This window comes from Tetrao urogallus (assembly GCF_951394365.1).
Source record: "Tetrao urogallus genome assembly, chromosome: 3".
NCBI classification, from domain to species: domain Eukaryota; kingdom Metazoa; phylum Chordata; class Aves; order Galliformes; family Phasianidae; genus Tetrao; species Tetrao urogallus.
The window spans coordinates 17,795,064-18,083,421 of NC_136815.1; the positions used below are offsets into that span (position 1 = coordinate 17,795,064).

General features: G+C 38.7%; 2 protein-coding genes across 2 annotated transcripts; one reads left to right on the plus strand and one right to left on the minus strand.

Moving 5' to 3' along the window:
* Positions 1-65,042: 65,042 nt before the first annotated feature.
* On the plus strand, positions 65,043-70,202 carry ABRA (actin binding Rho activating protein; the record flags this gene model as incomplete). Its single annotated transcript, XM_079533201.1, has 2 exons — positions 65,043-65,749; positions 69,725-70,202. The coding sequence occupies 2 exons, from the start codon at positions 65,043-65,045 to the stop codon at positions 70,200-70,202; spliced, it is 1,185 nt and encodes a 394-aa protein (XP_079389327.1).
* A 4,605-nt stretch (positions 70,203-74,807) lies between these two features.
* Positions 74,808-197,948, minus strand: OXR1 (oxidation resistance 1; the record flags this gene model as incomplete). Its single annotated transcript, XM_079533990.1, has 16 exons — positions 74,808-75,064; positions 75,754-75,827; positions 76,411-76,506; positions 79,926-80,078; positions 80,790-80,915; positions 84,083-84,163; positions 101,625-101,787; positions 104,689-104,857; positions 107,985-108,772; positions 112,479-112,663; positions 117,820-117,972; positions 121,587-121,706; positions 123,221-123,328; positions 128,999-129,081; positions 193,059-193,252; positions 197,890-197,948. 16 exons carry the CDS (start codon positions 197,946-197,948, stop codon positions 74,929-74,931), a joined length of 2,688 nt encoding a protein of 895 aa, XP_079390116.1. The 3' UTR covers positions 74,808-74,928.
* Between the last annotated feature and the right edge of the window lie 90,410 nt (positions 197,949-288,358).

The window sequence follows — 288,358 nt, forward strand, 5'->3', positions numbered from 1 at the left end:
CTTGTAATAGAAATGTTTTTTCTTTTTACAGTGATAAGTGAAAGGCAAAAGAGAAGATTTTAATCTAGTCTATAATAGCAGTGTGCTCACACTTGGGTCACTGTTTTTTCTCTAATGAAGACAAGAAGTCAGATGTAGCCAGCTGGCTAACCTTTCAGGCTACAATTCCACTGTGAGCAGTAATTTCTGTATAAACAGCGTGCACATTTTAGAGGGGCATGGGAGAAGATTTCCTTCCAAGACAGAAAGATATGAAAGGCATTTTAATTTCAATTAAGTAATAAGTTACACAGTTGTGATGACACAATTTATGTTTCAAATACCTGTAAAATAATCACAGTAATTAAAATGTAATAGTCATCATATAGGATCCAATTTACTAAAAAATGTATAGTAGTGCATTATTGCAGTCTGGTGTCCACCTGTCTCAGACTGTTATTTACCAGGAACCTTGCTGTGATTTCCTTAAAATGTAATTAAATGTTATTAGCACAGGGAATTCTGGACAGATGTCAAACTGGCCCCAGACTCCTCTGCTAAAGTGTTTCCTGTGGTAGGTTACATGAAGACTGGAACTAGGGTGAGATACAGATTTCCAAGCCCAAATTTAAATAATTCACTACCACATACCTTCATTGCTGACGTGCTGGGGAGCACTTGCATTACATGATAAAGTTGCTTCCAACAGAGCTCCCATATATCCAAATATCTATCAAGTATCTGGATCCCCAGGAATCCCAGTGAGATGGGGCTTTGTGCTGAGAAGCAAAATAATGAGGTTTGAGTGTGGTGTGTTCTTCCAGGCTTTTGAGGCTGTTTTGCAAAATGGAATGCTACAGTGTCCATCACATTTCATGAAGAACATCTCTGAGTCCTTCTGTTTGAAGCTGCTTTTGTAGCACAGAAAAGTAGCTCATGAGGTGAAAGTGATTGTATGGGTTACTGCATTCTCGTGGACATAAGCCATTCTGTTCCACTGAATTTGGCTATCTCACTGTCAGGAACTGGATGATTAATGTAATCACTGCTATGATCAGTAAAGTGCTCCATTAATAAAAACTCATATTTGGGTGCTGGGAGAATGGCAGCCATCTCAGAGCTATCTCACTCATCTTCTGGAAATTTAAGGGACTTCTTAAAAGCAGTTCAGAGAGAGAGAAATAAATGTGAATTAAGTCTAATTTTTTTTTTTTTTTTTTTTTTTTTTTTTTTTTTTTGGGAGGGCACAATTTTTTTGTAATGCTTGCAGATTTTCCAGTCCAAGCGTAACATGCAGTGGGCTGTCCTTAAATCTACTGACGCACACACTGTTATTTTATACAACTTTAAAGTGATGCATGACTGACAACTCATTTTGAACCAGATTCTTTTAGAGATCTCTGAAAATTTTATTAAAAGCAGTGAAACCTCACAGTCTTTCCATCTGACATCCCTGTCGCTCATATATCCATTCCCCACTCATTATAGTGTTTGATGAAGAGAAAGATCTTCTTGACAAAAGATTGAGTATATGTCTTTTTAATTCAATTAGTACCCAGTTAATCAATTTAGATCTCAGAATGCCACAGCTGTCTTCCATCTGAGACATTGTTTTTTCCTAAAAATTTGGCCCAGGCATTTCTGTTAGCAAGTAGGAATAGTTAGAAACTGCTTAGAGGCTTCTCCAGAATTTAGCACCAAGCCAATTCTAAATTTGAGTGTAGTTTTTGTTGTTTTTGATGTTTTATCTCTTTACTCAATAAAAGCCTCATAAACCCTTCTCCTGAGCATTTGGTCATAAAGAAGGAACTTTTTAAATGATGAGTGACAGTTAGTGGGTGTTACAATAACTGAATACTGTCCTCTAATACAACAACAATCTTTTGAAAATTCCCAAGAATAATCTAGTTCAGAGTGACTGACTGGAAAAACAATTTTTAATATTTTTGGAACTATGAACCTTAATTTTGAGAATTCCTAGATGTTTACATATAGTAACCTGGTTCTGCAGGAATAGTGTTGATCCTATATGGGGTCTGGGATTGGGTTGTGCAAGCTACTTCACAGACTGCTAGAATGTGACAGTCTCAAGCTTGGTAAGGGTGGGGGTTATTTTTTACTTTGTTTTGCTTTCAAATCCAAAGCAGACGCAAAAAGATAAAACCAATCAAACAAACAGAAAATGAACCAAATTAATATGAGTTATTTGAAGCAAGAAAGCAGATCTGTGGCAGTATCAGGACAAGAAAGAAATATCTATTGCCTGTCCCAAGAAATGCTTGTCCAGTTTTTATGGATATTTGAAAAAAATATCAAGCGTGCCCTACATTTACCCCACCCAACTGAAAGGCCCACACTGGAAGCCTATATTTTCTCAGTTGTCTTAAAATTTTCAAGGAATAAATGCCTGAACATTTTGAAGGAATTTGAAATACCACTGTCATCATTTTATGATTTTTGGTTATTGGTATTCCACATCACAGCATCATGTAGTGCACTGGGAATTAAAGAGTTAATGCTCCAGGACCAGGTACCTGTCCTGGAAGAGAAGAACTACTGCATTCCCCAGAAGACTTTTTGCTGTTCTGTTTATCATTTCTGCTCAGGAGGAATACAAGGAGGATTTAAATCCTTGGTAGGTCACCTGACATCCCTCTTTTTGATCATCTCCTCACTGCAGCTTGACCCGACTGCACATCTCACCTCAGCATTATGGTAAGGCCTTCAGTTTTTGGACACTCTCTCTCATTGTATTTGATTCATTAGCTTTAATTTTAATTATATTATGTTATTGTGCATTCCAATATCTTATTTAGTAAATTAGTTTGTTTCTCCTCAGATCGTTGCCACTGTTTTTAACAGGGTCCCCTGTTAAAAACCCCTTTCCGGAGGTGCAGATTCACAAATCCCTCTGCCTCACTAGTCACAGAATCTGGCTGAACCTGCCCATAAACCATTGAAAACCACATACAAACAGAAGTAGGCAGAAACATTTTGTGCAAGTGGCATCTTCTTTTTGGTTTCACACTGTATTCACAGATTAATTTTAGATTTCAGTTCTATCTGAACAGGCTGCAGCAGAATTATTCTAGGCAGATCAAAATAAGTAAATGATTCAAAGCATTCTTACAAGAGGATACAAAAAAGTGACTGATTTGGGAAGGTTATGGAAACAAGACATGAAAGCTATAAATCTATTGTAAATGAAAAATCATTGAAATATTTATAGCTAAGGCCAGAGTCAAAGAAACCAATACAAATATTATCATTTTATCCTACCATGGACACCCATAGGTGCTCTTCTGAGAAATCAGGAAATGCATGGCAGTCTAAGATTTACACTGTCTTAATCTATACAAATTATGCTATTGAAACAAGTCTTTAATTTACTTTTTTTTCCATTCTATTTCTGTTGCTGGGTACACTGTTTTTCTAGTGAAACTTAGCCACATAGTACAAATATTAGTAAGCAGAATATGAAATATAATGAAAATATTATTTGGTTACTGTTGGCTCCAGTAGGCTAAAGAATATCAAGTACCATCAACAGAGATTTTCCTTTTATGGTGGAATGTGATACAGTTGTAAAAAAAGGCATGGAAGGAAGAGTTTGAGCTTATGCTAAATTGGCTACAGCGGTCTAATTAGGGATTTGAACGTAAAATATTTTTTAAGTCCATGCCTATTTTTAATAACTTAATTAGCCTTTAAATTTCTGTAATGCACAGAAGTTTAACAAACACACGTCTTATTTAGTAAAGCATGCTTACTGTTCAAACATAATATATTTACTGCCAAATAATGCTCCCTAGCAGTTTTAAATGCCAATAAGTAACAGATATGCTTTTACTGAAGTTTATCATCACTGTTTGGGCTGCTGAAAATTTCATAAGGTGAATAGAGGTCTTCAAAAGTCCTCAGCTCATAGGAGTGAGAATCCAGATTTTTTTCATTCATCAAGCCTAACTCGAGTTGAATGTAGGAGTTCATATGAAGATCACATTTGAGACTGTATCTTTTACTTTGGAAGTTAGGGATTCCTTGGTTTAGACAGCAGTGTTAAATCACCATCACCTTCAGCTATCCTAACCAATCCTTTGCTGAAAATCACCATGCAGATGACAGTAGGTATGTCTGAAAATTCAGTTTGCCCCATCCTCAGCTGCTACAGATCACAGTTATATTAAATCACAAAAGGCATCTTCAGAAAATGTTCTTGTAGAGTACCATAGTGACATCAAATATCTTTTGTCACCCTTGCTATAGTGACAGTAATTTGGAGCAGAAGACCAGGGAAGAGGTCAGTAGCTTCCCACCAACACTACTGTCATCATTAAGAGTGTGTGTAAAACTCTTATATTTTATTTTGGTAGTGTTGTCTTATTGTAACATCACTGGGCAAAATGAATATTACATTTTCCCTCTTCTTTTAACATTCTTTGTTTAAAGAGACAAAGCTGCAGGCTTAGTATATTCTAGGGTCACAAAGCTTTGGAGACTGCAGGAACATTTTGGAATGACTGGATCACTGAGAATATCACTGTATTTTTTCTCTTTTACAAAATTGCTTCTGATACATCTGGTTTTGGCTCTAATAAAGGATAGGAAGTTGGTGGAGGAGGAGTCAGTGGCCTGTTTGGTCTCGGCACATCAATCTCTCCTCTGTGCTTAGCAATTAGGAATTGTGGAAAATAATGAAAAAAAGGCCAGTTCCAGCAAAGAGCATAGAAAACAAAGGGAACAAAAAACATATGGCAAAAATGTATTTCTCAGTCACATATCATAACCACATGGAAGGTATGACCTACACATGTAAATGCAAGTTAAAGTCTGAATGAATGAAGTGAGATGGGACTTGACTTTTTCCTGACTCCAAAATTAATCATTTTTGTAGTTGGAATGAGGGTCTGTATAATCTTGTAAGGGATTTTAATGTAACTATTCACTCTGTCACAGACTTCTGATAAATAATGGCAACAACAGAAACAGTACTGAGATTTGGAAAAGCCAATTAGGAAACAAAATACTGTTAAAACAGTATTTTCAGGACAGTTTTATATGAGAAACCAAAGATGAAGCAACGCTGAAAAAAGCATTTGTGAGCTATCACAATACCAGATTTTAAAAAATACCAGAATTTAAAAAAATTAAAAAAAAAAAAAAAGACTAGTAGTCTTCTAACTGTACTGATGAATATGCACTCACTACAGATTTCCTAGATGCATGAGCTGCTATAATTTTAACTTCAGTCATACCAAGTACAGCCAAAGATTACAGTCCTCCTTGGTATGAATGATCAAGGTCCCAGCCTAGCAAGTTGCATAAGGTGGATGAATTCCCAGAATCATATGAAGACATTTTTACGACTACTGTACATCAGCCACAGGAGTGGACAGAAGCTGGAAGCAGACCATGGCTACATCTACCTTGGAAACGCTTTCTTCAAAATGCAAAGGAAGGCAAAGTATATTCCCTCTCTTCAAGAGAGTCCTAGGTAATTATCTACTAACTGAGATACTTCAGTCAAATGTAAGCAATTATGTGGCATGATTCCAGGTCAAATTGTTTTAGAGAAGTAAACAATGCACAGCAATAATGATGGTATCACTGATGGAAAACAAGAATCAGTATCATCACGCAAGGGTGAAATTGAACAAGCCAATAACTGTGCAGTCAGCAACTCATACTCTGACCTTATATAAATGCTGTCCAAGAATTAAGCATGCTGGGGATGTCCATAGTCTAATGTGACCTAACAGATGTTCTTTATTAAGTAGTTAATATCTTTGAAATGAAATCAGAATTAATTATATTTGCCAGTTTCAGTGTCTATTATAAAGGAAGCAGCCTTAACACTCCGTAGCTTTTATTTAGCTTTTACTTAACTATTATTTATCTTTTAATCCAATTTGAAGTCACGGTACTATCAGATCTCACAAGCTATAGCTGCTTTTGTTTTCACAACAGCTGTCTTTCACTGTATGAAAGTGCAAAATGATGTCCTAATTAAGGTATACATCTTCCACACTGTCTGACACCTTTCTGGAACTACCATTTCCCATCTTTACATATCTGAGTTGTTGCAACGGAGCAAAGTTTCTTTCTCAGTCCAACATTTTCTCATCCCATTTTCAAGGGAAATCGTGTTTCAAACAGGAAGCTAAAGGCTGCACATTCTTTCCACTTATATGCACCATTAACTGCGCCTCATTCACAGAAAGGATCACCAATTGCTTGATAATCCATTCTATCTTAATGGAGATTTCCAAATACTTTTCTTTCAACACCACTATCTCCTGCATCATGAAGTGCAACCTTTAAATCCCTGCTTCTGCAATATCATGGCAGTTAATCATATCCCAAAATGGGTGACATCATCTGAGTCTTGACATCCCAAAATCTTAAAATCCTGGGAATAGAAACAAAACACTCTTAATTCACAGACATTATAAAGATGAAAGAAAAGCATCAAAGTAGCAAGAGAAGAGAAAGAGTTTTAAGGATTTAGAGTGCAAGAGACACACTTTATGTCCAGTTGTTCTTTTTTTTTTTTTTTTTTTTTGTATATTTAAAGTGAAGGTGAAAATAGACTGCAGTATAACTGAGATTAAATATTTTTATGCATTCTGCTTGTTTATGTGAAAATACCTCATGAGAAAATGGAATGAAATGAGGTGCTTCCTCTCCCTCCAGACTTCCTTTGTACCAGCAGTAAAAATGGTCAGAAATATATTTGATTCTACTGATTTTTTTTTGCAGGAAAGAAAAAAATAATAGATCAAATTAAGTTACTTTTGTGTTATCATGTGTTACAATTATGTTACTTAGGTTTTTCCAATGAACAGAAAAAACATGCAATCAAATTGTGAAAAGCAATCAACTTCAATGGAACTAATTTCCAAATCTCAAACTAAAACTAACTTATTGCATTGTAATGCTTATTATAGTCAGTTTTATAGCTATCTTTGCCAGATATACATTGTGAAAAGCCATTGTGTATGATAACATACCATAAATCAGTCAAATACAATTTGGTCAAGGAAATCCAAAAGAATGTGTGATGTCTGTACTGAGTTTATGTCTTTTATGCACAGGGAGCTCTTCTGATTTTGATTTTTATGAACCTGAAATTTGATTCTGAACACATAAAAGTAGCCAGCTTTTAGAAAATGCTTTATCTTGGCCATACTCCCTATGTAGAGATTGCCTTGGGATGCAAGTTTTAGCCATGTTCAGTTTGGATTAAGAGGTTGCCCTCCATAAAGAGAATTGAGATATTTCTTCCATCATTTATACTCACCCCACTTCATTACAGTTCAAGGTACTGTCATGTGAGAAAATAAAGTTTAACTTTTTTGTGCCTTGTAATCTTTTCCAGAAAGTGCGAGGTCTTCAGCAATGCTATTGTGGTGCAGGGATGGAGAAGGGTATGTTGCCTGTAAAGCAGTTGTTTCTCTAGCACTTTGAGAACTGGCAAGTACACAGAAAACACATTCAGTGGTCACATTTACATTTATGAACTCAAACAAAATAATTCACCCAATCCACTTGGAGTAAATAGCATTTTGTACACTCACTTCTGCATTCCTACAGACGCATTTCACATTACAGAAAATATCTACTATTTCACAAATATAAACAAAATTAACTTATTTAATGTATTATACAAAGAAATTGAGACACTTTAAGTAAAACTGGACTGCAGGATTAGACGTGAACTTATGTCTTATGAAGTCCAGCAACCACATTTTATACAAAATATATAAAATTCAGCTATATCAAGCATTGTTAGAACATTAGACCTGAGCTGCTAGCCTCGTATCAGAGATAAGGACTGTGCAGTGTAGCAGAGACAGAGCTGAATGAAGGAGAAAAGAATTAAAGAATTTTCTGGTGACTCAGATGAAGCTAAATCTCAGAAGTAACTTAGGCTGTCCCTCTCCCCTACTCTCCTGGCAATATAACTGCTGCTGAAGTGTCACAGTAGTAGTTTTGCCAAATGCCTTCTCTTAGGCACATATTGCAATCCAGAGAGTATTTTAAATCTTCCAAATGCAGGAGTTTCATCAAGAAAATAGAATAAGTGTAAAACATTTTACATGTGCTCCCTGATCTTTTCCATGTTAGGCCCATGAGCATTATAAAGGTGAGCAATAAAAGCTGGTACAGTTGAATATCCATATCCTGTCAGCACTCTTTGAAGAGAGGTAAACCTTATTCTGTAACAGAAAACCAAAACAATTCAATCTTCACTCAGAGTATTTTTTAAAATCATTTTATTCATTCAATTGCAATGTTTCATTGCATAACAGTAGAAAGTAACAGCAACAAAATATAATTTTAAATTGTTTTCCTGTTGATTCTTACAATTTTGTCACCATACACTTGTTGATCACATCAAGAATATATTTCTGTTGCACATCTCCATCATCCAGCTTGCAGCACTTTCTGGGGGGCCAGGTGTATCCAATTTGGAAGAAATTATTAAAATCTGTTCAGCTGGTTCTGCATCAAAGAACTCTGTAATTGCTTGGTTCTGGGGCTTACTGCCATCTGACACTGAAATGGTAACCATCTGTTAAGAATTCCTCCACTGAGTAAATTTATTCATACACTGTAGAACAATAGAAAGGAAAAATCTTTCAAAACAAACAAAAAAACAAATAAACAAAAAAAAACCAAAACCCACCCAAAACTTCTTAGTCATAACTGGTTTTTGGATGAAGTTCTAATGCACGCAATTCACATTGGTTATTGTGAGATTTCAGTGCTATCTGATTATACAGCAGAAAGAACAATTTACTTACCATGAAATATTATTTTTTCACGCTAATAAAAACTCTCCGGAAAAAGAAGCATTGTTTTTCTGTTATTCATTCATCAATATCATGTCTACAAGGTGCTGAAAACTCCACAGATCAAATTAAAAAGTATTCTTGGCATAGAGAATACAGGAGCTGAGAGCATAAGTCAGTTTATGTAAAATATATATTCACATTGTACTATCAATTCATGTTGTAACCTTAGTAACAAGGTTTATTTCAAACAACTTGAGACATCTCAAAGCTAGGTATATAATCAAAGGTTATCCTTCAGCTTACTTCTGTAGTCAGTACAGAGGCAATACCTTAGGGCTCATGATCAAGCTGGCAAATCAATTTCTGGAAGTACGCTGTCAAACCTTCTGTTTGCCTATGGAAGATCAAGCCTTACAGGAAGAACACACCATGAATTCTTAAAACTAAGATATAACATATAGGAATATAGGGGGAAAAAACCCACACCTTAATATTACTTACTATTATTTTATGAGATTGGAATCGTATCTTGGGTTTCAAATGCATCTTATAGTCAAAGCTGATAATATAATTGTAATAATTTCACCTTTCTTTCAACAATCTAAAGAAACCAATCGATGTGATTTTAGACTTAAACTTGACAAACAGAAGAAATAAGAGAAAATTTGAAGGGATGATGGATTCTTGCAGAAAGTATTTGCTAAATTATTGTTGGGGGTCTTCCTACCGCCCGGCAGATTGACACTTTCTCCCAAATTGGTGTCATCTGCAAACTCACTGAGGGTGCATTCAATCCCCTCATCCAGATCATCAGCAATGATATTAAACAGAATAGACTCCATTACTGACCCTTGGGGAACACCACTCCTGACCAGTCGCCAGCTGGATTTAACACTGCTTCATTCCCAGCTCCTCTACCTCAAGCAGTGCAGGCAGGTGAGGCATGGGTAGTCTGTAAGAGTTCCCCTCCTCCTCACACTTCCCCTGTGCTCTAGCATGGGTCGTTCTAGATTCAGCAGTTCTTCAAGATAAACCCGCTCCAGCATGGGCTCCCTTTTTTTCATCTCACTCCTCACTACTCGACCAGTATTTTTGCCCTGTATTAAATGTGTTCTCCAAAGGCACCAACCACTGTGGCTGATGGTTCAGATGTGTCTTGTAGTGAGTCCACTGTGACTGGCTGTGTCCAGGATAGGGCAGTCTCAGGTATCTTCAACACCTTCATCAATGACATCGATGACAGGCTCAAGTGCACCCTCAGCAAGTTTGCAGATGACACCAAGCTGAGTGGTGCAGTTGACACATTAAAAAGAAGGGAAGCAACCCAGAAGGACCTCAACGAACTCAAAAGGTGGGCCTTTGTGAACCTAATGATGTTCAACATAGTAAAGTGCAAGATTTTGCACTTGCATCCGTATAATCCCAGATACGTATACAAGCTGGGAGAAGAACTTCTTGAGAGTAGCCCTGCAGAGAAGGACCTAGGAGTCCCAGTGAATGAAAAACTGAACGTGAACTGAACTCATGCGGCTCAGAATGTCAATGGTATCCTGAACTCATCAGAAGAGGGGTGGTCAGCCAGGAAAGGGAGGTGACTGTCCCTCTCTACTCTTTGCCTTTGTGAGGCCCCATCTGGAGCACTGAATCCAGGTCTGGGGCCCCCTAGTACAGGAAAGTTATGGAGCTGTTGCAGAGGGTCCAGAGGAATGCCACAGATATGATCAGAAGGCTGGAACACCTCTCCTACAAAGGAGAAGAGAAGGCTGCAAGTAGACTTCATTGCAACTTCCAGTATTTAAAAAAGGATTATAATAAGGAGGGGAATTAACCTTTTACTCAGGGTGATAGTGAAAGGACAAGGAGAAATGGTTTTAAGCTTAAGAAGGGAAGATTTAGATTGGACATCAGAGGGAAGTTTTTCACAGAGAGTGGTGGGGTGCTGGAACAGGCTGCCTAGAGAGGCTGTGGGTGCTCTGTCCCTGGAAGTGTTAAGGCCAGTTGGATGGGTACCTGGGCAGCCTGGTCTAGAACCAGATCTGGCCCTGCCCTCTGGCAGGGGGGTTGGATCTTAATTATCCTTGGGGTCTCTTCCAACCCTGTGATTCTTCTCTCAAAGCATCCAACCCTGCAGCCCAACCTACTGCCAATACCTGGATATGAATATTCAATTTCATTTTCTTGGGTTGAAATGATAATGAAGCATAATTTGATTAGCTGATGAACTCTTCTACAGCTGTCATGTGGAAAAAGCTGTTTTGATCACATACAAACAAGAGAATAAAGTCCATCCAGATTCATAGAACGAGCAAGGAGAAGGTCCCAACATGAAGTAGAACAAAACAATACTGGAAGTTCTGCTGTCCAAAAAATGCAAAATGAAAATACTAGATTAGCTTCCTAGTCAAAAAAAGTGTTTTGCTATTACTGATCCCATAGGAAGACCAGCTTTATACTTACATGGGTCTTCTCTTATGCCCATCAATATAGCAGTTCATAGAAGTCATTTAAAATCTGACATTTCTTACAGCACCTTCCTTTCATCAAATTGTACCAAATTCTTTCTGTTCTACTTGAGAAGACAAGCTTAAAAAGGAATTTTCTGCTGTATCAGTCTCTACACTACCATTAATTTCAACCAGTGCCTTGGCCAAGACATTCTCACTTTTCTTTCTACTGCAAGCAACAGGAGATTCAAAGTGCCAGAGTACCCAAGAGCTAGGAGGCAGCTAAGAGAGTTCAGAATGGATAACATTGTGTGATCGGTAAGATGATAATCATCTCACAGATGAATAATAAATTGCTGAACTCTCACAAAGAGCAACATTCATCTATCACTAGAGGGACAGAAAGACAGCCACAAGAATGTGTTTTCAGTTCATGTGTTTTATAGCCTTTGGATAGTGTATTTAACTGGGGGCTGGGAAGCTTCTTTATCCCAAGCCCTCCTTCTTGAAAGAGCTCTTCTTACCTGCAAACTGTAGCCTGACGTTCCTACCCACAGCCATTTTAACAAAGAATCTTTTCTGACCTGCTGCTGCTTCGGGATTCCCAGCCCCTGACAGCCTGAGTCAGTGCCCAACTGAAGTAGACCACTCTCAGACAGCTCACTGAGCTGTGGTTAACCCCAGGACTGGATACTTATGGATAATGCCTTCAGCCACCCCACCTCTGGCAAAGCATCCTCTGGGGACTGTAAACTAAGCCATATACATCTTTATTAATTCATTAATATATTTTACTGGTTCTCAGATCGTTGTGGTAACGGAATTACTGTGACCAAGAATGCTGTTTTATGACAAAAAATAAAACTGGAGTTTAACTGAGTGTGACAGTGACTATAGAGAAGAATAACATTGCTAATGGAGCTCTTGCTCTGCTCAGATTCCACAGACAACACTGGGATTGTAAAACAAGGCTCAGTTTGATTTTATACATAGCAACAAAGTCAAACTGACAGAAAAAAGGGCTGTGAGATAGAAACATAGCAAAACCATGCTCATGTCAGAAGAGTTCTGGCTAACAAACTGAAGACAAGAAGTCTGAAGCAATATATTCAGTGCTAAGGTTTGTAGCAGCACTGTAACAGCCAAATACCCTTTTCTCAGCTCTGTGTTGTTCCTTGTGAGGGAGTTGCCTTGTACCTTTGCTGTTGGTAAACTCAGAGTTAATATCAAAAGACACTTCCGTATGGAATGGTATCACAGAAAGCAAAATGCTGAATGGTTGACAGCACATTATCATTAGCCCTGCCATTTCCAGAGCAGGCCATAGGGGAAAGCAGAGCCCAGCGCATGAGGAGCCATCATGAGCAGGTGGCAGCCTAACTTGCAGCAAAATTGCTGGCAAAGAGCCACAAAGCTGTCAGAACTGTTTGCATTTAGTTCACAGAAGTTATGCCAGTATCTTGGTTTGACTGAAGCCTGTTGCAATACAAAGATCTCTGTTAAGGAAATTTGAAACAGCAATTGTAACACACATGTTCAATATGAAGACTTAATGTACCGGAGGATGGAAATGAGAGAAGCAAGATCTGAGGTCTACTCCAAAGCATAACGTGCCACGCAAATGCTCTCTCCATTTAATCACCTTTAAGAATTCAGAGAATGCTGTAAACTTGCAATAACAATTACCAAGATAATAACCAGGCAGCAGTTTAAATTGGAACACAGAATAAATTTTCTTATCCTTCAAAGATTTAACCAGAAAAAGATACATCCAGCTGACCAAAACTGTCAACATTCAAACAGGTAGATAAAAAAAAAAAAAAGAAACTAAAATATTATTTTTCAATTCTTAATATTAAGCTGTCAGTATTACCATAAAAATGATAAATTCCAACTTTTATAGCATCCAGTCATCCATTAACTCTGTTGGCATTGGTGGTGGCTTTTTGGGAAGAGAAGTAATCTCAAAGATTCAGACTTGGAAGTGTTTGCAAATTCTGCTAGCAAAAATAGTATTTTAGAGCCTGAAATCCAAAGGAAAAAAAAAGAGAGGGAGAGAAAGAAGTAAAATCAGTAATCATAGTTATGCACGCATACGCCTATGTAGAAACTAACTCAGAACACTTGCACACTTCTATAGATTGTTCAGCTCACATAAAAACTTTCCCAAGGGAAATTACCAACCCTTAAAATCATCCACAGCCTTCAGAAGAATTCCTCTCACAGTACAGTCAGATTCGAGGAGAAACATTGTAAAAATAATGCGAAATATACTGATGTAGTTCATCATGAATGTACAGTCTTTGGGAACAAGTGGCAGCATAAGTAAAGCTGCTGTATAATTGGGATTTCCTGGAGGGTTCTTTTTTTGCTTGCTTGCGTGCTTACTTTTCTTTCAAACTGTGAAAAGAGTAAATTGGAGGGAAGTGAGGAGAATTCTGGAAAATTCCATTCTAGGGGAGCTAAACGTTTGTTGTTGTTTTTTTATTTTATTTTATTTTTTTTAATTTAATATATTTTCTGTGTACTGAGAGTTTTTTCTTCCCTCTCTAGCTGAACTGGCTGCTGTTCTTGGGACCTGTATCTCCACGGTGTCATGATGGCTGCTGTCCTAGGCTGCCTCCCTTCTTAAGAAGGCGGCACAGCTTGGTGGCCTGAAAGCTACCTCCTGAGAGATGAGAGCAGAGGGCACCCAGTTTTGGGTGGCAGGGTGATACATTCCCATGGTCATCAGCAGCCAGTGGCCCTCCACATCTAACTAGAAGTAGGTATGATACTGACACAGCAGAAGGCCATCTACCTTGGAAACATTTGTGCCAAAATTTTTCTAAGAAGTACATCAGGAACCTGTCCTACATCTGTAAAAACCATGAGAAGGATTCTTTTGAGTATGCTTCCCCCAGTGCCTGTAAAGGCATTTCACTTTCTAGTGGAGCATTAGGCCAGCAACTACTGCCTGATTGCTCCAAAACAGTGCATATCCCTTTACACTGGTCTGTTACAGACTAACATTTCACTTTGGAAGTCTCCTAGTGTTAGAAGGCAACTGCAGGATCAAAACCACAGAAAACAAGTTCATCTAAGGGCAAATTTTAGTCCTTAAAATTGCATTACATGAAGGAAGTGCCATTGGGAACAATTAAGAAATCAACATCTGCCAAAAAATACACAGAGTTATTTTCTGTTGGAAGTGTAGGGAGGGAGTGATATATTAGGAACCATTTTGCAATGACAACCACTCTACCAACGTGAAAGTTTTAAAACACTCAAGAGGTCTTTCACAAACCAAATCTGATGCCCCTTGTGTCATCAGAACAAATATATGGCACACAGAGGAAAAGCCAGAACACATCAGAAACAGTGTCATTAGAGTAATCATGCTTAGATCACAGTTGCTGGGTGCAGTCGCATGAACATGAATAAAGCAAGACTACACAATGTACAATTTTAGTTTCAGGAGTTATCTTGTGTTTATCATTAAAATTATTGTGCAGATAAAAACAGCAAGTTTTTCTCCAAGAAAAGTTGTGGTTAAAGTTTCAAATCATACTAGCACGTATTTTAACAGTAGCAGCAGCAGGTAATTAAGAGACGTGTTCAATCTAGAGTTCTGTGTTACCACCAAAGTGCCCCATAGTTTTATTAGTATCAATAACTTTCTTTCAGAAAGTATTTTTCTCATGAAAGATGAGTTCTTTTCTGATTTGGTTAGATTGACCACTGCGTTGTTTTCACCGTGTCATAGATGAAAAGGAAAGTATGTAGGCCACCATGATTATGAAGAATGACCTACTACTTAATCTTGACCATGTGATTTCATCATGTGTATCGTAGATGGAACTTGCTGACAAAGAAGTGTTATTTAAAATGACTAGAGAGATATTTCATAGGCTTTGAGAATCTCTCATTATTGTTCAACTGTTCTGCTTCATATCCATCTATGATATTACTTTTGTATATCAAATGACAATATAATATTGCTCTTAAATAAATGGGATTCACATTATTTTCGTGTCACTCATAAGTATCAACATTTTATCTTAGAATGAATTTGCCTACTTTCTATCTGGAGAATATAAATCATATAACAGTATATTTTTCTGTTATACTACCGACATTCTTTAGTGAAAAAAAAGCTTTTCATATACAATACTTTTAAAAAATGGTCAGTCACCACAACATTTTCTTCCTGATAAATAAACTGACATCTTTCAGTCTCACTCTGTAAGCCATATCCTTACAAAGAATTGATTGCTCTCTGGATTGTTTTTGGAGCCTCATGCACTATTTTTCTTGAATTGTGTTTCACTGATATGAACACCTATGAAGAGTGCAGAAGCATGAAATGGTAAGTTCCTCTGAGTACACATTTCTTCTTTGGCCATGAATTAGAGTTGCATAACATAGGTTAGTTCTTTGCAGATCCAGATCACTCCAGTTATCTGCTTTATTTGTCACCTAAGCCTGGAATAATATGTGAGTAAAATCAGTGATGATTTCATGCTTACTGCAAATCATTTATGAAAGCTTTAAAAAGCTCAGGACTAAGAACCATTACAACAAAATGCACTTTAATAAATGCTACCCTTATCCCAATTTATTTAATAAATCCTAAAATATACCTACATTTAATCAGGGTTTAATTCATTTAGGATATAATACTTTTGAAATTTTTCCTAAACAAAATCACAATTGTGACAAACATTTAATAACATTTTAAATATACTTTATCATTAATATTATATCTATTGACCAAATGATTATATAGTATTAATATGATTAGATCTAATTTCACAAGCCAATCTTAACTATGATTTTTTTTTTCTCACTATCACTAACACCTCTAATTCTTTAACAATTGACTATCATACAATCATAGTTATAATGACAGATCTATGGATTATTCAAGTTTTTCCATATCCCAATTTTGGCTTGATATGAGTTTACTTTGCTCAGTGTTCCCTAGTTTACTGAAAATACATAAGACAGTTCATAACTTTCAAATTTTTTGGACTGAATGTATTTGAGTTACTTATTTTAAAAATACCCTACATTCATTAATTACTTTATAACAAGTGGAAAATGAAGTACATACATGCCATTAAACAATCCCATCCTTTTATGGTAAAGATAAAATAAATAAAAATGGAACTAACACTTAAAAGTTATCTGTATTGTTATTCAGTTAGGTATTTTAATTCTACTTTTCCTGGTTTCTGACATATTGTATGAAAAAATGCTTTAAATTCTACTTTACTTTGTTGGAAAAATTCCTTTCCTTCCCATTTTTTTTTCTTTGCTTGTTTGTTTCAATAATATACTTTATTTTTCATTCCAAGTATATACTCCATCACAAAAAAAAAAAAAAAAAAAAAAAAAAAAGGAGCAATTTTCTCCCTATCCTGACTCTTCGCTTTTAACTACTTTTAACTATTGCTTTCAAACTCAACTTAGGTAACTGAATTTTTTCTCTGTACCAGGTCATTATACATATGTATTTTTTTTTTTTTTAAATCAACTTAGTCTATTTTTTTCCCTGTTGTGGTTTTTGAGGACTTTTTTTTTTTATAGCATTTTCAGTTATGAATCATAGTATTCTGTTTAAATTTTCTTTTGGATGATTTAACTCATAATTAATTTCAGCTTTGTGAAATTAAAGACCCTTAAGACATTACATATTTATTAGTATGAGGTCATTTGCTTCAATACTTACAATATTTACAATCTGTGTATCTACTAGATTTTAATTTTGGTACTGATACTTTCCTGACAATATGGGAAATCCTAGAATTTCCCATAAAATCTGCAAATTTTTCATTTTAAAAAAGAAAGCCGTTTATCGTTTCCAGAAATTGTGAAGTTCTAGTATAGCCAACAAGACAACATATGTATCTACTCAAGTTGAATTCCAGCATGGTAATGTACATAGGCATTCCATTTAGTATGTAGCTGTGTCTTCACACGTACTTTGCCAAATAGCACAATCTGCCACCTAAATGACCATGTTCTGTGCTATCTGTTGAAATGCTCATCCTTAGCAGTCAGTGAAATGGAAGAAGTAGACAGTATGTCTCTCATTGTCCCCTAATAGATTGTGGTTTTTAATAGTTTTGTCACACAAGGCTTCTCATGAAATCTGATTACAACTGCAAGACAAATTTCACCCTCCCATTCTGCTGTCAGCATAATGCTTTTCTGTCTGATGTATCAGCTTGTTCCCTCTGGAAAAGGAGATCTTGTTTCTGTTGAGCTGTGAATGAATTCAGACCACATAAATTTTCTTGCAACTCAAACTGAGGTTGAATTCAGACATAAGTTTCCTGATTCAGATCATCTGTTCTCAAGGACCTAAAATTATGAAGTAATGACTTTTGGGGCCATATCATAGAGTATCTTAAAGGGAATCATGAAGTGCTTTGCACTAGGGAGCATGTCTAACTGCTGGTGAAAGATGGTTGAATCTTATCTGAATTCCCACTGAATAACAATCCAATAAGTACGCTGAAAATCCTAGCTCTCTTGGACAGACAAAGTCCAATGCAAAGATCACTCACTTAGATGATGGAATGGCACACAGAGGAACGTAAAGAGAGACATTTACCTAGGAGCAGTGACATCCTCATGAGAGCATCTGCTCAGAAAATTGGAAAATAGGATTTTATATTCTCCTTAAGTGTACATAGTTTGAATCCACTTTAACAAAGAGCAAGGTGGAAATTAACAGGCTAGAAATATTCAAAATTCAATAAAGCTAGGACAGTACCATTTAAAACCATAAATATGATAAGCGAGAAGCCAAGGAAAGACTTAAACAAGAAGAGCTTAACTCTAGATGGATCAGGAATAAAGGGTAATTTTTTCCTCTTATCGGTGGAGTAAGATCAATACAGAAGAGCATGCAAGATCATTCCTGCGTGCCTCAGTTCATTTGGAAGAGAATGTGAAACGTGTGATGAATGTGATGTAATTTCATTGTAGGTTATGAATATCAGTGGTTGGTTACTAATTCCATTGCACTGCAGTTAAACTCTTTTTTTTTATAGCTGCTGTATCACATTGTTGCCCACTTGACTGTGGCTTGTAGCCTGGGGCTAGAACCCCCAGTGGGGGTCTGAGAAGAAGAAGCCAAAAAGTTATCAATTGAAGAGTTCATTTAAAGACATTAAAGAGACCAAAATTATACAGACGTGGCTGGCCATCAAGGCCTCAGACTTCTCACTGTGGAAGGTAGTGTGACACTGCCAAAGCATGATCCCCATGGAAAAACGACACTTCAAGACAAGCTTGAAACATGGAGGCATTCCTCCAGCCAAGGACTCCCACCAAGTTCCCCATTTGCAACCGTCACAGACATGCCTTATGACCACAAACAGGACTGTGATACACATCTCCTTCTGCCTCCCTCTAAGACACAGAGGAATGACATAATTGAGTGTTAAAACCCCCAGCACAGCTGGGAAAGCATTCTTTCAGACCAGGGAAGACAATATCGCACATACTCCAAGGATTCAGTCCAAAGCTCTGCAATAATTAAAGTGTGTGTTATGTTTTCCTGGACCCCAAGTGACTCTTAAATTTAAACACTTAAAGAAATGACAGCACAAACACCTCTGGGGCAAACAAACACTCATATAAATGAATACTTAAAATTTCACTTTCCCCAAATATACTTTTGGATGGAATCTGAGATAAGAACTTCCAAAGGAGATGGTGATCAATGTAAAAAAAAATCTACTTTTCTTTAAACAAGCATTAAAAAATCTTTGATATTCATGCTCAGCTTGTGACACTTAGAATGTTAAGACCACAGCTGTCACTGGAAAGTAAACCACTAGAGGAAACTTGTCTTAGCAAAGGAATGGTCTACATGCAATGACAGAAGAAAGAAATGTATAAAAAATAAGAATATAGAAAACAGTTGCATGACCCGGATATAGCAGAGCTACAAATGCATTAACAAAGAGAGAGCACTCTTTGGTAATAAAATAACAAGACTAATACTTACCTGGCAAAAAAGGCTTTGAGAATGAGAGAAACCCACATCACAGAACCTATGTCACTATATGGCATTTTTATTTATAACTTCTAACACAAGGAATTCTGTGACAATTTTTTGTGCCCACTAAAATGAGATCCCACTGTTTACTATCTAGAGCTATTCTCTTTCAATTCAGCCTGAGAAATGCAGATACTAGTGCATATGTGGTAATTAAGTACAGATGTGATTATTTGACAAATAATCATAACAAATAATTGTCACTTCCTTGTTTAGAAACCACTAATTTAAAACATGTGTGTGCTGACCTAACCTCTCTAGCGTAGCCTCTTCTAATGTGGAAAGAGAAGAGGGAGAGAGATTCAAGCTGTTATCTTTCCTACAGGAAAACTAACCTTTCGTTCTCTGGTTCTAACTTTCAGTTTCACAGTTACTCTTCTCGGAAGCATGTTTCACACTGGCTTCTGTTTTGCAACACTTGTCATAAAAAGCCACTTTAGGAGAGCTGAGTGGGAGGACAGAGACTCAAGACACAACATGATGTGATACTGCTTCTTCAGATATAACAGTGACAGTCATTTACATTACAAGAGTGCTGCACTCCTCCAGACACGAGGAACATACAGATATCTTTTCAGTCAGAATAACATTAAGGCATAACTAAATGGACAGTTATTTTGTAAGGAAAAATGTGGATACATCATTTCAGGCTTTGTTCTAAATTCCAGCAAAAAAAAAGCAGATATTAAATGGGTGTAGGTTGACCAGGACAAAATGAGCACTCCTTTAAGTGTTTTTGAAGAATTATTGCCTTGAGACTATAACATGATTGTAGAAAGCAATCAGTCACAGAAACCTACAGGTACAAGAAAAATATAGCAACACACACAAGAAGAAATTAAACATATCAGCGAGTGAGTTTCACCTTCTCCTTTAGCACATAAAACAGCCCCAGGTCTTTGCTTTGTTCATCATCCACGTGAACCTAATATTGGACAGTTAATAATACCTCCTATCCTCATAACAGGCATGGGAAACTTAGTTATTTAAATATTACAAATTAAAAATCTGAATTTATCCATTCATATTAGTTAAATCAAAGGTAATCTCACTTCAATTTCACTAATGATGTTGTGCCAAGAATAGATAAATAAAATCAGATGTAACAATTAAAATGGTATATTCCTAAGGTTGCAGATGTCATATGAAAGTGCTTACTTTGAAGTACACTGTTTATCTGTACCAAAAAATTTAAACCCAGTCTTCTAACAATTTAATTTAGGTTCTCAGTCAAGTGTTGGTATAGAGTCTTCATGAAAAAGGAGCAAGACTTGCTGAGTGTTTATGTAAAATAACGCTGTTTACATTTCAACTTCCCCTCAGAATCTGTAGTGTTATGTTTATTGTAAGTGGCCAACAAAGTTGTATAATTTCTTTATCATGAACAAAAGCATTTTAATTAATTACTAAAACTTTCTGTCATATCATCATTATGAAAACTGGGGAAAAAAGAGCACTTGTGTAATCACAAGTAGTCGCTTTTTATTCTTTCAGTTTCTGTCCTATATTTTTGTAGATATTTCATGCAATACAATAGGAATCCCAGGTTTTATGAATAATCAAGTTTAAAAACAATGTATATTGCATTTATGACAGCTAAGATCTTGCTTTAAAAATTGCATTGAAGGAAGTCTACTTTCTAGGTCTTATTAGCCCTACTCTTGCTAAAGGATGCCGTAGGACATAATACAATTTCATAGGAAGAATTCTTTTTGGTCAAAAGAAAGGTATCCAGATAGGAGAGAGTGTTCGCTGTGGTAGTAGTGAGAAAAGTGCTCCAGGGCTGCACACAGTCTCCTGTGAGGACATGTGATGCTTTGCTCTGCCACTTTTGCATTGCACAGGCAGCTGATTTCCCTGCAGACACTGCCAAGGTCTTCCCTTGCTGGTGATATCAGTGCTGTTTCCGTGTAGAGAAGAGGTCTCACAGAGATATTCTGGCTATGGTGGTGATACAGGTTGAGTGCATACAACACCCAAGCCCAAATTCCTGTCAGTCCATATCTCCAGATCCTTCAAAAGAAAACTAAAGTACATAGGTAGATAATAACCACAGCATTTTCTTCTTGGCAGAAGATAACTGCACCAATTTCTTCTTGGCCTTCATTATGAGCACAGGAGATTCTGGTAACAAGTCAAGTGGAACAGTTGTCTGAGGCTGATAAAGAATGTCTCAAATCAACAGGAGGCAGTCAACATATTACAGAATCACAGAATCACAGAATCACCCGGGTTGGAAGGGACCTCAAGGATCATGTAGTTCCAACCCCCCTGCCTAGCAGGGCCACCAAACATACACATTTAGATCAGGTTGCCCAGGACCCCGTCCAACCTGGCCTTGAACACGTCCAAGGACGGGGCATCCACAACCTCCCTGGGCAGCCCGTTCCAGGGCCTAACCACTCTCCTCGTAAAGAACTTCCCCCTAACATCCAACCTAAATCTTCCCTCCTTCAACTTGGATCCATTTCCCCTAGTCCTGCTATTGTCAGCCCTTATGAAGAGTTTACTCCCCTCCTGGGTGTAGGTTCCCTTCAGGTATTGATAGGCTGCAATGAGGTCGCCCCGCAGCCTTCTCTTCTCCAGGCTGAACAAGCCCAACTCCCTCAGCCTGTCCTCATAGGGGAGGTGCTCTAGCCCCCTGATCATCTTAGTCGCCCTCCTCTGGACCCTTTCCAAAATCTCCATGTCTTTCTTGTACTGAGGGCTCCACACCTGGACACAGTACTCCAGATGGGGCCTCACAAGAGCCGAGTAGAGAGGGACAATCACTTCCCTGTTCCTGCTGACCACCCCTCTCCTGATGGAGCCCAGGATCCCATTTGCCTTTCGAGCTGCCAGAGCGCACTGCTGGCTCATGTTGAGTCTCTCGTCCATCAGGACCCCCAGGTCCTTCTCTGCCGAGCTGCTCTCAAGGACCACTCCTCCCAGCTTGTACGGGTGCCTGGGGTTCTTCCGGCCCAAATGCAAAACCTTGCACTTTGCCGTGTTGAACCTCATTAGGTTCACCCGAGCCCAGCTTTCCAGCCTGTCGAGGTCCCTCTGAATGGCATCCCTTCCTTCCACCGTATCAACCGCACCACTCAGCTTGGTGTCGTCAGCAAACTTGCTGAGGGTGCACTCAATTCCCTCATCGATGTCATTGATAAAGATGTTAAAGAGCACCGGTCCCAAGACAGACCCTTGGGGGACACCACTTGTTACCGGCCTCCACCTGGACATAGAGCCATTGACCATCACCCTCTGTCTGCGGCCTTTCAACCAATTGCTTATCCATCGGGTCGTCCACCCATCAAATCCACTTCCCTCCAATTTGGAGATGAGGATGTGGTGGGGGACCATGTCAAAGGCCTTGCTCAGGTCCAGGAAAATGACATCGGTCGCCTTCCCTTCGTCCACCAATGCCGTCACTCCATCATAGAAGGCCACAAGATTAGTTAGGCATGACCTTCCTTTGGTGAAGCCGTGCTGGCTGTCTCGGATCACATGCTCATTCTTTATGTGATCGAGCATGTTGTCCAGGAGGATCTGTTCCATGATTTTCCCAGGCACGGAGGTGAGACTCACCGGCCTGTAGTTCCCCGGGTCCTCCCTGCTCCCCTTCTTGTATATGGGAGTGACGTGACCCTTCCTCCAGTCGTCCGGGACCTCACCTGACAGCCACGACTTCTCAAATATGATGGAGAGCGGCTCGGCAACCACCTCAGCCAGCTCCTTCAGGACCCTGGGATGCACGCCATCCGGCCCCATAGACTTATATTCATTCAGTCTAAGGAGGCACTGTCGGACTTGCTCTGCCCTTACAGTGGGGAGGGATTTACCTCCTTGGTCCCCACATAGAGGTTTGGGGATGCAGGGCTCAGGGACGTGAAAAAGACTAGAATCCTGGCCACCAGTGAAGACCGAGGTGAAGAATTCATTCAGCACCTCAGCTTTTTCTTCATCTGTTGAAGCCAGTTCTCCTTTTAAATTTACCAAAGTAGGTACACCCGTTTTGGCCTGTCTCTTCTGGCCAATGTACCTGTAGAAGGTTTTCTTATTGTTTTTCACATCCCTTGCCAAGTTCAGTTCTGCCTGCGCCTTGGCTTCCCTGATCCCACGTCTGCAAGTCCGGACAGCATCCCTGTACTCTTCCCAGGTGACATATTCTGTGGTACATTTGGAAGATGTGAACAAAGGAGGTCCTGCTGAGATCCCAAAGCCAGAAGCTGTCACTCCAAAAGAGTAAGCTTGACCGCTTTGGGCTATAAGAGTTTGTACTGTCAGTTAGTCATCAACTGACAAACACAACCTTGGATGATCTGCCACTACAGAGAATCAGCACCTGACTCCAAGACATCACTAGATTGAGGAGTGGTGAACAGCTTTGCTGGGTTTGTGTATCTTCCTGCATGTCATTCTTTCTCCATTTTTTTCTCTCTATGTTCTTCTATTCTTTTACTTTTTATAGTAGCCATTGCTAAATATTGTCTTGTTAATTGTAATTAGCAAACTAGCCAATTTTTCCTCCAAACAGAATATTAGTTGTTGTTAAGAAAGCTTTCAATAATATGTGAATTTCTTGTATATGTGCTGTACAACCAGAGAATTAATTCTGATGTCATAATAACCAGATCAAATTCATTAAATTGGTAAGGAAAAGAACAGAGAACAGGCCTGTACTGAGACTAAGTCAGAAGAAGGAAAGCGATATGGATACAGCATTTATCCCCAGCTCCCTTGGTGTCTTGCCTCAGAACACTGAAACTCCAGTGGTTTGTATTTGTGGTGGAGTCAGTGAAAGAAGTGACCTTCTGCATTCTGATGCAACTGGAGAGGAAAAATTCCAGTGCTGAGATCAACTTCCCCTCACCCTGAAAAACACAAGAACAAGTGGAAGCAGTGAGTAGCTGACTGATTGATAGTGTGAATTCCACCTGCTTAGGAGAAAGAAATGTGTGAACTCCATAGTGGCAACAGATGAAGTGGATTTGTTTAATTTATGGACATATCCTTGACTGTGCTGCTGAGAAAAGCTAGTCTAAGAGCGTTTTGCCAAAGGTCGCCAGACAGGAGCACAAAATACAGCAAAAAGCTGAAACTCAGGAAAATTTCCCAGCTTTTCTTACTGCACCTCAGCCAACTAAGCTGACTTGCTTGGGTATATCAACCTGAAGTGAAACTTCTTTTCAGTGCTCTGGGTTAACTGCGTAGAATCAATCCTTATCAAATACAATTCTCACACACCTGCTCTGACTTTGAGAGAAACATTTGACAGGGTAGCAGTCCAGAAATAAATGTTAGCACTTATCTCTAATTTTCACTGACTAATCAGAGTGGACTACTCAGCCAAACCAGATTCTTGCCTTCCTCAATCTCCCAAGTAGATTTGGGAGGGCAGATGAAAAATGAGATGTCCCTTTCACCCTCAGACTCACTGAAGCAGTCAGCAGTTCAAGCTGTCTCTTTTTTCCTGCCTCCTGCAATCCAGTGACAGGTTAGTCTCAGAAAACAAAGCAACACACAATACATCACCACTGCTAAAAAAAAGAGATAAACACCAAAAAAGCCCACCAAAAACACAATCAATCATACTGAAGGGTCCACGTATGTAGTTACCTTGTTATAAAAGTCTTAGCACCTTACATTTCAACAGCTCTTTTAGGGTAAGTCCCCTGTGTGTAACTTGTTTCTTGAAAGCTAGATGCAATTTTTTACATTCCTTCAGAGTGGGGTTCAATCTGCAAGGCTCACTTACACTTCCTCTCACAGGTCAGAAACAATAGGCCCGCAGAAATTTATACATCTTAGTTTATCCTCAGATTGAGAAAAACTTATAGAAGAACCTGTATAACAAATCACTGGCATGCAATATGGCAATGCTGTATGATACACATTTCTTTCTGTGGAGGTTTTTTTTTTTAACAAATTCCTCTATAAATTACAAGAACTTAATTTTATAGAAGTATTAAAGTGGTGCCTTTCACACACACATGCAAACACACAAAGTAAATAGAATAACTTACTATAGTTGATCTATGAAAATACAGTTCTGGAAATGCATAAGTAAACAACACTTTTAATGACTTTTGAGTGTTTTCAGAATTTAATTATGTTTCACTGTTAGTTTATGATTTGATCAGAATGTGATCTCAGTTTATGTACTGTGTTAGTTACATCAAAATGCTTTATGTGTGATTTTGGGAAAGTCATTCTGATTCATAACAGATGAGTAACTTGAGTAACAGACAGCAAGAACTCCTCACTAATAATGCTCCTAAAATCCTACTAAAATAAAGGTATCTTAATGCCTATTCATATTTTGTACCTGTTAAGCTATTTTCCACCTCTACAAAGGAGGGTCACATTGATTCAACAGAGATCAAGTAAGAGATATTTGCAGAAAACTACTTTCAGTATAATGAAAAACATACCAAAATACCAAGTATAGGTGATTATGATTTATCATCAAAATATTTCAGTATAGGCAGCAGTAATGAGGAAAACAAAATTAAAATATCAGTTCTGCAGAAGCATCTATGGATGTTATGGGAAAGCTGAATATGACAAGATAATATGATGTTGTTCCCTCCAGAAAAATGCAAACAGCTGGGGAGATTTCAGAGAAAAGTGACAGAGTCTTGCAAAAATTTTTACTGAGGGAAAGCTGAAAGAAACAGGATTGCTCAGCCTAAGAGAACGGAGGAAAGGACGAAACATCTCTGGCTTCCAGTATACTGGTCTTCATCAAAACCCACCTGGACACTTTCCTGTGCAATCTACTGTAGGGAACCTGCTTTAGCAGGAGATTGGACTTGATGATCTGCAGAGGTCACTGCCAACCTCTGCAATTCTGTGATCATTAGAAGAGAAACAATTATTTTATTGAGTTTTGTCATCAGTTTGGGCCACAGTGGACCAGAAAGTACAATGAAGGAAAGAAGATCAAAGAAATTTAGTTTTTTTCTAAAGCTAACAGTATGAAATATCATCATACTCTGCCTGGAGAGAGGCCAGGGAGACCCCACTACTGTAGGATTTAAGGACTACTTATTATTATTCACCCGTCAGCAGTGACATGGGTAGACCTGAATCTGTCATGATCACGGGGTTTGCTCCAGACTTTGTGGTACTATACTCCTCACCTGTAAAATTAGTTCTGCAGCCCACTTTCTATTTACCATGTTGTAATTTGTGATTGAAGAGCAGTAGGGTAGCACATAAATGCTCTGAAGTATTAAGTTGTATAAAGAATTAGAAGTTTTTATCTCAAGGTCACTCATTACCATATTCTTTGAGCCATCATTAGCTTATTATAAAGCTTACTCTGTATTCTTCCAAGTCCTCAGTGGATAGTTTTGAAAGCAGAAGAAAAATGATCAAGCTGACAAATAACAGAGCAAATAGTATATTGTGACCAGTGGATATTCTTTCACTTTGACCAATGCGCTTGTTTGCATATGAATGTGTGTACTGATATAAATAAAAGTCATTTATCAAATTTTACATGAAAAGGCAACAGACTGTTTATAGGAAAAGAATAGATTGCAAAATAGGTGAAGTAAATAACTATTTTGGATTCCACTCATGCTTCTGAATTATATTCAGGATTCAACCATCTCTGCCAAAAGATATGCAGGCAATTCACCGCTGGTACTGACACTGATCAGAACTGAATTATATTAGCAAAACACAGGTAAAGGTCAGTATACAATATACATAATCTTATTAGGATGATTAAGGGCTGAGATATATTTTCTCCCACTAACCTTTTGGTTTTGTCAGAGAAGCTATGTACTCACAAACTTGTCAGTTTATGGAAGTGCAGCATACTTTTCATCACGTATTACAGTGCTAAGGTCAATTCTGGTTCACTAAGCCAAAGGAAAATCTATCATTTCTATATCTACGAGCCACAATGAAGTGTGTCATTTTTTGGCTCCCTTATTCTGTTGTCTTCAACCTTCTGTATAACTCTTATTTCTGTTTCTCTTATCAGCTCTTGTTTAGCTCATGTTTCTCTTGGTCTGAGATGCTCTTCACTCTGTCATTACCTTCACTGTCTTCCCACAGAATGGCCATTCCTGGGCAGCTTTTCATCTCTTTGTCTCTTCCACTTCAGCTGTTGGTAATTTATAAATGTGATAGCTGCTTTCAACAGCACTGAACTACTGGATGTAGCACAACATGTGTCGGGAGACATCTGCAGGCTGATTCCTGCCACAGAAATTAATGGAAATGAACTGGTAGGCAAGTCAAGAACATCTCAGTCACACCTAAATTATCTTCCTTTTTTCTCTTTCATGGTCAATCTCAAAAAAATCATATCCTCACTCCAAAAATAAATACAAAAAAGCATTGATTCTGCATGCCTTATATGCTTATGCTTAACTTCTTATTACCATTAAAATAGATGCAATTTTGATAATCATTTGATCTCAGAGCACTAAATATTTTTCATATAATGTTGTGATATAACAGCATGACTGTTTATCTCTAGATACTTGATGGCATTCTAAAGACTAGTAACCATTATAAAAACCAGTGTTGCATTTATAAAAACCAGCAGATCTCTTATTCTCCCTTTCGGCATCTCACACCCAGATTTCAGCAGAATATCAGTCACATGGGTGCCAAATGACTATCATAAGCAAGGTTTGTGTGCTTTCAATGGATATTCATAATGATGTTCCTAGTGCTTACACAGTAGAGTTATTGCCAGAACACCATTACACATTTTCCATCTTAGATAATATTTTCCAGATCATTTAATAATTTTTCTTCAAATGTCCTTCACATTCAGGTGTCTCCATACAGGTGACATAATTTCTCTACATCAGGCTGAAGGATTTGGGTTTTAAGATAGAAGCCCTTTGTGAGATACAGACATCTTCTTTCTATGAAGGCATTTGTTTAATTTTTGTCTAATGGCGAGGTTGTTTCCTTATATCCCATCATTACAAAGACTGAACTCTGCTAAAAAGTGGTCAAATTGAACTGAGAAGGGAAGAAGACTGGGGGAGAAAAAAAAGAAAAAAAGAAAAAAAAAAAAACCCTGAAGAAAAAAAATATATATTTTAAAAACTTTGTGGCACTCTGTTAAGATTTCTGCAACAGAAGGTTGTTAAACAGTTACAATTTATACAAGCCATATTCCTATCTGAATCTATACTAGGCCTGGAAAAAAAAAATACTAAGAAATACAAGTTAAATTTCAGTATGTAGTTAATGACTCTGGCCAACTAGAAAAAAGACATTGTATTTAGCACTTTTCTCAGAAGTACTTTAGAACATTTTTTCAGAAGACAAAGTTGTTCTGATAGTTGCTGCAACACTCATCATAGAGGTTTCCAACCATGACTTAGTTACTTGTTCACTTTCTTCTCATAATTATTCACATTCCTCTCTGGATTACTTAGACTTTCAATTTGTTTTCCTAACAGTAGTTGTTGAAATTCAACAAATCTATTTTAAAGACAAAATGATCAAAGAATTTTTTTATTGTGTTCAGTTTGATAAATGGTTTTAGTGGTGAGTTCTTTGGTTTTCCAAAAATATAATTCACAGTCTCACACCAAACTTCAGAAAGTTGCTTTAATAATGAAATTCAACCTGTACATGCAATTCTTTCTTCCCTGACAACAACTTGTAGAAGCAAATTATAATAACATTACTAAAGCGTGGTCAGTATTTTGTATAACAGCAATGTCTTTGTTAAAACTATTTATCTGTGTTAAAGACTTAGGTTACAACCACAAACATAATAAAGTTATTCCTCAGTCTCAAGGTTTTCAGCCAGCACACAGTTCTTCTGAAGTTACTGAAAAATAGCTGACTTTTATAGATGTAAAGATCTCAATTGGTAAATGAAGTCATATTCATTTGGCTAAGAGTCTAGAAAGTGACAACTTGAACAGTCCTACAAAAAAATACATAAGAGGACAAAGCAGGAAGACAGCCAGTACAAGAACTATAACCCTGTTTCTGAACAGCTGGATTTCCTGGATTTTGATGACAGTGTCAGAACTGCTCGCAAGCTGGTAGACGCTCTACCTTAATATTCAAATATTATAATTTAAAAGGTAGATATTTTTTCTCTACATTTTCCCTTGTGGGGTTTAGGAGAGAGTGTCTGTAAATAATTTAATACCTTGAGCACATCATAAATCATGGTGCAATATGTTGTGGTTCATAAAATCAGGATAGGGAATTATTATATATTACATTTCAGTGTTAACATTTCAGCAGCCAGTAATTACAGTGCCTGCTAATAGCACAAAAACTGAACTTCTCAGAGGATCACTTGTCTTCTGAACATCATGATGTTAAACTATCTGAGAGATCAGGTTGCCAAAATGTTCTGTCAAATGACAATATGCCACTAGGGAAAGGACAAGTGAAAGGAAGTCTATGTCAAGCTGAAGGACATCATTGTAGACTTGGTCAAATTCTAGCCAAAGTCAACTCTGCTTCTGTTAGCTCTGCTTCTCAGAAGAAATATACTTTTGAGCAACAAGAGACCTCAATGTTGCTCTGTCCTCTACTGCAATAGAGGTGAAATACACTATGGAATGAATGCCACGATGATAATCGCATTCCAGAAACTGTTAACCTGAAGCTTTCTAGATGCTAGGATTAGTTATGTCTGATTACCTTGGATTTTTTTCACAGAATACTGAAAATGTATGGGTTGAGATAAAGGCAGTTTAATAGCTAAATCAGAAGCTGCACATATAAGCAAAGCAAAATGACATTCATTCTCTACTTTCCATCAGCAGGCAGATGTTCAGCCATTTCCAGGAAAGCAATGCTTCATATTTTATAATGATTTATTTGAAAGACAAATGCCATTGTGTCAATCACACACACCCTCCTTTTTCTTTTCCACAGCTTTTATTGGTGAGTACAATGTCATGTGGAATGGGATATCCCCTCAATCCACCTGGGTCTGCTGTCCTGGTTGTGTCCCCTGCCAGTTTCTTGAGCACCCTGGCCTCCCCATTGGTAGGGAAATGTCAGAAACAGGAAAGTGCTCAGTGCTATACAAGCAGTGCTCAGAAATAACTAAAACAGTGGAGTATTTTCCAACACTGTTTTCACCACAAATACAAAACATAGTACCACATGCACTACTATGAAGAAAATTAGCATGAACTAGCACAATTCCTCTTCACAGCAGTGAAAGTTGCCAGCTTTTACTTTTTTCCAAGAGAAATATTTTTATGTCAACACAAGACACAATCAAACAGATGCCCCTATTTCTCCTCCTCCTCCAGCACTCCAAAAGTTGAACCTCCAACAGATATATTTCTGAGGTGAGGTAATGTTTTCATCTACAAATGAGACCTCTTATTCAGAAAGTCTTCTTTTGCCAGCTGTTGAATTTTGATATGGGTTATGAGGCTATAACAGAAGTGGATAAAAGACCATCCTATGCAATCTGGTGCAACCTGATAACACAGCCTGCACCTCTTACCAAATCCCAGGGTTACCCTCCTGCAGAAGCACTTGTCATTGGCACCCTGATGATCCAGCAGCTCTGTGTGTTACCTCAAGTGCTTTTCTGATTGTCTTTTTCTGTTAATGTTACAAATAGTGTCCAACCACTAGACTTTCTGTTACTTCATGACTTCCTACATCCTTTCCTCGGATGGATACCTCACTCCACATCCTCCTCCAAAAAATTCCCTACCTTTTGCAACCTTTTACCATGTTTTCTTCCCTTGACTAGGGAAAGCAACCCTCATTTCCCAAAATCTGTGATCTTTCAATTCTGCATTATCACTGCCCTGTACCCCTGAGGGAAATATGAATCATAGGACTAGGAGAGGGATCCCCAAAGCAGGCACTGTGAGCTGAATAGATCACAGCAGCAAGTATCAAGAGACAAGTGAACAGCACTGAGTAGCACCATGCTTGTCTGCATCATTCTGTAGTACAGAACATCCTAGCTTTGGGAGAGAGACCCGAATGTAGGAGGAAGCCACAGACCAGACTATGTAGAAAGCTGCAAGAGAAAAACTTACTCCTTAAATAAGAAGTCCCAAGTACACGAAGATGATAAAATAATTTCACAAAGTTCATGCACAAAGAAAGTCTGCAAGAGGGGGAGTGGATGAACTTGCAGGGATTGGATCTGTATGGATCAAAATGAACTTGGTTGCAACAGCGAATGTTCCCAGGCCTGGGGACTCAGTTACCTTACGTGTAAAATTATTAGAATAGTTCTTGGTTCTATTTCAGCCTCCCAGAGAATATGCTTTTCGGACTCCCATTCACAGCCTGGGAACCCACTTGGGCCATGGGTCAACTGCAAAAGACAGCTGTCCTGCAAGCAGTCACCTTGTTTGGGGAGTAGAGAGTGTAATAATGAGGACAAGAGCTGTTCCTTTCCAAGAATTTACAGCACCAGAAAATGGACATGGACACATTTACTTTGCTTGTGCTGATTTAGTTAAGAGTGTCTGAGAAACCCATGGACTGTAACTATGGCACAAGCCGGGGGAAGTAAGTCAGGAAATCTGTCCCAGGCAGAAAGCCCAGCTGAGCAATGGGAGGCAGGGACACATCCCACTGCATCCAGCACTCTCAGCTGTTCTCACTTTTCTCTAACACTGAACACCCTCAATTAGTTACAGGCCTCTCTCCCTTTGTAGCAGCCTCAGCAAGCCTATCCCAAATGATCTCCTGAAAATAGTATTTCCTGTGCACTGAAGATTTGCCCCAGAATGTAACTCTCTGCATTCACTTTAAAGGGGTTCATGCATCACCAGTATACCATAGCGTGGGAACTCTACTTCATGTATCATTAATCCGCCTTGGAATAGGAAAATAGAGAAGGTGACCTTCTGAGATCTCTCATAGTCCTTTCTTCTATGACAAATACAGATTCAGGACACAACATTTTCATTTTCTTCTTCTTCCTTTTTTCCTTTTTTTTTTTTTTTTAAAAAAAAAAAAAAAACAAAAAAACAAACTCATTCCACAATTTTTTGTACTTCACCAAAAAGATAGAAAACATTTAAGGAAATAATCCTAGCTGTGTTCACTTAATGCCTGAGAAAATACATGGATCTGCCAAACTTTGAGACCAATCAAAGAAGCCAATTTTAAACACTATGGACCTCCCATGAGAACACTCTGCTAATATTTATTTCTTTGCTCTGATTTGGGCGATTGCCCAACCTCCTCAGCTGAACTCATCCTCTAACCCCGTGTCAGGAGAAAAGATACAGTTGCTTCTCCCCATGGAAGTTGCACCGCAGGGCATTCAGTCTATTTCCAGGACCCAAGCAGTAGCCACCAAGTCTAAAGGATGTGTACGTTTAACTGTTCTTTTGGGTCAGGAGACTTGTATTGTGCGGATGTTTGTTAAGTGAGACTTCCATTGATTCCCTCAGTAGCGTAACAATTTAATTATGCCTTCATATCTAAATGCTGAGGCATAATCACTGATTATACAAACACAGATGCTTCCCTTAAGGCCTTCTTCCTGGGTAACACGATCAGGGTGCACTTTCTCAGCCAGGGTATGGTGCATCTATCATTAGAACATAGTTGCTTCTACTACTACTTCCTCAGCTGTTCATCTAGGAATTTCTATTATGAAAACACAGCAGACAAATCACAATATAGGAAGAAGAATCTGCTGTAAGACACATTTCTGGATTCATCATTAAGTTTCAGCCTGGTCTGTCTGCATTGTACAGATATGGATTATAAAAAACTTTTAAACTTGCAAAGAAAAAAGATAAAATATAAATTATTTACAGTTATCAGTGACACAAAAGAGCTTATCAGCATGGGCTTTGTTAAAAATTATATGTAAAAATCAAAGCATCAATAGTCATGGCCAGTGAGAAACATCTCTGAACATCAGAAATCCAACAAAATATATTTCTGCTATGGGAATATTAATCAAAGCCAACTCAAAGAGAAGAAGGATCAAGTTACTTACCTGAGAGTAGTATTCTAGTCCTTCTATATCCATCTTTTCAAGACAGATTTGCTTTTGAAAGCCAAACTATTTGTATTTTCTCTTGCTCAGCTTTAAGGAGTAGACTGCTGATTTTGGCAATTCCCTCAGCTTTTCCAGAGAGTTTCATTTTTAGTACACCATGTTGCTTAAAAGCACATTCTTCCTTTTCAACTGTGTTGTAATGAGCAAAAGAGCAGTCAAAGGTCCATCATGAAAAATGAAAGTACATTCTTTATAAATCAAAGGCTGCATAGATAAATGGAAGGAAGTTACTTCTCTGTGTTCACATATAAGAAAACCTAAAATTGCAGAAAGATTGTTTCCACACCTGAACTGCTGACTTCTTTTTAACTTCAAAATTAACACAGAATTTCCTAATCTAAGATATTTGTAGAAAAAAAAATTAAGAAGAAATAATAGTTCTAACATAACCTACTTTCATGAAAACCTTCCATACAAGTCAAGTAATTTTTTTCCTAGCATAAGCACCACAATACTGCTACAATCTTTAACAGTAGCATAACTGAAACTGTAAATATGTTGCAGATTTGGTCCAAATCTATCATGGATTTCTGGTGAGAAAATGCAAATTTCATAATTCACTGTTAAGAGACTGATGGATTCCCATCTTTCACTTGAGACAGATATCCACTCATGCCTGCAAATTTGCTATTTTTCAGTCCTGGGTCACAATTTCATCCATATACGATAGCCATTCCTGATAGCCTTGCTTAAGACTTGGTATATTCTGTTAAAACTCTCACAGCAAAAAAACTACACTTTAAAAAAAAAAAAAAAAAAAGAAATCCTTACATTTTTTAAAAACAGACATCACTACTCTGCAAATTATTCCGTAGTTGCAAACGTTTTTTTTTTTTTACAGAAGAGTGAAAAATATTGTTGTCTTTTAAAAGATTGATCTGGACTTCAGTTTGCAGAATGTGAACCCATATGTACTGCACTTAATCCTTTGATTGCTTCCCCTTAAGGAAAATACTCTTTTCTAGCAAAGAGGTCTCGTTCATTTATGAACGGATAGACATTATGTGTGACAGCCTTAAGTATCTAAAGTCAAATCAAAAAGTTACTCATGCCAAATTCTTACTTAGGCAATGACAGAGAAGCATTATCTCTAAGCATTTTTTTTTTTTTTTTCCTCTAGTGCTTCAGGTCAAAAGTCCTAAAGAAATCTTCAAATTCTTAGCATCAAATTTATTCAGGTCTACTTCTGAGACAGGAATCTCGGTGTTTTAAGGGATTTCAGGGAAAAAAAAAAAAAAAAAAAAAAATCAGTTTGAATTTTTTCAAAAAAGAAAATTTTGTTAAAAACATCCTTAGAGGGAACTCTTAAAAGAAACATCTCAAAAGACGCTTTCAAAAAATATGAAACTTTCTTCTCTCAACATTAGTTCTCCATTATGTTGCAGTCCAATATCCTGCTGGACAACACTGTTCTACTGCAGATTGTTGGACAAACTCACTGGTTTCACTTCCCTTTAACAGAGAAGATAGAAAAGTGTGCAGTACTATTTTAAGTATTGTTCACAGAGGGAGGAACTGTCTCTGCTACATCAGCTACCTTCTTTTGGTATCATCTGTAAAACAATCTTTCCAGAAAATGACTGCATTTCTGAAGAGGTTCAAGTGGAACCACCTTGCTTCTTAGGCTACGTACCCAATGCAATAGCTCTTGCAGCCAGATTTAATCATTCCAGTCTCCAAAACATCTCCTAGTGCTCATTCCTGCTATTCCACTTCTATAATGCCAGAAGAATCTACCATTTTTTGAAGATCATTTTAATGATCCAGACTGGTAGAATTAGTCATGTTTTTAATAGCAGGCTCAACAGGAGGAGCAAGAAGCTCAGGCAGGTACAGAACTAATCCCTGAGGATGAAAATAACATAGATTAGGTATTTTCCTTTAATGTATTAGCTTGTGCAAACTGCCTGTGAGTGCTTTTGGCAGTGGAAAAGCCAATGGGGAAATTTTAAAAGGCATCCTAATATAGAGGTCATGTTCACAAATTGTTCAAAAGCAATTTCTACAATACAGCTGATGGAAGAGCATGCTGTGATGCAGAATGGGAATTAGAGTCTGAGGAGGGGAGCAAGGAGACAGAAGGAAGAGATTTCCTAAGTCAGCGTCTCACCAAACTTCATCCTGTGCAGCAATTCTCCAGCCTGGTTCCTCCCTATCCAACACTAGGTGCACAGGAAGGAGGTAGGGCTGTACCTGGGGCTGAGCTGACAGCGCTGGCTGACCCCAACCCCTTCAGAACGAGGCCTGCTTGCAGCCCCCTGGGAGCACAGCCCTAGCCCCAGAGCTGTCCTTTGAGGACACAGCAGAGCATTCAGCTGGTCATGACTGCAACCTGCCAAGCATCCTTGTGAGCTCTTTGGAGATTATGGCAAGTTCAGAACTCAGCCCCCGGCAGCATTTATAATTTCATACAGGCAGATCACATTGTGTCACAGAATATTTATGTACAGATGCCTGCCCCTCCCTTCAGGTTGGTTCCTACGCATGTACAGCTCTCCTACACTTGATGAGAAATACTTAGTTGTAACAGGGCTTCCTATCCTTCCAGTGCCACCAGCTTACTGCACTCCCACCAGTGCCTTCATGGTCAGGAGAGAAGACAGCCTGATTGTCTCTGCAAACACACTGAAATTGCTAGCAGATTAGAAAGAATAGTTTAATCCTGAAAGAGGTGTGATTTCACAGTAATTCAAAAGTTATTGAAAGCTGTTTGGAAACAAAATAAGACAAAACACAGAAAGCAGAGGCATTTTGCAGCATAGAAAAGAAAGATTTTGAAGATTGGAGCAGAGGAAAAATGACTGAAGGAATTCTAGAAATATAGATTAGGGTTGGAAGGGACCTCAAAGTTATCAGGCTCCAAACTCCTAGATACAGGCAGGGACATTTCCCACCAGACCACATTGCTCAGAGCCCAATCTATCCTGGCCTTGAGAGCTTCCAGGAATGGAGCATCCACTTCTCTGGGCCACCTGTGCCAATGCCTCAGAAAGGAAAAAAAAATGTTCATATCTGTATTATTCTGCATTGCCAATTGCTCCAAACTAACCTGTCAGTGTTGCCATTACTCTCCAGTTACGTTATAATCCACATTACTTTACATGACACAGGATATATGCAGATAACAGCCCAGGAAATGCACTATATTCAGCAGCAATACAAGGTTCCTCTCCCTTGCAGGTGGTCTGGATTTGTACTGAGAGAGCTACAAGAGGCCTTGATAGTCATAGGCTGGGCAGGAAATGCAAGCCCATTGAAACCCATCTTAATCCCCCAAATTGAGATAGTACTACAAAGTACTCTGCTTAACAAGGAGCTGGCCTTTTTACTTCTCTAATCCACATAAGGCAGTGGTTTATAAACTTCTCAGCATTAGTGCCAATGATCATTATGTCAAAATGTCAGGAATACTATGTAAAATCTTTCTGCTCTTACCATCCCCCCCTCCTTGTTTTTATATTCTTACATTCTTGTGAAATTGAGTGGGAACCTAAAAATCATTTCCAGTTCACCTCCTCCGTGACAGATTTCACTTTTCCCATAATAACTCATCAGAATGCCATGATCTGCCTGTTAGGATGTTTACTATAGGCCTAGGCAACATTAACTCAATAGCAGAACTGGAAGAAAATGAAAGCAAAAATAGTGAAAAAGGCAATAGTCAGATAATAGGTTCATAGCCAAAATGTCAAACTGGTGCATTTAATGTCAGTACTTTTGTTTATGCTTTCTGAGTGTTTTTGAACTTGTTCATATGGCTCAGCCAAGCAATGGAAATAAAAGTCTTTGGTTAGCTATAAAGATGCAGTGTAAGCAACAGAAATGACTGCAACAAACTGGCATATGGCCCACAGAAGTGAAAAGCTCCAATCAGTGGATATTCATGTTCTCATTTATAATTTTAGATTTAAAAACATACTTTGTCATTTTATGTTGTGTCAAGAGTAAAAAGCTCTTTATTTGAAGTAGCTTCTCACATTCCCAAAGCAATAAATGCCTTTACAGAAGCAAGAGTAACCTGGCTAGTCTTCTGGATGAACATACTCAAATGCAAAAGTACCATAGCCTTCCTCTAGTGTAAGGGTAGGAGAGCTATGAGCTTTCTTTCAACCTGGAGGGCAAAGGCATCTCTCCTCAAGGGCACACTTGGAAAAACTGGATAGACAAGTATATGTCACCAATACCTAGCTTAAAAAGTCCTATCTCATATGTAATTTTAGAAAGAAGTAAGGAAGAGTTCCTTTTCAAATTCTACTTTTAGCACATCATTTCTTCAAAATACACTTACACGTCTATGTAAATAATCTCAGTGGCCTCAGGTTCTAAGAAACAAAAGTTGCCTTTTCCAGAAGCTCTCATATCTGCCAACCCGCAAATAACCTAGAGAAGCTCAGCCAAATCCAACTCTCTTATACCTCTGGCACTCCCAGAGAAGTCTTTTGGCAATCTAGAGTCCTATTCAACGTCTTTTTTTTTTTTCTTTTAATAACCTATGCATCTGAAATGGTAGATCTCTTGAAAGATAATCCTTTTGTCCCAAACTGTTTCCCCATGAAAATTATGCAATTATCATACATTTGTTATTTTTTGAGCAAGGAGCAGCACTGAGCTCCTTGTATTATCCTACCTTTTCTTGTTGTGGGAAAGAATGAAAAATACCCAAATGCAGTTCTTGCATACAAAATAACCATTCCACTTCAATTTTTCTGCCAGCAAACAAAGCTTCGGCCCACATGGATAATTTTAAACACTTCTCATTGCTCTGCAGTCCTCATGAGTTGTACCCAAGAACACTTTCTAATCTTTTCATACTATCATTAAAGAGACAAATTATGCTAGAGATGCCTTTTTATTGAATAAGACAGAGAGAGATGGAGATAGAGTAAAAGTGAAAATCAGAGATAACTAAGCTTATGAGAAAACCTGGAAAAAACATACATCACATTGTAGAACTTTCTAGACAGTCAAGCCCGCTGACAGTAGCAGTTGACATTGGGGTCTGAATTTAAAGCAGGATGAAGTCTAGAATGAGGAGAATGGAACATGTCCTGCTATCCTGTAGGTGTGATTCTTGAAATAAAACAGTTTTCACTCAACTTCCAGTAGTGTATCTTCACTGCCCACCCATAAATAAAAAGGCTATTGTATGAAACTCCTACAGACAACCATAGGGAAGTCTCTGAAAAGTGCAATGAAATACTCTGTAGCCAAGAAGAATAATACAGCAATTCAGAAAGTGGGGAAGTGCTTTGCACTGAGCATTTTGCAAGCATTTCATAATGAACTGGAAGAACTAGAAATATTCTAGCTCCAGCTATATCACAATTAAGTAAGACTAGTTTAGCAAATAGTTCAAGAACTTAGGATACTAAATGAATGAATGTTTCTGGTTAGGAAATTACTGGAGCTGGCCAGAGCAGGATAGATACATTCATTACCAGCAAAGTGCAAGAAACTTAAAAAAAAATAAAGATGAAAGAAGCCAAAACAAACAAACAAAAAAAACAGTTTTCTAAAATCAAGCCAAATACGTGCAGGCAAAAAATAAAGATGCATACTGTAAACACCTAGATGGATGCGGCCACAGAATACATTGCAGTTAAAAGGGCTATAAGAAATTGATAACTCTCTACTGCAGCTGTGGTTGGAATCTAAACAGGCTGACCCCACTCTCTCTAGCACCCAGCTTCAGTCTGCAATGCAGCCTCAACTTTAAACGAAAATATTACTTATTCTCCTTGTTACATAGTATGACATCTGCTTTTCTCACAAATGAAATAAATGCTATTCTTAAGGTAGCATTTATCTCCAAACAAGTCTGAGGTGTGCACAGAGCTCTGCACGTGGTGGCAGTGCTGGTTACCCTCATAAGACAGGAGGAACAGTCGCTACATTTGCTGTCAAGATAGAAACAATAACTAAGAAAATACAAATAATATTTTTTTTTGCTGCCAGCTGAGTACAAGTAGTAGTAACACCATGCGTGATAATTAATGAAAGTTATTCCTCCAGATTACTAGAGAGGCTCTACTGATTTCAATCTTCAAAGTGCTGATGGATGTCAATTTGAATACATAAGGAAGAATTTATATGTTTAATCACTGAATGCAATAAATTAGGATTGCATGCTATTTTAATCCTACGGGAAACATGGTCCAGTGCATTCACATTTTCAAAACTATGCTCACAGAGAGCCAGTTTTACAGTCTAAGAGGAGAAGTATTTGCTGACAAACAAGGATACACATCCAAATCCCAGGCTTGGTAGGAGTTTGATAACATGGTCCAGGTGTAGGATGAGTTATCTTAACTCATGCCACAGAAATGTCAGGAGTTGATGAAGGTGGCATTAGTCATTTTGAAGAAAGTGTGGTAAGCCTTTACAGAGATCCCTGAACTAATCTAATCTGTGTATAAAAGCAGTACTGAAATAAGCAGAAATATGCTAGGAACCTCCATCTTCCCAATTTATCCCACCACCAACTTACAGTTTGAACATCACTACCTCTACCCAAAAATGTGAAGTTCACACTTACTCTTCCCTAGAGTAAGTGATCACACAGCAATTTGCCCCATTGTAGTAGAGCATGTTAGAGAATAAATGAGAAAGGAGACTCAAAGTACTGAGTAACTACCCACTGAGCTCCATGAAAATAAGACCTTCATGATTTAGTGGCTTTAATATTTGTTGAAAAACCCATATATTTCATTTAGAATTATACTTCAGAGCAGAATTCTGAATGTCACCATGAGGAAATTTTACCTCATAATTATTATCATTAAGTTTCCTCTATGTGAGGAATATCCTAATACACAGCAAGATAAAGTAGAATTAACACTACCATATTTAAGAAAACATAAAGTGAAGTACAAAAGATTCATTTTCCCAGTGAGGTAAATCCTAAGTCACTATTTAATATGGATACAATGATTTATTTTAGGGAAGAGAACTACATGAGGTGCTGTTCCTTTAATGCTGAGAACTCAGGTAATTTCTAATGGTGGTAGAGTTGTCCTGCTGGGCCACCTGCCACTTTTCTCAACTCATGCTTTATGCAAGTGCTTTTTAAAGCACACTGAGGTCTTAGCTCTGGGAGGAGAAGAATAAAAATTGTGAGGGAGGAGTGGAAACTGTAATCTTTCTGTTATCAGGAAGAGAGGAAATTGCAAGGTCATCACTATTTTGAAAGACCTATTCAAAAATCACAATCCCAGCTAATAGTATTCTGCAGGAATCTGGCGGACATTGCCTGATCTTTCCATATTTTCACATTTTTTCGTAATATTTTTTACTTTGCTTATTACAGTAGATTTAATTCATTCATTTTTGAAATGATTTTACATTTACGTGTGTTTCCATTCATATTGTTTTCTTCAGATAAGAAAGCTTTAGGGTTTTTTTTTGTTTGTTTTTCTTTCTATCCTATAATCTCTCTTTTTTCAAATAGAAGACAGATAATGTGAAAACAGAGCACCTGAAAACTTATCACAGATCACAGCAATGTGAAGCTCTAGCTAGAGTTTATAAAAATAGGCTGCTCCTCCTGGCTAAAGTTCTCTGATCCATGGTAGGAACTTCACAAAAGGACTTCTGTATAATCAATGAATATTAAGACGCTATAATTATGAAATAAGCAAGTTAGGCAAAGCAGATTGCGATAATGAAAAGAGAATAGATAGAAAGCTCACCCATATCCTGGGCTCACTTACAAAACTACAGCAAAGTGGATCTCCAGAAGAGATCCTTCCCTACTTGTAGCCTGCTCTTAAATAGGTCTAGGAGGGGTGGAGCCATGTTTCACCTGTGTCTTCACCTGTGCTCCTCTGGCTGATTCATTGCTCACCTCAGATGATCAATCAAAGGTTCAGGCTGTGACTCAGCAGTTCCCACACAACTTCACAAAATTAGGTGAATCGAAATAAAAAGTCCTTAATTCTCTTCCAGACATTTAACTGAACTTATCTCAACTGGTTAACAAAATTCCGTGAACTCAGATAGACTGGCCATATCTGCTTCTAGAGCTGAATTTAAACAGCTTAAGCCTAATTACAAAAACTGTACATTTAAAAGCATAGAAATTTCTGGAATGGAGTTAAGATTGCAAAAAGAACATTTCTTGATTCATGAGTGTAAGAATTAGTATATGAGAAATTGGGATAACGTGCACACATAGAGCAGATTTGTGTTTGCACGTTAAGATCTTCTCTATGGTTTCAAGAACAGGCCAGACTGAGCAGACTTTCATGATGAAGAAAGTTTCTTAATGCCACAGCAGACATTACTTTTAGTTCCAATCTGAATATTTAATGCCCACACTAAGGATGACATTGTCTCCTATGCTGAAATTCAGAAATAGAGATGTTGGTTTCAGTCTCACAACACTGAAGAAATGGAAACATGGAATCAGAATCAGACAAGAATTCTTGATATGTTTTAACATTATTAATATATCTTATTACCTAAATTTGATACAGAAAAGAAAATCTTACTCGTGTTGGAAAAAAAAAAAAGAAAGCAACACAAAGGTCTCATTTTATCATCCACAAAAGTATTCATGTCTGAATGTATTCCCTTATCACCCTAAAATTTGAAGGAATAAATAATGAAAGAAACAAAGGGGTTAACACATATGAGTTCATCAAGGACAGATAGTACCACACTGAACATATATCTTTCTTTGCTGAATTTCTTGGCAAAGAAAATGCAAAGACCTGATCTACCAGGACTTCAGTGAATGCGATATAGTATTACCTGAGACATTAAAAGACAATTGATAAAAAATGGAAACTAATAAAAGAGATGAGAAAGACTGAAAACAGCTGTGGGTAGTGTTGAAAGGGGAAGTATCAGTATGGAGAAGGAAAAGGGCTCAAATGCAGCTCTGCACAGCTTGGTTCCGGGAGAAGTTTTATAAAGGATTTTGGCACAAAAAAGAGGCATGCTCGTAAGATTTGTTTGTGTCATTGTGATACATAGTTGGAAAACAACATCGTGCAACATGGAAATCAAAATATCATATAAGAACAGGCAATCACTATCACTGTAAGGTTGTAAGGAACAGGACTACAAGCAGGAGGAAATTCCAAGTGCATGCTCACGTGCATAAAGTCTAGTAAGAATTTGTGGGTATAAACTAATTTCAAAGTGTGGAATGAAATGCAGTGAGACAGTCAGGCAACAACAAAATGAATATGTATTCTCAAATATTATACTCCAAATGTGAACTCACAATACAGATTGTAGACAACTATTTCCAACAGAGGGTGCATTAATACCATCTCACAAGGTAGCAATAAGATGTGAAGGGATTGCTCAGGGCAGCTGTATCTGACAGGAGGTTTGAGTACCTTCAACCCCTGGGGCTGAATAGAGCCTCTTTGTAAGGCACAAAGAAGCTGGGTCCTTTTCAATGAACCATTGTCTGTTTAGGAAAAGAAAAAAATAATAATAATTTCTAAGAAGTTATCACATCAGGTTATAATCTACATGGCAGAAGTGCCTGATGTCCACAGTTCTCATTCACGCATGTAAGGTTTTCTGGAGATATTTGTTCATTGTGAAATGATGGTGCGACTTCAGAGAATTACAGGAAAAGGCAGAGGTAGGAAGTTTAATTCTCTCTTCTGCTTATCATTTACTAGAAAGGAAAGAGGGAATAGCTGAACTGTCACTGACGAAAGTAAGACTATACGAGCAGTGTCAGTGGTTCTTCCTTGGTCTTAGGAGTCTAAAAAGAAAAGTTGTGAGTTGAAATGTTGAATAAGTTCTAGGTTGACACTAATTATTCAGGGCAAGGCTTTCAGAAAGATCAGTTTTAACAAGAAATAAGAGATGCCTAGTCCCTTATTCCCTAGAAGTCCCTAGCTCAGCAGGGTTTCCTTCCCAGTGCCAGTTTAGCAGCAGACAGTTGAAATTGTCTCCACAAACCCAAGAATTGGGAGCAATACTGTTTATTTAGTTGCATTAACAAAAAGTGTTAACTTGACACAGACAACTGAATAAAGGCAAAGACCACCATAAGTATTGTTCTTAAACTTCAACCTAGAAAAAGCAGTGAGATTCCACAAGAGGTAGCTGATTTAGAAGTCCAACTTACTGTTCGGGTTTAGCCAGCAGCAAAGTAAGAAGACCTCTCCAGAGTCCAGATCCTACAAAGAACCTACAATGAATCCTGAAGGAAAGGCTCTTTCTGCCATCAGCGTAATGCAGCAGATCATAACTTTGTTTTTGCACATCATATTTTTATATAAAAGTTGCCTGCAGATATTTTCTGTGTGCAGGACTGTTGTTGTGGGTGCAAGAAATCCTGCTCCTGCTCAGCCAGTCCAGCTACAAAGAATGGGTCACAGCTGCCACTGCCTTGACATCCTCTCAACAATCTTGCATCACAGCCAAAACCAGGAAAACAGATCTTGTGAAAAAAGTGACTAGTGTATTGGTTAAAAAAAGATGCCATATATAAGAAAAAAATGATGAAATTAGTTACTACAAAGGAAATTCTTTTCACCAAAGAGTTTCTGAAAATATAATACTTGAACTTCATATCGTCTTTTTTTTTTTTAGTGCAGTCTCAATTTTCTACACAAGATGGCAGCTCTTCTTTCTTCCTGCTTATATATGTTCCTTAGCTCACAGAAAGCGTTTCTCTTTTACCTTGATACCACTGATGCTGCAGCAACACAAATACAGCCAAACTGGGACCAGGACTGTGATTCCAGATGTAGGTCACTCCCAAAACAGCATTTCAAAAACGGCATTTCAGACTCTACAGGGCAGTTTGTCACAAACTGCAATGTTCAGCTTCATTTCTTTTCTGGTTCCAACAAGTTTGTAACTGGTTTTTACTGCATTTCAGAGGTTTGAACCCGCCATGTAAAAGGAAGAACACAAATACTCCTGTTTCATTTCAGTTTACAGGATATTCACATGCACATAAGGACACATTGCAATGAAACCATTGGACTACATCTCCTTCCACCCTGGCTGAACTGTCATTTAGAGAAGTGCAATGTTATTTGCATACTGTATTTATTTTAGCATGCTAAATAAAAGAACATATTTCAGGCAAAGCATCAGAGAATTTGGCCTCTGCACAACTCAGGCTTGACGGAGAACAAATACTGAATTTTATCAAGCTTAACATCTTCCTGATTCCAGCCCTGCACTGAGTGCTTCTACATAGTCAGAAATTATCAAGTGGGTCCAACAACAGTTACCTGCCACTAATGATGGCAAATTGTCAGTACTGGTAATAGCTTCATATCAAAAGAAAGTGATGAACCAATTTAAATTGCCCAGCTTCTGCACTGCTGATGTTCTTGGCACACAGACTGTGGGATATATCAACCTGCAGCAACCAGTGCTATCCACAGAGTCCAAGATCACTGCTTCTCTTCACCAGCACAGCTTAGCCCTCTCTATGAATCCCAAAGGAATACTGAAGCACCCAAGAACCATACTTACAGTTGCTCAAGGGTACTGAGATGGGACAGCCTCTACTTTGCACATTGTAAACTTGACCCAAGCAATATTTGTTCAAAGTTACTCATTTCCTCTAGAGGTTCAATAACACAGAGGCCAGAAAGCAGCAGTGAAATAACAACAGGGATAAAGCACTCAAGTTTCTCTCAACATCCTGAGTTCTGTGAGAGCAGAAGGCCAGCAGGTGTCAGCAAGCACTTGAGAATAGAACCCTCAAAACCAGGAGGCAAAACCCACTTGCAGGTGGTTAAAGACTATTTAAGTAGGAAGTTAAAAGGCTTAATGAGTCCTTTCCTTCATCTGGCTTCAGAAAAAAAGTTGAGCAAGGGGTGAAATCAACCCTGTGTTTCTACTCAGATCTGCTCCTGGCATAGAGGTGTCTGAAAGGCCCTTCTATTTTCCCTTGCTTCACAAGGCCAGGCGGGTTGATCTGGGTGGCGTTGTGCTGGTTTTGGCAGAGCAATTGAGTGCTGTAGGTCAGTGGATCACCTGTAGGCATACTTTGAACCCAGGACCGGATCCAGTCCCAGCATAAGTGAAGAGGTGCTGAGAAAGGAAAAGGCAGCAGAGGGACAAGCTTGTACTATTCTGCCTAACTTCTCTCTTTACCTCTGTAGTCAGTTTATGCCTTATGGTAAATATGAGCCAATTAACTGAAAGTGTCTTACTTCTCAGTAAGGTGAGGTGGAAATTAACTTATTTTTCATTTTCTGAAGAGTGCTTGAGAGATGAAAAAAGCACAGTTTCAATAGAGTACCTAATTTGTGGCAACATGTCCTTTGCTAACTTCTCTGGGTATCCAAGTCTTTATTTGTATTTCCACCTTCCAAAAGGAAGCTCTGACAAGATTGGCTTGGAAAACTCAGCAGTTACCGCACTTCTACCTTTGCTGTCGGTCATCAGTCCTCTACACTGGTTTCACTTCTGTAAGCAACAGAACAAAGAACACTTCAAAACAATACCAACACTGAAGTTAATTAATTCTTGCAACAGGATAATAAACAGAAAGGACTCAGTTTCAGATATTTTCAGGAAAATCATGCAGTCCAAACATCCACAGAATGTTCTACGTAATCTGACTTTCAAAAACAGAAACCAATAAGTAACAAAAAGGGTCACGTCTGTTCTAAACTAAGGAAAGGTTTTGTGGATACCTCAGTACTACAAAGCACTGATGCTGCCCACCTGCAACTACAGAGTATTAGCTGACCATAAAGTGAAAGTCTATTTCCAAAATACTTCTTCTAAATGAAATCGACATTTTTGATCATGAATTAATTTTGATTTATTTTACTTTTGTTGTTGTTTCTTCTACTTAGAAAAAGAGCAAGGCAGCAATATGATCACTTCAAATAATAATAAAAAGGCTTGCTATTAAGTTGTATGTCAATCACTCAAAACACTTGTCAGTGTAAGCATGCAAACAGATCTAAAATTACATCTTGAGAAAAAGGTGGGAAAAACAAAAGAATGACAAAATAATTTCACCAACAAAAATTGTGAACAAAAAAATAAAAATGTTTTTACTGAATTGTTCTGAGCTGACATTTTTGGATCAAATTTTCATATTAGGAAAGTGTAGGTATAATGAGATTTTCCAGCACCTCTTTTGGAAAACAGTGGGGGTAGAGTGCAAGTGGTGTCACATCACTTCTCATGAGGATTCCCAGGATGCTGGTGGGTCAGTCTGACTCAGTGGGTTTCCTGCAGCCAAGGCTTGGGAAACATTGTACCACAACTTGTGAGATTGCATTGGAAAAGTGTTTGCTTATATCAACTATCTTAACTAAATCATAAGTTACTGACAGTCTATGCATATATTTATTACTTTTATTTTCAGTTTTACAGAAGTATTTTTTCATTACTAAACATTAAAAATACAATCCCTACAAAATTTAGTAATCCCACTAGTAAGATGAAGTTCTGAGGGCATAATGGTTTTCAATAACAAACAGTAGTAAGTGAAAAAAAATATGCTTGTGGATTTAACATAAATAAAGTATAAGATGCTTCTTGTAAAAACAGTGCAGGCTCTTTTAATTTAAAGGTCTGTGTTGGGATACTTTCCCTGGGATGGCTATAGGAAGTTTAAGATAATATTGATATTATTACTATTATTTGTTTTAATGCTAGAGCTGAAGATTCTGTAGATAGCAACGTAGCACATTGGAAACATGACCTGCTGCTTTTGGAGCAAGGCTATGCAGTCACTATGGGATTGTGCAGGCACTCAACCAGAAGGTGAAAATACCCCCTGAGCTTATGAGAGTTGCCCATTCTCTAAGAGAGCCTGAGATGCTGCACAGGATACTGCTCACCTCAGCAACACCTCATCATGCTCACACCTCTGTTTCAATCTTGCATCTGCTGCATTTGATCCCGGATACCAAGATTATGTGGCCCTGCTACCCAGCTTTTCTTTCCCTTGGAAAGAGGCCCCAGGCAAAGAAAAAATATACATTCTTCTGTTCTGTGTGTGGCAGGATGGCATGTGAGAGGTATTTTGTAAGGATTTTCAATCATCTTGGAGTGCCCGATTCCAGTTTCTGGGTCTCTGGGAGTTCTGCTTCCAGCAAAGCTCTCTCTGTAATTGTCTTCACCACTCTGAGGCTTTTCTCTCCATCTGCTTATAAATATGGAAGTGAGCCGAATGTGAACAAGCACACAAGATCTGCTGCTAGCCGTCCAGGAACCTTCCCTGGTCTCTCTACCAGCCTTTACAGAAAGCTATCAAAGAAACAAGCTGCATAGCAGAAGTCTTCCACACCAGGCTGAGATACTGTGTAGACAAATGAGAGGACTCCAAGCTGTCCATGCAGCACATCGCCCATTGGACATTCCTGGCATGGTGTAAGCAGAGACTGATGGCTGTCCTCACTTCCACACTCACTTCTGCTGACCACAGAAAGGAAGACACCACTGAAAGGGACATCTGCATCTTCATCTGCTAACCCAAACACGAGAGGACACTGTCCCTCCTCACTCCAAGCCTCTATCACCAGTGTGATTCATCCCTGGAAAATTTCACATTGGTTGCACTAGAGTGGTTGCTACAGATGGCTGTAAGAGTTAGTTTAACATTTAAAAGATTTTTTTTCTCTCTTTCCTCAGAAAGAGCTGAATCAGGCTTTCTGGGACTTTCCAAATGAGGCACCTAAATATCATACTGAATGGGGGTTGCCACTGGGAGTGTTGAGTATTCACACAAAAGAGTGCTACTAACACTACCTACAAAAATATGTAATCATCTTTGATCCAAATTTATAGAAATACTTCAAAAAAAAATTGCTCCTTCATTTACATGACAAGCCAGGTTCTAAATCCTGTTTCCCTGGCAACAGCTGAGGACATTAAATTGTGCTATGTGCCCAGGAAAGAAAATAAATGGGAATGGAAAATTACTCCAGAAAGTTAGTTAGGAGGTTTTGCAAAGAGAAGGAAAAATCAGAACAGGCAAACAGTTACACATCAGTAACCTTAAAGATCAAATATCCCATCGTTCTAAGTTATGCAGGAAACCAAAAGCTGAAGTGGATACTCACTGCTGTTACTTTTATCATCCAGGTGATTTGTTTGCTGCATTTAGTGATATGTTCCAAAAACTGTTTTGGCTGCTTCCAAGAGACAAAAGAGACTGAAGACTCCATGCTTCCTTGTTACACCCTGCTAACCGAGGCAGCACTGTAGAGCTGTGCCAGGCAGCCATCCTCAGAAGTGCCCACCGGTGACTGTCACTGTGCACTGAAAACACACAATATACTTGCAACACCTAATCTGCCTGAAGCACCTCAGGCAGCCACTCATGGGACACCAAAATGAGTGAGCAGAGAACACAGTGAGGGGCTTCCAGCTCCCACCACGTCTCAGCGCATCCTCCTGATACACACGCAGGGCAGGGAGGTGAATTATGTTCTCTGCCCGGCAGTGTGACTGCCATCCATGCCACCAGTACATGCCCTGGCCCTAACCAGCAGCTGTCCTTGCTGCAGCACAACACTTCACAAGCAATGTCCCAGCAAAGCCATTGCTGGGCACTGCACAGCAGGAGGAATAGCTTGGCAGCACAACTTGTGCAGAGAGGCACTGCTAGCAGATTTCATTCCTTATAAATTTAGCCCCATGTTTATTGGCATTCCCCTTCAACCAGAATTCTTCTTGTAGGACTAGCACAGTTTGCTAGCTGAAATATTTCAGAAAGTCACAGAACATCAATTGATTAAGAGCTTTCCAAAATTATTGTGTATTTTCCCAGAGCAAACAACTTCAGTAGGAAATGGGGAGGACCCAGCCTGCTCCCAGCTTGGGTGACAGGAGGGTGTTCTTTTGACAGAGAAAGTTGTTTCTTATTAAGCAAGTCGTGAGATTTTCCTCTCCCATCTGAGCTGTATCAAAACTGAGTAGAGTGTCCAGGTCCTCAGTACTGGAAGGATGTGGAGCTGTTAGAGCAGGTACAGAGGAGGCCACGACAATGATCAGAAGACTGGAGCACCTCTCCTATGAAGAAAAGCTGAAGGAATTGGGCTTGTTCACCTTGGAGAAGAGAAAACTCTAGGAGGACCACATTATGTCTTTCCAGTACTTAAAGGGAGCTTATAAGCAGGAAGAGGGCCAACATTTTGCATGGTCTGATAGTGATAAGACAATGGGTAATGGCTTTAAAATAAAGGAGAGGAGATTTAGGTTAGATATTAGAAAGAAATTCTTTACTCAAAGGGTGGTGAGGCATTGGCACAGATTGCCCAGAGAGCTGTGGGTGCCCCATCGCTGGAGGGATTCAGGGCCAGGTTGGATGGGGCCCTGGGCAGCCTGAGCTGGTGGGTGGCAGCCCTGCCCACAATAGGGGTTTGGAACCAGTGATCTTTAAGATCCCCTCCAATCAAAATTGATTAATTTTATGATTCTTTGAAACGCATAATATTATTGCAGAGCAGTGGTAAAACACCTCAAATCCCACCTCTGCCTATAATTATTGTCTGGGAAGACAGTGCTGATAGAACGGGACTTGAAGAGTCAGGGACATCTCACTTGAGAGATGATTTGTGTCCATCAGCCCCAGTGCCCAGCTCCTCCAGCCAAATAAAACACAAAAGAAGAATCTAAATTTATGACCAAGTATCAAGTATTTATTGAGACATTTAGTGTGATTGTAGCCTACTTGTCTCCACTGCTTTAGAAGTTCCATTTCATATTTTATAAATTAAACAACTTTTCTAGCCTTACTTCACATAAAGAGTGATTTTAAGGTGATGTGGCATATTACTGCCCCTTCCCTTGGAGCTTACTGTCAGCTGGATCATGTCAGCACCAGCTCAATCAGCTGCAGGGACTCCCTCCATCTGCAGGACATCCCCAGCCACCATGCTGACAAGAGAGTTGACAACATCAGTGGTCTCCTCCAGAGCTGGTAGCCACTAGATAAAAAGCAGGAAAGCAACAACAGCCATAGCAAGGAAGAAGAGGCCTATGTATTTTCACATCAGTAGTCCAGTGCTATTAACTATGTTGGAGCAGGTGCAGCTAATACCTCCTCTGCAACTGTCTACAGCTGTGACACTTTTTTAAGCTCTTTTGAGTTATGTTCGGTGGTGGCCAGTACAAAGAAATCAGCACTGCACAATCTGTGGGATCCTCACTGATCAGTTTGAAGCTTCTTTCAAGAGAAGTTCTTGTCGCTCACAGCACATGCCCATCCTCTGTAGAAATTAGACAAAGGAGATCAAATCTGATGCCTGAAAAGAAATATCAGAGCCCTTGCTATGGAAGAAAAAGAAAAAGAAAAAGAAACTAGTAAAAAATGGTCTTCAAAAGTTTGAAAAGAGCAGTCCTAAGGATCAGTCTGCAGCTGAGGGAGCCACTCAGACAGGTGACACCAGCTGAGGGTTTGACCTTGCTGTTGATGTCAAACTGCCTCAGTCCTCAATTATTCAGACTTAATATGATTTCAGGATATTAGAAGTAGAAAGAATAGGCTGCAGCTGGTGCTCTCAAAGCTGAGTTATGTGCTACTGGTAGAGAAGCAGCAGCAGCTGGTTCCAGCCACAAACTTCAGCTGCTGACAACAGCAAGAAGTATCACAAGGCAGCATGGCCATGGCCACAGCTGCCCAAGGAGCTGAATTTCACAGTCATCAGAGGAGCTGAAGTCATCCTGTGCCAGCAGCAAAACAACCACTGGTGCCATCTCCTAGGAAGAAGATGGAACAGTTTTCTTTTAACAGCTCTGGGTAATGGTTAGTTGGCCAATTCTGCCCTTAACTGTTGCTGAGACAGTTCCACCCAACCAATCGTGTTTTCACAACTTGTGCTTTTTAAACTTTGAAGGCTGCACTGGGTTGCTTAGTGAAGCAGTTTAGGTGAGCAGGAGCTGTATATGGGACAGCAATACATGAAATAATTTGGGAGGAAGGTGACAAGGTTTATCCTTTGCCCTTTCACAGCCTTCAGCTGCCAACATCCAGCCACAGCCCTCATCTATTCCCCTCACAGAGTCAAACAGATTGTGATAGGCTTTGGGAGAAAAAAAAAAAAAAAGACTCAGAATATGGCAGTAGGAAGAAGGCAGGGTAATGGCAGACATTCCTTTCTTAACCTTTTGGGGACCTCCAAGAAGAATCTATCAGATTTTAGTACACATCTCAAGGTCTTACTGTTTTTCAGCCATTTGCAAAATGGCTGAAAATTTGCAAAAAAATAAAAAACAAGGATCAATTCCTGCCCAGCATCTATTACCAGCAGGGGACCATCCATCACTAACTCTAAAATCATTTCCATTCCTTGTCATGGCTGGAAACCATGTTGTGACTGATCTAAAGTGTTACCTTCAATAAGAGAAGTAAACTTGTAAATGATTTTAGCGTTTTCTCTGTGATTGTTGGGGAATGGAGGATTTGGGACTCCACTGCACTGCTATGCTACATAGCGCTTCTACAGTCTTGGCCCTGTTATAATGTATAAGTAACAGGAACAGGAGAGTGCTCCCTGAATGGTGTCAGGATCATTTTAATGAAGTGTGACAGCAGTTCTCCATGGTTCTTACATTAGCTGAAAGACCACGGAACAGAAAATTGGGTCAAGGTACCACTAAAATTGCCTTTAATCACATTACATACAGTGTTTGCTTTTTAAAAATGCTTTGCACATTCAGAAGACTTGTCCACTTTTACCTCCATCAGAAAACCTATCCTCATTCAATACACAGGGCACAAAGAGCATAGAAACAAGCCACTACACTATATTTGTGTTATCTGTTTCATTATGACATACTGTCCTGAGAACATCATAATTGAAATTCATGGCAGCTATCTACCCACATGAGTCAGTCCCTATAAAACCTTCAGCAGTATTAGGTTCATGATTTCCATTCTTCAGACATGAGCTATTGATTCTAAAAACTTTTTAATTTGCAATGTAATATGTGGCATTTTACGTAGTTTAAATAGAGCTGATTGACTGCCTGGTGGATAGTTAGATTTCCCCAACATCTTTTGCCACATCTCTGATAATCTTTTTAAATGGACTCAGACCCTCCACATTTGAAAAAGGAGGACCTCTGTTAGAGAGTCTTTCTCTTTAACAAACATGTTTACAACCAACAGGAGGGAGGTGGTCTAAGAGATTTAACATGCAGAGGAATATATTCTTCTGATGGCATCACACAGCAAAATGATGGCTCACTGAAGGTGGTTTCAGGTTTCTGAACAAGTAGTAGCAATACCATTCCAGACCCAGTCAGGATCAGAGCGGAGTCTTTCATGTTATAGAAAACCCAGAGTAGATCTTGGTGGTGTGAGTTCATTAACCTTGTGACTCTTGATATCACAATTAAATCCAGCTCTCTGCTCACAGAATAATATGGGACAAGCCTGACTTCAGCAGTAATTTATATATTCCCATAAATGATCTATTTACTCAGACTTGGAGGTCAGAATTTTTTTTTAAAGACGATCACACTTAATAGGGAGATTTTCTTTTGAGGCACTGCAATGGTCTAAAACATAGTTAAGATATAGTAAAGACAGTGTTACACAAGGCACTTTAACCTTTGAATTAATTTGTGCAAGAAATCAGAAAAGGGTTAAAAGTGTTAAAAGTAACAATTACATGCAGTTCTATGAGCTAGTCCTGACTAATCCATGAAAACCCTTTTGTTCAAGAAGGCAGGTGAAATTTAGAGAAGAGCTAAGCTGTATTGGGAACATACCGAGCCCAAGAATGAGCAGGCAATAATATATCAATGTGGAAAAAGGGTGAAGATAGTTCAGTGCCTGGACAGATGTTACCTCTACTGATAATGCATGGCTGGACATTTCTACCTGGTTTTGTACAGCTCTGGATTTGCCTTCTACAAACTTATGTGATGGTTTACAAAAAGCATGCACAAGAAACTCCTGCTTCTTTTATCCTAGAGTCAAAGAAGATACAATTCCAAAGTGAAATCAGGACATGTTTGGCAAAGAAGTATGCTGGCTATTGTTTCAAATCCTCACATGCTTCTTACAAATGTTGTCCAAATGAAGCTACTGCATTTGCTTCATTTTAAGTGAAGACTGAATTCCCCCTAGAGTTAGGCAAGTATTTAGCTGTGCTATGGCAAATGCTTGGGGTAGTGTGTAGATTACTCATGGCAGTAAAGACTGATGGATTCAGTTTTGGTGAAAACGGAGTGGGCAGAGCAGGCAAGAGCTAACTCTCATAACCTCCAACCTCCAAAGATATCTTAAAAAATAACTCACGATACATGAATGTTCCTCTAATTTTCTGTGCCAAAAAGGTATCATTATTCTTAAACATTTTTAAGATAGCAGTTTCTACATGAACTCAAAGAGTACTTTCCTAAAACTGAGATAGTAAGGTCTGTTACAGAGAAAATTTGGAACCAAATAGTTATCATATACTCAGATTTGAATTGTTTGTTCCTCCATTTGTTTGCATGTGGTATGTGCAACCTTTACTTAGCTCTGCACCTCTAGACTGTTCTGGGCCAAACCTTTCAGAGTGATGAGTTCCATCCCACGCCCATTATCCTGTGTGCCTTGTCTGTCCATTTCTGGTAGTCCCAATAGTGTGGACTGGTATGTAGTTGTCTCTACTGTCTACACCATTATCACCGTTTTGTTCAACTAAAATAAAAAACATGTTTTTTCTTTTTTCTTCTAGAGGACCACCACTCTTCATTGTATCATACTGTAATTACTTTTCTTGCCAGTATGCTCAGTGTTAACATCAGAAAATAAGACATCTGAGGTTGTTTGCATGTAGACAAAGGTATAATGTTGAGAGCTACCGCATTTTGAATTGTGCCTAACACTGACATTTCCTAAAAGCAGTACTTCACAGCTGGACCACGAAAATCATCTCAATCTAGAAGCAATAACCCAAAATAGGAGGTGCAATGCCTCAAAATCATCATTGACTAAAGAACAGATAAAATAATGTTTAGAAATCTTTAGCAAATACCAGATCTGCTTACAAAATTCACATCCAAACATGCAGAACTAAACAATAAACTTTCAAAATTGCTTCAGTTATTACTTTTCAAATGAATAGTAGATGCCCCCTAAGGAAAATAGGCTATTACCAAAAAACAGCAGAAAGGATGCTGTTACTAGCATTTGTATTCCTTAATACAGGTTTAGTTTTTCCATAATAGAAAATGGAACAGAGAGTTGTTAATAGATTATATTTTGCCAGTGTGGCAGCATTCTCTCAAAATTCTGGTTAGCACTTTCCAGCTTTGGTTGTGCCTGTTCAAGCTGATGGAAAGCAAAGCAAGCTCTCAAATACAAAATTTTAGTTTGGACACTACATTGATGAGTTCTTTGATAAAACGTACAAGTGATATTGGACATGAAGTGAAAACCCAGAATTGCTTACCCTAGTTAAGTGTTCTCACATGGGTTTTGAGGTTATTTTTTGCTTTCTCCCTCTTGAATGCTGGGTGGTTTGGGCTAGAGCTCTGCCAGGAGTTGAGAGATGTGAAAATTAATTCCCTACTTCTAGCCTTTGGATGACTTTGCTCTCTCCTGGCAAGCCATAAATGTTTGTTTGAACTTCATCTTGAAGAGTGCATCAAAATGCTGAAAAAGTCAATGGGAAATCTAATTCAGCATTACTAAGTTAGTGAGGAGCACCTTTGATACTGATCTGCTGGAACAGGACCAATATTGAACACAGCTCATGCTCTCTGACTGCAGATGTGTTTTAAAGACTGGAGGTGGATGGGCAGGGTGGAGAACCACTGGCACAATCCAACAAGAAACAAGGAATGCAGCAGCTGCACTGGCAAAATGGGGATACCCAAGTAACTGTCTTCCTCAGCTTCTTCTTCCTCTAAGTTGTTAACTAACAAAGGCAGGCTTCCTAAAGGAGAGGAGACAACTCTTATACAAAAGAGAGAGAGGAAAAACAGATGGTTTCCAAGATCCTGGGAACAAATGAATACTTGAAGAAAAAGCAAAGCTTCTCACTTATTTACCAGGCACTCTGTGGAAACAACAGAACAGAATATGAAGACATTAATAACAAATATTTAAAGCTCATAGGAGCTTGAGGACATAGGAGAACAGAAGAGACAGACTAAGAACCATTAGTATGCCTTTATTTCACAAGGGGAAAATGTAAGAGTAACAAGTAATTATGAAATCTTGCACAGAACTACAGGACAACCCAGACCAATCTTTCGGCATAAGACAGTTGGCATTGGTAGTTTTAATAGATAATATGACCAAATAAATTCAGGTATAGAAGTCAAATCTTCCCTTAGAGGTGTATTCCTCCTTAACAATTAAGTATTATCCCTAGTAATAGGAACAAGAATAGCTTAGAATCCAAATTTGTCATTAATAACCAACAGAAGGTCTTCCTCCCTTTTATCTCTTTGGGCGACTGGTTGACGTGTTTCTGTGAATGTCTGCATCCCATGGCACTCTTAAAAGACCTTCAGTGCTAAGAAGAACAAACAGCGGTGGTGGAGAAACAGAGTCTGCACTGAGCATTTGTTATTGCACATAACCTCCCCTGATGTCTTTTCACTGTGACTCTCACAAATGCTAGCAGATTAAATTCATGAGAACATACCCTCAAAGGCTCATAATCAACATGTCCAAAACAATGACAATGAGAAATTTTGTTTCTACGTTCAACTATTTTTATTGTGCTTTTAATGTACACAGTGGACCTATTTCATGTGAATTTTTCCTAAGCTGTCAAATGTGTGGAATATTGTAGCCCTGGGGCTCAACTCAACTTTGCCTTTGTGATTATTCAACTCCAAAAATAGAAGAGCCCTTAAAAGTGAGCCTGAGAGTGGAGATGCTGGGTCAATTTTTTTTTTTTTTTCCTGTGCCAAACTTTGCCTATGAATTGCAGTCACTGAAATGCTTCTTATGTGATTCCCAGAGGTTTTCAAAATATATGTCAAGTCTTTTATCATTATTACTTCTCTCCTACCATTCAATATCTTCCAGTCACTTTCTTTTTCTTTCCTGAGTAAATTTCAAACTTTATAAATCACATGTGAAGAGAAATACCAGGAGAAAAATAAAGGCTAATATTAATATAGTGCAGCAACTTCAGCAAAAAAAAAATAAATATATATATATATTTATTGGCATCATCTGCCTAAGAAAGAGCAAAAACAGATCAGTTCTGAATAAAGTTTCAGCTATTGTTATTGTATTTGAAAACCTGTCAAGCCCTTAGGGACAGATTCAATGGCTTCTGCCACAAACCTGAACGTTCTCCACAGAGAAAAAAAAAGGTGAATGCAGTAGCTCCAAAATTACCGTATCCAGTCAAATGATATGAGAAATATAACACTCTTCAAACATAAACATGAGCTACTCCTTTCTCTTTATTTTCTCTTTATGTAAAAATCTCATTGTGGTTCTTCATTATTTTAAGAAGAGTTAGAAACACTGAGACAGTATTCTGGGGCTGTTAAAAAATGCTAAGTTTGTTGTTGCTCAGTTTAATACCATTACACATTCATCTTCTAATCATCTCCTGAGGTATACAACACTGGACTAAGTCAGCAATGAGTAGTGATGCCAGGAAGGAGGTAGAAAGATTCAGCCCAGTGAGAGCTGTGAAGAGTTTACCTCTCCAAGAAGCAAAACACCTCAAGCCAACCAGTCATACACCTACTTCAAGCAACTCCTGAAAATTCACCATCTTCTCAAATCTTCTATTATGCTAAGCAGGCCTAAGCCATTTGTGAAGGAAGTGCATAAAATACTGATTCAGTCAAGAAAAAGGACTGGAGTGCCAATTTTTCCTTCTCTCGATATGTATTAATACACTGATCTATATTTAAAATCACTAAATCAAACACAAGATTAATCAGTATACTTGTGTGCAAGCTGAAGAGAAAATTTAGTTGAAATACTTATGATCTTCTCATAGAACTGTTCATCCCAGCTTGTATGCTGTTATCAGCAATTACCTATCTTTAAATTCAAGAGGAAAGCAGAAGTTGCTTCCTTTATGTAGTCAAATGATGGACAGTTTTAAACAACATCCATGAGGGACAGTCAAGATCACATTCCTTCCTTTCTTGCAAAGAGTTATGTGACTAAAGCATGGTCCTCTAATTACTCATACGTAATATAACAAATAAGACAGACTCCTGAAGAGGATGTAGTCATGTAACTTAATATAACTCGTTCTTGATCTTTTTGATCAAAACCAAACCCAGAGAGCCTTGGGAATATCTGTTCTAACTTCCCTGGCAGCTGAAGACCAGTCGCAAGCCATGGAAATACCCAGGCAGCAGTGCAAATACCAGCTGGCCTCCTGGGAATTCCAATCACTCACTTCTTGATACCAAATGTCAGCTGGGCTCACGCAAGAAGCTTCCTGGGCCAGCACTCCTGTCACATACTGGCCACAGGACTTTTGCCTAGCTGAAGGCATGTAAAGTTAGGGGTCCACCTCTACTAACAATAACACAGCTGCATGCTGTTAAAGCAGTTGGTGGTTAAGTAAGAAATAATAAATAATAGCGTGTCCTGCCTGGTGCAGTGGAATGTGATAGTGGGGGAGAGGACACAGCCAAAAGCGCTCAAGAGATTATGTTTTTGTTACCAAAGGTCAGGGACTGCATCCTCTGCTTAAAGCTCGAGTGTGCTGGCATTGCTTTGTAAATGAGATCCCCCGTGCTATTGGAATCGTCGTCATGTACTTGTCAAAAGGATTTCTGCTTTCTACCACCGATATCTCCAGATCTGGGGGAACGATATCTCAAGTCACCGGGCTGGGTGAAAGGGCAATGACTTTTCCCTCCTAGGCTGAACGGATTTTGGCCATATGCAGAGAATGGCTTTTGCCTGAATTCTGGTGCCTTCCTTAACAAGAGTCATATTGCTGTGTACACAGATTTGGGCCTGAAAATACCCAAACAAAAACATTCCTAGAATTCTCTTTTCACAAGGAAGAGACGCTTTGTTTCAATACTTCTCAGGATATGAAATCAAAAGAACAGTTTAATTCTGATGGAAGCACTGGAAATACGCTAATTGCTTTATTTAATTGCTAGAATAAAACAGAAATGCCTTTTTTTTTTTTTTTTTTTTTTTGTCTAATACAAGGCATTTCCTTCAGTGATTATTAAAAAAACAAAAAAGAAACAAGATTAAAAAAACACACAAAAAAGTCCTGATAATTAACATTGAGATGGCCTATTTCTTTACTTATGAGTCTGGTTCTGAATTCAAACGTTTTAAAGAAAATTGTGAAGTACTGGATATATTTTATATATATATATATATATTTTATATATATATATATATAAAATATATATATATATAAGCATATAAAATATGTTTCTGCGACCTTTATTTGCTGCTCTGCGTAAGCTTTTCTGCATTTTAGGAGCTCAGAACATCTCCCAACTCTTTCAGTTTGTTTTCTTCAAACACAATTTCAAAACTAAGTTCTCAAAAAAAAAAAATTAAAAAATGATAACATATAATAATAATAATATGTCATATAAAGGCAATAATTAAACAAATGGAAACCTTTAGGTTAAATTAGAGTTTCAAGAATTCTTCAGAAACCTGTTCTTGACTATACGAGTCACTGGATGTAACACGGAAAAGGCACATTTATTTCGTTTTTGTGTTCATTTTATACTCTGTATTATCAGTTATTGAACACAGCTGATATACTATAAAGATAATAAGGAAAACAAACTGATTCATATCTAGCAATAACTGGAAATAAGTGCTCTTTTAAATGATGACAAAAGTAAAGGAAAATATTAATTTAGTCCTGCTCTAAAGCAAACTGCCCTGAACAAAAGACTGAAGGGAAACTTTCTGAAAAACTGAAAACTCCTTTTTTCATTGACATTTGTCACCTTGATACCTGTGAAACATCAACAAACAGAAAAAATCTGCAGTTAATTTCAACAGAAAAAAACCTTACAAATCATAATGTATGGGAATACTGACTTAGTAATAGTTGGCAGATTAAATCTCATCTCCAGAATTGTAACACCTTTTGTCTTTAGAGAACAGCAGTATTACATATTTTTTAACTTGTTATTTCTTTCTTGCAGATGTTTAAAATACATTTATTATCCAGCATATTACATCTAGGTGTTTGTTTTCAAGTTCTATTCTGGTATGGCCCCCATCCATCTCATATTGCTAATTTATGTGAAGACTTTAAATTCCTCATATCTAATGTTGTGTTCAGGGACATGTTTCAGTAGCAGCCAATAATTTCATACTCTCAAAGCCATAAAAGTATTACTTGGTAAATGGTAAGCTAAGGTACGTCAGCAAGTTGGAACTACAAAATTAAATTGCTCATAATATAATATTAAACAATTTTCTTATTGAAAAAAAAAAAAAAAAAAAAAAAGGTATCCTATAAAGACTTTTCTGCTTTCACAATTTTTAGGAAGTCTTTCAAACTGCAACAGTTTGAAATGCCTAATGCAAATGCCTTCCTGCAAATATTTATTTCCACTTTTAAATGAGTTTTCTTCATTACTGTTTGCTTCTTTTTTTTTCTGTTCACTCCCTTCAGATATTCAGACAAAAATGTGTTTGTGCTTGAAGGCACAATGATATTAGAAGAATCGGAGTTTACAGCCTGTTTCCTTTTCCTGTATTGATTTGATTAAGTCGTGGATACGTGGACCTGCAATTCCCGTGGAAAGCAAAGGGCACTATCTGCCAAAGTAGGAAGAGTATCAAATTGCTTTACAGCATTATTTTTCCTTCTCTGTAAACTGAAGGCAACTTTAGAGGAAGAATATATTAAAGACCTCAGAGACTTATCACCTCAGTAGGAGGACACATATGGAAGCTTGAAGATATATGGAAACAGCTCTGTGTCCTGAGTTGGGTTTCTCTCACTGTAACACCCAGGTCTCTCTACCAGACTACAGCAAAAAAAAAATAAAAAAAAAAATCATGCTGAATGCTCATCTTTAGTCAGGTCACGTTACACAAGGCTGCCTTCTGTCATTCATCTTACTCTCACTTAGGTCTGTCTCACCAGAATGACATAAGTTTTGGGGCTGTACTCTACAATTCATTAACTTTAGTCGCACAATTGGATGGAGGCTTTTTCCTTTCACTCCCAGCCCCTTCTTCCACAATGAAGTCCTACAGGTCTGGTTCTGGACAGGGTTTTCTTGGTACTTTGCTGGGTGCGTTTTCTTCACAAAGGAGGGCTGTCATGATAGATCATGGATTAACTCTAGTCTCTCATACATTTGAATCCTGAAATTACACATAATCAAATGCAGATTCAAGAATCCCTGTTAATTAGAGGGAGAGATGACTCAGTACAGCAGAATCTCAGAAAAAAAAAAAAAAAAAAAAAAAAAAGAGGTTAAACACAAACATGAAAAGGATGTCAGTGTAAAATACTGCACCAAAAAATGTGTAGACTGTTTTCATTAAAAAACAAAAACAAAAGAAAGAGCGGATTCAGTTCAAAGACTTAAGAATGGTCCATTTCTTAGAGCTCAGACACCAGCACTATAGAGAAGACCCCACGCTGAAGGAAGCACAGTTGCTCATTACTATTGTTAGAAGTGATACATTCAACTCAAGCTCTAAAAACAAATCCAGAACTCTGTTACCCAGGTTTTCTGTAATCACTGACAATGTATGATGTTGTGACACAGCATGCTCTATCAGTGTCATGAGGAAAAGAAAGTTGTTTTGAAATTCCTTATTGATAGTGGCAGTTGGTTATATTTAATCATGAAACGCAGATTGATCTTGTTCTTCACCACTAACTCTGGGGAGAAAGAGAACATCATTCATATATTATTTACAACTGTTTGAAAATGAAATTTCTTGTTTTGACATAGAATGTCATAACAATAGAATAACTTATGTACAATGTCTGATAAGGTAAAGTGATGAATGAAGGATATTGTCTTTTTTTCTAAAATTAAGTATCCTTGAAAAAAAAAAAAAAAAAAAAAGAACAAACCAGCCCTTCAGAGACTGTTAATATTCTACACTACTCTAATTATAATATTCTTCATTACAGCTTTGAAAAACATGTAACTGCAGACAACAACTAATGTACAGGGGGAAAAAAAAAAGCTTTGTAACAAATAAAAACCCTCAATTTCTATTACTAACAGTGGCAAGCTCTCAGCTGGTCCTTCATGAGTACAGATTCAGGAAATCAGATTGCAGTGCAGAAATTCAAAAGGAGCACTGAGGACCTAAGAACTTGAGAGGACATGTCTCAAGATGTCAGAGATCGAATTCCAAAACGGGATGTCAAGTCTACTCGTTTATTTACCTGCTCCAGACATGATTCCTCCCATACACCTTCTGTAATAAATTGTGCTTCAAGTCCATAATGTAGTCACCACGTCTTGCTGCACATTAGAACATGAGGCATACCCTAGTAGCTGGCTTTTAGAAGAGCCAGTAGGGGTGTTAGGCACAGACATTCAGATGTGCAATTGGCCACTAAAAAAATTGTATGTATATATATGTTCAAAAAAATGTACTGTTAGTGCAGTGAAACATAAGCAATCAACCCACAAAGTATAAATCTGACTGGATGACTCAAACTTAGACTTCTCACGATTGACTTCTCACTGGAGATGTCATACATAAAAAAGGTACCATTAAATACTTTCAAGACATGATTATACACTCTAAAATTAAATATAATAAATTTAGTTGTCATGGAATAATTAGTTCAAAGTTTCACTGGCCTAAGCTGATGTTAAAACTTCAGCTTAAAATAGTGACAAATTTAAACTAACCATAAAACTAACATTAAACTAACCATATGTTTAACATACTATCATGCAACATGGATTTAACAGTAGTTTGCAACTGTAATCTGGGTGTTCAATTTCAATAGTCCATGACTTTTTGCTGCCATTTATCTAAACTTCGTAAGCTTTAAGTCTGTGAGACAATGATTAGTACATCAAAGCCCATTAGAAAAACAAATTCTCTTTATTCATAAATTCTTAGAAATTCTTATAATTTCCAAACTCTCCTAAGGAGTGGAATGCTTTTTTATTACTATGAATAGAATTTCAAGACAACGATGTGCAGAGATGGCATGAGAGTAAAGAAGTTTAAGAACCTCAACTACAGTAATAAATCTAGCAGAGCCCTTCAGCAAGGAGATGTACAAACAATTTTGACTTGAAAAACCACATTAAACAGATTTTAATTCTTTTTTATAGCAAAACACAGCCATCTTTTATGGATGAGCAAGTGCAGCAAATGCAACATTGGTTTTCTTTTTTGTCACATCTGCAAAATTCACTGGAATAGTACAAAAATTAACTGGAAAACCACATGAAAACAAATAACAATAACTCTCCAACAAACTGGATGTGCTCACTGATTTCTTTAAACTTACCTGTTATTTTTGCTCATTTCCAAAAATGAAACAAACAATACGTTTATGAATTACAGGGGTTAGAACTAGATGACTGTTATGGTCCCTTCCAACCCAAACCATTCTATGACCCTGTGACTAAAGTTGCAAGAACACTGGAACGGTCAATAAAAATCAGATTGATCATGCCAGATATAAAACAAACAGAACAAAACAGAATGCAATTTTGTAACAATGCATTCTTAAAGTCCTGGCCACTTCTATCCTCAAAGAATCATAGGAAATGACATAAAGAGCTTGTGTTCTTTATATCCTACACACATTATACTCTTCTTTCAACTTCATCTTCTGTAGCAATTAAGGAACATGCATCACCCTGTACTTGTGCATGTATGCACCAGTGTGCTTTTAAACACAAGAAGCTCCAATTCCTAACTAGCCTTTAGAAATAATAAACATTCAATAACACACTTCTTAATCAGGTTGTCCCAGTACACCTCACAATGCCATATCAGAATTATGATGCAGCTGGTAATAGCTAAGATTGTACAGTATACTGAGGTCATACATTTCTTTCTAAAAAAAAGTATGAGTAAATATCAAATAGCAACACTAACCTACATTATGTCATCAGTTTTGAAGAGGAAATGACCTGAGAGATTAATGAGGAATTCTGCCTGGAAGTCAAAGGTATGATTAAGCCTTTTATTATTAAACAGAAACTAAATATGATCTAACCTATTTCCAACAGTGCAGCCTTTAATAGAGAAAAGAGAAAGAAGCAGAGCAGTAGGAGTCCATATTTATCCCTGGTACGCCATCGGTGAAGCCAACGGAATTCCTTCAAGTTCAGTTTGCCTGACTGTCTGACATGGCAAGTCAGTCACTGTGTTGCAAGGTATGATGAATGGAAAAAGCAATGCCATTTTCGTTTCCCATTTAGGAAACATTATAGTCTTACAGTATCTTATTTCCTACTATAACTCCGAAATTGTTTATTATTATGTAACAGTTGATGTATCAATTCACCGAATAAACAAATAATTTTATAAATCCAAATATGACTGCTCTCCAGAAAGTCCTCTAGAATGAAAAAGAAACAATTTCTTTTTTCCTGTATTGTAAGTACTTAAGAATAATTTTGGTGTGAATAACACACAACTAAATATTATTTTTTTTATAATTTTTGTACACAACATCCTTGAAAAAAAAAGCCAGAAATGAAATAGGTTTCACATCATTTTTTTTTTTTTTCAAAGCCTGAAATAAAAATTAGGTCATTCATCCATCCAATAAGTCAGACTTCTTATATTCACCTTCGGACTAGAAACAGCAATTCACTAACTCTTAGCACTGACATCAAACACGACAGTGTTCCTAGACCCCCTAGAGATACATTGTAAATCACAGAATCATAAAATACCCCAAGTCGGAAGGGATACATAAGGATCACTGAGTTCAACTCCTGGCTCCACACAGGACCACCCAAAAATCAGACCATATGTCTAAGAGCAGCGTCCAGATGCTTCTTGAGCTTCGGCAGCCCGTTCCGTGCCCGCCGCCCTCCGCTGCAGCCCCTGTCCCTGACCGCCACCCGCCCCTCCCCTGACGCAGCTCCATGCCGTTCCCTCGGGCCCTGTCGCTGTCACACGGAGCAGAGCTCAGCGCTGCCCCTCCGATCCCCGTGAGGAGCTGCAGCCGCCATCGGGCCTCCCCTCAGCTCCGGGCCGAAAGCGAGAGACCTCAGCGCCCCTCTCATTTTCCCCTGTGGAGGCTTTTATCATCTTTGCAGCCCTTCTAGGCAGACATAAGTAGATAAGAAAAGAAATAGAGCATGTAGATATCTCGTAGAAAAAAAAAAAAAAAAACAAAAAACAACTTATTTTTCTTGGATATATGCGCAATAAAATGAAATTACCTAGTATCATTTTAGAAAATGCATCTAAAAATGTCTCATTCATAGGCTGCTGACACTGTAAGGGAACCTTGCACTTATGATGCTGAGCAGTCTCTCCTCTGGCCAAAGTTGTCAGCAACTGACAGCATTTAACATGAGCCATTTCAGACACCTTGTTCAATATCTTTAACCCGAGTTATGCACTTCCAGAAGACCAAGTCACTCACCAACAAACTGGGAATTGAACAGTCCCAGGGAAGAAAGCCCAAAGAAGCTGTGAATTTCTCATTGTTCTTGAGCAGGCCTATGTCACCCTGTCCACACCATGCATCATTCATCTGCTGTGATGAAACGTGAACCCATTTTAAAAAAAGAACTCCGTCACGGTGAGGATACTGTATCTTTGTGACAAGTGTTTCACATATTTTCCATGGGCACAAACTGCTCCCACTTCTATTTAAACCTCTGCTGCTTCTTCGCTGGATGTTACTTGCTTCAGAAAGTTCCTTCAGGAGGCACTTAGCAGAAAGCTAAACAGCAGAATGGCAGCAGACAGCAACACGGCCCCTGAAGAGAAGCCGAGCATGACTCCTGTGAAAAGAGCTGTCCGCAAGATCCGAACTGCCAGCCTTGTCTTCAGCTTGGCCCGAGGATGGCAGCAGTGGGTAAGTGACCGCAATGTAAAGCGAGCCCAAGAACCCCCTGGGTGGGTCCCCACTGCAGGAGATGCATCAGCTCAGTCAGTGCAAGAAAGACACTCTGAAAAATGGCCAGTTCCATCTACCAAGAGGGACGATGAAAAATCCTCAGCAAATGAACTGGCGGCAACAAATGCTGAAAAAAGGTCAAGAGAATCTGATGAAGCCCTTAAAAAGTTCAACATTAAAAGCAAAGAGGTGCTGAAAACTGTTGTAAGTAAAGCCTATGAACGAGCAAGCGATGTTAGCCTCCTCAGTGGCAGATATGAGAACAACCACGGCGGCTCAGAGACGACCAAGTTCATAGAAGAATCAAATGATATTGACAAAATTCTTAACGGGAAATTATCTCCCACTATAAGGAGAAAATGTTCAAACAGAGTATCAGACGCCATTGAGGGCTTTAAAGAGAAGGACAAATTAGGAACTAGGGAAGAACTGCTGTTGAAGTGCCACGATGACAGCATGGATGCAGAAGACAGTGGCTATGGGGAAGCAGAAGACAGACTTGAGCCAGAGGTGATCCCTGTGAAGGTCAAACAACCATCTCTGTAAGTAAAACACCTTTGTTACAGTACCAGGAATAGTCAGATCAGCAGGCCATGATGCAGGACCAAAATTCCTTGAGAGAGTAGGGAAATGAAATCAGGACAAAAAAAAAAAAAAAAAAAAAAAAAAAAAAAAATCACAGGACATGGTCAAAGAGAAAGCATTCTCTTGAATGCAAAAGAGAGTGAAAATAACCAACAACCAAAAACAACCTATCCAGAAAACCATTCACATATCTACGTTTAAGTGGCTTAATCCTTGGTAACATCTGACTATAGACTCGGGTTTCAAGGACTACACACATTAGAGAAGGGGGAAGTTATATTTAGGAAATGTCGCTAAATTTGACACTAGATTTATCTGTCCATCTAAGCCACTACTTATTTCTTAATGTTTTAGTCCATATTCCAGATTAACATTTTGTTCCACATCAAGAACCCACAGCTATTCATTTATTTCTGCAAATACCAAGTCTGAAGAAATGCTCTTAAGCAAATAATATTTCCAAATACTTATTTTGCTTTGTACAAACTGCAAACATTCTTAGGCATAATTTGCACAGAATGTCCAAAAAGAGATACAGCTGGAATTACTTCTAAGTAAATCTCAACCAAAGCTGGGTTCACTACTTCTCCTTGGAAGTTTTGGAAATTGGAATTCACCAGCTCAAAGAATGGGACCCCAAATACATATTAGAAAGCATCCAGCCTGCCTCTTACTACTTGATTTGAAGTTTGATTTGAGTCATGCTGTGTTATAAATAATTTATAAATCATGTTATAAAACACTTGACAAAAAGAATTTTTAAATCATTGATAAATTCTTCAAATTCAAAGCCTCTCTACAGTATCAATAGAAAAAAAAAATTTACATCAAACATGGAAGTTTCTGACATACAAACTTTCTGACTGGTGCGAGTAAAAAGCAATAAGCAGAATCTATTACTTACAGAAGTAGATTTTACTAGTTCCACTAAGAATTTTGAATTAAGTAGCAATCAAAATCATAGCAACAGATAGTTTTGGGAAGAACTTCTTTCAATAAGAGGACTGTGCTTGAAGATTACTACATAACAGCAGCTTCGTTTGGAACCAGGTAATGAACAAGTAAGGTTCAGCTGCAGCCTGAGGAGTGTCCCAAGACAGCCAAGGAACAGCAGAAGCTGGTAGAAATTCTTGTTTCCCTGAGAGCTCTGGCAGAACAACCTTTCCAGAAGACAGCTACAAACAGCTGTGCTGGAGCCAGACTTGCCAGAGGGTAGCTGCCAAACTCATTCATCACGCTCTTCTCAGCAAAAGATGAAAAGGTCTGCATGCCTCACGAGGGGAAGCTGTAGGCAGCCATTAGATATGGCACAATTTGCCCCACTGCACTGCTTCACAAACACTGTGATGTCGCAGAGCATAGACAGAAGGCATGAACGAATGATCAAGCCTGAACTGTTTTGGTGTACAACCTCATATCTAACTTTAAACGTGTGAATAAGGAGGGCACAGCCTCTGAGGGCAGGGTGTGCTAAGTCTTTGCTGAGGCTTAACTGCAGCTGGGCCAGGGCCTGTCCTCATGAGTCTGCAAGAAGGTCAGGGGTTGGCACCAAGACACCGCTTCCTGATGCTTTGCTATGTAACAGACCGGTCATCTCTCAGAAGGAACAAATCATTACGGGTCTAACTGGAATAGCTCTCCAGTAACCCGGAGCTTTAAAGTCTGTGGTCCCTACCGCTGGGAGACCAGTGCAGTCCTTATACAGAAATGAGCTCAAGAACGAAGCATTAAAACAAAGGTTTCACATAGATAGTGGGGGGGAAGGGGATAAGTTTGCAGCATATTACCTGTAAATAACACCAAAGAAAACAAATTGCTTGCTAAAAACGTTACAGTATGGGAAATCAGCTATCTTTCTTTTAAAACTTACATGTTTTCTCCATATGCCTGTTACCTGTGGGAAAATAGAAGAGCACTGAAGTGAAAATGACAGAAATAATATCCTATCACACTCATCGCACTGCTATCCCTTCCACTGAAATCTGCAGGAATCATTTTCTTCATTTAATGTGCCAGCAGCAGGACTGGTTTTTTTTTTTTTTTAAACTACTATTTTTTTTTTTTTTTTTTTCTCCCCTTTAATAGCCTCAGAATACATTATTTCAGTCTGTTACTTTTAAGAACCTCTCGGTTGGATTAAATCTTCAAAAACTCCAAAAGTATACGATTGTTAAAGCACATCTCCTGTTTTCCATACTATATCCCAGGAAAAAAAAAGAAAAAAAAAAAAAAATAAATCGGTGTGAACTGCATTTTCATGGCTTCCAGCTTCAATGTTTACTGCAATCAGGCTGTTTTCCTTCATTGAATGAATGTTAACTTCCACAGGCTTAGTAAGTACTACTTCTTTCATTTTAGGAGTCAAAGGGACTCCTAAAGAAGAGAAGAAATTCAAAACTAAAAAGTTTTGCTCCTCTCCTGCAAACAGAATAGTAGAGAATGCAGGACATGGATGCTGTCCTCCTGCAAGTTCAGGATGCAATCAGTGTTATTGCTTAGCGTAACAGTAGCCTGTTAATGCAGGATACTCGTTACTCATAGTTGACTTACTACAGTACATTAAAGCTCACAATCTTCAATTTGGATCCCCAATCCATTGTAATGTGCTGCACAGACATGAAAAAAGTGATTCCAGGTCTATGATAGTTTACTACATTAACTCATCAACAACTTAAGCAATCAGGAAAATTGCACTTTAGCAATTATAGCTAGCAAATACATTAAAAGATTAACAATATTGATCTTCCAAACCCACACAGAGCATGATAAAAGCAAAGTGATCGATATGGGGGTGTTTTTCTCAGCCACTGAGGAGGCCTGAAAAGAGAAATAAAGGCTTCAGTAGGAAAAGGTGAGAAAACTCACTAGACAATTCAAATAAAATGACATTAAAAAGCTTTTATAGAGCTTAGCCATCTCGCTTACTGCCAGATTCTCCTCTCTACATGGGGAACTGCAGATTCAGGATTTTCTCAGAGGGCCCTGGAAAGATGGAGCAGCCTGATTCTTCTTGTGCTTTTTATCATATTGACTATGAAGTATTTTTGGAGCTTTCCAGTACAATTTCTCAATACAGCTAAGCCAAGCGAATGGAACTCCAGAGCTGAAAAGAATGTTCAATCTCCTACACCATCTTCTATGCTAGGCATGAGGGGTTTGCACTTGAACCAGCACTACCCAGTACTGCCAACCTTCTGGTGCACAGACCTGAACAGGGGACATCTGCGCCATACTTTCTCATCTCTTTCAACAAGCTTAGCAGAAAACAAAACACGCAGCAAGCTTGCAGTGTTCTGATAACTGTAGTTTTGTTATTAAAAATAATCAGGTATTACTGGGGTGGTTTCAGTGCAGCCTTCTGGGGACTAAAAATATTACAAAAAGTATTACTTTGGTATAGCCACAACACAATATACTCTCTAGGCAACACAGTGACAGGATGCAGACAGCACAAAGACTAGCTCAGACTCTCTCTCACAACATGACACTGGCCACAAGAGGAAAGAACATCAACAGCCAGCCTGCCTGCAGCCATTCATTCAGTGATATCGCCACACACACACACACACACACACACACACACACACACACACACACAAATAAAAAATCAGTTAAGATCTCTGAAGATTAGTAGCCTCCAGTTTATTCCAGGCTTGCACCCTTACCAGTGAGAACATGAACTCTGGACTCAAATCTAGACTTGAAGGCAGTACTAAAGATGAAATCAAGCTGTCGGTGAATTTGCTTTTCAGGGCCAACTGAAATCTTGACTAAAGATTCCTAAAGAATCAGTTTAGAACTGAGAAAAATATGCCACCTGGTGGTTACCATCTGCTCTAGAAAACGATACACATGTATACATTGAAAAAGATCAGCAGCAGAATCGTAATTGAATTATGAAATGCAAAGCTGAAATGCCTTGTCTCTTTCAGCATGAACAAGTGCAACGAAGAAAGAAGCATCAAAGCTCATAGGCAGTACAGTCCCGTTAGCAGCCTGAAGAACAGATGGCAGGAATGGGCAGACCAGCACATCATAACTCAGAAGCTGAATCCCTTCAGTGAAGATTTTGACCACGAACTGGCCATGTCCACACGCCTGCACAAAGGAGATGAAGGCTACGGCCGGCCCAAGGAAGGCACCAAAACCGCTGAAAGGGCCAAGAGAGCAGAGGCTCACATTCACAGGGAGATTAGAGACCTGTGTTTCATCATTAAAACCATGGCTGAGCCACGGAGTGACGGCAAGATCCAAGTCACTTTTGGAGAACTCTTTGAGAGATATGTTCGTATTTCAGATAAGGTTGTTGGGATTCTCATGAGAGCCAGGAAACATGGGCTGGTGGACTTTGAGGGAGAAATGTTATGGCAAGGAAGGGATGACAACGTCATAATTACTTTATTAAAATAAGCATGCTCTAAGAGCAACATGCCTTGGAAAACCTCATCTTTCCTCTGCTATTAGCTTTCGCACATTTGGAATATAAGATTTTCTCCAGTCCCTGGACAGAAAATTCATTGAGCATTTTTCTAAATACAAGCTTTATAACTGTTGCATAATAAATATAAACATCCAAATGAAATTTTTTTTTTCCTATACCAGGAAAGCTTGCCAGGACACTTCAGTTAATTACTATACACAAAGCAAATAAGAAAAAAAGAAAAAACATAAGCAGATTAATATAGAAACTTGTAAGAACACAAATGGCTATAAATGAATTCCATTTTTTTTTTTAAACTTATTTTAACTTATTCTTACATTCAAGTTCCTCTCAACTATATTTAAACAGGGAATATAAACCACACCAGATCAGAAGCAGAATGATGAACTAAACTCAGACCAAATTTTTGATCTTATGTGCATATTTTCTAACTAATCTATTTCAGTGCATGTAAAAAAGGTTTATTTGTACACAACCAAGGATGACAAATTTATTTCTTTTACAAATAATATAAGCAAATACTACTACAGTGACAGCTACCGCCAACTTTCTCTTAGATATCACAGAAACTAAGACAAATCTTTTATAAGCAAGACTTTTTTATTTAATAATTTATATAATTTATTAAATGTTTTTTAGTTATAGCCTATTTTGTGCCTTCTGGTCATCAGCCATGAAGCACAAAGTGTTTAGAACAGATGTACAAAACATGAAAAGGGAATAACTATGGAAATATCTTGTAAATATGGGGGGAAACAACACCTAATGTAAAAGGAACAGTCATGTAATTGTATTGATGTTTACAGTGAACAAGTGATTACACCTTCTACTGAAATGTACTCCTATGAGAAAAGATACAGAAGCAGTGTTCTCCAGACCTGATAACAACTGACTTCAAGGGAAGTGGTGTTGTGCAGTATCCAAAAACACCAGCCTAATTCTACAGTATTTGTTGTTTTAATTATTCTGACATTGCTGAAATCGTGTATTTGAGTAGGGGATGCTGAAGAGAAATGTATCCCGATGAACGAATAGTCTAGTGTCTAAAAACTGTGTTTTGCCTATTACCCAAATCTGAGAACTCTATAAGGCTTATACAGCTTATTGGATTAGATGGATCACAGTGCCACCGGCGTAATGTGGAAAAACCAAAAAGAGCAAACAAACAAACCCTATGCTGTTAAGAACACTTTCTCTGCAAAGCATTTCTTACACAACAAGAGATCTGGATAAGTAATTTGCATAATGAGAAAAGTTTTCTCCCCCCTCAGAAGACTCTGAACATTCAAGCTGAAAGAGCAAATATTTTCTTACAGAAGGCTGAATGAACATCCTGACTGTCATAAAACTAATGCTGCTAACATATCATGAGACTACAGGTATTCCAGTTTGAACATCCAATGAACATATGAATTATATATTTTAACAGCAAGTGATGCAAGAACTGGTTACTAAGTGTTTAATGTAAGTTGGCATAAAACATTATTTGAGGCATAGTAACTTGTTGTGAATGTAAGGAAGAAAAAACATTCTACTAGAAGAATTCAATAGCATTTCTTTAGCATTTATATTGAGATCTCTCAGACTACTCAAATAGATCTGCACAACTGACTTCAAAATGTAATAATTAGATATTGGCATATTTTTACCTTATCCTTACAGTTGTTTTGAGAAAGTCTGCTTGTCAAAGGAATATATGAATTATAAATAAAATATTCATTTCTTTGGTTCCCTCTCCCAAACACTAGAAAAGAAATACACGTTCATCTTCTCAGAATTAGAACAGTAATAGGTTATTTTGAAGTATGACTACCATGACTACCTTCTCCTGTTCACAGGCTGTTAAAGTATTCTCCTACGGAGCTTTCTGTCAGAAGCATCAGAAGATGATTTCAAGGAACATGAAAATGAAACAGTTGGAATATTAGATACCTGTACAAAGAATACACCACCAAGGAAGAACAGGCTGCCCTGATGCTGAGGGGTCTCCTCCTTGGAGACCTTCAGAAGTGATGCGCGCATGGGTCTGGGCCCCCGTCAACCTCACCTGTGCTATAATTCTGTGAAATGTTAATTGAATCACATCGGATTTCTGCTCACAAGAAATCCCATCCTATTATAAAGCAACACAACAGAGATTAGGCTCATCATAGTTTTCTTGAAAATGGCTGACAAGTGTATTTTAATCTCACCACCTCCCATTGGGCTTTCAAAAATGAACACTGAGGGGAGACAACCTTGAAAGTCTCTCTCTTTTTCCCTAATATTTCAGATGTATTCTGTGCAATCTTACGCATGCAGCAGATGAGCAAGCAGCGGTTCAGGCATGGAAAGAGGGGACCTGCCTCAACCAATACTGCTTTATGAATCAATATTGCCTCCCAGGGCATTACAGAAATGTAGACTGAAACTGTTGACAATATTATTTAGCTGAGTTAATTGCAAAGTTAAGAACTCCAGGGGCCCCTTCTGACTCACACAATTCTATCTGATACTTCTAGTAGCCATTTATCTTTTGATATTACTAGAAAGAAAGAGGACATTAACAAAGGCACAGATTCTTGAGAAAACAAAACCAGCTGCACTTATATTTTTGCTCCCCCTCTTTAACACTCTTGAAGATTTTGGCCAGACATTTTCTAAATACTTATTGCACATCAAAAGAGTAAGAAATGATCGTTAGTGCTTAAGGGTGAGCAACTGAATTCTATATATTCTGTCAAGTTATGAAATTAACAATAACCTGCATTTGTGCTCCTAAGTGAGCTCCAACTTCTAAATAAACCCCAACTCAAGTTTATTTTTACATAGATTTAGATTTATTTGCTATACATCACTGTGACCTTAGAGTATTTAAAATCCATTACAGGATTCTCTTTTTGCAATAATCAGTCTTAACTCCACAAAGACAATAATACTGCTGTGGAAGACCAAAGGGAGAAAAGCCATTTTAGTTTATTTACACTTTCTTATTTTGTAAACATTTAGTCTACACATTGTACTAAGTTCTAATAAGGATAAAGAGCTATACACAGAGACAGGAAACAAAGCCCTGTATTTCTATTCATATAGAGCATTAGCATATTATAAGATGAACCATCTGCCCTTTCTCATTACCATAGCAGTAAACTGTCTTCAAATAAATTTTTAAAACTTTCCAATATCTAAATATTTTGAAATATACAACTACGTCTACTTAAGCCAATTCATTTGGCCTTTATTCCATTTCTAGAATAATTTAAAGTGCTATAAGCAACCCGTCAATCAACACTTTTCTATAATAACAAAACTACTTTAAACATTAATTTACAAGATAATATACAATGTTTATCTGAAATAGCTGAAATTTCAGCACAAAGTCAGTCACTGTCACACTTAACAGCAATTTTTTTCTTTTTTTTTTTCTTTTTTTGCAGAACATAGATTAAAAGCTTTGAAACAAACAATTTTGTTGAGCTGTTATTGCCACAATGGCTTATCAACTTTCCTACAAAAGTGGACAAGAGCTACTGGAACTGTGTACTAGTCTGTCATTTTTTGAGGTCACATGACAGTAAGTTTGCATATTCCACAAGTCTACTGAATTACAATATTGTCTACCTATAGTACATTGTCTCATTTTAATCAGAGCTGGTGCTAACTGTAAATTTACAACATAGACCCACTCAAAAAAACATCACAATTATTTTTTCTTTGGACAGGAATAAGCTATATTCTTGGAGTTGATGTGCTACACGGCTACAAGAGTATAACAGTATATATCTGACACTATGTTGAAAGATGCATTTGTTTCATAGTCTTTGTACTTTTAATGCCCTACTATAGCTACAAATTGTCTTGAGTTTCACTTGCCTTAGCCTTTTAGTTTCCTGGAACTATTACATTCTTACATTCCTTTATTATTATTATTATTATTATTATTATTTATTTTTTTAAGTCTTTGCCATGTAGCTCAATATTGTCAGTTATTGTCCCAAACCTGCAGATCATTAACACCATGTGCAAAACACTAATACAGCCATCATGCAAGCTAGAACACATTGTTTAACTCACTTTCTTAACGTGAAAAAAAAAAAAAAAATTAAGACAAATGGCACTGTTGACTTTGGATGTCTTTTAACTCAACCAGAAGTGTACCAGTATGTGTCAAAGAAGGAATGCAAGGCTTCTCCTCTGTGGCACCATAACAGTATTATCCGTTGTTGGTCCAGACCAATCACTGCAGTACTGCTTCCAAGTACCTACACGCAGCTTTCTACTTACATACATCATAGAGGGCAACTTCATTCTCAGATAAAATTTAAATACAAAAATAATAACCTATATTCAATGAAGCAGCCCCCAGTAGGATTTACAGAAAGATGTGCGTGGGAAACCTGGGAGGCAACTGTAAAAAGACAATGAAGTTTTATAGACTGCAAGGATAGAAGTAACTGATGTTCTTTTTTTTAGTCCACAGTCTGCATTATTTTTTTTTTTTGTTTCTACAGCTTAGAAAAAGACAGTATATTGCAGACAAAGAAGCATGAAAAAAGTCCACTATTGCAAAATAACTAAATGGCCACGCTGAAAACTACAAAAAAAAAAAAAAAAAAAAGTAAACTGGTGCATTATATTGCTCATAGGGATTTCAAGCTGCATTGATTAATTTCAGGTTTGGGACAATACCCTGTAGAAATAGTTCTCATTTACAACTCATTCAAAAGCCCAAATTTCTATGTCTTGAATAATGAAGTCTTCTCTCTTAGAAAGTGTGTGATTCCCAAATGTTTTGCATGAATGACTTCTTCCATGGTAGAGATCCCCATCGAGCCAAAGAGCAAATTCCCCACTGCAAGACATACAATATATTAAAGCAAAAGATTGAGGGAGTTAACAAACTTTTAAATGCATTTTTTTCATTCATAATTTAGAAACAAAAAAATCATAGAATAGAAATCAACACAGGTACTTCCTAGCTGTTAATAAACTTAAAGCTGCAAAGATTTTTCTTCCTTATTTTAAGAATACTTTTTTCTGAATATACAGAATAAAAAGTTAACCAGAATAATGCAGCTTTCATCCCCTTCATTTTGTATTAAGAAACTGGCATAATAGCAGTGAGAAGAATGCTGCAAAAAGGGATGAGACATCAATTTCTGAAGATGCTGACATGTCTTGGGATAGTAAAATTTAAATTCAAGCCCCTTCTTCTGTATGTTGTAGATATTTCTCACATTCACATGCATCAGAAACTTAAGTAACTTGTGTCCATCTGGAATATACCAGGACACATGCAGTTACAGCACTTAAGGTATGATAGCCTTGTATGGTTGAAACGATGTCAACTACACTGATGACAGAAGTCCTTCCTAAGTCTACTAAACATTAGAAGTTAAGCATAAGACATAGTAGATCATTCTCAAATGGTAACTTCTGAGCAATGAGATACTAAACTGAAAAAAATTCTGAATTCTTTTTAAAGGTGCAAAGATGCACACAGACAGTTGAGATTCTTCCTAATGACAAATGATAACCCACCCTCCTCCACCAAAAGCAAGGGAATCCATGTCGCCTTTAATGAAGAACATGTTGTCTCCTGTCCATTTGAAAACCTAATGAAAAAAAAACAAACAAAAACCCACAATATTGTAATATGAAAAACTTGTCGTTTAGGCATAAAGACAACCAAACACCCATAAAGATGTTAACTGGTAATTTAATGAAGTTATAAAATGTATACAGAGAAGTTCTGTATAGAAACAGGTATACGCACACATAGAAGTAGTACTACATTTTCCCTACGTTTTATACTATTTAAAATGACACCACTTTAAAGTAACTCTTCCTGGAACACTAATTCTTCTGCATAGTGAAAAATTTAAAAAAAAAAAAAAAAAATACACTGAAGATAAAACCTTTAAAATGAAGTCCTTTTCAACTTATCAGACAGAGATCTGGCATAATTTTAAATGCTATAAAAATATCCAGAATAACCGAGTCAGTTTCACTAGGCACACACTACATTTACTGAACACTGATTCTGTGAAAAAGCTCATATGATGGTATTTCCTATGCCAACTCCTAGAATTTTTCCGATTACTTGCTCAAACTTATTCAGATAGTACTTTAAGAGAGAATGCATATCAGATGTTGGGAAGGAGGAAGGTCAATGCATAGCAAGTTGTAGGTTCTTACCTCAAAATCTGGAGAAAACGTGAACAGAAAGGTCTCCCCAGTGCCATAAAATCCATCACTCACTTTAAATGGTTCAGATGCTAGTGCACCAAAAATCTGTACGAAAACATAAAAGAAAGAACTTAAAGACTACAGAGTATCTGAGAATCTGTAATGATTGATAATAACAGATAAACAGATCAGTCAGATTGTAAATGTTACCAGACCTTTAATTTAATACAGGAATATAAACCTTATGTGTTATCGTGCTTCTGAGTGCATTGATTTACATTGTGATACATAGCAGCACAAATGGAAGATAAGAGGACTTCCACTCACTAAGAAGTGAACATAAAAATCAAAGAGATAAAAACTGAATTTGGAAATTCTAAGAAAGAATGTACATATTTTAAAACTTAGATGTTCTATTACTTCTTATGTACTTCACTCTTTCACTTCAGCTATGATACTTTCAGCAACTTCATAGCGGTAACTGACTTGTTATTCTTTGTGTAACTTACTCCTTCTAAACCAAATAAGAAATAAGCAACAGTTACCCTGTCTTACAGCGTTAACTGACTTAAACTAAAGCCCTTTTAGATAGAGAAAAAAAAAAAAAAAAAAAAGGATAATATTTAGCAATAAGAACATTCCAACAGTAGTCAAAAGAATGTCTGAGGACTGACTACTGGATTTTAAAATTTAATTTAAATGCTATTGATTTCTCAGGAATAATTGCAAAAGCACCTGACATAATTAGGCAAAAATCAAGTGCACTTCACAAAGCACCAAATTAGTATTTCTGTTGCTAGCAGGAAACTTGTTTCAACATCTATAAGAGCAAATAGAAGTGAACACCAATGCAGTCCAATAGCACTCGTGTTTATTTTTTCGTTTCCTGTTACACAAAGTTTCTGTGTTTTTTATTCACATTACATAGTGAGCCTTAGAGAAGCAAAGCACTGATGAGAGTGAGAGAGTGAGGCACTGAAGCTCATGTCCTGAACATATCTTACGTTCAGGATGTAGAACAAACTGTTTTCTTCTGCCCATCCTAAGAAGCTGCACAGTCACAGACAGGTTTTCCAAGCATTCCATTCCATACTGAGCTCTATAGAAGTCATTAACAGATATGAAACAATATGAGCAGGAACTCAAGGCTTACATATGGCTAACAAGCATCTAATTAAGACTGTGTCCAAGTTGGCTTGATTTTATATTATCAGGTCAGAGCAACTGCTGTTACAAACTTCATTTATTTCTCAGCAATTTTGCATTGTCCAGAAAAATTCTGTTCAGAATCTTCGTAATTCCAGTTGAAATAAATAATAGAAAGCCTAAAGCAATAATTGTGTTCATTAAGAAACAAAACATCCTCCTCCACTCAATACAGTCTTCCAATGGCCAATATTTCCTATTCTTTAGAAGACTATCAGAGATTCAGAGATAGCTTTCTTTGAAAGGTCCTGCTAATGCACATCAGACTGTGCCTTAAGTCTGACTGAGAGCAATCATGACATTTCTGAATCCTTTTTGTTGAATTCATCCACTAATCTCCTGCAATCAATATAGACATCCCACTATTATGGAGCAGAAGAGAGAATATTTATATATTGAACTTCCTTAATGCAACAGAACCTAAAGAAGCCTTCTTATTATTTTTTATTTTCAAGAATGTTGCTACCTTTAATGGATTCCTTACCTTGGAGAATACTTGCGAACAATACTTACATGCTAAAAATAAGATTCTTTGTAGGAATATGCAAACAATTTTAAACTTAGTTGACAAACAGATGAAATAAAGTATTAGCCAGCTAAGTGTACTCACTTTTCAAAGGCATATATCAGTTTCAAATGCATTGTTAAACTCAGCCAGAAACCCTGAAGTTCCATGGAAAGAAGTACAAATTTCTGCACCACTGAAGTGTTTTGGTTTTTTTTTTTTTTTTTTTTTTTTTTTTTTTTTTTTTCAGTGCAAGAACATGGAAGATGTTTCAAAGCAAATTCATAGAAGGATTAGCTCGGTATTTCTTTGATACAGATATATATTTCACTGTTATCAAGTGCATGGAATGGTAGATTGGAGCTTCAAAAAATCTGAGCGTAATTTCTCTGCCAAAGATTTTATGACCTCAGGTTGTATTTACTGCACGCAGGTAATTAAACTCAATATATCTTTTGCAGTAAAGATCCATACTCAATTTGAATGAAGAAAGGCAGATTCATGAAGAGAACAAAAATTGGTTACTGAAATAAAGGCAAGTCCATATCTGAATAACTGGTACATGAAAATTTTTCCAGCAGCTCTGCAGTAACGGGAAGAGATTGAACCATGCCAGTTATTTCATATTTTATATGCAGCTTCAAACTATCACAGTCTCTGCATCTTAACATCTTCAACGTCAAGTACAGATATTCATACATGGAAGGTCATCTGAATAGTTTCAATAATAGGGGCAATACATTCTGGTGACATGGCATTTATCAGGAAAAGGACACTTTCTGGGCCAAATAAATGAGTACTTGGAATTAGATAGCTTGCAGAATTCACAAATTAATCTTGAGAAGCTAACAAGGGAACAAGAAGAAAAGTAATCAAAAAAGAAGTGCTTACAAGTCTGTTGAGATACTTAAGACTTCTACTGAACAGTCTTTTACCTTCAATATTAAAAGTAGTAAGAAATACCCTTTTAAAGAACTTGAGCTGAAAAAAATTTGACATTAGCAGAGATTTAGAATTTTAATTTTTCTTTTATTTTTGTAAAGTATGGGATCCCTGAAGCAGGAAATGGATGGGGAAAAAAAAAAGTGAGTGGGGACTCAGATTAGAAAACATATCCTTTATTTACAGTTTTCAGCCCCCCTGAATGATATGAGGTGCTATGAGCCCATGCTTCCTGAAAAATAAAAACAGTGGTTACCAAAGCAGGACAGATAAGTAAAGGAAACGTTAGATTTTAGAGTGGTTCTGTCACTTCCATAAGAGAGCAGCAGACATTCAGAGAGAGAGTCAAAGTCTCATTCAGGCTGCCTATAATGTTCATATTTTCATAGAATGTCTGCTACTCAAACAGTGAGATGTAATCCACTTTCTCAAATTTACACCACAGCCAGAGAATCAAGGAATATAACATTATGCAAAGATCCTGCAGCCCTTATAAAGGAGAGAGATTCTGCAGACACAGAATGTACCAGGCAGTACTAGCAGTAGCTGGCAAAGACATTCCTACTCAACTTCTGGCATCAGAAGTTTTTGGAGACTATTTCTAATGCTTTAAGTATGTTAAAAAAAAAAAATTTCGAGAGTAAAGTCAGTAACACTGTAAGACTCCTACAGTTTGATAGTGAACTAGTAGTGTTATAGTTTCTTCCTATAAAATAAGTATGTCAAAAAACTTGTTTCTTAGCAAGTCATTTTAAAAAGCCTCATATTAACTACTAGGAAGGAAGCCATCTTGCACACATTTCTTCCTCCTTTCCTTTACACTCCCCAGTTTTCTGCACAGGTCCCAGCTTCCATGCAAACATTTTCCTACCTGTCCATCACTGTCCTTGATAACCAACAACACAGGTGTATCTAATCCCAGCATAGTTCGATACAGAGTCTTCAAACTCATGCCATGCTTTGCAGTACTGTAGGCAAGAGTCCATGGATATCCAATGGTCCGTGGTGGAAGAGACTTTGTGAGCTGTTAACAAGACATTAACAATCCTTTTACTCATTTTTACCATTTGTAAGAACATGCAATACGTAAATGAATGCTGATTACATTCTTCTGAGCTACTGCAAGCAGCCTTTACAGTTAGTTTAAAATGTCAGATAAACCCTAAAATTTCACATGTGCATTTTCTACCTCTAGTCTCAAGCAGGCTTCTTTCTCTACCTGCACCAGTAATCCACAAGTGAAGAATGATTAACCAAACAAAGAACATGCTTGGTAAGGTCTCAAAGTTATCTAAAGACAGTAAAGAACTGTTCTTGCATAATAATACACATTAGCACTGAGCTACTAGATCACTGAAGTCAACAGGTAGCAGATGCAGAATAGAGGATGCTTGCTCTCCTTTTCTCATACCTCTGAACACAGTAAGCCCTAATCTAAACATTCAATAAATATATCCAACAGGATGATCTTGAACTGGATAGTGAGAATTGCAGTTATCACGAAGCTGGTGTCAAGGCACAGCGAAATAAAAGGAAAGACGCAGACTAGTGCTGGCATGATGTTGGCAAAGGTTTATCCATGAACTGCATTGTTCTTAGTCATTTGTATCACAAATCCCTAAATTACTTTGTGTGTTTCACACCATGTCATAGCATTTCTGATAGTATATACAATACTTAAAACAAGCCAAAAAACCCCAAGCCTACGTATATATCTACGTATCTAAGTAAATACCTTTTCTATTTGCTCAGGCTGAAGTAATTCACTGGGATCACTAAGATTTGGCCGGAATGCCTCAGGCTCCAGGTCTGTTTTAATGTTTGTTGCCTGTTTTGAGTTGATATCTTCTCTTGTTGTTATCTAAAAAAAACCAAAACAAACAAACAAAACAAACACAGGAAAGTAAGTATTTGCAATTCCACTAGAGGGAGGATACACCCAGCAGGTTTAAAAATCATGCAGCTACCAATTCACAGCCATGTAAATCCTCTGGAAGTTATGAAATCCCTTACTTTGGCCTGATCAAGACTTTTGCTGCTTTCAGTAGCAAGTCAGTATTCAGTATATTAACATTAAATTACAGACACTAAGATGAAAGCCATGGTTTCATGCTAAAAAAACCCAAACTCAGACAGTCCAAGGAGTTCAGATGCCTTTCTAAAGACACACACGCTTGCATTTTAATTTCATCATATCATCCACTTCAAGTATAATATAAAATACTCAGACAGAAAAGGAACTGAAACTTCAATCTAATTTCTCATTAAGTTCTGCATCAATACTTCCAGCATACCTGTGAAAGTTTCCACATTTTTACCACATATCTAAAAGACTGCTGTTGGTTAACTTGAGTAAAACATCCAAATAGAATCCTATGAAGATTGCTGCTATATGAGGTGATCTGCTGGAGTACTTATGGGAAAAAGAAGGAAAACTCAGTAGAGAGGAGCGATGAGAAGAAAGTAGCAGGAATACTTATGCTGCATAATGATCTTCAGAGATCTGGCACAGACATTATCGAATGTTCCTGCAGCAGTTTAAAATAGCTGTCCTGTATATCTACCCTTTTGATCTGTTGATTACCACTGACTGGAAGTGGCAGAAGGTCACAAAACTCACCAGATCACTGCAGCTTCTTACCTCAGCTCTCATTCATTAACACTCTGAAGCTAAAATGTCATGCATCAAGAAATAGACCAACTAAGAATCAAAGTTTTCCTTTTATAAGTGTTGCTACAGAGATGGTTAAAACTTACTGTGGAGACAGTCTGACAAAAGGATAGGGCAGGAAGGTAAGGAAGTTAGCAACTTAAGTCACTGCAGCAAGACTTACTGATAAGTCTCTCAAAGTCATAAAAAAAAAAAAGCCTTAACAAGAATTATAATATATGAACCAAGTTTCACTGAAGGCCAGACTAAATTATTTGAAGCCTGAATTTCAAGGAAATACTTGCAAGTTCCAAAACAATAACCAGTGGTGGCCATATAGCTCATATAAGAAACATACAGGACAGCAACGTTATTTCACATATTCGTGGTTTTACATTTTTTGGTATTCCACATCATAACATCATGTAGTGCACTGGGAGATAAAGTGTTAATGCTCCAATTCCAGGTACCTGCCCCTGTACATCGTGGGAGTCAGACACATGCAGAAGAGGGTGAAAAAATCACAGGAAAAAAAAAAAGTCCAACCAAAATTACCATTTTTCTTTCCCTCAAGCACCACAAAAAAGTTCCTACTACACTCCTGTTACTTAAAAATACGTATGTACAAAGTATATCCATACAACAACTTGGTTACAGTATTATTCTTAAGTCAAGAAATGGTGCACTTAAAGCAAGAATCAATCAAGCTAAAAATTCAAAACATTCCAACTTTCCACAGGAAGTTGAGTATTTCTAGGTAAACTATCCACACTAATTTCTGTCTCATCAGAAAAAGCATCTGCATTTACACACATTACACATTAAATACAAAGAGATGATCTAGATACAGCTTTGGAGTGTTACCTATAGAACACATTATTTGAAAGCCCAATTATTTTCTACCTTACATGCCACTCATACACCACTGCTTCAACTCTAAATCTCAACACTGTTCAGGAATACAGGAGAAAGCTTACTCCCAATGTTATTCTTTAATACTGATGAAGGTACACCAAGCAAAACATGCGCACAGAAGTGCACACAGAACTGTATCTGTTGGAAAGGATCTGTGACAAAACAAAGTGCAGCTCTGAAACGTGTGGAGCTTATTTTTCCTCCTCAACTTCCACTATGCAGACTGAGCTACAATGCCATTCCAGGAGCAGCTGTGGTTACTGTCAGGCAGCCTATACCACATAAAGACTCAAACAGCTTCAGAGCAGATTGCTTGAAGCATGCATAGCTTGCTGAAGGCCACTGCCTCAGATTCTGTGTCAGTTTACATCTTGAGTTGGAGTCCCCCAGGTAAAAGTTATTCAAAAAGAACTGTTGGATTGCCCACCAACATTCGCCAGAAACAACCGTTCCCCCCAGCCACCCACAGTGGGAATTAAACATTCTCTGCAGAATTTTTATTTTCCTTTAGAAACAACTTCTGGAACTGTGCTAACTATCAATTTATAGAACATTGCAGCTTACAAATGACTTAACTAATTACTAACTGCAATTAAACAAAAGGGCTAAGATTTTCTTACATATAACTGCATAATGGGTAAAAAAAAAAAAAAACAAGATAAAAGACAAACAGAAGCAGGAAACTTTCTATACTTTGAGCAGCCAATTATTACAAACCAAAATATTTCATACTTCTAAGGAGCTGTAAGTTATGTTTTCCATCAGTAAGTTACATGTGATGTACGAATCAATTCAGAATTGTTACTATCAAAGAAATAAAGGATCACCTAAAGAGAATGCAAAAATCAGTTTAAGTCCATTCCAGTAAGCCTCCAAAAGTATGAACTAAGACACTGTTACTGGAAGTTCTGTTGCAAGCACCATTTGTACAGCCTTTGATACTTTGAGCAGCTTTCAGTTACCTCTTGTATAATGGAAAAAAGATACTTACCTATTCCAGAGAAGTTGTGAAGCTTCGTACTTGTCAAGCACTGTGAGACTCTTGATGAATAATTGCTATATTAAATTAAACACCCACGCAACCAGGTAATACACTTTTGGATTCTTCACCTGTTTTGCATTCTTTTTAGGAAAACTATCTAACACAACACACCAGTACAAAGTGGAAGTTAGAAGACATCATCACACCAAGTCAAGTAGTACTAAGAGCAAGTTTTTTGAATTCTGACAGAAAATTCCTGTTTGAGAGAGTCAAAAGTAATAATTTCACCATAAAATTACTGAATTACTGCATTCCATCATATCATTACACAGTTAAATACATCCAAAACAGAGGAATTTTCTGCTGGATCCGTGTAGTGTTGTTTGTAGACAAGACAAACCCACCTTAGAGTGGGACTTGCCCTGATCAAAGACACTACAAAATTATCTGGAGATGGGTTTTAAACTACTGAAGAGGGCACCTGGAGACGTCTGCAGAGTGTGCGCAGTTCTTCACTATTTAGAGCATCGATCCTGCGGTGATACTCAGCCACTGATACTACCTAAATATGGAGACAGGAAGACAATAATTCCACTGACATTGGAAGAAAAGTAAAAAAACGTAAGAAAAAAATGGAGAAAAGTAATGAAAGAAAAGTGAGCTTTGATAAAAACAGACAAGAAGTGCTAAAAGATGTTTGTTTCTGCAAGGACAGTGGACATGGAAATGATTTTAGACTTGTGAGAAGACACAGCAAAGTAACAAACACTGATGGTACCAGCAGTCTGATGATCTCACTGCTTTATTATGAATGTATAGCTGATAAAGCAGCACATGAAGTTTCTAGTATCAGGATGCTAAACTATGTAGGTTGCTTCAAAAGTAATGCCTCACATTTACTTCTATAGGAAGTACAGAAGAAACAAAGAACACAATAACAGTATTTGATAGAGAAAATTCTCAACTGCAAAACATTATTTTTCAACGTAGTCACCATCACCACCATTAGGTGTGCATTTCTGTCAGCCACGAACAAAAGCCTGCTTGCCATGCTTGTAAAAAATAGGCGATCTACTAACACCAGTGCCAAAATGCACCACCTATCACCTCACTGTGCTCACATTCACTGTTTGATCTCCATAAACATTCAGCAACCATCAATGAATGTCAATGAGTATAATTTTTTTCCATATGGAGACATTCAATGACTAACCTTTGTTTCATACATACTTCCATATCAGAAACCATGTCAGACTGTCCTCTGTTACCATTTGTCACATGACAATAACATGTAATAGGATGCTGGTGGGAAGGTTCAACCTCTACTACCATACCATCAACATCTACCTCTGATGTTGTGGGTTGGCATCACAAAATCGGAGGTACCCCTTTTGGAGTAGCCCTCATATTAGTCAGAGTTGCATGCCTTAACCCAAACTCTTTATCCCAACACCCTCTCAAACCTTCTTTACACACAGATTTATTGAATCCTTTGAATCCAGTTCACTCTCAAAAGAACCAAAAGCAAACCTAGGGCTTCTTAGTAGGTTCTGACTCCTCTAACAGTTCAGATAGCAGGACCAAAGTTTATTAACTCCTCAATACCATCTCCACAGTATCACTGTCACATACATTCCATTCACCTCCAAGCCTTCACGAGCTGCTCATCCTTCAATACATTCACTCCAAACACCACCTGTTTTGGCAGGATGCATACAGCCGGGAAGCCTTTAGTCAGAAAGCTCTACAATATGTTGCTTTGAGTACAAAAAGCTGGCTAAAGGATTACAACAGTCATTTTATGCAACTGCAGGAGACTGTGATTTTGAGAAAGACTCAAAATCATCATTTGTATGAAAGCATCTTAAAACAGGTGATTAACAGATTAAATGGATGCCCCATGTAGTCAGTTTACTAAAAGCTTCCAGAGATCATATTATGGTGCAAAGGAAGATAACAAGTCCAGCAGCTCTCCATCTGCCTGCCCCTACTACAAGGAGTTCCACCAGATATTCGCCACTGTCCTGAGAACAGTCTAGTCACACATGACTGGCTCTTGAGCACTGATGGTTCACTCTACCCTTGCAACTGCAAGGCAAGGCAAAAGGAGTGTATGCGACATCCAGACTTATTACTGAATCTAAACTACTAGCACTCATTTTAGTTCAACATTTTCTGTTCTCTTAAGAAAAAAAACATACTGTAGATTGTATTGGTTTGTGCATTTTCAGAATCAAGTAGTTAAATGCAAAGCTTTAATAGCATTCCTGTCTAGCATACAAGTGATAGCATAGTTTGATCACTTATTTTCCACTGTACTTCATTATGTATACACATCATTCCTCCCATCAACTTGTGAACTCCTTGCTTTTCAGAATGACAGTAACAGCCCATTAAGACTTACTGCTTCTGTCGCATAAGTGGTGTAACTTAAAATGGGTCATAGCTATTTGATGACTTCAGCAGACTCTTCCCCTCCACCCCTCCTTCCAAAAAAACCAAACCGAAACAACAAAAAAAACACAACTCAATTCCTACACCATTGTACAGTTGCTGTTCCAAATACTTGAATGCTGGCAATTTTACAGGCAACGTTGTCTTGCCTGTAGCCTGCCAAATGCACGCTCTATCACCAAACTGCACCTGTAAACTTCTCAGATCACTAAGAAACAGAACCAGTAAGCCTGGCATGTCACATGACATGGGAAAGTTTGGGCTTTTAAAACAATGTGAACAAGTTATGCTCAAAAAATTCTGACCTGGAAGAAACAAGGATACTTATTCAAGTATCCAGTAATATTGCTATGACATCCTGAACCTGCTTCACACAGTCACATCATTTACTAGGACTTCCCACATCTGCCCTGTGGAAAAATCCAGCATGCCAACAGTACACAACTACATAAATACAAGCATCACAAAAGCATGCCATAGAACGTCAAGCTACATAGAGGAAAATTAAAGACTGAAAATAAAACAATCCATCTCTCTCAAATCTAGTATATATTTTAAGTATAGAACCCATGCTAGCATTCTGAGTAAACCATGTAAGAGTAAACCAGAAGACGAAATAGTTTGAAGGTTATGTACTCATAAATACATCTTTTCATAGAAAGAAATCCTTGAATATGCATCAAGGTAGTTCACAGTTCAACAGCAGGGAATAGTGCGTGGCCTCTTACAAAACAATTAGAGTTCAGGTCAGCACTACTCATTTCTGCTTTACAGTGAACAAAATTACTACTTCATTCAAACCAATCAAGCTATACCTTGAAAACAGCTACCATTTTGTCCCTACAAGGTTTGAGATGGCTATTTGAAATGGTATTAACTTCATTAACTAGAAGGTCCCTCTGCTTCTACGAAATGGTTTTATTCATATTCAGCTTATATCTTATTCCATTAAGGTTCCTTCTTTGTAACCAAATTAATCCTCCATTCTATTTTACAAAGTTCAATAAATCTGTGATTTTCTTCTGTTCTCTACACTGTCTATTATCCTGATCAATTCCAGAAGATGCTTTTTGTAGCATTCCATTTTGAGCTTACATTCTTCTTCACCATACTTCATTAGTATTTCATATGCTATTTATTATAAATATGCCAAAAGGTCTTTCATATATGAAACTGCACGTTCATAGCCATCATACTGGATGGATTTCTAAAATAAACCTGTAGTAGGTTTTGAGTCAAATCAGTTATGAGTTTAATATGCGAAGAACAAGGCTGAAAAACTGCCTGGACTACTGGGTTCAAAGGGTTGATGATACTGATTCAAGTTTAACCAGGGATAATCCCCAGCAGTCACTATTAGATTCTGTACTGCTTAATCTACTAATTAGTACCCTGAATGGTGACACAGAATACACCATCAGCAAGCCTAGTGAAGAGACCAAAACCTAGAGAAAGCAGTCCATACACTGAAGGCTGAAGGCTGCTAATCAATGACACATCAAGAAGCTGGAGAGATGAAATAACAGATCCAAGTGGGATGGAGCAGTCCCATGTGGCAGTGCAGGCTGAGGTTTAGTTGGCTAGAGAGCAGCTTTGCAGAAAAGGACTAAGGGTCAGAAAGAGGCTGGATCTAGTGTCCTGACAGACATGTTTAACAGAGTCTACTTGTGACAAAGAAGGTTAATCGCATTCCAGGTGACAGATGAAAGAGCAATGCTAAATAGCAAAGGAAAATTCATATTCCTTTACCAGGAGAAGTTGAGAAGCTCTATGTGTAGTGTTGTGTCCACTTTGTGCTTCCACTGAAGCTGTGTCAGCTTCAGAACAAGAGAGGCTTCAGAATCTCTGTTCTTGGTAAACACCAAGCAGGATCCACCAACAAGTTGGACAAATTCTCCTGTATTCAAGTCCTTATGATACAAGATACGGTCATCAAAATTCCAATGCAGACCATATCCCTACACAGAAGTTTCTGGAATACTTGAACAGTAGTGATCTAGGTATTCTGCCCAGGATTAAAATAGGCATACCTATGTTAGTTTGCAGTACACTTTATTTACTGCACCCTCATTGTATCACTGGATACTGAAAGTAACTACTTTGTGTAGTGAGAAAGCATTCTTGAAGAACTCTCTGCTGTCCCTTTAGTTAAATCCTGGTTCAAGAAGAATACAGCTGGAGACAAAAATAACTAAAGCCCTTACAGTTAAACTGGGCACTGGCTGGTAGAGACGAAAGCAAAGAATATGCAGTGCCATATGCAGAGATTAGCATTTCAGCACAAAAATGATTCTGCTTAGGGACTTGAAACAGTCTACCAGACTAAAATTCCAACAGCTATCAAGTTTGAAATACCATGGAATAAGAGATATAATACTATTCTAAACCAATACAGCTGAGAAAATATTCAGTAAGTCGCATGACTGTGTGAATACTTTTCAGCTTGATTTTGCACCAGTTATATTTGACTATTTAGAACGAAAGACTTTTAATTTTTAATGCAATTAAGTCAAACAGGATTTACATATTAATTGTTTAACTTAAGATTTCCTTTTACAGAAACTTGTTTTTCTGCAAACAGGTTAAAAGTCCTCCTCCTCTTGCAAGATATGTTAGCATACCCAATAAACAATAACACAAATCAGTTATATATGGAACTTGTCCATTAACAATACACATGAAAATGCACTTACAGTTGTTTGAATATCCACAAAGGAGAGCTTGCCACACACAGAACTTCAACCCTTTTAACCACTGGTTATATCACTCTGCTATACACTGCTGTAAACTCTGCTCACGTCAGTAAGGAATACCTCTGCCAGTTTAATTAAGTAAAAAAATGATCAACACGTGTACCTAATACACAGTTGCATGAGTAAACATGCTGTACTTAGTTTGAAGGCAGCAGTTGCTATATTTTCAGAGTTAAACTGCTGAATAAGTCCCTTGAGAGAGGAGTATCTTATCAGAACTGAACAGTGCTTCTGAAAGATAAGAATGGAGAATGAGCAACAGTTCTCTTCAGCATCAGTTATCTACACTCTCATGCTTAGCTGACTACAAAACAGAAGAAATATAAAATGAGGAAAACGCCAAACCGTTCTGTTCACTCTTAATATACCTGCGCAAAACCAGGTGAACTGAAAGCTCCTTTGTGAGCACTATTTCTAAACTCCCAAGTTCTACATCTTGTTCTATGTTATTTCATTTAATAAAACAATCAGCTGGGTAATTTTATTAGGTCATTTACAAGTTACTTTAAGCCATCAATCTATTGCTATATTATCAGTAACTGAGAAAGGGCAAGAAAGTATAAAAACTTCTCTAAGGGCTGTAAATAGATTCCAGTGAATACTCATGAACTGAATATGGTTATGAAATACTTTGAAATTGCTTTTTATTTATTTACTTAAAGGCAAATGTAGCATCTCAAAATTTAGACTCAACAACCCCAAGAAACAAACCCCAACCAAACCCAGAGAGGAAGACTCTTAATGTTTTACAGTCAAAGAAATGAGCAAAATACAAATGGATAAATGAGCAACCGGGTAGCACTTTAAGCAAGCCAAAATACTAACTGAAAGGGTAAGATTACAATGCAGCTTAGCAGGACCATGGTCCTTCTTTAGTTCTGGACCCCACCTGTTGCCAGGAATGGAGTTTATGCAAGTCAGCTCAGACAGCAGTGTGGCAGTAGAGCTAAGCAATTTAGTCCTGTGTAGCACTCAGCCAAAGTAGCTTCCTATCATGCTACTGGTGACTAGGAAGGGAAGGTACAAGAGTTAGCCATTATAGGCAAAGGAGAGGGACCTGAGCCCACTAAGCTGGCAGGCATTACTGTTCTTTTTTAAATCTGGTAGTCTCAGAACTGCTCTGCACACCAAGATACTTTCCAGAGTGGTGACAGAAGAGCTCAGTATGTCACAAGACAACAGTGTTCTCCCTGTGATCAGGGGTCTCCACAGCACTGCAGAAGAACTGTTAATTACCCACCTTGAAGCGCTGAGTCTACAACAACCATAAAATTGAGAAGTTATAATTAATATATGTTGAGGAAAAATTAAAAGTTCTGCAATAACCACAATTAATAAATGAGCTTTAAAAGAGCAGTCAAAGTCTTAAGCATACAAAACATTTACACGAAGTCTGGAAGCCTTTATAACAAACTATTTTTTCAAGGTATTAGAAATCATTAATATGAGAGAATGCCAACAAGTTTATTTAACAGAAACAAATATTAAGCAAACCTCATGATGCCTGTGCAAAGAGCTAACAATCAGAATTACGAAAATCCTTTCTTAAAGAGATGTCAATTTGGTTTCTTTGTCAATGAACTTATCTTATGGAATAACGTAAGGCAGTTTCAGCACTAGCAGATAAACTACAAGTCGAATTGCCTCAATCAAAGCACTCAGTGCCTGACCTCAAGCTGCCACTTGAAGACAGATTGATCAAAGTAAAATACCAAATCTGATCATGCTGTGCAAATATCCCCTCAGGTGTGACAAAGTGCTGTGCCATACAGATGCCACATATGCTTACAAGCAGGCAATTGAATCCCATGCCAGTTGCAGACAATCTGATCGCACAAACCACTAAAAACGCACTGAAAATGAGCCTCTGCTACTTGCTAGTTTTCTTTCAGGCTTATAACTAATTTTTTCAAATATTAATCTACTACTGCATAGTATTTCTTGTGAGGCCTAAGATTTCACAATTATTAATAATCCAGTATTTAATAACCTGGACATGGCAAACATCTGTCATTAGTACAAGGTTGTAGACTTAATAATCACTACAGAAAGCACTCTACTGCACCCTGCATCATTACTGTTGTTTTTGTTCGTTTGGTTGTGGTGGTGGTGTTGTTTTACTCAAAAAAATACTCAGATCAGTTCACTACTGCAACTCTAACAAAACTCAGCATGGAGAAGCTGACTTCAGAAAGTTTTTGCTAGCAGCCTTACATTTCTAGCATCCACAGCTAGTGAAGCATTACATTTTCATCTTTCACAAGGAAAATTCTATTTCAAGAACCTCCAAGTTTATGTAAGCCTCAAGAAATGGAAACCATTAAAACCAACACCATTTTAATGCTGTTTGCATAATATCTTCAGAATATAAAAGCCTAAGATAAGGTTTTACTGGCTTTTTCCCCTCTGGCTAACAACCCCTATAGAAGCTATGCGAAGCATTCCAGTCACAACAAGCACTTGGAAAGGCAGCATTCCACCTTTTGTTCTCATTATCCTTTCCTCTGAAAGTGCTTTGACAGAAAGAACAATTGCCAGCATTTTGGACATTCTAGAGACTTACTGGCATCCCTTCTTTTACAGAACAAAGAGAATCGATATGAAATAAGTTTATGAAGAAAACCAGACAAGCTAGGAAGCAAACTTATCGTTGGCATTTTGACGCGGGAGCAAAATGCCTTGGACAGCCACTGAGATTTTGATCGCTTTTGGATTTCTGTGAGAAAGCATCAAGAAGCATTTACTCTACCACCTATAGCAAAGGTGTCCTGGGTAAACATACCAGAGCGATTTATGCCTAATAAAAGTGTATTTACTTGACGCATGTAATTCCATTTGGTCCAGCAACTATGTTAATTTCACGTCAGCTGAGCTTTCATCTGAGCTTCAAAAGAACACTGATGAAACATTTCGACAAAGCTTCATATTTTTGCCAGTTTAATATGCTTTCCACTGTCTTGCATAACACAAGCAATGGCTGCAATTCTTCTCGCTTTTTTTAAGGTTACACTGACATATTAGCATCATGACCTTTCACCAGAGGAAAATAACAACAAAAATAAAAAAATACAGCATCTCTTGTCAACATAGTAGCATTAGAATATTCTTCCCCCTAGTTATTTCTACATCCTTTTTTTCTTACCAACTTTGTTTTATATAAGAGAAAATTGCTCTCTACAACTCTCCCAGCAGAGATCCTCAAAATTGAGCATTCCTATAGGTCAGGCTCTCACATTGATCAAACTCTCTGGAGGAGTTGATTATCACTTTTGCATGAATGTGCTATGCTTTCGTTAGCATATGTGGACTTTGGCTAACACAAAAGGGGTATACTACTTCTATATTAAAAGAAAAAAAAGATGCATCTGTTTCTCTATATTTAGAAGATACACACACCAGAAATGTGCATCTCCAACTCTTACGAAGATAGCAAAAAAATCTCTCAGTCTGAATTAAATAATTAGAAAAATAATATTCTTCCAGGTCTGCCAGCTCATAAAGCACAAGTAAATTATCAAGATTGCTTCCTCCCTTTCCCCAAGACATTACTGTTCTGCAAGTCTGACAATTATTTTTTTTAAATTCTACTGCAAATTTAAGCCTTCCTGGACAAAACAATACAGAAAAATATATGGTTACTATCATAAATCTAATGAAGTATCAGAACAGTGTTCTGCCTTTCCCCCCTCCCTTTGTTACAGATGCAAGTACAGCCAGCACACAATACCATGAAGCCAGAAGCATTAGCAGAAACACAGCTGAATAACTCCTAAGAAACTATACAGCAACAGCAGCTTGGATTTACACTTCTACTCTTAAATACTAATGCAAATTACAAATAAATGTATTTAACTACAAACCAAGATTTTGTTGATATAGGATGTATTAGTCCAGAAGTGAGGAAAACACCAAAACCTACCAGCATTAAAACTGCTATAGTCCCCTAACTTTCAAAGTAATTGCTCATCTAGTGTCAGTGGAATATCAGCAATTAAACTATACACCTGATAAATTATGCACTCAAAAACAGTGAATATCTGACTTCATATCCTGTTTACACATTCTAAATTTAAACTTTCAGAAACTGTCTATGCACCAGCACAATATGAGAATGAAATAACAAATGCACTACACTAAAAATTACCAGACCATATTTACGATTAACTAGCTTATGCTTTCTTCCCTTTTTTACATGCCAGAGATGAGCCATTTCCCTTCTAAAAGGAGACAAAAGAATGATTAGAACATGTTTGAAAGCATTCTCTCTACCTGCAGTCAGTTCCAGGCACGGACAGAGCCCCACAATGGTGACAGGACAGGCTGCTAGATGCAGGTTTGACTGACATGGCAGGGAACAAATGAGCAAGTGTACAGTAGGGGAGTCGCATCCCAAATGATGACGGTACAGAAAAAGAAAGGTTTCCTGTATTCAAGGGTGGTTGCAGAGAACGAGTTTGTTAAAGGCTAAAATATTTAAAGATACAGAACTTAGTTTTTTTTGTACACAATACTCAGAAATGCTAAATTAGCAGCTGCTTATGAAATTGTGACACTACCACTCATTATTAACAAATTCTACCAGCAACAAATTCACATTCCGTATTAAAACAAGTTTGTCTTACTATTGTTCACAAGTACATACAAACGGTCAGTTTTCTCTTGGTGTTCCAACACTGGTTAAAGTTTAATAAGTAGTAAATTTCTGAAGGTTTTAAAGTACTCTAGATGCTAAATTCTCATTTTCACTGGAATTGTGTTTTAATTTATTTTCCTTTAAGGATGTTTAAATAGGTGTGTTCAGCTGTAATACTTAAAGCATTCCTTTGAGAGTTTCCTTGCAGGAGCATTTGCAGGCTTTATTCCCCCTTCTCTACGTCAGCTCTCCTAGTCCTAGGAAAAAATAGTGAACAAGCAAAGGCAGCAGCAGACAGCAGCAGACAGCAGCACAGCATTAACACATCGATCACTTGTGCAGCTGCTCTGATCTAAAAGCCAAGAACGCTAAGCTGAGGAAAACAATAGCAGAACTCACACTTAACTATACAGCAAAGCACACACTGAAATACCTCATTACATGGAGTTCCCTGTTAACACAATTCAGATGGATGTTTCTCTTTCTTAAATAAATAAATAAATAAATAAACGTTTCCTAGGAGCTGGTAACTCTAACTCTTTAGAGACTTTGTTCCAACTTACGAAAACTACTAGGAAGAGCGTTATTTTATTATTATTATTTTTTAAATTACTGGCACATTCAAACCTGCCATTACAGAAGAACTCCTACGGTATTTGGGTGTGTAAGATTCAAATAAAACCTAATTTATTGTTTTTTTAAATCACTAAGAGAGCTAATGCCTAAGGATAAAGCAACAAACACACTGAACACACTGAATTAAAATTGTTTCATGTTAAAAAAAACTGCAATACATGTAAGAAAATCTGCAAGAAATAAATCCACTAGGCCAAGCTTAGATTTTCTGCATACTGTCTATTTCTTTCTTTCAAAATGCCTGATGAAATGTATCTGAGGCAAAAGAGAAAGCTAATCACAGAAGTAACTCCCCCTCAGCTTTGTTTCCCTTACGAAAATAACATAATAAATTCCTCCCAAACCCTAGCTAACACATTGCTTCTCCAAAACCAGAGGAAGAGCCTATAAATGCAGGCCATCACATAGTTTTGATTTTAGAACTTTCCTACTTTTCTTTTTCTAAATCTTAAATAATTAAAATAACTTAAATGTTCTATGTTTGAATGTTTCTAGTTCCTCCTGAAATGAGAGTAGCTCCAACCAAGAGCTTCTCAAAAGGATTTTTACATCTTGCTCAAAAGAAAAATAAGAGCAATGAACTTGCTTGGTGAGATCTGAAAGCTTACTTTCTCACCTAAGTAGAATTACAAAGTTCAACAGGAGTAAATGCACCAGAGACTTTTCCAAATCAGTCTGCCTGCTGACCTTGTTTTGATGTTCAGCCTTCCAGCAGCTCTGGCCATCAGCTGGTAGCTGCTCTACAGCTGGGAGTACACTGGAAGGGGAAGGCACGTACAAAGCAGGTAACAAGAGTCTGGGCATCACTGTGAAGCAGTGCAGTCACAGAAGTGACAAAATGCTTTGTCTTGTGAATGACCTTCATTCTGCTCCTTCTTCCCCTCCCCCTCCCCACCCCCCCATGACTAGAAGATAAATTTCTATTAGAGGAAAAGAGCTCATCTAAGAATCTCAACCCCAGGAGCATTCTCTAATTAAAGACAAAATAAACTGTTCTTTTATCTTTTGGTGCATTTCTGGGTTTTACTGCTAATCTGTTAAATTGAACCAGAACCTTGCATCTTTTTGCTAGTTGATACATGCCTTGCCAGAGAAGTTCATAATTAAAGAGAATCCACAGATAAGGAAAAGCAGCTCAGACCCAATGTATCTGCAGCACACATTTAGGAGCATCAACCTATTTACTACCCAGACAACAGAACACAACAAAATGCATCTACTTGTATCAAATGATAGACTTGTTAGTGCCATTACTAGTTCGTAGCTAAGCAAAATCTCTACACAATTAACATTCAAGGCAGAAACACACAAGGCTTTTTTAACAACAGGTATACATTTTCTTTCTCTTTTAAAGACAGATTAATTTATTAGAAAAATAAAGTACAAACCAACACAATTTATGAGATGTTTTATTTTCCCTCAAATGAGTTTATACATTGGCCATGCAACATTCAAAGTTATCAGCTTACAAAACCTCAAGCAAAAAACAGGATGAGCAGCACACTGAGAAAAACAGGATGTAGGGTGTGAAATACCTTTGCAATTTGGTTAGACGGCATTATTCTGTTTCATTTTGTAACTAACAACATCCTGATACCAAAGAGATAGAAATTGAATTCTACAATCCTTATATGTAATATGCATACACTTTTGAATGGTATCACATTAGTAACTAAGTATTTCTCCTGCTCTTTTCCTCTTACAGGAGGGAAGTCAGTCCAGAGATGCCCAAATGTGCTTTTGGGAGAAATTACTCTGTTTTAAAACTTCTTGTATATGCAGCTTTGTAGGTACTCAAGTTCTATGACAAAAAGCTACAAATGTCTCTCCTAGGAAAACTGAGGCACTATGCAAAATGAGACTGTTTCTAAAATTTAATCCTCTAATTTCAGAAGCAATCCTAAAAGGTGAGGAAAACAAATCACAGGAACCACACTGTATTGCTTAAGTGTCTTCACTGCAATTTACTGGCCGTCTGCATTTTTGCCAGATGAGAAGAAAGGTTGTTTTTACACTGCTGTATTGTCTTTTCTGGGAACAAACATGAATAATAAACACTGACATTGGTTTCATGTTCAGTGATGTATGTACTTATTTGAATTCATTCTTAAAGAGATGAGGTTGCTACTTATTAAATCTAACAGACATGTTTCCCAGACTGTAATAACTTCTATCATGAAAGAGTCCAAAAGAAAAAAGTAAAGACTGAAAGCTCACTCAAGCAGCAGTTAAAATAGCAAAGCTTCCATATACACTGCTATAATCTAACTGAAAGCAACACTAGAATTATCAATACTGCTGTGTTTTTTTTTTTTTTGGCTTAGGAAGACAAATCTGATGAGAGATGTATATCCTGCATATTAAATCTGCAAACACACAAGTTGTCAAGATCTACAAAATTGGGAGCACACTTCTTTCACCTCTCTGCTGCAGAGATTCTGAAAAAGATATCAGACCTCTCAATAAGAAGTAGACCAACTATTTTGTATGAAAAGCCTTTCGCATAAATTTGGAAAATGTGTCAAGTTTAGAAATAATGATGTCTCAGCCTATAAACAACATTTCAGGTATTAGCTCCTAAGCAAAACAACAACTCTGTCTTCCAGAGCAACTGGATGTTTGAACACCTTTGTTGCAAAAACTTCTGCTGGTACATAGACTAAGAAGCTGAAGACTGAAGTGAGACTGTGATTAACTCTGGTCTGCCTGCAAGAAGCACTCAGCAGTACCATAGCCAGCTTCTAGGGTACACTGTACAGCACTGACTGGCACAGCGCCTTGCTGGCTGATAACACTTCCTTAAGAAAGGAAATCTAATTTAAGTTACCCTTTCTTTCAACAGTTTGTAAAAAAAGTAAAGGCATTTTCTTATCCACGAAAGCTTCCTCTGCATTTCCAGAGGCACTTTGAAATCCATTAGGAGTCTCTATACTACAATTAAGATTCTTAATCGTATGATTCAGCTTCAATTCCTATCACAAGGACTATCTCAGTTCAAATGCATGAAATAACCATCAGTTACAATTCCATGTTCAGGATTCCAGCTGCAGGAGAATAGCTCCATGTAGTGAATACGCATTCAAAAATAGTTTCAGAGCAGATTAAGTAGAGAAAACAACTTGAGCAAAGCAAGAAATATCCTAACCACAAAAGTTCAGATTTCTACATTATCTGCGTTAAATACAGAAGAAAGAACAAGTGACCAGTTTCTATGAGAGGCACTGCATTATGTTAACTGCTGCCAGTTTCTCTTCAATCACAGAAATTCCTAAGAATTTCACTGCCCAGACCAAGAGCAAAACCCATTAATTGTTTCTTAATGATAGAGATCTAATGATTTCAAAATAGCACATAATATAAAAAAGTCAGTATGGCATGTATTTTTTAGTTGATTAAGAGACAACATTTCTAATATCAACAACTCTACACCTTCTAGACTTCCTGCTGATCTGCATCATCTCCTCTGACATACATCTTAAAATGTGGTGTGGTCATTGTGCTGTAAGACATGGCAAGCGGGTGCTTTATTTAGAAACAGAGAATGGAAATAAATTCATAAAAAACATACTATTAAGTATAAGTAAGCCCTAAGTTTTTGTAAGGAGAGACAGCAATGTTCACTGATAGGCCCATTTTACTACAGTAGTGTCACAGGCTACCATCCAGATCAAGTAAAGAACTTCACATCTATATCCAATATCCTAATCCTGAAAATCCTTCTGCTTTTACTTCACTTGGAGACTTTATCGTGTGACATTCATTTTTCCATAAAAACAAACTGAATTTCTGAAAACTCTTTTGTTAATGATTCAGGAAACTGGGAAAATTGGCTGCAAACATCTATCAGCTTTGCTTCACTTGGGAAGCAGACTTCAAGTCAGCTTCAAAACACTCTGGCTTTCTGTGTTACCAAACAACAGATACACTAATGGATACCATCGTAACAGTTCAGCTTTACTTTAAGACTAGCTTGCAGGTCCTAAGACAATGAGCTTCCTGTTCTCAGCATTCTGTTCATTGATCATTATTTAATGATAATGATTGTTATTTATTTGATTATTTAATTGTTAATTTTTAATTTGTTAATTTAATTGTTGATTGATTGATTATTTAATGATAATGATTCACTGATCATTATTTAAGATTCATGCAGACCTGAAGTATGACTCAATCATGGAAAACTGCAGTAAGATTTGATGACAAGGGGAAGTGCAAAGGGAAAGGAGGAATCAGTACTTCATACAATTAACTGTTCCAAGACAGAATAATTCTTGTTTACTTCTATTAAAATACTTAATAAAAAACATATTTCTTTAACTGATGTCATCAAAACTGCTTAGAACCTCTTGGATGTCTCAGAAATATTTAGCTCTGTCCATACTGAATAATTCCATTTTTCATGTCAGCATTCTAATTGATGACCAGATATAGGATTTATGCTGAAAAATCGTATTTCCAACATTGCATGACACTTAATTTAGTGTTACCTCACCTAATAAAGGCACTTAATTGTGGTATCTCACCTCAGTAGAGTTTTGATTTATTCTACAATCAAATCTAAAATTCTCTGAAGAGATCAATTAGTACTTCAATAGGACAAACAGGACATACAAAAAATTTATATTAAAAAAAACATAGGAAAGCACAAATTACGTCATTTCTCCATTATGCATTCTTACACAGTAATTTCCATTGTCTCCTCTCCAACACCTTTCCCTTGCTTTAAGCTCTTGGAAGACAGCAACTTCCTCTGAGTACAGATCTAGATACACTACTCTGAATATTCTTTGCAGTTGACCATTCTCCCCATATAGGACCCACTGACTCTCAAAAGGTTTGAACAGGGCCCTATTTATGCTCAACTTTTGTAGAAAAACATTCATTAGCAGGTTTTGCAAGATGCATCTTTATGAGCGCACAGGTTCAGTAGAACATAAACAACTCTGTATTACACTCTTAATGTGTTAAAAAAACCTCTGCGTACACACTTGTTTTCCATTTTTTCCTTCGTCTAGTTAATCTCAAAATACTGCCATTTCATGTAGGAATGTCTTACAACCCCAACCAACTCAGTACAGACTGCAGCAAGACTCACCAGAACAACCAAACATTCTCTTCCCTGATGAATGCTACAAATTCACTTGAATGCAAAAGAAGATGAGGACAATACCCCAAAGAACCAAAGACTTAAGAGCACAGGCTTTTTTTCTGAAATACTTTTAACTTCTCAATATTTCATATTTGATGAAAGTAGTGTTTATCTGATGGCAGGAGTCTTGATCCTCTTGCCAGTACATCAGCAGAAGTTGTACCTGCTAACTTACTCCATGGCAACCAAACCATACAGACTGCAGAAGAAAGCACACATTTCCACATGCTGTTTATGTTAAGGTCTTTGCTTTCCTTTTTCCATTAATTCTTTTTCTACTGAACAAACAAAAATCACAGTAATTCCTTAAAGTCTCTCACTAAAAAAGTTGCACCTGGATGTGTCAATACAAGACTATCAGACAATCATGACTCTCTCAAAGCACAACTACAAACATCTAGGTTAACCATTAATCCTCTTCACTGTCTCTACTTTTGGAGTACCACATGACAACAGCAGAGATATTACCTTCAGAAAACTACTTCACTAGCTTCCTCTTTCAGAAAAAAGATCAATAGTGCTTTGTCATATATTTGTACATAAAGCTTTTACTTTCCATTTTCTTTCTACTCCAAGCTTTCCTAGCATGTACTCTAAAGAAGGCAATTATTTTTCAAGTCAATGTCCATAAAAAAAGAACAACCCAGCTCTACTGAAGTGTCAATGATATTGTTCTCCTGTTACCTTGGATGAAATCAGGATCAAGAGCTGGGAGAAAAAGTTTGGTAGGTTATAGAAAGGAAATGCATTAAAGAAAAAAAAAAAACTAAACAGAACAAACCAGTAGTGGAAACAATGGGCATAACAGCAGCCACAATTCTGTCTGCTGACTATTATTCTGTCTGCTGGTACTTTGTAGCACACATTTTAAAAGCACTGCAATTCATTTGTAAATAACAGGTTGAATCACCCGGTAGTGTCAAACATTTCAATATTGTTTTTCCCAATTGTTTCCTGGATTAGATTATGTGAACCAGATTTCAGATAATCTCCACACGCCACAAATAGGAATAATAGCATTTTTAAGTACTGTCTACAATTGTTTCCAGAGGAGATCTAAATAAAAGCTGAAGGGACGACTTCATTTTATGGTGACTAACACACTTAAGGAGAAGACTGCCTCTAGCAGCTTCACAGATAAATCTTAACACATTGCAAGCTTAATCCTGAAGAAAAACTTGCCCTGCTTTCTCTGGAAATGGTTCTGTACTTCTATTAACATCCTGTTATCAAAAAGTTCATTGAGAGATTTTGCCTTAATAAGATTGGTCAGTTGCCAGTCCAATCCATGTCCCAAAAAGCAAGGCTTTAAAGCATCAAAAGGGCTTTGAGCTAGAGTTAATATCAAAAAATGTATTAGTAGTAACAGTACTTGAGCAAGACAAAACCTGAAAATCTCAAGATTCAATCAGATATCCATGCAATGTATTTATATCAGTATCTCAGCAAAATCCTCCACGTAGTCCATCAGCTGTAACACCAGCCTAATACTTCAGCTAAGTGACACATTTGAATTAAGAATTCTACTAATGTTCTAACTGCTGAGGCTAAGAAAACTATTACCTATAAAGAGGCCATGGCCATTTGTAAAGCTTCTTCACATTACATAAAACACAAGAATGGAGATGTTCAGTTTCAGTAGCCTCCAACAGGAAAATTAAAAAAAAAAAAAATCCAGCTTACAGTCAGATACTGCAATTGCTGTCCTGAGACTCAAAGCAATCACTGCTGATTGGATACTTAAACAATTTGATAAGAACCACAATTTCTGACCGACACTTGAACGCACAAGACTACATATGTTTTTACTGCATGTACACTAAGAAACAACTACAGACATGTAAAGATGTGTCCATAGAAACACAGTGGACACAGATTTGCACAGGATGTGTTCATTGAAAATAGCTTCAGTTACAGTATATTACTAAAATCCATGCAACTTATTTATGTATTGAAAGGTTACAATAGTTGAGAAGTTCTTTACTGGGTTATTGGAAAAGCATTTCATTAATAGATTAATTTTCCTCACTAAGTTTTGAGGCTTACCAATATTTTTAGACAAATGCATAATAAAGAAATACATATCATCAGAACGTCAGTTAGACTGAAAATTAAGTCTGCTTCATCAATGTTAAACCTTCTCTGCTGTAATCACATTGTAGTGTGAGATTTTTATTTTTATTCACTTAATTTGCCTCAGACAAAATGGACTTTAACTGTGAAATGTTGCCTGACCTCATGTTAGAGCAAAGCATCAGGATGATACAAATTAAGCAATAATGATTACAGTAAGCAGACAGAAGTACATCACTTTGTACTTCTTATTACGAAAATGTTTATTTTCATAAGAATATTATTAAAATATTGTTTTTGTGTTTTTGACACTGTTCTTTCTTACCTCCCACTCTTTAGCAGCATCTTCAGTAGTAGATTCTTCAGTAGTTTCAGGTTCTTCCTTCTTTTTTACAACTATAAATCCAGGCTCTCGAAGAGATTCCCCAGTATCTTCTGCATATAGCTCTGGACTCCACTGGATAAAGAAGACATACAGGTGATCTGTCCTAGAGAAATCAAGTAATGACACAAAAGAAAAAAAACAGGTAAACTTCTGGGCTACGCAATTATAAAACCCTATTTTTATTTTAACATGAGGTACTTTGTTTTACTAAATTTTACTAGATTACATTTGTAAAAAACTAACCATTATACTATTGTAGGTTATTGTTATTTGCTTGCATTTAATTTTATGAAATTGGAGGAAAAAAGAAGCAAGTTGGCAATGACTAGCTGTGTTCTCATACACAAGCACAGTCCTTCAACCATTGGAATGTTCTGTTTCCAACTGAAACAACTTTCAAAACCAAAACGGAGCATTACATTTTAAATTTTAATTTGTAAGTACATGGACAGTTAAGTACATAGGACTGCAAAAATTTTTACAACATGCCTGTTTTCCCTGCCCCTGAGAAATAGCTCAGCACTCCCAAGTCAGGTATCAAAGTATACAGACCATGAAAATCACTACATATGTGAGGCAATAAGCCTAAAAAATGTGCAAGCACATAACTAGACAATAGGCTGGTTTTCAGTATATCTGTAGCACTGCAGTAAGTACTCTACACTTAAATTACCATCTTTTAAGTTATCTGCCACAAATGGTACCGTTTTCCAGTTTGGAAAAAAAAACAAAATGCCCAAATTTTCATAAGTAGTTTACAACCCCTAACAGGGGTCAGTCTATGCTGTTTAATTATTTCCTGTATGTGAACAGAAAAGGATGCACAATGAACCCAGTAGTATCTCTTCATCATGGAATGACAGCTTCGAAAGGTAGAATTGTATAGCATAAGTAATTTATAGAATTTGCATGTTCCTACATCTCTCACTAAACAGTCAATCTGCACATTAGCATGAAGAACAACACTTGCATTTCCCCCCCACACCTTACTTAATCTTTGTAAAACAGAATGCTCAAAAAACAGCCAAAGATACAGTGCAGCAAAGTTTTACACAACTGCAACTATTGTTTGCCTGTGCATTTGTTTAGAAGGTTTAGGATGAGGATCAGTTATTCAAAGTCAGCACTCTTTAAAACTAAGGTCTCAAGATAACAATGATAAAGGAAAATAATGAAAAAGTAAACTAACAGAAAGAACAAATCATTTCAGATGCATAAGGCTTGGTAACTTCTAAGACAGAAAAAGAAGCTTCAAGTACCTCACACATAGAGCTATCAATTTAATTTTCCAGGTTCTTGTAGGTTTTTAAAAGATCAAAAGTCAGATTTATTTCAAAAGAGCTTTAAAACCAACTGTTACAGCAGCTAAAAAAGCAAATAAAAATTATATTTATTAATTTTATGGTATTTCTTTCCTGATAAGCTTATTTTCTTTCTTATCACTAGGTGAAAGAAAATTGAGTTGATGCTAATTATTTTGATCCATCCAGTGCAGTGCTCAGCAAGTTGGTTTAACATTATATTACGAAAACAAACCCCACTACAACAAGACCTGTAAAGCCAGAGGACATTTAAGGTAAATAACCAGATGGGTAATGTGCCAAGAAGTTAGAGAGAGATCATTTATCTGATCTCCCTGGTAATGACTATAAACTATAAGCTAAGAACTACTACTTTTGAAATACGCTGTAAGTTTTGCTTTATGCTGAAGGTAAGTATTTGCACTGCTATACTAAAAAAATCAACTTCAGAGAATAATTGTCTTTATCAGTTGATCATTGTTATAAAAAGACTGCCTTTAAATGAAGTGTAATATGAATAGAACAAGAAAAATAAAGTTGGATGTAACTGTAAGAGGCCATGTGTCCCAGACAAGAATAGCTATACCAGAACTGTTAGGACAGACATTTGTGTGAAGAAATTGTACTATCTCTGCTGAAGGGTTGCAAGATGAACCCTTAAAACCAGGATTTGCATAGACTCAGTTCTTACTGGTGGAAAATGCATTTTTTTTTTTTTTTTTTAAATGGCATTTTAGTCTGTTATATTCCTCCATTCACAGAGGACTATTGCCTTTCCTGTTGCAGCCAACTTATGTATGAAATGAGTTTCATGTTTGTAATCAAATCTTTTCTCCTTTAGATTAAAGAACCCCACTTACTTCTAATTTTCCTTATATGTTACACTTTCTAATTAGTCTTGCTGCTTTCCTCTGGACTCTCTCCAATTGCTCCATATCTGTCCTCAACTGCAGTGCCCCAACTGGACATTCTATGCCATTCAGCTCAAAAGAAAAGATGGAAAAGTGACTTGATCATTCTGTGTAGGTATTTATACAAGACTATATCTGATAGATTTTTTTTTGTTTGTTTGTTTGGGTTGTATTTTAGTTTTTAAGCTCCTTGTTTAAAAGTAATTACAATATCTTAGGGGGGAAGAAAAAAACACACATTTTCATGTTGAAAATAAGTTAGTTTACTACCAAAAGATCATTCAAAAAATCCAACACTATCAGCGAGGGAACATGGACATTTCATTTAAACATATTTCTAGTGGATGTGTTTAAGCTGCTTCTTGAGGGGGCAGGGAGGAAGGGAACAAAACAAAAACACCCTGTGCTGCACTTTGTACAGAAGAACTAGATGGAATACTTGTTTTTTAATTCAGAGCTCAAGACAACTATTTTTTCCAAGCAGTATGAAGCGCAGACAACGACGAAGCATTCCCTGCAAAACTCACTTCTTACACAAGATCTCACTTAATTTAATCTTTCTTTCATTATTTACTTGTTACAGGGAGTACTGACCCAACCTGCAAGTAACTACGCAAAGCTTTGATATGGTAACGAGGTATTCAGTACAAACCAATAATCAGTATTACAGAATCACAGAACATCCTGAACTGTTGGGACTTTTGTGTTTCTTTATGCACAGTCAGTAAAGACTTTAGAACAGAGCAGGGGGAGGAGAGATGTGGAAGACCTACAAGTCCACCTCCTTCTTACCTTTCTTGAGGAACAGCAAACCAATATTCATGTTTTTTATCCCTCTGAGCATATTGTTGCATTGATGCACTTGCTTGTGAGACGAATGTTTTTCTCATAGGTTTTCCAACCTTGAGACACAAAAACTTGTGAGATCGATGTCTTCGTTTTTCTTTCGTAAGGGAGGAACCTATTAGTAAAGAAAAATTAAGCTACCTACAACATACAATATTGCTTAACAGAATGACTAGCTAATTTCCTATACATAGTAAGTACATAGAATGAGTAAGCATAGGTAATAAGAGATGAGGTAATATAAGGGCAGGTAAATACTGCAATCTTTTTTGTTGTTAAGATGTATCATTAGCAGAACTAACTTCACAGCACAGCATATCTGGACATTAGAAATAATTCTGCTTCTGACCTCAGTTCACATTAAGTTGATCATTCAACCATGCTTAAAAGTATTTCAGAAGATACTCTCAATGCATATCCCTCAGCACTGATTCAGGAATAGCTCACACTTGAAGACATACCATACTCATGCCAAAGATGACAATGTTAAATAAGTACATATGCAGACATATCTGCTATTTGCTTCTCCTACAAGGAAGAGAAATTCTAGCAATGCTGTTGAACAACAAAGATGAATTTATTTTGTTAGCCATTTCAAATGTTTCAGATGTATGACCATCACTTCACGATAAAGCATACCAGAATTTGCAGCATGGGATTCTTTCTGCTATTGCTATGAGGTTCGTTCAATTAGAAATAACTGTTCTCAAGGTTGGGATTGTCAAGTCAGCATAGGGTTAAGGAAGAAACCTTCTCAAAATTATTTCTTTGAGAGATCAGTCACCCAAATCCTATGACACATGTTCCATCCATAAGAAAAAGCTTTTTAAAGGAGGGAAGAAAAAATGGAAGTTTTCAGAGTTCTGATAATCAGCTATAAGCACAAATGATGTAGCATAACATTGGTGTTACATGTGCATATGTGTTTCAGTTCTCTAAAAGACTCACCTGCTATTTACAGTTGCAATCTACCTTCAATGACCATGCAGAATACTCATACAGCAAACATCACCTTTTGATCTACAAACATCTCAACAGTATGCTTTCTCAGTCTGATTTTCACCATAAAGTTTATAAAACTGCACCGTTACTTAACATGTACTTAATTTTCAGTAATATTTTAGAATTATTTTTGCACAAAAACCAAAAGATAATCGTATGATTTAAATACACACAAGACCCAGCTGTTCCACTGAATGTGAGTGTGAACTTTGTCACTGTGTAAGGAACTCTGACCATTATAATTTTTTAAGGCACCACCTACAACTAGTTTCCAGTTGTTAATTTTAGAGCATCACAAAGAAACAAGGAAGAATACATGAGTTACAAAAATTCGGAGGCCTTTTTAGCTACTACAAAGTGTTAGTTATTATGTATCACTTGTTCAACATTCAGAACAACTAACACATCGTTAATTTCTAACCGAAAAACATTTAATTTTAGCAAACAACAAATGACAGTTTGCAAATCCTAGGTGCTCAAAAATCCCACAGAAGAGAAGAAATTAAGAGCAGAAATTTAAGTCCTTGCTACGTTCAGAAACAAGGCAGCTACTTAGGTGACAATGATAAAAAAACTCTTATAGGACTAATTCAGAATTTGAGATCAATAGATTGGACATATTTATGGTGAAAATCTTTTAATGAGATAATGTACTGCTAACAGAGGTGTCTGAAATTTAGTGTTTGCTGGCTTACAAGTTAAGGAACAGATCCATCCTCTTACTCTGATTTTTATCTAAAATTGCTTACAGATGAAACTAGTACAAATTGCATGAAATTTCTATCTAGACTATGAAATAGAAATTAATGAATGCAAATAAAACAGTAAATTTGGTAAGGCAATATATGCAAGCCAACAGGAAATGCACAATGGCCACCATAAGGCCAACTTCTATACCTACGTTTCTGAGACATTTTTCCCCCCGCAAGCACTGTGACTGCACAGTTCATTCTGTATGAAAAGCTTACAGTATCACCAAATGAGAATCTTCAGGAGAAAAAAAGCCACGACAAAAGTATTCAATATTGCTGAACCACAGGTAAATATTCAGTTGTAAGAAAAGCAGCTACAGTGGCAGAGTATATTTGTGTTCACTTTTTTTTTTTTTTTTTTTTTTTTTTAAAGTCATAACCAGCAACTAGTTACCTAACATTTTGGCTAGACAGCTTCCTTAATTATTTAAGATACAAAACCAAACCTATTACATAATGATGCTACTGTAAATCTGCTCCAAATTCAGCATACAGTTACTTTCTTAACTGGGGGAGAAAAAGAAAGAAGTCTGAATCACTCAACACAATCTCCGATTACAGTTATGAAAGAAAACAAGTTGACCTCCATAATCTCTTCAACCATACTCTCTTAGCATGTGACATATTAAGTTTTCTTTAGAGGTCTGAAAATACTGCACAATTCAAATGATTAGTTTTGTTAGTAAGATGATAGAGTATCAGAAAGTAACAAAGAATTTTGTAAAAAGAGATAATACATGAAGAATCACCTCTGAACTATTACTTTTTAAAATAAATAGAAATTAAATCTCTTAAGCTTTAAGCTAACTTTTGATTAACAATCCTAGGGATTCATCTTCACAGAAGAGTAAGGCCACTCCTGTAAACCTAATGATCCTAGTTTCACACATTATTTTTACCACCTTGCTCCTATTTACTTTGAGAAGTGTTTTTCCTGTGTTCAGCCTTGATCTTGTCAGCATGAATGTAATACAGAATATTAGTGAATCTTCTAAGACCAATTTAAGCCTCTGTGCTGCGTTAAACCTCCAGTGTTTGCTGCTCAAAACATAAAACTTAACAAGGTATACAAGACACAAGTGAGTTTAAAGTCACTCCTTGAAATTCACTCATACACAAATACACCAAGTCTAAAACTAAACTCTAAGCAACAGTTAGGTCACTACTAATGAACATTTTTGATTCTGAGCTCTATAGTGACCTAATCATCATGGATCTAATTGCATATGTTTGTTGAAATTTCCCCTACAAAATGATACCAATTTAAATAAAAATAACCTTGGTAAGGAAAAGGGTCAGTAAAGGTACCCACATTATCAGTTTCCTAAGCAATATCTTTCCACTGGTTTATGTAAGAATGGGTAGATAAATTTGCACACTGGTGAAAAATAAGCTATATATGGGGATGTGTTCCACGGAGTGGAAAGTAAAGCCAATTCTCAAGAGCACACATGAAGGCTAACACCATATCCATAAATACTGGCTCACCTTCTGATTGCCCATCTCCTGAAGTCACAGTTTTCTGACTAATATCTTTTTGTGAATCCTGCTGCATATTTTCTCTTTGTTGTTTGGTTTGTTGCATAGTATGGGACTTCCAGAGTTTGCGAAGTTCCTCAACTTCTGCCTCAGAGTCTTGAGCTTGCTCTTTCTCTGTGTTTCCCTTCCTAGTTGGCTCTAACTTTTTAGAGTCTGTGGTACCTTCACAATGCGGACATTCCTCTCTCATCTTACTCTCTGACTCTTTTCCTAGCGTGGAGTCTCGATCTTTGCTCACTGGTGTCTCTTTGTCACATTCTTCACTAACATGCGATCCTTGCAAAGACTGCTGAAAGCTGTTCTCCATGCTTTCACTAGATTCTTGTCTACTCTTTACAGACATCTCTGCACCTCCTGAACCCACGCTGTGGGTATCTAACTGTTTAACATTCACAACCATTTCAACACTAGATTTTAAGTCACTGCCAGCTTCTTTCAAGTCCAAAATGGTTGTTAAACATTCTGCACTAGTTTGGTTTACTGTTTGGACAGATTCTGATGATGCCCCCGAAGATTTGTCTTGTCGAAGCTCATCTGAAGAAACAAGTTCCTCACGTATTGGAGAGAGTTCTGATTCTGTGAACACATCTTCTGAAAGAGACTCCTCTGTACTCCTCGGAGCAGTGCTAGCGCTGTCATTGCCTGTATCCCCAATCCTGGAATTCATTTCTTCTGTATTGCTCTTTGCGGCTTTCTTGGAATGGCAAAGTTCCCTCACAGACAGCTGTTCTACATCTCTGTTGAGCAAGCAAGGACATTACGATAGCAGGTGACTTTTATGTCAAGCTTTTTTTCTTTAGTTTTACTAAATACCAAAAAAATACATATTTTAGTATAAAAAAAATTTCCAGCAAACATCAGCAGTAAGAAATATGTGTAAGTATGCTTGCATAATATTTAATAGTAATCTTATGGCAGACCTTTCGACAGTATGACATAGATGCAACTCCCAAATTTCACATTACTTCTGCAAAGAGAAGATCTTTTGAAACCAGAGAATTCGTGTGAGATTCTTAAAGTGTAAAACAAAAGAAATGAAGGGTGGCAGAAGGGGCTGACAAACCCCACACAACCCTCATCTCTAGAAGTAGATATCCTCCACAATCTTTAAAGGTTTAACTATCAAAAAATGTATCTCTGAACATCTGTTACACTTAGCATCAACTTTACACCCAGCTCCCTGGTAAGACAATGCAGAAGTCATTTAGTCTAACCTTGCCTCAACTAGTCAACATAAAACAACAGGAACCATCATGGTGTGTTTTATCAAGATCTTACCATTCTGCCTCTAGAAAATAAACAGTGATTAATATGCTCATAGAATTGCCTGGGTTGAAAAGGGCCACAATGATCACAGAGTTTCAACTCTTCTGCTGTGCGCAGGGTCGCCAATCACCAGACCAGGCTGCCCAGAGCCACATCCAGCCTGGCCTTGAATGCCTCCAGGAATGGGGCATCCACAACCTCCTTGGGCAACCTGTTCCATTGTGTCACCACCCTCTGTGTGAAAAACTTCCTCCTAATATGCAACCTAAATCTCCCCTGTCTCAGTTTAAGAGCATTCGCCCTTGTCCTATCACTATCCACCCTCATAAACAGCCGTTCCCCCTCCTGTTTACATGCTCCCTTCAAAGTACTGGAAGGCCACCAAGCTAAAATCAGGTATCTAACTCAGATTATCACTGTTAAGCAAAATAAATCCTGAACTAGTTGCTGCAACTCAACATTCTGAATAACAGACATCAGGTGTTGACAAGGAGAAAGACAAAAGCACACGTGTAAGAATTTATTTCCCATGCGAGAAATTATCCTATTCAAAATTGCCTTCAGAAGTAAGTCAACTAGAAATCTCCAGGTTTTAGAAAATGAGAAGTACTAGTAGGCTGTGAACTTGCTCAACTTTATCTACATCAGAATTCATATAAAAAAACCTGTCGAAGTTTTAGCAGTACACAACCTTCATAAATAATCTGTCATCTTTAAGCATATTTTTGACTTGAGTTCTAAAATGCAGATCCCTTGCTACAAAGCACATTAGATCTCCCATTAGTCTCAAACACTTAAGAATCACAGAATGATTGGGTGGACCTCAAGGATCATCAAGCTCCAACCCCCCCACCACAGGCAGGGCCACCAACCTCCCCATCCTGAAAAAGGATAGCTCCATTTCACATCTCAACAGAACTTTTAATTTGAGTTACTGATTTCACTGAGACATCATTGAAATATAGGATGTTCACAAAACATCCACATTCTCTTACTCAACATTCAATGTGAGGCTGATGTTAAGACTGTGCTAGCTCAGATACTGACATTAAAGGTCTTGTCAGAATTAGCTATAGCTATAAATCAGAAATTTGAATTTCATTTTCCCAAAACTTTACAGATATGCCTCAGATTTTCATGGATGTAAGGTATAGAAGAGCTGGAATTGAAAAAATGCTATATTAGCTTCCTATTTAATAATTTATAAAATTGATAGAATGATAAGCATATAAGATTGCAAATGAAATATGACTTATCAAGTATGTTTTCTCATTTCACATGCATTTATATTAGAGGCAAAACAAAACAGAAAACACATGTACTATAGAAGTAAAAAACCTGCAATGTATATAAGGTAAAGTCATGAATCAAATTTAAGTCATTAAGAAACCAAATAGGCTGGGGAAAAAAAGACTTGTTTCGCAACTGCAATCTTCTTATCCAAATAGTTAGACTAAAAAAGTTCATTGTATCTTAACTTCATTACCTGCACTATATGTTAATGAAACTAGGCACTAAGATGAACCATTTTTAAGTGCAATCTGGAAAATAAAACTCCCATAAATGAGCAAACGAAGCCATGTTGAAACACCAGCCTATTAGTATGTCTCTGCTGAGGCCATGCTTTGGAAAAAAAATATACCAGTTATTTCTTCTAGATGTCAGAGCACTTCTGATCATCAAGAAATGTGCTTAACCTGTTACCTCCAAATGGAGAACTCCTCCATTTGAAAAGTCATTTTTCAAAATTGAGTAGCTTTATACCTTAGATCTCAGTATCTTTAAGCCTCAGTATTGTTAAGCTACCATCCCTTTATTGAAGATGGTTACGTTTTTAATAGCTACGTCAAGCAAACAGCTTTATTCTCTCATACATATATTGATACAATTTTGTACACTTGCCTGTAGTTAGATGGTTAAGTAGCCTGCACAGTTGTGCTTTACAGGCATGTAAATGTGCCATGATTTTTTTATTTCATCATTTTTTACAGATGTTTTAATATTCAATTTGTACTATTTCTGAGGAAAATGTAAATAATAGGTATCTAAAAACTAGGTAAAAAAATGAATAAAGATTTTTTTATACTGCTGTTCAAAGAGAGCTTTGAATGCCTACAACAAACACCTGCAATGAAGGCTCATCAATCAAAATTCATCTTGTTCACTTCAAACAATTCTAGATCACAGAGTTTTTTGTCTAGCCAAAAAGGGAAAAAATATGTCATAAAAACACTAGCCTTAGAAAACTGATCTTCTAGATACTTAACAGAGTGAGAAGTCATGAATGTTACTTGGAAAAGTAGAAAGTGCTACCCAAAGATTTACATCTAAAGCTAAAGGTTGAGCTTTTCTACTCTTTGCATGGTACCTTTCTGCTTTCTACTCTTTCTGTGGTACCTCTTGCCATTGTTCCCACCATCAGAGAAAGTTAAAACCCATCTATGTGGAAGAGATTCTATACACATAGGTTGCTCCAAAAGTAATGCCTCCTATTTCCATGCAAAGTACAGATACAAAGAACACAACAGCACTATCTGATAGAGAAAACTTTTAGCTACATAACTTTATCTTTCAGTACAGTCACAATCACTAGCTATGCATTTTCACCAGTGATGAGTAAGCAGCCTAAATACCACACTTGCAAAATTCAACACCAGCAGGTGACCCAATGTTGCCACAGTTGAAGCACATCACGCACCATCTCAGAGTACTCACATCCACTCTCCGGCTTTCTCAGCATTTATGTAAATATTACTGAATGTCTATGAGTGCATTTTTTTCCATGAGGAATTCAATGGGAAACTTTTATTCTATTCACACTTCCACATCAGACACCACTGACAAGACTGCCCCTCTGCGGCCATCTGTCACACAGCAACAGCATGCAGTGGGATATTCAAGGGAAGATTCAACCTCTACTGCCATTCCATGAACATCTGCTTCTGACATTGCTACGTAACATAATAAAATAGAAGACATTACTTTCAGAGCAGCCCTGACAGTATAGCAAGCGTGAGAAATGAGGACAAATCAAAATTTCTCCAAGACCTGTTCAAGCCAATCTTCAATGTTCTTAAGGAAAACAAAAAATGTGTTTGTGTGCTAGCTTTGTATGGTCAGCCATTAGGACACAGTTCATTTTACTCAAAGCTCATTTACTATACTATTCTATCTTACATGCTTAATGAATCCTTAATTTTGCTGTCCATAATTTCCTTATACAAAGCAGCTGACATCACTTCTTCCATGGGACACATGATGCCATACTCTTCACAGCCATTCTCTTGGACAAGAGGGTCCATTTTATGAGGATCAAACATTATATTATTTGGCGTCACCAGCAGCACACCATTGACTGTACCCTAAAACGAGAAGGAAAAGTAGTGGTAAATTTTATCCTTCATATTTCAGCTTATTTATTTTTTTTCCCCCCAGAAGTGTTTTCTTTTTTTATAAACTCTTTAAATAAAAATATGAAGTGCTTATAAAGTTTTCTTGCATTATCTGGAAATAGTTATTTCTCTGGGTATACAAATTAATGACTTCTGAAAAAAGTCAACAAACTTTGCTCTTATTTGTTCTTAAGAATTGTTCAATAGTGCTGAAATTGCTTGCAACTTAATTAATATGCTAGGCAGCTCATCCAAGATAAATACACATTTCTTAGAAAGCTACAGGGCTTCTTGCTTTTTTTTTTTTTTTTTTACTTAAGAAGCTACAAGCATTTTTCATCCCTGAAAAAAAATCTGAATCTTAACTTTTTTTTTTCTTTTTTAAATATTTTGAACAAAGTCTCATAAGCAGTCATTTCTCTGTTTTCTCACTCAAAGATGACAGCAGTATCTGATACAACTCAGTCCAACTTAACTGACCTGTAGATTGATTGGACAGATAGATATAATATTTTCAAATCTAGTTCCATTCTACAATGTTTTTGTTGTTGTTGTTGCTTATAAGATACAGTTGCATTAAGATGCAGTTTTGGATGAATTTATCACAATCATATTAAAACCTACTTATATTCGTGTCCTGCATTATCTTACAGTTAATACTCAAACTATGAGAAGTACATTCCTCACAGAATGTAAACATGAAGCTAATTTACACAACAGCTGAACTCCCAGCACAAGTTAGAAATACCCACTAACACCACATTGCTCACTAAGGAAGCTCATAAAGCCATCAGAATAGTGAAGTTTTATCTTTAACTGTGAACCAAAGGAAATGGAACCATTAGCAGGATAATAACAATTCTTTAAAGAACTTGGATCATAAGAACTTCACAAATTCATTTTTTTTTTTTGCACGAGAATCACAGGAGACTTGCTTCAGATACAATTTTGAGACCTATCAAGAATTAAGTAAATATCTTGTTCACTGATAAATCATCCACAATGGCCACAAACAGTGCATATGAGATTGCTGGTTTGCAGTTTTGTTTTAAAAACACATATCAGCACAGCTTAAGGTAGAACTACATTTATTTCTATTCACATAAACTGATTTCCAGCACTGAGATGGCTGATGATCTTCACAACAGAAAAATTAAGATGTTACGTAGTAAGCAGAAAATTATAGACCGCTAAAAAGTCAGCCAAAATAAGTATTAAATCCAACAACATTGACCAACGATATCATTTATGGGGAAAAAATGAAAGAGATTCAAAAGCAGCTCAAGCATCTACCCAGAAGTCTTTTGAAACATTATTCAACGCCTGGTCAGGTTTTACACGTGTGACTTTGTTCAAGCACAAAGCATATGCTAAGGACTAAGTCAGCAAAACACATTTGCATAATTTCAAGATTTTAAGACTCTGAAATTGTCACTATTATTTCTTCCCAAGCTTTCCAAACACAGTATATTCTAGAAATATAATTTCAAGGTGCATGAAGGAACTCCCAAAAGGATAATTGTCAAGTAAAGGTTTTAATTTGTTATATCCACTGTGGCCTGAAGAAAAAAAAGTTACCATGACTGCAAAAACCACTGCGTTTACTCAGAAGAGCAACTGCTTTTTTAAACAAATCTGGTCTCCATAAATTATGCAAACAAAGCAAAAAGCAACATCGCTTCCAGTTCACTTGTGGTATTTAATGAAATAATATAAAATCTTTTATTGTTTAAATAATCTTTTTTTTTTTTTTTTTTAATAATCCCTTAAAATAAGGTCTGATCTACATCTGTGCCATCACATGACCTGTTTTTGATGTATTGGCAATCCCAGTGTTTTGAGACACTATGGAGACCATCCAACCTTCATTCGAACAGATCGAAGCAGAAAGAAACTACTGGGCACAAATTTTGAACAGGTATCAAATGCTATTTTTAGAGCTGTTACTGCTTCAGAGGAATACCTTTGTTTGAACCATTTAAGTATTTGAAAGCCTGAGCACAGAAACAGAATTAGTTTCATTGACAGTTCTAAAAGTAGTCTGAAGAAAGACAAAGTAAACTAGAAGTCTCCACTACAGCTGAGCATAGGAATCAGCATACTGTGACGGATGAACTGGTGTAGTGTTGTTTTGTTTTTTTAATATGCTGCGTATTTCTAATTTAATAAATAACTTATCAAACAGATTGATTATAACATTAAAGGTCTTTCCTCACCCTTAGTAAAAGCAAAGAGTTACCCATTCAAGATTAACTCCATGATCTGAACAAGATTATGTAAGCATTTCTTAATAGCAATTTCAGCCAAGAGGATGAGAGGATCCAAAAGCCTAAGCAAACAGTGAGAACTATCAGCATTATTAAAGGCAAAAACTATTCATGATTTTCACTGCCCATGTGCAGATTTTCAAAATGTGTGGAAAAACAAAACAAAACAAAAACAATTAGGCTGTATGACTGTTCTAGCTTAACATCAACATTCAATACCAGTTTCTAAAGATCTATATTAGTAAGAGAAATCAGTAACTAAATTCACGAGAAGACTCTTCATTCCTCTAAGAGTTTGTCTTTGCTTATTCTCTCTATTTTGTGTGTTAGGACACACTGGTTTTCAAAGTATCAAAGCATGTGACACTGTACAGAACTTTGGAAAATGAAGAGAGAACGTTCTTGTAACAAGGAGTAAAGTCTCACAGTCAACAAGTCATCAGTGTCAAATTCCCTGACTTTATTAAAAAAAAAGAATGAAATCCAATGCTTTATCTGTGCTCTCAGAAGCAAATTAAAGGAGTGTTTCAGCTGACAGTCTCAAATATTTTCTTACAAAACTAGTAAAAAAAAATTAAGTGAATTTTAAATTGATCATCTGAACATTAGATATGAAAGGATGTGTACGGAACTGATCACTCATGTCTTCTCCTAATTTCCTTTAACTTGCTGTCAAGTTAAGAAAACCTCTCTCACCCTCCCCAGCTACCACTGGTATGGTTTGTTTGCATCTTAAAAATACAAAAGACATCCAGAATTTAAAAATGCATGTACACACTCCTATCTCCGGGACTAACCTGAACATGTCTAAACACCACAAGGTACTATTCATTTTCTTCATACCAATCAGACACAGAGGAACAGCAGACACCTTGTCTTCTACATGCAAATAAGTGTAACAACTACAGTAGGAAAACAAGTTTAGAAGACCTTGTAAGAGAAAGCTTCCTAGCACACTCAGACCTAGGACACCAGGCAGTTGTCCTTAACATGGAACATTCCAAGAGCCTGCCTCTGAACCACTTTTCACTTTTCAGTTTTAATTAAGCAGACTGCTTAAGACATCTTTTTCCTTTTCAATGAGCAGCACAAAAAACCAAAAACCACAGAAGAGTACTTTTCTTCAACACGGATACTGAAGAAACCTCAGTGTCAGTCTTGTGGAAGAAGCAAGCAGAGTGGCCACTATAATGGGCGTGCCTATCTACATCAAACAGTAAGCTGAAGTGCAACCCTGCAGTGCATTGGTTACCCTCCACAGATGTACTGTCTGACTATGATGTGGCATATTCATACCACCCAATTTCTAGATGCATCCAATACCCTTTATCTAGCAGTGGCCATAACTAGATTTCAATTGTTAGGACAATTGTAGTAGGGCAAATATTTCCTGGTTCAATTGTGATACCCCAAGGAATTCTTGTGTCCATATCCAGAGAGTCACAAGTGTGACTAATTACATGAGACACAGAACAGTCCTTGCAAGAGAGAAATAAGACAGCTTTGTCTTAACACGAACACTCATATATGTGAAATAAACAGAGAGCCTTTTACTAGATTTTAGTTTAAAGAACATCAGTCTGACTGATGACAACACCTCACATCTGTGTTTTATGAAATATTATTAACAACGATGGTCAAAATCATTTAGAGTGGGCAGCAGAGGATTAATTTTGAGTTTTCTCCAAAAAACCATCTCTAGATTTGTCATCCTGCATAGTCAGTAAATACATGGAGGAGAAGGGACAAGACACATGAAAATGTTCTAGCTGTGTAACAAATGCTAAGTTGCATGCAGAATTTCTGAAATCTAGAACTCAAACTTCCAACAGCTTAGCATTCATTCCCCATTCTCCAATCCACATAGGCTAAAGAAGTCACCTGGGGAAGAACACAGAGTAAAGCTAAGTAACTGTAGAACAACAACAAAAAAGTAGTAGAATAATAAAGCGCTTTTCCAGTGCTTATTTCTAATACAGAGTTTTTGCTAGAACACATGTACTGTCAAAAGGCCTCACATCTAGACATAAAAACACTTTCCGTCAGCAAAAATGAAGCTTTAGGAGCTTCTCCTTAGATCTTTTGTACTAGCGTTACTCATTTGCAAATCTATTTCCAAGGAAGAGAAGTAGGTAGGTATATTTGTAGAACCAACCTTTGTGGGAATGAGAAAGTAATTCAAGTACCCTGCATTAATTCAGCTTGATTGAAAGCATGTTTTTCTCAGGATTAAAATGGCTAGCAAGTCTTTTTTACTGAGGAGTGAGAAAGCCCCACTCTCAAAAGCATTCCAGGCCTTCTGACTGTTGGCAATCTCGATTCCTAGAAGCTTGCACCTATGAGCTACGTGGAAGTTAAATGTCAATAATTTTAAGAGATTTCTGTAAGAACAAAACACAAAAACAAATTAAAAAAAATACGTATTTCTACCATAATATATGTGCTATGGAAGTGCTCACAGAATCAGAGATTCATTCTGCTCTCATTGGTCTGTTTCAGAAAACAGAAGTGAAGCTACTTAACTACATATTTTCTGACAGTTGAAGGCATATTCTTCTCCATCATGAAGAAAAACTATTACTTGAAAGAGATACTAACACAGGGAACAAGTAGCTTTCCTGTCCCTCAGCGCAAAAAAGATACTCAAGAGTATGACTACGGGAAGTTTGTCAGGTCAACTACATCATAACTGCATTTAAGAAATAAGTGGTCTGGGAATACGAAGAAAACAGTAAGAAGAATGTACATATACATAAGCTGATATATCTATCAAAGACAGCCTTACCCTACATTTATATTTGAAGAGTAATTTTTTTATTACATTCCATACAGTAAGTATAAAACATGAATGTTAAGTACCTTGCCATTGGTGATGTACTTGCAGTTAATTTTCAGGAACTTTTCTGTAAACGCTTCTTCCTCTTCAGAGGTAGATGACACCACTCTTGCAGTCCGAACACACGGATGTACTGGTGAAACAACTGACTCTTTCCGTTGGACTCCATCTGGATCCTAAAAAGGAAAGCAAAAGGAGAACTTTGCAGCCTGCCTTTTCATTACTAGGGGATCTTTTGTTGCGTTTATTGCTCTTCATTGACATTAATATAAAGGTAAAAATAGAATTCCAAAACCACGGTAGTTCATAGGAATACCTTTATCAGAGTATTAATAAAGCATAATAAAGTATAGCTTAACTAGCCCATGGGAAGAAATGCCAGTACACAGTGGTATTCAGAATCAACCTAGGAAAAAATAAAATATGAACTCGTGTAAGGAAATCACTTAATACACTTCCACACGCAAAACCATGAGTGACAGGTAGTTAGCAGAAAGTACTATTTTCCAGTTTTAAACAGAAGCCCTATTAAGTGTCTTCTGGTATCCCTTATCACATCATATACTGTTTTATGTTTAAAGGTCTCTCAAGGTCAGCTACTGCAAACTCCGGTTGACATTAAGCCTAAGTCTACACTAGATCAAGTTGCTTATGACTTTTCTAGTTGAGTTCAAGTCTTCAAGGTTGGCCTTTCCTAGAAATCTGTTCTAAAACAACCAATCTCACTGCAAAAAAAAAAAATAATTTCCCATTATTTAACCAGAACCTCTTGTGCAACGTTCTATACATGTTGCTGCCCATCCTTACATTATGAACCTCTGAAGATACCACGTTGTTTTCCTCCCTGTAGCCTCTCTGTATTTGGTAATACAACACAGTAATCAGGTTACCCAACAGCATTTTCTTCCCCATGCTTAAACAGAAAAACAAAAAAAGAAACGAACAGCTTCCGCAGTTGATTCTTAAGCATGGTATTACATCATGAAATGCATGTTCTGACAATCCTCCACTGTGTTCTCTCCAGCATATCAATCTGTCTTGTACTGAAAGTGAAAGTGAACACAGCACTGCAACAGCAAATTCAGAAGCTTTTCTGACAGGACATAATCCTTTTCCACAACTATTTGGCATTACTCTCATCTTTTACCTGGAATGTTATTAGTCTTCATTGCCACAAGAGGACATTATTGAACGCCTTCTCTACCAAGACACTAAGTCCCACCTCTCCTGCTCAGGAATAACAACATCAAGAGCCAGTCACTAGTGGGGTTCTGCAAGGCTCCATTTTAGGGCCAGTTTTCCTTAATGCTTTCAATGACTTGGATACAGGACTCAAAAATATACTAAGTAACTTTGTGTATATCATTACACTGGGAGAAGCTCTTGACTCCTCAGACAGTAGTGAGGGTCTGCAGAGAGATCTCGACAAACTAGAGCACTGGGTAATCACCAACTACATGACTTTAAAAAAAATGGCACGTGCTGGATTCTGCAACTGGGGCTGGGCAACCTTGAATAAATGTACTGGGGGAGGATAGGCTGGAGAGCAGCTCTGCAGAAAGGGATCTGGGGGAATCTGTTTGATGGCAAGTTGAATATTAAGAGGATCCAATACACTTTTTAATTTGTGCATCAGATTGCCAAGTGAAGCCCTTCAGAAGAAAACCAGAAAAACAAACCAACAAAACAAAAATAGCATAAGAAAGACTTAGCCTAAGCCAAGTTACTACACAAAGACTAATGTTAAGCTTACTGAAATGCATACTGAAGTCTTAGCTTAAATGCAGCTTTGTAAGAAAAAACAGGGTTTGCTGGTTTGTATTCATTCATACAATACTGCAAAACTATTGTTTGATGAAATAGAAACTGAAGCAAAAAGCTCAATCCTATTGTAACCAACTTCTGAACCTCTGCTTTGGAAAAAACATTTGTCTCATTCAATTTCTAGTAATCCATGATCACAGTAAATAAAGAACTCATTACATTACATAGGCAGAACTGCTTACCATTTTTAAGTTTAATCACTTTTCAAGTTGATTTGCAAGTTTTGAGTCAGAGCGAGGGGAGAGTCAATAATGACAGGCATTGCTACAGAGCACAAAAGGATGTATGCTAACGTTGCTCTACCTGGGATACTAACCAGTAGAGGGGAAAAAGCATGGAAAACAAGTGCTATTAAAGAACCAAATCCTTTAGCTTTATCTTCAAGTTAAAAGCAACCATCATTTACACTGCTGATAGAAAGTCACCAACAAAAAAGCCACACACATAATCCACACTGAAAAAGTACAAGTGATTTCTGTCCTTCACTTGTGTTTGACAGAAGTCATCTAGACACTTTCACTTCCCTTAAACAGCTTTTGAGAAACATTAGCAACAGTGCTGTTCATAAACAATTATTACCATATCATTTGATTTTTCCTGAAGCATTTAAAGGGATGTTTGTCTGATACGTAAGGATACATACAAGGGTTCATGTAACTGAAGAATGTATCAAGTGAAAGTGAACTCTAAAGATGTTGCCAACATTCAACTGTCTGCATTATGCAAAATAACCCACTGCCTAAATGGATTTAAGCTTCAAGACTTTTTTAATCCATTTTGTTTCTTCTGTCATTTCAAGCTTTTACCTGTTTTTACTGATTATATGCACAAGGCAGTTGGGAAAAACAATAGAGCTACTAATATTACACTACTTTGTCCCCATACCTATTATATGCAAGCAAGCATATACAAACTACTTCACAAGACCATAAAATATTTTTTCTGACACGGCATATCTACTACATTGTAGAAAGAGCTTGAATTTCTCTAAGTGTGACAATTTTTTTCCTTTGAGTAAATTCTCAATATATATATATTCTACATAGGTAGGCCTATACTAGCATCTTAAGTCATTCTGAGACACGATACAGAAGAAAATAGACTAATCTAGTCTATTTACTGAGCTACAACACCTCCAGTTTGCTTTTGACAGCTTGACTACACACTACCAACATATTTTGTTATTTGAAATAAAAGATAATAACTGCGAAGAGATTAGTACTGACATGTTAGGAAACAGCTGAATAAGGTCAGAATTGCATATATTACAGTATCAGAGTCATATCTTCTCTGCATATTTCTGGTTTGAGTTCTCCCTAGGAGATTATTTTAATAGCAAACTAGAGATCCTAGAAACACATACTTTTACAAAGCTAGCTCAAAGAGAAAAACTATATTTAAGCTTAATTATAGAGCAGCTTTCAAAGTTACACAGTTTTAAGTACAGGAAAGTCTATAAATGCAGACAACACTACTAAGTGAAAGCTGGCTATAATCAACACTTAATCAGCCTTTTACTGAAAACAGACATTCTCCTTAATGAAGCCAAAGGAAAACTCTTCAACCGCTACTAAGGCCGGAGTGATGGCTACGATGGCGAGAGTAGAACCCTTACAATGACAAGAATATTTATGTACTTAAAATGTCTAAATATTGATACATTCTGTAGCAATAAAAGTTACATAAAAATATCTAGTTCTCAAAGGTAACACACAAATGCAATAGGAATCAACACTTAAGATATCAATCTGCAAAGATAGTAATGTATTACTAATGACTTGAATACAAGCCATTTTTCACATAGAAAACTCATTTAAGATAATCAAATCTTGCATCTACTATTTTGCTTTCGACTCCGGGTGTTATAAAGTACTTTCTCCCCAAAATGATCTTTAAGAAGAAAGCATAACATTTATAACATTCGGCTTGTAAGGGAAAAGTTACTTTCAGTCATGTGTATACCTACATTTACTGTAGCCTTGTCAAACTCTGCTTCTGAAGATGTAGGTGATAGGGGACTTATAGGGCTTAGAGAGGGGGAGCTGTCCACACTAGATATGTAGTCTGGGTCAGGAACATACAAAATCTATAAAGAAGATATAATGCAGTTAGATGTTATGCTTTCAAGTTTACTTTAGATTTCCCACTAGTTCAGCTAAATGTCATGCTTTCTCAAAATAATCTATGTGAAGTTATTTTTCCTCCAGTTCATTTTAACAGGAGTTATGAGTTGAGGGAATAAACAATACAACAAAATACTTCTTGATTTTAACTTTGAATACTATTAAATATTGCTTTAGGATATGATAGATAATGCAATCATAATTTAGTAAAGGTTCAAATAGAAAGAATTAGAAGAACTATATAGCTTGTCAGAAACACTGAGAGTACATAAAGATGACCCACTGAATTATTTCCCTTGTTGATTATTTTAGTAACCAAGAGGCAGGTTAGCAGAAGCATTTACAGACATGCCATTAGCACCAAACGTAGAAGAAAAGGAAAAAGTCTCTAATGTTATTCACCCGTTAAACAGACTGCTTGGGTGATGGTAAGCATTCAAACTTAGACTAGGTTTTGTAGCAATAAGAAATAAACATAGAATTTTAGAATGGTTTGGGTTGGAAGGGACCTTGAAGATCATCCAATTCCAACCCCCCTGCTATAGGCAGGGACACCTCCCTCTAGACCAGGTTGCTCAAAGCCCATCCAGCCTAGCCTTGAATGCTTCCAGAGAGGGGGCATTCACAGTCTCGCTGGACAACCTGTTCCAGTATCTCATCACTCTCACAGCAAATAATTTAGACTAGATATTAAGAAATCTACCCTCTTCCAGTTTAAAGCCATTTCCGCTCATCCTGCTACCTGCTCTTATGAGAAGTTCCTCCCCAGCTTTCCTGTAGGCTCCCTTCAGGTACTGGAAGGCTGCTGTAAGGTGCCCCATAAGCCTTTTCTTTTCCAGGCTGAAGAGCCCCAACTCTCTCAGCCCACCATCATATGATTATTTCAAATAAAAGGCTAATACTAAATGGCCTCACCAGCTACCCTATCACTTCTTTCCAGGCCTAGCTTTAAAGGAAATGAAAAAGGCAGGTAGAAGAGGGGGAAAAAAAAAGGTGTAAGCAATACTGATCTAAAAGAAATAATAACAGCAGTTCACATAGCCTTGCTAAAATGACAGCAAGCTTTAAGGTTGGAATGGAAACATTAGATTTACTGAAGCAGAATTGCAAGCAGTAGCATGCAGTCAGACTCAATGTTTGTAAGCTGTACTATGAATTTATTTTAGATAGCTTTATATATATTCACAAATATATATTTAGCCTGTGTCAAGTGTCATTATGTCATTAAGTACATGTAATTTAAAAACCAAAGTTGCTTGACTTTAGAGAGAGATAGTTACATTAATTGCCTTTTTTTTTTTTTTTTTTTTTTTAAGTTATTTAAAAGGCATGAGGAACTCACAGATTAGAATAAAACTGAAAAAGCCTTTTTACAGAGATGTTAGGGATTTAACACTTGATCTGATAGGAGATGAAAAATATGGGGGGAAAAAAAAAAGTCTTTGCTGAGTAAGTAACACACGTAGTATAATAGTACCTGTCCAGGAACGACTGCTCTGGAGAAAAGCTTATTTAATTGAACCAGTTCATTGGGTGTTGTATCAAATTTCAAGGCAATACTGTTTAGAGTATCTCTCGATTCCACCTGTATTAAATTGAGGGAAAGAAAAGAAAAACAAAATCAAATCTGTAAGCAGTTAGTTCAAATGCTACCTTATAACTTTTAATCTTACGTAGATTTTCTGAGATTTCTTCATAAACTTTTAGTCTACATATCTTGGACTGCTCCAAAATGTTAACTACCTCCTGGTTATTAGTCTAATTTAAGCCTGTATGATAACACCTGCCTTCCCATTCAGATTTCAGGAAACAAAGTGTGTCAGTCACACACACTGGGCTGCAGGTTGGATATAGCACCAAAGCTCTTGCTGTGTAAGTTCAATGCTGGGGACTCCTGGACACACACATTATGTTCTGAGAAATCAGACACTCATATCCTCCCTATCTTTATCTTCTCATATCCCATTCTTCAATTACCTAAAAATTTAGACAGCCCCCATAAGTGCTAATACACAAGCTGCCTACTGAAATAAGCTTGTTAATCTGATTTTCCAGTAAAAATCACCGACATCAGCAAGATCAGCAAAACAGATCAGCTAGTATTAAAAGACTGAATACAAGCATATTAGAGTCAGTGATTTCTGAGTGAAGTAGTATTTTTTTCTCCATCTTAATCTCACCTCTGCTGCCTCTCTCCATTTCCCAAAACATATCCAATATTAATCAATAGAAGAAAGCAAAGAGAGCAGTTTATTTCTAAATCCCATCTACAAAAAAGTACATAGGAAGTATTTAAGGATAATGATAATCATATGATAAACAAGGATGCAACTAGAAGCTTATCACAATAGTACATGGCTTCATAAACACTGTACCGAGGAGAGAAAAAAAAAAGGGGGAAACATTCTATCAGCTAAGAAAATATGAAGCACTATAAGCACAAGTATATTTTTGAGTCTAAATACAGATAACAGCGATAAAAAAAAAATCCCATTAATTCCAGTCTTAAATGTCTTCTAATCTGTCCCTCAGCTTACACCTGCATGATATATACCTCTTCTAATACTTACCAATTGTACTGAATAAATTTATTTTTCACAGGTTTAGTTTTCCTTTTATTCACTCAAGTTTAAGTTTACTTGACAGATACAGAAAAGAATCCTTTCTGTGCTAAGTGCTTCTCCTTTTTTAAAAAACATAATTTTCAAGGGATAAGGAACAGAAAGGGGAAAAAAACAACTACACCACATTTTCTTCCTTCTGTGTTCTACACACCTGTTTTCAGGACAGCAAGTGGATATCACTAGTTGACTGCATACCCCCTGTGATATGCATCTTCTGCTCTTTATGCTCTTCCTTACAGACATAGGAATCCCATGTCTGTGGGCCCTGTCAACTGTTAACAAACTTACAAGGTAAAAATACTTCCCTTCTGCTTGAATGAATTAGCAGGCAGAACAAAAAGGGAATGGGCTGAGGTGAAGGAAGGACGGGTCATGAAGTACACATACAATACAACACACAAGCAATAGCTTTTGGTCTGACAGCAGGCCCACCTTATACCCAACCACACAGGAAAATGCAGTGATTAGAACCCAAAGACTAAAATGCTCTACTTGTGTAGCATAGAGGTATGTCCTCGGCTAGCCTGCTCCCAGTCACAGTCTACTTTGGACAGTTTCAGATGAACTAACATTCTACAGAGCATAACTTAATGCTTACTGTTAGCAGCAGAATGTAACAAGACATTCATTCTTGACAGAAGCAGTAAGGATTATACCAGAATGTAAGTACATATAACGTAGTTAAAATTGAATGATGAAATATTTAACACTAATACATTTTACTGACATTGTGAGAATACTGGTAAATACACCTCACATCTGCTGCCAAGCCCAAGTAGAATATACAACATTAAATAATTGTTCCTCAAAACACATTCCCACTTGACTGCTCCAAAACTCAAAACTGACCTAAAAGAACTTAGGAAAATGAATACTTAATTAACATTTTCAAAGTTACATCACATCCTAATGGGTCCCTTCCAACTCAGAATGTTCTATGGTCCTACTCTTCTGAACACATTACAGGAATTTCAAGAACGCCTAACTGATAAAGGAGCAAAGTTTTTTAAATACAGAGTAAAGTTGCCCTGTAACAAGTGCTACAAGCACCATGTACTTCACAGACTATTATACTTCGACTGAAAACAGTAGTTTGGGATACCAAATACCAATACATTACTCCTTGCATTATTACTTATTAAAAGCAATGTTTTTATATATTATAGTATCCTAAAGTCATATCAAGATTTGAAAGCAGGAGTTGAATAATTTCCTTCCATACAGAATTTGTTATCTTTTTGTCAAGGTGCATTTGTCAGCCTGAATTCATTAAACATAGCTACTGCCAAAGAAATGGCAAGTTGCTTTTTTAGAGTTATTCCTGCATTATGGTAGCTCTTCGTACTGGAAGCTGCCATGAAGGTACACAAAGCAGCTAAAACCTCTTCTGGTATTTCAGGTGCAAATGGCTTCTGCACTACACAGTACTACATGATCGCAGATATGCATAAATCACAGCATTCTCATATCCTCCTTTTAGTTGGTACCAAAGCAGATAGCAAAAAAAAACCCAACTAGACCAGATATTTACAACTTACTCCATACACTACAACAAAACTGACAGCCAAATCACAAAGGATAGTAGTGTAGCTTTGCTACAGTGGGGAGCAAGACCTTCTAGCCAACTGTGTTGTGTAACTATATAAACAAGTCCCTATCCTTAGCTTCTACCTTCTGTAGTCATTTACATATGTATAAAAATAAGCATGAAATTCTAAGCCAGAAAAGCAGATGTTATGCATATGACTAGCTAGAGCAATAGATACTTAAGGTCCACATAGCCTGTTTTACTCTTCTATCACTATCCAGATCAAACACCCTTCAAATCCCCTTGTCCCATTTAACCATAGGTAACTCTCATTAGCCTTTATTTCATATGATGACTGTTATTTCTATCCACATTTGTCACAAACCAGTACACAAATACCTTCTTTTCTGACAGATTAACAGTTGGCAAATTTATTTTAGAACTTTATTTAAGGGATGCCATCCGAAGGGATTTGGGCGAGCTTGCAATGATAGCCCACATTAATCTAATCAGATTCAACAAGACCAAGTACAACACAATGCAAGTGGGTTGGGGCAATCCCAGATATGCCTACAGACTGGGAGAAGAACACATTGAGAGCAACTCTGCTAAGAAGCACTTCGAGGCCCTGGTGGATTAAAAGCTAGACATGAGTCAACACTACACACTTGTAGAAGTCCAACAGTATCCTGGGCTATGTCAAAATAGAGGTGGCCAGCAGGGAGAGGGAGTTGACTGTCACCATCTGCTCTGACCTCATGGGGCTCTCCCTGGAGTACTGCATTCATGTCTGGTGCCTCTAACACAAGAAAGATGTGCAACTGTTGGAGCAGATCCAAGAGGAGGACTACAAAGATGATCAGAGGGCTGGAGCACTTCTATGAAGGCTGAGGGAGCTGGGCTTTTTCAGCCTGGAGAAGAGAAGGCTCCAGGGAGACACCATTATGGCCTTCCATCTTATAAAACAGGAGAGAAACCAACTATTTTACAGTCTGACAGAAGGTTTTTTTGTTTTGTTTGTTTTCTTTTAAACTCAGAGACTAATGAGGCACTGGAATAGGTCTAACAGAGAAACTGTGGATGACCCATCCCTGGATGTGGACCAGGTTAGATGGGGCCCTGGCCAACTGATCCACTGGGTGGCAACCCTCCTGACAGCAGAGCTGTTTAGAGAAGAAAGCACCACTGCCAAATGCTTCAGCCCAATACCAGCCAATATCAGATTGTGATACTTATCTACTAATTTTTAAAAGGCATAGTTTCTCTAACATGTAATTTCAAGAAAGACAAAGTCTTCAAATACCATAAGTACACCACCAAAACCAATTTTAAAGAGCTAACAATAGGATAAACAAAGTAACATACTGTTACTGTGATGCACACTTTCTAAACAACTCAAAAACAAAAAATTATGACAGCAGCAGCTCAGGAAGTCAGACAAGAACATAGCCCTGGCTTTGGAATGAAGCATCAAGGAAAAAAAAAAAGTATGTAGTTTATAGGAGTCCAATCACTCTAGAAAGGCACACATCACTTCTCTACTTTCAAAAAGTGCGTTCAGCCAATCATTACAATTCCAAATAGTCATCTGAGTTTGAAATCTAGCAAACTTTGACCTGTTTGATGATCACTATAAAAGCACTTGCTACCTGAACTCCCTGAGATAAGAATGGAAATTACTCCTAATTCTACCTTGAGTAGCTGCATTCATGAGCCACTGTAGTTCTGTTCTCAGCACCCAGACTAACTTGCTTTTAACTAACACAAACAAACTAGTAAAGAATATCTAGAAGCTGGACTTAGCACCAAAAAACTACAAAAAAGATGAACTGAAAAGAGTGACAGTTCAGTGGTAATAACTCTGGCTTAAGACTGTTTTAAGATTCTGCTCTACTATACACTTGTGTTTTCTTTAATTGATAGCAGACCCTTCTCATGACTATGTTTCACATACACTATGTTTCAGAAGCTTATTCACTATTTCAGGAGAAAAGCACAGCCTTTATTCCCCAGAGTTGAACAAAACCAACAGAAGTCACATTTACCTTTCCTCAGTAGCTAGAATTCAAAAAGCTGAAATTTGTTTTGAATTTCAACTTCAATTCTAGCCCATACTAAAGGCTTTCTTAAGCTCCCAATTGGAATCAAGCTAATGGAATGCATCTTGCTTTAATACACATTCTCTGACTCTCTCCTAATTACTGACACAGACTTCATAGTCATTAAACCATATCATTTCAGTTTACTGTAGCACTAAGAGTTAAGTCTTCCTTATCTCTTATTCTTATAATAAGAATGGCAAAGAAATCAAATAAAGCTATTCATAAATTCTCATTTTTATTTTACCCTGACCAGCTCCAAAAGCATTTAAAATAACCATCATAGGCTTCTCCCACTTTAACGTTAACTCTACAAAAATTATTTATAGGTTTATTTCCAGTGTATAACACAAGACAGATAACTCTCACTTCAGTTTCCCTTAGTAACCACAAACGTGAAAAGCTGACTGCAGTACAGTTTGAGGGTCATTTCAAGAACAGAACAGGCAGAGAAAGGCTCCATTTTCAGATACTGCTGGAGGATGAGATCCGTACTGCAAAAGGTATGGATCTATGAAATTATTAGAAGGCAGCTGTAAGGTCAGTACCAAAATACAGCCAACCTTTCCCTACCCTGAAAAAAAAAAAAAAAAAAAAAAAAAACCTTCATTCTATTTTTTCCCCTCCTGATTCCCACAGTTCATTAGCAGTGCTGAAAGCAGGCAACATGCACGTGATTTTAACTAATATTATTTACTGTTTCTAACTGGCTAAATGGTTCAGCTTTACATAACATGCTGATTAGTCTGGTGTTGGCAGCTTATTTTTTTTCTTATGAAAAAAAGCAGAAAACTTATGAAGAAGGGATTTAAAAAAGCATTACTCAAGTACTACTGGCTATCTAATTGCTCATTTAATTTAAAAAAAAAAAAAAAAAAAAAACATTGACTACACAGATTCTAAGATTAAAGGCAATGCATATCACCAGTTTGCCTATATTATGTAAAGAAACTAAATCTGCACTTGGTTTGCAATGACATTTTAATAATCAAGCAGCAACTTACAGAATATTCAATCGTCCCTTTAGGCTTTTGAAAAGACATTCGTCGCCCATCTTTCTTGTCTGCCGTCTTCTTCTGGCCAGTGTCTGAAAGAAATTGAGGCAATGCGCGTGTTAAATTCATTTTCCTCTCAGCACTGTCACAGGCTGCTGACTACAGCCCCGTGGGCAGACATCTAATTCACTGGTTACACAGCTTGCTCCCAGTGATTCTGTCTAACAGAGAGCCAGCTGCTAGGATAACGACTTCATTCCCTTGCAATGCTTTAAGCATTTGACCAATATAAACCACCGATAACTAGGAATCAATCAACAGGCTAAGTACTTGCTAGCATCCAGGAAGCTATTAAAGAAGACACACTAAAGAGGCAATCTACCCCATTAGACTTCTGGAAGTACTGGTTTAATCGGTTTTCTATTACAGCCAGTCTGCTCTTGTCTAGGGGGCAGGTGGTCTGGAATTCTGGGGTGTTTGAACTTATCAGCTTTTTTAAGCTGCATGCTGTTTGGTAAGGACAGAGTATTTAAAGCTTTTGTGTGAAATGAAGTGCATTCATATTTAAATTCAGAATTATCTTGTTTGTAGCAAACACACCCTATATGAATATGAATAAACAGTAAGATACTAAATAAATAACACAAGAATACTCCTTTTATTGCTGCTTCTTATCTAGATGACCTCAATTTCATGAACCAATCAATGTGCACTACAAGAATATTCTAGTTTTTGACTGATCAGCTTGATATCACCATGATTAAGACAACAGAAAAGTGTATTTACATGACTCAACAGAAATTATTTAATACTATATCTTTAGAAAAGTTTATTTTTAATATATCCATCTACGGGCAAGTGTGGTTTTTTTTTTTTTTTTTTTTTTTTTTAGATGATTCTATTAAGTTGTACCTCTGCTACAGGGCTTCCATCTTCAACGGTAGTATATCTGCTACATAGGATCCCAAAATATTTAATGAATGAGATGTCATGTTTCCATGCTGCACTGATGTTAATTACAGTATTTTTCAAAACATTCAAATTTCTATTGCCATACCTGAATATGTTCAGTTGAACATTTCAAAACACCTTGAAAACAAGAAACAAACCTTACAAAACATGTTCTTCTGCACTACCTTACCACAGATACATTGAGGGCAGAAAGAATGCTTTGCATTTACTTAAGCTAATACGTAAGCTTGATGCAGATTTGCAGTGACTCCTACACATCACTGTTTTTAATTGGTATCCTGACACCAGCACTGGAAAAGAGATTGAAGAATGCTTGTAGGAATCCTCTTATCCCAACTCCCCCAAATTCATACACAGGTAGTTAGTTGAAGCTATCAAGATACAAGAGAAAAAGGAATGCAGCACAAATTGCTTAGGAAGTTCTGCAGTGACAAAAAATAAAAAGCAATCTAAAACTTCACCAAGTTTTTTTTTTTACAACTGTAACAGTACTAAAGTTGTAGAGGACCATAGTAAAAGCAACTTCCAGCAGACAATGTTAAGTACTTTACAAGGGAGTTGTCATTAAGCTAATTCCACATTTTGTATGTACACAGGTCGCTTCTAAAGCAACGCCTCCTATTTATTTCCATGTAAACTTATCAGACACAAACAGCACAATAGCACTGACGAAGCAAATTCTCAGCTACAAACAGTATGTTTCAACACAGTCACCACCACTAGCTATGCATTATAGCCAGCCATGAACAAAACCCAGCATGCTGCATTCAAATATGCACCAGCTGAGGTGACACACTGTTTCACAGCTGCTATGACAGTGTCATTTCTTAGGGAAATTTTTCCCATGCAATCCATCTTTTATCAGCCCAAACCAAAAGGAGCCACAAGGCTCTGAATCTAGTTTATGTGGTAGGTAGGACAGTCCAGGCAAGGGCATAGGAAGGTTCAACCTCCACTGTTTTATCAACAACACTCACCCCAACATTGTGAATCAACATAATAAGGTAAAAGGCATTAATTTCAGAGCAGTCCTCATATTAAAAACTAAGTGAGCAAGAACGCTCCCATACTCACAAGATAAACTTTTGATATACAGACTAATTATGGTAACTTTTAATAGCTATGATCAATAATGAAGATGTTAAACCTACTTTCAAACACACTCTAGGAATTCTGAGTCTGAAAAACTGTAGCTTGGCATCCTGGCATCTTCATTCAACACATTAAAATGTACGTCTTCCATAAATTACTATTTGTATCTTAAAAAGAAAAAAAAAAAAAAAAAAAGCAAATATCTAAAAGAAATGTTCTCTTCTTCCAGATCAAGCATTTTCTTGCCACAGCTCCTACCTGACCTTGCAGAACAGGCACACCCTTGGCAAGGTGTGGAACACTGCTAACAGCCACCAGACCTGTAGCTGTTCCAAGTTTTCCAATCTTATTAGAACTTCACCAGCAGCCTCATTTTCTGTCCACAGCAGTTCAGCTCAAATACTCATACACAAAAGTCAAAAGATGCAGTGAGACAAAATGAATTCATTCAGGACCCCATAGATACCTTAAAAATTTATACATTGAGTTGGTCTCTATTAGAAGAAGCATCTTTACATGCCACCATTAGCTAGAAATATATAAATCCTGTATATACAAAGCGCTATATATACATATATATACACACACACACACACACACACTCATTTGCATATATGTCTTTTTTCCTCCCTAATCCATACCTGCTTTTCAAAGCAGATGGACTCACTGTGCATCACAGACTTCAGTGCACTCGTGTCACTTAAGAAAAACAACAGCAACCAGGGCAGGGAAAAAGCCTGCTGTGAGCACATGTAAGGAAAGCAAATCCCACGAGATCTCACAGCACAAGGTTCCCAAAAGTATATATACTTCTTTAATTTCCTTTTTAAATGTACATTCCTTTTCATGCCTAAGGCAGTAATTCTGACCCCTACTTCAGTGCCCATTTCAATTCTTTCCCTCTGTGATAGCACTATTTCCTGCTCCCCATTTGGATACAGGATGCTTCACTCCTGACTCTGACGTAACTCTCCTGAGGGTAGAGGAGATGGATGCAAGTAGCACTAAGCTATGTTTGTGCCAACTACCTGGCTGGCAAAGCATAGGACACTGCTATTTAGACTCCAAATCTCCATCAGTAACAAATGCTTAAGCTATCTATCTGTACATGTCACCAAAAGTGTCATGAACTTAAACTAAGTGGTATTTCAACTACAGAAATGAGCCAGAATAGCAAAGACAGGCATTCTATATCCCTGATGGCATATTGTAAAGCATCCAAAACTCTCATGCTGAATGAGTGGGCTATTTATTTTTCAGAGGAAAGTCAAATAACTCTTCAGCCATCCTTATAATTCCTAGTGCTCTAGGAGGCAAGGGAAAGCTGAAACATCTGTCAGAGCAGGACGCAGAGGTCTGAGAAGACCCCAGTACCAACGTGAATCAGTCCTATCTTTTAATTTACTTCTCTGGTGAAAACACTGTTCCACATGGGCTCATCTTAGTAAGCTGCACACAACCAGCCAACAGTAAGCCTGCTGGGCTACAAGAGACTGTTGTTCTCAGAGCTCAAGTGTAAGAAAGAACTGATCCCATTAATCACACTGTGTCATGCAGGACCTCAGGAGACAGTGTATTCAGGAAGTGCACTTGTTAAATGTTATTAGATCTGCAGCAATAGTGCTTCATACAAACAAAACTCTCAGAACTGTTTTCTCATGACTGTTTATACGCTTCTAAAGAGCAGGAGTCAAGTTAATGGGGTGGATTCTTTTTGGTGATGAGTAAAAAGAGAGCATGGGGCAAAGGGCAGGAACTAACACAGGAAGTACCATACTAACACAAGGAAGAACATCACTGTCAGAGCGACTGAGCACTGGAACAGGCTGCTCAGAGATTGAGAAGTTTCCTTCTCTGAAAATACTCAAAGTCTGCCTGGATGCCGACCTGTGAGATCAGGGAACTGCTGTAGCAGGGGGTTGGACTCTATCTCTGGAGGTCCCTTCCAACTCCTACAATTCTGTGATTCTGTGAAAAGGAGACATTTTGTAACATCTGAGTTGATGCTTTAATTCTAAAATGCTCTTCAGTAGGACTGTCTCTTTACCACACCTTGAAGTCTTGAAGCAGAAGAGTAGGTGTCACATCCACAAATAAGAAAGTATTTGAACTGTGTAGGACTTGCAAGACTAGCACTAGAAAGATACAGAGGAGAGTCTGCAAAATGACACCAGACCAACACACAGTGTGAATGCTGGATACAAGTATACAGAAACAGAAAATGAGATGAGCAGAGCAAGAGAACTGGGAACACAATCATCAACAGATGTAGAGAGCAGGACTCTCATTATTCCTATGCATTAGTTTATGCAAAGTAGGAAGAAGAATTTTAGAAACATTATCTAAAACTCTTTGTTCCTCAAACATAATGGAACTTTGACCTTAAAATAATCAGCTGAATAGTTAATAACAGTTAACAAAACTTTAAGACCACTTTCCAGGTGAAAAAATTAATAAGCTAAACAAGCATCCTTGGAAATAAAGCAAGCTGAACAAGTCATTAATTAATTGAAATTATTTGCAATTAGTAGCTGAGCTTATTAGGATCGAGAAGATGGAAGTAAAACTTTTTTATTATTACTGCAAACAAGAACTGTACATTATACATTAGATTTGCATGAGTTTAAAAAGAGAGGCAGAGGCAGCAGACTCGTTAAATGCCTGTCAAGGGCAATCTTCTGCAGGATCTTAAAAACCACCAAAAAACAGACACAGAACATATGGGGTAAAGATTAAGAAGTGAATCACATAAGGAAGTAAAAAAAGTAATCTTGCTTTGGAAGATGCTCTAATATGCTGTTCTTTAGCACCATGTGAAACAATTTTCTAATTGATAGAGGAAGAATTGATAGTAATAGTTTATTAGTTTTGTTCCACTCGGTAGCAATTAGATCTTTAAAATCTTCTTGGTTCTTTATGAAAAACAGTTTAAGAAATCTTTATAATCTGTAAGGCTTGGAGACATGTTCCCCTGCCCCCTCGAATTTTAAACAGCAGGGGCAGCATCTCAGCAGAGCTTTGCTTCCACAGTTAGAAAGTGACTACTATTTTCAGTTATCTCTCAATGTCTTAAGGGAGCTGGGGAGGGGAAAAGGGAAAGAGACCCAAAAGTAGGCTACAAGATGCTATGAGTTACAAGCTTGCTAGATGAAGTTTCAGCAGCCCAGACCAAGGCAGCCTCATAAACAATGCCCTCTTCAGTCCTCTTGCTTATGCTAAGCAGCTGCTTCTCACACTGTGATTCAGTCTTTCCTAGCCAGTCACATTCTCAAAAACCTTGATTTTTATCACTGCTCTCATGATTCTTTTTTTCATTTCTCCTTAATGAAGAGTCCCAAACTAACTGCATGTAAGACCTTGTTAATGCTGCATCAGCACTTCAAGCATTTCATAACAGCTCTTTCTTTCAACACAAACTCAACACCAATTCATCTGGTGATCCCTGTGGTAACAGTGTCCTCCTTCTGCTATCCAGTTGGGAGTACAGCACTTCAGCAAAAATAATAAACCACACGACTTGAGGATTAAAAAAAAAAAAAAAAAAAAAAAAAAAAACCAAAAAAAACCACAAAACCAACAAACCACATTCAGCAGAATCAGATTTAAGGCATCCTGTATTAGCAGGGCACTTCTCCAAACTGTAGGAAGACCTACAGCCAGCTCCACACACAACCCTTCTGTCACTTATACCACACTGACTTTCTTCTGAAAGAATGTTTCACAGTCAGGGTAAACAGAAATGCTTCAAGTTTTCAGATTATGCCACAGGATGTGTTAGTAAGCTTCCTTCCCTGTTCTCCCAAAGTCCACATATATAGTTTAACACATCAGTCTACACAGCAGCACGCTCCACCTACTGTAGAACCTTCCCGCAGATCAAACCTATGTGACAACGAAACATGTAAGTCAAAAAAGTTGAACACTCTACTAAGATGGAAAACAAAGTCAGAAATGCTTGGAAACGAACAAATTAATTGCCCTTCACTTTCAGATATTTGTACATTGCACACCAAATCAACACAATTGCACATATGCAATTTGGATAGCAAGCAGCAAAATAAATAAATAAATAAAAATCAAGCAATCTTTAGGCCAGATTTTTATGACTTTACACTTGGCCTTTTCATATTTAAGATGAAGGCATTTCTATGCTGTGTGTGTCCCTGCCCCCCAAGAGCACAAAATCAGGTAGCTCATCCTATTGATGTTGCAGACTTGTGCTCCAAAACTGCTCTGCAAATATGTAAATAGATCTGCTATGCATGTGAAATTATAATCAGTGCTTCAATAGACACCTCACTGTACACATGAACTGAGGGGAGCAGTCAACATACTCGAGGGCAGGATTGCCACTCAGAAGGATGGAGACAGATTGAAAGAAGGGACTAAAGGAAACCTTATGAAGTTCAAAAGGACAACAGTGCTCTACGTGGGAAAGAGTTCCATGTGCTATGCAGGTCACCTTTTCATGTCTGACCCCAACAGAATATCAGCTTTAAAACTACTTTAACGTTAGAAACTGCATTTTTATCTTTTTCCAGTTAATTCTTGCACAGCACATTAAAACAAGAAGCACAATACAGTCAAAGGTTATGTTACTAGAATGAATTGTACCTAGATTATAAACTAACCCATAAATGACCAGAACACAACACTTCAGTAAAACAACTCATATCAGAACCCTATTGTGTGGTAAACACTGGATTAAAAATTGTCAACTATGCCAAAGACTAGCTAAAGGGAAAAGAGAAACAAATTAACAGAATAGAGGGATATACTAATGAGTTCCCAATGGACTAGTCTTAAAAGCAATTTAATCACACATTACAGAACAGACTTGGAAGCCGATAGCACATCAATAGCAGAGGAAGATTACAGCAACATGAGGAATTCTGCAGCCAAAAAGCCTGGAGAAAGCAAATAAGGTGAAATGTAACAGTACAAAGCACAAAGTGAAGCAAAAGATCATTTAATATCACATGTGCAGGGAACACAATTTCTGATACAAAACAGTGGCGCACAAGTTGAAAAGACTGTGCATATATTAACATATCACAAGATGACTGAGTCATCAGCCTGATATGTTCCAAGATTACATTTTCTTCTTATGCCTCTATCAAGCGAAGTATTTTCAGACGTGAGAGAGAAGCACTGATGTCTTACTAAAAGGTGCTGGTACATTTTACATATACATGCTGATCTAGATGAAGTACAAGAAAGCCTGGAGAATTGTTGCTCCTCAATTCAAAGCTTCTACCATGTTCTATCACAGACCTGTTAAATTTAAGTTCCTAGAAGTTAAGTATGTGAGAAAATAACCGACCTCTTCTTTTTTAAAAGACGCTGAATGTTATTTTATTACTGCTTTATCCCAAATCTTACAGTAAGACTTGACAAATATGCTATAACTTTGCCCTTTTTATTTCTACTGCTCTGCTGCTACTCCACTGGAGTACAGAGCAGGTACAGGACACATGGCTTACTGGATATACTGTGCATTGTTATCAGTCGAGAGCTGATATGACAGAAGTGTCAATAAATCCACAGGCCACTTGGCTGAAATCTGAACAAACAATTGAGCCCGGGGAGAAGACAACACAAAGTCTTCAAAAAAAAAAAAGACAGCAAGAACAATTCCCCTTACAGACTGAGCAAGAGGATACTCTGAACTAGGAGTTCTGAATGACCGATCCTCATTTCTTCAACTTCCGTACTTAAAGATATACTGCAGGAAGTCAATACTGCTTCTGATTGTTGGCTCCTCCCTTCACAAATGGGCCGCAGACATAAGTGAGGGGAGAACACCTAGGAGGGGCTATGAGTAATAGACCACTGTTACCTGGAAGAAAATTCCTCAGTGCAGCTACTCCATACTCTGCTTTAAAGCGGAGGTGCTGTCAACATCAAATCGCATCAGCTGGGGATTGGTTGAGTCAAGGAAGTAAGACTTAAACTGATGGAAATTAGCCTGTCATCTGTACCAGTCATGTTCTACCCTCCTAATGAAATTCTCTCTACCGTCTAGTTTAAACTTCATAAGCCAGAACTTGCTGCCCCCTCTTTTATCATCTGTTACTACTGAGAACAATCACACCCCCTTAAATCCCCCTTAATTGTACCTGAATCCTGCTTCCCTCTGGGCAAGGCTGAAGGCCTTCTCTCAGTCCCTCATAAGTCATATACCTTAAACTCCTAAACAGACTGGCATTCCTCTGCTAGACCCTCTACAAAAATCTCAGCAGCCTTCTTGAACTGTGCTGCACAAAGCAGGACACAGTAATGCATATGTGGTCTCACAAGAGCCAGACAAAAGAAGCAAAATAATGTCCGTTACAGTGCCAGCCACGCTCTCTTCTGTAGCAGATTAAACAAATGGCATATTAAGTTATAAAACATGCTGCTAGCTCATTTCAGTAAGTTCTGTATGAATTACACTCAAACCAAACTGAAAGTTCAAGTTAATAATTCTGCAGTGAAGATAATCCTTAATCACACATTCCCTAAAGCCTCAAGTCACATACTAAAGTAAATAAAAACGCACATAACTTCACTATATGAACACCTATGACACACAGCAACAGACAAAAGCTACACAGCTACCAAGGTGCGTGGTGCAGTCAACACACTGGAGGGAAAGGATGCCCTTGGGACCCGGCTTGAGAGGCGAACCCATAGGAATCTCATGAAGTTCACCAAGGCCACGCACAAAGTCCTGAACTTGGGTCAGGGCAATCTCAAGCACCAAGACAGAGAATGGACTGAAAGAGACTGAGGAGAAGGTTTTGTAGGGGTGTTGATGAGAAACTAAACATGTGCTGGCAACATGCACTTCCAGCTGAGAAGGCCAATGGTATCCTGGACTGCATTAAAAGAGAGGTGATCAACAGGGCAAAGGAGGAGATTTCCCTCACCTACTCTGCCCTTGTGAGACCCCTTTGTAGTCTCTGGAGTGTGTGTACTGGGAACATCAGAGCAGAGCAAAACAGACATAGAACTGTTAGAGCAGGTCCAGAGGAGGCCACAAGGATGCTCACAGGATTGGAACACCTCTCCTGTGAAAAAAGGCTGAGTGAGCTGGAGTTGTTTAATCTGGAGAAGGCTCTGAGGATACTCTACTTTCAGTACCTAAGGGGGCCCACAAAAAAGCTGGGCAGGGACTCTTTACTAGGGAGCATAATGACAGGACATGGAATAATGGCTTTAAACTAAAAGAAGACAGGTTAAGATTAGATACAAGGAGGAAATTCTTAACTTGGAGCAGGGTGAGGCACTGGTGCAGGCTGCCCAGAGAAGCTCTTGATGCCCCATCCCCAGACATGTTCAAGGCCAGGCAGGGTGGAGCCCCGGCCAACATGATCCAGTGGAAGGTGTCCCTTCCCATGGTAGAGAGTTGGAATGAGATAACCTTTAAGGTTTCTTCCAGCCCAAATCATTCTGTGATTCTAAAATTCTGTTCTAAACTTTCCTCTCTAAATCCAAGCCACATATACATACCAGCTCCTTGTAGAAGTTACCAATAGACTATCTTTAGGAGTGCTACTGTAAAACTTACGTGGCTTTTCCCCCACCCTCAAAAATGAACTAGACGCTGAAATTACTGGTAGCATTGGTCTTGAAGTTGGATACTTCCTCTAGAATTTGTTTCTCTTTGCCTTTTTTTTTAAATCTTCTACCACACTCATTAGCAGACAGAATGTATTTTTAAAGTTACTTCACATGCATGGTTGCATGACACAAACAACATGAACTGGTCCAACAGGTTTACAGCCTCTTAGGGCACTATTCAGTCTCTCAACCTCACCTTTCTCCCTTCCAGGAAGGGACAAAATCTGTTCAGCACATACCTGAAGGAGGATATAAGCTCACAACAGCTATTACAATACAGCATTTAACCAGAAAAAAAATGCAGGAGCGGAAGGGCTGGATCCAAAACACTGCATATAGACAGAACACTTGGAACAGTTAGTATCTGCCATTAAGGTTTAGGTTAGCTTCACAGTACCCACCTTTGACTTGAAATCCAACCTCTCCTTTAAGTATTGTAATTGCTGCTACAGCTTTCACAGCACATCACCACGGCACAGGCAGATTCCAAAGCCCAGCAAAACACTTGCTACATGAAAAATTCTAAATTTGATGAGAATTTGCTTCTGCCTCTAAGTGACCTAAATCATGTGAAGAAGAGAGCATGGAGAGCAAAGATCTAACTGCCTCACACAGCACAGGTTAGGACAACTCAAGGGATGTTTCTGTCAAAAAGGAATGTCCGATTCTGTGCACACAGAAATCCATTTTGTATTTCAGAACAGCAATGATCCTTCACTAATGCTGACATTAAATATTACACCATACCAATATTTTGGGAAATACACTCCATGCTCAAAGCCAGAGGGGAAAAAAAAAATATTAAGCTACAGTCCAAACTAATCCTTTGCCCCTGAGTAGGAGGGGAAAAAAAAACCACAGGAGCTTCTTCCTCCAAGTCATCACATATTACAGGAGATACCACAGACTTTTCAACAGCTGAACACCTGACCTTAAAACTGACTTGAAGACACCTGAAGAGTTTTACTGTCATTCTGCATCCACAAAAGAATATGAGCAGTCTCTTCTAACAAGCCTTCAACAGTTTGTGGAGGACGAAAAAGTATTTTAATCTCATTGCTGAAATACCTTGCTGTCTTCTTGTCATCCTGTTATGCCTTTAGATGGGGGAGAAATAAGGCAGAAAGTGTAGCAGTGTAAACATAGCTGGTCTCCTATGATCCTTTCTGTACAGGTATGACCCAAGACAACAAGAATAGCATCATCTACATCTCACTCTGCACAGGCACTTAACTATTGCATTAAGATCTTGTTTCTTACCATTAAAAAAAAAAAAGTCCTACTTACAGTGTGATCATCCATTTAACACTGAGCTGCTTGACACCGAAAAACTGAAAACACTACTTATTGTTAACTACCCTGCAGACTTCTGAAAGACATTTTCACAAACAGCTTTATACAGCTTCTTTCCAAGCAGTCCCCAGCCACACTGCTTTTACCAGTTAAGGCACAGGTTGTTTCTTCAGCCCAGCCTGTAGCATTACTTCGCCGGAGCCTCACTGCCCACACACCCGCGTGCACACACGTTGCCCACACCTCTGTTCCTCGCCGCACATCTTGCTGATCTGGATGCAATACCCTTACAGACAGCACGATGCAGAAAGGGGGGAGATTTGAGCAAAGAATAATACAGAAGTCACTTGCTGTTTTCTCACCGATCCGGCGGGCCACCGAAAGGCAGATGTACTACTTCTGATCTTCCTAAAGTACTCCTGCAAGTTCCCCAGAAACACGTGGAAAACAGGAACTGCCCTGCGCAGGAGAGAGCGCACAACCGAGCGAGCCCGTGCTGCGGCCGCTTCTGCCCCAATCAGCAGCATCGCAGGCAGGCGCGTGGGAGGCGTGAGCGAAAGCGAACACCGCAGCGCTGCCACCGCCACGAGGACCCGCGGGAACGCAGCGCCGGGCAGCCCCGCCGGGGCAGGTGCCGAGGCGGCCGCCGCGCGGTGTGACAGCGCCAGGCCGCGGCCTCCCTTGGCCGCCCTCTCGCCACTCCCCAGCCCGGGGCCGCTTTCCAGCCGGCCCGCGCCGCGGCTCCGCCACCCGTCCGGCGAAGCTCCGAGCGAGGCGGCGGCAACGCGCGGCCCGCCCCTCCTCCCTCCCGTGTTCCCGAGTCGGTGCCGGGACGGACCCCCGCCCCGCTCCGGACAGGCCGCGCTCCGGGCCGGCCCCGCCGCCGGGCGGCAGCAGGGAGGCGGCGCGGCCTGGCGGGGCGCACGGCTCTGTCCCTCGGCCGGCCCGGCCGCTCCCGGCCCCGTCCCCGCCGGTACCTGGCGCGGGCTCGGCGGGCTGCGGGACCGCACGGCTCACGCCGTCCTGGAAGCGGACCTGGCGGAGGCCGCCGGGCACGGCCGCCCAGAGGCGGCTGGCGGTGCCGCGGAGCAGACGGCCGCCCTTGCCAGTGAAAGCGGTGAGGTAGTCCATGGCGGAGGGGCTCTCGACGACCACGGGGACCACCGGCAACCCACACGCTCAGCTCCGTACGGCCGCCGGCCCCGCTTCACAACTTGGGGAAACTTCGGGGCTCGGCCCCGCCTCCATTTAAAGGAGCCGCGGCGCCGCCGGAGCTGGGCGCGGGCGGGCCCGGGCCGCCAGCGCGGGGCTGGGAGGTGCGGCCCCGCGGGAGCTCCGCGCCGTGAGGGAGCGGCTGCCGCCTCAGCCGGAGGACGCGGGATGCCGCCCCTCAGGGCGCCTCCCAAAGTGACTTCACATCCCGGTGCCTCGGAGTTTCTTCGTTTTTCCACAGATGCGCTCCGGGCAGATCTCGGAGTGCCCATCTGCTCCCAGCCCGGCTGGTTTCTGCCCGCCCCAGAGCTGACTGCTGGCAGCCACAAGCAGGAGCAATGGATGCCTGGATCTCTGCTACCCTTTGTAACCAGAACACTTGGGACACTAATTCCCTTTAACGTCAAGGTACATGCACCTGTGAACTTATCTGCAGTTCAGAGGGTTTGGTTACACTGTGCAACCTCCTTGCTGTACAGTGATGTGCTGGTTAGCTTTCTGCTGACTTTAAACTTTCACTAAAGAGGATGAAAATGATCCCTGAGATCACAGAATCACAGAATGGCTTGGGTCGGAAGAGACACTAAAGCCCACCCGGTTCCCATCCCGTGGTGTGAGCTGCGTGCCACCAAGCAGATCAGGCTGCTCAGGGCCCCATCCAACCTGGCCTTTAATGCCTCCAGGGATAGGGCATCTCTCCGGGCAGTCCTCTAACAGCTATAGTTGTCAGGATACTTCACCACTGCAAAAGCAAGACCAGATGCTACACTACATGCTTTTGCCTTAGATCAGCTGTATTTCTGACACTTTCCTGCCACATGGGAAACCACCACTGTGCTGGTCCAGCCAGGTCCTCCCTGCATTCATATCAGTACTGGTGAACTATGAGGCCTCACTCAGCCTTTCAACTCATGGAGCCACTTCGGACTTGCAGTAGAACTTAACAAAGTGTATGTACAAATATTTCTTTATTTTTGAAAATATCATTTGATTTGTGGTGTTCATTTGAATACTTGCATTCTTGGTGCACACACTTCTTGGAACTTTCAAGGTTTAAAGAAGTCAAACCAATTAGAGCATATTCCAGCTTTTTTTTTTTTTTTTTTTTTTTTTTTTTTTTTTTTTTTTATAGAGAAAAGTATCTCCTGCATTCAGTTTCACGAGTGACATCTGCCTTAAGATGTGTGTTCTACAGATGGGGAGGCCAGAAGTAAGATTACTATATTTACTACCTGTGCCATAGACATTACGAACACAGAACAGTAAATTAATGTTCTTATATTCCAGTCAGAGCATGATACAATTATATGCTACATCTAGCTGCAAATGAAAGCATTGTTTAATAAAAAATACTCTTGTTGAGCCAAGTCTATTGTGTGTAGGCAGAACAGAGGAACAAAGTGCTGAGCTATCTCAACTCCTATTCACTCGTAGCAGCTGCTCAATTAAATCAGAGTTTAACGTCAGCATTTTGGAGTGCTGATTTCTGAGGGTTACTTGATGTAAACAGTATACTCAAATCAACTCCTCTACTACTAAAATCAGTTCCTGCTCAGGAGATAACGACGTTCCATTTTCATTTTCTCCCAAATAAAACATTTCACTGAACTAAAATGAATTTTCAGCAGAATTAGCTCCTCCTCTCCCTCACCCCTTGCCCTCCTCTAAAAAGCCTGCCAGTAGAAATGAATGTGTGATCTGTCAGTTCTAGAATTAATGAATAAATCAGGAACTGCAGAGTCATGCACTACGTGGTCCAAGTACCACTAGATGTTTGGTATATAAACTATCCTGCCTACCAGATTTCTCCTGCCCTAAACACTGTAATTAGTTTTCATTATATTTCAGTGTTTCTACTGTTGGCAGTGAAAAAACTACAGTCAGTCTTTTGCTCTGCTTATTTTATTTTAGAGAAAATATACCTATGTTTTTGCACCAGAAATATGCTTAAAACTGATGATCAGGTGCCTTGAAACTTTGAGCTGGCTTGTCCACCAGTATTATAGTCACATATGCATCTCTGTTATTATATTTCCTTCTATTGACCTATTCAGTGAGCAACATATGTCCTTTTTGTCATAAAACTAAACCAAATGTAAGTATTTTTGTTAATATTTATGATAATTTTTACATTTGGATTGATTTTGAACATCTTTACAGATCGACGTTCCTTCATCATACTGCCTTTATGTCCTCAGTGTCTAGAAACAACAGTTTTTGTGAATATACAAAGTTCTAATAAGAATTTCTACAAGAACTTCCTATCTGATCTCTGAATGTGCAACATGACATATCCTTACGATTATTTTTTAGCCTGTGGTATTAGTGCCAAAAATGTATCTCTGTTAACTCTACAATCACTTAAACCTTGCTATCCAAAACAATGAGCTGCTTCTACCTTCCCTCTATTGTTTGTGCCTGTTACACGCTACCACAGAATCACAGAATGGCCTGAGTTGAAAGGGACCTCAAGTACCTGAATCTCCAATCCCCCTGCCACCATTAGTGTGAGCACCAGTATCCATTTGGCTGGTGAGTTAATTGTACAGTAAAAATGATCCACTTAAAAGTATTTTTTAGTTTAGTGGAAAGTAACTAAGCATATCTATGTTTATATATTTTTTTTTTCCTCAGGGTTAATATTATCAGCAGCTAGATCTCCAAATCTGCTTCATGCTGCAGCTATATGTAAACACTCACAGAAGCAGATATTATAAAGCAGACAGCTGCTTGAGCTGCATCTTAAGAGAACTGACAGTGTAAGGATGAGAGAACATGGATCAGTTTTGATCAAATAAAAACACAACAAGGAAAAAAATATTTTTAATGTCTGAAGGTAGAATTGTATATAGAAGTACTTTAAAGGAGAAAAAAAAATAATGATGTCATAGCAAGTGTTACTGACGTATAATTTCTCTGGGGACAGATACTGGGGACAGTTGCTTGTGAAATTCATTTGTAATACTTTGTTAATTGCAGTAACTAATTCCAGGCAAAATGCCAGTAAATGCTGTGCAGTTTCCTTAGGTCTCAGCCACTCACATGCTTGATGTACAGGATATGGGCCTCTTGCTTTCCGTCTTGCCAAAGTTTTAGCACTACTAAGCAGCAGACAAAAGGACAGAAGCACTAACACAAAGCCTCTATTTTATCTTGTGAGAAGCAAGATTTGTGCATGCTTTCTGAGATGAGAAATCATGGTTTTGATAATTTGACAATCAGTCAGAACCAGTGTTCGTATATTATCTGATGTAAGTAACACCTATATGCAACTATGTAATTTTGACACCATAACCAAATGCCTCAGCACCCATTCTGGAGGCACCTATTCTCATTCGATGCTATGATGAGGCTGTTTGCCTCTAAATTACCATGTCTGGTCAAGATCCCATCCATTTACATGGTTGCAAAGCCTATAATGAGTGACTAAATTAGGGATTTGAATTAGAACATGAATAAAAGCATAACTTCTCTTACTAAAAACAGATTTCATTAAAAACTAATGTAAAGCAAGAATCATTTTTTTCTAGTGCAAAAGATAAACTCTTAAGAGAGAAATTCATGGGCTGCAGTTTGTTTCCAATGCTATTTTAGTGAAAAATAAAGCAATGCAGAATGAATATGTATTCGCTGAAGGAGGAGCTAGAACTGAGGCATGCAGAACTTCCACATTCTCAGGTATATTTCCCTATTAAACCCTTTAATTTGAATGAAGAAGTATGGAAGTACGTAGTTCTAGAAGTAAAAATGGTTACACAAATTGATTTTTGTAAAGGTCCAAATAGTTCCAAAGTTCAGTGTTACTATGAACTTGGGAGAAGGTGAAAAGAGATAACCAGTCGGTGGCACCGAGTAAAGGAGTCTATTGAAAGTGGGTTATTTCCTGAGAACCATCAGCTAGGGGTGTCTGTCCATATAGGTTTCACAAAACTACATTCTCCTCTCAGATGAGATGCTGAGCAAGAAGGCAGCTCTCATTATCTACATAATAGTTTCAGAAATGATAAACCTGGCATCTCACACTTTAGAAATAGGGCTATACTTCCATTTTTTATAACAAGCTCCCTATGACATTAGAGTGAAATGGGAGATCAGTGTGATCATTGCTGATCATTGTTCCACAGGAAATGGAACACTGAAAGAACAAGACAGAATAAGCAGGGGGAACAAGGGAATTTGCAGTCCTTTGTTGTAGGCTGCTGCACTTCAAGTATAGCTTATATATCTGCTTATTCCTGAAATAGCAATGAAAAAGACAGGACTTCACCACAGCCTCTCTTTTAGAATAGTCACTTTCTCAGTAGAAAACTAAGTCTAATTCCAACTTTATTAGTAATTCAAATCAGTTTCAGTAAGGCTTTCATTTCTTTTTGTAGAAGCTATATAATGAAGGTACCACAAGGAGACGTGAGGTTTCTCCAGGCTGAGGAAAACATCTGGATAGCACCTCAGCCTCACCCTACAATGCACTTCAGCACCAAAGCCCTCAGTCTTAAGCACTGCTCCTTACATTTCATTTCATGATATTTAAGTATCATAACACTCCTTGTGTTTAGTTTTTTGTCTTATCAAATGTAAGAAGTTTTTAAAAGTCCAGCTACACCATCTGACCTACTTGACCTTTGTCTGTATTGTGGCTACAAAAACTGGGCATGTCTTTGCTTGTTAGGTTGGTATCTAATGTTATTCATGTCAGACTATTTATACTCAGGGCAGCCCAACAAGTCCTTTTGCATTCTTACAAGAACCTCTGAGGGGAGAGCAACTTTTGCTTTTCTAGTCATATTTGAATACTCTATACTGGCATACATATCATAGTGATGAAAATTTATATTAAGAATATGAAAATCAATAGAAATAAACATAAAATGAATGAGTGTATTTTACTCCATAATATATGCTTAGCTTCATTTTTCAAAATAGTTTGAGCAGATTTCAGAAGTATTCCACAATTTTTGATGCTTCTGGGATCATCGAATTTCAGCTGTACGTGGACTGAATTTTCACATATTTAGGTAAATAACAACCTCTGTTTCCTTCAGTTAATTACATTCCCTGAAAAATTATATCCCATAGTCACTATCCAACTCCAATTTAAGTGGCAATTAGCACTACGAGAATGTGTATTCTAAAACTAAATCTATACTTTCCTTATTTTCCCAAAGAATATTATGTATGCTCGGATGTAGAAATGGTCTGTTCTACAGTAACATATGTCAGCATGTGTTAGAATATCAAAGATACAAACATGGAAGTTCTCAAATTTGTCTCTGAGGACAAGTGCAGATCTTGTTGGGACTTTTCCAAGTTTATGGCAGAACTTCAGTTTCAAGTGCAATTACACAGCTGTGTATATAGGCTACCATATCAAATAAACAGAAAATGACCTCCAGATCTTCAGTTCATGCTTACTTGGTCTATAATAGCTTATTATGAAGGGTACATTCTGTACTGTTCAGGGAATTTTATAAAAATTAACGTGGACCCTAAGAAATATGCATGCACACGCATGCATATGCAGGCGTCCATGCAGTTTAAGGAAGCTCACCAGGTAGAACACTAGCTGAACAAAGTTAATTTTCTGTAGACACAGATGTCTCCCCATCTTCATGTTATCATCTTATTTTTATCTTATTTTTATCATCTTATTTACTATCTTATTTTCTTCTTTCATCATATGTTTTGAAACTGGATGAGGAAAAAACTCACAATGTAATTGATGACTCCATCATATTTACTAGTTAATCTCATCTTCCATAGACACATGAACTATTCAAATGATAAATGTTGTTTATGAAAGCAGATCAGAAAACTGATTATCCCCCAGATAGTGAATCTTAGGCAGAAAGGCTCAACATTCTTTTGCTTTTTGCAGAGCAACTCTAACTGTTCTATCCTTAACAGTCATTAAATGCTTATCATGTTGTTAATGGACTCTGTCCCCGTAAGGAGGTTGCTGATACTTGCTCAGAAATGACAGAACCAGATTCCAACTGTCCACAGGCCTCTTTTCACTATTAGATTGGTTCATAATAACCTAAAATGTCCCATTGGTAGGATACTTACTGTTGTCGAAGCTCGGTTCCATAGCACGCCATTTCTGAAGGCTATGCAATCTCAATGAAACCAAGATTTCAAATCAAATCATGGATTCATAAAAAATGTTTTAAAATCAGTGTCTTGTTACCTCATGACCAGCTGTATTTTATGTATTCATAGCAAGATCCACATATTTCAGAAAGCCATACTCCTGCCTTGAGGGGAAAAAACCTCACGTCAATAGCTGAAGTAATGAAAAGGTTCTCTGTCTGAAGATATAACTGACTGCTCGTCACATACTCACATTATATTCATTTGGCACTAGCTCAGTTTCCAATGCAGAAGAGATTCTGCTTTTAGTTCTAGATTCTGAGTTTTAATTGCAACCTAAGATACAAGGAGATAAAGGGATCCTTTCCATGGATCTGAACAAAATGTTTCTGCTCAGAAACCTGGAAAAAGCAGAGTTAAGAACAGCTGATTAACCACTTCACAATGCCAGTTCTAAGTGGGAATGCCATCTGAAGTAGAATGATATTCTTGAGATAAATGGGCCAAAAATATCATCAGATATTATCAGGAGCCTGAATAAGGCTAATGGCAACAGCTGAGCCTTCTGGCTGCAATTTTATTCCAGTAATAAGAGCTACTGATTCTCTTTTTTACTTGCTCCTGCTTTGGCAGTACATTCTAAGATTAAGTATTAGTTGAAAAAGAGTGAATTCTGTTCTGTTCTTTGTCACCTGGTATTTTTGTTGTTTTTTTGTTGATCTTTTCCTTAAGTAAAGTAAGTACATGAAAGTCTCCTGTACATACCTTTTCCTGAGCCATATAAATCCATGCAGGACATTCCTGAAATATTCTTTTGAATGAAACACAAGAAGGAGTATGTTGATCTCAGTAGGAGGAAGTTCTGCTTCTTCTTCCTTGTTAAATCTTCCCTCTTAAGCAACATCTGCTCTCTCTCCCTCCCTCCCCCACTAGCACTATATCACAAGCATATGCCTGATTCATTTGCTCCAATAATATCATGTATAAAACCTGCAGAGCTTACTCACTCTGTCCTTTTGGAGTTAATGGCTACAATTTATCCTGAAAAATCAGGTACTTTGCTTTTAGCTAGCTAAATCATTTGGATGCTGTCCATTACTGTATTATCACTGAATTAAGAAACTATTTTACACGCATTACTTGTTGCACCCAGCATTTCACAGCTTTACATTACCCTCTTATCTCCCTCACTCCTTAATATCTTGTCCTTGATTACTGCTAGTTTCCCCCAGAGATGATTTGCACTGTTTTCTCTCTTTCATTCAGTCACATTTCGCTGCAATGCTGTATACAACATTAAGAACCTGTGCACATACACAGCTTAACAGATCCTGTTTGCCTCTGTACTGGCTGTGTCTCAGAACAGTGGCTCACTGAAGAAAGATGCAGTATACCAGCAGTGTCCTAACCGTACTACAGAGTAACTATAGAGTACTACAGAGTCAGTAGAGTACAGCTGTCTCATTTTTGTTCCAGAAATTGGAATGGTTAGCCCAGCTAACCACTGCACTGTTACTGGCACGGTGCACTGCTGCAGAAATGAGGTACTAAGAACAAGTGCTAGGATGATGATCTATTGCAGATCTATGCAGGGCCATAAAAGTCAGTTACACTCTGCATAAAATGCAATTGTTTAATTTTTAATAGTAACCCTACACATCACCATCTGATTATAAAAGCTCAGTTCTTAAATATGGAGTACTAAATATGCCACTAAGTTCTTTTTTATTTGTCTCCATCAAGCGCTAAAATTACAGCTGTTTTTGAAGTTCAGTAGTGCTGATGTACTCTTTACTGCTGTAATTAAGTATCATCTTTATTAGGAGCCTGAACAAATAGAACTAAAACTAAGATTTTAGACTTGCTTTAGAGCAGCACTAATTTTCCTTTCTTTGCAGAGAAAGCTTTGGTGGACTTGGTAGTAGTGAAAAGCCTCTGGGGCTACTCAAGATTTCATGAAGAAATTAAATTGTAATACAGTGATTAGACATCTGGATCAGTGCAATAGCAAAGTATCAACAGAAGTTTTAAGTCTTGGTTTATGAAGTCACTGCTTTTCTTTGAAGTATAGAAAGAATAAGTGGATATGAATAATCAGTTGATAATAGCATATTCATTTTCCTAGACAGCTTTCCAAAGTCTCTCACCAAGGAGACAACGATGTTGTAGGATGAGAGGGCTCATGTTTTAATATCCTCTAAAGTTCAGTTAGCAAGAGGTTAGATTTCCCAGCAAAGGAAGAAAAATTATCATGGTAGCCCAACAGAGATCCATGCTTTCCAACTCGTTAATTATTAGGCAAAGAGGGAAGAACAAGAAAGCGATGGAATTTGTTGATGACATACAGTTATGCAGTAAAGTCAAATCTCCTGAAAAAAATAGAAAAACATTTCATCATACAGTTCATAAATAAAATGGTGGTTGAAAATAGCTATTGATAAATTTAAAGATGTTTTTCTTCTGAGTGCATGACTATGTTTACATACACATGAGAACAAGTTTTAAAATGAAATATTATCAAAATAAATGTATTAAAATGTCAGCAGAAATCTCAAAATCAAATATACTATTAGAAAAATATACTGTTACGTGACTATAAGTTCTTTTCATGAATATAGATTGATAACTGTCTCAAAGAAGATACAATGTACTTAGAAACTGTGCAGAAAAGTGCAAGACGTGTCAAGATGCTACCTTGGAAAGTGGAGAAAAATACGAAGTAGGTAAGTAGAAAATTTTTGTACCCTTTCTCTCTCACAGTAAGAACTAGGGGCACCCAGTTAAATTAAATGACATAAGATTTAAAGAAAAGGAAATATTTTGTCATACAAAATAACTGAATCACAGAATTCATTTACCACAGGACACTGTATGCCAAAAGTATGAATGATTCAGAAAGTAGTTATAAAAATTCATAGAAAGTCCTTCAGGAACCATTAAGTACAAAAATAACAATACAGACTCTGGCTTTTGGAAGTCCCTACACCACAGACTCCCTAAAGTTTGGAGGAAATACTGGTAAAGTGTCATTCCATTTTTGTTCTCTCGTGTATTCTTTCCCTAATTATCTGCTAGCAGGCACTGTGGGAAACAAGACATTGAGCTGGACGTGAGTAAAGCATTATTTGATCTCATCCTGCTCAGCCATTCTGATGCCATGACACTGCTCTGGAACCAGGGAAAGTCCTCCACAAGTTCTTTTCTTTGGTCATTCGCAGTGTGGGGGGAATGACCTATGCAAATCAAGGAAACTCAGAACAATCAGTCTGGGGACTGAGTGAGGGACAAGACACCTCAACTGTTGCAGATGTTGAAGCACAAAGAGAAAAACTATCACTCGGCTTTCATGTGTTGTGAAGTGTACAGAAGTTGGTGTGGCTTCTTGGTTACCTTACACAGTTAACTGGAAATGTCACTCATCCACTGCCAATGTTGGTAACTCATTAACAAAGTCAGGAACTTCTATGGAAAAGAACCCAAATACAAGACATTTTTAAACGTCTGTGCATGAAGGGCTCAGAAGTTGTACTTCTACACAGTGAAGCAAATTTGGAAAAAAGAATTGACAGGCAATGACCAGATTTTGCCAACATTCTAGGTATTTTACAGTGGCCATAGACAGCCTGAGAATAAGTCTGCAACTCTGAAAGGGCAGAGAATGAATCCTAGAGCAGCTTCAGATTTAACCTAACAAATATCCATCTGTGCTGGGGCAGCTGCCCTGCCCTGCTTGCTGGCAGCCAGGGAGAGGAGCACGTCCACACTTTGACTCCACAGATGTTGCTTCGCAGTCCATAATACAAATAGGTGGCACAGGACAGCCACAGCATTTTTCATCCACATGCACATACACAGGAGGTAATTTTTTGGTTTTGAAAAAAATAAAGTGAATCTATGGAATTTGAGCCTTTTAGAAAGAACAATCTTATTTTAATTTTTTATTTTAGTTTAGCAATCCAAAATAACATCTACTGTCATGGAAAGTTATTGTGAGGAATGGGAGAACTGTGACTGAGGGATTAAGTGCATTGCAGACAAGACTATTACTGAGAAAAGACCATAACAAGCAGGAACAAAAATTAACCTGGACACAGACTGTCATCAAGTGTAACAGTCTAACATCTCATACCGGACTTAGTACAAGATGATGCTTCACCAAAAGGCAGCAGAAGCAAAACCAAAGATTTGCATGCTGAAGACTTACATCTTTGTTATTCAGTCCTTTAGTAAGACATACATTTCCTAATTGTACAAGACTGATCTAAAATATTTTTCAAATACCATCAGAGGAAAAGAATAACTTTGTTGTTGATGGACAACACGAAACATCAGGAACCATTAGTATTCCTTGGCCAAACACAGACAAGTGTATGCACAGTAGCCACTTATTTCCAAATATTTTAACTTTTTATGATCTTCCATGCTTCCCTTGTCTTCTAGATTAAGAATATTTTACTTTTTTTTCTTTCTATTCTACATGTCCTTTCTTATTTGACTGACTGGCTTTTTAATAGAATTGTATTTCTTTGTGTATATAAAAATTGAACTGCCAGAAGCTTGAATACGTGTATCCATATATATTTTTTTTAATGTAAGCATACCACTTGTTCTCATATGATGCACATTTTCAATTTACATGTAATGAACAATTTTTAAATCAAGGTGTGTTCCTCTTACAGATCTTTATCCTCAATACCAGGAAGTTTCCAGGCTTTTTACTACACAATTTATATTCAGCACTGTCTACATAAGGACTCCTCTCTAGGCATTTCACTTTTATTTCAAACCATTATACTTTTATTATCTAATGTCCTTGGTCTCACGAGTCACAGAAAAACAGTATTCATTCAAAAAGATATGTAGCAATTTTGTTATTGTATACTATCAGCCTTTGTTTCATTTCTATGAGGATTACTAGTTTTGCTATTACATACAGAAGCCAGCAGATAGAAAATGAGGTAGCAGAAAGTCTCAATGTATAAAGTGTGCTGTATACGCTCTTCATTCATGCAAGTTTACTTACGTGAACATAAAGATTGAGGTCAATTATAACCTGTGGACAGCGCATTAAAAATCACAATTTCTCAACAGACTAAACATTTAATATTACTTTTAATAGGAGTGGTGACATCAGGGAGCAAAAGCCATAGCATTCTGTTTCCAAGGTTACTCACAGTGGATGCCACAAGGATTTGCTGGCACTATAAACATTCCCACCCTTCCTACACAGACTGCACGTAAGCCTGCAAAACAAGCTTGAAGTGCTGCAGGGCACTGGATGACTGGTTTGGCAGATGCACAGAAAATGCTTTTGCTGAATGGATTAACAGAGAGCAAGACTTCAGTGATGACATTACAGAAATTTCAGGACCAAAGTAGTGCTCTGTGTTCACTGTAGCTAAATGCTACCCTTGACAAAGTACAACGAAAATGGTCTGGATGTGGAAGCTGTTTTCCTGTTTTGTAAACCAGTCTGACTCAGGGCAATGGTGTTTCAGTAAACAAACCAGCCCTGCTCAGTGGTTGGCTATTCTGTGCTTTGAAACACAATTGATGACGCATTTGCAATCCGCAGCAGTGTTTTGACTGTTTTAATGCTTTTCCACTTGTTTGGATAGCAAAATATTTCTTCACTTATCACTATTATCACCTTAATGAAAAAGAATTAGGAATAGAAATTGTGTGAAGCTTTCAGAGTCACACCGGTCTTTTGAAATAAGTAATTAGATCTTAGAGGGCAGAATGAAGTGGCATACTGCAGATAGCAAAATCTTGCTCAATTTTGTGGTCTGCTATGCCTCTTGCATTTTACCAAGGCATTTTGCATCATTTGAGGTTAAAAAAAATCTTAGAAATATTAAAAGGAAAAGTTGTTACTACTTTGTTCTATTGCGCAGCAGGACTGTCCTTTCATCTTCCAAAATTCATTTTTCCATTTTGTTAATATGTCTGGAGATGCTAGTATCACCACATTCTCTCACTCCTCTTTAAATTAAATGCTCCTCCAAAATTATTATTTTTTAACTTATGAATTAGAATCTTGAAGAAGATCTGAGACACAGACTGGCCATGTTAGCCAATCTGCCCTGCTGTCAAAAGGCAACCAGAAAATCTTTTGTTCATCTGGATGTCAGAAAGCTGGGTTTCTTTAATTTCTTTTCTTCTTCAGACTAGTTAGTAGTGCTCAAAAGTGCTTGCTTGTAAGATCTTTGCTTTTTGTTTTCCAAAAGAACTCACACTTCAACAAAAGAATCCAAATAGTGACTTAGACTAACTCCCAATTTCAGGTTATTTTCTTCCTTTGTTCTTTCTTACCAACAGGCAGCCACCACACCTACATTTATTTCAGATACTGCTCTTTACATTTACTCACTGTTATGGATAGTGATAATGTTTTAGGAGAGGAAAATAGAAGTGAATTTCAGCATTCAGCTCTTAGTAAGTGAAATAAATTCTCCTTCCACTAGTTAGAAGCTGGATGATCCCGTGAAACATTTCACTGCTTGCAACCAAGTAGTATGCAATTGAATTTATTATACTTCAGTAATTTCCACTCTCCTGAGGTGTTTGTTCTCTTTCATGACTTCACTTACTTAAAAGATTTGAAAGATTCAAACTAATGCCACTGTACTTATTTAAGTATCTATGTTCAGTGAGCTGGTTCTGTAATGAAAATGTGGTGGACTCAGCGAAAAGAGGGCATCTCATAAGTAGAACCTGAGTTCTTGCTGTGCTGAAGAGAGAACATTTAATTTCTAGAGAAACTGATCAAACTATCACAGCAAGAATTCAGCAGAGAGCAGTGAGTGACAATTTCCATGTATGACAATAAACAAATTGTGAACTGCCTGCTTGGGAATCTTATTCTTTATGTAATCCCTTGAAAATACCACTGTCAGTTAAAAGAGCTTTACCATTTTTCCTTTCTTATCTTTGATATCCATATTGATGAGAACAGTCTCTTTTCACATGTAACCACTCTGAACTACTACTAATAGCTTTGCACAGCTGATGATACAGATATGCATAAAGTGCCTGAAGCTGCACTGAGGAGACACTTAAGAAAGTGCATATTAGCTTAGTATCAAATAGCATCTCTAATGGCTGCTTTTCTTAAATACTTGTTCCCTTTCAGTAGGAAGAACTGTGTACACTGCGTACTGACTAGTTCAGTGGGGACAGCAATTGAAAGAATCTAAGAACTGTTCTACTCACAAGCTTCTTTGGAAAGAAAAGGAGTTCTGTGGCCTTCTTTTACTATCAAGAAGGTTTGGCAAAGAGAAGGAAGATTTAAGGTTGTATCTGCCATTATAATCCATGGCTATTTTTCTGCAGGACAACATTTATAAGGGAAGCCATTTTTTTACCCTCTCTGACACAATTTTCCACAGAAAGTACACAGTATCGTGATTCACACACTCCAGAATTCCTTATATGTACAGGAAAAAATCTTGCTGACCTCTCTCTTGCGCTGCTGACACTGTTGAGCGTTAGCTTTACGAATCATATCCTTGCAATTCCTGCGAAGGGCAGCATCACACCATTAGAGTCATCCAGTACAGAAATACTTGATCAGAGAAGGCACTGCTATAATGGCTTAACTCCAAGGCACGTTAATCTAATAACGGGCATGGTCAAAAATGAAATAGATGCTTAGTCCAGTTTCTTCTGGCTTCTTGTGTCACAATCCCAACTCAGCTTTGCATTTGAGGGAGGCTGTCTGAAGAGCAGAGTGGAGTGTATGAATCACAGAATCACAGGATATCGTGAGTTGTAAGGGACCCACAGAGATCACTGAGTCTGACCCCTGGCCCAACACAGAACCACACACAATTCAACTGCACTGGAAAGCGCAAAGCTGGGAGAAGAAATGTGACAGCAGAATCCCACCAGCGCTACTTTCAAGTCCCACATTTGCTTTTCTTATTCCACTGCAGAATTTTATTTCCAAAGATTAATATACTGGCTAGTAAAGGGTTAATAAAGAAAAAAAAAGAAAGGGGAACATTCCCTTCTTGTTAACTGCTTTCAGAGCAAACCCAGCACGCGGAAGAATTAAACTACAGCATTTGATCAAGATTTGTTAATGCCAGACACACCTTTTCTTGCCTCCTTATGATAGAAATGGTGTTTCCCTGAGGACATTCTGCAGAGGTTTGAGATGTATGGTTTTGACAGTGGAAAAGTACAAGTCTAAATATAGTACATTTTGTCAAACTTTGTTTAAAAGAATGTTCCAGTAGTAATCTATTCAAAATTTTGTCTTGTTACTGGTTCCTATGCAAATTTCTTACTAGCAGGAATTTTGCAAGTAAATAATGCTAGTATGAGGCTATTAGAATGGACTGACTGCTTTGCAAGCAGCCATACAGTGGACTTTAAAGTTCACATTTATCTCTGTAATAGCTTGGAGTGCAAGAGGTCTTACATTTTTGTTCCTTCATTTTTGTTTCTGCTTCCTCTTTTTTTGGTGCACAGATCTGTGTCCAGAGGCACTAAAACTCCAGTTGGCTGCTACTTTATTTCCAGCATCTCCATGGTGGATTCTAATCAACAGCTCACAAACTTCTGTTTATACTTAAGTAGGAAAATCTAGTACTGGGCGGACAAAAAGGAGGAGAAAGTAACAAGTCTTTAAGGCGTGGAAATTCACTGACTGAAAATCCACAGCACTGAAATCACGAATATTAGAAATGGAGACTTTTAAGAATAAAGTGACAGACTATTAAAAAGACCTCCTTCTCAATCAGTTTGTGGTTCCCTCATTATAAACAAAACGTCACAAACCATGAAATCCTGTAGGGGAGTAGCGGAGGTATTGGCACAGTTACGATAGAGCAGAGAGGAAAGGAAGTATGTCTATGCAGTTTTTATTACACATTTGGAAGGCTCGTCTTAGTGCAAATGAGGGGTTTGCTCACAGCAGTTCATATTTTCTCCCCCATTCTGTTTTTAATGGCACTACTGGAGCAGGGGAAGGAAACAACGCGCAGGGAGGCACCAGTGGGTCAAGCTCTTCCCACAAACAACATCTCCTACTGCGGGGAGCCTAACAGCGATTCTTCATACTTTACTGAGCTCTCAGCTCAACCTTTGATGCTTTCTTTGCAACCACAGGCACGTATCTGCCTCACCTCAGCACCAAAAAACATTTTCTTTTTCCCTTCTCTTTTTTCTGGTTTACTTAAAAAGCTATGTATTACTTGAAGCAAGTTTTTGTTCACATGATATAACCAGCTCTTCAGGCATTGCTGTGCTACTGTACATGCCCAATGGAATAAGAATGAAGAAATGATAAGAAAACAAAAATGATAGAGATAAGGACAAATAAAGAAGAAATCTCAGCATGTGATGTAAAATAAAACAGCATATTTTCATGGCATCTTACATTTTAAGATGAGATTTTAGATTTTGAAATACTTAGGAGCAGAATTAATCACAGAATTGCAGGGATCAGAAGGGACCTCAAGAGATCATCGTGTCCAGCCACCCAGTGATGTCTCTCATTATTACAGCAGTTATTTCTACTATCTTTCTTTGCAGTAACCAATCTATGCTGGATGACACAACCGTAGTTGCAGCAGATGAATGATGAAAGTATGTATCCACAGCCACAGAGAGGCCCCTTCCTCCTGACTTCCATCCATACTTCTTAATAGAAGGGGAACTGAAAAGCAGGCACAGAGAAACTGAGCTGAAAGTTTCCTTCAGCCAATATCACAAGAAATGCTTAGGAAAAATCCCGATCTGACCCTTGGCACTAAACTGTCATTCCCATAGACTTCTGAAGATGGAACAATACTCCCAATTCCTCATTGGGAAATCCTGTGTCTCGCAAAGACCTGAGCTTTATGGAGGGAGTAAGAGCCTCCACCATCACCAGAAACAAATATGTCATAGATGGAAACAACAGTGAAACCTGAAAAGAATGCTTGTACATCACTTAACCTAGTACTTAATATAGGAAAGCTGTAAGTAAGTCATACCATGACTTGCTCTTCTCAGCATCAACTATGAAAACTCAGTGGTAGATAGCCAAGGACCACAATCCTTTTTTTTTCTATTTTTTTGTCGTTAAACTTAGACTGCCATGCCTTCTCTTGGGTAACTCTTCAACCTACAGGCAGTATGGTTTGCTCCCACCCTCTTGGAGGGTGTGAAGGGATTGTGAAAGATTGCTTGGATAAATAAATGAGTAAATCTATTCCATATCCATAAAAATGTATTATCACTTCTATGAAGGAAGAACTGAAAAAGTGAAAAGGATTTTGGACATTCTATAAAGTTTTCCTCCAGGTCATTTCCACATTTGAGAATTGAAAGCCACATAGGAGACAAACCAAATCTTGTTGTCAACATGAAATGAGGAACTCCTTGGCAATAACCATCCAGAAATGTATATTTCCAACCAGGTCATACTCTCAATTTGCAACAAATCTTGCAGAGGATTTAAAACAGAAAATTTTAAAAAAGAAATTAAAAAAATGTAAATGATTATTTCTTTATTGGATGTAAAGTTTTTTTTCTTCAAAAATGCTGAGCAATTATTTTACACTTCAGAAGAGATATTCTTTTATCCCCTTAGAAAGGGACAGGCAAAGAGAAAAGCCCCCAAGATGGTAGACCTAAGGAAAAATGTGGCCAAGCTAAGATGTGTTTTGAGAACTCTGCTATCATGCGAAGTCCCAACATGCAGCTGAGGTTCCCACTTAGCTGTGAAGCGACCTAGCTAGAAGATTCTTTTTGTCACTGATACGAAGGAATTTCTTGGAAATCCCTATGTCACAGCATGCAAGTCAATGGCCTCTAAAACAGAAGAAAAAAATCTCTCAAGCCTCCCGAGTTCCAGCAGGAAAGACAAATTTCAGTCCTTTCCAACTGCAATGAAGGTGGCTGAAGCCATGTTACAGCATGAAGAGGTGGTGAAAAATTACAGAGCCCCCCCTGCTTCCACAAGGTTCATTTTTTCACTGCTTCCTAAAAGAATTTCCACAAATGTCACATCTGATGTGGGGTTTGGACTAAGTGTGGATACTAGGTACACAGCAAAGAAAGAAAGTGAAAAGGGAATCAAATTTCATTTTTATGGAGGTCTGTATTTGCCAGTAGTTGAAAAAATAACATTCAGTCCATGGAAACTGACCAGGTGCAAGTGCTTCTCTTCATTTGGAGCTTTTCAAATCTTGGCTAAATTGCCAAGATGAAAATTAACTCATAAAATGACATCACAAAGTATTTAACAGAACATTTGTTTTCATATGACAACACTACTTTTTTTTCCTAAAATAGTAATTAGTTGACCAAATATCTCATAGCAATAGAAGATGAAGGGTATGAAGAACTACAGGATGAAAGAACACTTAAAAAACAGAAGCTGTAGTTTCCCTCAATCAATTATGACCCTAAGTAAAAGCAACAAGAAGTCTTTTTGATAAATTTCCAATCCCTGGATTTATGTTAGCACCGAAGGAAAAGACATTCATTTTAATTGGCTTCTCATTTTTATTGAAGGTAATTGAATCCTTCTTCCATAATGGATGAAATAGTGCAATAGAATCTATAAACAAAAAGTAAGAGCAGTTTGATCCTATGATGCTGGCATAACTTTGGTTTCAGCGATGACTTTGAAATACTCTGGAGTACTGTTCTGGACGAGAAAGACATGAACTTATCGATGACAGCCAAACTTAAGGCCATGAAAATGATGAAGGGACTGGTGTACATATGTGGCATATGTAGAGAATCTGAGCGAGCTGAGACTGTTCATCCTGGAGCAGAAAAGACTCAGGTGGGATCTTACCAATGGCTATAAATACCTGAAGGGAAAGTGCAAAGAGGATGGAGCCTGGCTCTTTTCAGTGGTCCCCAGTGCCAGGACAAGAGGCTGTGAACACAAACCAGAGCCCAGGGGCTCCCTCTGAGCACTGCTGTGCTGTGCCGTGCTGGATGACTGGCACAGGTTGCCCAGAGACTGTGGGATCTCCTCTTTGGAGATGTTCAGAAGCCATGGGCCTGGGCCCCCTACTCTGGGTGTCCCTGCTGGAGCAGCGGTGGGCCAGAAGGGCACAGAAGGCCCTGCCAACCTCAGTTGTTCTGGGATTCTGTGATACTCAGGAAGAAAGATTCTAAGATTTGCCAACAAATTGTTCATGGATACAACACAGATGTGAAGGGACGAGTACCAGGACAGTCATTTGAAGAACAGCATTTTAATCTCACTAAGTGGCCTGACCATGGAGCCAAACAAAAACACAAGTCAAAAGCTGCAGGCAATGCAGAAACTGTGTGAGAATCCCTCATCACTAAGGTGGGCACCAGTTTGCCATCAAGCTCAGCCACAAATTCCCCTCATCCGACTTCTGACAATATGCAGTTTCTGTGCATGAACTCAGTCTGCGTATTGCAAATGCACATATATACAATACTGCATTTCAGCAGAGATTCAGGGAATCTCAGGTGCATGTTTCAGGAAACACATAAATTCCATTAGCTAGCCAAGCATCCAAACTAGCCGAACTCAACCTCAATCTTCCTACTGAAATAGAACAGGGCACTACTGACATCCTAATTAAATCTGAGCAAGTAAAATTCAAAACATAAGAAGTGACACTTGTGGGAGTAAATCTTTATACAAAGAAATTCAAAAGCACAAATACAACTTTTATAATTACACACTGCAATCAAACAATTTTCTGGGGAGTTTACACACTGGCAGCAATTTGTGACATTAACAGTAGAAATATAATCCTTAATTCATATTACTAAAGCTCACATCCTCATTTTTGGTGAATGTTATTTCAAACTTCAATCCAAATTTCAATCCAAATTTCAGTAAATGGCAAAAGTGTATTTCTACAAAAGAAGCTGTCTCTATAAGCCATAAACTATATTGCAATTCCTAAAAGATAAACTGACTACTTCTCCAGTGAAAATTTACTACATTGACAAGGACAGGAATAAGAAACAGACGATTCTGGTTGAAACTTATGTTAGAATGCTGCACCTCCCTGAACTTTTATAATTGAGTCATTTTTCTTGGTCTTACTGTCTTGGGAAAAGAGTATCAAGGTAATACTTCCATACGGTTTGTTTTCAAGTTTGAAAATGTGGTTGTGCTGAAGAATTCCTTCTAATAGATGGTACCAGACTCCTGGTTAGACCTGCTGCCAGTAGCCAAAGCAATTGAAAATGCCACTAAATGGTGATCATCTATTGCATCTAACCTAGATTGGAAATGCCTGATAAATATAATGTATACAGGCACCACAATCCTTTTTCAAGGAAATTTACACACACTTGAGAGTAATAATCAAATATAAAAACAGTGCATTATGACTGTTTGAGGGACAAAATAAACACTTTATCCTGGAAAAAGAAGATTCAGAAATATTTCTTATGTTGCTGCTTGTAATTAAGAAAATTAAGCCATTATTCCTTAAAGCCTCTTTTTGCTCCAAGATCTTCTTTTCCATTTCAGGTGTCATTTGCGACTAAATATTACAATAATTCATGGTTAGGTGATTATACACTCATGCAGAACTATTCATATATTAATCTTTATTTTTTCATTATTATTTCCATTTCTTCTTTTTTGATCTGAGAGCTGCGTAGCTTTATACAGGAGATAAAATCTCTGTATAAAACTCTGGAAACGCCAGAGATATTCCTGAAACACTTCAGCATGGAGCCAAAGTAAGCTATAGTTATCGTAGTTATCTTTATAGAAATCAAATTATGTTAGGCACTTTACAAGAACAGGGTTAAATTCTAAGCCACATCTACAGTCAGCTGAATCACTGCTACCTTATTGTTCTAAGGCTGGTTCATCAAAAGCCCCAGTATACAGTATTCAAACAGCTATTTTGAAGTATGTCAACTGGGAAAGCCCCTGAAATGCTGGCCACCAGCTGTGAACAGCTAAAGCCTGTATCTGCTGCTCTGATGCTTTCTGCTCGTCCAGTTTTACTTGGTAGGATTCTCCTCTTTCCCTCCATTACTTTATTTATGATTATCTGCCCTCAGAGTTCTGTCTAGCTCTGTTCGGTTTTTTTTGTTAGCTCCCAATTAGCCCCAGCTTTCTCATTCTTTCTCCTGTCTACATCTTCACGCACACCAGCTCAGTCACAGTGATCCAATGGCACTTTCAGTGCCACATTCTTTGGCAATTCACATTATGCACTAAGACTGCTGATCCACTGCAGCACTTCCCATTGGAAGCTCACTAGCAACTCAGCATAAAAGTTTACATCTGTGTGTTCCTTAGGTCACTCTCATGTAGTGACTCACAAAGGGCCACAACCCTCACCGGGCTCCCTAAGGACTCTCCGACATTCCTGCATAGGAGGGTTTTCAGAATAAAATGAAATAACCCAAACCTTTCACCTTGAATCATTTTTTTCAGTTGAGGCATTTTTTCACTGTCTTCAGCACAAAGAGCTTCTTTGGCTTGCTCTGGACTACTTCAAAAGCCAGCCGTAATGCGCCTGGTTTTGAGCTGGGGCAGACACTCTGTCAAGGTCAGGGCAGGACTTCCTGTTTCTCTTTTCCTCCCTTCCATACTTACTTGGAGGCAGAAGAAGTACAGCTTGGTTTACTTTGGACGGCTGTTGCGCTGCCCACAGCCAAATGCTCCTGCTCCAAAGATGTGCTTCCTTACGGGAAAGGTGGGGCTTCTGTAAGACAGCAGGCTGACCCCAGTACTGCTGATGGATCACAGACGAATTGCATCCAAAAGTGGCTTGAAATAAACGTGTCTTCTTTACAGAAAGCCTCACCTACTGAATTAAAGGCACTTATCTCTAAATTTGTCTTCAGATTACATGCCCTGAACAAGAGACTTGAGGACAGACTCTACTGTAAAGATGCATGAACTTCATCTTTCATTATGTGCTTCCAAAACTGTGACACATTAGCATATGTATCTTGTTCACATCCAACAAAACGTTATTATATGAAAAAGGTTAGCTACATAGAAAAGTCAATTAAGAAAAGGAGAAAAAAAAGAAAAAGGAAAAAAGCAAAGCACCACATGTTTTGGGATTTGAAAGCAATGATACACAATTATGTAGAAACTAATCAATTAAACGCATTTAAGTTGAGGGTTTTTACAAGTTTATGTGAGATTTACTCACTCTGATATTCTGAATTTAATTCTTGTTATCTATTTTTCCCATCTGGTCCAGATAGGCAGGAAGTAGCTGCACCTTGTTCAACAAGAAACTAATCTGTTACAAACACCATATATTTCCTGGTTGCATACCCTGGGGAAAGGAGCCTGCCATCCCCAAATATAGGTACCTATGGAGCTGAAGCCATAGAAATCAGCCTTCACTTTATGTGAGAAAAATCATTCTGCAAAGAACTTGGTATCCCTCAGGGGAGTTTACATTTCAAAAAATATTCATTGAGGTTTTAATATCCCAGCCACAGGCTGATGCAGAATCCCACTAAAGCTGCTGCACTAGCACTATGCTGGAACATGGTGAATTTTGCATGCAAAAAGAACGAACTAAAGGTAACACTGACTCCTCTCTCCTCACAGCTGAGTGATCTCTACAAGCAGCCTGCAATCACACCGGATGCTGCAGCCAAAAGGCCGCCTGTGCCCTGCCCACGTCTCCTCTACTGAATGAGTGCAGCTTCAGTAATCAGCAGCAATTCCCAGCCCACAGTTTTAGCAAACTCTTGAAAATGACTAGTCAGGTAATATCTTTTCATATTCATGGTGACCCCAGCTTTTACGTTATCACAGTCTAAATGAATGCACCAAAACATGTTTTTACATAAAGATGTGAATGCATCCATGCAGATCTGCAAATAAAATAACTGACTTGCCTTCACATTACCCCTTCTGAAGTTAGACATTTAGACTGTACATTCCAAAAGAAAATAAAAAGAAATTTTCTCAAATGAGGGCTTTATATCAATAGATTATTTTCTTTTTAAAGACTAGAACTTCCATATTGATTTTTAAAATCATATAATGTCTGTTTTTGAAAGAATAAGTTCATTTAACAGTAAAGTCAGCGTTCCTCTAAAAGAGATTCAATGTGAAAACAGACCTAGTATATACAAAGAGAATTATTGCTAAATAATATGTTTTGTGTCTTGGAAATGGAATAAATGCTGAGCCAGATGAAACATAGACACAGAAATAGAGGATGAAATTAGCAGTACTGAACTGATAACATCTTTTCTTTAATGCAAATAAAAAGAATCCGTAACAAATCAATCAGAGTATGTTTGATCTTTACTCACAGGCCATTAAATTTGTCTCTGGTGGACTTGCTGACTTCCTGGCCATGCGGGCTGCAGACAGCTTTTGTGGGTGTGTATTCCATGATTTCCAGATAGATAAAGGATGAATACTAAAATTGTCTATTATGCACACAAATAACCAAACCAAGTAATTCAACTTGTTAGTGAAGGATGTGTGACGCTTCCTTCAGACAGAAAGGTCCTTGATAAAGACAGCCACTTCCTTGCAATTTTACTGGAGTGTACATCTATCCTGCCCTCTGAGGACTGAGTTACAAGTTACATTCAAATCTTCAAATCTCCGAAATTTTCCATATTTTTTTTTTAAAAGCTAAAATAAATCAAACTCTGCCTTCTTTTTTTAGTCTTTCCATCTTTCAGTATGAAACTGTCATGTTGGTATAAAACCACCACTGTGTTGCCCTGCTTATTTCCTCCTTCCCTGAAGAAGGAAGAACTGTTCCTCTGAGTCCAGCACAGTGCAGCACTGATCTCAAAGTTGTTGCTAGCAAGCTTTTTCCTGACACACAATCAGTTTTCCTTAGCAAAACAAGTAATCAAAACTCAAACTAGCCCACAGAAGGCAAAGTGCATGTACTACAACAAAGCAGCAGCCCTGGTACATCCAGGTTTTGTAGCTAAAATACTATCAGACTGAAAAAGCTGGGACTGAAACACATATAATTCCTGCACCATAGTAAGGCCTAGTCGCCTCCTGTCAAAAACTCAGGTAAGCCATTCACTCTGTGTATGGCAGCAATGAGTTTTCTATGCCAACTGCAGTACAGCAGCCTGCAGGCCAAGTGAGAAGAGCCAGCACCAAAACCCTGGCTGCCTCCTGAGAAGTGCCCCAGCCAGCCTGTTCTTCACCAGGACATGGAGGTGGCACAGCCACCAGCTTGGGACATCCAGATGCAAGTGGGGAAGCACGTGTACTAGGCAGTGGAGATGACATCCAAGGAGGTAAGGAAGGCATGACGTAGATACAGCAGTTCTCAAGAAGGCTGCAACACAGAAGTGCCAGTACCATTTTGACCTATTTTTGATAAGCTAGCTTTTCTTACAGAAATGACCTTATCTACATAATATTTGCTGTGAGCGTGTCTTTGGCTTGATTCTGCACTGACTGACTTTACTTCCTAACAAGAAGAAAGGTAACAGGAGACACCAGAGCACACTTGCTCCTCACTAGGATGTGCCAAGCTCTGCAGGACCAAAAGCAAGGGGCAGAGGTTGGAGACACAGTCACACAGAAATCTGAAAGAGTGATACACAGTAATGACATTTTATTCACTCCTTAAGAGTTCTACATTTTCATTTTTTAAATCTGAATTACCCCTTCTGTCAGAATTACCCTTATGTCTGAAAGCATTAACATCACCCAATATGTTGCCCTATATTCTTTTTCTGATACATTACCTTGCCTTCATGTACCTATTTACTTTCCATAGTGAAAATGGTGTCAACTTCTAATGATTTATTCTTTGTACCGCTTACTTAAAAAACTCTTTATTTTTTCCTGTATCAGTTTTGAAGGTAGTTAAAAATATAAATACCAGCATTTATACATATATATATATACATATATATATTTCCTGTACATGCTAAGTGACTAATCTGAAAACTTTTATCTTAAAATAAGAATATCTCCACTGTAAAGCAGTACACTAAGACTCACCAGACAAGTCAGGAAGCAGCATCAGAGACAATCTGGCAGACCATAAGAGAAACAAGCATGCAATGAGCGGGCTGATAGTTCAAACTTATTTAAAGGAATCTAAAGGGAAAGTCACATTCTTATTCAGTGCTCATATTCCTTTAGGGTTTAACCACAGCACACGTCAATACTACTCTTGTAGTTGTTACAACAATTGAGGATAAGTGAGAAATCGAAACAGACTAATCTGAGTTAGAGAGATTTCGGTTGTTAACAAATACAGAAGGATTATGGAAAAGTAATTTTTTCCACACAGGAAGAAATCTGCCATCCATTGGCATCTTGAAGCAGAGAACAGCGGCAGTGGGTGGCAACCAACACGCTACACACAAAACTTGTGGTTGTTTCACCCTACTCTGAGTGTCTTTTTGTGCCTTGGGAGAACTGCAGCAGCAAGACCCTCCAGTCTGTATTTCAGGCCTTCACAAGGGGCAGCAAAAAAAAAGATCAAAAGGGGAATGCACAGTGCAAGAAACAGCACTTGGACACAAAAGTGGTCTGTGGCCAGAGCCACATGACAGATGTACAGTGACACAGTTGGAGGATGTTTAGAGAGGTAATTTACAATGTGTTTACCTTATTTGAGAAATAGAGAAGCTTTATATACTGCCTGCTAGGACTCAACTCGCTTGCCAAATACAGCCTTGCAGTAGAAGTGCCTGCCGTTTGTAGTCTGAGAAGGTAGACAAGGCCAGCACTGCACACCAACGTTCAGACTTCACCGAATTTCTTTTGATTAAACTCCACTGGGTTTTCACAGAATTATCACTATTGCATCTCCTAATGTCACTGAAGGTGAAACCTGAACTCATACTACTCTGGTTTTTGGAAGCAGCAACCCAAATCAGCATGCTCAGACAGAAAGACAAAAGCACTGCATGTTACATCTGAGTGACACAGGATATTTCTTCCTATTTTCCTAAGAACATCTTTGCAGAAGGAAGTTTCCCTGTAAAATATAGTAACTATGATTTTTTGTCTTCACTCAGCTGATGGACACGGAACTTCTTCCTACCACTCACATTTCAGTTCCTAAAAGTTACATCTGTATTAAAGACAACCCTTCTGTATAGTATTTACAAGCGATGACCAATTTAAGCCATGTCCGAAAGCCACATTTAACCTCAACAGTTCCTCAAACATAGGAAACTGCCCAGCTGCCAGGCCAGAGAGAAAAGCAGATTGATCTACTTCTGTGTCCTGGAAACAAGACACCAGAATACAACAAGTAGAGGGGAAGAAAAAAAATGAATAGCGGGACATTGTCTCCCTACTTTAGGCTAACAGCTACAATATATTCGAGAGAGGAAATGAGCCCCTGGGCATCAAACCCACCCAGTAATACGGGCAAAGAGAGCTGGGTCAATGACAAGTGTGTGAAGAGACAAGGGCAGGAGCCTACGTGAGGGAGAGGCACAATGGTGTATGAGCATAGAGAAAGGCAGAAAGTCTGAGAAGGACACATTTGTGAAAAATCCTGGTTCTATGTGTATTTGGCGTCCACACTTTAATTAAAAAAAAAAAAAAGTGTATTAGAAGAGCATACATTTTACTCAATTCTGAGAACTTAGATAACAAATTCTTCTGGAGAGCTTAAAAAGTAGGCTTGCAGTCACATTTCCAGGATTTCTTGCATCAATTGAGTTTAAAAGTTTGTACAGTTGTAGCAACCTTATTGTTTTTATTTTATTTGTGCATATTTTTTGTCTGTAGTCTACACTGGTAATTTGGTTATTTGTATGAGGACTGCTTCTCCCACTTTGCAATGTAATAACCCTCATGTACTCCACCCCCCTCCTACCTCTCTAAAACAAAATACAAAAGATAGATAAATAAGGCAGAAATGGCTTTAGAGGCTTTCACATTGCACGAGGACACTATGTTGTAATCAAATCACTCTCTATTTTGTGAAATGTTGAAAATAGTTGTGCTAGTTCACTGAGTTAAAAAGGCTGGAATTGAGCAGGAAAAGGAAAGATTGAGTTTGCACAGTAATTAATCATTTGGTATTAATGAACATTCCAACTTAGTTTAAAACAATTTTATCTACCCTGAAAATCAAAGCCCAAATTTGTCTTGCATCACACAGAAAGAAAGAAAGAATTTTGTTTCTTTGCTGCAGCCAATGAAAATACTGAAAGTTGCATTAAATCAGTTCTCTGATAGGAATAACACATCAAGAAAACAGAGATCCATAGTCAAAATGAAATAAATTCCCCCTCCTTTCCACCTTTCTGTACAAGAAAACTGCTTGAAAACAACCCATAGCAATGCTTTTTAAATGAGCCCCAGCTGGGAGGGATCCGGCCTCACACCCCATCCCCCGTGCCAGGAAGTTACCACAGTAACATGGAGGAGGGAGCCCATCTGACTTGTCACACATGCATGTGCATCCGTTCTGGGAAGACACACTTCAGATTCTTTTGGCCAATATGGACTTGTGACAGAGACTGACATCAAATATGGGTGCAGAAGATTTTAATCAGTAGTTTATTAAGAAGCACCTCATTAGAGAAAGAAAGAAAGAACAAAGCATGTTTATCTCTTGAATCATGAAAGGAACAAATTCACAAATGCTGGCAATTTTCTTCCAATTAGTCTTCAGTAAACAGTTGATTCCTCACTTAAAAAGGAAAAAAAAAAAACCACCACCAAACCCCTAAAATACACATTCTGCTTAGAAATTGAACTCCTCTATCTTCTCTAGACTTCCCTTTCTAAGGACAGAAAACCATTCTCATTCAACATTACCGTGATTATTTATAAGACATTTATCATCATGTCTTTGAAGTTGATGTGAAAAAGACCTTAAAAGGTCCAAAAAGACAATCTGCATCTTACCATTAATGACTACAGAAGCTTAGTAGCTTCTTGATCTCACCCTAATCAATGGCATTACTCATTCAGTTTGATGGGTGCACGAGAGAACTTGAAAGCTGAAATCCTAATTTCATGAAATCAACATTTTTTCTATTTTATTGGGATCAAGATTCCAACCTACAGTTTTGAAGAGATGTTATTCACCCTTCCACAGAGACCTAATACAGTGTCTGTGTGCCTTACATTCCCCTTAAATTTGCTCCAGTAATGCTCTTGCATCCCTCACCTGAATAATGGCAGACTTCTACCCCTCTGATTAATGGGGTCACATACATTTTTGGCATACTTTAAAAGACAAGAGTCTACAGAAAAAGACACAAGTGTGCATTTTTATTTTTATACTGCCAGCTACATCCCCTGTATGTGTATAATTAGTTGTCAACATTAATATTTAGCCCTGCAGTGGATAACAAAATCTGTTTCCTATTTACACTCCAGTATCAGTTACAGACATCATGATATCAACTTCATGGATAATACATGAGCTGCCTTGGTTCCCTTATTTAACAACTAGCCCCTGTTGGGGAAAAAAAACACCAAACAAACAAACAAAAAAAAAAACACCAAAAAAAACCACCAAGAAAACATTCCTTTTATAAAATCAGTTGTCTAGACAGTAGGCATTATATAGAGACCAAAATTTTACTTTCTATATTTATTTCTAATTCTCTTGTGCTTGAGTAAATAGGAAGAAGGGAATCCCAAAGACTTAGTATAGACTTTACATTTTATAAATGGAAAGACTTTATATTTAAATTATATCTTCTACAGTTCAGAATCAGTCTAAGTCAACAGAGAAGGAAAAGCTGCGAACATAGTGGACAGCACTTAAACACTGCATAAACATAATTTGCACAACTCCAACCCTCTGGAATGAGCTGGTCCATCCTTCTTTCTTCTATTTGCTAGGATTGCATTTCAATCCAAACAAAAAGCACAATGTACTACATATCTCTAAAGAGAAAAAGTATTTACTCTTTAATTGAAATATCCAGCATTGGGTATTTGTATTTTCCTGTTTCATTCCTCCTAAAAAATTTTAGATGGCTTTAGATATGAAAACAGAAAACATCAGGGGAAAAAAAAAAAAAAAAAAAAAAAAAAGATAAAAGAAAATGGTTGAGAAAAAATCCAGCTCCAAAACCTGGGTCATTTATTTATTAAAAGAAGAGTCAGAAACATTTTTGCTGTCCACCTCAGGAGATTGCACTGTGGGTTTTTTTGTGTTTTTTTTTTAATTCCCTTTCATCATTAACTTTTATTTACCCATGTTACTTAGTTTAAGCCTCTCTAAGTTCTTTTATTTTCCATCTGCAGACATTACAGGAAGAATGATGAGAATCAGAAAAATACAGAGTGAATGCTGGGTAGCTGCTTATTGTGATGCACTTCTCCCCAAAATCTGACTGTTCCTAGCCTCAGTAGCAGGTCTCCTTCCATCACTAGCCCTGAGAAGCTCTTCTATTTCTCCTTTTCTGATGGGGGAAGTGCTGACACTGAAGTCACCGATGCATTTATTGCTGAAAGTACCTTGTCTCTTGGTCATGCTGTCCTGCAGGCACTAAGTTACATATTGTTTCAGCCTCATTTATGGCCAGCAGGACTTCAGGCTGCACTGGATGTATCTTCCTGAGCACAGCCACTACGACAAAAAAAAGGGTGTTGGGATCCTCAGTCCCCAGACCACAGCATCCTTGACAGGATGGGTGGAAATGGCCTCAAGTTGCACCAGGGGAAGTTTAGGTTGGACGTCAGGAAAAGCTTCTTTACATGAAGAGTGGTTAAGCACTGGAATAGGCTCCCCAGGGAGGTGGTTGAGCCACCATCCCTGGTTGTGTTTAAAAACTATTTGGACGTGGTGCGCAGGGACATGATTTAGCGGAGGCTTGTTAGAATTAGAGTAGAATGGTTAGGTTGCGGTCTTGATCTTTAAGGTCTATTACAACCTGAGCTATTCTATGATTCTATGATTCTATGATCCTGAATTTTTGCTGTCTTGAAACCTATTCTCAAATTCCTTTACCAAAACAGATGGCATGGCTGCATATTATTTGCTGTTCACAGGACTGTGTTTAGCCAATGTATCAAAATCCCTACACTCATTTGCCATCACTTGAGCAGGCATAACACTGTGCCCCTTGTCCCTGTTCCAGTCCAGGTGTGTTCCTGGTGCACCGATGTTCTGTTGATGCTGAGGGCTTGGCCCTGGTGGGAAGAGCTGCCACCATGATGGCAAAGGCCTTTTATCTCTCTTACACGAAGCTATAAAGAAACCATGCAAAATCCTTGAGTCAGGTTTGTTTTGTTTTGTTTTGTTTTGTTTTGTTTTGTTTTTACCACAGGCAGTCCTTCCTTCACAGCAGGCCATCACAGTCAGACTTCAGCACCTGCCTGCTGCAAGTGACAGGACAGGGCCTGAGTGAGTGACACTGGTGCTCCTTGTGAAGCCCCAGCTGGCAGCCCTGGTATAAATCAGCCACGATGCTAACGAAACAGCACAGCTATCTTCCCAATTCAGGGGTGAATACAGAAGCAGGATCACATAGGTTAAGTGAAAAGATATTGAATCTGTTGGTCTGGTCAGACCAGCTGGACATGGAAGATATCTTTTAGGTGAGACGGTGTTAATGGCTGCCATCAATCAAGGCTTTGATTTCTAGACAATATTAGATCTTGTCTCTGAGCAGTGACAGTTCCTAAATTTAATGGGTATGCTAAGAGCCTTCATTCAGGCCACATGAAAGCAGCAGGTGAATACTTCAGTGGTCTGAGATAATGAGACAATAAAAGCTGCTGCCCAAGGCAATCATGCACATGATAAAACCTAAGTAAGGTGATACTTTTAGTATCTTATTTGAAAAAATGTTTAATTCGTTCTTCCATTTATCCAGGGAGAAGAGAAATCAGCAGACCCATTAGCTTAAACTGTATCTGAAATTGCCTAAAAATAAATTCACATAAGAGTGCAGCTGATTAACTCTAGGCAATGTTCTGCACACACAACAGATTCCAGCTAGAGCCCTTCTTATTACCCAAGGTAACATCCTGCAGAACTGAGGCACCTCGCAGGCACAAGGGATAACGTGGAAATACAAATGGCTCTGCAGTCAGCCAAGTCTTAGCACTGTGACGCCTAGCAGAGTCACTTTCTTTACCCTCACATTTTCTCAGCATGTATGGCTTTGTCAGCCATTTCTCGGCTGGATCTGAGCCAGCTGAGTGCATCTTCATTCAAGCCAATGACATCTTCTAGAAACGGGAGCACTGAGAAGTGAAGAGATTGCAAATGGCTCTGTGCAAACAATAGAGGCAGATCTGCTTCATCCTCAGCATCATCAGTGCTGCTCACATGCCTCTCTGTCACCCTTCATAACAAGGTCTTTCACCATCCACACACCTCAAGCTCCTTTCCTCCTCCTCCTCCCTGGCATATAAATACAAGTTCTCATCCAGGCTAGTTGCTGGAGAGGCAGAATGAGTTCCTTAGCTTTCTGGAGCCAAGTTCAATTCCTTCTCATTTTTTCAGGGCCTGCTGATCTTGTCAATATTATCTGACAAAGAAAACGTTAGAATTACGCTAGTACTTAGTAGTACTAAGTAGTACTTAGTAGTAAAACACTCAATGGTCCTCAGAAAGCTCAAAATCACGTGAGTCTATTGATGCAAGAGAACACACAGCAATTTACAAAACAAAACTACTGAGCAAAATCAAGTGGACTTACATTTCTTGCAGGTTTTTTTTCTGGCAAAACAAAACAAAACCTCTTACTTCTAGGCAGTGGAAGTACGAGATTCTCAAGTGACATAAACTCCACCATTAATTCATGTTACATTATAAAGTACTACCAGTACATACAGATTTTGAACAGAAGAAGACAACAGCAGATTATTTGCAATGTTTCTAGAAATCTAAAGCACGGATTTATTTAAAATGCACTGTAATATGATTGCTTCTTCTGGTATAAGAATTATTATACTGCTAACATCAATACCAAATTGAATTATTAGCATGACAAAACAAACTTAGTAAATGAAAAGTTCTGTCACAACACTGTATTTTAGGTTCAACACTATATTTATAAACTCTCCCCTAACATACTGGAAGTGCCAAATCTATGCTTGACACACAATTCATACAGCACTGCTCAGAAGGGAGTGAAATCAAGCAGAACTGGGAATGTAGGCGTGCAAACGCAATCTGAAGAAATGTCTGTGGGCAAGTGCCATTCTGGTTGTGTAACCAGAGCTCACACCAAGAAGCAATTATATTCTCTACTGCAGCGGCAATGATCTGATTAATTTCATCCAGTTGACAGATGTCACTAGTGATTTTTATTAGCAAATTGGCCCTACTGAATCTGCAGACATGACATTAATGCTATTTAGGAGCTGTGCCGTGTCAAAAGAACATGATTCACACTTGACCTAAGTTTGTAAAAGTCATTTATATTAATATGTCAAGGAGGAAGCTGGTTGAATGCAGTATGCCCTTCAGAATGCTATTCCAGGAAGAATACAATACAAGTCACAATACAAGTTTTTATTCATTATTCACTACTGCAACTGCCTATCCTGCATGAACTCCATAGGCTAACAGCAATGACAGAGCTAAAAGAGAAAGTAGGACTGGAATATCCAGCAAGAAATCACCCAGAAGGTAGGCCTAGAATGTCTGTATGTTAGTTCTAAAGGCTAAAAAGTGTTTTTATGCAGAGCTGCTCTGCACATTTTTTCAGCCAGTCAGAGTACTTTTGGTTTCTGCAAAGATATAAATAACAAACATGATAAACAAACTGTTTTTTTAAAAAAAGAATTCATCTTTCCATTATTCAGCTCTGCATAAATGATGCATCACTTCTGAATTAATGTACCATATAGCCATAAAAGCATGGATGCTTCTATTCAGAAGCTGAATATTTAGAAAAAGGAAACAATAAAGGTGTGTTGAATCTGACTCTTTTCAAGATGCTTACATATTTAAAATTTGGGCCAACATCAGCTCTCCCTGATGACCCTCCTTGGTAGTAGCACAAGTCAGGAAATCTGCTTCAAATTTTGTTGCTTACAATGTGCCACATAGAATTAGTTTTACAGCTTATTCTCCACAACTCACAGTTGAACGCAGTGGAAATGATGAATGCATGAAAATGGAGCTCTGAGACCTGAAGCTTGCTTTATTAGCATGACAGATAGAGCACGCTATCACAGCGTACACATTTTCCCAGCACCTTACCAATTAGCTTAAACACAGCTCTGGAGAGAGCATTTCATGGGTGAGAGATTACTGTTTACTTTATGATTCTTCACCTTTCAGTCTCTGTGCTACGGCTGTTACCACAGTAGCTAATTAGTATTAATTGAGATAGTCTTTTATGACACATTTGGCCAGTAGAAAGCATTCTCATATTACCAGTTCATTTCACAGAACTTATTCAGTCTGAATTAGTGCAAGGCTAGCGAACAGAGTGGAAAAGATCTACACCATGCTGCTAATTCAATGAGCTCTTAGTAGCACAATTTCAATACACTAGCTCAAATACAGTTTTGTTTTTTTTCCCCAATAGCTTAAATCTCTTTCATATTTTTTAATTCTAGTAATCTTCAGTGCTGAGTTGTGAAGCTAATTATATTCTCTACAGTATCACAGAAAAGTATTTGACCTCTCAATAATAAATATTTATGTAAATTCAAAATATTATAAAACCAAATTCTCAGTAAACAACAAAAACACAACACAAATCCTGCAGTTCAATATTTCAGAAGAAAAGATTTTTGTTAGAGGACTTGTGTAGCTATGCTATATGAAATTATACACTGGATTGCTTTTTATCACTTCACAATGCAGGATGGTACAGAACATTTTCCTTACATATTCCCTCAGCTTCTTCAATATGAAGATCTCGAAAGAAGTTGTATTAAATATGAAATATTTATTTAAATAAATATATATCGTATAAAACTTACAGAGATCTTTCAATATACTTCTGAGCAATATAAAAACATCAGACAAATAATAAAGAAGCCCTACGAAAGCACAAATATCTGTAACTTCAGGGCATCAAAATTGTCAATTCATATTATCAAAGGAAAAAAAAAAAAAAAAGGCTCAGGTTCCCAATACATTCAGATGTGGCAAATCAACTCCCCGCAATAAGTCCATATTTTAAGCCTGTATAAAGGCAACATTTGTTCTGTTCACAAAATATCAATCAACAAAAATAAGTAAAACTACATCCATAAAACATCCTCTTTTGCAACCTGTTCCTCTTGGTCTTAAATACTGTGTGACACCTAAATGTTACTGCCTCCTCACTCTCATATGCCTCTGCCAGAGGAATCTCGGTTCCGCCTAGAGTATGCCAGCTCAGCCAGCTTTAATTATTTCCCCCATACATTTGTTCCTCTTCCAGCCCTGATGCCTGGAAGTACTTTCTTAAGCATGCTTTCAGCCTTGGCAGGCCACCGCTAGTCCCTGTGCTGCACTGAGCACTAAGACCCATGGAGCTGCTGCCTGGTGGACAAGGTTGCTCCACACACAGCTCTCCTTGTTCCTGCTCCTTGGCTTCTATACATTCATGTGCTACAGCAAGGTACTGTGCTGGCAAACAAGGGACAGTGGGGAAGCAGAAGAGAGGCAGGGCTGCACAGGCATAGGTTGGAAATGAACTCTAAGATCATCAGGTCCAACCACCAACCCATCATCACTTTTCCCACTGGACCTATCACTCAGTACCACCAGAGATGGTGACTGTACCGCCTCCCTGGGCAGCCTGTTCCAGTGCCCAAACACTCCTTCTGAGAATAATTTTTTCCTAATAGTCAGTCTAAACCTCCCCTGAAATGCTCTTGACTGAGTTCAACATCTTCTCCTCTTTATTGTTCAGCTCTGCACTCCCCTCAGGAGCCTCTGCCTGGAAATGCTTTAACATAGGGACACAGTGTTTGTTCTGTTCATCATGCACTCAGCACAAGAGGTTCACTGGCTCCCAGTAAGCAGCAGCTTGAGTTCTTGCTGAACTACTACATGAGGTAGCAACTGGGAAGACACTCTCATTCCTTTATAAAGTTACCTTGTAATTAGTTCAAGTCAGTCAGAATTTTTAACTTCAGTGCAAGTAAATCATGTACTTTAACAATGTCAAGGTGTTCTCATTATCAATTTCAGAAAGTGTCCAATATTTGAAAAAACTTTGCATGATAAGGAGGATGTTTACTTCATTATATGCTCATTAGTGCAATATTTAGAGAGAAAGCCATTCTTAATCAAAGTTGATGAAGGTCTGAGAACAGAACATACAGAAGGACTTTCAGCTTATGTAGTGAGCCACTTCTCCATATTTATATCCCTTTTCCAGATAGCAGAATCTTATGTTCATATTTATCAATGCTGTGAAAAACACAGCATTTATTTATGTGATAAACAGACTGTCTTTCAAGTTATGCTTTCACATTGTCAATCCAGAACAAGAACTGTAACAAATCTACACTTAAATCTCAATAAAGTTTATTTTCTGCCAGTTATTTCACTGTAGAAGTTAAAATCTCTTTGATTTGATTACATGTAGACACAAGACAGATGTCTACAGACTATTTTGGGTGGATGGCTTTGAAACCACAACTGTGGAACAGCGTGCAAAAAAGACCCAGAGCAAAGACAGGTAATTGCCTTTGCACTACTGCTTCCTCTGCTTACTCTGCACTGAAACCAGAGCCAAATTTCCACTCCAGTTTGTGCCTCAAGAAGTTTTACTTGGGTGATCACATCCTGACTCAAAAACAAACTCACAGCTGGCGTTCTTGCTGCATGTTTTCATTTGTAAAGAGGTCACCAGTCTTCCAAAGCAGCACATTTTAGCTCTGCAAATAGTACCAACTACTACTTAAGAGGTCAGCTAGTGCCAAATAGTTTGGCTGAATTCTTTCCTGAGCTCAAGTTCCATTTAAAAAAAAATGAAAAAATAAAACAAGGGGAAAAAAAAAAAAAAGTTATTAAAAAGCACCTGTTCATTATAAACTGTCATCATTTGCAAGGTTCTACAACAGATGGAGACACTATTTGGGCACCACAGTGACAAACTGCAGAACTAATGTTATAACTAGATTATAAAACGATGTGAGTTGTACAAGGAAATAGAATTCTTGGATTGAAATGTGAGTTCAGTAAGGCTAATGCACTTTCTCACTGTAAGTGCAGATCTACTGGGACAAGAAACAGGTGGGAGAAACAGGCAAGTTGCATCCCAACCTCTCCCTGTGTAAGGACTGCAATACACACATGCATGTCCTGCCAGGAAGGCAGGGAGCCATTGGGTTCTGCCTGTTGCAAGTATAACTCCATACCCATATCTGAATCACATAAACCTCTGACACAACACCTTTATGTAAGTGAAATTGAATTTCACTTATGTAAGTGAAAGCCAATTTCTCCCTTACTCCATATAGCCTCCCAAATAGCATCTTGCAGAAGTGATGGGTTGGATTCTTCTTAAAGTTTTGATGAAGCAAACTCAGAGTAAACTTTACAAACACTAAGAGCAAGTGCAGATTCACACCTTTACCTTGGGATCAAAACTGAACGTAGCAGTGCTACATAGCAGTGTAGCAGTAAATAAGTACATTATCCCATCCCTGGAGGCATTCAAGGCCAGGCTGGATGTGGCTCTGGGCAACCTGGTCTAGTTGTTGGTGATCCTGCCCGTGGCAGGGGGGTTGAAACTAGATGATCACTGTGGTCCTTTGTAACAGAAGCCATTCCATGATTCTATGATTCTGTGATTATATTTGTGCTGTACATTAAAAAATACGTATATATATATTATCATATGTGCCCCTAATTTTTGTGAAGCTCACTTTTTAAAATTGTCTGTTTCCAAATTCTGCATGGCTAAGTGGAAGACATTTAACCTATTTTGATGACCAGACTTATAGGCATTGCTATTTTGAAGAGAGTGAAAGCTAATTTCCTTGTGGGATGTGGAACAGCACTAACTGCCCTCTCTTTCCCCAGAACAACAGCAGTACGTAAATATCTTCTGCACTTGAAAAACTCTGAAATGAATCGCCATTAGGAAACACTGATAACTGGACTGTGTGTGATAACATGTGTGCAATCTCTGAAGCCAGTATGGTTGTTTCCAAACTTTGGCAACCTCTGTGAGGATTTCCAGTCAGTACAACTGCCAGCAATAGCATTTACCATGAAATTTTACATCTCTGATTAGGACAGTTTGTCCTAACATAGCTGTATGATTGTTCACAGACAGTAAGATTAGAAATATGGGTTGAAATTGGGAATAAGGAACACTGTAAGATACTTGAGCAGGTAACCAGCCTTGCAAAGCAACTGATTCATCTACTGTCACTGTTGGTAGTATGAAAACAAAGGGGGTCAGCATTCAAACATCAGAAGAAAGCCAACTATTTATTTCAACCCATGGTCACAGTGACTGAATTTGAATTTCAGTTGAGTAGTTCTGTTTACTTGAATAGAATTTGTATTTCAATCAAAAACTGAGAGCACGGCTGAGGTGGAGGACAGGCATTTGGTTTTCAAAGAAGTGAACGGAAGTTTTTTGATTTGAACAGATATTTTGGTCGGGTTCTGATATGTTGGCAAATTGTTTCACTCTGCTTGCACCAATTAAACAAAGTTTTCTGAAACAAAATTTTAACCCATACTGAGAAGAAGAGAAATGTTCTCTATGGAACTGATCCAATCTGAAAGTGTTACTGCACTGTTGAAAGCAGTGGGATTAAAACTGTGTTATGGTATAAGCTGACCAAGAAGGCCCCCTTAACAACTGGGTTGTCAAGTGAAGAAGGTTCTGCTCCAAAATTCACAGGAAAAAAGAGACAGGTAAGGACTCTCACAAGCCTAAAGATATGTAGCAGTCATTATACACTATAGAAGCTTACACAAGGAAAGCGCAATTCTCAATCCGTGTATCTGCAGTGTATTTAAACCTGGTCAAAAAAAAAAAAAAAAGAAAAAAGAAGAAAAAAAAACCACCACTACAATTCCATCTCTCTTTTGAAAACTGAAAAGTAACTTAAAAGAGTGGGAGCAGTTTTTCTACTCTCTGATTCTCTACATCCTTACATCCTAGCAAAGCACAAGCTCTGACAGGGAATACAAGACATTAACAGGAAATATGTTAGCTCCCCTCTTGCCATTAATTCAGAATCTCAAAGCACTTCCCTGAGTGGCACCTGCATTTGGAGCAGGTTGTTTCAAGCAATGAATTCCAATCACATTTTAACCAAAGACTCAGTTTTTATTAACAAATGTGAATATAATGAAAGAGGAAATTATTTTAAATCCTTCATCATTGTCTATTACCTTTATCGGTGCTCCCTGAATATGCTGCGTTGTAAGGCACTTCAGTTTATTTAATTTTCTCTTCATACATGCAAAACAGCTGCTTTCCCATTACACCAATGTCTCCAGTGTTAGCAGAACTCCTTAGTTGCCAACACTTTTCCAAATGTGGGCTTTTCCCACTAGGATGGGATCACACTCTAAGCTTTTCTACATAAGTCTCTCCAGCAGAATCATCACTGATGTCACATACAAATTAAAAGTGCTTCTAAACAATACTACTGCTGATGTCACATACAAATTAAAAGTGCTTCTAAACAATACTACTACTTGATGCTAAATATGCTAGATTCAAACTGGTATCAATAACAATTCTGGGGTTTCACACAAATAACGTTAGACTGATATTCATTGGAATATTGTCTGGACTATTCTGTCATCTGTACTACACCAGAAGAAAAAAAGCTCAGAGTGACAGATCTTTCTGCTATGGATCCTTCTGCCATAGCCTGAACGTGCCTCCCTACATCCAAAACAATTGCAAAGAATTCCCAAAGCAACCCCCTCTTCCCCTCCAAAAAAACAACAAAACCCTCATTCATAAGCACTATGTCTACTATGGATGTTATAGCAAACATTAGTTTTGCCCAAAGATCTAATATCAGCTTAGGGAGGAAAATCATGTTCCATATTTTACTGCAGTCAGCCTGCTAACAGCTGCTCAAGTAGAATTACTCCGGCAGCAAATCCTACATTTGTGCTATCACCTGGTGGCACTGTTACACAATCTTCTAAACTTCTGTTTTTGGTGTTTGGTTCCTGGCAAGCGGAACAGTGCTGGTGTTACCCTGAAGGTCACCCAGGGCCTCTGCAGGAAGACTGAGGATGGAGAAAGCCAATTGCCTCCAACACTTGTTTTCACTTTGGACTTTAAAATGCAACCCGCCCCCCCACCCCCACGCCCTCCACCCCCTCCAGGATAGTCATGTTGCTGACTTGACATCTGGGGAAGAACACACACCTACATCACATCCCAGGGCAGGCGTTGGTATAAATAATAGCAGTTTGCACAGGCATTTCATGTTTCTGATTCTTCTGCCTTAAGCAACCAGCTAGAAAGGTAACTAAAGACTTAGGAGGTTTTAGTGGATAAGTATCAGCAGAAAGATCATCACAGACAATTTTAAGGGAATTGTTTTCAGGTGAAGACTGATGATCATTGAGCAGATGAATATAATCTGGAATATAACCCCAGATACAAGAATCACTGCAGATCTCACAATCTGTCCTTCAAATTGAAATACTACTTCCTTGCTATTAATTTGTATGTTTCACTTAAAGCCAACACACAAACACACAAAAACACCACAATGAACCCCTCTTATTTTCCAGTGCATGGGGGCAGTATATTAATTTACAGCTTGCTTAATATTGGCTCAATATAAAAATACAACTGACAGGAACACCCTCTGCAGAATGAGAAAAACACTGGGTGATTTTATTAACAAGACAGTGGATTATCAAATGAGATAGGGCTTTTTTGTATATTTCATCATTAGTTGGAACTAGATGGTTCCCCCTCCAACCCAAGGCAGTACATGATTCTATGACTTGCAGCATGTTTTTCTTACCAGTGCAGAAAAAAATGTTTTATGCACTGGAAAAGAAATTGGAAACTATCAACAAGAAAATGAATTTTCTGTCTCAATCTGATTGTATTTATAGCAGTAAAATAGAGAATGAGACTGGACATCTAAAAGACCACCAAATGAATCCAATGAATATTCATTCATTCCAATGAATACTGAGACGTTGAACTGAATCCAAGCCACCTTGATTAGTGGAACTTTTCTGAAAAAACTGTTTTCTGGCAGATCAGCTACAATCAAATGTAATAAGGACACACTATTCCTAAGAATGCAGTAGGAAGTGTATTTTTTCAGGACAACATGTCATGGGAAAATGTAATCATCTATTTCAAGAGACAGCAGGGGGGTATGAAGTGAGCCCTTCTCATATTTCCTATCTTAATTCTCATAGTCTTTACCTGGGAGGAGCTGCAATACCATCTTTAATCCTTAAAGAGAAATAAAGTATGTGTAAAAAGGTCAAACTTCTTGTTTCACACGGCTTGGTCTGTTTTATTGAAACCTTTCCTAATAAGAAATAAGCTTTGTTTTTTACAACTGTTACCATACCTTTTTCTACCTGATATGTTCAGAATGTATATATTTAGTCTTTAAAAAAAAAAAAATAGCACACAATGAATCAGTACAGGTATAGGTCAACATCAGCCAGACTGAGAAAGTTGTCCTACTTTATATAAAAACAATCAAATCAAACTCAGCCGTAGATTGTGCAGTGGCAATCCAACTGGGATTCATCTCCGTCTGCTAGAGCCAAGTTTGGGTCACATCACTAGATTGTTGTTTGCCAACCCAGAGCTGACACTGGTGGCAATCAGTTTTTTCTCAGATTCACCATGGTGCCAGTTTCTCTCTGAGATTGGCTGTAGATAACGGTTAACTTTAGCAGCAAGATATGAATGGCTAGACTTGAGACCCATCAGCCTCATGTTTTATTAGAACAAAACTCCCTTTTCTCAAATAAGAAAAAATCAATTTATAGAATGAACTTAAGACAATCCCTCAAACACTATTTAATTGTCTTAGCACAAAAAAAATAAGCGCTCCCCAGGAAAGCAGTCATGGCACCAAGTAAGCCTGAGTTCAAGAAGCATTTGGGCAATGCTTTCAGAAACATACTTTGAAACTTGTCTGATCTTTTGTGGAGCCAGAAGATGAACTCTATGGTCCATGTGGGTCCCTTCCAATTCAGGATATTCTATGATTCTATTCGTTTAGTACCCTTCAATGGTATGTTTTCAAAAATAGGATGTATTTTCTCTCAGGCCTATTCAGAGAAGAAACAATCATATCTTGGGAAACCACTGAACAACAGCCTCAGCACTGTCTTACATACAAATGAAAAGTGAATATAATTTAAACTGCAGGTAGATCGCAAAAGCATCTAATTACGTACCCAAGTGGTCACATATGTTGTTAAGCAAATATTCAGCTAAGGTGGCTGAGAAACTGCACAAACAAATCATCCTTGTCACATTTCCCTTGGCATAGAAAAGACACAGTCATTCTGTCTTCTACAAATTAACACAAAAATCTCTCAAGCGTAATAATTACTGAGATTCACCAGAAACATAGTGGGCTGCTGCTGCTGTTTAGTTTTCATGAACATATCTGGCCAATTAGTATCTAAATTTATAAAAGATTTCTTTCATTGTTGAATGCTTCATGTTTGTAAGGTCTTCGCATGCTCCTATGTGAATACTAATGCACTGAAATTGAGGAACACTCAGCAGTACAGTAACTCCATAATAAAATCCAACTGTTCTTCATAGTCCAAGATAAAAATCAAAGTTTGGCAACAACACTCGGTTCCCATGGAATACTGGGGGTGGGAAAAGCATAAAAACAAGCCAGTTTCTTAAAAACCAGAAGGAACTTCAGAACAATCTGCCCTGGAGATGAACCTAACTGAGCAGCTCTGTCTGCTGTAAACAGCATCTCATTCTGATTTATCCAGTAATCTGAAGAAAAAGCTTGAAGCAAGAAAAAGGGCAAAAATCAGTTGGGAAAAGAAAAAAAAGAAAAATCCCAGCTGATGAAGAAGCTTTTCAAACAGCTTTTCTGAAACTTTGTATGCACTGGGACACCTTCATGTTCAGATCCCAGAAAGATTCATCATACCTGTCCCAGTACAGTAAAATGGCTGGGATTAGATCACTGCCAAATTTGATGGGAAGCAACTTGCCTGTAGGGATGGAAGGCAGCCCTCCCTCATCGGCTCCAGCCACCCAACTGCAATATTTTAGATGCTGTTCAAGGAAACAGAGACAGGTTGTGCCTCCTGCAACATGGATCAGATAGAAGAGGAGGTTGGCAGGGGCTACTGATTCACAGTATCAGTTCAATTTGGCCACTCAGTCACTTTACTCCAATCCAATTTATATATTACTGCTGTTGTCCTAGAATAAGTAACATCAGATTTCAGTCTTAGCTTTCATACTCACACGGATGTTGTGAGGAAGGCAACTCACTGGCTCTTCCCTCTCAAGAGGGAAGTCATCTCCAAACTGTGATTTTCTGGAGCATTTGTGACTTCCTCCACCCCCAAATGTCTTTTTTTTTTTCCCCTCCAATCCTACAGTTCTTTTTATGGATATAAAAATATTTGAGGAAACAAATGACAAAGTTGCCAAGACATTTGACATTATCAATAAACCTGTCTAATCACTATCCAGAAATCATAGTGTTCATAATACTGACAAGAAAAACAGAAACGATCCCTAAAACAGAAATACTCTTGCACTAGCTGATCTTCTATGATATTTTAGGACAAGGAATTTGAAGCACTCCTATTTTATTTATTATTATTATTATTATTATTTACAATTGGGAATCTGAAAAACGAGTAATTTGATCCACTGTTTGACTCCCTCTATGAGAAAGATTTTTTTTCTATCAAATCTGAATCTCTTGTATTTCAGCTTCCATCTTCCAGCCACACATCACAAAGAGCAGACTACCAGACATCGTCTTGGTAGCCTTGTGGCAGGCAGTGGCAGGCTGCTGAAAGGTCCTCCTGAATCAGTCTGTTCTCAGCTCCCTTCTTCACAGGGCAGTTGCTCCAGGTCTCGACCATTTCAATAGCTACTGTCTTTTGAGTTTTTTCAGCCCATCAGATAGCCTAACCACCTAAGGCATAGTACCACACAGATGATGACTATGACAAAACAAGGTATTTGCCAAAGTAACAGTAGGTACCATCTACTGTGTCTCCCATCGTCTGCAAATCCCACTGTTTCATCCCAGAGGGCAATAAGGTTTGACAAGTATGATTTCCCAATAGTAAATGCACACTGGATAGTCCAAATCACCTTCACAGAATCACAGAATTATAGAATGGTGCAGGTTGGAAGGGATTACCTTCCACACCCCCTGCCGTAGGCAAGGTTTCTACACACTCGGTTGGCCAGACCCCACACAGACTGGCCATGAACATCTCTAGGAATGGGGCATTCATAGCTTCTCTGTGCAAACCATTCCAGTGCCCCACCACCCTCTAAGTAAAGAATTTCCTCCTTAACTCCAATCTAAATCTCCCCTCTATTAGTTTAAAAGAATTCCTCCTTGTCTTAGCACTACTTGCCCTTTGAAAAAGACAGTCTTGTCCTCGTTTATATGCTCCCTTCAAGTACTGGAAGGCTGCAATGTGACTCCCCCGGAGCCTTCTCTTCTCCAAACTGAACAACCATAGAATCATAGAATGGCCTGGATTGAAAAGCACCTCAAAGATCATCTGGTTTCAACCCCCCTGCTATGTGCAGGGTCACCAGCCACCAGACCAGGCTGCCCAGAGCCACATCCAGCCTGGCCTTGAATGCCTCCCGGGATGGGGCATCCACAACCTCTCTGGGCAACCTGCTCCAGTGTGTCATCACCCTCTGAGAGAAAAACTTCCTCTTAATATCTAACCTAAACCTTCCCCATCTTAGTTTAAAACCATTCCCCCTTGTCCTATCACTATCAGCCCATACAAACAAGCCCAGCTTCTTCAGCTTCATAGGAGTGGCGTTCCATCCTGTATCTTCTTGGTCCTCCTCTGGACACACTCCAGCAGCTCCACATCCTTCTTGTGCTTGGGGACCCCCAGGCCTGCATGCAGTACTCCAAGTAGGGCCTTACAAGGGCAGAGTCAAGAAGACAGTCACCTCCCTCATCCCACTGGTCACACTTATTTTGATACAGCCCACGATACAGTTGGCCTTCAGGGCTGCAAGCACACACTGCTGGCCCATGTCCAGTTTTTATCCATCAGAATCCCCAGGTTTCTGGGGTTTCTCTCTCAATGAGTTCCCATCTATACACATATTTGGAATTGATCCGACGCAAGTGCAAGGTGTTGGAGTGGAACCTACTGAACTCCATTAGGTTTAAAGTGGACCACTTTTTAAGCTTGTCCAATCTTCTCTTTTATCTGTTCAGAAGTAGCTTCAAACTGGGAAATGCTTTTAAGTTGAGAGAGGGAAGATTTAGGTTGGATGTCAGGGGGAAGTTTTTTACAGAGAGAGTGGTGAGGTGCTGGAACAGGCTGCCCAGACAGGCTGTGGATGTCCTGTCCCTGGAGATGTTCAAGGCCAGATTGGATGGGGCCCTGGGCAGTCCAGTCTACTGTTAACTGGGGAGGTTGGTGGCCCTGCATGTGGCAGAGGGATTGGAAATTCATGATCCTTGAGGTCCCTTCCAACCCAGGCCATTCTGTGAAACTGGACATGACCCATGACATTCCTAGGAATTAAAAGCAAGTCTGAACAGCCTATAGGTCTCTTGAAAATTCTTACTGCCATTTTCAAAAAGGGGTGCAATATCTAGCTTTCTCCCATCATCATGGACCTCCCATGAAATCCATGACCTATCAAAGATGATAGAGAGCAGCCTGCCAGTGACCTCAACCAGCTCCTTCAGCATCCTTTGCATGAATCCCATTAACTTCTATGGATCAAGATTTTCCTCAAGAGATCTCTGATTCAGACCTTTCCCACTAGCAATAATTACTGTCCTCCCTGAACTTTGTCTGTGGGCTCAAAAGCCTCAGTCTTATCTGCATCTACTATCCCTAAATTACCCAGTTATTTCAGCAGTCAGTCCACATTTTTCTTGTTCGTTCTTTTACTGCTAGAGGAATGACTCCACTATTTCACAATACACAAAAGAGTGGTCCTCAAGGCATATTTGTGGTATAAGAAATCAAGGTCTTTCTTCATTTTTCCTTTATACAAAAGACCTCAAATGAGAGAGAGACTGAAGGTGATTCACTCTGTATGAGGCCAGAGCTTACAAGTCTGATCAGTCTTTCAGTTTTCTTCTCCCCCAGAGGTTCAAATTTCAGTATACAAAGAGGATGTAGTACTGGTTGATCTTGCAAGTTGGGTAGATGAGTCTATAAAACAATAAAAGATAGCACTTTGCCCTGATGTTAAGCAGGGAAATCATGGAATCTTAAAATACATCTTGTTCAAAATGACTTAGCAGATGATATAATAGCAATCTATATGATTAAAAACAAAAACAGGATGCTAAGAAAGGGGACTTGCTAAGATGAAAGGACATTAATGAGCATCACTCTTCTGGTAGATCCTGTTTCCATAGCTCAGAACTCATTCATATTCAAAGATACACAGATTAAAGGACAAAAGAAGGATACAGTATTAAAAACTGCCTTTTAATGGCTCCAAATTTTAAATTAAAACAAAAAAAGAGAGAAAACACAAAGATGTGAACAAATGCTCGCTTGCTCATCCAGAGTAGCTATGTGATCTGAATCACTAATACATTTTTTCATGAAAGGTGAATGAGTAAGAGCTTTGCATAGTTACTGTTGCTATGAAAGTCACTTTCCTTATTAGCCACATGTTGCACAAGTATTTCCCTTTCCTTTTCACTCACAAACAAGTATTGAAGTGTTAGAAAAATGACCTCCTAAAACTTTCTGAGACTATATTTGAAAGAAAGCAGTCAGAATGCTGATCCTCAAAAAGCAGAAAGTGTTCAGTAAAGAATTTGCAAGCACACTGAACGGGACAGTGTCAGACTATGCAAATGTGTGTGAACTGTGTCTGGATCCTTTGAGAGAAAGCTGGAAGCTTCACCTCCCATCTGTCCTCTGTAAGGAAGAGGACACAGCCCAAATTTACAGCATCTACTGCACCAAATTCCACCACTTACCACATAAATCCTAACATATCTACCTATATGTAATGCTTTGCCACTATTAGCAACAAAGAAGAAAGGAAACTGTGTGAAGAAAGGAAATAGGAAGAAAAATCATATTTGGAGGCTGATTCATGAATCATATCTAATTCTGCAGAAGAGAATACAATGAACTTCTAAACCATAAGAAGAATCCTTCAAAGACATGTTTGGAAATGGAAGTATTCTTAGTAGCTAAACCTCCCTATGGTAAATACCTGAATTATTATTATCAGACCAAATAAAAGGAATAAGGTATTTCTAGAAACTCTTAAATAAGATCTCTAAGAGTTGAAATGAATTTTAGCAAAAAAGAACCATTCACAAAGTGTACCCTTTAAAGAAGACTTAGGTTTATTTTTCAGAAAAAGGCAAGAGGAAGCCTCCAAATTTAGTTTTTATGCAGTGACTGCAATACCACGGAGTACCGTGAGATAAACCTCAATAAGATTCTCATCTGGGTTGTAAGGAAATGTGTATTTTCAAGTGCAGCAATTTTCTCCTTCAGTCCTGAATTCAATAGCATATTCATTGTGATGTCTCATCAATGGTCTAAGGCTCTCCAACATGACTAGGCTTCATGAGTGATGATGGAGCTCCACCATAGAAAATAAATGACATATGAAATCACCACTCTAACTGGAGTTACTTCAGGCACATCATGTGTAACAAACAATCTTGTAACAGCAGATAGGTGACACAGTATAAACTTAGTAGTTAACACTATAAATATGGATAAATTCACCCAATCTGTTTGCTCTGACATATTTTAAGGCAAATAAAAATGTTATTGAAGCAGCTTGGAATGCATGTAAACACGAAGAAAGTGAAGGTACTTCACATGTAACCGATATGATATTTATTTATGCTTCCAAATCATCATAGGTGCCATGACCTAAATGGACTCAATCCAAAGTATGTATCAGAAGAGCGAGACTTACTAACTGTACTCATTTAATACAAGTAGTTGATCAGTTCTCATCTAGTTCCCCCCTTTCACAACAGGAAGAACTGACTATTACTTACTTATTAGTTGAAAAAGATTTTGGTTTAGGTTCCCCCATAAAATTTTCCCTATTATGGACTCTATCACACTATAAACTCCCAAATATATAGTTATTTTAGCATTAATAACAAACAATTCATAACTTACAGGCAATTAAATTCTTTTGAAGATCCATCTTCTTTTAAAAATAACACATTCTGAACTATCAAATTAGTAGCAGTGATCCCTACTAAAATTGAAGAGACTACCCACTGAAACACAAGAGTGAGAGCCCAAAAGAAATTCTTGCCCTTTCTTATTTAGCACTTTGGCATTAGCTAGTACTAATCTGTTTGGAAAACTCAGTGAATTAACATCTCTTTATTCAGATTTGGTTATCACAAAAGCTTAATTTCTCTTCCACACCAATCTTATGTCAACATAGTTCTGCTGCTCTCAAAAGATAGCATGTAGACATTCAAGAAATAAATATATGTATGTATGGCAGTGTAGAGCAGTAGTATTGTTAGAGCAAACTAGCAGAATATATTTTCGTCATTAATATTTCTGATCTCATTTGCAAAATGAGGCTGGTTTTTTCAAGTTCAACATGAAATTTTCAAAAATGAGCAACTGGAGCAAAAAAGAACCTTGGCAATAAGTATTTTGCAAGTATATGCATGCTGTATATTATATGCATAAATACATATGCATTCATTCTGATTGAACTATTGTCTGTACTTGTAGCAGCAATACCTTCTATTGGAAATAAAGACTATGCCAGCAAAAGATGCTTCTTGATATAGTTGGTAGTTGTTTACTACATGAAATAAGCTGTGCTAGCAGAAGTTTATTTATCAATATTTGCATTAAAGCTTTTATAAGATATTAGAATATTCTGGAAAAAAAAAAAAAAAAATGCTCCCCCCAAACCCAACTACTGTTTTGCTTTGCTGTTTCTTTTGACCTGTTCCTGGCACCAGGAAAATATTTTTTATGCAACTATTGTATTTTAAAATATTTACTCTCTACCAGCCTTGCCATTTTATTTTAATAGCCAAAAGAAATAAAAGCAGGCCTTTTTACATCTCCAAGACCAGTGTTACTAAATAGACAGACAACACTATGCACCACAACTTCCATGGCTAAATGGGAACCAGAGAATGCACCACAAGTTTATATCTTTACAGTATAGTAACATTAGATACATAAATAACTTTAATAAGCGGTTAAACAGACATCCTGAAGCAACACATCATGAAGAGACTTCCAGTAGAGTCCTGCAGCTGTGATGCTGCACCTATACAAACCAGCACAGAAGCTCTAGCTGTAGCCTGGATGGAGCACTAGGCTGGTACAGTCTTACTGCTTCCATATGAGCTGCCCACAAAACACTCCATTGTATAATATTCCAGCCCACTTCTTGGAGTCCTCAAGACCCAGATATCTTCTCTTCCTCTTTCGGGGGAGGTGCTCATCAATAAGCACTTCAGAAATAAGTGGCCTGAATTTTTAAGTGCCTGAGGCATCTAAAAAGTCTAATTTTAGGTTTTTATTTTTAAGTGTCTTGGGTGATGTTTCTAGAGTTCTGAGAAACTTTATCCAGCCCACCATGCAGACTTACACTTACACCCACACTTACTCTATTAATCTAGGAGTTCCCACTCAATTTTTTCACACCAGTTCAGCAGCGAAGCTGCAGGACCCCTTCTGCCTGCTGAGCCTGCCATATGGAAGAGTTATTTCTCCCCCTCACTGACTCCCCATTTTCTGTTTCACTTCATCTAAGCACACAACTTGTTCCCTGTTGCCTTTTCCTCTCAGTCCCTCCCTCTCTTACCTATTTTTTCCCCACTTTTTAGAAGTGCAGAATCAGTACTTTGTGATTAGCTCCTTACAGTAGGAACGGTGCTGATAAAATTTTAAAAATCTCTCTGAATTGCCAGGATATTCCTTCCTCAATACACATTCTACTTTGAGAGATGCAAAGGAAATATGTGTTTGCATAAAGAGACGTAAACACGCACAGAAAGAAATACAAAGAAAATAAAATCCAACTCTGACGGTACAGAGAATTTAGGAACACGACCTGACAGCTCATAGAGCTGAGAGCACACACGAGCTGCCACAAAGCATGCTTCTGCAAAGCATGAGTGTGCAAGGTAAATGTCCACATGTCTTTGGGTCTGTAAAGGAGTAAAAGGTTTACATAAAGACCTCAGAAGTGCTTTCTGCATATGCAGATCCAAAAAATTATTTTCTTAAATAATGCTGATTTTATTCATTCCATAACTTGGTAAAGTAAGACTGGTTACACATTTCTTTATATATAAATTTAGTATTAAATACAGTGGGCAGCCATTAATAAATCAGACTGGCCCTGTTATAATAGGCAATGTGATGCTGCTAATTTAAACTTTAAAACATAAAAACCTGTATATACATACATGTTTAAATAAGGATGCTAAACTTTAATTATCCAGATTATCCTATATCTGTAAAGCACTCTGGAGATCATCATAATTACTGAAAACAAACGTAACGAAAAATGAGAGTTTAACACAACATGCAACAAGCATTATTTTACTCAAGCTCCGTTAGTCACCATCATAAACAGTCGTTTGCCAATTGGGTTTGAGCTTAACATAGGAACACTAATTTTTGAATGAAAGAGGCAAATCCAGATGAGATCACTAGAATTTCAACACATTCTTAATCCATTCATCACAGTCATTACTAGTTCATGTTGTTTGATCTTGGACACAGATTGCTCTCATTAGAGAACAAAATGCAAACAAGGTCAAAGCAAGGTAAAGCCCTGTGTAATTGTATTAGGTCACCAATAGTTCTAATGTGTGTGTTTAAGATATTTAATAGCCAACTGTACTCAAAACATTAGAATTTCATATTTCCTGTTTCAGAGTCCCTGTCTACTCCATACTTGTCGTTACATTTATCATCAAAAAGTTGCAAACTATTTGTCTAGACCTTGTCTATTATAATTGATTTTTGAGAAAAGTCAAAGAAAACTACTTTTAAGTCAAATGGGGCATGCAGCTCATAACTTAAAGTACACTGAAGTTGATGGAAGCTTCAGGAAAGTAAGTTTCATTTCTATCACATTATAAAATCTGTAAAGTTATTATCAGAAAAAACTCATCCAGTACAGTAAACATATTCATCTGATATCGGTATTCTGCTGTCCAAGAGGAAACCTTTCATTTTCACAACTTTCAGGAACATGTGTAATTATGTATTTATGAAGGTACAAAGGAAACCATGTTTCTTCAATCAGCCTGCCAGGAAAATCCAAACATTATGCAGTATGAAATAACAATGGTTCTATCGACTCACTCTCTGTGATCCCAAATCTCATATGAAAGACAGTAACAAGATAAAACCAATACATCTCTCATAATGGGTCAGTCCAGCTAGAACACCTTGCCTGCTACTCAAATGATGCTCTTTAAGAAAAACATATAAGCTTAGCCTCTTTCTATGGTCTGTTCCTTTTCATAGAATCGCAGAATCGCAAGGACTGAAAAGGACCTCTAGAATCATCATTATCCAAGGCTGTCCCTATCCTTCATACTCTAAACCAGTCCTTCCTCATTTGTAAGAACAAGGTCCAGCAGCACACCTCTCCTTGCTGGCTATCTACAACCACCTGCATCACAAAGTTATCTTACATGCACTGCAGGAACCTCCTGAGCTGGCAGTGTGCCAGGCAGTGCTGTTCTTCCAGGAGATGGTAGTTGACATCCTCCACGAGAACCAGTGCACACAACATTGTGGCTACGTTCAGCTGTCTGTAGATACAGGAACTCACCAATTTCCTCCTCATGATCAGACAGCCTGCAGTAAACACCCGCAGTGGCATCACCCATATTGGCCTGCTTAATTCTCATCCATAAGCCCTCCACTCATTCACCGTTTATCCCTAGGCAGGGCGTGACACATCCCAGTAGTTACTCACATAAAGAGCAACTCCACCACCTTGCCTTGCTGGTCTGTCTTTCCTGAAAAGTACATTTTATATTTCCCAATGGTCTACAACTGCTGCTCACAAATGTTAGCACCTCTTTATGGACAAGTTGCCTGTTGAATCCTGCTTGTGGACATGCTCCATGTTCCAGCATTGTAACAGGGTATGCATAAAGGCCATGGAGTATTCATCCCTGGAGATTTTCAGGACAAAACAGGGCATGGGTTGTCCTGATCCAGTACTGTCTGAAGTTCTACTTCCAACAGGAAATCAGAGTATCTAATCCTCAGAGGTCTGTTCCGACAAGCATTTCCATAAGTCTGTCAAATGAAGTGTTGCACAACATTCAAATAAGTGCTTTCATTCATATGCTCTGATTTAATTGATGACAGAAGGACATTTAATTATGATCAACTTTCCAATAATGTTATTAATCCTGAGTTAGGTTAAAAACTCCTTCTGATAACACGGTTAATCCAGCGAATCAAGCGAAAATCTCCCTCATCCCATTCCCCGATTGAGGCATGAAACAGTCATGGTGCATTTTTTATATTCCTTTCAGATTATTTGGAGGAATGAGGAACAAACAATCATAGAGCCGTGCTTCTTCACACATCTCAAGTAAAAATTCAGTCAAGTGTACTGACTGAATTAAGCTTTCTCAGAAAACACATCCTATACTACAGGATAAAGGATTAAATTTTAGGGTGCTTTTCTCACATGTGATGGGATAAAGTCTCCTTTAAAGAAGGATTATACAAATAGAGATGTTTGAAGTATAATTTTGGAATCTCATGGTCACAATACTATGAAGCCATCAATGCCTTCATTTTGCCTCTTCTTAATTTATTTTGGGAGCAAATAATTGAAACTTCTGTGAGTTTTTGGAAGGCAGTTGTGCAGCACATTTTAAATGCAGTTTTCTTTCAAAACAATTTCAAGCACTCAGATTTAACACAAATGAGAAGATGTTTAAGACAGTACATTCTTCTTTACTTTTTAGACAATTTGAAGGTGTACAAACAGCCTCATTTTACACTGCAGTAATTCAACAGCCAAGAAGTCTAACTACTTTTTCTTAAATCTGCAGAGTTGTAGCTCTTTAAAGTGCACCATTTACATCCACTCTTCTTGTCTGTACAACTCTCATTAGCGCATACAACTCTCATCTGCCTCTCAGAAGCGTTAACGAACCAGGCACAAGCAGTGCAAGGCCACTCTCCATGCAGTTTAAATCAAGTGAGAAGCTAAATATTACCAAAGGAATCAGTCAGGCCCAGACCTGAAAGGATTTATGTGAAAGCACATGCAGGGATACCTAAGGTGATGTTAAACCTAAGGAGACATTTCAGATACTGAAATCTCAGAAGAATATCCAGAAACCAAAATTATTCGGAAAAAGATATCCATAACCTGTCTGATTAATCCTGGCCTAAAAACAGTTCAAGCTCACCACGTCTTTCTCAAACTGGAAATTCTTTCCAACCAGGAGCTTTCTAAATCATTTCTGCCTAAATTCTAACACAATCCGTTGTCAAAAGCAGTAACAGCCTTCCTATATCCTTCCTCCCCAAATTGCTTCTATGCTTTCTTCAATAATTGTTCTTCAGGAAAAGAACACTGAAGAATATAATAGCACAAGATAAATAAAGCAGGTTAATTCTTAAGGATAATTTGACACCAGCATGAAGACATGACATCTTATTGCTCATGGCAGGCATCTGTAAACTTAACAGACAAGTGCAACTAACTGAAAGAGATAAAACACAAGTCAACAGGAAAATCTTGCAATTTTAATGAGTATATTTGAATTTTTCTGTGAATGAAAACTCACCAATGGTGTAATATCTCTTCAATTCACTCCTCCGTGGATTGCGCTTTTGGGTATTGGCGGTGTTTTTCTGTTCCTCCTCAGAAGTCGTTTTACTGGCAAGCAAAGGTTTACTGGGTTGAGGAGCAGGAGCTTCAGCTGCCACTGGGTTGCATCCTGGCCCACTAATATCCACCGACTGGGACTTTTTCTTTAATCTAAAGATAATTCATGGCAGTAATGTATTATTAATCTTTGCTCTATAGCTAGGTTGAGTAATTCTTTTTTATATTTTAGGTAGAATAATACCAATGCATTCATTACACAGAATCCATGCATGCCCCAGCAGAACAGAGAAAATGAGCAGTGGTAAATTAGGCCTTGTAGTAATTCCCCCTTTTAGCTCCTGCTAAATCAGCTGCAGCACTTGAATCTCATCCTACTGTGGCTCATGTGTAGCTACAAATGACAAACTGTCCTCAAATCAGCCCACCAAGCTGCCTGAAGGATCAGTTCATAATCCATTTCAGAGAAGAGGAGCTGCTACAATTAACCTATCATTAAATTTACCTTGTTTTAGTTTCACAAGCAAGGGGAATATAAAGAAATTAAATTATTTGCACAAAGTTGCTGAACACCTCAAGAAAAAGGAACTGACTAAAATGAAGGCTGTATAGTTATTTCACCAGTCAATTTCATTGTTTCATTGGTCAATTTCATTGGTCAATTTGGCATTCCATCACGGTGCTGAGATAATTAAAAAGTATCTGAAATTCATAACCACTTGAAAATTGTGAAAGTTTAAAGGATGACTTTGCAGAAGAAAATCACTAGATTTTGAGAAATAATGCTCTGCCTCTGACCCACACTTCCACTGTGATTTCCATATATTATAATCTTACTTTTGTGTTGTGCAAAAATGTCGTGTACAGAGAATCTATGAAGTTTTTATTATCTCCATAATTTCAAACCAAGACAAGTGAGACCTAAAGCTCAGTATGTGTATGCACATCCTGCTGTCTGAAGGGCAGACAAATTAATAAAGCTGCATACTACAGGATAGAGCTACTTAACAAAGTAACTGATGCACTGTTGGGAATACCAGATTGGTACAAACATACTGTGCCTGTTCTTCTGAAATCACAAAGAAAGGGATAACACCTGTCATCTGAGCAGTAAAAATGCCACATGGCCTTTTTCAGGTGACAAGATTAATAAAGGACTGAGTAGAAATGCTTATAGAAAATTAACGTGCAAAAAGAAAGTTATCTACTTTGAAGACAGGTTCAAGAAAGGACATGACTTTATAGCAATCTCTTAACAAAAACAAGTCAAACTAAAACCCATCTTCTTTCAGCTCACCTGCACTATATATTGACACAGCTGTAATGGCTGTCAAATAACTCAGAAAAACACTGCAGCCTTTGAAATGCATCTTCACTGGACTGCAATGTCTTGCAATGAGAGCCTCAGTACTGGCTATGTTTTGAAGCCAGGAAAACTAATTCTTTGTAAGCCTGGCCCTTTTCCAGCACCCTGCTTTATTACTAGCCTCACGTTGTGCTTGTTTTTCTTTCTTACATTAAAAGCTGCACTGGCTGTAACAAGGTTTAGTTTTTTTTTTTTTTTCTTCTACTGCACATATTCCATAAGCAGCCTCCAACTGAGTTTTCAACAGCGGGCAGCTGAAGTCTCTCAGTATCGTTGGTGTGGTTCAAAATGACCCTGCTGCAGCCAGACAGCAGAGGGAACAGCAAAAAGGGTTTCAAAGTCAACACTGCATGAACAGGACTTGGAAATGCACATTTGATGGTGAGGGCAAAGATCTAACTTGAATGAGAGCTGAACTAGAAGGGCCAAAACTTTATTTTTCTGTAGTAATCCTTAAGCTATATGAATTCTAGGGGATTAAAAAAAAAAAAAGAAGTGCAAAAAATGAAAGAAAATCCACGGCCTTTCAGAGGGATGAAATCCTGAGGTGGTCACTACCACTGTCAGCTGGCTCTTGGTGGCTTCTATGAGATACGGCAGTGGTATTTAACATGAATGTTAAAACAGACAGGCACTTTCAAAGGAAAGGCTAACACCAAATGGGTATGAAGGCCAAATTACTGACAATTAATGAAGACAGCTCATCCTGGCTGAAGTTCAAGCAGGGCTATAGGAGGAATTCCTCAGCTGCTACTGACTGGGTCTGGAGATGCAGTCTTTGTTTGGAATACAGCTGAGCAGCACCTCATTTTTAGATAGCCCTGTCAAAAACACATATTTCACACATCTATTTGTGTAATTCAACTGCACTATTGCTAATAGCCCATTAAAAACCCATTTGCTCCATTTATGTCTGCTGCCTCTTCTCCAGAACAGCTGCCACAGACTGCAGTAATGCAGCCATTATGCAGCCATTAATGCAGCCCTGCTGGGCAGCCACCCCAGTGCTCCACCTACCAGGCAGCAGCACAAATCCACATCTGCCCCTCAGCACCCTGCAGCTCCTGCAGTGATCTGCCCACTAGGCAGTCCAGAAGGAATGTGCACCTCTGGGCTGTGTGATACATGTCTGCACATACATAGTGACAAGTTTTACAACTTCAACTGTTTCCCTTTTAGCTCCTCTCCATACAACTGCAAAGTTCTCTAGCACATCCTACAGAGAGCCTAACAGATGGCTTCAGCTCTACCTGCTTCTGGCCAGCAGCACCTCCAGTAGTGGGTCACTGGGAGGGGGTTTATTACAATTCCCTCAAAAAGCAAACAGTCTGTCGGGTGGTCACACACTCACTGCTACGAACTCTGGGTGGTCAGTGCATATGGAAAGTCATGAAATCTGAGTGAGCCAGTTTACTGGGAAGTCTGTTAAGGGCTTGAATAGCATTAGGATTTTGAATCCCATTAGGATTTTTATTTTTATTTTTTTATTTATTTTGTTAAGCACCATGGAAAACTAAGGCATTATTATCTAAATAGAACTTGAAAGCAGCTAAAGCAAACATGGCTGGCAGTCTTTTCCAGATGGAAAAAGAAAAAATTAAAAAGCATTTAAACCATGTATGGTGGGAACAAACCAGAATACAAAGCATCCCAGGGGCTGGGAAAATGTACAATTTGATCTCTGTGAATTTCTAAGTAAAAACCCCATACTGTGACAGAGATTTGGAGGAAAGCCGAACTCATCTACTGAATATAAAACAGTCCCTGAGCCACTTGTGAGAATTCCTGAGATTTTACCATACAGTTAACAGGAGAAACAAAATCATTCATTTGAAGAGTAATGCTTATTCTTCTTGTGGTATTACTGAACACCCAGATCATCGTTAGGAATTTGATTTCCTTCTAGAAAGAAATGTGATTTAATCCAATATCAAAGCCAGGATGTAACTGATTCTGGAAAATAAACTTCTTCCTCTGTTTTCAATAAAGCACTGCAAAGTCTTGTTCACTCATATAGGGGAGACCAGTTACTTCATTTCCCTGTCATTCTCTCAACTCTCCACAGAAACCTGCCCTGCACATGGCCAGCACTTTGGGAAAGCCATTGCAATTGCAATGCATCAGGTAAGGACTTGTGGCTGTTCCAGCTCCTCCAGCCTGGCTTCACGTTCTGCGTGAGGCTCCTTCTGCACACTTGCAGCAGAAGGCAATGCCATGTAGGTCTACTGGTGCTCAAATAGCACCTGCAGCTCTGGCCATGCACTCACAAAGAGAAGATAGCAGAATTAGAATGACACAGATCAAAACAGAAACCCAACAGTGGTGGCGACAAACAGGCAAAATGCAAGGAGCAGGATGGGATCTCCACAGCCATCAGCAATGGGGTACAACAGCAGGAAACAATTTGTCACCATTTTCACAGCAGGAAACAGAGGAAAGCAAGCAGCAGGTTTGAAATCAAAAGTACAACAAAAGGTTGTAATTCCTTGAGCTACACATAACTGCACAGCAGAAATTGTGCAGGCCGGGAGTATCACTCAGGACTGGAAGGAATTCCACATATAAGGGAGAAACATCCATCAGGGGTTATCAAATTTGCATGCACACAAAAACAACCCTTCTGCAGGGCAATTCCTTGAACCAAGGAAGGCAGAGGGGTTTCACAGCCGTTTGGTGCATACTCTGCCTCTGACATCACCGCATGTGCCACACTTCTAAACATGCTACACCAGAGCACCCACACTTGCAATACAAGTCTGAATTGGTCATTATGAAGAGGGAAACAAAACCAAACAACAAAGAGCAGGTAGAAGAACGCCCGCCAGTGAACAAGGAAAAGAATGTTACTTTGGAAACATGCAGTTTTCTGATAACGTAAGCAGTTTATGAGATCATTCAACGGCAGAATATAAAAAGACCTTCACACAGGTGGTGTTAGGAAAGGATTAGGAATTAATTCACATCTGTATAGCCCAAAGAGTAATTCCAAGCGGTAAGCATTTATCAACAACGCGACATCGAGCTGAGCTTCCGGAAAGCAAACAGTGGGGGAACCAGAGTTTTCTGCCAAAAATGAGCTTGTACAGCAAGCACTACAACACTCTTTTTCATTCCTTTACACACACTATCAAGTATTACCATGCAAATTAAAGACACAAGAGCTGTCAGTGGTCAAAACACCAGGCAGCAAAGCAAACCCATCCTCCCTCCACTGCCCAGTCATTGTGAGGGACGCGGTTGCAGCACATGCAGGAAAACGGCCATCACACATCATTCCGTGGGTGGCAAGGGAAATGGTGAAGAACTATTGAAAACTGGGTTTGTTGTGTCTGGAATAGGCAGCCCGAGCCTCCTTAACAAAGCTCACACCTAATGTGTTTGGCGGAACACCACAGAGTAAAGACTTAGAGAAATGGACACAAACCTTGTGATTATTCCTGGGAGCATGACAGCACTGCTACAGGTAAACCCTTGGAGGATCATTTACAGAAGACATATAGATTGGTTGCTGCCAGGTTACATCCATTAACTCCAAGCGGGAGAATCCAGAATCCGCTTGTGGTTCAAGTGGGACAAGGCATTCTCACTGCCTGGGAGAGAAGATTAGTGAGTCCGCTGGCAAAGGATTCAATGCACTCTACACACCACGAATGGGCCTGGAGACATGCATTCACAGGAGGATGAGGTATGCAGCAGTGTGGAGGGCAGTGATGATGATGATGATGGGGAGGAAGATGGCAGCAATCATGCTACACACATAATATCTCAGTCATAGTGCAGATAGTTCATTAGTTTTCTCTTGTGTTTGGTTTCGTAATGATTACGAGCTCAAGATCATATGGCTTCACCATGACTGCATAATATTTTACAGTTGCTTCACATGGTGGAAATAATATGCTCAGCAGTTAGAGCGTGTGTTTTGTCAGGTATGAAAATTTCTTGATCTTTTCTTTTAGAGTTTTGAGAAAAGTGGGTTGCTATTTGCTGACAGTTATCTTAATTCCGGACATGTTTTAAAAGTGATGTGTAAAGTAAATTACTATTTTGGATCTCGCTATTTTGTTAATAGCTGCTATACTGTTATTTAAATAACTCCCACTAGTTCCATTTTCATAAAAGCTCTTCCAGTGCTTTATGCAGATCTATTTTAGTACAATTTGCATGGGTCTTGAAATTTCCAGCTCTGTCACATTCTGCACACAAAAAATCTGCATAATCATTTTAAAGTGATTGTAATTTCAATTTAATTCGTAATTGTCTCTTTTATATATTTATATATTATTTTATTAATACTCTTGCATTATATGCAATGCTGCCTTACTTATAAGGATGGGATTCAAACTGTCCAAATTACTTTAAGGTTGTATCACTAAGGAAAAGCTTTACATCACCTGATTAGAAGGCATTGTTTCTGAAATCTCTTATTACATGCAACCAGCACCAAGATCCCATTCACTGAACCTCACCATGGGAATTTCACACTGGCAGGATCACATATTGTACCAGAGGTCTCAGGGCTGCATTACGTATCTTGAGACACAGGGAATTCCTCATCTGCACTGAAGCCATATAAGCTTGTAGCATTTTTCTGTGTAATGTATTTAACTTTATCACAACATCTATTATTTTCAGTGCTAACTGCAGGTAATTTGTACATCAACAAAACTGCTTTATCCATAGCCTTTTACTTAGGCAACTGCATTCACATTTCTTTTTGAATCCAACCTTAGGCTTGACTGTTTTCTGAGTTGTTTACAAGTCAGCAGCAATACCCCAGGGCGCTCAGTGTTCCTGAGATTGGCACAATATACGCAATCATAACATGCATATATTTATGTAGTCAAATTTGGGAGCAAAGGGGTCTTTTAACTTCTCAAAGAGACAGCACAGGAGGTTGGAAGCTACAACATTCTTACAGCAGCACAGATTTGTGTACTCCGCTTCCACCGTCTCTGCAAATAAGCATCAACGCAGTAGGCAGCCTCTGCTTAAGTTAGAACAAAACTGTGCTGTGGATACACTTGCCCTAAGACATAAAAATGCAAATCTGTTCATGCTTCTGCCTTGTTCAGAAATTCACACAACCTGAGGTGTACACAGGGAAACAACTTAAGCACTTCCCTTAACATACAGACTCCACTCCTGCAGCCAGGCACCCTGCGCTGTCACAGTGTGACATGCCACCCTCATACTGCACAGGAATGCTGGACAGCCTGCAAGCAAAAGCCACCATCTTTAGTAAAAGTAGCTGGACACAGTACAGAGGCTGACACTGAGTGTCCTGCCATTACACTGTAGGGATTAGTGCAGGACAGAAGACTCCACATCACAGACATTCATCCAAACTCTCATAACCCCTCCCAAATGTAGTTTCCCTTTCTCTTTTTAAGCCACCAGACTCTCTCTCACACTGAGGTTCAGTGTCCCTTCCCAAAGGCATCAGCTTCGTGCCCTGGCACTGGTCTACAAGGCTGCCACGTAGAAGGCATAATTGCTATTTGACTTTTCTAAGAACCAGGCGTAGAACATTACACAGATGCAGAACTGAAAAAGATATTTAATACCTAGAGGTCTTTGGAAGCATCACGCTGTCTTCACTAAATAAAAGGCAATGGCAAGACTGGATAAAGAGTAGCAGCTGGAACTGCAAGTAAACAATACCCTTCTGAGACACCTGGGTAACCCAAATTGTACAGACACTGTTTTCATACTATTGCAGTATTGATTACATAGAGTTGCAATGTACTTGTAATATATTCTTCCAAAAATTCTCACAGGACAACAAGCTACTGTCATAATATGAAGCAAATAGCACCAAACCAGAAAGGTTTCTCTTCTCACAGAGAAGAGAGGCAAAAGCTGTTCCTCAAGGAGACTGAAACATCTAACATTTCTCCTTGCTAGTAACATAAATTGGTCCTCAAAGTGCCCTGTGGGATATAATAATATCAGATAAATCTCTCTGGAAGCACCTAAATTGTCAAACAAAAGTTAAAAACTAGGCAAAATGAGAAATCATCCATCATCATAGCCAAAAGAGAGTTTAGCTTTTGTCTTTCAACTCATAACTCAGGCATTTTGAAGAATAATTTTAACACTTTAATGAAATGTACAGTAAATGTACAGATCATATTAAATTAGTTTTACATTGATTGGCTTTATTGACTATTATTTGATTGATAGAAGGCAAGAGAACAACGCAAACCTGAACCAGGGGAAAGCCAGACTGGACATTAGGAAAAATTATTTCCTATAGGGTGGTCAGACATTGGAATAGACTTCCTAGAGAGGTAGTTCCTCTCTCATGCCTGTCAGTTTTCATGATGCACTTGGATGTTCTTAATAATATGCTTGGTTAGCCCTGAAGTGGTCAGGCAGTTGGAATAGATGGTCTCTCAAGGTCCCTACCAACAGAACTATTCCATTCTATTCCATATAACACATGCTTCCATGAAAACATACTGCTTTCTTATTATATCCAAGCTACTTTTTTTTGAGAATTTCACTGGGCACTAGTTGTAAAGGTTTGAGAAAGTACCTGTCTTGTTTTTTACTTCTGATTCTCAAATTAGGTTAGCCAAGGTTATAGCAGGTGGGAGAAAAAAGTCACCAAAGATCCAGGATTATTTTATATTTGAACAAATGTGCCCTCCTACCCTTATAGCAGGAGATCCTCCTGCTGTAAGTATTCAGCTCAGACCAACCCCAAACAGCTTTCTGTTTTTACTTGACATTAAGAACATGGCAAAGTTGTTATCAACATTTCCTCTACAGCCCCCAAATCGGCCTGCACATTTGGGACTGTGGATCCCAGGCTGTTCCACATTCATGTGGACACTGTGGCCACACGGTAGGCAGAGAAGCAGAGCCATGTGTTAGCGGCACCAGAAGAAATTAGAAAACAGAAAGGCTATGGCTGGTTGAAGCCTCAGCAGGCACATGCACATGTTGAGATTGGAGAGGAGGCAGCTAGCATTCTTCTGTGGTTATTTACCAAACCAGTACACTGTACCATAAAAACACTTCAATAGCAATCTGCTTCTTTGTGTTGCAGAACATCCAGAGGCCTTCTGAGAAATCAGCCACTGCCTTAATGAGAACAGCTAAAGCCTCAGAGGTGGGTGAGTGTGCAGGCCAGGGAAGGTCCTTGTCCTAGGGCTCAGCTCCCAGTAAGCAACGCGTTCCTGCCCAAGGCCGAAGCTAAACAACGCCTGTTGGCTTTTTCCTCACTTCCTCTCAAGACATCTCTTGCATTTGTGCTCCTGTTCCTGAACTCCTGGCTGGGGATGTCTCCAGTAAGTCCGGCACAGTCCTGAGGAGGACTCCTGAGACCACTAATCCTGGCTCTGCACTCTGCAGTACGCTCAGAGACAGGCTGCCCAAACCTTTAGGGACACTCACCAGTATAACGCTGGTGGATCAAGCAGGAAAGAACACATTGACAGCAAAAGGAGAAAGGAGAAAATGCCACGGGGGGTCCCCACATGTGCCATGTTGACAGTGCCACAGTATGAAAGGGATCGTTGCACTTCAGCCACACTCTGAGTATCCTCTTAACCTTAGCTGCACACGGGGGGTAGACATCAGGGGAGAGAGAGGAAGTACAGAAGGCATGGGGAGAGGAGCAGCACTGCTGGCAGGCACCCCACACCCCACTTCTACAACTGCAGAGTGGTGACCAGCCTCTGCTGTGCAGGCTGCACTGCACACCAGTATGGTATTAAGGTATTGTTTCTTCTTTCCCTTGTGCAGGGGGGCTGTACAGGCAGCAGGTGGTGATGCTAAAATTCAAAGGTAGGGAGCCTAAAACCATAACATAACAACATGCCCCCACCAGAGAAAATAGGTGACTCTTCCCTTGAGCCACTGGTTAGATAAACACTTGTGACAAGCAGCAATCTCTTCCTGAGTTTTTCCACTCAAAATGATACAAAATAGAGCTGGAGAAACACAGAAAGAAAAGATTGCAGAACACAGGTGCCCTGCAGAATTTTATATTATTATTCTTAAATCAATAAGCCCAGAGAGCAGAATTGTTATAAGCACTGCAACTACACCCACTGCAGACACTTGCAATCTATAAGCATCATAGTAAATGGCATTATTTAAAGAAAAATCCAATAAAAAAGCACTGTACGTTGGTTTTCCACAGCACTGTGAGGCTTTTCTCCCCCATTTCAGAAGAAGGCACCTCAAGGCCAGGCTGGCACCGTCAGGTGAAAGATCCCCAGGACCTGATACCAGCCTCACAAGGCTGGTATGAGGAGATAAGGAGCTTGCATCTGACAAAAAGCGAAAGAGAAGCCAAGGAGAGATTTAAACACATCTGGAAGACATCAAAACCAGAGCTCAGATGACAAATGAGGCTGCAGTATGTTAAATGAGCCAAGCGAGTTTAGAGGCATTTATGCATTTAGTTTCCTAACTAGAGCTCAGCTCCAAGGCAGAGCTGTTAAACAACCACCTGATCAGCATTTGTAAGGAAACAGCATGTAAGCTGAAACATAGAAGCTCAATTTAGATGCATGCAGTAAAACTGTCAAGATTTTAGAAATCCTACATATAAATCAGTGACTTTTAGTCTAAACACAAAATAAGAATCAGTAAATTGCGTTTTCTGTCCATGAAGTATTGGCAGGATTTCAAGATGTATTTTAAGTAATCTCACAACATGGGATTTTTTTCCTTGGCTAATCTTCTATGAAAAGTAACCATTAGGAAATCAAAATATTACGGCTAAGCCTTGCTAACTGCTCTTCTGAACAAAAAGGTAGAATCTCTCACTTGTGAAAAGTAAGAGGAAGAGGAAGAATTTAGGAACACAAATCAAGAGGATAAAAAGGAAAAGACTATATCCTATTCTCTTCACGTATTTCAACTGCCATGTGCATTTTTCTGTACTCAGTTCAGATCACAGTAAATTTGGGGCTAACTTCTTGCCACATTAGGAGCTTACAAACAACATTACTAAAACCTGTTAAGTCTTTATTGCAAACAGTAGAATAGAAAAGGCAAAAGGCTGCAGAGTACCTCACCCCTTTGTCCATCCAAACTGGAAATAGGCACAGCTTGGAGCCAGCTCTCCCTGAATGCAGATGGGAAAGGGCCAGCTGGCACCAAACCCTCCAACCTATTGCAGGGGTGTACGAGTGGCTCTGCTCCAGCTCCATGTGCCAAGCAGGGTCCTCTCCTTAAAATTCCAGCTGCATGAATACCTGCATCTGCATGAATACCTGCAGGTAACTTAGCAAGGTGCAGGCAAAGGAGCTAGCTATAGCGAGCAGTAGCTCCTTCCCCGCTAAGCTCTGGTGCTTCAAAGTTGGCTGCAGTTGATTGCCTTCCACCTTTAGGCTTAGAAATTAAGCTTTCACCTGAAGTCAAAACCTAGAAGAATACCTTTGGATTATGCAATTTTTTATATTTTCATAATTTTCTACAAGGTAATACTTTAGGTTTTGGTAAATAAAAACAGATGGAACTGGCTTAGTTTGGCTGTAAGATTAATGCTGCTTTTATATTTTTATAGAAATATTTTAGGGCAACAAAAGTTTTGTTTGGAGATATCTGAAATCAGAGAGAAAGCCTGTTCCTGCTCTGCAGTAGGAATCTGCATTACATGAAGCAATCTGCAGTGTCTGTCTCGGTTCTGATCATTACAGTGACCCCCCACAGATCCAGCCCCACAGCTTTTCCAAAATCACTTGATGACAGATGACATACATTTATAACATCATAATACTCAATTTATGTAAACAAAATACCGAGCTCCTTCAGCTCCCATTCAATTCATTCTACAGTGTATAGTGAAGAAAAACAAACAAACAACAACAAAAAAAAAACAACAACAACAAAAAAAAACACAACTGTTTGGAATTCAATAATTTATAAAGGTATACATATTCATAGAATACTAAGCTTTTAATTTTAAAGAGATAGGAATTAACCATCTGTTCCTGTAAATAAACCCAAGGGGCATGTAGCATACAGGTAGAAAAAGATTAGACAGTATTTTATGTGCCAGAACTGAGTTCTTCATCTGTGCTGCAGTGACTTCACCTTTTTAGAGATGAAATCTTCCAGAAACCAAGACGTTATATAACTCAGTAAAAAGTTGATAAGGTCAGTGTCATTTTATATTCCCTTGTGTGAAAATCAATTACAGGATGTGAAGGAAAAAAAAAAAAAAAGCCTTTTAAGGAACCAAAATCTCCATCCCATAATACAGCATATATATATGTATATTTTTAAGTAAGAATGAGCAATAAAGCTTTAAAGTAAAAGAATGTGTGGGAGGGAAGCAGAGGGACAGGCAGAGCAGAGAAGGAACAGAATAATTTCAGATCATTTCAAGGTACTTTTATGATGACAAATCCTTTCGATGATTTGTTGTTTTCTTTTCATGCTAAATAGTAAATGGGTCAAGTAATGGTGACTTACAACGTTGAGTTTAACTGGAAAGCTAAACAATAAGAAAGCTAAACAATTTCTTTCAAAAGTATATACCATTTAAGTTGGAAACACAGCCCTACTTTGGCTAGTCTCTATTTTTCTAAGGGAAAACAGTCCTTTAAAAATATATGTATATATTAAATTAAAGCTGTCTTTGGTTGGAGTTAGGTTGGGTAAAGTCAACAGATCTATTTCAATATCAGGTATTCTCAGCAAGCAAAATGGAACAATCCTGATGTCTCAGCAGCCAAACATATACAATGCACAAAATTAGATGGTTTTCAATCCCTGCATAGACCAACCTAATTTCTTTTCCACTCAACCATAGGCCACCTAGAAAAAAAGACCTAGTAATTCTCATTTTATTCAGATAGAGGAAGTGAAATTTTAGATGAAGAAAGCAAAAGAAGACACTTTCTGTAGAATGGGTATAATGGCAGAGAAAAGAGCAAATGTAAAACATGCCCAAAGCACATGAAAAAAGAATTCACTGAACCTAAGCCAAATGAAAACAACAATGTTACACAATCGGGAATTCGAATGGTTGACATATTTTGTAAGAAGAAAATAACTGGATACATACAATACAAGAAATTGCTGAGAGAAGAAGTGCAGAAGTGAGCAGGGCACTGACCACATAGATGCATCAGCTACAACTGATCAAGCTTAAATTCTTCCCAACAGAGTATCATTTTTTCATCAGGTCAGGGAAGTACCAAAGAGAGAAAAAATCTAAAATCTTGAGAGAGCTTACAAAGAACCATTTATGGAGTTGAATCCATTCAGAACTGCATTACAGGGATTTTCAAGGGGGCAGTTTGAGATTTGGATATCAGAAAGTGGCCTGGGTTCCAATCCAGAGGATCTAACTCTACTGTAACACAGCCACAGTTATATGTACTGTCTGCATCAGAAACTGGTCTGTGGCTCCAATGAATGCTCCAACCACTGCAGCTGGGGAAGCCATATCTCCCTTACCAGCTTTTATAGAAAGACTCATGCACTGCACTTTTGTGAGGCTTTAAGACACTACTGAAGACACCACCAGACCAAGGTCTTTGTGCACTCTGAAATTCAGTTACTGGATCCAATCCTATGAACAAACAGGAGAGCTGTTGTACTGCATGGAGCATTTTTAACACTAAGAATTATGTTTAATACATTTTAGAAGCATAAAGAAATCATTTTGTTGCATTTTGGTCACCCATTTCAGGATTTCCCATTTAATCAAACATCAGTAGCAGAATTTCAATGACTGGGAAATTGCAGCAGTACCGTAAGGGAAAATTGTAATGCAGCAAATTGCTACTTCTGTTGGTTTCCTGCACTATAATTATAACATTTTACATCTACAATGTGAGTACATATTTCTTTAAAATACAGCTTCTAGCAGAGATATAACTATTAAAAAAAAAAAAAAAAAAAAAAAAAAAAAGGGTTGAGATCTTCATAGTCAAGTTCTCCAGCTGTAATACCTGGGAAGGAACTAACCAAAGCAGAATTCCCAAATACCTCCAATTGCTATCTGATGACATTTCTTTCCTTATTTCCCTCTTTTTAACTAACATGCTTTTGCATTTTAAAATAGCCGTGTGTTCACTGTATCCTCCTCTCAAAGATGCCTTCTGGGTAGCAATTAAATGTATAATTGAGATCTTCAAGACATTAGAAAGGAAATTTAATGTCTTTTAAGTGGCTACAGGGAGTAAGATAACACAAATCAATTTTACACCAAAACATGTTTGCACAAATGCACTCAGTATGCATTGCAGGACCCCTCATACTTCTGAGAGGCTTCTTCTTGCACAAATAAAGCTTCCAAGGCTGTCAGAGAAGGGATTTCAAGGCTTTAGGATGCAGTGCATAATATACTGCGGATGAGATCATCAGTCAAATTGTAAGATTTTAAACTTGTACCTGTATATTGGATGCTAGATTTGTAGGCACGTTGTACTCACAATGGTCCAATTATTTCCTTTCTCCCCTCATTTTTTTCTCCGTTCATAAATACAGTGGGATTTACCATTCTTTGAGACTAATTCCCCCATCTGCATCCTAAGGTTTCTTGCAGGAGACTAAAGGATGACTTTGTTCATCCTTCCCTTTCTATAGTTGACATTCTAGCTAATTCATCTGTGTTTCAGTTCACCAATCACACAGACAGGACTATTTAGCCACTCACTATTGCTCCACAAGCAGTCACTGATAAAACCATGCCCCACTAGAACTAAGCTAAGAAGTCAAGGTGCAGCTCCAAGGTTTAGACAGAGCACTTCAGAACTGCAGAAAACCAAACCAAAGTTAAAAAAAAAAAAAAAAAAAAAAAAAGAAAAACCACAATTCTTCCTTTTATCACTTCTGTGCACCACCGAATGCCTAACAGGTTTCAAAACAAAGACACCATTGACCCAATACAGACTTTTTCATTCCTCTATCCCCACATCCATACAAACAGTGCACAATTAGGGATCTGAAATTAAGCTCAGCAGACAATAAACTGCGCCTTTCTTCCGACCAAATCTTGCCATCTCTCTTGAATTTTGTTCCCACATGCAGCCATTCAGTAAAAGCACAGCAAGTCTCCAGCTCCCCATGCCTAACTGCTCCTCCACCTGCTGCCAAGCAGACAGCAGCACCCCAGAGATTTGCCTGTCTTAATCTCCTTGTTTCTGTCTCATATTTCTCCATTAATATTGCTCCACTTCCACCATGAATACAGGACAGAAGGAGCACACAAGTAAAATTTAGGTAAGCAAATTCATGGGTTACAGCTATTTTTATGTGGACTCTTCTCTGAAAGAGGCTTTTTGTTGTTGTTGTTGTTGTTGTTTTTTAAGATGGAAGGACAAATAGCATAAGCAATCAGAATCTGGAAAGCTTCCAAGAGCAGAAATGTCAGGAGAACTACTGCAGATGTAGCAGCCTGTGCATTTCAATCAGGAAAACAAACAATGGATACAAAATCCATTTAAACCAGTTGCCCACAACTCTCTTGGATAACACATCACTTCTTTTGTGTTCCTCAGACTTTTACCCTGCAGCAGCTTGAAATCTTGCCCCTCAGATAGAGGCTTTTCCTCAAGAGGTCAGAGCCACAGATGTACCCTACAGACTGAAACATTCCTGCCTTAACATTCACAGAACCACAAAATTGTAGGGGTTGGAGGAGACCTCTGGACACCATCAAGTCCAACCCCCTGCTACAGCAGTTCCCTGCAGCAGGTCTCACAGAAAAGGCAGATTTTGAATATCTCCAAAGGAGACTCCACAACCTCTGCATGCAGCCTGCTCTAGTGCTCCATCACCCTCACAGTAGTTTTTTCTCATATCTGTATGGAACTTCCTGTGTCCTGTTTTGTACCCATTGCTCCTTATCTTTTTGCTGGCTGCCACTGAAAAGAGCCTGGCCCATCCACTTGTCTCCCATCTTTAAGATATTTATAGACATTGATGAGTTCTCCTCTCAGTTTTCTCTTCTCTAGCTCAGGTTCTTGGCCTTTCCTTATAAGGGAGATGCTCCAGGCCCCTCATCATCTTTGTGGCCCACCACTGGACTGTCTCTAGAAGTTCCCTGTCCTCCTGAACTGAGGAGCCCAGAACTGGACCTAGTACTCCAGAAGCGGCCTCATGAAGGAAGAGTAGAGGAAGAGGATAACTACCCTTGACTTGCTGGCCAAACTCTTCTTAATGCATCCCAGGATACCACTGGCCTTTTGGGCCAAAAGGGCACACTGCTGGCCTGTGACCAACCTGTTGTCCACCAGGATCCCAAGGTCCTCCACCGCAAAGCTCTTTTCCAGCAGGTCAGCTCTTAACCTGCACTGATTGATACGTGTGGCCACTCCTCCCCAGGTGCAGGACTCTACACTTGCCCTTGTTAAGCCTCTTAAAGATTCCTCTCCTGTCCATCTCTTCAGTCTGTCCAGGTCTCACTGGCAGCACAGCCTTCTGGGGTGTCAGCCGCTCCTCCCAACTTTGTATTATCAGCAAACTTGCTGAGGATGCATTCTATCCCTTCATCCAGGTCACTAATGAAGGTGTTGAACAAGAGCACACCCAAATTTGTTTCCTGCTCCACAGCTCCATTCTGTGGATCCTATGTTTTGTGTATACTCAGTTTCCCTTCTCTCCTCTTTGTTTCCCCTCTCCCTCTATTACTCCTTCTCTTGGAAGGCAATAATAACCTGTAAGACATGGATACCCTGTCAGTCCCTCTTGAAATTTAGGAGGGTTTTGCTGTTTACATCTCTGGTAGCTCTAATTGAAGCACCCTCACCTACATCTGCTTCGTTCTGATAGAGCAACAGGAAGCAAAAAGAGACAAGGTGTTATCCATGCACACAGTGGAGCAGGACCCAATGGATAGATTCAATCTTTATAGAGACCAAGGCAGTATATACACACACACACAAAAGCAACGGACTCTTTACGTGTCTGTACGCCTTAGTTTCTGCAGTACGATTGCCTTATTCAGGCTTCCTGAAAAATCAGGATCGAGAAAAATAATTCTGTATGGGGCAGACTATCCACTGCAACTTTGAAAGACTGACAATTATACAGGCTATTCTTAAAAGTGAACAGCTGTTGGACAGCAGCAGAATACAAGAGAACAGTTAATAAGGCAAAAAGCAAACTTCTTCCTGTCCCAGCTTTCCTAAGGGTGGTTCCTAAGAAGCATCCTCATGACTTCAGACTGCAAGATGCTGCACCTTACTGAAAATTAGAAGTTCATGCCAGACACTACTGAGTACCAGTCCTTCAGGCCCCTCACCACAGTAATATCCCTGGCCTCTGCAGATCTCCAAACAAGTCAACACACCTGGCTGCATCCTACAGGGTCACTGCCCCTCTGTATCCCCTATGCTTGTGCAATGATGTGCAAGCACCTCTGTAAGCCAACTGGACTTTTTTTACCCTCTGAGAAGGGGAGAGAGCTTTACAGACAAGGTGTAAAGCCAGAAGCGTCTTTGTCAGTCAGGATGCTGTCATCAGTCTTACAGCAAAAAGCTCACTTCATTCAGAAGCTGAGAGTACTTTCAGATACCAAAAGGAAAACTGTTTTTACCACATCCCTGTACTCAGCACAAGGCCTGCATTAAGTAAGAAATTACTGCAGCTTTCAAAAATAATTTATCTGCAAGATCACTGTTATCCAAGCAACTCTCTGCAAAAGCAATCTGTTTTCCAAACAACTCTCTCAGCAACACAAGCATCAGTTGCTGCTCAGGCCAGTGCCTGCTTCTCACAACAGCTTCTCTCTTGTCACTCAGGAATTATTGGTGCCTTCACAGCTGCCCAATCAGGAGATTGGTGTTGGTGTAACAATGTCAACCACCTAGCACTGCCTGCTTGCTATGAAACTGTGCTTTAGGAATGGGTACATATTCAGCAGTTTTAGAGAACACTATGTTTAAAAACTGTTCGGAAATTGGGGAACTGCAATACGCCTCCTTTTCTCACCTTAGGTAGGTTAGAAAAATTGAAGGTCCATTCTGAAATGAGACATATATCCCTAATTTCCCAGAAGAAAACCAGACAGAGAAATAAAGAACTTCTTGCACTGACATTAACTACAAATAGAACAGGGAGGTAAAGCAATACCTGGGCTGTTAGTGAGCATCTCTGAAGTTCAAAAAGCAGCTGCCTGTAAGTGACATTTGGAAACAGATAGGCAATTTAGTCTCATTTAACTGCCATTTATAGGAAGAGAGAATATAAAGTACAAACTAATTTTGGTCTTTTACCCCACAAAAATGACGTATCATTGACAACACCTGAACTTGTTATGGTTAAATCTTGTAAGAGTAATCCATCCTTGTGACAACAGTCATAAAAGAAAGCTTCATCAACACACATACACACAAAAGGCAGCATTTATTTTTCTGTTTTATTTCCAGCTCTCGTAATAAAATGAATGTTACAAAGGCCGTAACAGTGATATTCAGTGATGGGTTTAATCATTTTAGCCTTTTATCTGCACACTGCAATAAAATTTTCAGTCGAGAACAGACTGACTGGAGGTCTAGATTTCCATCTAGAAATGGCATCTGAGGGACATATATTGTCTTTTAACTGGCTTTTAAAAGGTGGACTGTAAGTTGAACTTGTACCACTGATGACCTTAGGTCTCACTGTTTTCCTTTTCTAAATCATCATTGTTCATTAATACACTCACCTTCAAAACAAACCAAAATACATTATGCAGCCCATGGCACTGACATATATCTGAACAGCTGTGAGTTCATTTCTTTGTGCTTATAACTAATATTTCACAGCCACTGTTCTACACCCACCAAGTTCCACACCTCTCTCTGGAAACAGTGAACCCACCATGCTCAATCTCAGACCTTCCAGCTGCAGGTACAAGTGTGCTAGGACATCAGGTAGTACTTTACAAGTTAGGAAGCACAAGTAAGCAAGAGAGAAAGCTTTGTCAAGTGTACCAGCATGGTGGCTATTTTTTTACTTCGGTAGATAGAAGTTACATAGAAAAGCACAATACTTCTTTGCTCTTATTTACATTGTTGTGTTTTCTGTGTGTTCAGGAGGAACACTGAGAATCAGACTGCCGAGAAAGTACAAATTATCCTCTGTTCTCTGCAGCACCAATGTTTGTTGTCAGCAGATTTCTCTGCATTTAGATGCTGAGCAGTAAAATATAATTATTTGGGGCCATGTGCTCCTGCACAGGAGCTCACAGTTAAACAACCGTATTCCTGTTTAGAGGAACCTCCCGATGTTCAAAGCTACCGAACACTCAATAACACCTATTGAAACTAAAGCTACTTACTGCTCAGAACCAAAGCTAAACAGTATTTACTTTCAAATTTCTGCATTGAGCACGGAGTCTAATTTCAGCATTCAAGTTATTTAATCCAGTATTAACCTCCAAATTTCTTCATAAACAAAGCAAATGACATTATCCCCATTTTTATGAGGCAGCTGCTGACATCTCCAAATGACAGCCTGCTGGGCAGGCTTCAGGGCTAACATAGCAGGGTTCCTGGAAATCAGAAATAAGTCCAGCAGAGCTCAGGAGGGTTTCTGTGCAAAACCTACCTGCTCTACAGATCTACAGCATCTGCCAGTGCCATTCATCTTCCACAGTCACAATCGCCATCAAATACAATGGGAGAAAACCAAAGCAAGCCAGTATGAAAGAGGAGTTGCCAGGCACACAACATGAAGGCAGCCAAAGCAGGACACCAAGCTGCTCGGCACTGTGACACTCGGAGCAATTGGCAAAAAAACACTGTCTCTCTCTCACTGATGCCTAATGGCTGATGGGACAAATTCATTTCCACCACTATAAATCAGTGAAATTAAATAAGGACCTTTAGTCACACAGTGTTCAGTATCTCTACTTAACACAGATTGAGCTGGGAGTTCAGGACACGGGCTGGTCTCACACAGAAGCTGGCTTGTGGTACATGGGCATGTGGTCCCCGAGCTTCCTTTGGGAAACCGGGCCCCTCCTAGTTGCTCCCAAACCGCGCCTGTAGCAGAGCTGAGCTGAAACAGCTCTATTTATCAGACAGCCGCTGCTACTCAGGATCTGCCACCGCCTCTGCACAGCCATTTCCACAAAGCTGTGTTTCCTGTTACTGTTCTTCAGCCTTCTCTCTTCCCACGTTCTCAATCTAACACAACCCACAACTTGTCGAAACAGCAGCAGCTCATTAGAGAGAAACCAGTCCCAGTCAGCAGGTATCTCAAGCCTGTCCACTCTGTGGATCCAGAAAGTTCGTGTGACACTGATTCCTTCTTCTTCAGGGCCGTGTCTTCCTGTCAGTCCCCACTGCTCTCTTTTTTGCTACCTAAAAGCAGTATCTGCATACTCCAGAGGAACTGTAACCCACATCCCACCAACAACTCTTCAGAAAACCCAACTCAAAAAAGAATAGGTCACTGGAAGTGATAAAGAGAACCAGCGCCATGCCATGGTGAGGAGGACTCAGGACTTTGAAACCTGTGGAGCTCCCACAACTGCTGCTGAGTAAAAGCAGCTTTGATACACTAATCATGCTGCATCCTCAAAAGCCTTCAAGAAGAGAGCACAGCCCTCCTGTCCGTACATCTCACAAATGTGCGCAAGAACTTCTTTACAGTGAGGTGACGGAGCACTGGAACAGGCTGCCCAGGGAGGTGGTGGAGTCTCCTTCTCTGGAGATGTTTAGGACCTTCCTGGACACCTACTTGTGTGACCTGGTGTAGGGAACTTGCTTTGGCAGGGGGGTTGGACTCGATGATCTCTGGAGGTCCCTTCCAACTTCTATGATTCTGTGATTCTGTGATTCTTCATTCCACTGAGTGCAAGGGAATACCACAGAAGTATCCCCATCCTTCTACCAATAATGGCTGACATACATCTAATTTTTTGCTCACTTTCCATGTTCTGTATCTATGCATCCTTGTGAGCCTTGCTAAATGCTCCCAAAGTCACGTACCACCACTAATATATTTTCCAAATCCTCAGTGCAAATGATAAAAAGTTCTTTCTTATTCTCAAGGTGATTGTAAAAGAATTGGTCCCAAATAACAGCAGCCATCTCCCATTTCAAAAAAGCTTAATAAGAAACAGCGACCAGCGGCAATAAAAAAAAGCTAAGGGATGATGATGATGACATGAAGACCATGATGACATGAAGAAGTTTGATTCACTTTAGGACACAGTCATTCACACCTTAAGATACATTAATGCCAAACTGTTGTACAAGTGTAAAAAGAAGCAAAGCCATTTTCCTGGTCTAGCACAGCACTCACGTTACCAGAACTTGGACTTGCATTTCTATAAGCACATAAAGACTGTTCAGCTAGAGCTCAGAGCTGGATGCCAGTGGTGCTAGCAGTGACTGTGACATGCTTCCCCTGCTGCTATGACCGTTCTGACTGTTCTATGGGAACACAGAAATGTACGCTGCAACACCTATCTGTTCAAAATGAGAAATAAAATGAAACATCCTGTAGTTTATTTATTCATCACCTTTTGATATCTGAAGGTTGATATGGTCATTCTGGTTCAGCACTGGTAGATATACTGTGCCCCCTGATAACTAGTCACATTATTTTGAAGAATTCTAAAATTTTAAATCTAGATTTAAATCTAACATTTGCATAGTAAGGACAAATCTGTCTACGACAAGCAAACTTTGGATTTTCTTGCTCACTGGTCCCTTCTGCTCTCCTATATAATCTGCCAGGTCAGTTATTTAACAGAATATTTAGTTTTGGTTAAGAATACTATCTGATGTGGACTGTAAATTATCAAAACATCTTTGTTTCATAAGAACACAAGACTTCTGTACTCTGTTGCAAGTGTGAGAAAAAGTCACAGTTACAGTCAAATGTAAGGTTATATGAAATTTATACTTCCAATTATAAATATCTATGGGTTTTGCCACTATTTTTTCCTTCCTTTTTCTTTTTAAAGTTATTCCCTATTTTTTGCATCTTAAGTGATGACAATCATCATACTGGTCCTCTACAGAAGAATATATTGTCACCTCCTTTGTTTCCAACATAGATTAGACTACTTTTTCATAACTGTTGTCTTTGTTTTTCCCTTTCTTGTGTCTCTTTTATGTTATCACATTATTTGTCTTTCCATTTCTCTTTGCAGTAAACTGAAACAAAGCTTGCAAGAACTTGTGTTTCACAGAGTACTAGCACTATTTTGGGGATGTTTTAGAAAAAAACACTGAACTGATGAAATATTTTGTGAACCTCAGTTTTCACAGCGGAACATTTTTATGTCCTGTCATCATAACATTGCATAAGCAGCAATCAGGGAAGAGAACACAGATGAGGAGGAATACTGCCTGCGGCCGTGGGCTGCATGGAGGGCTCAGGCTGTTACAGCACACGTTGTGCATCCTCCCTGCAGGACTGTCTGGAAGTATCATGTGGAAATACACTTTGCCACAGAAACAGGGTATAGTTGATGTCATAACAGGAACATTTCTTGATAAAAATTTGGAGAAGGCCAAATAAAAGAAAAGGCAACAATTGATAACACAGACAAAGAGGTTTTCTTCTCAGAGCACACTGTCTTCCTCTCCATGTCCTGCACTGATTGCTTGCTTCCCAATTTGCTCCATTCCAAATGAACCAGTAATACTAACCAGAACTGGACCTGGCAGCCTATTAGTGCAGCCCCAAAGCAGAAGCTTAAGATGACAACTGCATTCAGCTGCAGAGGGAACAGTGGTTTGTAACAGAAACAGCTCTGCTGGAACAAGGAAACCAAAGACAAGAGTGAGGAAGATCTTCGTCTGCAATTTAATTGGTTTATTTACACTGCTAAAGGGCCACTTCATCCTGCTGACCTGCAGTGACCAGGTGTGTAAGATATGCCACTCCCTACCATGGTCTTCAAGGCACCTAACAGAAATTAAGCATTAAGCATCCATCTACAGTCAGAAATTGTTGAAAAAGCCAGAATTTCTTGTTTTTAGAAGCTGATAATAAACACTACCCATTTTCTTTTTACAATTACCACTGTGTGAGATCTATTTTTTCTATATATATTATTTTCCTCAATCCTAATGAAAAACACAACAAATACTGCAATAAAATGATTAGTCTGGGAAAAAAAACCATCCTGTTTCAGTAGCTTCAACATGTACAGCATTTCCCATTCTGTGTAATACCTCAAGACTCTTCCAGAAGTTCTCATACAACTTTCAAAGTAACTGGAAACATATGGCTACTGTGAGAGAGGAAAGTAAGTGTAATACTTTGCTTTTCTTGCTACTGGAAATCCAGCACTCAGCTGTGTAATCACACAGCGTAGATATGCTGCACTAGAGCCCTATTTCCTCTGAAAAATTCTTTCCTGTTTTGTGTAATTCCTAAGTTCTTTTTCTGCTGCCTTGGTCCTGGATTCCCATGGCTGTACAAGGGATGAGCAATGGAGCTGATGGCAGCTTGCTTGATGCATTTCGCAGGGCAAAGTCAGTTGCTGAAACAACAGCCCTCCTTCAAAATCCCATTAGTCTTCTTGTCAATTATCACTGACAGGCCTAACTGTGCGCAAGGGTTAAGTTCAGACCCAAGTTTAAATAAATCCTGCATAAGTGAGAAGGTCTGCCTGCATGGATCTCACTGCCAACTGAAGGTGACAAATTATCTTTACCCAAATAAGTAGCCTGAGGCCAGAATCTCATTATTGTAAGAATAATCACCACAGTTGAGCTTTTCAAGAGATAACTTGTTCATTTCTATGCACATACCTTGTCAAGACAGACTCTATACTTAAAAACAAACAAAAAAAATAATACAAATTTCAACACAAACCTAATTCTGTGATGTTTAAGTCAGGCATTTCCCTTTGCAGTCTGTGTCACACTTTCTTTAAGAGCAGTGTATCTGCTGTAGCATGGGCTCATGCATGGGAAGAAGTGCCTGCACCATGGAGCACCTTCTGTTCTGGCTTTGCTCTTCCCTTTGGTTCCTCTCTGGTCCTTCTCTCTACACTTTCCCCCTTTCTTAAAAGCGGCTCTTCGGTATTTAGAGAAAAGCAAAGGTGAGAAACTTGGATTAGCAGCACAAAAGTTTTTTCAGAAAAAGTACTCAGAAAACACAGCAATCTACAGACTCTGGAACACATCCAAAAAGGAAGTTATTAACTTGCAATTAATTGCTTGCAAGAGGAGCAGTATAATCCTACAATATTACAATTTCTCAGGAAATATCACAAATTTGGAGTCTTATTTACTGATGTTTAGCAAGAGAAGGATCAACATTTTTCTATGAAAAGAAGGTTTCTAGAAGTTTTTCCAATGCTTAGATTTGTATTGATAAAACTTGTTAAAAAGAGAAAAAGACTTTATTTCTAATTCCATCATTAAGGCCTTTCTAATATACTGCTGTCTTAACTTCGGCTTTATACCTCTTCTGTTGAATACACATAATTAATAGCAGAAAAAGAACACTGAGATGAACAAATAAAGCTGATGGCCATGTGTTTCTCAATATCTGTTTAGAAAACTGGAAAGTTCTGAGAAACAGCTTCTCATAGCCTTGCCCATCAGGGATTCTTAGTTGCCCTTCACTGTTCCTATTTTATTCTTGCAGCTTCTTAAACTCACCTAGAAGGAAGGGAAAGGCCCCATGAGGTTTTTGTTATGCTTTTGCCTGCACACCCACATGAGCTGGATTGGCCACAAACCTTTAGGCTCACCAGGGTACTTCTTCAGCTTATTTTAATGCCTTCTTGCTGATTTCAAAGGCCATATGTGATACTGTTGCTTACAGTATTTGCATATAACACGTGATGTTGTTTTCCAGATGATCAAAGTACAGCAAAATGCACTGACTTTGAAATTCTTCTGATATTTGCTACAAGTAAAGCAAGGAACAATTGTGGGAAACCATTCCTATACTAACTGGACCATTCAATTAGTCTCATACGTTCAAGTTACATTGTGTTTGACAGCAATGGCATGAAAGCAACTGTGATGAAGCTACAGAGCATTGTTGGAAAATGGCAAGAGAAGAGTTCAGGTATTGAATGAGCAATAAAGCAAAGACTAGAGAATGTCAGTGGTCAGGTGATTTACATTCTTACAACCTTGCAAGTAGTGACTTCCATAAAGACAAAACCTTAATCAATACCTGCTGCTTAGCCTTCCCACGCATGTCCAAATCAAACAATTCATCTCAATCCTGAAGGAGATGCTGAGATTGCACTACTGCAAAACACGTCTTGGATATAAAACAGAATGCTCTTAGACCCAGTGAATCCCTCCTCTGGAGTCTGCTCCTGTCAAAGCCAAACTGCCCCAGGACAGCTGTGGGAGAGAAGGTAGAGGCAGACTGGGACCTTTTTTTTGTTTTCTTGTTGCTTAGCATCATAAACTCCTTCTCTGGCTGGCTTGGCTAAATATAAGATACCAAAAGTATCTGAAAACCCAGCAGCACAGTTGCACAGTTTAAGAACTATGATACAATTTTCCATTGTGCTCAGTGGTAGGCTTCTGGAGCCTGTTCCATCACCTAATGTCAGTGACTTAAAAGCTGAAGAGAAACTGATATAAACGATAGAATCATGTTGCTTGGGTTGGAAAAGACCTTTAAAATCATCAAGTCCAACAACAAGCTAACCATACTACCCTAACAACCTAACACTAAATCATGTCCCTGAGCACTACATCCAAATGGTTTTTAAACACATCCAGGGATTGTAACTCAACCACCTCAGCTGAGGCTAAGGGATCCATCCAAGACTTCTCTTCCTCCTTACCTTTCCTCTGCCAGGAGGTCAGCGCTGCCACAAATCCCAGCTGGGGGCACAAAAGGATACTGCAGCTTAGGACTATCTGCCCCTTCCGGATGGCTGCACCAAGCTGTTACCTTGATCCAGCACTGCTTATCAGAGGTACGTGCGTCTTTGTTATGGCAGCTGCTTAACACATACGTACGTATGCCTCAAACACTGGGGCAAGTACAACATATCTAGAGCACATGCATACGTAAGCTCAGCTTTGCTGAGGTAGTGGATGACAGCATAAATCTAAAAATGTTTCAGCCTTTCTTTGAAGAGAAATTTCTTTTCTCAGCTAGCACAATTTATTCAGTAGTCACTGGGTTTAAAAGCAGGATGACTCACACTTGTTTAGAGGTTTATAAATTATCTGCAGTTATGGATGACGTTAGAAAAAATGTCAAGAAGGTTTAAATCCTGTTCTTTGAAGGTGCAGTGAAGTGAGTGCTAATGTTTTCATTTCTGAGAGCAGCTAGTTGAGCATTCAAATCAGAGTGACTTGACTTTGCCCTTCATCATTCATCATGTACATCAGTGTACACCATTTGCTAACGAGGATCTTTTAAATCTAAGGCAGGGAGTTTTATAAAGAAACCTGCATTGTTCAAACAAATAAAAAACACAGTAAGGATTGTCTTGACATTACATTCCTCCAAAAAGGCCCCTCCACACTGCTATTTTATAGCCAACATAAAGCTGTGGTTGAGAGGACTACACAATTACCATAATTGTGCTAACAACACTCGTAGGAAGGTTCTTTCTCAGTCCTGACAGTATAATTAGAGGAGCACATTTATCTACCACACAGAGTGATACATTCATTAATGTCTCTGGTTCCAATGCTTAACGTGGTTGGGTACCAAGGCCAGCAAGGAAGGCTGCATCACACCACCAGTAACAGCTGCTCTCGGTCTCTGCTGCTCTGTGGTGGTCTGGGCTCAGCATGGTCCAAGCTACCAACAGAAGAAAATATAGAAGATGACTGTTTTATGCCAAGTGGCAGTGTCCACATGCCACAGCTTTTGCACCCTGGCTCTTGGCTTGTTTTCTGCATGTTCTGAGTTGTCTCCCTGAGGGTGACTGCAAATTTTCCCTTTCTATCCCCAACCAAAGGAGGAAAAGCAAAGCAAGCACACAACACACACTGACCTAAAGCTCCTCCCCCCTTTGCTCCATAAAAGCTGAGTAAATGCAAACTTATTAAATGACAATTAGTTACAATTTGCACAATTTTGTCACTATAAATTAAATAATTTTTCCTCAAGATTAAAGGGATTGGAAAGCACTATGCTGAACCTTTCTTGAATTTTTCTTCTTGGGAGAATTTTTGCAAGGCTTTCTTTCATTGCTTCATGCAAGGATCTGATTACATATTTTAATTCATTTTTCCTGTAATTTCTCTAAAAAGCTGAGTCACATGAATATTTAAGCTACTTAAATTTCATCAAACCTTCTACAGGAACACATAACATTTGAGCTGTAATTTGGGGCACTGAACTCAACACCCACTGGTTTAAATGGGACTACACATCCTTGGAAGATGAGTAATTGCAGAAATGATTCCAGTCTCCTCCACAAAAGCAGCAAAGAATGTATGTGCTTGCTTCAATCTAGAGGTCTAAAGTGCACGTACTCAGCAAGCAATCTTCGTCATGCTCAAGGATGTATTCCAAAGCTCACCTAGCGAGCAGCAGCAGTGATTTAAAGGAGTTGTTCCTCTGCTGTGAAGATGTGGTAATTCAGCACAGAGATTTCTTAATGTGATAAACTAATTTGTTTTCCTTCCCTCAAAAAAAAAGACCATGAACATTTGTTTTCTTCAGCAGAGGAGAATGCACTGTTTTAAGCCTCAGTAACTGCCTCATAAGGAAACTGTTCTAAGACAGAGACCACCAGGCTCTATGCCAATCCAGCCAGTAGCCAATTCCTGTTGCACCATACAGTGAGCTCACCATTTGAACTGTCCATCAAAAAAAAACAATTGCAAGACCGATTAGCATTCCTAAACACTGTGCCTGAGGCTGAGGTGGCAGAGGCACACACTCTCCCCACACCAATTTTATTTAGGATCGAGAGACAGGGTTAAAAATATTCTGATTCTCCATCATGGAGAACTTCGCACAAAAATCATTTTGCTTTGCTCTGAATTCCAAACAGTACACACCCAAGTGCTGCATGACAACCAGTACACCTCTTAAAAAAGAAATACCTGCAGTGGCAGCACTTGCTTGTCACATACCACAGTCAGGAGGAGCCAGGATTGCCTGAGGGGTTTTAGATTATTATTTTACTCTTCCCAGAGTATTTAGTACTACAGCAATATAAATGGTGCTAATATCCTAAAAGTTAACAATTTTCTGCTACTGCGTTTGGAGCATGAGATATCTGTATTACTGCAAATTTGGCAAATCTTTTCCTTCAGGAAGACTGACTTGAAATCTCATTCATCACATGGCTGTGGATCAGGATATTTTGCTGACTGCTCAGTATGCTTCTTGTTCTGCTGTGAAAAAATTCTCTACTGTAACACTGTACTAATGCATTTCTTGAGTTGGTATTTTTAAAGTTTCACCTTTGAAGTACGGTCAAAACCACACATTAAAAAATGAACACGAAGCTCACAGCGAGTCTTACCACATCAAAACTTCTCAATCCAAAAATTCTTCCACGTGGGAACTGCTTACTCCATAAAGCTACTGACATCCAAGACCAAGGGATGTCAAAGAAGGCTCCATTTTAATAAATGGGCACAAATCCGACAGCGCTATTGGCAAGTGTCAAAATAAAGGAACAGTGTACACTAAGATGAGCCTAAGTCAGACGATGCCTTTGAAAAGTAACGCTATTTAAAGATAATGGAGGAGGCTTTTTGTGCCTGTAATAGGACAACTAACTACAGCCTGCTGCTACCAACAGAAATGGGACTGAATCTGGATATCTGACAAAATCCAATCCAGCGTTTAAAAGTAAACCAGATCTAAAAACATTCTACATATAAATACCCCAGTCTTTGCATTTATTTGTTAACTACTTGCATTTTACCTGTAGCTTATGTGTGAATGTAACATCCTGTCTATTAAAAAATTCACTGCTAACATCTGTATTTTCCAGAACTACTCCCCAAGTAGTATCACAGCAAAGAAGCTCTCCCTAACACTCAGCAATGAACTCCTTTAGCTTGGACACACTAGTTACTTCACTGCAGCATGTCTCATTACAGTCAGCCCTTCTCTAAATCATGTCAGCTGAGAGTTCCTCTATTCTTACAAATTATTATAGGTAATTTACTTTCACACAAAGAAATCCAGTCAGGTGTCTTTTTTCTGTTTCATGGGGTTAATGTCCTGTCACAGCTGTGGTATAATTAACACACACATGCCTGGTCCTTAACATTGTTTTCAATAATGTACGCATCAAATCTTAGAAAAATTAGCAATAAACTGCCTTCTAGACAGCCTTATCAGCAGAAAAGGCTTCTATTTTTCTCCCCACCTCAGAACTCAAAGCTGAGATCTGAGCAATTTGAGCTTGAAATGCAATACAGTCTTTGCTTGAGCCCTCTCCTGTCTGACATCTGAACTCCACTGACACAAGCTCACACAACCACACGCTCTGTGTAAGCTTCAGAAGAGAAAAGTGAGAAGATGTGAGAGATTGGCTGCTGCTCATCTGTAGGCATGAATGCAAAGAGCCTGGCCAGGATCATGTCTGCTCAGCATTGTTTGTCATATGCAGGCAAAGCTGCTCTGTTGTGATGTTCTGGTTTCAGCTGCGACAGGGTTGATTATTTTCACAGTGTGTGGTATGATGCTATGTTTTGGCTTCAGGAGAAAACAACATTGATAACACACCAACGTCCTAGTTGTTGCTGAGCAGTGCTGTACAGAGCCAAGGCTATTTTAGCTTCTCATACAGCTCTGCAAGTGAAGGGGGCTGAAGAGGCTCCAGGAGCTGGCAGGGGACAGAACCAGAAAAGCTGACCTACGCTGGCCAAAGGGGTATCTATGTCATATGACATCATGCCAAAACAATAACAACAACAACAACAAATAGAAAAAGGTGGAGAGTTGGCTGGGAAGCAAGGTCAAGGATTTATCCCATTCTGCTTTAATCCAGTCTTTGCATCTCGCTGATCACAAGACACTTCCTTTGCCTTCTCTTTGCAGGCACAGGCAACTCTTCCTCATTGTTCCTACAGAAAAGGAGTTAAACACAGCCTCTCCTGCACAGAACGGAAAGTCCATACTTTATGTTGTATGCTGAGACACTTCCTCAATCTATGCAAAGCACAGACACTCAGATCAGCTTGAATATTTCTCTGTCTGCAGTCAGCAGACTGTCTCACACCAACATGCTACTCAAAATCACAAGTCTATGGCTGCCTATAAAAAGCTCTGTGCGGCAGCAAAAGCAAGCAGCAGTGCTGCAGTACATTCTGGCCACCATCAGAAAATCTGGCTTTAGAAAATGTGTCACCTCCTGAGCTCTGGGGAGTTGTGTGGAAAAAGGAATCATTAATTTCTTATTAAAATTTTTAAGTGGCAAAATATATTGAGCTCTCTCTCCTAATATATCTGGGAATTTATCCCTGTCTCCAAGCTGTAGGATCCCTTCTCATTAATGCTCTGTGCTGATTTTCACACAGTCATGCATTTGATAAAATCAGCCTTGTTTAAATAGCTGAATCCAGAGCAATAAAATAGGTGTTCAGCTCCTACTGCTTTATCTGCTCCATTTCACCCTTTGCTCAGTTACTGGTTGGAACTGCACAATGTATTTCTCAATTACTAAAGAGGGCTTGCTAACATTTTCTATGACTTGTAACACCTTATTTAAGCATTTCATAAAAGTGGTGGGATGAAAACAAAGTAACTGTTCACTAGAGGAAACTCTGTCCTTCATACCTTATACCATACCACAGAACCCCAAGAACAGCTGAGGCTGGCAGGGCCCTCCGTGCCCCTCTGGCCCATCCCTGCTCCAGCAGGGACACTCAGAGCAGGAGCCCAGCCCCATGGCCAGGCGGCTTCTGAACATCCCCAAGGAGGAGATCCCGCTGGGCAACCTGTGCCATTGCTCCGGCACCGCACCTCACAGCAGTGCTGCCTGGCTGTGCACTTTTGTGCAACTTCACAAACAGGTCATCATAGAGATTACAATGCACATACTATTCTACAAGCAGCAAAGAGAAAAAACAAAAACAACAACAAAAATAAAACAAACAGCCTTCATCTCCAAACAGGGGTCTGTTCCAAAACCTGCTGGCATTCAGCTCCCTTGACCACAGCTGATTTAAATAGCCCATCCCGCGGTAAAATAGTACACAAAAGGTTCAGTCATGCTTTTCTCTTGGCCCTTCTCTTCAGTTGTGCAACGGAAGTCTTGGACAGTCTGTTTTAGAAATAAAACAATTTTCAAAATATTTCTTCACTCGCAGTGTTCTTGTTGTTGTTATAATTCTGAAAAAAGTCTGAATTTAAAAAAAAACCCTGAAGTCTCTGGTCACCAGTTTAGGATAGCAATACTTTCAGTCATTCAGAAACATGAGATGTTTCCATGCAGTTTTCAGCGTGGGTAGTTCTCTCCACACTAAATCAGAAGCTAACTGGCATTAGTAACTTCAGAAAGAGCAATGACTTCAGCTCCTGCGACTGCTGGCATTTTGGAGATGCAACACAGTTAATTCCAAACATTTACAAGAACATATTGCACCTGATTTACTGCTACTATCTCTGTGGGATGTAATTTTCTAAGAAAACTCTAAAATGCGTGGGAAACAAGATTCAGAACAAAAGGAATTTCCAGCATTATGAAAGCACATGAATAATTATGAATTTTGATGTGAAAGACATTAACAGGCAGCTACCATGAATCTCTTTAAAATTATCTTAAATCACTCTAGAAGTTCTGTGCTTGTCTTGATTTCAAACTAAACACGAAGCTAGTACACACAAAACCTTTTGGATACTCTGCATATGCTCACAGCTTCCTGAATGCCCAAATCCCTGTTTTTTACATGGGTTTTTATCACCTGGTTATACACCTTGCTGCCAGAGTTATGCCAACTGCAACACCTCGCACACACACTGCTGTGAGAGGAGCATGTGTCTAATTTACTGTCCACTTGCAGAATGTTTAAACACAGTGGCTTCTTCACCAGATTGGCATCTCCAGACATTGAAATTGAACATTAATTATCAGTTTGCTATTCTATACATCCAAAAGCATGTCAACAGGTATTTGCTATTACATTCATATTTTTGATCAAACATTTGCAACTGAGCAGTCAAAACCCCAGCAGCATTTGTAATGGCTACAAAAATGCCAATCTGCCAATCTCACTCTCCGGGAAGCCTCTGTAAATCAGGATGTAAAAGAGTATCAACAGCAGTCCTGGGCTTCTCATCACAAACAGTGCACAATTTCATCAATATTACATGGACCTTTCTAATTTCAAGCAGAGCCTTAGAAAAGTGTAGGCAGACACAGCCCAGCTAAGCAGATGTGTCTATGTGTAATATCAGAACAGGTGCATTTTTTCTTTTTTCCCCCTCTCAATATTATTTCCCCTGCAGGTTATATATCCATCCTAACTGTAACAGTACCAGAGCTGCCACACCGGCCAGAACAACTCTACAACTCTCCTCTTTGTACCCCTAGGGGTAGCCAAAAACTTCAACTTAAGAAAGAGCATAAGAAAAAAGGCAAACGTATTATCCCCCTGCATTTACCTTTCTGAAAACTTGTAGTTTAGGGACTTGCTGAATAGATCAAAGGGATTATATCTGGTCTACTGTTTTTAATCCTTTTTTCAAGCCAGTTGTGCTTTTGGTCGTATGGGAACCCGACAATGAATTGCACAATTTACTTCAGCTTGGGTGAAAAATATTTTTCTCTGTTTCAAAGTTAAACAGCTAAATTTAATGGGTGCTCTACAGACATTAAATCTTGAGAACTATTACCAGTTTCCATTTTCCATGTCATTCAGGGTTTTGTGCACTTTTGTATTTCACCCGTTCGGCTGTCTCTCAAACTGCTGGGCCCCCTCCTTACCCTCTCCCTGTGAGGAGGCCGTGCCACATCTCTGAGCATCTTTGCTTCCCTTCTCTGACTGTCTCTGGGAAACAAAAAATAAACAAACAAAACTCCAACTAATGTCAAAACTGCAACATTCAGCATCATCCATCTCCATTGGTAATCGCTCGTCAAAGCAAACATGAAAGAAGTGCTCAGAAATTTTCCCCACAAGCACAGACAGATGAAACTGGCACTGCAGTAACTTGTCAGGTTTTTATCTTTGCTGAGTTGCGGGTGTATCTGAAATTATCAGGAAAGCAAGTCAAAGTAATTTCACTTGCGTTAAAATTTCTACATGTTGTCTATCTGGGGAAGCACAGCATTAGAATACTCCTTTAATGATAAATTACAGCAATACAAATTAATTCAATGCTTTGAACATAAAGCCATCCTTGGAAAGCATCATTTGAAATAAAGGTATTATATTTGAGTGACATGGTAAATATTATTAAGACCCTGAGTTGCACCATTAGTAACAATTATACATTCTGGAGCCTTCTACGGCATTTAAGCAGAACCACAGGGTGAATCTGTCTGCTGGTGACAAACCACTACAGCTGAATTTACACAGTATAAGAGTGCCTGAAGGCTTACATTTTCTGCTTGAAAGAGCCCTTTCTGTCAGCACGGAAAAAATGATTTGCCTTTTCCAGGATACAGTATAGAGCTTTCCCTTCAGCTGGTTAGCAAATGGACATCCAGATTGCTCATTTTCCAACTATGAGGAGAATGATAGACCACCATCTTACTTATTGTTGCTATTTCCCAGTGTTTCTGGATATAGCAAAGGAAAATAAAAACCACCACAAAAATGTATGACATGCCACCAACACACTAAAAACCAAACAAAATCTTCAGAGAGCTTCTGGACTTTAAGAAGCTCTTCCACCACCACCGTTTCCTTCCATGACCACTAAGAAACATCCACCCGATTTGTTTTGAAGTCTGAATTAACACAAAGCCTGTCACTCTGTTTAGACAAGTGGGTCAAGGAGGATTTCAAAGCTCCACGGTGCACTCTGCTTGGAAGCCAAGCCATACAGCAGTGCCTTCACCCAGACCATGGTTATTTATTTGAGAAGGACACGAGGCCAAGCAGGTGAGAAGGGACAGTGGTAGGACGCAGGTCCTCAACAGGAACAACAATAAACTCAGAAGCAACACACAGTAACCACTTAGTCCAGAAGCAGTCATCATATACAGCATCACATTTGCCAGTAACGGCTAAAAGCTGTAATGTGGGGCCCAACAAACCCTACAGGTTCTCTTTCAGCTCTTCTTACTATTCTACCCAAAAGGAATATATAGTCCAGGTGAGAGTTAACAAACTTCATTTCAAACAAATTGAGTACTTTCAGATAACTGTGAACTAAATAGCTCTGTTCACATGTAGGAAAGACACATCCCCATATGCCCATATGACATGAAAAAAAGAGCTTAACTGCTAGAATACGTGGCATTTTGCAGCATGGAAAGTGCTTCATCCAGGCTTCTCTGGGGCCAGTCTACACCCTTGGCCATTTCAAGAATAAATTTTGAAATGAGATGCAATGGGGCATAAAGTGATAGAATCAGCCTCTGAAAGAACATCTACAGACTTAAGAGAAAAGTAAGATGCGCTGAAAAAATTTGCATGGAGAAAAGAAGGCCGTCTTTTCCTTCCTAATCATCTGTCTTCAAGGAAAGGAGCCTCAGACTTTAGCTACTAAACAAAAGAATATTAGACCATATAGACCATATAGACCAAGTTCTTGTATTTTTCATCAAAGTTCTCCACTTATAGGCTTGATATTACTCAATTCAAATATCCCAGTCTAAGACACTAAAAGAAAAATTGGAAAAATAAACAGCCAACAGGAATGAGCAAGACACTGCCAGTGCCTAGGGCACCCCTGCTGACAGAGCGCCTGTTAGGTGAAATATGCCTGGATGAACCCAGTAAGGGAGCCACTAGGTTCCCAGGTAAAAGATCTGGAATAGGGTACCACTTAAGTAGGGTATAAGGTCAGAACTCTCATTTTAACAGCACAAATGCAACCTAAAGAAGTGAAACATGAATGAACTTTAGCAACAAATTTTCTTCCTACAAATATTTTTCTGAATTCTTAGTCTCAACATGAACTCACACAGAGAACTTAATTCTGCTAACATTAAGGGGCTCAGGAACTTCAGATTCATTCTCCTTTTGATCTTGTGGTGGTTTTGATCTTTTGGGCAGTTATAAACGAACAAGAAGCATAGATCTTAATTGTACTTTCATGCTCATCCTTTTAAAGCAGGTACTTCTATGCAAACAATACAAACAACCAAACTCTGAACAACAGAGAAATAACTGAGAAAAGCAGTGAGACAGCAGTAAATTGAAAGAGCAATCCATTCATTCCTACTGTGTTTGGAAGAGTTCTGGGTAGTGCACAGAAGCTATCAGGGCTTTGTAGACAGTAGTTTGCATGAATCATATTCCAGATATGTCAGGAAGACTTTACAAGCACAAAATCTTTCAGTTTTGCATCTTTATCAACCTGTTGCTGTGCATTTCCAAGTGTCACTCAGATCTCACCCTTCCACTGCACAATGTCTAAATTCTGTAACAGCCTCTGGGATCTCCTCAGAGCAGAGAAAAGAGGGCCCTCCTGGCTGCTGCCACCAAGAATCCTTGATATCTCTGTATAAATCACTCCAACTCCCTCAAAATATGTCCAGCCAACCTAGCTTGCATCATCATACTGCATTCACTGGTGTTCATACATTATACGTTACATGCCATAAAAAAAAATCAGCAGCACCAGCAAGGCATACAGCTCTTGTAACAAAACAGCAGGTTGGACCAGGTGTGACAACAGTTTATACTAACTGGGAAGGGCTATTTTGGAATGAAAAGCTTCACCGGTGCTCTTCTGCCTCTTGGGAGCACCCTCAGAACAAGAAGGAATTGACAGCAGACATGTAAGCCACTTCTGACCAGGTGGGAGCTCTTTTACCAGCTGCACCACCAAGTATGGTATGGTCATGCGAAACTTCCAGGCAACAGGTTCAGGCTCCTTGCAGGGTGCCACGGACAGAAAGCCCTCTCAGACAACAGCTGTACTCCTGCCTGGGGTTAGGGCTGATGGTATGACAGCACTACAGGTCATCTGTATGTCCCCAAACAGCTTAAGCTTTCTCTCATCCTTTCCAGCCCTCGACACAGGCTGCAGACTACCAAGGGGTACCACAGAAGGGTAAAATGCCCACTGGCTGCTGCTCATGACAGCAAGGCCTGGGACACATAGAGCTCCCTGATGCTCAGGGATGCTCCCACGTGCTCCCTGATGGTCAGGCTATGCAGAGAGGGCCCAGTGAGTACTCATGGGCTTCCCAGAGGCACTCAGTGCTGCAGCACAGGCTCTTCTGATGAACTTCAGAAGGTATGAAAGAGTTGCCAGAAAAGAAAGATCAAATATATGCAACAGCATAACAAACAGGTGAGTATTCCCTGCAATGTAATTTCACATTGTTTACATGCTCTTCTACGACGACTGATGAACAAAGTCATTTTGCACTGATTTCACTAAGAATCGTACCATTGGATTAATGGCAATAAGATCAAAGTAATAATCTTAAGAATAGATTTTAAACAACATGTTAAGAATTTTACTAAGGTTGTTAGGAGTATAGAAACACATTCAAGTCACTTAGGGAAAGTGATTTAATTTCTGTTTAGAAATAGGTCCAAGTAAATAATTCCTTTTGCATGGGAATAATGGAAAAAAATTGGGTCAAGCAGTTATAAATTTTCTTTCCTTCTTCACCTCAACATCTTAGGAGGGTACAAGTTAATATATTCCTGCAGTAGGTTTATGAGAGAGAGCTCTTTACTCCCTGTCAAAAGCATATTATTGTCCAGTGCCCAAACACAAAGGCAATACATTAGGAATTCAATCCATCCTGAGATAACTGCATTTTGTTATCAAGTCATGAATGTATATATTTATATCCTGAAAAGGACATCAATATATATCTTAGTCTCTGTGTCTGTTTATCACTGGGAAACAGAGGAAGACAGAGCTATGGCACCTATCTGCAGATGGATTTGACTGCTCCTGATGGAGGATGATTTACTCTCTTTGTTGATGGGGAAGTTTGTCAGCAGTTGCATCCCAAAAAGGTGTGATGCAAGTGACTGCAGTTCTGTGTGCTAAGCAGGTTTTTTTTTTGTCTGGTAATCTGGAGAAATTTAACATCGGGATATGCAAGAAGACCAGACACCTTTCTAGGAAGATAATTTTTGTAATTCTCTTACTTGGTTTTCAATGTAATATATTCCATGGATTTTCCTCCTCTAGAAAGAAACATGAAGTTAAAAGTTAGCTATCTGGGAGAGGGAAGGAGAGCAGAGGGAAACAGGCAGGAAGAAGGAAAACAAAAATGAAAAAAACACCTTAACTAAAATTAACAATCTGGAGCTAACAGCTGCTAGGCTCTGTGCATCTGCGAGATTATGTGCACATATATGCCTGCTTTCCGAATCCCTACACTGCTTGTAGATGGATCACATGAAGAAAAAAAAAATCATGGAGGACAACGGATGCTCTACTAGAACATAATAGGATTTTGTGGAAGCAAATCCTGACTTTGATGTAACACACACATTTCTAATCAGTATAATTTTTTCTAAATGCTAAATTAAGCAACCAGAGCAGATATTTATTCTATTGATCACAGTCACTAAATTATTATTTAGCTTCCTACAAGGGGTGCTTGGGAAAATACTTCTGAACACTGAGTCCATGGGAAACAAAGCAACACTGCTGGTAACTGAGAAATTTCTCAAAATTTCTCATGTTATAAAACTGAAGAATATGACACATTGGAATATGTTATATTAAAGCAAATATGTTACCCTGCCTAACATATGCATGGGATTATTCTTTGTCCAGAGCAACTGTTACCCTTGTTTGATATCAAGATCAGTTCTGATGAACTGACCTGACTTATAGTTCCCTGTATTTTTGCACTGGATGTGGTGCCAGGACTTAGTGATGTATTTATCTATATTTGAGGAGGCACAAGCAATGGATCACAAAACACCACAGCTTATTTACAACCAATGAGACAGACTCATGTAAAAGTTTCAATGCTGGCTCTAAGTGATCCATAAAAATAAGCACAAAAAGCCATACACAACACAGTAGTTTGCTTATTCTTTTCTTTTTCAAAAATTAAAGTTTTTGAGTGCCTTCCATGTAAAAAACTGTTAAAGTCTTAATATTGAGACTTGATACAAAAAGTGATGGCAGATATGATTTTTTGGTTTTAAATTGGGTCTTCTTAATAGCACCTGCAGCAAAGCAGTGTTAGTGGTTGGCTTATGACATACTACAAGCTGTTTTTCTTTAATCCTAAGGAATTTTAAGGACGGATTGTAATGCCATGTGAATCTACACCTCCTCTAAATTACTTAAAGACTTCAGATGTGTACAGGAAATTGCACAGAGATCTGTGAAAGACAATGTAAAACAATTAGGAATTATACAGACAGGTATGGAACATATACTTTGTAACTAAATCATCCAGAGACTTTTCTGAAAAGTGTCTATAGGTTTTCTCCAAGCTGCGCTTTGTGGAAACAAATAAAATCACCATAGGATGTCTATGACATAAAGTGGGAGTTAAACAAGGGGAATGGAAAAAAGAATGGTACCTTAGGAGTATTTTTACTTCACAAAAGTTCTACTTTTTACTTCAGGACAAGAGGAACAAGTAAATCTGGTGTTGTTATTGAAAGCGGTAGCTCATCAGAGAATACAGAGCTGTGACATTCTACCATATGGGTTGGATTTGATGATCCTTGGGTCCGTTCCAACTGAGGGTATTCTGTGATTCCACAGGTTTGGATGCTTGAAACACAAACTCCATCCACTTTCTGAGGTTTAGTAATAACAGTGCAGCTTTATAGGAAGAATCATCATCCTCTGTAAGGCACTGACAAGTCAGGCAATGCAACTGAACCTTCCTTCATAAAGCTCTCAAAGACTTTTATTTGGGACTCGGTGGGAATAAGGTCGGTAACACATCCGTGTTTCAGTGGCTGCCGAGCAGCGCTCACACTACGCTAAGGACTTTTCAGCCTCTGACACCGGGGGGCTGAGGGGGCACAAGGACTGGGGCAGCCGGCCCAGACCGGACAGAACGTCCCGCACCACACGGCCCCGTTCCAAAGCGCGCAGGAACCAAAGCGTGCCAAGACCGCGGGGGCACCAACGGAGCGCCAGGCCGCGCTGAGGCGGAGCGGGGCCGCCACCTGCTGACAGCCCCGGCCCCGCCGCGGAGAGAGGGGTCCCGCAGCCCGCCGCTCAACGCGCGGCCGTGCCCGCGGGCAGGGAGAAGGAGCGCGGGAAGCGGGCGGAATCTGCGCACGCCGTACCTCCAAAGCACATTTTCTTCATAATACGGCGAGCTGTCTTTATCAATGAACGCCACAACAACACTTGAGTTCTGCGTTAGGGCTTCCAGTGTTTGGTACGCTTGATAAATACTCATGGGAACTGGACCTGTGCGTGGCACGTGCTGCTCCTGTCAGGACACGAAGAACAACTGCAGCAACACAACTCTGACTGTAATGTGCTACAGGTGGCAGATGTCAATGCATCTGATTCCCAAAAACCACCGACTTGGTGTCTCCTCGTCTGTGTACACCTGAAAAAGGCCAACCACCCTGCAGGGACCGGGAAACACCCACCCACCCTGAGTAACTGCCTCTTAGGAGAAAGACTGTAGCAGAAACACCTGTGAACAAAGAAAACAGAACTGCACCCACGAGGTAGCACAGGTTTCAATTTGCTTGTGCTATGCCTTGCCTGTTCCAACTGCGTGAAGATCCTAGCTGGAAACTGTGTGTGAGAGCAGCTCTGTTCAAACAGATGTAAGTAGAAGAGGTGCACAGATGCTTCATTTGTTTCAGTCTCTCATGGATTCCTGCACCCACAGCTGGAAAGCTAAGAAAATTTTATGTGTACAAAACCTTTGTTTCTATTCCTCAGAATCCACTTCTGCAAGATCCCTCTTGCAGCACTGCCCTTGATACTGCAGGTGAAAGTCAAATTGCCAAAGGCAATTTTGGCAGGGTCCGATGACGAGAGGAGCCATAATAGCACACTGAGAAGTCTGCTGTTCTTCTTGTAAAAACAACCATAAATAAGTGGTGTAGTTTTAAAATGGTAATAAGCAAGGTTTCTCAGGCACCTGCAAATGTTCCCAGACATCCCTTCAAGTCTTCATACTGATGACAGATTTTAGTCAAAAAGGTTTGGCACTAGTGGGGAAAAGCTTGGATATAGAGTTCTGTAGGCTGGGAGGGAAGGGACGATGTGCACCGGATGTGTTACGTGCCACCCCACAGGTCTCCCTCACTTCATGCTTCCTTCTTCTCATTATTTCTAGGAGTCATTCTCAAGCACCATTTCTCAATCTCATGAACTCCTTCACCTGATTCTTGCTGCTGCCCACACTTGCTGAAGAGTTAAATGCAGTCTTGTGGGAGCTCAAAAGCAAAGGCAGATGACAGCTGTCAGATGTGTGGAACCTAGCAGGAATTTGGAATGGGAGTAGGCTCATTGGCTTTTTGTTAAGTCAAGTACCTGTAATCTGATGTCAGGTAGCATATTATCCCTACTCATCTTGAAAGTCATAAAACATCTTCAATATAAAATGCAGCTCTTGTTCACAGCAGATCCACGTTGACATAGGCACTCTCATAAACCTATTTCCCAAATTATGAGGACACTCAAAATCTGACACAAAACTCATAAACATGTACGAGAGAAATACTCTGCACTGGGAAGGACTGGCAGCATCTCAGGTGATGATTTTTGCTATTTTTGAAAGCCTGTTTGCATGCCTTCATGTGTGCCATATAGGCACAGCACTAGACTGGAGGCTGAACACCATTAGCACCTGTCCCTAGGAATTGCATACCACTTTCCAGTATGCGTTTGGACTGAGCACACTTTTGTCACACTTACTCTTCTACATACAGGTATCCAGTCTGAGGGACACAAGGAAAAAGACTTTGCTTGCATCCGTTGCCAAATGAGAAAAAGACAAGTGAAAAGGGCATCTAAAGGGACCTTTAGCTTTTCCAGCTACCACTTCTAAACCTGACTGACATTTTTATTCATTTTCATTTTCAGCAAAACATTTTGTTCCAAACGTGTTATTTTTTCTACCACCTAGCAGGCAGTGCTAGATGCATACTTGTGTCAGGAGACTGGAAGATTCAGTATATTTCAAAAAATATCTTCATGACAGACTAATCCTACACAGAAAAAAAAGGAAAGCAAACAAGCTGAATTAATTCACTTAACTCTGAGGCTTCCCAAAATTTGTTGTCAGTCAGCTCTGAAAAGAGATTAGATGTTATCAAAACTTGACAAAATGCTTGTTTTCGCGGTGGTTTGTTTTCTGTTTTTTGTTTTTTTTTTCCCCATAGAATTAAGCTGTTTCATCAAGGCTGATATGTTCACCAGGGATGTACTGATTTTAATGAAAAGGTTTCTCCAGTTCACAGTTCATTTTTGTCAATTGCAAGGATGATCAGTAAAAAAAATTAATCTTTCCAATCTGAAAACAGATACTTTCACACAATTTCATCTTGTGACGCTGATATGAAAGTTTTGGATCTGTTCCAAAGAGCAGAAACACACTGCAAAATGAAATTGCTGCTGTTCAGAAAGCTCATCTTGTATATCTCAGCTCTCTGTCAGCCTGGCATTTCTGCAGCTGGGAGCATACAGACATTGATATAAGTATCTTTTTGTTTGTATGCACCATAGCAGATTCTCAGTTTTGTTCTAAGCCATATTAATTTAGAAACAAACATGTGAAGACATTCCTTCGGAGACTTGTTAGTAAAAAGGAAGTAGGTGTTCTGACAGTTTCTGTGTGGCCCAGACAACAGATAAGAGCAATGGTCCAGAAATGCAGGCTGAATTTTCCCATTTCACCATCAAGCAGTGGATGTGGACTCCACTCCACTTTGAGATCTACATCCAGGCCTTACGTCTGTACTACATAAACGTGTCAGATTTGAGGTATGTGAAACTAACCTATGCTGCTGCCATCCTATCTCATTTCTGACACTAAAAATTGATGCATTCCATTGATGTAATCTATTATGTCCTCCCACAAAACTCCACATTTCATATGTAATTTATTGCATTGCCTAACTGACATATCCCTGGAGAACAGGACAGGCTGTGGTGCTGTACAGACTGGTTATCATGTGTATCCTACAAGCATTTAATGTTCTAAGGCTCTCCTCAAAAAAAAAAAAAAATACAATGTTCGTGCTGGTTATACTCTTCTATCACAGCCTGCTACATGATTCAGTGCACAACAACAGGTAACTTATGAAGAGATAAAAGGACATTAGGCTCAACCCAAATCTGAGATTTCATGTGTGACAGCTGGACAAACTGTCCTTGGCCAACAGAAAGAACCAATGACAAAAAGGAAACAAAGGAAGAAACCCAAGCCCAGCAGCAAAGGTGTCAGCAACTGACTTATGAAGCAAAGTACTGTTCAGACACCTTACTTTGCACACTGCAGAAATACTCCTGGTCCAGAGGTGTAAGAGGTCTAGTTGCAAATACCCTTTGAAAAGTTTTACATCATTACACTCATTTCAAGTCTGCAGTTATTCTCTTCTTAAACTGCACTCTAGAGAAAAAAGAAACTTCTGATATGAAGTAGCCAGAGCAGCAGCAGCTTCATAAATATCTATTCCCAGTGCAGTGATATTTTACTAATAGCTTTGTCAGGAATCATAGGACCTCTAATTTGTACTTTCCAAATTCCTCCCCTGTAGTTACAGATTTGAGAAGCACCACAAATGAAAAGAACATGAAATAGCTATTTCTCGCTGAATTTCTAGGGCACCTGATACATAAGGAGATTTATGTTCAGCACGGCAGAAAATTGTTCACAGTGGCAATTTAAATTGGAGAGAGTTACTAAGCTAACAACTGTTGTCATCCCAAACGTGGATGACCCTACCAAGGGTAGAGAAGACTCAAATAAATAAGTAATCTTTACATCAAAATAAGTTTCCAGAGGTGAGCCTGTTCTGGCTAAAAATCTCTCCAGCTCTGCTGCTAACGTACATTTTCTTTCAGTGTGCACTCCTACTGCCCACGCAGATACAGAAACTTGCAGTTACTGAGCTTATGCTCAGAATAATGAACAAGTGGGAAACTGCTGTCATGTAGCTAAAAATAAGCTATTTCCCATTCATGCTATTGTTGCTGCCGTGTCACACCATTCACATGCAGAGTGGAGTGGGAACCAGTTTGCCTGTAATTCTCTTCTTTCCTAAGCACGCCTGTCTTTGTTTTTCCTGACAACTAAATATTTAAGCTCTCTGATGGCAGAAGATACATGTGCTTCTGATTCACTCTCGTGATGCTGTTGCTATACCCCAGCACCACAGACAGAAGAACATGTGACAGCTAGGCCAACAGTTTGCTTGTGAACGTCAGGCACACTACGTCAGGATCATCCAGGCTGCCATCACTCACAGACTGAGTAATGCCTTTTTCTCTTTAAAAGCATATTCTGCTAGTTTCTGAGCTGTCAAGTTGTATTTATTTCTTCACTCAGTCTTCACTATCTTTAGGATAAGGGTCATGAAGCACTGGAATAGGTTGCCCAGAGAGGTGATGGGTGTCCTATTCCAAGGTTTGGCTGGGCAGAGCTCTGAGCAATCTGATCTAGCTGTAGGTGCCCCTGCACACTGCAGGGGAGTTGAACTAGATGACCTTTAGGAGTCCCTTCTAACTCAAATAATTTTATGATGCTATGAAATGCCTAAAATAAAGCTCAGCAACTGCAGACACCAAGCATTTGGCTTCTGCGAGCAAAAGGGAGATTTGTGGAGTAGAATTACTTTGCCTGCTGCAAAATGAATGAAGAGATCACCGCCATCTCCTTGCAAAGTGTTACTGAGGAGGATACCACAGCAGTGGAAGTTTTCAGATATTTTCCAGGTTCTTTCTCATTTATAGGATGATCTTGTCCCAAATACTCACTGATTCCTCTTGAATCACTGATGTAGTGGGACTGTCATGTATACCTGCTCTGTCAATTTGCAGCAGGAGCTGCTCTCACAGGGGGAACGTACACTTACCTAATAGGCAGGAATTGCTGACCAACCTCTTCAGAAGTTGGAAAATCTTCATAAATGATTGTTTCTCTTTTCTTAGTCTTCACTATCAAGGAATCTTGGTTTATAAGTCCAGATGGAGTTAATGGCTTTTCGATAACATCTTTCAGAAATAGGTAATAGCAAAAACAATTACAGAAAATTAGTCTGGGGAAAAGAAAAAACAAACAAAAAACGATCCCCAGTCTTTAAATGCAGGTGAGACAACAAATTTATATTTACAGAAGGAATAAGAGAAGCAGGGAGAAGGCAAGGATACAAGGGGCAAGCAAATGCTCACACAATGCCCAGTGCTGCAGAGCAGCAGCAGCCACCCCAGCCCTGCAGGTGGGAGAATCAGAAATCAATAAATTAGCACAGTGATTTTAGTTACATACATTTACAGCCCTCTGAGGATAAAAGTGACCAAAAACTACCATTTCTAAGGATTTTCATGTCAGATTCATAAACATCTGATCTGTCAAGTGCAATTTTTATTCCAGAACAGAGGAACTGGAAGACTGAGACAGCCAGTAACGTCTTTGCTGCTTATCACACTTCTCACAAAAGTCCACGGAAAAATCCCAAAGTAAACTACTCTTTCCCACAGTGGTATGTGCTCTTAAGCTAGTATTTGCTCAGATGCCAAAAAAGGATGCAAACTTATTCTTTCTCTTCTGTAATACTATAGTATAGCAAATATTGAGCTCTTTCAAGTGAATAATTTAGTGGTAGATTTGCAGAAAAAAATAATATATTTTAATGATAGTGAGCATCTATTTTTGGATGGAAGTTTTATACAAGGGCAGTTGCTCTTTGGATTCTGAACAACACCTAAATAAAATCCCATTTCAAACAATGAAATAAAATTTAAAGATATAAAGATATAAGTTATTAAGGAATGTATCCAGCTTTAACTTTTGCCACTATTTGGTTAGGTTTTGCTCAACTACCAATGTGAGCAGAATAGCTCCACAGAACAGTTCCCTACATCAACCACAGTAAATTTACATTTTTTGCAGTTTCTGAACTTTTCAACAAAACTTCCTTTAAATACAGACTGGCTTCTCATTTTTTCTCCTTTTCAAGTGGAAAAGCTACCAAACTAATTTTCAAACATGACTGCCATAGGTTTAACCTCTTGTTTAAAAGAAAACTTAAAAGTTCATAAAATATTATGATATTTCTAGAAGTGTCTAGAGACAATTCAAGTTTTATCTTGCGTTCATAATACTCAAAGGTTTCAGATGTCCACTGGCCATTAATTTTTATGTGATTTTAAAATCAGACTATAACCATTCCTAATATTTTGCCAATTTTTTAGGACAATATGACATCTGCAATATTCGCTTGAGTGAGGTTTTTATTCCCTATTCCATTTCTGCAAATGTGATGAGCAGTTTTTCTCCATTTCAAGGATTAATTTTGTAAATGACATTCTAAGCACTCGAAGCACAATAGAAGAAGTCAAAAATAAACCCGAGGGCAAAGGGCCAGTGCAGATGTATGTAACTCCCAAAGGCACTTCATCACCCTGCTGACAGCTTTACAGACCCCACAGAAAAAGGCCGTAGAGACCACCATGATGACAACTTTCTTCTCTAGCTGGAAGGGCATGCAGGTTTATGTAACACAGCTCCTTTATTTTAATTGAAGTTCTTGAGCATGGCTAGGAGATATGGGCAGAAGGCAGCCTATCTCCAAGGAGATCAGACCTTTAGCAAGGACACTGTGGGTTAAAAAAACCTCTCAGAAAGCTGTAAACACATAAGTGATAAATTCCTCTAGTTTTCTACATCCCATTCTGGTTGCTATGCCATTACGGCGAACTTCTTCTCATCTTCAGCCTGCCAGAGTACAGAAATCAGGCTCTAAAAGGAAAACATCAGACACTTGAGGTTGCACAGACCTTGGGGTGCTACATCAAAGGAAAGCTCCACCCAGAGCCTGCACAGGTGAACCAGTACTGCTTGGTTTCTTTTTGCATCTTTACTCACTGTGTATATACAGTTCGAGTTACCATTTCTATCATCATCTAACTAGTTCCATGATACTCAAAAGAGATGCAGCATCATGTTTCTCTTGGCTCAGGCTCCCTCAGGCTCGCTGCAGGAGCTGGAGTGAGGTGAAGCATCTGAAGGCAGAGCTCGAATCATCCAGCAGCCACAGGCAAAAACACCCTGAAGGTCAGCGATGTTGCCCTCTCCATTTCCTGAGAGCAGATGGTGGAAAACTTTGAGCAAATCACCCTGCAGTGCCCTCTTCCCCCTCTCCAACAGCCTAGAAAAGTCTTGGTGCACAGGGCTGCACAAGTACCCAAGAATCAAAGTGCAAAGTACATCCAAGAAGATGTATCACTGAATGGCATCAAGGACATTAAGAAAACCTGATTCCTTGTTTATATCAACTTTGCTGTGTAACTCCTTTGACGTCACCAACTCATCTTTCCAGTCCCACCCCATCCATTCACACAGGTTTTTTTGTACAATTCCAATATAGCAATGAGTATATTGAACCGTGCCTGACAGTATTTCAATCAAGTGTTTTGCTAGAAGCACAAAAAACTGCTTTAGACAGACAGAGGGTAAAAAGTCCCTTCCTGTCTCACATGCACATCCTGTGACTGAAAAATAAGCCATGTAACGTTAAGTTAAAGAAGCTGAATCTACTCTGCTCATGAGGGAAGGATGAAAGGTGAACTGTCACTGAATTTATAGAATTACATATGGAAAGAGCTTAGAGGGAAACATTTCCAATCTTACAAACAAAGGCACAAGACTCAAAAGCTGTAAACAGAATTTAGATGGATGAAACCTTAAAAAGATGAAATTTCCTGACAGTAAAAGTATTTAAACTTCCCAGAAGTTCACTAGTGGTGCTTGCCTTAGCAATGGCTGAGACAGGCCCCTGCCCTCGAGGGTGACACTGGGCACCAGCAACAGCCCTGCCCAGCTGGGGGCCTGCCTGGCCTCCCTACCAGCAACTGTGCTCCTCACTGGTGCTGCACCAGACCAAACATGGTTCTCACACAGCCCTAAAACAAGAGCCCCTCATCCCACCCTCCTCTCACTCCCCATGGTCTTTGAGAACTTCTGGTCTCTGGCAGGAGCCTGCATGCATTATCCCAGCACATTTACCTGACTTCTAGAGTGCCCTCCCACTCTCTTATAGAAGCAAATTTCACCCAATGGTTCCTGATCTACTTTCATCAAGCAAGACAGAGTGAACACAGTGGAAGCTAGGAAAGTCCAAAGCAAAACACATGCACTCTGAGGTCCAAAAAATATTTTTACTTAGAGGAATATTTTTACTTATTTTTACTTAGCTAATGAGCTGTGCAGAAATCAAGGAGCTATCTGGAATCTAGCTCAAAGCTTCCCAGCTCTTCCATACTCTTCCAGTAACTCCATGTCTTTCTTGTGCTGAGGGCCCCAGAACTGGATGCAGTACTCCGCATGGAGTCTTACAAGAGCAGAGTAGAGGAGCAGAATCACCTCCCTCGACCTGCTGGTCACATTTCTCTTGGGACATCCCAGGATACATTGATTTTCTGGGCTGCAAGCACAAATTGTCAGCTCATGTTGAATATTTCATCAACTGACACCCCCAGATCCTTCTCAGGGCTGCTCTCAAGCCATTCCCCGCCCAACCTGTATCTGTGCTTTGCCCCAACCCAGGTGCAGGACCTTGCACTTGGCCTTGCTGAACTTCATGAGGTTGGCATTAGCTCATCTCAAGCCTGTCCAGATACACTAGGTGAATATAGTGAACTAGTTTAGGGAATATTTTAGTTCCTTAAAACACACACACACACATACACACCTAAAAATGTAATTACAAAAACAACAACAGTGATAATCACTCCTGAAATCACACTTAAATCTGAACCTCCTCAGTGCTCCCACTGCAAACTGGTAGCTGGAAAAAACAAAGCCACACCAAAAAAAAATCATGTTCTTTCCATAACAACCCCGTGCCACTAGCAATCCACCACCAATACATCAAGGTGGGCCTCCTTCCTCCACAGCACATAGGAAACATTCTCTGCAGGCTATGCAACAGCACTAATCACAACAGCTCTGGCTATCTACAACACAAATACTCATAAAAGAGCAAAGTCATTCCTTAGAAACTCTGAGAACTGCTCATTAGGAACCCCTGCATGCCCAAAGGAACTATTTCACAGTCCTTCATGGACCAACAGCCCTGGTTCTGAATACCAAAAACAGACTGCTTTCAATCCTAGAGATACAACATTTCACAAAACTATGATTTCTGGTGTTAAAATTTCTATTTTGTCCCTGATTACTTGTATCATTATCAACAGAGATCCACAGAATTACTCCATGTGACATATTTATATAAGCAAATGGCTTATCACAGGGTAATCACAGTAAGTAAAATAAACTAGAAAAATAAAAATGTTTCCTTTTAAGTCTACTACTTCTCTATATAATCTGCAAAAGTACCTCTATCATTTCCCAACCTGCTGTTATAAAACCAGGAGATGTGGAAAAACACCACAACCTTCAATCAGAACTAACAAGGTAACACCAATAGAGAGTTTGCAGGTTGCGGCTGGCAGGACATACGATAAGATTTATAAAAACAGCTTTACATTATTCCCAGAATCCCTTCCCCTGAACAAACACAAAAAGAAAATGCAACAAATTTCTCACAGGAAAGGACAGGTGCACTTCTATGAGGTTGTTCTGTGTCTGTAAAAATTATGTAATTGGAAATGTGGTTTATTAGTGTAAAGCAAGCATCAGCCTTAGCTAAGGGATGGCTGTTGCACATCCATGGTGCCCTCTCCCCAGGAAGCCAGCAGTCACAGCTGCCAGTGAGATGCTGTCAAAAACCCAATGCCATTCCTTCTGGGAGTACAACTAAAAATACCAGTACAAATTAGCATGTGCACTGACAGTCATTAAGTGCCTTAACACCTTCCAGCCAGAACAAAGGCAGGGCTTCTTGCTCAGATGATATTCCCATATCAGCTCAACATAATTTTAGGCTACTGCTGCAAAACAAACAACCCGACAGTGAGAGCACCAGAAGGATCCTATTTCAAAAAACTGGTCTGTCCTTTCAATATCCATGGAATAGCCACAAGTGATGTATTAAAGTGCATCCCCTTTAACAGAATACCCAATAGCTTTTACAAAATGTGCAGTCCAGAAGACACTAAACTCAGCTGCACTATCAAGTTCCCACGCTCTTTTATTTCCTATTACCAAGATTAGATGCTGTTAAAAAATATAAAACATACATTGTATTCATTAAGTCACTTATACTTTCTGCTACTACTGCAGCAACTGCTCCTATACCACTGCTTATTTTTAACTTTTAAATCCAAATCTGCATCTACGACAATACCAACATTTTAATGTTTGGTATTTATTATTTAATTTTCAGTTATCTCTGTTCTATTTATTTTGTTACTTATTTATAATAGGAGCTGGTGTACGTATCTGAGTCAGAACTCTTGAGGACAGCTTCTGTCCTGTAACTGTCACTCCAGGCCAATGGCCGGGCAGCTTCTCAACATCCCCGAGGAGGAGATCCCACAGCATCTGGGCAGCCTGTGCCAGTGGTCTGGTGGCTGGCAACTCTGCACACAGCAGGGGGGTTAAAACCAGATGATCCTTGCGGTCCTTTTTAACCCAGGCCATTCTATGATTCTATGATCCCACAGCAGGAGCTGCTTTAGCCTAGATACTGTTGGCCTCTGGTGCAGGCTGGAAGCATTCCCACCCTTCCTTCTGCATTACCAATAATAAATTACAGGTTTGCAGCAGAAAACTGAAAAGTTGCAAATGCATTGTGCACTAAACTGCTCCCTCCCCTAGCTATACTGTTCCTGCTATTCCGCTGCCTGTCAGCAACAATTACTCAGGCATAAATAAATAAATACATGATTTTAAAACCACAAATGAAAGTACAACAACTTTAGTTCCCCTTTGAAAACAAATGAATCACATTCTTTGCAGGTAGCACAGGTCTCGCTCTGGACCAGGTTTCCTATCAAGGTGAGTAATACCTTTGCCTGCCAGTGCTCAAAAGATATTTGGGTAATGCCTTCAGTAACATGCTTTAACTCTGTGTTAGCCATGAAGGGCCAGGCAGGTGGACTCTCCAGGTTTTGCAAGGTCCCTTCCAGAAGAACTATTTCAATCTGCAATTCTACCACCAAGGACTGTCTGGTTCTACACATTTTATGATAAAATGGTAACTGTGATGACATTTTGTGTCCTTTCCTCCTCTATTTCTTCAGACCCTAAGCTGGAAACCACCTACCATCCAGAAGATGGGAAGAGGAAGAGTGAAACCACTACGTTTGTTCCATGCTCTTTATTTAGAGCATGGGGTAGAGTAGAACATCAGCTCTCACAGTGCTCCTTGGATGAAGTTTTACGACACACTGTTGGGCCAGCAGGGCCACAGGCTGTCTGTGCCAGGGCTGCCACCATCCCACATTTCCTCTTGCCCAACAGAGGCAGGGCAAAAGGACATTTTTCCTCTTGCGCATGAAATCTTGCGATTTCATTCAGTTCTTCCTGATTCAGTTACCAATTTCCATGCATAAGGGATTCTAAATCCAGGCACTCTGTGTCAAGACTGGGGATAAAGGCACTGTGTTAGCTGCAGTAGAAATGCTAATCAAGATGTGGCGATACAGCTGGAGATGGTGGCATTAAGACAAAAGGGATGAAATGGCCACTTTCCTTCGCAAGCCATCAGTAAGCTGCAATCTAATTTCAAGTGACATTTTTATAGTTCTTGCAGAAACATGAAAATGACAGGGTCTACTTGCTGAATAAAATATGACAGGAGTTTTTTCTTTAACATTTTTCTTTTTTATATTCTTATTAGAAATAATTAGAAATTTAATTAACAATTGATGATTAGACTGAAGATCTCTGATGAAGAATATTACTATTCATGAATAAAACAGGCTCACTCATCAATCTGAATACAGGCAAAAACTCTAGTCAGGATTCTCAGCAAGTTCAAACCAAAGCTGTTCATACCAGGATGGCATTGGCTCACACAAGCAGTGCTGGCCTTTCACTTCTGGGTGCAGCATTCCAAGTTCAGCTCTTCTGCACTTCACAATGTCATGCGAGCATCTTGCCCTTGCAGTTAAGAAGGAATGTCTAATGTTAAAAAGATATAAAAGTATCTGAATTGGCTTTGACGTTCCATGTTTACATGGAAGTGAAAGCTGTCTGTCACTTATTGCACATATAAATCAGGACTTAGTTAACTAGGATGCTTTATTAAAAAAAAAAAAAACATGACAGGAGTGGAACAACAGCTACTCACAAACAATTGTTTGAGTACATAATCAAAATAATTAGGATGACAACGAAGAGTAAAGTAAAAATTTAACAAAATGTTCTTAGATTTGACTCAGTTACTGGTTTGCGGTATTTCAGAATGGAAACCCAGGCCAAACGAAGTCCTGCTAGGCAGAACAGCAGAGTTAATACAAAGTGCCAACAAATACCTTCTTCCAGAACATCACTGTCCCCCTCTCTTCATATCTGAATTACTTTCTGAAAGGAGCATCAATCAAACAGAAGATCTCATTTGAGAAGAAGAAAAGAGAGCAGATTATGCTGCTGTTTCTCTGATACTCTGAAAAAGAGAGAAGCTTAAAAGGGCATGGAAAGAATTCGCTGATGCTTGCGTATTGTTTTGAGGAAAAAAATGAGTGCTTTGATTACAAGTATCACTCACAAACACTTGGAACCTAAGTTTTAATAAGTGAAGTACACAGAAGTGAGCTTGAGGCTGTGAGGGCAAACAGAGGACGACTCAGTAGGACATCAGTGGCCATCACTGCTCACCCCTCATTCCCAGCACTGCCAGCCTGTCTGAGCTCAGTCCCTGAGCTGCCTTCTTCTCCGTGCTGGTTGGACAAGGCAGAGTACAACAGAGCTTCCTCACCCTGGCATTTGTCTGAGGGCTTACGTCGATGGCCACAATCAACTTTACAGTGCAACAAGGCCGTGACCAGCTCAGTTCCCTCACCCATGCACAATCTGTCCCATGCACCACAGAGTAATGGGAGGAGAGAGAGCTCCTCCACCACAAGGGAACTTCTGAGGAAGGGTTCATCTGCCTCCAGCTGCAACACAGTCTGCACCACTGACTGGCTATCATAGCAGCTACAACAGGCAGATCAGAACCAAACCTAACTTCTCATGGAACACCTTCAGGAAAACCAGCCTTGGAGCTTACAGACTTTATTTATCATATGAGATATTAAGTTACGAACTTACAGACAATTTTAGCTTTCTCATATTTAAAACTTCTAGAGAGATTGGGAACAACAGTGTATTCTGATTCAGTAAATAAGCTGACTGCCTGCAGTCCAGAACAACAAAAATTCTGGAGTTCGCACAGCTACCCTGCTGGTTTCCCAGGGTCAGCAACCACATGTTTGTGAGCGCAGATCAGCAACACTGGAACACGCACCGATTTCTTTGGAATACAAGAGTGCACTAACCTACACAAAGCCACGCCATCACATTCATGTGTGACAAAGATGGCTGCAAGCATTTCAAAGAAATGGCAATACTGATTCTTCCCCTTAAGCTGCATCAGGGGAAGTTTAAGTTGGCTGTCAGGAAAAACTCCTTTAGAGAAAGGGTTGTTAAGCACTGGAATAGACTCCCAAGGGAGGTGTTTGAGTCACCATCCCTGGATGTGTTTAAAAAACATTTGGATGTGGTGCTCCAAAGGAGGCTTAGCGGAGGGCTGTCAGTGTAGTATGGCTAGGTTGTGGCTGGACTTCTTAAAGGTCTTTTCCAACCTGAGCAATTCTGTGATTCTATGATATATGTTATTGCTAAGTCACTCATGGTTTAGAACCTAGAGACCTTACTCTAAAGAAAGAATTTTTCTGAGTAACTCACTAGGATCAGTTACCTGTTCATCTGTTTGTTGTTTGTTTTTAAATAGCTTTATGCCTGTAAAACTGCTGGTTTATCACAGGCAAAGAGGATGACCCTGAACAGGCTCCTCCACTGTCTGTACTGTGACCTAGCAGGGACACTCAGCACACATGATGCCACACAATCACTTTCTCATAACACAGCTACTATGATGGTCTCCTGCATAAGGAAATTAAATGGTCCTACAAAAATAACAACAAACAATAGGCACCTGTAGGGCAACTTCTAATAGCAGTAAGCAATCTGCTTGTGAAACCAAACTAGCAGTATCTGTTTAAGTCTGTTAAATCTGTTGATATCTCAGATTATCAACACTGCTGCTTTGATCTCCAAACGTCCACTCCGCCAGCAGAAGCTCTGTTTGCATTTTGTACCCTGGCTCATACATCTCAGTCTGCACTGTGATGTTCCTGATGTCTCCTAAGGAAAAGCAACGTACCAGTGTCATTCATTTCCCTCCCCGCAGTGATTACCTGTGGTTTGTCCACTCACTGTCCGAGAGATGCTGTGTGGTCACCACACCACTTCTAGCAATTCCAACACTGTAGACATCGTTCCTAACTGTAAATACAGACGATATCATTGTGTGAAGCGGTGGCATCACCTGGGACACATTGATTTTCATTGTGTTAATCTGTCTCTCCATACATCTCTGCAACTCCTTGGGGATTGAGATCACTTTCATTTTTCCTGTTTTCCACTGAATTAAATGTCAGCAGATGACAACTTATGCTTTGTTGTTGCCATTCTGCAATTCAACGGCACTAAATGAGGAATGGCATCTGATTGCACAATCTTTTTCCACTAGCTCTGTATTATTTTAACATCTTTTTTCTGCCATCTCACTAGGTTGAAGATCAAAAGCATAAACAGCAAACCTGTTCCAAGCCTGTATTTCACCATTAACCACTTGGTTCAGCAGCTCCATAAAGGCGACAGGTAACATTTATTTAAGAATTAGAAATTCCCACAACATCCACAAATCTCTGCCTATTTTCTTGTACAGTAGCAATTCTTTATCCTATGCCACCACCACTTCTGTTTTATTTGGTCTGTAGCTTTGGAACACAAAAGTAGATAGTGAGTTGGTTCACCACACCCGGTCACCTTAAGCTTAAGTAACACAGGTCATCTCTTTCCTGTCTTTTCACATCCTAAATACACATCCTAAATTTTCACATCCTAAATGTTCTATTTCCACTGGGACTTAAGGAATATTTTCATACAGACTAAGAGAGCATAGCAGCTTCCAAGGGAAGTTACACTGCCTTCAGTGCTCTTTGCAGGATATGGGCTGCTCCTGGAGGAACCCCAGTGCTGCAGGGTCTGAATGTGCCAGTGGGGCAGGGATCAGGCTCCAGAGCTGGGAAACAACCTGCAGTTTGACCAGAGAAGGGGAGGCTCAGAATGTGACCATAGGCATTAAGCAGACCTCAATCTGTACTGGATCCAAATCCCATAATACTTTATTTCACACTGGAAAAGGGAAAGCAGGTTAGGACTAGGAGATTCAACATATTTAAGTTTTAATCTGGGCAAAACAAGAAAGAGAAGGATTTGATAATCGCATCCCAAACCTCAATAGACAGTTGCATGGTACCCTACTGCTGAGTCAGTACTGCTAGTGATTTTTACCCAAGGTACCACAGAATTTTAGCCAGATGATATTACTTGAGGAGGGTTTGTTTCAGTACATGCTAAGATCATGTAAAAAAATAAAAGACTAGCAAATCTAAATATCAAGGTGTAGTAACCTGCTCTTTTTTCAACTTAAAGGGACAAAAAGGACTAAAACAGGGTTTGCAATAAGCAGCTCAGGGTGATTTTCTTGTTGTTGAGTGACTGAAAATGTTTCAATTGTAGAATCATAGAATCACCAAGGTTGGAAAAGAGCTCTAAGATCACCCAGTCCAACCATCCACCTATCACCAATATACTCCACTAAATCATGTCCCTCAGTACAACACCTAAATGTTTCTTGAACACAAATAAACATACAAGCTTTTTTGTGTGTTCCATACACACACAAGCTCCTATCTCAATTCACCTTTAGAAAAACTTAATGAAAATAAACCTAACCTAGCAGAAACAACATTTGCATTTCAGTATTACTGAACATCCAACAGTTTATAAGGGCTGTTCTAGATTCTGAGAAGCTCTAAGAATTAAATTCAAAAAGTAAGCAAAGGAAATTTGTAATACTCACATGGAACCGCAAGCCCCAAATGTTAATGTCTGCAAGGAAACAGAAGCCTCAACAGCTAAAAATGTAAATGGCTGCTAGTAAGCCCCGTGCCTTAAGACCATATCAAGGCACTGTCAAATCAGAGAAAATCATGCATGCACAAAGTTGTCACCCGTCACCTTGGATATTCATTTCTATTTACTGGAGCTTCATCTCTTGTGCAGTGAGTGACTCAGGCTGCTCTAGGATCCAGCATCTTTCACAGTAATGGGCTCACTAAGCTGTAGCGCTGCTCTCGGCTTCTGCTCAGCAGTTGGCCTGAGGTTACAAACTGTACTGTTTAGTGAGCCTTATTAAGACTGCTGTCACGTAGAATCAGCTTAGCTTTGCTTTAAGAAAATATTATAGAATTGCCTAAATGTACAGTTCTCTTTGAAGTCGGAACGCTTACGTTCGTAACATATTCAAATTATTTTAATAAATCATATTCTATGACTAATAAACGGTCACACATGTTTGTTGGTTTAAAGCCTATCTCCAAAAAAGGCAATGATCATATCAAAACACATTTAAAGTCAACTTACAATTAATGTAGCAATGCAACTATCTCCTTTGTCTGAGGAACAAAAACTAAATCCAGCTCATGCAGGAGATGCAAACATAAAGTATTTGTCCAACACCTTAATAAGAAACAGAAGAATTACTTTAAATTTCATATTCAATGTTCAATTCATCTAGGCTGGCCCAGAATATTTATTGAATTGTTATCTCCCATATGATAAAGCTGGGACAAAATGGGTTTTGCATGAACACCATTAAATCTGCATGTGGCACCGTTACAACTGGTAGTGTTACTGTAGAACAGGAACTTTGCAGCTTGTGATATATTGTGCAGTAATCAATATAAAAAGCCTGTGATACATTATCACAGCATTCCTCCTCCAGAAGCGGAGATATGGAGGAGAAAAAAGCATTCCCTAACACGTCTGTACATTCCTTCAGAACTGTTTTATACGCTCTTACAGAAAGTTGTAGAAAGCAAGGATGATATAAAGGGGTATTTAAGCAATTGTTAAAAAGATGGAATATGGTAAAAGATTTAAGTGGCAGAGGGACAGACTTAACAATCCATTCTTTGCCTTTCTGCTATCATAAATTGTGATAAAGAATGCCAGAGAAAGAATGAGCTCAAGCTACAAGAAGGAGAGAATTCCTAACACTAACATCAATTAGTAGAAAAATCACCAAGGCACTGAACCTGTTTCTGCTAACAACAGCAGCAAAATGCTCGGTTATTGCGCACGATGACATTCAATGCAGAAAAATTATCCACTCCTTTATCAAAATAAATGTCCCTGCCATTTCCTTTGGGAACCTGTGTTTTTCTCCTCCATCTTTTTTTCAATGCACTTTCCCATACACAGAAGACTAAGTGCCACTCCTCTATTAAACAAAAGCTTTCAGAGTTGAGTCTCAGCATTAAGCTCATGCAACTGTAAAACTCAGTCTAATTTTATGACCAGAAAGCCCACTGTCATCTCAAGATAACTTTATATAAAAGCATTTACAGATGTATGTGAAATGAGGCTGTATATGTATAGTATATATATTCAGTCTCCTATGGCTACCATCACTGAGAAGCATCACTATATTCTCATTGACCAAAATCCCTTGCTGTGTATCACCTCTGCAACTCACGAATTCATCTTCTTCACATTTCCTTTTCAAATTCCCTTCAGTTTATCAGTTTTCACATCCTACCCTATACTTTACTTACGAGGGATTACTCATCAATGCTTTCTGAATACTGTCCCTCAGAAAGAGTATCACCAAGATTGGAAAAGACCACTAAGATCATCCAGAACAACCGTCCAACTATCACCACTATTTCCCACTAAACCATGTTGTATGAATTCCATCCTGCATGTGGAATATTCCAGGACTTCTACATTTTGTACGCAAGTATTTTAAGTTCAGCTAACAAAATGTGGAGAAGGCTCACAGGAGAAAATGCAGTTCTTTCTCCCTTTATTCTCTACTACTTATTTTCTATTTCAGACTAAACTGAAGAGCCAGTCGCATGAGACATTAAGAACTTCCAAAGTGACATTATCTTTACATCTAATCCACAAATTTTCTGACCGTTTGAACATAGTGGCATTAAGGTTCATAGCTGTAAATCACACTTTCAAGGAATTATTTGTTTGCAGCCATCAAGTATCCAGATCAATTCCTTTCTCCCAATGAAAATGTTCACACATTAATGTTCATCATGAGAAAAATAAATAGGAACCCAGAACAAGAAATGAGTCCAGAATGACTTATCATCCTTCCCTAGCAGGCCAAAGAGTATGGAAATAAATGAAAGACCCCTCAGCAAAACATTTGATATAGTGATATCAAGTCTGTCTTTTCTTCTTCTGTTTGAACACGTATGCAAATTTTCTTTTCAAGTCTCTATCACTATGATCATTTCATGTAATAGTAATCTGAACATCTGTTTTAAAGCCAGCTTGGAGCAGACTTAGTAGTCTACGCTCTTCTTTAAATATATATATCAGAAGTGGCTATTATGGTACTCCGAAAGTGATTTTAAAAGGCAGTTTTTGTTTTTTGTTTTTTTTTTACAAAAGAAATAAAGAAGATCTGGAAAATCTCATTCAGCCTCATGGTATCATGATTCATTTGTACATGCAAAAGCAACACATTAAAAAGATTGGCATTTTAAACAGATGATGCAGGTGCAGCAATCAGTAATAAAGCAGCACGTCAGCACAGAAAATCTGAAGTAACACATGTTATTTACATAAGAAAATAAACAATTAACTATTATTTAATAGCATGAAAATAATTTGGGAGAAAAATGAAATTCTCCTAGAAGATGTAGTTTGACAAAAAAGGCATACCCCTCAGTATAGCCAGGAGAAACCAGAACCTAAAATAGCCAATAATAACATGATAATTTTGTGAGGGAATTTGAGCTTAATTGTATATAAACACCCCACAGAAATATGAATTTTTATGCACTGACTGTGGTCTGTTATTATGAAATGCCAGCTGACATGACTCATTAGACCTTCATCTAACATGCTTTTCCTTCACTGTAGAAATGTGAAATGGATGAAGCAGAGGACTCGGGCTGTGGCATTCTGCATTCCCCTCTTTGCTCGGCCATGACCTTTGAATTAACCTTGGCAAAAAACAATGCTCTTAGAATGATATTTCACTTTTTTTTCTATATTCATATTTCTTTCTAGCATGAGCTGTATGCCCAGATTTAGCCCCATCACACACAGGGAATTAAAACAGTACCAAAAAAATGGCATAAAATTCCAGGGCGAGAACAGGGGTCCCACTGCCGACAAGTTGCCAGCACTAATGAGCAGAATCCAAGGGAAGCTTCCTCCAGACTGAGGTCAGCCATGAGTTCCATTCCCTGAGCAATGAGGATTTTTCTGGTGTTCCTTAAATAAAACAAACTCATGTTTTGTTACCGCTGACCGAATGCAAAGCCCTTCTGAACTCACCGGTCCTTTTGCTTCTGGCACGAGCTGCACAGATTAATTACTATTTGTTTTTTTAAAAAGTACATATTTTTGGTAGGCATAAAATCATCACCGTTGAAATTCTTTTAAATGAATGTTTTGCCACGCATGATGTCGCATCAACACTAAGTTATTTTTTCAAATGCTGTTCACTGTTTTCTCTGCCTCATCCTTTTCCTCCTGTTCCTCCCAGTGATCCAAATGTATCGTCAAGATTCCCTAGTGACATCCTATACATGGCAAACATCAAGAGCCAGCATAATTTCACTTTCCCTGTACAGACATAGATGAGCTATTTCAACAGGCACTGAAAAATCAGACCCCACCAACAAAATATTCAGTAAACAGATCCGCATTTATACATACTGATAAATGTGATCAGACAGAGAGCAGATAGCAGAGCAGATAGATACACTGTTATGAAAACCTGAACACTGTGTCAAGGATCATCCACATTAAACAATTATTGTGAAACTAACACCACACAGATCCAGCATGCATGCAAGCAGCATGTATTCCCATATCAGATGACAGACACTATCATTATAGCAGGCAACATCGCTATGTTACCCTGAGTAGAGGAGTGTGTACATGAAGTGAAATCTTCACTAATTAGTGACCTATATTCTAATTATATCTCCTGTTCTTAATACTACTGACTGAAATTAGACTGCCTCTAGAAACAGGGATAAGCTTTTAATGGGATAGCTCACTGGTTTTTGGCATAGTATCCCCTCAGCTCATTCACACTGGATTTTTTTTTCATCCCAACTAAAATAGCACTCATTTTGAAACATAAAATAGTTTCAATTCCACATTAATAAGAAAATGGCTACAGACAAGAGATAAATATAAGAACAGGAAAAGTCTTAACAGGAAGATTAATCTCATGCTGACAGAAAAAAAAAAAAAAAGAAAAAAAAAGAAAAAAAAAAACTTTGAGAATATAACTTTAAAGTTTTTGTCTAGGAAAGTACAATCCCAGCGAATCAAGAACTAGCACTATAAAACACTAAAACAACATTCAAAGTGCCAGCAGAAGTAGTTTCAGTGGCTTGAAACAGCCAGAGACAAGTAAGAGAGCTTTATCCTGTCAGGTGCTAATCTGCTCCTTAATTCCTGCTTTTATCAGTTAGGGCATGAAGAAACAGTTCACAGGATGATTTTCCAAGAAGCATCTGAAGCTGGGGCTTCCTGATTCTTTGGAAGTGCTGCATGCACTTATTGTTGCCTATAACAAAGCAATAGTCCAAACACCAATCACAAAACCAAAACTTGCTTGTAAGGCTAATTACACAAACATTTTCTTCAGAATGAGTTGTATTGCCCAGAGCTGTGCTACCTGTATACTCAAGTGTATCAACCCAGAGTTGCATTTATTGGCTAAAAACGATCATGATAGACAAGAAATTGAAAGACGTTTTCTTTCAATTACTCTGTCAGCTTCTTCAGTGTTGTAAATGTAGCAACATCAGATGTAAAACTGAAAAACAGAAAATATATTAGAAAAACAAAACCCAAGAGAATTGTCTTCAAATAGTTCTATTGAGGTTCCACAGCAAGAAGCACCCGGCAGGGCTTCTGCTATGGGTTTGTTTGTGTTCCCCTCCTCAACAGGTCTGTACTGCAGTGGTATCACATGATACTTGTACAACTACAGTATTTCTAGTACAATTGTGACTGAAAAGACATTAAGAGTTTTTTTAGAATCGCCTTAACAGAATCATAGAATTACTGAATGGTTTGGATTGCAAGGAATCTTACAGACAACCCAGTTCCAACCCCCTGTTATGTGCAGGGCTGCCACCCACCAGATCAGGCTGCCCAACCTGGCCTTGAATGCCTTCAGGGATGGCAGTCTGTGCCAGTGCCTCACCATGCTTACTGTGAAGAATTTTTTCCTCACATCTAATCTAAACCTGATCTATTCTTGTTTAAAGCCTTTATCTCTTGTCCTATCACTACTCACTCAAAAAGAGTCCCTCTTTCTTGTAAAGCCTCCTTCAGCTACTGAAAGGCTGTGTGAGGTCTCCCTGGAGTCTCCACTTCCCAGACTGAACAAGTTCCGATCCCTTAGCCTGTCTTCGTAGGAGAGTTACTCCAGCCCTGTGAGCATCTTCATGGCCCTCCTCTAGACTCAATCCAAAAGGCACACACCTTTATTGACCTGGAGGCCCTAAACAAGGATGCAGTACTCCAGACAGGGCATAATGAAGGTAGAGCAGAATGGAGCATTCACCTCTTTTGTCATCTTAGGTAGGAAAGTTCCTCTGAAATAAGAGATTAATCCTATTTCGATAGAAATGATAAAGCTTTATATACATATGAGCTAATCAATAGAGAAAATCAATGTTCAAGAGGCTGGAACTTCTAGGCTACAGTGAATATGGTGGCATGGATAGAAAATACCTGGAGAGTTATCTACTGACACTTTCAAGGTCCAATCAGTGCCTGCGTTTCTACAGAACACTAACAACTCTCTCCTTTCTTTTAGGAAAAAAAGGACCTATGATACAAAGTTCCTACAAAGAGAGTGTAAAGGACCAGTTAAGAGGAGAAACAGCTGAATCTATAAAAAAATATACTTCTCAGTCATCATGGTTTGAATCTGATTCAGAAGCATGCAAACCACAAAATGCTTAAAAATAGCATTTATGTTCTTTAAAAAAAATGAAAAGAAAAGAAAAAAGCAAACCACAAAACCCTAAGAGTAGCAGTATTTATGACCAAGTGAGTGTCTTCAAAAAGTTATAAAAGAAGCTATAAAGAAGTTATAAAGGAGTTATACAAGATACCCTTATGTGCATTTCATCCCAAATTGGAAAAGAAGTTGCACCTGCACCCCGCACACCCTGGCTTCCTGAAGAATCCTTGGGATGGTGGATGCCCAGGAGCCACTCAGGAGCAAAATGCACCATCCACACTACAGGAAGCATCATTATTTTCATCTCATACATCTTTATAACTACAGACTGACAAAGACAGTGAGTGAGAGAAGTCTGAGCCAGAGAGCAATATTCTAACATTTTAACCAAATACCAAATTAAAGGTGGGTATTACATGGTTCTATCTGCCAGTCATGTATGATATTTTACTGGGTTAAATTATCTGGCCTAAAGAGTGTTTCAGCTTACAACATATCATAAATCTGCACACTTTTAGCACTACAGAATGGAGCCTGATCTACTCTTAATGAAAAAGGACATATTTTACCGTTGAATGCACCAATGGAGCTTCTGTTGAAGCTAATGGACTACTTGTGATGATAACTGCTGCTCTTCATAATTGCCACCTGTGGTAGCTGGGGACTTGAGACAGGACTACATTTCTGCAACATCTCATACACGTCACACTGAGTGCCATAGTACTGCCACTCTCAGCAACTGTCCAAGGTCTAAAGTGGGACCACGGGGCTTTGGGCAGATGAATTACCTTCTCTGTAGTTTGACAGCTAGCTGTAAAACACAGCAGCTTACATCGTGACAGCCTGAGAATAAAATGTACCAAAAGCTTTGAGAAAGCACTATTTAGCAATAACTGAGCCTATTTGTTACTATTGTAACTGATTTTCAGTTCCTGGATCCTGAATCCTCTTTTCTGAAGCTGAACATCGTCTTTGCTTATTCACATTTACAATATATCCACAGAGGGCATCTCCATTCTCTTTGCTTTTCCATTTAATGAAGAACTATTTACCCCCTAGTATACAAAGAAGGAGTGAAGGTGTTACCATTTTTTTTCAATAAAACTATGCACTTCATTAGGAAAGAAAACACAAACATTACACTAAATAACTATTAGAATGCATGCAGTTTAACAGAGAAGATCCCAAATATTTGACAATAGAAAGCAGTCTTTTATTATGGGATCATTTGAACATATCTATACTTACATATACATATAAAATATGTTCACTCTTATCACTGCTGTCATGAAAACACAGAGTTTTTAAAGTTCCCTTTCCTCTCCTGTAGAAGATCAGCGTACAGATCCCACTGGGAGAGAACAGCAGTGCTTGACACCGCATGATAACAGACCCAGCTCTGATTTCCCTTCTACTGGGAGGAAGCTCCTGTAGCAGCTCCAGGTTCAATGGGCTAAGCCTCACGAGCAATGACACAACACAGAGGTCTCTCTCCATGCAGAAATAGATGTAACTACAGAGAAACACATGAAATTGCTGGATGTTGGTGAGACTAATCTTGCAGTAAGTCACAGGCCATCTGCCTTTACATACATAAATCTGGGAGATTTTCATAAAGCAGTAACAGCCTATCATTAAACCCATTTACAGACATCACAAGCGAGGCCAGTTGGTCTTGTAACCACACTGACATCTCCAAACATGACTTCACGTGCTAACTCCGGGCTGATCACCTCCAGCTATCACCACAGCAGCAACAGGCATCTGAGAAGTTGTTAATCACAACAGTCATGGAAATTATGTAATATCCACTGGTCAGAACCAATTGTTTTCCTAACAAAACAGATGCAAAGTCAAAAGGACAATTTACTTAGGCTACTAAGTAGTACCATCTGCAATGATTTACTGCAACAGTAGAACAACACTTGAATATCTTCTCATCTAGGTTACAGTACTGTTTAAAATAGAGCCTGAGCAGCATTCACTTCCTTTTGGATGTGGTGAATAGTTTGAAGGTTGAAATTACATTCTCTGTCGATCACTAGAAGACAGACATAGGGACAGACTATTGAAAAATTTCACAGTGTCCTTTTGGCTGCCTTCCAGTCCCATCTCCGAGTGCCTGCTATTCTATTTAATGTAACTGGAGTCTACCCTCAGGATGAATATCTTTCTTCCTGGCGGTTTTTATTCTTTCTCAAGGCCGTAAAACAGCCACAGACCAACAAAGACTCTGCCCATCTAAAGGTTCAGAAACAGAACACACAACATGGCCAAAGTGCAGTTATTTGCAAGCAAGTTTCTCTACAACTTTACTGAAAACAAAGAGGTTATAAAAACTGAGATTAGGATAACCCCAGAAACAGCAATGCCTTTCAACTGAAAAGATCTAAAACAGGAATAAGACTGGAGGAAAATTTGTTTGACTACTGCAGTACATGGCAGCCAGTCAGAAAATGATACTGCATTCCTAAAAGACTGTCAGCTCTAATGATTATTGTAGATAACACTTTTTTTAAACACAGACTACAGGCTGAGCTGCCTGTTTGGCTGCATGTAAGAGCTTCATACATTTGATCCAGGATTCCAGTACAAAATCCAACCTGCCTGAAGTCTTCAAATAAATTCTCTATATATACTGACATGCATTAATTGCTGATATAATTATGTTATATCAGCATATGCTGATATATATATGATATAATTATTATTATGTTTGTACTGACCAAATATTACAGTCATGGCAGTGCACAGGATCAGAAGCAAGCTCACAATAATATTGATCTGTGTCCAACCTTCAGTGCCCTTGGGACACACAAGTCAAATACAATGGAAAGTTTGGCGACGTGATTGTTTTTCATGGGTACCAGCTGCAAAATTAGCCAAGCCTCTAGCTGATCAATTTTTGCTGGTTCTATTGTAGGCTCTCCTGGCCTTCAGGCTTTGCAATTACCAAAGTTCCTAACGGAAATTCTTTCCATTGTGCATTGCTGATGTTTGTGCAGCACAGCAGCTCTGGTGCACACAAGAAATTGGCACTTTCTGCTTGTTATATGTGCAAGAAGAAGAACACTAAGGAGTTTAGCAGATATTTATGCTCCCCAGAACAGCCAGAGCTGACTCACATTTATCCCAGTTCACATAAGTTATCACAATCACATTACTTTCAGCAAAAACATCAATCAAGACAAATTTGTGCCAGGACCACAAGGAAAGAACTATTTCATTACAGCATGCCTGCACTGAGAAGTTAACATCTTTCCCTTAGGAAATGTCAACCGCAACGCTGCAAAACAAAACAAAACAAAAATGAAAAAAAAACAAACAGAAATTATATTTGTTTGTCTAAACATTAAGAGCCTAAAGCAGTTTATAAAACACCAGTGATGGGATTCCACATGAATCTCAGAGTTAAGCAGAGATTCTCTTTTCACAGTATTCAAAGAACATATTAATAATGCACATAGGAAGTCTACAGAGGGAAAGAAAAAAAGATTCTGTCTGTCTTTGGGATGAGAGAATCAAACATGTAAAGACATTTCTTTTGGAAATATATGGAAATCTGAGGGGATGGCTAAAACCTGTTTGCCAGTTACCACAACACAGTTAGTGCGTGGTGAAAGGACAGACATCTTGCACTTAGCATAGTGCTCATTTCTTTCACACAGTGTTTAACACAATCATAAGAATCTAGAACTGACAACTACATTAAGGAATCCCACTTTCTGAACATAAAACACTCTAGAGAAACCTTCCACGCTTTACAATATGCTAATCATTATCAGAATTTTAGTACATTTTATTACATTATACATAGTACCGTTGTTATTTATCGTTATCAGCACTGTATGACCAACAGCAGCACTGAACACACTGCACTTTTTTTAAGGCAAATAAATCCATTTAACAAGCACAGCAGGAGGTCAGACCTGCAAAATGAGTGTGTTATTTTTGCCTTCTGCACCTAAGCAGCAACACTCACTCATGCATCCAAGTGCAAAAGGCCACACGCCCCATTCTTTCCCTCTGGAGAGCACAGAGAGGTTCTAATGTGGAAGAGTTACAGTCACTGCTGTACAGTCATTGCTAACTGCAAGCAGTTAGCAACAGGACCAGGATTTACAGCTTTCATAGAATTTTGCTAAGTAGGAAGTAGCTTCATCACACTAGAAACTGAAACCAAACCTCAGTCAGCTTACAGTCCTTTCTTCAGAGGCTCTTTGTCATCCTGCAGAAATTTGAAAGAAACCTGAAATACTCTGTAGCCAATCCCCCATGGCTTCTCCCTCCTCTAGCTAGCTGGAGGCAAGCCCTTCCTTCTTGTGCTCCCCTTCACTAAGTCCTTGCTTTTGTTTTATACCCATCTCTCCCCAGCCAGGTCTATGCGACAAACCCTATTCAGTTCCATTCAAGCTAAAACACTGTTACCATGTCTCAGCTTTCCTGGAACGTGACCAGAGGACATCAGGTCTCCATCCAGCACAGCACAGAGGACAGATACTTTCATCCCTGGCTCTCCCACTTGAGAGTCTGGGAAATCAAATGTCAACTCATTCTTTTAACATCAGCTAATAACCACATGGCTGCAATATTTAACTCAGGTTCAGTACTTGGTATTCTTTGTAGCTACGCAAAAAACTTCAAAGACTATAAATCTGCAGTTGTGCTTGATGTATTATAGCAGTTTGTCATCTAAAAAATGAAATAAAACCACATTTAGTAGTAAAGTGCATTGTCATCACAAGATTCCATGTTTACTGTATTTCCAGTGATTTCCAAATTCTCCTTTTATCATTCCCTAACAAACATAAGGATGCTTTTAATTGCTAGAACTCTTGAGCTTTTAGATGCCTACTCCTGAATCAGGATTTTGCAGGTCAAGTTCTGCCCCAGTGTCAGCTGTCAAGTTACCTTTTATGGCAGTCATGTTAAATACTCACCTGTATAGAGAGTCATGAACTTAACTACTTTCATCCATGAAGTTGAAAGCTTATTGGATAGGTCAAGTATAGGACAGAATTAGGATTTTCACTTGAATTTGTTCTAACTAAAGCGGACGAGAAATCTGCTTGCTACCCTCACGTTGTTAACACCTTATCCTAAACACGAACCACTGGCAATAATCAAGAGACAATCAGTAACGCTGGCAATAATCACAGAACAATGAAGTTTCCATTTGGTGCTCAACTTCATGACAAAATACTGATTTGGGAGGAAATAAAGACAGCAGACACTTGGCACCATTTCCAAGGACGGAATCTCTGTTCTCCTCCTCTGCAACACACCAGGTGCAGAGATGCTGTACTGGATCCTACTGACAATATGCAGTGCTGAGACAATTTTGGTTATTATCACAGACAGTGCAGACGTGCTATGTCAGCCTTCTCTGGTATTCTTGATTTCAACACATTTTATCCTCTTTATCTCTTCAAACATAGTTTACTCATTTTTGCAGTTTGAGGGAATGTATTTAATACAAAGGACATTTATGAACATTCAAACATATAAGGTCTTTTGAAGATAAGCTCTTTCATAGAGAAGACCCACGTGAATAGAGGGGAAAAAAAAAGATTATTTTTCCTCAGTTGCCCCTCTAAATCTTTAATTCCCACCAAAAGGTTGGAAAGTCCCAGTAGAAAGCCTCTATTCCTGTTCAAGCCCATTTCTACCTGTGACCACAAGGCTTGTCTGCTGCAAAGACAGCTGGCAGGTGAGAAAACACAGATCTCATGCATAGCAATCTCATGTCTAGCTTCTGCTACTGACGTAGATATATTTTTAATAAAAAAGAGTGAGTCTGGTCCCTAAAGATTACAGGGAGCAGGAGGAGAGCTTACCAGATTCCTGACAACATTATGAGTCTCTGCCTCATTTTACACTGCTGCCTGTGCAACAAAACTGCCTGACAGTAGGATTAGCAGTTTCTGTAAAGTCAAATACATTTGTATTTGCATAATTAGGGGTAAAACAGTAAGTTGTAGGAATTTTGAAAACGGATTACATTTTTAAACAAATTTCCATTCAACATCTGACATCACTATCATCCATACAACATACTCCTTTAGCTCTTCGAAGGAAGATTGATTGATCTCACAAGATTCAGTCATTTTTCTTGAGTTAGTATTTCTTTAGGTGCCCACAGCAAGAGCCCTGAAACATACGGAAGGAAACAGCACTCCTATTCAGAGCAAAAACAGCACAAAAAAATGTTCTCACTTTTGCAAGTGGCTTTTCTTAAAACAGGACAAAATGGCTAAAGAGAGGCTGCAAGTGACAGAGAAGTGACAGAAAGGGTGGGAGGGAAGCATTTGATATAGAGATATGTTGTGATACCTTTTATTCCAGTGCTGGAGACACTGGACCTGGGCCACTTAAATAGATCAACTGCTTTTGTTCACTGACGTCAGTGTAATCACTACAGCACAGTAAGCTTTACCACAGTATCCACAAAAACAATTTCAAATTTCAGCACCGTAACTGCATAGCACTACTAAATTCAGACCCTGTTGCTGCACTGCTTTTTACAGGGTTGGTGCAGATATAGGCTTAGATGATGAGCACATAGCTCTTTCTCCTCCCAGCTGTGCCAGGTGAGCAGCTGACAGCTTCAAGACCCGCCAGCTTATCCAGCACTGCCCATCATCTCAGCTTCGACGTTAAGTCTCTCTTTCCAGAAGAGCTTAGGGAGCGACAACCAGGAGCCGGAGCAGAATCAGAATCAAACCACATGCTCACACCCAAGTATGGAGTCTGGCAACCTTGTGAATTTGCAATTCCTTTCTTGCTACCTGTTATCTCCAAAGCAAATTCTGCTCAAGTAAAACCAGAATTCAGAAACACCGTTCTTCTTTCTAATTACACAGTTTTATGAAGCACCATGTAACAGCTGTGAAATCACAAACCTTGTCAACTGATTTTACAGGCAAGTACAATATCTGCAAATTCACAAGGGAAAAGCAGTTGTAATTAAAAAAAAAATAATCTTATACTTTACTGAGTTCTATTTGAGAAAAGTTGTTTTTCCCCAAAAATGTTTCCTGTTACTCTGATTAAATCCATTAATTCCCTCTAATGGGAACAGCACTTTGAGACTCCATTGATCAATGCGATCATTGCCAACACTTTCACATTAGCTTATATTAGCATTATTCTTAACTTTATTTATAACTATTCTTTAAATGTGCTTTCAGAAGACAAGTCATTACTCAGGATTTTATTATGCACAGTCACATTAAAATTATTTAATAGCATTTCCTATTATCTCATTAAACCTTCTAGAACGGAACTCAAACTTTGCACTGCTTTTTGTTACATACGCAAATATGCAAAACAGAATCAGATTTTCTCCAAATACAGGAGCCTATTACTGACATCTTAGATTGGGTACCAGAATAAAGATATACAAGGGAGTTATCAGTAAGGATACTCTACAGTACTGAATTTCATGTTCCTCCCCTGCTATCAATCATCAACACACGTGCTTAGGAACCAGGAGAACTAACCTTGCAATGGTAATACCAACACCGTATCTGAGGGCTTCCTTTCTACTACTAAAGAACACATTTGCTGGATCCCATCAAAATCCTGCAACAGAGCAACTTCCAGACTCATACCCAGAGAGTCTTGGCGTGTGACAAACAGGCATTTAGTTAAGCCTGTGTCAAAGCAGATGGGAATTAAATACATCTTTATAAATACTTAATTTTCATTGCTGTTTCCAGTTCACTTAGTAGAGCGCAATTCAGTCAGTGCAGCAACTGCTACATGGAATTGAGTCATGGGTCAGCAACTGGGGCTGAATTCATCCTCTGCCCATTAAGTACCATAATGTTTTGACCAGTAATTTAGCCAGATAAGCAGATTTTGACATAATATCCTGAGAATTAACTACTGACCTTCTAACCAATAAATTCCCACTGATAAAGCAACACTTGTGCTGTCCAGGGAGTAGGCCTGGGCTGATACTTACTTGAGGTCACTGCTTACTATGCACTTTGTTCTGCAAGAAGAACCTCCCTTGTGTGATCCAGGAGTCTGGAACCCAACACGTAACATCATCTTTATAACTTAAGAATTTATCTGAATTAAGTTCTTTAGATTTCAGCCATTGAAGATACATTTAATAATCTTTATATTGTCTCTGTATCTCGAGTAGTGAGCATAAGATTTGGGAGCTGCTGCCTCAAGACCCAAACAGGTTTGTCTTGATGGGATAAAGGGGCTGGGTTACAACCTCAGTTCATCCTGGAGTTATCTTACTACCAGGAAGTCTTTGGTGGTCATACCTTTGCCATCTATATTTCTCTTCAGTGGACTTTGTTCATCTTGCTACAAGGCCAGGAAGTCTTGTCAAGATGATTATTCTGTTTCTGTTGACTCCACTAATTACAATTAAAGAATAAAAACAAACAAACAAACAAAACACACAACAAAATAAAATAAAACACAGCAAATGGGCAAGGAACCACCACCACACTGGCTCAACTTTGATTTGGACAAAACACAAACTCCATATAAACAGTTTTTGTGACTTTTTGTACAATGTCCCTGCCACCACAATATTTAAATTAATTCCAGTATGGGAAAATCACACCTCTATCCATCAAATAATCATTCCCAGTATAAGGGGAATGATAAACATAAGGCCTTCAGTATCAGTATCAACTAATTTCCTTCTGTATCAGTACCAAATAAATCAGTAACAATTTCTGACTAATCTAGTGGATACTACTGCCTTCTTTGTTATTGGAAAATTGTATTATTTATAGATCAAGGGAATAATTCTACTTGTGGGTCAGAGATATTGCTATGCCTGATATTCTCATTGTCCCATTCCAAAATTTGATTTTTCTATTAAATGTATATTCCAAACAGAGACATAAGATTTTAAAGTTGATACTCCCAAACAATATGCCTTCCATATTCCCTTACATTTCCAACTCCTGCCAAATGTATATATTTAGAGCTTCCTGGGTACAGCTCTCAAATGCACAAAGTCCTTTTACAAATGCAGCACAGGGACATGCAATTTGTCTCAGTGTCACAGTCCGCTTTGAAATGTCAGTGAACTCTCACCATGAATAACTTGTTCTGGTCTCCAGGGGATTTTCACACACGTTACAGGAAACAAATCAGCCTTCAGCAACACCTTTGTGCAGCACACTGCATTTTTATTCATTTCTGTACTTCTCCAAACTTCTATTGCGTGCAATGCTTAATTTATGTGCAACAGTCCTAACTTCTGTCTCAACATCATAATACTCAGGTATGTGCAGAAGGAAACAACTGCAAGTACCGATTTAACATCAGTTAGTGTGGTTACTTAAATTTCAATGCAACGTGCATTTTAGTTTGGACTTTTTAAACATCCACTCTGTGAGAAAAATACACTGCTTTACTAAAAACACTTACATGTATACGAATAATACAGTAGAAACAGCAAAAGAAAATGGGGTGTTTAATTAAAATGGGAGATAAAAATATCCCAGCCCAGAGAAGAGCAAATTCAGCTCTCAAAACCTGGTGGCCCACAAAATCTGGTGCCCCTCATCTCCTTCACTTCTCTCACCACCACCTGCACTCACCCTGGGATCTTCCTGCATTTGCTCTTCTAACTCTGGATGTCACACAGCATGAATAAAAGTTACTCCTCTGAGCACAGCTTCTGTTGCCTTCAGGCATCAGATGCAGCTCCGTGCAATCACCCTGAAGGCTCTGATGCTTGCTGAAATGGAAAGGACCAGGGAGGGAGCAGAGCTGAGAAAGAGAGGGAGAAGCCTAAGCCTCCCATCTTCCCTCCCGCCTTGCCAGAGGTGCTATTTTGGCCTCCAAGAAATTCCTAAAAGTTTCTATCTCAAAACTTGTTTTGTTGCTGTTGTTTCATTGTTGTTGTTTTACGTTTTTTGTTTTTTAAACTTGTCCCATATACTCTGGATGTTGCACATCTTCTTGGCTTTTAAATACTCACACTATGTATTGATAGCACACATTCAACGACATTTCAGAATACAAAATATTATTTGAAACTATCAATCTGTTTTTCTCCAGATCCTGAACATACAGAGTGGTGTTAACCCAGTTCTTACCAGTGAATCAAAATTACCACTCAATCTGTCAGCCCGCACAGAGATATTCTGCTGAACTTCTCTGCAGAAAGCAACGTTAGGATCACCAGCTCCTGAACTCTTCATGCTACATCAGTATTTATCTCACTGTTCCACACAGCGATGCTACCACTACTGGAATTCCCTAAGCAGCACATCTGCTGCTATGAGTGCACACAAGTCCAGCTCTTTTGGGACTGTCAGACAGACAAAAAAATCCATAGGCAGCTGCCTAAAGCAGTAACACACAGCTGTAAGCAGCAAGGTGCAGGGTAGGCTGGTCTCCTTCTGGGATGCATTTTGAATGAGACCTTCAATCAGCACCCTGATTGCTTTCAAGTCACACCAACACAACTTAAATCATCATATATTGCCTACATCGTGGAGTCAACATTCACTGGCCAGATTCTGCATTCAAAAACCTATTCAGAGCTACAGTTTTCCCCACAGTTGCTTCCTGATCTTGCTTTAATTGCCGCTGACACACTTGCACAGAGACACTGGGAGAAGCACAGTGTTAAGTGAGCTGCTGCATTTAACATTTTCCTACTATCCACCCTCATTTTAGTGAGTGAATTAGGTAAACAGATAATAAATCCAAATATTCTGCCAAGTCTACTCTTCTGTGTTCACAAACCATAATAACAATCAAAACAAAAGTGTGAGAGGAAGGGTTAAATCTGAGTCTATTATGAATGACAAAGATCACTGGATTTCATCAAGAAGTCCCTGTAGGAAGCTTAATTCTTTGTTATCTAGCAGATCGTTTATCCTGAATTAATGGCCTGCATGGAACAAAAAATCTGCCAAATCCTCGGGTAATGTGTTATGATGGCTACAGTTGGTATTAAGAATGTACACAGAATTCTGGTAAAAAAAAAAAAAGCATTAACTGATCATGATTTCTGTTAAGACAGTCTCTTCTTATAAATTGGCTTCCAGAAACATTCACAAGATGAGCTGGAGAGGATCTAAAGAGGTATATGAGAAAAGAAAACCTAAAAGCAACATTTATAAATTTACATTTAAACTTTATTATTAGCAAGTATGCCAGCTCTTTCATAATCAGATACCATCAGCTGCAGTCCTTTATAGGAAACTGGTTCAGTAAGGCTAAGTTCCAGCTCTTCACACGAAAATGTTCAGCTTCCTAGTCAATTGAAAATCAAAATAATTGCATTAGCAAGACTTATATAACTTGCTTTATTAAAGGAAGCATGATAGATTTTTTTCTGAGCTTAAAACTGCACATGTCTTAGTCACTGCCAGTCACAAGGACCAAGCTCTTACCATTGGCATATGCTACAGATATTTCCTGTGAGAAAATATTAGAGGACCAGCACTCTGGAAACACAGCAGCTCAGAAATCCTTTTATCCATCTGAAGTTGTGCACAGAGATAAGACATGGAGAATGACAAATGTATATATACCTTTTTTTCTTAAAAGAAGAGAAAACACGCTTTTTCAAGCAAATACATTTTCAGGATACCAATGCAAACAGTCGGTAAAAGCCACAGAAAGATGCTGCTCTTTACTAAAGGAGCAGTCTTTTCTCAGCAAACTTGTGTAAATATCTCTCATTTAATAAACCAAGGAATAAGGACTCCCTTATTCCTGTGCAGAAGCTGCTGCCAGAACTGCACCTGTGAGCATAACCCTCATCAGAAGATCTCAAGACAGCAATCCTCACATCCTAAGTCCCCCAAAGGGATTTCAGGAAATCAGATAATTTTATGGACACGCCAAGCTTCTACCATTCTTTCATACATGAGAGGATAGTGCCACATAGCATTTTTTTCTTCATACAAAATTTCTCCAACAAATGAAAGGCTATCACCAAGCTTCTCTCATCCTACAGACTAAAGTAGAAAATACCAAGGCAGAGATCATCTGCTCATCATAAAGCATAATAGGGACCCAAATTTCATTAGCGCTTATCACTCAGCACGAGTGCCTGAACAACCAAAGTGCATGGGAACTGCTTCCAGTATCTCTACCCTGACACCAAACCCACACATCACTTGTAAAAGAATCAGATGAAGTTCAGATAAGTATGCTGCGAGTAGGTGGACAGTGAGGGAGTTCTGAGATATCTCATTAACTGCACTGCTCATTAGTGGACAGGACAGTGCATTTCCAGCACTTTTTGGTCTTCAAAGACCCTTTTTAAAACATACGTAAAATGGATAAGCAGGATACGTGTTCCCCTTGTCATCACAACACGCCTATGCCAGCCTTCAAAGCATGTTTCAATTTGCATTTATCTTACTGAGAAACAATCCATCAGCAGCAGCTAATGATCTTTTTTGCCCTAATGAATTTACCTGGAGAGAAACCTACCTGGGGCTCTGTGCTGTTCACACTTATTAAAACATGAAAGCTGGACTAACTCTGCAAAAGACGTTGGCGGTTAACTCTGAAGTCAGTTAAATGTCAGCGTTATGAACCAGGAATCAATTCAGGCAATGCAACACTGCTCATATTAAAGGTGATGCCTGCAGCAGCTCTGTACTCAGAGCAGGGATCCTGAATAAGCCACAATACAGAGGACCAGGGCCCAAAAGGCAGCTCTTTTGGTGTAAGGAAACAGGGGTGCCAGGAAAGTAAAAAATACACAGCTGTTTCTGTTGGCATAGATATGCTTAGGATAACACAGGCAAAAAAAAATGCTGTTGCAAGACATGTGTGCATGCAGATCTCCTATGGACAGACACCATCACAGTATGGGGAAAACAAGTTGCATAACACATGTGAATGACTGAATAAAAAACTATAAATAGTATTTATTTGTAGATATTTCTGTCCTGAAGCCAAGTTTTGCTCCACTTGTAAAAGTCAAATTCTTCCTGGATAAGAAATACTGCCTGGATACCACAGTATCCAATACTTTAGCTCCTCCCCAGAGTGGAGGGTCCACCAGCCTCGCCTTGCAGTCTGTATGGACACACAGCCACGTGCTTCCCCATCTTTCTTCTTCATTAACTAAAATGAGGAGCAGAGCCGTATCACAGCCTTGTGGCAACAAGCAACAGGCAAAGCACAGGCTGCCTAAGCAACAGCGGTGCCAAAGCCTTTTGCTTAGTATCTGCCTGGGGGAATTACTGAGTAACAACAAACATTCCTCTGCATTGCTGTGTGACCTCACTTATTTCCCATTATATACAGAAGCAAAGCACTTAATTTTAAGGACAGAGTATTATAAATGCTAATTGGTATACAATAAACAAAGTAGAATTGTCTATAAATCTGCCACTTTATGTGCTAAGTGCCAGTTAAGGTAAAATGAAAATCACAATCCCTGTGTAAGAAAAGTTACATAAGTCGGCGAGCGGGTTCAAAACCAGAACACAATGCTCAGAACGTTGCATTCATCTGTAAAAGACAGCAAACCATCAGATGAAAGGGAGAATAGGCCTGAATATGATTAAAGCCCTTATATTCTTCCCAAATAGCACTGAATTAGACTTGCTGAAGTCTGCAGATTTAAAATACACAATAATAAATGTGAGGTATTGAGTCATTGCCAATTATTTTTAAAGAGCAAACTGTTTATTTATAAAGATACTGACATCTGTAAAAGACAAGAAGGACTCACAGCTGATGAAGGAACAGTCTGTGGAGTTTGAAGCTTTTGGTTTGTTATTTTGTTTTTCTTAATGTACTTTGCTTCACCTCCATTTCTAAGTTCAGAAATGTCAAACTTCAAACTCTTCCTTTTTGGCTTCGCCTGGAAAAAGAACTATTGTGGCCTTCAGAGGTTTTGTCAAACCCTTCACACACCTTTAACAAGATGCTGACTCTTAATGCAGTAGTACTGTTAGCTGAATAAGTGAAGCTAAGTAAGCGTTACAACACACATCGAAGCCTCCCAGATGCCCAATGGTCAAATGTCACAAACATCAATTCCTTTGGCTCTTTGGAGAAGACTGAGTTCCCAACAACTGGACATCCTTAAAAGGAATGCTGTGCTGAGTTTCCAGGAAGAAGCACAGGGCACCAGTCTGCCCTGTTGTTAGCATCTCTGCACCGCCAGCAGCCTGGGCGGATCAGGCCAGGGACACGATGCCAAATTTTAGGGTTTTCCCCATGTGTACTGCAGGCAGAGCTGCACTGCTTTATCCTGCTCTCACACAGAGCCTCCTCTCCATAATCAGGCTTACCCCATATCTGCAGTAGTCCAGTATCCTCTTAACACAGAGGATCATCCATATTGGATTAGATCAAAGGTCAGCCTGGCCCGGCATCTTCTGGGACAATGCCCACGGGGGAAATCAATACAGACAAAGAGTAGGGCAAATCCCAGGAATTTGTTATTTTTCTTATGTTTCCTGAAGTTTTTAGCATTCACAGCATGGTGCAGCAGACTCTATAGCTTGCCTATGTGATGCCAAGGAACTGCAGGCAAACCCGGGTAATGCAGTGGGCAGTAGAATGGTAACATTTCTTGTTCCTCAATACTGCACCACTGCTCCATAACCAAAGAAAGATTTTAAGACAACAGTACAACTACTGCATTCATTAGTTTTATTGGAATACTCTGAGATACTTTGGTTTTGGGTCTCTGGATCTTCCCTTCATGTCCCTTCCTACACACAGTCCATATTGACTCCTTTCTTTGCCTTTCTTTGTCCTGAGCAGCAGACACATTGCTCTGTAATACCCAGTGAGAGAAGACCATTCTAAGTAGTTTCTGATGGTAAATGCCAAAGTACGTCTCATCTCTGAGATCAGAAAAAGTTAGGCAAAATGTAATTCTTTGCCCATAGGTAAATAACCTTTTGATGGAATCTTCAATTATTGGAACTATTCTCACAAATAACTTTTTTGCTCTTGCGATGTATCTGTTGCATTTATTTCTCCTCTTCTCCTGAGACTCCCCATGTGCTGTAGACATTTGAAACAGCATCTGATAATTCAAGAAAACAGCCTTATCTATTCCATTTTTCTGATTCACTGTTTCATAAACATCAGCAAGAACAGAGTAAGATATTAGGTAATCATACCCAAAATTCTGTCTCCATATTACTGTTAAGAAACATGTGGCTTTGGGGATGGCAAAGGTTCCATCCAACAGAGCATTTCACATGTATTTAAAGGAAGATGAATAGAAGGAGACACCCAATCACTATCACACAAAGAAAGAGATTAGTTCACCTTGATAAGGTTTAAGTCATGGGTTCTGTTCTTTCCTTCTTATTATTTACTGCAGAGAGCATCTTTGAGTTACATTAAAGATGGGTATTGAATAAGGAGAACAGCTACAACTACATAGTCATTCCTGACCCCTCGTGGAGTTTTCTGCAGTCTTCTCTGCTTCCTCTGTATATAAGCAAAGTGAATAATAAAGCATATTTTCTATATAAAAGGGTGGAATTCATGCTGTATTTTGAGTTCATTAAAATATCATCATGAATAAGGCAATACAGTACGACATAACAAGACCCCTACGTTTCTGGCCACCTCAGCGAGTACGGGGTTGGCTGGTTTGTTTTGCTATAATGCAGGCAGAACAAGGAGCCACGTACCAAGCATTACCCAAAATTAATCATGCAGCATATCTATTGGTGAATGCATAATCCTTGCCCTTCAGCATTTCTCCTTTCATAAGAAGCTGTCCCTCTAGACAGTCGGACAGGATCTGAGTGAATTTTCTTCCCTGGAGGTATGAGGACCAGCAAGCAGAGCCAAAATTCCCACATAATCAGTCCAATTTCAACAGCTGGAATTTTAATATTGTTAATTATATTTGCTATAAAAATTGTATCTCTATTAACTATGATTTTTTGGATATTTTAAGCTTGGAAATAGTTACAGAAATGACAAATGAAAAATAACGACCGTATGTAAAACAGCTTCCAGAGTTCTGATAATTGCAATTATGGATCTTAATGAAATCCAGCATATCAGATTAGTTTCACAATCTCTACTCCTGAGTTGTATTACCATGACATCTTCCAACAAGAGAGGAGCAAATGGATTATAAATACAGACTAATTTTGTAGTCTTCTTTTCAGGCTGATTTTCTTGTACTTTCTGGCAATTTTTAAGAAAATATTTTCCAATTAATTGAAAGTCATTTAGTGCTCTCACCAAATTACTCCTCAATGATTCTTGAGCAGATACACTTTCCTTTTTCCCTAGTGCCTTTGATTTCTTCTTTGCATGCACAGACATGCACTTAATTAAAACTTTCCATCCAAGTGGCATTAGCTAGATACACAAGGCATACCAAGAGGCTCTCAGGCTTCCAGCCAGAAAGCCAGCAGTGCTGACACCTTCCTTCATTTACGTTAAAAAGTCAGCAAAACAAGCAATTTATGACCACTATCAGCAGCAAAACAGCACAGACGCAGCCTTTAGCTAGTACTGGTCCCACTGACCTGTCCACGTTGCCAAATGCAAGGTCAGAATACACTTCACTAAGTGTCTTCTAGAACACTATAATAAAATAAATCACTAATACGAACATTTAAAAAGGTGTCAGGGAGCAGCAAGAACAAATCCCATTAGTAGACAAAAGGATTTGTGAGGATAGCTACCATTCACCACTCTGAAAATGTAACCCTGAGGCTTGATATGTACAAGCAGGGCACAGATGCATCACATTATGAAATGAGGTTTGGTTTTTATCAGGATGTCTGGATTTTTGTTAGAAAATAAAGATACAATGAAAAAAGCAAAAACCGTACAGCACTATAATTATGCACAGGAATTTTAAAAAGTATCTGAAGAAAGAGAAACAACTAAAAAAATCATGTAATTGCCAGAAGCGTTTTTGAAAGTCTGTAAGGCATGACAATAGCTCTCATTCTGTGGTACCAGCTCTGCTTTGAAAGACTAATGGAACGCATCAGGAAGATGTCTGGCAAACAACAGGAAAGTGCATTTTTGACCACCAGTGTTGACCCTACAGGGGAAACAGAGCTAGATGATGGCCCTTACCTCTCTTAGGTGCTGATTTTCATACCTTCCACATTTAAATGGAAATTAAACTAGAGCAGTTTTAAATTAAGACTAGCTTTCATATGTGGTAGTACTGATAATCCTCTACACTACAGATTTCCTTTACTGAAAATAAGCAAAATCCTACAAACTTATTTTTACAGCCAGGATCAGTTCTACTAAGACTGGGAAGAGAGAAACAAGTGGAGATATCTTCAAGGCTCTGAGGCCCAAGTTCAGCACAAATTCTGACTATGAGAAAAAATCCAACTGTATGTGAAAAATATTTTCTCGCTTTCCCATGCAAGAATTGGCTGAACTGGGGCACGAGAACCTCTCTCATCATAATCTTTTCATGTAAAGAGTATCTTAGAGTTAGTTCTACACACATACTCATGGAAAAGCTTTTTTTAGAAAATTCAGGTGAAGTCTGACTTTTAGAGGAACAAAAGTATTGCATTGGCTGCAGGAATGCCAAGGTCTGGCTCTTCTGCAGAGCTATAATGAATAGAGGTTCAATGGGCAACACACCTCTGTACAGTGAAGTGACCAGCCATGTACACAATGAGTTGTAAGTCTTGCTCAGAACTTTTTTGCCTCCTAAATTTTTAAAGGCTAAGGGATATGGAATCACAATAAAAAAGGACTCTGCAGTTTTCACCAAAATTAATGGAAATCAATCAGAAATCAATGGAAATTAATGGCTTGAGAAATCAATAATCATTCTAATATTCAAACTGAAAAAAAAGCAAACATTTACTGAGATTTTAGGCTCATTTCCAATTTCAAGTGCCAGCCACTTTTGAAGAAGATACTTGTAATATTAATGTTATAACTGAAGCTCAAATGTAATCCTACAATTATGGAATCTGCAGGCAATAATCAGACAGTCTCACGAAAACTCCAATACACATCAAAGAAATTCAACAGAAGAATTACATAATTCTCAGTACTACAGCTACTGAATAAAGTTGATGCAGAAAGGAAGATGATTTACTTTGACAAAAAGATACATGTGAGATTGGTTGGCTAAATCATGTAAGTGCCTTTGAAAGGCTCCAGACACGGCTCAGCAGATCTTTTTGGTAAGACAAGCTTTTGTAAAAACTTCCCTGAGAAAATGTTAACCACTCGAGAGTAATTTAAAAAAACCTTCTTTTGTATTCTCATTTGTAAAAATACAGATCATGTCCCTGTATTCACAGACGTTTTATAAATAAGGACACAGGAATATTTTCAAAGCTGCTCAAAACAGCTTTTTTTGTTATTTTATTCCTAAATATAGGAAGGCAAAGCTTTGAACAGATGTATTTTCTACTCATTGTTACATATGCAGCCATTTTACTGTAGTTTAAGTTGCAGGATATAAACACTGATTGGGGTTTTTACCTTGTACTGGGTCTGGATGGGACGATGTCAGTTTTCTTCACATCAGCCCATCTTGTTCCATGTTCTGGATTTGTGATTAAAAAAACATTGGTAACACATCAACCTCTCCTATGAGGAAAGGTTGAGAGAACTGGGATTGTTTAGCTTGGAGAAGAGAAGGCTCCGGGGAGACCAAATTGTGGCCTTCCAGTACTTGAAGGGAACACATAAATTGGAGGGGGAACGGCTGCGAGGGTGGATAGTGATAGGACAAGGGGGAATGGCTTTAAACTGAGACAGAAGTGGTTTAGGTTGGATATTAGGAGGAAGTTTTTCACACAGAGGGTGGTGACACACTGGAACAGGTTGCCCAAGGAGGCTGCGGATGCCCCATCCCTGGAGGCATTCAAGGCCAGGCTGGATGTGGCTCTGGGCAGTCTGGTCTGGTGGTTGGTGATCCTGCACACAGCAGGGGGTTGAAACCACATGATCATTGTGGTCCTTTTCAAGCCAGGTCATTCTATGATTCTGTGATTCTATTGCTGAATTGTGCTTGCATAGCATCGAGGCTTTCTCTTTCCCCTACTCTGCCCTCCCCAGCAAATAGGAACTGTGAGGACCCACAGCCAAGACACTTGTCCCAGAGTGACCAAGGGAATAATCCATGGGACACTGCATATCCATATGATGTGGTGCTCAGCAAAAAAAAAAAAGATGATGGACAGGAGCACAAAGGGGTAACACTCAATCGTCTTCTAAAGCATGCTGAGGCCGTGCTTTTCCGAAAGTGGCAAAAACCAGTCTGCCCACTGGAAGAAGTGAATGAATTCCTTGTTTTTATTCACTTGTCCTCACTTTCGCTAGACCTGCTGCCATCTTTATGTCAGTCCTTAAGTCCTTTGGCTTTCCTTTTCTCCCCTTGCAATGGGAAAGCAAACTGAGTAGGTGGTTGGCTACTGGCTGAGCTCAGCCTACCATACAATTTTGGTTATATTTACACTTCATTAGTTAAACATCACTACTTTGGAGTTTCATTTCATGATTATCAGATTAAAATTCTGTTCAGAGAAATGAGAATCAAGGAAGCTAACAAAGGACAAGTTTCCAAGAAGTGCATGCTTAAGGCAGGTACCACATTACAGGGGCCCAAGTCCTGGATGGACTCAGTCACAAGGACTTTAAGAACTCTAGTGAAATCAGTCCTTGTGTGTGAACTAAAAGTAAGAGGCAGAGGATGCACAGCAGATGCTCAGACAAGGTAGAGTCAGAAAACAGGGAACCAGGTACAACGGAATCAGAGAAAGGAGTGCATGGCAAATAAATCCAACTGAAATAGGAAAACTAAGAAGATGAAAGATTTGAAAGAGAAGTCTCTGTTTATGGTTGAGTTCTTTTTTACAACCATACAAAGTTTTCAGGAAATACAATTCAGCCCCTTAAATCTGGATTCAGATGGCAGTGCATTAGTGTGAAGGTGAAGAAGAAGTCTTCCCCTGCTGCTACCTGATGTGAGCAAGCAATCATTTATAATTGGATCGATGTGCTGAGTTCCATTTCTCCTCTGTCTTGTTTACTCCCAGCTAGAACAAATGCTGCTAAGCTATGGGCTAACAGAAGAAAGAGCCATGCTCTGTGTTGGAAGGATGAATTCTACAGCAGAGAGATAATATATGCACTGAAGGCTTGAGTTACCCTATCCCAAATCTTATGTGATTTATTAATAAATCTAAGTTTTCATTGAGCATAGCATAGAATAGATGTGAGGTAAGATATACGAAAGAAAAAAAACTTAAAAACAAAATCAATATAGGATGTCTCATATTCTGTTGCCCTGCATACATTTGTATACTACATTGTGTTTGCTGCAGTTAAATTAGAAACCAAGTCTCACAGCTGCCTTATCATTTTGAACTATTGAGCCTCTAGGTCTCAAAGCAATAAAACAGTGGAAAACATTGGACGTTTGTATTTGGGAAACAGTAGCAAACTTAAAGAGAGTCCATGTCAATAGACATTATTTTGCAATCCACTACCATAACAAATTTTGACGTTAACAAAGTTTATTCCATAACAGAGCAGAAGAGACAAAGCACGTCACAGCTTTATCCAAGTACAATCCCTTCCAATTACAAAGAAAGGGCATAGTGAGCATCATGTTAACCGAGGCCAAATCAGATTATTGTTTCTGTACACTTAAAAAATCCACAGAAAAGGACAGTGTTTAACACATACTCTTTGACCCACACTCCATCTAGTAGTGGACATTTACTGGCCACCTATTAGCCATGGTTTGGAAGCTGGCAAAGGGATCGGAACTAAAACAGGAATGGTCAAGGGCTAACGCTGATTTAAAAAAAAAAAAGAACAGAAATTTAGAAATCATATATAAATACAGACATGCTTGAGCTCATCTTTGCACAGAACAGAATAATTAACCAAGGGAAAAGAAGAAATAAGTTTTTATTATCTTGAAAAGAGTACACTCTTACCACATCAAGAGCTATTAAACACTAATTCTTTCTAACCAGAAAACCACATAGAAGAATATGAGTCAGCAACTGACAGTGACTAAAAGACTGATAGACTGATATGTCTTTCCAAATCTCTTCATCCTCCCTCACACATTATTTTTCCAGCTCAGTTATCATCTACAATCTTAATCATAACAACAGAAGTAGACACTGGAAGAAAGTTTGGGTTTTTTTTTTCCTACTTATCACAGAACTCAAATTGCTGCTGAAAGACTTGGTCTAAGAAAATGTAATAGGTTTCATTGAATCATAATTGCAGAACACTAGGTGTTCACAGGAACCTTACAGATCACTCAGTTCCAGCCTCATTCCATGGGCAAGGAAGGTCACCTTTCACTAGACAGGTTCCTAGGGCTCCATCCAGCCTGACCTTGAACACCTCCAGGAATGGGGCATACACAGCTTCTCCAGGCAGCCCATGACAGTGCCCCACTGCCCTCTGAGTGAAGATTTCTTCCTTATATCTAACCTAAACCTACTTCCTTACAGTTTAAATCTGTTACTCCTTGTCCTGTTGCTACACACCCTGATAAAGAGCCCCTCTCCTTCTTTACTGCAACAAGACCTTCCCAGAGCTTTCTCTTCTTGAGTCTGAACAACTGCACTTATCTCAGTCTTTCCTCACAGGCGAGGTGCTGTAGCCTTTTTGTGGCCCTCCCCTTGACCTGCTCTAACATCTCCACGTCTTTCTTGTCCTAAATGCCCCCAAGATGGAAGCTGTACTCTACATGGGATCTCAGAAGAGCAGAGCAGAGCGGTAGAATCACCTCCCTCAACCTGCTAGCCACAGTTCTCTTGATAAAGCCTGACCCAGGACAAATCCTGAATGTCTGAATAGAATATGATTTGGGAAGAAAACTATTTGCTTCCACGAACAGCTGCTGTATTATGAAACTCTCGGACCAAAGGCCAAGCCTGTCAGCACTGGGCCACCCATTTCAAAGCACCAAACCTTACACCAGCACGTAACTGAAGTTAGCAGCTGTGTTAGCCAACAGCACCTCAGTTGCTCTATTTTTCCTCCAAAATAGCTTGAATTAAACCTGGTAACACTAGCCCTCGACAGCCTACGAGCTGACAACAAATTCTGTGGGCTCCCACTCCATTCTTAGCTCTACAACCTTTCTTGCACTTCAAAGCAGTGCAGTAGGAAAGAGATGCCAAACAGTTATGGCAAGAGACAATCAGACTTGGATATGGCAGCTAAATTCTGATGAATCAGAGATACTAGTGGTGGTCTGTGCACTTCATGGTACCATGATAGTATCCTTTACCAGAAACCCAGTTAAAACACATGCCATAAAGTAAGTGCCTCAAAAAAAGAAAAAATGGATGCAGCTCCAGCAATGGAGTACTGCGCTTAAGCAAAGGCCCTCGTACTTCTCACCTGTTCTCACAAGTGCTTCCTTTAGTCAGCTGAGCTCATTTCGAGACCAAACATTTCAGCACAAACCAAGTTTTGAAGCATGATGATCTAAGCTAGAGAAGGAAAAGTGATCCAAGTATATCATGGAGGAGAAATACTTTCCAGACATGGACATAATTTAATTGACTTTTACAATGTAAAGATTCCAAACTGAAGAATATATATAACCATAGGTTAGAACATTCCTGAAAACCACAGTTAAGTAGGCAGTCAGCCAGAGTCTGCTGCAAATCCTGAGGCTGTGCTAATGTGGGGCCTGATTATCACCTCTTTGCAGAGCAAATTCCAATTCTGCCACACATAAAGTAAGTTCCTAAAAATAATCCCTTTCCTAGAGCCACTTACATACGTTTACTTTCCACAGGAAAACAGTTGTATCAGCAATTCCTCTTGCAAGACTGAGCTGAGTACACAACATAAATAATACATCACATCAGAAACTCACTGGTATACTTATTGACCTCTGCTGTTTCCATGCTGGCGTCTACTCTAGATATAATTAATTGGAAAAAAAATTAACACAATAGAGAAAAAGATCAGAGCAGAATATAAGACCACACAGGAAAAACACGACAGTTCTCCATTTAGAAGGCTGGGATCAGCTCTCAAATTAAACTGAAATCAAGAGGAATTCAGCTTTTTGTTAGCAGCATCAGTTCACATTCACAAAAGCTTCTTAGATAGCAACTGAGAAACATCATCATATAAATGTTGTCAAAGTTGCTCTGATAACACAATTACTTTTATTAACCTCATTATTCAATCAAATCAACAAAGAACATCAACTAAATATAAAGTAGTATGTAAAGTTATAAGGTAAAAATAAGAAAGGACCTGAGCTAGAGTATACCCGATAGTTTCTAACAGACTGGTGGCAAGAGGTAACACAGCCTTTGAGTCAGAGTGCTGTGACTTGGTTAAACGTTTTGCACTGATTATAACTGTCAGTGTTCTACTACAAATAATTCCAATTTTTTTCAGAAGAAGATAAATCTTGAATCATTTTTTCCTACAGAAAAATTGCTTCGTTTCTCAAGGCATTTCCAAGGAATTACACTTTCCTTTTAGGAAGGGAATTAACATATCAAACCAAGATTTTCAGAAACTCTCAGTAATTTTGGGAAGTTTATTTGTGGGAGCTCACAAACTTTACATCTGTAATAACACAAGATTTTCATATTCACAGTTAGCAGTCATATAGGAAAAATAAAGTCGAAAGGTACCGCAATACCGAGAACAAAATTTCTGATAAGTATTTGATCACTGCCTAATAAAAATATGATACCAGTCTCAAGAATACGGGAAGCGTTTTCTTAGTTTGCACATAGGAGTCTACTTTTAAGAAAGTCTGCTCTGCCTCTTTCACTCCCGTTTGGGTAAAGCAAGAAATGGCAGAACGCAGGATAGTGGACAGACAGAGAACTTCTGTTCCCCAGGTGTAACTTTTTGCATAAAAAACCTCTGATTTGAAGACATTAAAATGTAATTTTGCATTTTCTATGTTAATCCATGAAAGGAATTTTCATTTCCACAGTAACCAGGATTCAATCTGAGAGAAAAAAAACATAGATAATTAAATTTCAAGGCTACCAATAAGACATAATTCTTCCTTTTGCCATTGCTGTGAAATATATAATGCCATAATAATTTATAATGCTGAGAATAGAGACAATCCTGAGAGGAAAAAAAAACTAAATCAGCCCAGAAGTTTTCACAGGTTAGTGTGAAAAACAGGCAAAAATAACTAATCCAACTGAACTACAATATAATCCATTTCACTTAGCATAAAGTCTTTTGTTAACTTGGCTTTTAATATCCTGCAGCACCGACCAATTTAAAGCAGAAATCCTCAAACAGTGAGGATTATATATATATATATTATAGTACTATTAATAAACCCTCCAGTAGTTATCTTAAATGCATCACACTGCCAAAGCAACATACACAGTATTTATTCCAAACCAAGATCAAGCTTCCTTTTCCTGAGGTTACCTTAAAAAAATATTTTATTGGGATATCATATTCAAGTTAATAGAGTCCAGAACCAGAATTCAAACAGACACAAAACAGCAAGCTGAGTTTGATGCTTCGTGGGACATCTGTGTCCACACCTAAGAGAAGAACAAGGGACAAGAAGTCCCAGTAGCTCCTGGCAATACTCTGACTTGAGCAGGGCTGCAACGCACACTGATGATGCTGTGGGAGATGATGGTTCAGAAAACCAAATTCCTCTTTGCTATTATTTGCCACACTTGATTCCACAGGTACAGCATATGCTGCTTCATACATGCTCCTTCTTAGAGGCAAGCCAGCCTTTCCTCTTTCCAACCATTAGAAACTGTAAGCTATTACAGAAATAGCTTACCCTTTCTATAACTATAGAAGGTATAAGGTAAAAGATACTCTGCCACGACACAGGGTAAAGGCTTCACTAGGTTGGTCATGTTACAGGCGCAAAAGTGTTGAAATAATTAGCAGAGATTCAAATAAGCAAATATGAAAAACCTAGAAGCCTTCCAACAAGGTTAAAAATCATGGAGTTCACACAAAGGAAGAATGGCCTACATTACCTCTGTTCTATGGAGAAATTGGAGAACCTTGTGAAAGAGCCACAGGTACAAAAGCTGATACCTGGAAATGTGGTTCAGCATGTCACTGCACAACAGTTCGAGCAGCAGCTGGAAGCAAGGCCATGCTGTCTGCTTACAGATACAGGAGCAGAACTGCACCACCTGGGGCTTAAAAGGAGCACTCAGAAGGTGCAGATTAAGAAGTGCAGATTTTTGAGATATTTGGATTATGACACTGCATCACGCAGAATGAGAGATGGAGGTTATCTTGTATTCAGTATAGACTCCCTAAAATGACAGAAAATAATGTATCTTAACCTGTGCTTTGTGAACGTGGTGTTATTTTCTGCTTCTGGGAACTGGAGGGATATCCTCCAGCACAAGTACTGTGTTTTCTGTCAGTCTTTCCAGGACCCATAATGACATAGGGATACTGCTTGCTTGTCTGCTAATGGCTTTTATACCACATACCTGCTAGTTAAAGTAGACCAGATCTGTACAGCAAAGAAAAAACAATCAAAATAATGGAAAGAATAATATTTCCAGCTCATATATTTTGTACAGCGCTTCCCATGGAACAAACAAATTTTGTGAATAGTCACATCAGCTATAGTACTGCCTTGGAGATTAAAAGCATAACAAAGATGAGAACTGACCTCTTGGTGCCAAACATGATGCAAAGGAGAGCCTGATTCACATTTACAAATTCACTGCTCTGCACAAGCTGCTTCTGTTGACCTGGATAAAAAAAGAGAGATATTTAGATCAAGCAACTCAGGACCATGATTTTAAAATCCTGAACAATAATTACATTAGTAAATACTGCCCAGTGCAGCTTCAGAAAATACCTGCCAATTTTACAGAAATACATAGATAGGTTATCAAAACAAATACAATTTAATGTATTTAATGTTAACAAAAAAAAAAAAAAAAAAAAAAAAAGGATAAAGGTTATGAAACCTAAGAACAACTCCTCCTGCTGGTAGAGCTTAAGCCTGATTGTAAAGGCAGTTACTGAGCACAAGACTTCAGTATACTGATATTTGGAAGGGCAACATCTGAAAGCCCCTGTTCTCTGAATGGAGAATTCATCTAACTGAGTGAAATTCAGGTGCCTTAATGCAAGTAAACAAGGTCACCATGAATTGCTTGTCTAAACACGGACATATAAATTTACATCTAAATTGCATTTTGGTGTTCAGTTTGTTCAATGACTACCTTGGTAAATTAGTATTTTTTCCAGAAATGAACCATTAATATGAATAAGAAATGTCCTGAGATGGGTCTACTGAGACCCAATGACCTCAAGAAATCCTATTATTTGAAAAAAAAACTTTTACTAAAAAAAAAGAAAATGTTACAGAATAATAGAATAATTTCCATTGGAAGAAAATGCCTAGCCTGGGCTTCAGCTTAAATCAGGTCTAACAGATCAGGGTTTTCAGGGATATTGCCAGTTGAGTCCCAAACACCTCCATGGACAATCAATTCCAGTACTTCACCATCAAGACTGCGTAAGCATTTTTCCTAATACCTAATGAAAATCTTCAATTTTATGTTCACTGCCTCTTAGCCTATCACTGTGAACCTTCAAGAAAATTCTAGCTCAGTCTTTTCTATATCCACCACTCAGGTATTTGCTCATGGCACTAAAGTCTCCTTCTCACAATCTCTTCTTAATGCTGAGATGATCCAGCTCTTCAGCCTCACCTTGTATGTCAAGTGCTACAGCCCTTAGTCACTGTGTTTGGTCTCCATATGCTGACACCCTGTCATTACTGGGGAGCCCAAGTCTGGTCACGGTACTGCACAGTCCATATGATAGTGAGGAAGGAACATTTCCCTGACCTTCTGGCTGCACCCTTACTCACATAGCTGAGGGATGCAGATGGCTTCGTTTGCTGTCAGGGCACTCTGTTGGCTTGTGCTCAAATCACTGTTCACAAGAGAATTCAGATCTCTTTCAGCAGCACTGCTTCCCAAGTTCACAGCCTGTGCTGTTACAGAGGGTTATTCCATTCCCTGAGCAAGACCTTGTATTTGCTTTTGCTGAATTGTGCAAGGTTCTTGTCAGTCCATTTCTCCAATCTGGTCAGGTTCCCAAGTACCAGCAGTTTCCTCCAGCACACTGCCCACAGAAACTGCTGATTTGCACTCTGTCTTCTCACTGGTGTCATTAATGAAGACACCAACAAGTGCTGGTCTCAGAACAGAACCCAGAGGGGCCACACAAGTTACTGGCTAAGCATCTGCTGTTTTCCAGCCATCAAGAGCCTCTCCCAGCCACCATGATTTTCCAAAGTAAGAGAGTAGCCTCTTAGAATCACAGAATCACCAAGGTTGGAAAAGACCTCCAAAATTATCCAGTCCAACCATCCACCCACCACCAATATTCCCCACTAAGCCATGTCCCTCAGTACAAAATCTAAATGTTTCAGGAACACCTCCAGGGACACTGACTACACCACCTCCCTGAGCAGATCATTCCAGTGCCTGACCATTCTCAGAGAACGAGCATTTCCTAATGCCCAGTCTGAATCTCCTCTGGAGCAACATGAGGCCACTGCCTCTAGTCCTATTGCTAAGTTACACAGGAGAAGAGGACAACCTCCATCTCACCACAACCTTCCCTCAGGCAGCTGAAGAGAGCAATTATGTCACCCCTGAGCTTCACTTTCTCCAGACTGAACAATCCCTCAGCCGCTTCTTTCAAGACTTGTGCCCCAGACCCCTCACAGCTTTGTTCCCCTTCTCTGGACACGCTCCAGAGTCCTGATGTCTTTCTTGTAGTGAGGAGCCCAAAAGTGAACATAGTACTCAAGGGGAGGCCTCACCAGGGATGAGTAATGACAGCCACTTCCTCCAATATCCTGGACAACATCCCATCTAGTCCCATGGACATACAAGTGAGATCCCCATCTCTACCTTGCAGATACACACAGTATCCCTGCAGATAATGCTTCCCTCCCACAGACTCTGATATAAAACCAAGGGATCCGGGAGGCCTGAGGACAACCTTCAGCAGTGAAATCTGAGGCATAAAAAGCACAGCTTTTTCACCACACGGCCACACTGAGCTACAGGTCCATGTTCTACCTTCCTTTCTGCTGCTGATGGACTTACAGAAAGCTTTCTTCTTGTCCTTAACCTTCTTTGCCAGTTTCAATTCCAGCTGAGCTCTGTCTATTCTGACTGCACTGCTACTGATCCTGTACATCTCATATTCTTCCAAGCAGCCTGCCCCCGTTTCTACCATCTGTGTCCTTCCTCTTTGGTTTTCTCTTTGAGCTCCTTTACACAGATTGCACCCCCTCCTCCTGTCTTGCTCATGTCCTGCACCCACTCACTGATTTCTTCATGTAAATGTGCAATCTAAATACAAATGTTTTGTTAATCAGAAATGAGCTGTGATTACATGATCTCGACTGACAGGAGGATTTTTGGCTTCAAACTCTGTCCTAAATTCATAAGATGCTTAAGGGGACTCCTCATCTCTCTGTCACCCCTGATAAAATGACACCACGTAAAATGTCCTGTTATCTCCATGCAAGGAAATGCTATTTTAAAAGCACTCTATTTCACTACAGATTAGAGCAGTGACATTTTTGTCTCAATTTATCAACTGTTCCTAAAGCACTGGCTTTTTTAGCTTTTTGTTTTGTTTCTGCTTGGTGTGGCTCCTTCACTTGTACAGCTGCAAGAGATGAAGGGAAGCTCCCTCTTCCTTTCTGTGCTCTCTTGTTGCAGAATCACAGCCCTACAGCTGGGCTAGTGGCAGAAGCATTACCATCCTACAGAACATTTTCCTTCCCATAGCTGTCTCGATTGGGAATTTCAAAAGCCTCTAAGAAAGCCAAGTAGCCAACTCCAACTGAAAATCAATGGATCTGGGACATGTACATTCCCAACATGTCCTGGGAAATCACACTCCACTTCCCTGTTGAGGATCCTAATTAGCCTGTGAGAGATTTACAACCCAGAGATTGAATGCAGCTGAGATTAAGGACTGCAGTTCATCATCTGCCATAGTGCACACATTCAAGTCATTTACATAGCTGCTCATACAACATAAAGCCTAAATCTGTAAGTGTGTTATGGAGATCTTAGGGCTTCCTGTTCTGTAAGCAGCAAAGTTCAGATTCTTTAATTTAATTTTCAGTAGTATGCAGGTCAATATCTAGAAGTCTCCAGGTCCCATCTGACAAAACAGTAGTAACTTACAGTCCCAAGAACTTCAATGAAACTGAACATTTTTATACCATTCATTCAATCATTGGCTGATCATTTATATTTCCACAACAAAAGGCATCACTGACAAGTATTTATTATGTATTAAGCACTTTACATTAGAAAGTAGGATTGCTTTTAGGTTCATAAGAACTTTAACTGAAGGGTTCCATTTCCTTCTGGCTCCTCTTGGACATAATAATTTTAGTGATGACATAAGATATACTGAAGTTTCTCAGAAAACAGAAAATTCAGAGAAAATCAACAGCTGTAAAATCTCTGAGTAGCTGAAGCATCCTCTCTTTAAGATGATTGGAAGAGCAAGGTGTTGGACATGTTGGCATTTATCTCAGCAGAAACGCTGCTAGCAGCAGCATCTTCCTGTTCCATGACACACAATTATCTTCAGTCTGGAAAGCAAGATTGCTACCGTCACCAAATACATTAAATAAAACATTAATTCAAATGGTACAGCAGCTACTGCCTCAGCTAAACATAAAGTTACCAACAGTGCAAAAGAAACAAAGGCTCTTCAACACTTTGCAAGCACATACATATCAAAGTGCCCATACAATACTTAACAAATAGAGTGCCTCTGTGTTGATGGTTCCATCTGAAAGATTACAATCTAAACCAATAACTTTCCTGTTCTCAGCTAAATTCCCCATTAAATCATGTATTTTACTACACTCTACTCCTATACATAGGCAGCTTTTTTTGTAAGTCTATGAAACTGTCTCAGATCACTTATTCAGCCTTTACTGCGCAACCAATCATTTCAAAATGACAAGAAGTAATTTCATCAAATCTTCACCAAACATGAAAGGCATGAATTCACTATACGGTGTGGCTTTTTTTGGTTTTATTTATTTGTTGTATTGTGTACTTAAAGAAAACATGCCCTAATATTCAAACAATTAAAGTCTCTGGCAGCTTCTAGTGTTAGCTTCTTAGTGTCTCCTTATGCAACTAAATGACAAATTAAAATAAATGAGCCAATAAAATGAAGTCCTAATTCAAATGGACACAAACAACACACAGTTCTCATGTAAGGACAAATTTATATGAAATGCAAATGAAATTTTCAACAGCAATTTTCACGTTACAGAATAAACCCAACTGCCTTCTGTTAATGAAGAAAGGTCAGTTCAGTATGAAGAGTTTAAGAATTGATTTTGCCTACTGTATATCACAAGGGCAGCCAACATTATGATCATTCTGAAGTATTAATTCTGGTAGTTTTATTGTTGTATCTTTTTTTAACTAACATGTTTCTTCTGATATCTGAAGAGAATGTATTTTAGATGTATACAAATTAACTGCATATATTTGACTGCTGATTATTTCATCTGTCAGGAAACTGCTACAGCAATCATATAGTTGCCAAAGATTTTATACTATTGTCTGTAAAGATTACATTGGTAAGAAGATTAAATTAACAGGATTACATTTCCAGTTTTCTTCACAAATTAATTAAAGTATGACTGCTGTATGTTTTCCACTTGATTCATGCAGTTCCCACGACAGATGTTTTCCTCTTCCAAAATGAAGTTAAATATTTCTGGTCTTAAGACAAAGACAACAAAAAACAATTACCAGTTTACTCTGCTTCTCAGTGATGGCTCAGTTGACCTCATCAGATAATTTTTCTTTCATCCTTTGTTCTTAAATCCCAGTCTTTCACTCTTTAAAATAACACAATCACCAATGTCGTAAAACCCCTTGTTTTCCTTTCTGTTCCTTTCCTGCATTGTATAATACCTTATATCCATTTTTTTCATTTCACAGCTATATGCAGTTTATGCACAAAATGTACAGAGTCGGTACAACACAGAGATGTCTGTGTGCTCATTCCCCACCTCTGCCTGCAGGTAAGTCGAGGCAAATCCTCACTATTCTTGTAGGAGGGAATAAAAATTCTTAGTATGCAGTCTGTGAGCATGTGAAAGAAACATATTGATTTTTAAATAAGGCAGATAGAAACAAGAACTTTTCCTAGGTATTTTGCCCTCCTTTACCCTGAAGGCAGCTTCCTTTCCTATGATTTCAGGATTATTCAGGACATTCCTCTTTGTCATCAAGATCATCTTAAAATCTAATTCCTCAGAAATCTGAGGGAGTAAAGCCATGACCGTCTCTTTTTCTCTAGGCACAATTACTGGATTACCAATTATTTATTATTAATTAAAAGTGAATGTACCTATGAACCGAAAAAAGCATGCACAGTGAAAAGATTAACAGGAACTGGACTGATCAGGATTTCATTATTTAATCACCAATCATTATTATATAATCATTAAGTAATAATTTCATTATTTAATCATTAATTAAATATTATTCATGACACTATAGGGGAGATTTAAGTTAGATATTAGGAAGAAATTCTTTACTCAGAGAGTGGTGAGGCTCTGGAAGAAGTTGCACAGGGAAGATGTGGATGCCTCATCCCTGGAGATATCGAAGGTGAAGCTGGATCAGGCTCTGGGCAACCTGATCTAGCTTTGGATGTCCCTGTTCATTGCAGGGACATCTACTCTCGTTGGAGTAGATGATCTTCAAAAGTCCCTTCCAACTCTACAGATTCTATGATTCTATGTTTTTTCTTTATTTACGAAGAGTAAAGAGCCTGTAAAAGTTTTTGTTGTTATTCTTATTGTTTTAAATCGCTTATAAACAACTGAAAAGCACTTTCTAAAAATTCATCTGAAGTGAGTGAGCATTAATGATTAAACTGAATCTGCTGATACATGAATGCTAGAAGCAATAGCTCATTTTCACCTGCTATGAGACATGAACATGGTGTTACTCATCCACCCCTCTCCTCTCCAGAAATATCAAGAGTATCCCAGATAGACATGGAAAAATCATGAGCTCAATGCTCCTTAATGTTTTAAAAACTAACACCTGCATGCAGGCTGCTGGGTTCAGGCACAGCTTGATAGCAAATCAGCTCTACAGCCAAGTGAGGGCTTACTCTCCTCATGCCCACTGTGCTTTTTAATTCCTGTCCCTCAGTTTGCAGTCTCTTTAGTTGCACAAATATAACAGAATACAGCATTGCGCTACCAGGGAGATTAAATGATTTAGATCAAGACCTGCCTCTCCAAAAACTTCAAAAAGTATATTTACTTTAGAGTTATTTCATAACCCAGATGTTTTCATAGCACACGTTGCACTGGCACAAGTAGAGAAGCTGTGAACTCTGGAATGGTAGTTTCTCAAGCAGACTTAAAAGCCAAAGATAACATCCAGGTCGTAGCTTCTGAAGTGATAATAAAAGACCATTTAAAATTGTTAAGAAATGTTTGTACCTTATGTAAAATTAGTATTAAAGGGTATTCTGAATATGAGTTTTAATCTGCACAGAAAGGAAGCAATCTCTTAGACTATTTCACACAGAAAAATTAATAGCATCAACAGTTTAGAAAACTGTTGATGCTATTAAAACTACCTCCTACCTGATAATGCCATCTGAGACACTATCAGATTTCCACATCTCTTTTGCTAATGTTGAAAACAAAATATAACATTGTTAAATTAACAGCAGTAGAGGACTGCAAGAATTGTATGTCACTCTACAGGCAGGAGAGAGAGAGAGAAAGAGATGAAACAACTCCAGGGACCAAAGCAATGAAGTGTTATCTTTCCCGTACTCTTTTTCACCACTATAGAAGGCATGGGTACTTAAAGTTCAATTGAGTATTTCATATGCACTGAGAGAAAAAACTCTTTCGCCTCAGAATAAACTGATGTCAGCTAAATGTGATCAACTATTGCCAAGAAACAGGAACAGGATTATACAGACCCAAATCTCTCACCAGCACAAACAAAAACAGCAGCTTTTGGAGGATGACAATGACCTTTGGCTGCAGTTAGCCAGACTAATTCCAAGGGGAGTATGACATGGACAGACAGAGCAGAATATATCAAGCACATGAGTTCAATAGCTACCACAGTTAGAAAAGAGATCCATTTTTTTCTACCTTATCAAAGATGCTGTGGAAAATAGCAATAGTAGATTTATCTTAAAAATATGTAGATTCTGCTTTTCATGCTTCAACTTTTAAACTAACGCTACAATACTGACTTGCGCTTTAACTGAAGTTTCATTGATAATTCTTTAAAACTAAAGAAAAGATGTCACTTGACTGTGCAGAAGGATATAAAATAGTAATTTTAACACAAGAACGTATAACTAAACAATCACTCAAGCACTTACAGTTTATTTATTCTGTGATATTCAAGGGAAAGAAAATGAAAAGAATGATGTTTATTCAGTACAATGGGAAGTTATTTATGCTTAGTCATTAGTATGTAGAAGAATGCAACCCAAGACATAATAACACAGATTTTCCTGAGTGTGTTACCATTGCTTCTTCTTAGACACTTAATTTACTGTCTCACCTCATCAGCTGGCATGTCTATCTATTCATTCCTATATTATCAGCATAAATAAACTCCTTTCATTCACAATCATCTTGGTTATCCCACTGCCATTTGATTGCATTAATGTTTTCTATCTCATATTTTTAAGGCCATAAATACAAAAATGGAAAGATAACATCGACAATCCCTTGTTTTCCTTTCACCATTTATACATATTAGCATCAGGTTTTGCTGTGTTTTCCAGTTCTGCTGCTTCTGAAGATGACATCTGGCTGCACAGTAAAGTTCTCAGCTGGAATCTGATCTAAGAGCACTGCAGACTATAGGCTCTGTCACTCCAAAATCTTTTGGGCAAGATCTGTAAAGGAACTCTTTACCAGTCCTTAAGCCAAAGACTGCAGTTCAATTTCCATAAATAACTTAAACATTTCACTTGTTGGCATAGGATTTCAAAATATCATGAACAGAATTCATCCTACCATGCACAGCCAAGGCCACGGAGGATTTATCATAACAGAAAGGGCCCATAGATGGCTGTGGCCGCTCAAGGTGATTCTTCATTAATTTCCCTCTCACTGTTCCCATTCTGAAGTCACACAGTGACCTTCCACTTCCAAAGACCAACAAACTGATTATCTTTGCAAGCAGAACAGGATTCACTGTAAGTTGTTACAAGTTACAACATGATCTCTGCTTTCAGGGAAGAAACAATTCTTAGAAGATCCATCAAATCAAGTCAGCAAAGACTGAAAGGATTAAGAGAGGATTACCTCAGAACTAAGGACTTCCACAGAAGTTGTGCTCAACATTGTCATGGCTGTTTGACAGACCTATTCTTAAACACTCCAGTGTGGGAGGTTGCACTGTCTGCAGTATTGCCATGTAATCCTAAACATCTGAAATCCTTTCCCTGAAAATAATACTCTTCGCAACCAGCAAAGCTCATTGCCATTTGTTCCTTCACCAGTAAACACAGAGAACTTTACCCTATTTCTCAGAATAGCGTTCTCGCATACTGGAGCACTGTTCA